Consider the following 288,358-nt stretch of genomic DNA (forward strand, 5'->3'; position numbering starts at 1 on the left):
CCCTCTAATGATGGCTATCTGACTATAAATACTTTTTGTTAAACTAAGGAAACCACTAAAGTTCATTTGAAATGAAATGTCTGGCTTTTTTTTTTTTTTTTTAGTAATTTACTAAACACCTTGAACCTGATAGGCTGCCAACATGGTATGTTGAGATTTTTTCTTTAATCACTTCTTTTAACTATTAATTATCTTTCCTTGTTTAATCACCTGCATTCTAATTCAGTCTAGCCTGTCCACTGTCTCCCAGTGTTGGGCAGCCCTTAACCTCAGGGACTAGGAGCAGAGAAGGGGCAAGATGTACCCTTTTTAATCACTCCTCTTCATTCTTACATTTCTGCTTCTTTGGGATTGGGATAGGGGAAGAAGAGTTAAGGAAAGGAGTAAAATTCTTTTTACAAGTGCTATTGTAGGGCATGTTTGATTTTGTATTTTGCCCATACAGTAAGTTCTCAAAGGTGGACTTTGTTGTCAAGCTCAAGTGGGAGGACACTCGGTTAGTGTCTGACACATCAGATACATCAGATATCCACTGGCTTGACTTCCTTGTGCCTAGTCCAGCAGTGTATACCCCAAAGTCTCTTGCTGCTTGGGTTACTGTGGCTGACAGGTGGCCTTCTTGGGTCCTGCCAAGACAACTCCAGCTCAGCTGCCTTGACAGGGCTCTGCCTATCCCAGGGGCGTATGATGTATCCTTGTTCTCCCAATGGTGGAGATGCTTATTACCTGATTCACTGTTGACTCCTCTCTAGTTATGTTCTGCTCTGCTCTAGTAACCGCAGATGGCAGATCAGTAAGTCCACTGTGTGGACTCTAACAGAATAAAATGCCAGTTCCCTAATATCTATAATTGGTGTTCTCTGGGAGCTATCATTAGTTGAATTGGGAGAGGTGGACCAAACCCAGAACATTCTCACTCATCACTCACTTTTCCCAGGTAACCCTCCAGCCCATCCTCTTCTGCTCATGATGACTCTTAGGACACAGGAATGGAAGTTCTGCCACCAGCCTCTTAATGAGTCCCACAGAGGTTTCCCGGGGGGAGGGGGGGCTTTTAGGAGAGAAGAACAAGTCTTCTCAAAGCACTGAAGTGATGATGAGCGGCATCTCACCTTTGCTTAAATAACAATATTTTATCATGTGTGCTCTTCCTATTTGAAAAGCTTTAACTCTGAATTTCTTTCTTAATACCAACAACAAATCCTTGCTCCTTTTAGGCTTACAAAAGACTACTTAGTCTTATGGGTTGTCAAACTTTCTATTAGAAATATAATTCCCAACTTCCCTTCCACAGTCCTAAAAGAGGCAGGGTTGTCGAAAGCATTAAATGCTTTGACACTAAGCTCCTTACACATAATAAAGGCTCAATAATTAGTTCTTAAGCACTTATCATACAGACGTAATTCTAGTACAATGTGGTATGTTGTACACACATTTTTGTACTGGAATTACTTGCTTATGTGTATCTTCCATTTCATGGTATATGCTTCCAGGAAGTAATTGTTATTACTATGCACGGAACTTTGCATGTAACAATTAGTTTCACAATATTCTGCCATGATTCTTGATATAAAAGCAATTATTAACATTGTTATCTCTGTTGTTCTCTCCCCACTATATACTGATCAGTGAAAAAATGATTTAAGAAATGAGGAATTTAAAGACCAGATGGTACTGTTGATCAGGAATTATCAATTATATATTATAGTACATCATCCTGAAGGCTTTCAGCATTTCCCAGATATGATATTTCTTACTTGGAACCTTGATACACCTTTGACATTCAGATCTATGACATAGGGGCAATTTTATCTATTAGGCTACCTTAAAATTGTGATTTTGGTACTTAATAACTAAATTACCTAGGATGGGTACACCTTGCACCACTTTGTTCAATTAGACATGAAAAAGAAAAATTACATCATAGAAATGCTCTAAAATTTTTGTGTTCATTTGAAAAATAAAGTACCAACTCTGCATTTAGTTAACGTTCATTTTATAAAATACTTTAAAAGAACAGATAAAGTACTTGAGGTTACATAATAACCAGAATTGAAAAGGAATGAATAAAATATAAATTAATTGAACATATGACTATTTTGCCACATCACACAAGTTTTAAAAAGGCATTTTAAAAAACAATAAAATAGTAATTGGGGAAAAAACCCTTCACTCTATTGGTGTCTTTGTCTGGAAAACTTTCCCAGAATCACTAAAATTCCAGGTCAACAGGTAGTACCTGAATTATTCAAGTATACTGTAATTTGCTTCCAAATCTGTTAGCTGAAGAGAGAAACTAAAATTTTATCCAAGTTAATTCAGTGCAAATCAAAGCTTCAAGTTGAAAATCTGAGAGAAAAAATAACGTTCGAACTGTAGGAAATGCTTCTGGAACTGAAAAATTAAAAAATCACATTATGAAGAAATCTTTGCAAGTGTTCTTGGTATATGAAATGCTGAGTTAAGAAATGGGACCCTTTTAAGTTGCAGTGAGGGTTCTATTATGAAGACTATTTGCAATGTGGGCAAAAGGGAAACAGAGAGGGAAGAGCTGAAGGTTGTATTTGTGGAAGGAAATTCAAGTTAAGCAAAAACTGCTTTTATTCAATTCTAGAAAAATTTGGTGAGATATATCATACATTAGGGGATAAAACAGATTATGGAGATAAATTTACTGGAATATAATTGAGGATAAGTCCTTCTATCTCCAGAACATGTTTGGGTTGGGTGAGAAGGGTTGATATTGGCCACATATCAGTAAGTTAATTTGTCTTAATTTTATGTATTATATGAAATGCTGACTTAAAAAAAAATTGTTACCAAATCTTGAGAAATGGAAGGAATGTCTAACTTTTTGGATCACAGTGAAACAAAGTCTGGATCACTTCCAGACATCAACGAGCAGTCGCTTTTACAATAAAAAAAAATTTTTTTAGGTTTAATTTCATAGGTGATAGATAGCAATGGGTCTTTCTTGACAGTGTTTAATAGAAAGTTTTCCTCTTTTCATTCCATTACGTATGAATTTTTGATTCATTCTTTTTAAATGACAATACTAATGGTTGCTATTGAGTACAAGATGCAGAGATTTTGCTGGAGGCTGGTAAATTTTCTCTGCAAAACAGATATCCCCCCACCCCCCACCCCCAAATTTCAGGTCCAGGTTTGCTATATCATCACTAGTCCTTTTTTAATTCTCACTGGAAATTTTCAAATATTGTTTATAAACTGAATGAGAATGTGCTATGTTCTCTAACATTCTTATTTTACATCATTCTCTAATATATTAGGAATGTTGCAACAATGTTATCACAATGAAGTGGCAACTTTTGGCCTTTAGACTGTACCTATCATCAGCAATCATAAAAAGGCCAAAATAAACAGTGCTATTCCAAGGTGACATCTGAAACTGTTAAAACAAGTGAAAAATCATAATGACAAAACAGGGGTTCATAAAGCAAAAGAAAATTTGCCAATGCAATTTTAAAAGTGTAAGAAACTTCACTCATGTACCTACTCATGGGAAGAACATCTAAGGCAAATGAAAAATTCCCCTCCAGGGACATAACCAGCTCAGAACCATCTGAAAAAATTCATACAAAAGCAGAAATTACCCAAGGCCTGTGAGTCCTCATCTCATACCATGAAAGCCAGACTGTCAAAAAAAGGGCACATGTCACTTTGCAAAGGAATGTATTAACTCCTCTCCCAGGGTCAACTTAGTCTACGTGTCTTTTGTATAACATTAATTTCCACCAGATCTACTAGATGTTCAGTCATGTCCTTTCAGGTCCTGAAGGCAGGCTCACTCTCTGATGCATCTTTTTATATCATGGTGGGTGTGAAGTGAAAAGAGGAGACACAGAAATATGCACAAACCCACAATTAGTCCATATTTAGAAAACTTTCTGTGGGTTCAAGCATTTACACAGAGATGATTTTATCTCATTTCTCCATTAATTTCCCATTTGAAATGAAAACCAGCTAATTCTAAATTCTAAAGCCCTGGGGGAAACCTTCCAGGCTTTGTCTATCAGACAGACTTTGTCATAAAAAACACAGAAAAACAAAAATAAAACATTACGCTGGAATCAGCTTTTGAGAGTTTGTGCTTTAAAAACACAGTGCCTAACAGCACCAAGCATATCATAGATGCTCAATAAATATTTGTAGATTTATTAAGAGTAATAACATGGTGTTTAAAGAACCAACCACCATTTTGTAAAATAGGCAAAACTACATTAATTTCTTTCACCTGATTTGATAAAGCAGTGTGGAGCAATGAATGAGAGAATCTGCAAATTAAATATGAACTCTAATTTGATTGCAGAGAGAAAATTACTGAGAACTTTGCAAAAAACATTGCCACAGTAGCCTTGACACTCAACAGTGCAACGAAGAGTTAATGTTTCCACTGCAATATGAACTGGTTCCCACAGCTCTTAGGAGATAGAGTGTAATCACTTAAATGGGAAATGAACTCTAATTCCACTTGAGAAAAGGTATGTTATGTTCATAATTTTATCTGAAAATTATTAATATATTTCAGGGAGATGGTCCTCTCATTCAGCATCCCTCAAAGTAATGCAGGCATAAGTATCAGGGGACCTTGTTATATAACTTCAGTACAGCATTGTCTTATACAAGTGTTCTCTCTTCCACATCTGTAGTAGCTGCTTTCTAATATTGTAGATTTTTACAGTTGTGACACCCCTGGGATGACAGACATGAGAATATGGAGGATTAAAGGTTACAAAACTTAAACAAAAAAGGGAAGCTCCTCTATGTTATGTGAAAACCCCTTACAAAAGGCAGTTTATTGACAAATAAATGCTTTATACATTCAGGTTTTTCCCATCTCTCAATAGTGATGGTTTCCAAAGAAGAAACTCAGTAGTGAAGAATACATACTTTTTTTTTTTTGCATTAGTTTGATCAGTTGAAAATCAGAACCTTCAAAGCATCTTGTGAATGAGAGAAATGGAACTGGACCTGGGCAAGGCATGGGGATGGTAGAGATCCATATGAATAAATGATTTAGCTGTTGATGTGGACAGCAAGAGAGTTGGTGGGAAATGTTACAGCAGACCTGACCACGCTACAAAGGGTCTGTGAAGAACACAGTACAGGTATCAAAACACCAAAACAAAACTAAACTAAAAACAAGAACAAACTGCAACTTTGCCAAACTGTAAACAAGGTAAAGCATTTCACAGGTTCAAAGTTCAAGGGAAGTAAACGTCTTTAAATTATTTTTGTCAGTTCAACCCTGATTTAAAAATATGGCTAGCAAAAACAAGGAAGCCACAGCTGTCGACATCCTGAGCAAGCATCGGTCTCCTTTGAGAAGCTGCACTCCCAAGCCTCTTCTCAAGCTGCTACACGAGGAGGAGACACTTCTCTCTTGAATTCCATCTCAGTTCTCTTTATTTCCACACTCTTGGAATACATCGATTGCTTTCCATTTTGGTGTCTACAGTTCTGGCTGCTATAGATTTAGACGTGGGGATACTGGAGGAGGGAAGGCAAATTCTCGGAGGATGCTCCGGGCAACTTCGACATTATTCTGGGCTATCTCTAAGGCTCTCTTCACCTCTTCAAAGGCATAACCCTCTCCCATGAGTTTTGCAATTTTTGCATCGACATTTTCCAATGCCGCCTCAGGCCCATGGGGTTTTCTGTGGTGAATTTCTGGTGCAGTCCTGCGCGGTCGTGGTTTAGGGGGTCTGGCTGGTGCCTGTGAACCATCTGTGTAGATTTTTAAAGAGAGATACTATTTAAACAGTGAAATAAAAATGAAGGCAAGATAACATAACAGCATTATCTCATTTCCTATGGAAATATTATTTCTTGTTTTCTTTACAAATAAACTTTTTTTCAATTTTTCCATACTATTGTGAGATAGGTAGTATTATCCTCATTTTGAACAACAGAAAATTAAGGTACAGTGTGTTGGTAGTTCCACTGAGAAATTTACACATCTCCTTCTCTATTCCACATTTTATTCTTCAAGCCATATGTGGTCAGAGAGATAGAGAAAGGAAAAAATAATTAAAATAACTATCTAAAAAGGGAAGCCTTTCACTTTGTTTAGCAATACAGTTCACACTCTACTACAGCACAGGCTCTGGTTGATGGTTCTCCAGAGGAACAATCTTGGGAGGTTTCTATGAGAGGAAACTTTGTTCACAAGCTCACAAACAGCCATGGCAGAACGTCCCCACAGGTCCTGAGTCCCATCCATGTCACAGCAGAACTGCTCTAAAACAGATGCTCTGTAGCATTTTCCTAGCTGATTTTTCAAGTTAATAATCTGTGCCTTACTGATGCTAGGAGAAAAAAAAAACAAAATAGTAGATGCTTTGACTCTACTGTTAGTCAACAGGCTGAACGGAAGGAAACTCAGTGCTTTGCTCAAATACTTTATACAGATTGCAATGTAGGAAGTTTTGCTCAAGAAAAAGCAAACCTAGAAGAAATATTAGGAGTAGAGAATTGGGTTCTAGATTAGTCCCTTGGTGATAATACAGCCTCCAATTTAAACCAATGACATTGGCACCCATGAATGGAGAGTAACCTTAAGAAAAAAGAAAAGGTCCCAGGTCATGGGCTAGCTAACTTGACAGGGCACTTTCATCATGTATTTCCTGGTTATGTATAGCACTTTATCTCAAAAGCCTAGACAAAAAATACACACATACACACACTATACGTATACATGAGATGGAGTTTTACTCTTGTTGCCCAGGCTGGAGTGCAATGGCGTAGTCTCAGCTCACTGCAACCTCCACCTCCCGAGTTCAAGCAATTCTACTACCGCCTCAGCTTCCCAAGTAGCTGGGATTACAGGCGTGCACCACCATGCCTGGCTAATTTTTTTTTTTTTTCCCAGTGGAGACAGGGTTTCACCATGTTGATCAGGCTGGTCTTGAACTCCTGACCTCAAGTGATCCACCCACCTTGGCCTCCCAAAGTGCTGGGATTACAGGAGTGAGCCACCGCACCTGGCCCATATATACATTTTAAAATGTCATCTTTATGTCATGAAATACACTTATGGATTTAAGACTATCTAGACAACAATATTTAATACCTTTCTCTCAGACCACTGACAAATGCCAAACAATAAATTCAAGGACAGAGTTAAGTGAATGGTGATGTGAGGTTAAAAGCCAAACGTCTCATGCTTAATGTTCCCATCTTGTCTCCCCACTCCTGCTGCCTCAGCAACTTTCCCAATGGCTTCAGGAGATACTGTAAGCTGATATTTTCAATAATAATAAACGTAAATAATAAAAGCTAATCTGATGTATTATTCAATATTTTTCCTTTCTAAATCAAAAGATGTATGATATTTTTCCAGGAGAAGGTAACTTGTAAAAACATCATCCTATATACAATTATAGCAATATCAATATAACATACATAAAACAAAGCCTCTAGGATAAAAGCATTTGTTTCCACATCAAATAGGATGTCTTCTTCTTTTTTTTTTTTTTTTAAATGAGATGAAGTCTCATTATGTTGACCAGGCTGGTCTCGAACTCCTGTCCTCAGGCAATCCTTCCATCTTGGCCTCCCAAAATGCTAAAATTACAGGCGTGAGCCACCACGTCCGGCCATGATGACAGTCTTATTTTAAATTATTCCTTTTTTGTAACAAAATGTCCAGTTTTAGAAAATATTATAGCTGTAGACAATGTATATTAAAGTATGCCCATATATAAGAACATATAATTTCTGGTTCTTGCTAATATCTGTACTGTTTCTTGCATCTGTAATTAAACATCTCAAACTATTATCGTCTGATAAACTGCGTTTCTTAGTATGTTTTGTAGTTCCATTTATTTTCCTATTATTTTCATTATGTCATACAGGAATGGACAATAAATTATGTTTTGCTTTTAATCATTTTCAAAACTATTAGAAATTATTGAAAGCTTTCCTTTAATCAATTACCAAAAAATTCATACATTTAAATCATGTCTGTTCTGAGACACTTTTAGATGAGAAAAGTACCTAGACTTTGATACAAAAGTACCTAGACTTAGAAAACAATTAACTTGTTTTCTACGGGTAATTTTCTAAGAGATTTTTAATATTGTTATTTTGTCTGTCCAGGATACTGAGATGTGCACATGAATGCCAGGCATGTTTGAAAAGAACAGCTGTGTATACAAGTGGGATGAATACTATGACGAATGCCTCTAATAAATGGTATAACTGGCAATTGAATCTTAAATCTCAGTTTGGCCGCTAAGATCTTGGGCTAAGCAATTTACTTTCACAATTCTCATTCTCCAAATCTACTTTATATATCTGTGTTTAGAGGTATTATTTATCCCTTTCAACCAGGTAGTATAACAATTAATGTAATATACAGTATATGGACTGAGGAGACCATTAAAAAGAAAGAACAATGAATTAATATTTATAATGATAAGTGCTATACTCAAATGCTATAAACCAGCAATTACTATAACAGGAATGCCAGAGAAGTGTGAAAGAACAAAGAACACAAAATTTGTTGTGAGTATCTGATTCTACAGAAAGCCTTCTAGCAGAATATTAAAAAGCAAGATCTGGTGCAACCTGAACTACTAGTGGAAGCTGTTAAAAAGTGGGGAGGAGGAGATCATTTCCACACTGACCATTAGAGCAAATTGCTTAGAACCGATTACTCTTTCTGTCTCTTCCCAAAGCCCAGACGCAGCCTTCACTTTCTCCACTTTTCTTTTTCACAGTACCTAAAAGTGGATTACACCAGGTCCTCATTTACTTTAGCACTTTCGAATGTGTAGGGTAGTGGAAGGAAGCAATGAAATGAAGATGAAACTATCTTCTGGTCCCCTAAGATTATTATATTGCAGTTTGGGAGCACACTGAAATAACTATAAATTTTATCAACCCTGTGGAATTTCTGTACCTGAATATACATCATCCTTAAAAATAGTTATTTTGGAAAAGCATGTGTTTGCTCTAGTGCTACCATCCATGTTCATGGTATTTTTGAACTCTTATGAGTAATTGCAGTGGTATCAAAATAAGTACAAGAATGTGAGCCACAGAATATAAATAGTACATCTTCTGGGTTACCAATTTTCTTAAAAGATATAAGGTCATTAATATTTTAAAGCACTGAAATGAATACAGATACACTAAGGAGTAAAATATAAAGTTTGCACAAATTTTTGAGACAAAATAGAAACAATGTCTTGCACTAAAAAACTAAATATTGTCCTCTTTTACCTAATGTCCCAGCCCTTGTGTTGTTCACTGTCAACTCTTCTTTGAGAAAGAAAGATTTGAGAAGCCCTGGTTTAGGAGTAAATTTTGATTCAGCTTTCCTTTTCTGAGCATATAAAAGAAGAGAGTGATGTGGCCGACCGCCACTGCTACTACTTGAGACCATCAATACTACAGTTACTATAATACTGTTACCACTTGAGACTGTCATTAGGAGAGTTACTACTGTTACTACTTGAGACCTTCACTACAACAGTTACTGCTGTTACTACTTGAGACCGTCACTACGAGAGTTACTACTGTTACTACCTGAGACCTTCACTATCACAGTTACTGCTGTTACTACCTGAGACCTTCACCATGACAGTTACTGCTGTTACTACTTGAGACCTTCACTATCACAGTTACTGCTGTTACTACTTGAGACCTTCACTATCACAGTTACTGCTGTTACTATTTGAGACAGTCATTACAACAGTTACTTCTGTTACTACCTGAGACCATCATTACAAGACTGAACTAAGGGAAGAACCTAGAAATGATAACAAAAAACAAAAGAAACTGTTTTAAGGAAAGGGTCTGAGGAAGAAGAAGTGAGCAAAGGCAGCAGCCCTGAGCTTCCATAGCCCTTTGTATTTATTGGGTAGAAAGAGCAGGGATGAGGAGGTAACGATTGGTCAGCTGCTTGACTGATCACAGGTTCACATTATTGTTAACAGGCTTCAGATGTGCCTAATCAAAAGCAACACTTGTGCCTGGGTCGTGACTGCCCTCAGCATTCCTCCTGGGCAGCAGATGCAGTTTGTCAGTTTGTCAACATTCTGCTTTTATGAGAACAGTTTGCTGTTCACTCATATAGCCTCCAGTGGTATAGTGAGTTGATCACGACCCTCATTCTTTCAGCCTCCAACAGAGTGACAAACAGAACATTCCTGGATTGCATGGGAATTAGCCTAACATGGTTGGAATAATACCCAGAATGATTACTCTAGGTCATACATTCTAGACGGGGGCAATCATTGGTTCTTGTGGGATGAAAGAAAACAATTTTAGATGGTAAAATGGTTTGTGGCCTTCCAAAGAGCCATGGTACATAGAGATATACCTCTATCTCTATGTCTACTAAGCACATCTGTAGTTTAAACTTTCATTATTGCTGGGGACAGAAAGCTTATTAGGAAAAAAAAAAAAAGTGTCCAAAAGGCCCGTAGGCAGACCATATTTTTTTTTTTTAAGTGAGACGCACTGCTGTATATCTACATAACCTCCATTTAAAGAACTGAGGATATTTCATTTCAGTGGCTGTCAATTATTTTGCCACAAAAAGTCTTTATTACTCCCCTCATCATCTAAAGATTGGGTTGGGTTTTCTTTTTCTATATTCTGAAAGATGTGTCTAATAAGCAAATGCTATTGTATTGATGAATACATTTTCCCATTTTCTATTATACTGGATCATGTTCAACAATAAATATAACACTGAGCTTCTGTATATCTAGGTCACAGCAAAGGGATTTAATGTGAAAGTTTTCTAGTATATAAAGTTAGGGTTTCTGTTAGACTTTCAAAATGTTAAAAATAGTATTTGATAGTACATAAAAATAATGGATTGTCATACAATAATTTAAAATGACATTTATTTTTTAAAATAATGTGGTAAAATACTTATAATACTCCTAAATGGAACTGAGATAGAATTGACATATTGAGTATGATCTTAAGATCGTAAGTGAAAATGTGCATAGACAAAACATTTAGAAGGCTGCACTTGAAAATGGCAATAATGTTCCTTATTGAAGATAGGGTTTTAAGTGATTGCTTTTTCTTATTAATTGTTTTCTCTGTAATTTCCTTTTATTTTCCAATGCGTGTATAATATGCGCATAATTAGAAAAACCACCACCAACAACAAAATAGTCTCAGATCTCCTCTGATACTCTTAAAGGCCTCAGCTGCACAAGTATCTAAGACTGAGAACCAGAGATCGATTTCGCTCATGTGAAAAATATAGGAAGTACATAGTGAGTGGCTTTCCTAAGGTCATGTGAAAAATAATCAGAATCTAGATTTTGAAATTTCTAGTACAGTTTTACTATTTCTAAAACCCTTCATTATTTTGTCATCACTACTATTCCATCACTATTATCATGATTTTACCACTGAACATCTCCAAACTCAGTCTGGAGACGTGAGATGCATGTGTACATTTTTTTCTAACTTAATTCTGGCATGATGATGGGATAACAACATAAACTTTATTAACAAATTTTTAAAAAACTGAAACTGATGTAAATTCTATCAGGCTTACACTTTCTGCAGCAGCTTGAGTTAGTTACTAAACTTTGTTATGTCTTTCTTTCTTCTATAAATTGACATTAATAGTATCTATTTCAGGCCAGGCGCAGTGGCTCACGCCTATAATCCTAGCAGTTTGAGAGGCTGAGGCAGGTGGATCACCTGAGGTCAGGAATTCAAGACCAGCCTGACCAATATGGTGAAACCCTGTCTATACTAAAAATATAAAAACTGCCTATAGTCCCAGCTACTTGGGAGGCTGAAACAGGAGAATTGCTTGAACCCGGAACGTGGAGGTTGCAGTGAGACAAGATTGCACCACTGCACTCCAGCCTGCTGGGTGACAGAGCGAGACTCTGTCTCCAAAAAAATAAATAAATAAATAAATAAATAAATATATATATATATATATATATATATACACACACACACACATATATATACACACACACACACATATATATATTTCAGAGTGGTTAGGAGAAATAAAATTATATCTATTTCTATATTACACAGTAAAAATAAATTTATATTTATATCTATACCATATTATATAACCATATATTTGTATAACAATATCAAATATATAAATGTATAATTATAAACAGATAATATAAAATATACATTATTAAATAAAATAACATGAATATTTATATTTTACTGCATAACTATATAAATACAATTATATATAATATTAACTTATATAAAATTTATATATCTGTATCTGGCTGGGCGTGGTGACTCATGCCTGTAATCCCAGCACTTTGGGAGGCCGAGGTGGGCGGATCACAAGGTCAAGAGTTTGAGATCAGCCTGGCCAATATGGTGAAACCCCGTCTCTACTAAAAATGTAAAAATTAGCTGGGCATGGTGGTGGGCGCCTGTAGTCCCAGCTACTCAGGAGGCTGAGGCAGAACTGCTTAAACCCAGGAGGTGGAGGTTGCAGTGAGCCAAGATCGTGCCACTGCACTCTAGCCTGGGCAACAGAGTGAGACTCGTCTCAAAAAAAAAAAAAATTATATATCTGTCTCTAAAATACTTAGCAAAGCATCAGGACTATAGTAAATGCTTAACAAACTTAACGAATTTTAATTAGACAAAATAATATTGTATATATTATCTGAAACATACTGTCTAAATTTACTTAGTAAACCAGTGACAATTCTTGGGACAGATATCAAAACTCTTAGACTACTGACCTTCTCAACTATAACAATAACAGAATTAGAAAAAAATATAAATACACTTAATTGATCAAGGAATAAAAGAAATCTCAAACACATTATGATTAACTTTGTTATTCTACTAGAAGTTGGATCAATTAATTCTGGGATTCATTTTTATGCCATAAGGTTGAATTACTGCCTCTATAGAAATACTGCTGGCCACGCGCAGTGGCTCAAGCCTGTAATCCCAGCACTTTAGGAGGCTGAGGTGGGCAGATCACAAGGTCAGGAGTTCGAGACCAGCCTGGCCAACATGGTGAAACCCCATCTCTACTAAAAATACAAAAATTAGCCGGGCATGATGGTGGATGCCTGTAATCCCAGCTACTCGGGAAGCTGAGGCATGAGAACTACTTGAACCTGGGAGGTGGAAATTGCTGGGAGCTGAGATCACGCCACTGCACTCCAGCCTGGGCGACAGAGCGAGACTCCATCTCAAAAAAAAAGAAATACTGCCTATAGAAGGACATGATTTAATAAACTAAATTACAAATAAAAAAATCTTCACATACACTGTTTTAAATATATCCAGAAAATGGTTATTTAATCTTAGATTTGTAAGGAAAACAACTCTAGGTTCTCTGGCTTTCAAACTGAAGCTGTCTGTAAGCCCCAGTATTTCACATAGCTAAACTGTGGGAAAACTCAACATTGCCATTTCCTTTGTTGAAACACAAAATCTTAAAGACACATAATCTACCTTAAAATTCCAACCCTTGCGTGAAGTGAAGCCACGATTTCCAATTGAGATCTTAACAGAGATAAACTATTGAATACTTGGTCCTAATATAAAATGTATTCAACATTCCAACAATTCTCCTTTAAGCTAGTAAACTAATGGTAGTATTGAAATTAATTCATTTTGTAATGAGATCTCCTTTATTTTATAATGAGATTGGCTTATTTGGCAATAAGGTCTTTTAATGGTTTCAAACACATTTGAGTTGTGCTAAAATCAAGCATTGTTTTCAAGTGTTACCTTGAACTTCCTTCTAAATACTAACAATATGAAAAATCACCTCAAGAGTGAATGGTGCACTTCATTAATACAGCCTTTTAGTTTTCAAAGAATGGTATTCAAACTGTAGTACAATATGTCTTACAACAAGAGAAAAGCAAACTGAGAAATTTGTAAAACCTCACACATAGATAGAAGAGACATGTGCCCCATGTGAATAATACATCCATGTAAAGAAACAAGCAGATTACTAGCAAAAATGTTTGTCCTATATACCGATATATGTGAATTTAACATGGGCTGGTAAGCTCTTCTTATATCTGGACTACCTATGATACGTTCATATATTTAAATTTCAATTATACATTTAGAAAAACTTTAAGAAAAGCATAAAATATTTTCTTTGGGAGGAATAAACATTTAGAAGGCTCTTTATATATGTAGACATACATATACATGCAGACATACTTTTTAGATAAGAAAACAAGGGAGATATTTTAAAATCAATGAAACTACATTTTAAACTTCTTTAGAAATATACTTTCCATAGAAGCCTATTCATAAATGACTATCAATTATTTAGACAGCCATAAGTGATAACAGAACTTGAATTCATAAGGCAGAGCAATCATACCAGAACCCCATTTGGTCATCTTAAAAAGGCCTTAATAAAAACAGATTAATTACTGCAAAATAAGAGCTATTAGAATCCTAAAGGCGCATATGCATTCAGTCTCAAGGGTTGAATGGAAAGACCTCATCTAGAAGGCAAGCTCAGTCTCTCTGCTGATGTAAAATAAACTAGTGAACAGCCTGGTAGGCCTGTGAACTTCATGTGAACAAACATATGTTGGAAAAAAGTATCTTATTTTCTGTGGTTGACTGTGTTTGTAAAGAGAATTTAGGGAGTAGATTGAAATATTTGATGTTACAGCTAGCTGGGCCCTCAGAGTAATAGTCAGGAGTCTTTTATTACTTAGGTAAAAGCCAGTTCAGGCTTCTGGCAAATGGCTATTCGGGGATATTTCAACAAGGTTTGTGATTTGAAGTTCTTCCAGACATTTCTAGTGTAATGCTAATAGGGATTCATACTGCTTGAAATCATATATGTGAATGATGTTCCTCTGGGCTCTACAACACCCACTTATTATGGAGAAAACTGTAAAGAAGCTGTGAAAACACTGTGTTTTGGCTACAAGTTTTCCCCTAACTAAAGTATAGGTTTCTTTTAATCCAGAGCTGGTGGTACTGAATATGTTATTTTAAATCAGTCATAGCACTTTGCTCAAAGTTATATTTTAATACTATTTTCTTTAAAAAAAATTGCTTCCTTATATTATATAGAAGCTGTCAGATATTGTCTTTCTTTCTTGACTTTCATGTTTTGTCATCAAATTATTTTGACTGGAATTACAGGCTACTCATGGATACATATGAAACCTTAGAATGACTAGAAATAAACTGATAAGAGAACACTGGCCAAAATTTGAAAAGATTAAAAAGATTTTCTATGCTTTCCTGAGTTACATGCAAGCAGTTAAACATATAAATACACAGGGATTTCTGCATCTCCCATGCATGGCATCGAGCACGTAAGAACTACCGTACTGACAATTCTTAAAACAGCTCATTAATTATCTTGATTCAGAAGTTTCAGAATGTATTGCTAATAGTATTAGCAAGTCTTCTATGAACTGAGGTTTTAGCTTAAAAAAATTTTGAAATAAGACAAAAGTTCATATAGGAAAACTTCTGATATTCACAAATATGTGACAAAAATATTGCTTATCAGATATTTGCATTTAGTTTAATACAGACATCAGCTATTCTTCCCTCCTTTTGCCTATTTGTCCACTCAAATCCATCCATCCATCCATCCATCCATCCATCCATCCATCCCCAACTATCCATCAAAGAGACATATGCTGGGCACTATGTTGGACACTTGAGGATAAAGCAATGCTATGGACTGAATGTCTGTCCCCTTTTCCCTGCAAATCCATATGTTAAAACCTAATCCCTTTTGTAATGATATTTGGAGGGGAGGCTTTTGGGAGATGATTAGATTATGCAGGGGAAGCCCTCATGAAAGGGATTAGTTTCCTTATGAAACAGATCCCAGAGCACTCCCTTGCCCTTGTGAGGACACAGTATGAAGGCAGTTATCTATGAACCTGGAAGAGGGCCCTCACTAGACACTGAATGTTGGTAGCTTGATCTTGGACTTCCCAGCTTCCAGAACTGTGAGATATAAATGTTTGCTGTTTAGGCAATCCAGTCTATGGTATTGTGTTATAGTAGCCTGAACTGACTAGGACAAGCAGTGAACCAGACAACATTCTTATCTCCAAAGTGTTAATACTTTAGCAGACGAGACAGATAACCAACAATCAACCAAATGAATTCTGAATAACAAAATTTTAAGTAGTGACGGGTGCTATGAAGAAAAATAAAGCAAAAAAGGAAAGAAAATAACTGCAGAAGATAGGAGCTATTTAGATATGTTCAGGGAAAGCCTCCTCAAGAAGCAAAGAAGCAGCATTCCATTATTAACGGTTGTGAGTATGACTTGTATTTACAAAAATGGTACATCCTTCTATTTGATGGCTGTCAGTGCAGCACTGGTTGGAGCCCTAAATAAGCTAAGAAAATGAATAGTTTGGTGCCAGTATTAATTCCATAGAGATTGCTATAAAACAGCATTGCAATGTACAAAGAGATTTTCCTCATTTCCTAAATCTGAGACAAAATGAAAGTTAGATAATGAATACATTTTGAATCAAAGAAGTGGCTCCACTGAGTGATCAAAGATAATATTAAGCTTAATATTTTTCTTTTCAATGAGGCAGTTCTGTAGCCATTCCTCTCACAATGCCAGCTTTATAAGCAAAATGCAATGATGATCAAAATACTTTCTTGGGTGGACAACATTCATTAAATTATATAATGAATAAGAAGGTGTTCTGAAAAGCAAAAAGCACTATATAACAATAAGGTATTATTGTTACTGTTACTAGCCAACTCACCTGAACATGAAGGAAGCTGATCATAGTCCTGTGATGTTCTGTTAGTTTTGACATTTTCACCTGGTAACCTTCTAGCAGGAGGCAAAGGAACTTGGCCACTTGCTAGATCAACAAAGGGATCTTAAAAATAAAAACAAGTTTCAAATTAAAAGGATGATCTCTGTTGATTGGCTGAAGAAAAAAATTCTAGAATTATTTTATGAAGATTATGGCTTTCAAAAATAAATTAGAAAATTAAATTCATGACTGATATTAACCATTTTTTACTGCCTGCATATTTTCTAATTTATTCATCACTTGCTTAAATATGCTCTTCACATTTATTTCCAGATAATAAAGACTACTTGTTTTATATTTATATTTTGCAGATATATTTAATTATAAGATTGTTGACAATAAAAACAGCTTCTAAATTTTATTTTCTGTCCCAATCCAACCTGTACAATGTATAGAAACTGTTCTAAAGTAAAAGCAAAAAACAAACAAACAAATATACATAAAACCATGGGTTTGGATCCTCCCTATAAGAGTATTATCAAATTACTTGATCTCTCTAAGCATTGGGCATACAAAATTTGTAAAACAGACCTGAAACTTCGGATTTGTGTGGATTAAATGAATTTGTGCATGTAAAATCTTCTGTACATACAAGGTGCTTATTATTATATTGGGCATCCTATGCTTAACATCATTGTTGTTAGTTGGCTCACAAAATAGTAAATTTAATTGTTAAAATTATGCCATTTAGTAATTAACATTTGAATATACAGTAAAATGTGATAATTTACCACCTTGGCAGTCAGAGACGGGGCATCTGAAATAGTAAAAAATATGATATTTACTAACTGGAACTAAAGGGAGAAAAAGAGATTTTGTCAGTGTTGCTGTATTAAATCATTAATACCATAAACCCAACTGGTTTAACATTCATAGTATTATATGGGTTTAAATTCTTAGAGAATTGATTCCCTTTTTGAGTAGACAAACATTACATCTGAAAACCTTGGTTCACTAATAATTTATCTAGCTATCACTCCCACCTCAGGCACCGCTGCTTTCCTCTCATAGTACTTTTATGTTGTCGATATCTCTGAAAGTACCGTCAATTCTTCTGAGGACAGGGATCTGAGGGATCTTTTCCTACTTCTCATGTTTGAATTATACCTCCTAAATCAAACATAGCACCTAGAACACTCTTGGCAAATAGCTTGCACTTAATATTTACTTTTAACTACCACAAATAAATCCACACAAATTCAGATTGTTCACAATTTTAAAATCAGTGAAACCTGAATTGCTAATGTAAAGCAAAAATTGTAAATATTAAAGAAGACCCGATTGAATTTCATTGTTTTAACTTCCACTCCCTTAGACATTAATAATATGTAAGTATTTGATTACTTACGATGAAAACATAGGCTTAAATATTGACTATTTTTATATTAGTTTTTGACTGGATAATGTAAGGCAGGATTTGAAGCCATTATCTTTTCACCTTTTTTGGAGTATAATAATTATCACCAGCTTTGCTGAGGACTTTTTGACTTAGACAAGGCTCTTTAACTTGTTTTCATTAATTTCAAGATTAAAATAACTCTTAGATTTTGAGTTTTCAATATTTGAAGAATTGGTGGTCCAGCTCCATTAATTTTCCAGAAATATTTTTAGGAAGGAATGAGAAGATAAATCGCATGAGACAATGTTGATCTTTTGGTTTGTTAGAGAAACCAAAGGAAACAAATATGGTGATTTCAGCATAAATTTTGAAATTTCCCAAAGATTTTGCACTAGATATTTCATAAAATTTACTTTAGGTTCTTGTAGACTCTAAATGCCCCTGATACAACATTAAGTCAGAGGAAAGACTGTCTTTTACAATACATACACTTGCTTATTTCTTTACGGGAAATTTATAGGTTTGTCAAATACACTTAATGCTATTTCTAATCATCTATTTATTTAAGGTTAAAAAGTAAACTCTGGATACACTTCAGAGCCATACATAGACTATAAAATATACCACTGTACTATATTCTTCCATTAAACTATATTATTTAAAAGGTACTAGATACACTCAAAATATTATTATAAATAGCAAAAATACCTGCTTATGGTTCTGTTTTGAATCATTATCATGTTCTATCTTGCATCATATCCTAAGTTTGCTATTTGTCAGCCATAGGGTAAACTGGGCTCTCTAAAGCAAATTATAAAGTTGGAAGCATTCAGGCTTTAAAGGGAAAGAGATTAGATATAACACAATTGCTACACAGAGTATAATAATTACCAATTGTCCCCTGATAAGAAAACTTTGTAAAGTAATAAAGCTTTTCTAAAATAAATTCTTCAAAAACTAAAGAAAAATATTATATCCACAGGATTAAAACAAACTGAAATGATCACAGCCAATTTATCACTTATATAAGTGTTTGAGAAATAAATGGATACACATACAGAGACTAATCTGTTGTAAAAAGCAAAGTACTACTGCCTGTGATTTATAGTACAGCACTGCAAAACTGAAAATTTAGTACTTATTTGAGAGATTATAAAAAACTAAGGGAAGACTGGGAGGAAATGGTTTGCTACTTAAAAAAGAAATGAGGAAATATACATCAATAAAAATTATATTGTGTACAAATATTTAACAACTATATACATTGCTCATGACATATTAACTGGAAAATGGTTATAAATAGCATATACTATGAGAAATAAATTTTACATAAATGTGAACTTACATACTCGTAGGCAAAAAACAAAACAAAACTAAACAAAAAAACAACAAAAAAAAAGGAAGGATACCTATCAATGATTAGGAGGAGGAAGTATGGATTTTTTTTTTTTTTTTTTTGAGAGAGCGTCTTGTTCTGTCACCCAGGCTGGAGTGGAGTGGTTCAATCTTGACTCACTGCAACCTCTGCCTCCCGGGCACAAGCCATTCTCTTGCCTTGGCCTCCCAAGTAGCTGAGACTACAGGCGCGAGCCACCAACACCCGGCTAATTTTTGTATTTTTGTAGAGCTGGAGTTTCACCATGTTGGCCAGGCTGGTGTCAAATTCCTGAGCTCAAGAAATATGCCTGCCTCAGCCTCCCAAAGTGCTGGGATTACAGGCATGAGCCTGTACCTGGCCTGGAATGTTTTTCTTAATTCTTTTTTTTCTTCACTATCTGAAACACTTCCAAATTTTTACCAAGTGTAAAAACAGAGGCAAATAAAATTAAATAATTAAAACAATGGCAAATTTCCTCCCTGGCCATCCATAAACCACCTGGAAGATTTATCAATTATCCCCCAAATTTTAATAGAGTATATCAAAGCAGAAACTAATGCTAAAAAAGGTTTGAAGAGCCATTTAGGTGAAACAAAGTTCTCCCCTCTTTGCTGCCCTCATGCTTTAGCTCATGTTCATATCTCTACTATGTAATGATCTACCATTGGTTTAAATCCTCCAGTGTCAGATAACTCACTACACTCAAGGTAGAACAATTCGTAATGATTTAGGAAACTTCTTTGTAGGATGAATGCAATTTTCATTCTTAACATTTCCCATTGATCTTACTCCTACCTTCTGAAGTGACATGGAAAAAATATAATCCTTCTTTCCCAAATACTGTAACTGAAGACAACTCTCGTCTACATCCAAGGTCTTCTCTTCTCTGAGCCAATTCTCAGTTCCTTTAATCCACTCTAGTTTACTTTATCATCCTGGTTGCACTTTTTTGAGAATACCCCAGCCCAGTATATTTCAAACTTGAACATGCATCAGAATCACCAGGAAGGCTTGTGACCACTGAGTCCCATTCCCAGGGTTTCTGATTTATTAAGTCTTGAATTTTCATTTTAAAGCAAATCCCCAGGAGATGCTAATGTTGTGAATCCGGAGAACACAATTTGAGAATTGCTGCTCTAGCCCATTAATGCTTCAACATCTGAACACAGTGGTCTCCACAAAGGCTGAGTACTGTGGAGGACTTCACTCCTCAGATTTGAATTCTGTGAGTTCAAGCCCCAAATGGCATGCGCTTTCTCATCATGATGATGCTTTATAAAGATTGTAGTCAACAAAACCCCTAAAACCTTTTCAACAATTGTTGCTAATGATCTGGATTTTCTTCATATTTTACTTATGCAGTTGCATTTCTGGATCCAAGAATAAAACTTCCATTTATCTTTAATAAAGTCAATTTGGCTAGCTTTCAGAGTTGAACTGTGACTTTAAGATTAGATAAGATCTTCAAGTGAGATTACAGGTTAGAGAAACAGCAAAATAAAGGTAGCATAAAGACTGACAAAAACACTGTATTTTGTGCACTGCACAAAGACACCTAGTTATGGTTATGAGCAGGACTTAAATACAGTCTTTGCTTTGTTTCTTGAGCCCTGACCTGGCACAAAGTAGAGGTAGGGGTGTCTACTTCAATCTACCAGCAAAAAGGAAGTACTTTTTTGTAATATGGAAAAAAGCACATATACACTAGTGGTAGCCTTGGGATTGGAGACAAAAGAGTGTAAAGCTTTTGTTGGGGACTTCAGGTTTTGTTAAGATATGATTGGCCTGTCCAAAACTGAGGGCTCATGTACAGCTGTAGGCATTACTATTCTGCCAAAAGAAATCTTACATGAAGGCCTAAAATAGAAAAGAGATAAAAGAAGAATGAGAGCCCTGCCTCTGCTTGCCCTGCCCCCTTGATCCTACAACAGTACTGAGGCACTTTTGCAGAGACATAGGACACTGCAATTTGACAATCACTACTATATAGAAGTCAATGAGCTATAAGGCTGAAAAGCTGAACCTGGCCCAACTGTGCAGGGCACTGAATGCTGGAATAAAAATGTAGGCTTGATTAGGTACTTAGTATAATATCATGAGAAAATTCAACCTCTCTTCCTAAGACACCTATCATTTGTCTTTAATTAGAAATAATTATTTCCTCAGGAAACCAAATCTCAATAATGTTTAGAAAAGATGTATCATTACACCAGACTAAGATTTTACAGACTGAACAACGAAAACAACGGTAAAATGCTCACAGAGTTTGTTTAAATTTTGCAGTCCCTTTTATTTACCTTTTATAATTCTAAAACTACTGAGTTAAACTTTAGCATTTATAGCATATTCTTAATAAAGTCAATTCTTAGGGAGAACTGCTATAATGAATCTTTTACATTTCTTTAGACAGTATAATGTATTAAATACTTTGCAAAACAATACTCAAATGCTCATTTATCAGCCAAAAAAATCTTTATGCTCTATGATATGCAATAGCATTAAAATATTAAAATATTTCTTTTGAAAAGGAGGAAAGCTAATACACACGGTTTTAAATTTGAATCAAAATAATTGTCACAATGAAAGTCATAAAGGGGCTGGGTGCAGTGGTTCACGCCTGCAATTCTAGCATTTTGGGAGGTTGAAGCAGGGGGATCACATAAGGCCAGGAGTTCGAGACCAGCCTGGCCAACATGGCAAAACCCCATCTCTACTAAAAATATAAAAAATTAGCCGAGTGTAGTGGTGCACACCTGTAATCCCAGCTACTTAGGGGGTAGAGGCAGGAGAATCACTTGAACCTTGGAGGCAGAGGTTGCAGTGAACTGAGATCGCACCACTGTACTCCAGCCTGGGCAACAGAGTGAGACCCTGTCTCAAAAAAAAAAAAAAAAAAAAAGTCATAAAGGATCTGGTACCAGACTAGAAATCTGTCATGTAAATGATTATGAAAGACTGGAAAAGGAAACAAAAAAGTTGCCTTTTTTTTTTTTTAAGAAATACTTATTATAAGGGATGTTGATATTATTGGGAAGAGAATTAGAATATGTCCATCTATTAATGAAAGTCAAGAGAGAGTCAACAGGCTTGAAAAACATTGCCCTGACTCCCATGCTAGCCTGACACTCTAAGTTAAGGATAAGTGTTGTTGAGCTCCCTGGCAGCCAAGCAAACACAAAACAGGCAAATCTATAAAATAAATACAACGGTTTATAAAAATTGCATTTTAGCTAATAAGAGGGGACATTTTCATTTTAAACTAGTAATTTTTTTTAGCAATTAATCTTGAGGGGTTTCTTTATGAAGATTTTATATAAAAGGAAATGAACAATTAAGATAAAATAAATAACTAAAACCTTTTACAATTCTTTTGACAAAAACAGGTAAAAGTGTGTATTTGTGTAAAATGTTCTCTTTTATTATAGCTCTTGGAAAGCTTGACTTTATTTGTCAGAAAAGCCACATCATCAAAGTTCCATCTATTGGGGCTTAAGTTACGCATATAAAAGGTAATAGGAGAGCCAGAAACTATCTTGAACTTAGCATCAGGAAATTTAAGTAACTAAGATTTGGAATGACTCATTGTTCTAAAAATCATGTTAAAGTCTATGTATAAGACAAAGTTTTGAATAAGTGAAAAAAAATAGCGAAATACAGCAGTGTTTACATGTAACTAACTATATGAATAAAAGCCCAAGCAGTTATGATATGGTTTGGCTCTGTGTCCCCACTCAAATTTCATTTTGAGTTGTAATCCCCACGTGTTAGGGAGGGAACTGATGGGAGATGACTGGATCATGGGGGTGGTTCCCCCATGCTGTTCTCATGATAGTGAGTGCTCATGAGATCTGGTTTTTGATAAATGTCTGGCATTTTCCCTGCTTGCTCACTCTCTCTGGCACCTGCTGCCATGTAAGACATGCCCTGGTTCCCCTTCACCTCTGCCATGATTGTATGTTTTCTGAGGCCTCCCCAGGCATGCAGAACTGTGAAGCAATGAAACCCCTTTTCTTTACAAATTACCTAGTCTTGGGTAGTGCTTTTATGGCAGTGTGAAAACGGACTCATACACTATACTTCCTGCTTGGACCGGAATGGATTATGACACTAGTGCTTTCATTGGCAGAATCCAGTAAACTCATAAGGTTCCACAGGTCAGGAGGCATCTATCACAAATGGGTAAACAGTGAATGGCTCAATCAATATTTACTGATGTAAAAGCAGAAGATTATTCTTGAAAAATAAACCACTTTAAGAAATTGAAGCTGTGTATTCCAAGTTGTACGTCCATAACTTGTGTGTCTTATCAAATCTCTTCAAACTTTCTAAACTATCAAACCAAGTAAAAAAAAAAAAAAAAAACTAAGAAAAACTAATGGTAGACATGACTAATAATCAACTGAGGAAGCTGATAAGGGAATCAGTTGGGAATAAAGATTCTCAAGTTTCCATGAGGCATATACGTAGCTAAAGGACAAACTGAGCACTTTTTAAAGATTTTCATGATTTATCTCATGTAGAAATGTAAGGAACTATGAAAAAAAGAACATCTTTACCCTGTATTTTCCCAAATCAAGTCCAAGGAGGCAAAGGTTTCAGGGCACAGTATCACTAACAAGACAGACTGGAACTGTTAATTAGTATCAGCAGATTCCATATAACATTTTTTTTTCTTTTTCCTGATAATTCTAACTAATGCAACAGATAGTTTATTAAGTCTTCATTTTTATTTCAGATCCTCTTTTGAAATTTTAAAATATACTAATATAAAAAATTAGTTTACTAATATTAAACAAATAATATTATATAATATATACATATGTAAATAATAATATTAAATAGTTACTAAGAAAAAATTAGTTTTCCTTAGAATACCAATAATTAGTGAGTAGATACACACTGAGGCATTAAAAATATCACAACAAAACAATAAAATGCAGCTATTTCAGAAAAACTTCTCTATTCTTGTTATAACAACATAATTTACCAAAATCTTATGTTTTGAACAAAATTATGACACTAAGGCATATCTAGTAAAATTTTAAAAACCTATTAAAAAACATTGCATTGGGAATCGGAAGACAAAGTCTAAATATTGTTCCCATTACTATTAGCCTAACCCCTTAGCAGTTCTGGTTCTCAGGGTTGCATTTGTAACATAAGGAGGTTTCTGGACTGGACAATCTCTACAGCATCATTTCTACTGTAGTTCCTTATTGCTCTTTCCATCTCTGTAATTATGTTGGCATTAAACCAATCAACTGACAAACAAACGTACCCACGATTGCTACTTTTACCACCCAGGGATTTTTCTGTTCTGCTAGGGAGGTAGAGACTAATGAATCACTAACATTTATTTGATAGTATGGTTTTGGAAATATTTTTGCTTTAAGTGAATAGTTTTCTTTGGCTTTTCCCTCCTACCTGAAGGAAGAAGAAAAAGATCCTGTCCTGAGGATGGCCGGCTACTGGAGCCAGGAGGTTTTGAATGTTCAATGAGACTATGCCTTGCAGGAGGTGGGGGAGGTGGGAGAGATGGAGGGAGGGCATCAAAAGCATCTTCACCTGCATTTAAAGAAAGGTCGATATCAGCAGCAGAACTTCATTAATCAAAATACACAGCATCTAACAAAAGTAATAATTGATTTTCTCTTGCTGCTTATAAAGAATTTCACTCGCAGGGTTTATCCAGCAGTTCACCAACTTTGATAATGGGATCTAATTATTTTGTGGGAGAGTCTGGAGAGAAACACACACATGCACACATATACATACATACATACGTACAAACACACCCATGCAAACTTTTTCTATCAGGCCTTTTTATAAAAAGCAGCATTGTAACTTATGAAACAGCTCATAGTTCACTTGTAACCTTTATAATATTAGGACTCAGAGTTTGAACTAAAAATTATTATCAGTCACACTATGAAAACAGGATTTTCTGTGTAGCAAAAAGAGTTCACAGCCTTTAACTGGAAAATCACCTCAAATACATATAATTTAATGTCAAAGAATAGTTTAGATTATCCCATATAGTTTATTCCACTGGATTTTAATTTATTTAACCTAATGTTTCATATATTTGATATGCTGTCAAAATATACATAAAATGTACCTAGAGCAGAGAATATGATATTTTTCAATTTGTCAGATTTAGCTACAGAAGAACAGCTAAATATAGAACCTTCTCTGGTTCCAAGCACTACTTACATTTGCATATTTCCCAGCTTTAATAACTAGAATATTGCAGCATAGTTTTATATCTACTTATTTGTCCCCTGTCACACCTTACTATTCTACTCATAGTTTTCATTACCTTGAGTCTTTAAAAAAAAAAAAAAAAAAAAAAAAAGCACATGTTTGGTAAGCTATCTCAAAATACTTTAGGAATGAGACAGGGTATACATAAACACATATTCTAATAATAAAAATTCACACTTTTAAGTTGAATGATTTAAACATAATGGCATATTTAAAGAAAAATGAGGCTTGACGTGGTGGCTCATGTCTGTAATCCCAGCATTTTGGGAGGCCAAGGTGGGTGGATCATGAGGTCAGGAGATCTAGACCATCCTGGCCAACATGGTGAAACCCCATGTCTGCTAAAATACAAAAAATTAGCCGGGCATGGTGGTACGTGACTGTAATCCTGGCTACTCGGGAGGCTGAGGCAGGGGAATCGCTTGAACCCAGGAGGCGGAGGCTGCAGTGAGCCACGATCGTGCCATTGCACTCCAGCCTGGTGACAGAGAAAGACTGTCTCAAAAAAAAAAAAAGATATTACTATTTACTGAACTTGCTTTAGAAAAAATTGGCACACTAATTTCTTTAATCATATTTTTCTTATTAACACATCTGAAGATGCACAAGACAGAGTTTTGCTATCATTTTAACCTTCAGCTATTTCCTACATTATCATATTTATTCAAATCTTTTTTCAGCCCTTAAACATCTGACACTGGGCCAGGCTCATGCATGATATGAAAATCAAAATTATAAGGCTCTGACTCAAGGAGCTGAGATTCCATGAAAGGAGCTTAAAAAAAAGCTCACAAATAGGTATGATTTACAAGTGAAAGTGTTTTATTGGTCCCATAAAAGAGACATATGCATTGGATGAGGAAAGAGAAATGTAGACAAGTGGTATTCAGTGAAGTGTTGAAGAACAGGAAGTCCTGGGATATCAGAAGGCTCAAAAATTTATTCATCAAATGCAAGGACAGGATCGTCTAAGTAGAGTAAACAGTATGAAGAAAAAAATGACACGCATAAGAAGACCTAGAAAAAGGTCAAGGTAAAAAGACAGGTTGGAAAATCTGTCTACTTTGTCATATAAAGTAGTCACCCATCCACATTTAGCTATTTAAATTTAATGAAAAGTCAGTTCCATAATCACACTTAACCCATATGCAAATATACAGATCCTTTACATCACCACAGAAAGCTTTATTGAACAATGCTTATCCAGGTGATGAAGATCTGGGTAATATGTCAAAAACAAGTGTGCAGGAAGAAGTGGAAGGGAGAGAAAGACTGTAGGTAACAGAGTTAGGAGCCTTTTGTAATTGATGTAGGTGAGAATAAAGTCCTGAACTACAGAGAGAACAGGAGCAAAAGATACTGCAATTGTGTCATTCAAAATACTAGTCAGTGGTACTTGTGAGAAAATGGAAAGGTTCATTTCGTATTTCTGGTGGCCTAACAGCCAGTTCAGAAAAGCTTGTAAATTGACTTTCATCATATATTATTTTATGTTACAGTGACTTGTTATTGTGAAGCGTTATGTAAGGTGTGCAGACATTCTGTCTTCTAAAAACAGGGTGAGATGCTTCCTAATTAGAATTAATGAAATTAACAGTGACAGTGGCACCAGCCAACTTCAACATATACACACACCTACATATACCTTCACCTGTGGATACAAACAAAAATACACATAGGATGTTTCTTCATTATTATAATTTGAAACAAGGAAATTGAGATTTTTTTGAATGTGTTACAGTTGTAATGATTAGAATAAAACAGAATTTATTATCAGTTCTCTACATACAACTATTTAATTTTGCATAATTTAATTAGCGTAAGTGGAACTGGTGCTCATGCTGCAAGAAAAGCAAGTTCATATTTATTAAGAATTATTATACTTAAAGAAAATCTCAACACTTCAAGTCATCACTTCAAAACTACTAGAGCACAAAGCTCTCATGTGTTTTTAGACTACATTTAGTATGGACAAAACAACTTGCTTAAAACCTGACTGATGCCCAACTACTACACTACTACCTTAATCATCTACATGGAGTAATGGTCTCGTGAACTTGGGAGTCACCGGCACCTGGAGAACCCATTCAAATTTCAGGCAAATTCACAACCCAGTGAGTCTGTGTTATACTGAACTCTGAATTCTGAAAATTCTGAAATTAAAAGAAGGAGGGGTGGGTTGTTCAAAACTTTTTTAAAGGTTTCAACCTAATGGAGGGATGAGAAGATCATAATCAGAGGGCGTCCTGTTGAGTGAAGAACCATGCTTTGGATTGTCCCGAGTTGGAGGCCTGGCAGGTGGTAATGGCACGGGATCAGAGGCTGAATCAAAAACATCTCCTAGAGGATAACACAAAACCTTAATGTATTTTCAGTACAATGGCATGAAATTTTGCCTTTAAATTCTGACCATTAAGATGTACATCACAAAGGAAATTATATTCTATACGTACCCTTTAAATATATGCTTAAGTCAGGGATGTTTGATTTCTTCTCTGAAGATGGACCATGTGTTCCATTCAGCATACAGTGACCATTATCACAAGACCTAAAGGACAGTTCAGAGTAAAATTATATAAGGAGAATACTTTCCAATTAAAAGTAACTTGAGAGGTAGAGGGAACTAGTATTCCTGTTTATTTAATAAAGTTTGAACATATATTTTTCTTTTCTCAAAATTACCAGTAATAACATCAAGATACTCATCCCTTATTTTAAAATGTAGAAGTAAATATCTCAAGTAACACAGTCTCTCTTTTTTTAAACTATAACCAAGAATTACAAGGGCCACAAAAATTGTTGATATCCTAAACACTATGTAAAATTAACTTATCTCTGTGGAAGAATTCAATAGAACCTGGTCAAGTTTTTGAAGTAAAAAAAGATGTATGTGCCAAGGCAAAAACATATAGCAGTCTCAATGACTTTATTATTTGTTGATAGTATTTAATATCATATTTTTGCTTCTGTAACTTAAAATTTCCTTGTAATAAAAATAAGCTACAGCACATAAAAGAAGAAAAATTATTGAACTTTCAATAATTCCATTACAATTCTGACAGGAACATTCAAAGAACTAGAGCCTGTGGTACTATTTCACCACTGCCAAGAACAAAATTCTGGCCCTCTGACACTACAGAAAATGACTTTAGCAAAGGCCTTGGGTACACGACAAGTACAGTTTTTAATGTGTTTGTAAAGGGTACTACTTACCAGAAAAGTATGCTTGAGTTGTTGGGGCTTTTTTTGTTTTGTTGTGTGTGTATCTGTGTGTTGCAAAGGCTGGAGTGCAGTGGCATGATCTTGGCTCACCGCAACCTCCGCCTACCAGGTTCAAGCAATTCCCATGCCTTAGCCTCCCAAGTAGCTGGGATTACAAGCGTGCACCACCACGCCCAGCCAATTTTTTTTATTTTTTAGTAGGGTTTTGCCATGTTGCCCAGGCTGGTCTCAAACTCCTGGCCGCAAGTGATCTGCCTACCTCACCCTCCCAAAGTGCTGGGATAACAGGCATGAGCCACCGAACCCAGCCAAATTATTGGTATTAATTCTTCGGAATCATACTATGAACACAATGGTTAAAATTGAGCCATGGGAAGATAGCAGCAGGAAGAGAAGATAAGGAGCATATTTTGCCTTCAGCATATAGCTCTATAACAATCAACTGACAAAGAGCTATAGAAATCAGAGTTTACATTTTACTTTTCTCTGATTTACTCTGAATTTTTAGAGCAAAGTAAAAGTGCGTATGTAATGGAAGAGACGGATATTTGAATAGATAATGCAAGAATGCTTCATCTGAAATTCATTTCTATTCTCTCTGGTGGCCACTTCTCTTTAAGGGGCCAGATATAGTTCATTTAAAAATAGTTATCATGTATTGAATCTTCATAATAATGATGGATTTTTACTGAAATTAAATTGAATTACTCATTTACTGGGTCACTTTTTCTACATATTGACAATTCACTTCTCCTGATGTTCCAAAGGGGGAAAAATACACACAGGGAAAGAAAGTGTTAAGCTTAAAGAGCTCTTTGGAGAGCACAAAAGAAGATACTTCATCCATCAGCTTTCAAGAACAAATTAGATAAAGAATTCACTCCAATTACATTTAGGGATTATCAACGTTTATTACTTTTCTGTAACAATAGAAAAATGGTAATGATGGTTATAATTCAAATTTATTTTCAAGATTTGGGAGCTCTGCCACAAAAAATCACATCCAATATGATGTAACAATTAAAATTTAACGTATTAAAATTATACTCCTCACTTATCCAGCAATGAAAAAAAATAAGACTCCCAAAGAGACCAAAAAAAGCTCATCCTACTTTAGTTTTTAAAAATTACTGCACATTTGTAAGAGCCAAAGAACCGAAAATTGTAACAACTTATATTTGATGAGAAGGAATATCTTTTGTTCTCAAATACATCACTAGCTACTTGGTTCTTCTGATACATAAAATTAGCTCCTCGTTATTTCTTTGTCTTCTCAATGATATGATTTTATCAACAGATGTCTTATCTAAACACCAGCAATAGCAAGGAGTGTTTAGGTTCTTGCTTTTAAAAAAATAAAGTCCTGCGCTGTAGACTATTAACAATTCTGGGTAATAATTCAGCAGAATGTTGATAATTCTAACCAGGGTCACTTATTAAGACAGACATCTGCTTAAAATGAAAATGTGCTTCTCTTTCCAAGTGCTGCATTTCCTACCTCAGTGAGATGCCTGAAGAAACACATTAAAACATTTTTTAGTTTTTCATTGGAAAAGAAGGGAACACTGTACTTATAAAATGTTTTCAGTTGATTGACTTGACCTCAAAAGGAAATGGCACACTAAGTAAAGATGGCACAGATGACTGAAGTAATTGCCATCTCCCCTATCCCTCAGTCAGTCATGGAGAGATGCTGGAATGTAGGGCCACCAGCAGTACTTGAGCCCTATTCTATGTGCCAAGCATGGCCCCAGGAATGTTATACAAAGGAAACCAGAACTCAGAAAGTAAGTTTTGTAGCTGGGAGTACTGAGTACCTCATATATTTCAGTCAGGTAAAACAAACAAACCCAGAAATAATAGATTTCAGTTTATAAATTCAATAATATAAATGCAGACTCATGCCTTTACTTAAAGATAAAGTAATATTTCAATACAAACAACCCATTATTAATAACTCTTATTTACCTCGATGGAGCTTCCAAGTCAAAGACCAAGGCTATCCCCATGTAAGTGAGAATAAGCCACAAAAGTAAGGAAAAAACCCCCATTATTCCACACATTCTTTTTTTTTTTTTGAGATGGTGTCTCGCTCTGTCACCCAGGCTGGAGTGCAGTGGCACAATCTCGGCTCACTGCAACCTCCGCCTCCCGGGTTCAAGCGATTCTCCTGCCTCAGCCTCCTGAGTAGCTGGGATTACAGGCGCCCACCACCACACCCGGCTCATTTTTGTATTTTTAGTAGAGACAGGGTTTCACCATGTTGGTCAGGCTGGTTTCAAACTCCTGACCTCATGATCTGCCCGCCTCAGCCTCCCAAAGTGCTAGGATTACAGGCGTGAGCCACCACGCCTGGCCTATTCCTCACATTCTTATTTGATCTAAAGGAAGGTAAATAGCACTTGATAGAAAAACAAAAAGTTAAGAGAAACACCTTGGTATTTTTTTCCCACTTCTTCAAAATCTGAATAGAAGTAGGTAGCAAGTACATCAAGAAGGAAAATGAATTTAAATTATACTAGTATGTACATCATGAAGAAAAATTCTAAGGAAGGTCAGAATAATACCTTAGTTTCTGAGCACTAATTTTTCTTCATGAGATAGGTGTTTAGAACTGATAAAATAAAGTGACTTCCTGATTAATGAGAAATCTGCATCTTTTAGTTTTCTTTAAAAGTAATGCTGGAAATGGTATAATAGGAAGAGAAGGATTTGAGCTGGAAATTAAGGATTTTTAATTAGACGTGAATCAATTGTTTAAAAACAAACATTACAAATGATAATGCTTATGCAGATGTAAGTGGCAAAAATCTGCCCATACTCTTACCGAACAGGAGGTTTTACATTATGACAATGAGATGGTTGTGAATTCAGGGAAACAGGGTGGGATGAAGGAATCTTGTATTCATCATCATCTTCCTCTACTGGGTCTCTTGTTTTCTCTGAAAGAGAATTTGCTAACGGACCAGTACACCTACCAGGGGAAAAAAAATCCAATCTAGTTTAAGCATAATATTCAAAACAGGCAAGTCTGATGTGACATATTCAAGTCAAAGAAGCTACTTTATCACTTATGTTCATTTTTCAATTACAGGGTATCATCAGAGAAGCTGTTCTTATATCAAATACAAATGAAAACAATTTTCAATCTTTTGTTAAGACCCTTGATGGGATAAAAGAATTTTCATCCTCACAATTTTAAATGGCACAATAGGAAAAACTAGTAACCTGTCGAATAAAATAAAAAGATGTTGGATTTGTAAGACAAAATGTACAAATTTATTCAAACCAAATCTATTAAAATATTAATATTTTGTTCCAATTTAAATTAAATGGGTAAAATATGATGCTACAATAATAAGCATGGTTGTTTTATATATTAAAGAAGTCTTTATAGAATGGTCAAACTTTTTGTCTCCTGTGAATATTATCTATAGTTGGAAAAATATCCAGTTTAATTCTGTAAAACTTAACTATCCTGTGAAATTATAGTTGAAGTTGTTAGGTTTTTCTTCCTACCAACAACTGAGAGCTAGAAATGAATGGAATGATTAGATGTAGATAATGAGAGAACTTATTTTTAAGTCTTTGAAGTACATTATTTTTATGGTTTAAATTCCCTGGCTAAATAAAAGAGAATTAAAATGAGTAAAACCATCACCTAATATCAAAAACATTAAGCATTTCACTTATCCATAAGAGTAAATAAACCAAATAAAACAAACCCAAACAAATGGGCAAACATAAACAATGTTTTTCGTAACTGTTGCTACCAGAGTTTAATCTAACCCTGGCTGAAGCCAATGAAAAATGCCAAGGCAGAAATGCACAAACTCATCCTGATTCACTTTAGGACGACCAACTAGTTTGCAAGGCATTGGGAATACACACATGGATCCAAATCTTTTTGTTAATCATCATGAACCTCATGAGAAATCTGTTCAATTTAAAAAGGAAGGAAAAAAAAAAAACAAAAAAACTAAGTGACTGCAATTTTGCAGCACCTTCTATAGAGGGAGCAAGAGGCCTTTGGTATATTAAACAAACATGCCTGAATTAACATTCATTTTTATTTCTTTTTATTAGTTAGAACAGAAACAATTTTAGGGGCTTTTCTTTGTGACCATTACAAGAAGGCATTTTGAAAAATCTAAAGATTTAAGTTTCAACCATATTATCTAAGTCATTAGATAGGACATTCAAAGATCAAAGAAAAACTAAGATTTTTCAAGTGTATGTTTATTGATACCTATCTTTGAAAAAAATTTCAATACTGATCTTTAAATTCTTGTTGTTTGAGCAACTTTAGAATTCACATGAGCGTTACAGGGAGACAAAAGCACAGAGACAAAAGCATAGTGACAAAAGGTCCAGTGTCACTACCTACAGCACAAGCTAAGGGCCTTAATAATAATCTATTATTACACCTATTATGGTTTAACTTTGGAGGATTTACTTTCCAATTAAAGGAAGTTAAGTATATGGGCTGCAAAATGGTGATCTGATGGCACTGGAACTGGGAGAGACTTATAATATTACTTTTCCATAAATTCCTGTAAACACAGCCATCAATTTAGCTAAGTCAAGGACCAGAATGGGTTCTATTACCAAATGAAATGAGAAATATATACTGTACATCCTCTCTATGCCTAAGATACTTTCATTTATAATGAATCCCTTTCTATGCAATTCAAGCATACACTATGTAAAAAGAAAACAGTATTTTTCACTAAACATTCAACAACTATTCAATATCAGAAATGTTCTAAGATCTGCCTGTTGCAGGTTCCCTCCAAAGATTTAAGTTTCCAAAGAAGCAGTTCATTATGAGTCAACAATGGACCATTTTTTAAATCACATACGTTGTGGCTAATTTGATATTTTACCTTCATTGATAGAGAATTTCTCGAGTAATTTCCCCCACTCTTTTGCTTTGCCACAAATCAGTAGATTATTTCAGAATGAAGTGAAAAGCAAAGCTCATCTAATACTTCATGGAATAATAAGGCTTATTGCTAAAACTTACTAGTATAAATTGTCAACTTACACAGATTTTAGAGAATTATATCTAGAAGTGAAAAAATAGTTTTCAAGTGGTGTTTGTATCTAAATATGAAAAAAATACTTAGGTGTTCCATTTATCACCATTTTAATAAAGTTCTAAAGATTCAGATTTTATTTTTCTGCTTATGTTTTTTAATGAAAATGTTTAATATCAGTATAATAGTCTATTTGGATTAGAAATAAACCAAAAGAATAACATTACAGTGTATTTTATTCAAGATTACATAGTTTTTATTAAAAATTAATCTTATCCAGTTCTGAAAAAAAAAACTGGTTTCTATCAAAAAAAATAACAGAAGAGGATGGTACAAATGAGATAAAGAAGTTGTATATAAAATAGCAAAATAAAAAACTAGAGTCATGTAACTAATTATACCATCTGGAATTACATGTGGGGTTTTATTTTCCTCTACAAACTCATTCAAAAAACAGGTTTAATTTTACTTACTACTAAATAACAGGTAAAATAATTAGATTTATATTTAGTCATTATCTATCCATGTATGTGACATTTGGCAGTAGAAAAAATTTCTATCTTATGGGGCATGGGACAATTTTCAGTCATTGACTAAACTTACGGGAAATTTTTAGGATACCAGAGGAATAAAGCTGAACAAATTGTATTTGGCTGACTCCACATTAAAGCCTACCATTACACTTATTACTGCAATCCCTTTATATTCTCATCTTACATTCCCGGAGTGTTCTGCACTGATGCTGTTATTACTGAGTTAATACACTGGTAATACATAGGGACATACACTCTCAAAGATGCATAGTCACCACCCCCCCCACAACCTGGACATTTTATTAAATTCATTGTGTTAGTTATTTGAGCCTTCAGTGATAAATACATTCATCTTCTACATATGCACACTTGAAACAAACCAAGAAACAAGTGAATTTTCACGCCAGCACAGGAGATAGTATCCAATGCTATGCTTAATTAGTAAGCTTGTTTTCTACATATAAGAATCTATCTTCCTTTAATAGTATCTGAAGGCAAGTAACGAAAAAATATCTTCTGTTAAAATAGAATCTTTAGAGCTTGCCCTATACATTACACCATATTTCTTATATTACATTATCCCAATCCTAACAGGGAAAAATGTCTAACTCAAATAAATAGTCCAGAGAAGAGACAAAACAAAATATAGCTATATTTGAAATGATTTTTGCACATGTGCCACATATAAATCATTTCCTCAAAACACTAAATTTTATCATATACATGCTAATTTTCAAGGGTCTTTCATGACATCAAAAAAAAGTCTGTGTGGTATACTATCAAGCTTTAAGATAAGCTTTACTTATAAGCATTTTCACTAACTTGTTTGTAAATCGGAGAAACAGATTTGAAGTTGCTTTGTACTTGTGTTCTATCCAGCCTCTGTGCTCTTCACACAGATAACCTCATGGTTTGCTCCCTTACTTCCTTCAAGTTTCTGTTCAAATATTAGCCTTTCAGAGAGGTCTTTCCTAATGACCTCATCTAAAGTATAAACCTCTCTATCATTATTTATCCTCTTCCCTGCTTATTTTTCCTCCTAGCACTTACCACTAGCTGACAATATACAATATAGTTATTTGTTTACTTTCTCTTCTCCCTAACTAGAGCTTAAATTCCAAAGAGGATAAAGGATTTTATCTTGTACAAACTGAACCTCTAGTAAGTAAAGCAACTGAATGAAAACAGGACAGTTAGGTGAAATTTGTATTCTCTGTTTATGGAACCAAAAATACAAGGACTTATCTCTTTAGAAAAATATATATTATAAGAATATATATTCATAAAAATAGATAATACCACCTCCAACAACAAAAAAACCTTTCTTACAAAAATGCAAAACCAAGTAATATTGATTCATGGCTATTTGAAAGCCTAAGTTTAATATATCAAAAGTACAAAAGGTCCATCTCTAAAAGACAAGGCACACACACAAAAAAAATTCTTAAAAAAAAAAAAAGATATTCCTCAGCATTTCAGAACATTATCTTACCTGGAAGTAATTACTCCATTATTACTTGTAATAATGCCTCTGTTCATTTGCCAATCTATTGTGTGCCAAGTAAAATAAATATTTCCTTAACTATTCAGAGTATCATTTAGTTTTAATTTTGAAAAATCAAATTATTTCAAAATAAATATAATTTAGTAAATAAATAATTTAAACTATAAAGTAAAAAGAATCCACATAGGATTATTTTGTTCTCCCTCCAAAAAAATAATTACCCATGTTTCTAGGATTTACTTAAAATTTTATATTTATAGCTAAGTGTCAAAGATGTTAAGCAGAAACCATTTAGAAAAAAACATTAATTTAGAAAAATTAAGTATATAGATACAAATAATTTCAGATTGCTTTTACAACAGTATGTTTTTTAAAAGTAAATTTCATACTCTTCTAGGTCTCAAGACAAATTACACAATAAAAGTCAAATAATTGCAAAGATACAGTTTAACAGGAAACACTATGACAGCAGCCTCTGACATCATGTAAATGGGAATCAGAGTAAACAATATCAAATATTTAACAATTCTATTTCAGTAAATATTTATAACAACATAGTATAAATGTAAGGTAAATGTTAGCTTTGACATTCTTGGATTTAACATTGGAGTTTTCAACATTTGTAAGAACTACAGAAGTGTATGTTTGGTAGGAATGCGTAATTTTGCTTTGGCCTGATTTTGAAACATATACCAAGAGTCTAAGATGGAAATGAACTCTCGAACATCTGACATTCCTATTTCTGTGAGTGGCATTTTGCTAAGACCTCTGTTCTAAGACCATCCACAGCCAAGACTCTTGACTCACTGTTATTGTCAGGTTTGCCATCAGTATCCTTTAAAAAAACACACTGTATAGAACCTAAAAAGCTGAATCTCAAAAGGATTTTGGAGATAATTTAAGTTAAACTGATCCTCTCTTCTACCAGATGGGGAAAGGCCCAGAGAAGTTTTCCTGTTAAAAATAAGACAAAGGCTGGGCATGGTGGCTCACGCCTGTAATCCCAGCACTTTGGGAGTGTGAGGCGGGTGGATCACAAGGTCAGGAGTTCGAGACCAGCCTGGCCAATATGGTGAAACCCCGTCTCCACTAAAAATAAAAAAATTAGCCGGGCATAGTGGCGGACGACTATAGTCCCAGCTACTTGAAAGGCTGAGGCAGGAGAACCGCTTGAACCCAGGAGGCAGAGGTTGCAGTGAGCCGAGATCGCGCCACTGCACTCCAGCCTGGGCGACAGAGTGAGACTCCATCTCAAAAAAAAAAAAAAAAAAGACAAATACTTAATGGCGGAGTCAGGTGTGGTACACAGTCTGATTTTATTCTACTGTTCACATCAGCATTCCATGCTGGTTTTGTAATAAACACAATGCATAACTAAACAATTAAGAAAAATGCTTATGATAATGTTAAGAAAGGAGGGCATAAAATTATCTCTACCATATAATCTAAATAAGGTAAAAACAAGTTTAAATAAAAAATGTCAAAATGTTAAAACTCTGGACATTGATATTTAGCATATGCATATGCTTGTGCTTATGTATCTCACTTTTTTCTTTCTCTTATATACTTTGCATATTGTCTACAGTGAACAACTGCTACCCACAGAGTCAGAAACAAAAATAAACTGGAGAGATAACTGTGCCATTAAAAGCTAGCATTTGTACTGCTAACTATGGCTGACTTGCAGCATGCAAAATTGAAAACTAATTTGCTGGCAAGCATGCACTGTTAAAATATTTCTCTAGTTAAGTGAAACAATTGCACTGTTTCTGAGGGAAAAATCAAGAGTAAATAGGGAGAAAGTATGACTAATTTTAGATGCACTTACCAACTGAAGTATTAGAAAAAATACATTTTACTATCAATTTGTTATTCTTGCTTCATTTACAGGAGAAGCAGGTATTTAATGTTAAATACAAATGAAGCACACTGCAACTTCCAGCTCGCTTGCCAATATGAATTTAATAAACAGAATGTGAACATTTAATCTCTAATTAGCAAGATTTCATTTTCTAATGTTCTCTGAGTTATCAAAGGTAATTGAGCTTAGATGTTTTATTACATGCACATATATCCAGAGTTCATTTAGCACTAGAATATAATCATATGTTGTCACTGATTTAGAGCCTACTACCCAGAGTATGTATAATTGCTTCCAACTCCTATGCCTGCTAAATATCTCGCAGTTCCAAGAGAAGTTCCCACTGGAGAATGATCTAATTCGCTGAGTTTCCCACCGTCCCCTGAATGATGCCAAATTTCACACCCTTGTTTTTTCTCACATTCTGCCTTTCCCAATTGTGCCTGTACTTCATGAGTCATGAAATGCCCATCCCTCCATGACATCCTTCATTCACAAAGTCTATAACAGCCTCTCCTCCAAACTCATTTGAAACTACTAAGTTAGCATTATAAATGTTAGTGCACACCATTCTCTAATGATTTCATATACATTAATGTTATTTTCTAAAGTAGACTGTAAATTTCTGGGGGGCTGGGATCTACCTTATTTTTCTTTTGCATTGATATGTATAGTGGGAGTTCAGTGAACTGCAGATGAAGGAATGAAGAAGCTCTAAGACCTTCTATTGTAAATAAGGACCTCAGCAGATAAAATTTAAATCAATAAACCAAGCATCCACGTATTCTCTGTGTACTTACTTACTATATGCAAATCATTTACTTAGTATATATCAAATACAGTAAGATGTTATGGGAGATAGAGAACACAAAGTTTTTGTCCTCAAAGTCTTGTAATCTTTTCAATTGGAGAGTCACATTAAAATTAGAAAACAGTATGGCAGAGTATATAATTAAATGAGTAGGAAATAAACTGCAGGAAGAGGAATGTAAATCAGTCTTAATCACTACAATTGAAGAAGTCACAGAACATTTCACAAAGAAATAGAGTCTGAGATATGGACCTTTAGGATAAAGATTAGGAAAAGGTGAAGCACAGGAGGAACAGCATAAAAATCTCACAAAGTCAGAAAAAACAATCCAGATATAATTACAGGGCAAGTATTAGGAATCACTAAAAAATATTTTAGTTGGGTAAAATTCTGTAGGATCTTACTGTTAGCAGAAGTGCATAGAGTTAATTTAATGGAAAAAGGGAAACAATGCTAGTTTTTGAGTGGGAAGGTGACCTGGGGAAGGCAGAAGTTAAATTAAATGAACTCAGTTACAGTGAACAAAATATACCGGAGGAAAGGCAGACATCCTGACTTCATATAAAGAGCAGGAAAATTAGAATTGGGATATCCAGTTTATCCTGGTTTAACTTGGGAAGATATCAATGAGAGATATCTAGTGTGCCTCTGGGGCCCCATTTTTCAAATGAGATACCCAGTTATCTCATTTTACTAGCCGTAAACCCATTGATACTAACTCTCCGATCATAAGAGATTATCAGATAAAAGGCTCTTTCAGTTGTCCAGCTCTGAGGCAAAGCTAGAGCAATGGAGAAGATTAGAGGAATATGAAAAACTCCAAAAGAATAATCAAAAGGACTTAGTAGCTGAATGGATGTGAGAAATGAGAAACCTGGTGGAACCAAAGATTATTTTATGATGTCAAACTGGGAAGCTGAGATAAAATGGGATACCTCTGAGGAGAAGAGGTAAATTTGAAGGGATACCTCATTGTGCTACTCTACCCTCTTTGATGCAAGGAATGCGTAGCTTTCTCTCCCTGTTGCTCTATGTAACCTCAAGAGTTTAGGTAAGTCTCACAGATGTTGTGGTTACCAGCAAAGTATAGGGAAGGATCTTAATTTATGGTAATTTAGTTTGTAAATACAGCTGGCTGTTTACTATCAATGACTTTCTATTCATCATGTAGTGTCTGTACTGAGAACCTCTCAAAACCACTCTACCATATCTTGATGCATAGACAAGTGATCTCCAAATTCAACAAAACTCACTTTATGCTAGGGAGGAGGGTGGTAACTGGAGGAGGAGGAGAAAGCCGGGGAGGAACATCATATTCTTCACTTCCAAGGTGACCATTGGAAAAGACCTGAAAGTAAATCAAATTGTTAGTTTCCAAGAATTTAACTTCTGAAGGACCTTAAAGCCATAGCTGCTCTACCATTCTGAAGACAATATGTAAGTTCAGTATATTTAAATAAGTGAAATGTCATACAATTTATTCAGGAGTCAGTAGCACCACACTGATGATTCACCACTGCCCAAAGGGGTTCAAGCTTACACAAAAAATAAAAATGTTACACCATGATTCTTAAACACTGAGAGGGAATACTATAATTTATATACACCAGATACAGATATTAATGGCTAAATAGGTAGACAGTAAAATTCACCAACTATGATCAGTTTTTATTGAAAAGTTAGCATTCTCTATAAGGGGTAAAGAAAAAAGCAGCACTGATGTTATTCTTTTTTTAATTCCTTCCAAATTAAAGTGCTCTAAATTATATTTCTCCATGGTGAACGGAACATTCTTAAACTTTCTGATGAAACAGTACATTAATATAATCAGAAGTGCCTTTGTTCTTTCATGGTTGAAGCTTCTGTGCTAATGATAACTAGAGACCTGTTCTGGCTTTCCAAGTGCAGGCAAATTTAAACAAAATTTTCAGTTTGTGAACACACAAACCACAATTTCTAACTTGCTCATATGGGACCATCCAAAGCCAGTGTTCAATTACTCTGAATTAGGAGATTCTGATGTCTAGATTTCTGTTACACTACAGGAAATGTCTGAAAAACTGTTCGTTTCTCCTACAATTTGAAATTACAGCAACTTAAAGGGGGGCGGTTATGAGAGGATAATTTTGCAGAAACATATTCACAAGAAAAAATTGAACACATTTTAAGACCTATAAGCAATCATTAGATTTTTATCATGGAGTTATTTTGCAAACTCTTATTAATTCATATTTAATAGGTAGACTGATGGTGGGGCTAAATACATGTAAAGTAATTTGAGCAGTGCTAGATAATTCAGTCAAGGACTTACCAATTACTTTCCCCCATCATATTTCTAAAATGATGTGGAAGCTTTAGAATACAAAATTTAAAAGACCATACCCTTACCTATCAACTTAAAATAAGAAACAAGTTTAAAGAACATATTTGAAATGTATCAACGTTCGTATTTCAAAGCTACAAAATCAAATTTTATAGCTTTAAAGTTTCACTAGAGACTGGTCTTATGCTTTAGTACCAATTTCTCTTTTTTCATGTTTCCCTTCATTAGACTCAATATACTGTAGCCATACCATGACAAAATATTACCTTTAAATACAATGATTTTATCTGGGCTTTTGACTGTGGCCAAATAACAGAACAAGGCAAAGTGTTCTGAAGTGTGCCAGAAAGAAGAAATTTCCTAATAGATATTAATCATTTTGAAGTTTAATAAAATCCTTTAACATAAAAAAAGGCCTTTTAACAGACAAACACACATATCAAACCACAAACGCTCATTGTGATATTGAGCATTGGAAGTCATTCTTCATTGGAATTCTTTGCATGCTGCAGGAATAGACACAATGTAAGATATCTGCAATCAAATTTCCTTAATTCATATTACAAATACATATAAAACTCATTTGGGAAAATGTAATGTGGATTTTATATGCAATAGTTTGTTATTTTAGGACAAAGCATCCAACATAGATAGATGCTTAATAAAATTTCAGCAACAATAAAATAAAAGACAGATATGGGAATAATAGTTTCAGCTGTATTGGCTCTAATTTAACAATAAACCAACTATGATTTTATAATCAGAACATTATGAACGTATCTTTAAAAAATACCAATACACTCAAACATTTACTGGTATTGAAATTGCTTTCATCTTGCACATTAGGTAAATGAGAATAAAATACTAATAACAGAGTTTGCATATTTTTATGTACTACTATTAAATTTCATGAAGACAAGTCATACAGGCAATGATGTCTATCACTAGTAAAGCCACAAAGTACAATTAATGAGGTAACTTACTCTTGGAGGGCAATACCTAAGAAAATTAAGTGACTTATTCCTAATTTTTTGAAACAATCCATTAATCTGCTTTAAAATGCAAATGTCACTTTTTCTAACTGTTTCAGAAATACCATTTGTTACTGATGTATAGTAACTAAAGGATTTCTATGGCCACTGAAATGCTGTAGTGTCTTTTCTGAACCATTCATTTGATGTTTGGCATCTGATAATATTTTGCTCATGTTCTGTGTACTTACGTTTTGTCAAGGAGAATTTAGGCCACACTGGGCCTCTTTCAGGACAAAAATTCTATTACTCCTTTACCATTTTATAGCATATGCCTTACAGTGCTTTACACACAGTAAGGCTTAAATTAATATTGACTGCTGATTGGCTCAGATGCACTTATTAATGGAAGTATTAACTAGTGAAATCACTTTCCTTAGGTTTAGCTGAAAGAAATTCATTATTACTGAAATACTCTCAGCAAATATGTGTGAGTATATATATGTTATATATATACACATACATATATATACATACATACATATATACACATACACACACACACACATATATATAATTTGCTTAATGGCTGTTATTCCTATAAACTGTTCATAAATATGTACTGAGAGTTGACAATACGCCTAATACAAAACTTGGAATAGAACTGTATAGTTCTTTCCTAATTAGTAGATTGAGATAGCAAAGGACCTAAATGCGCAGGTACTTTATAAAATGATGATCATGTTTCCGTTCATCTAAAATGGCTGTTCATATTTATTGACGGTGGCTAGAGGACAAGATTTAACATTATGTCATTCTGAATTTCATGTTCTCACCTGCAACCATTTCTTTACACCCAAAAATCATTTTAGCTGCCACTACCTGAGTGAGTACAATAAATCACAACTTTGGGGGCTAAAAATAAATACTTTATATATTTTCCAGATATCTGAAAAACCTGTTTGCAAATGGTAAAAAAGAACTATAGTTCCTCAAATGCACAGACTGATAGTATCAACTGAAGCAGTTCACACTGAAACCTCACTGAATCCTCAACTAAGAAACATTTTTTTGTCCTCTGCATTCTTAGCTCACTGTCTGAAATCTATCACAATTGCATTGGAAATGCTACCAATTTAAATCTTCTAAATTCCCAATTCTGTTTCTAGCATTCCTCTGCCAGAAAAGAAAACTTTAAATATTCTTTCCTGCCTACCAAATTATGATTACTTAATGTAGAATTCAAGACACTTCATAATTGGTTTTAACTTTCCTTGCCATGGTCTTACCTCACCTGCCTACTCTTTTTATGCTATAGGCTATCCAAAACTGACTACATTATTACTATACATATTCTCCCACCTCCATGCTATTTCTTTCTGTCATACCTACAAAAACAACAGCTGCCAATCTTTTAATGTTTATAGCCAGTGACCCTCTTGCATGAAGCTTTCTTTATTCCTTTTTCAGTCCTGCATCTTGGAATTTTTTTTCTTCTTGGGGATCCCACACATTTTCTGGATGCTTCTCATATGCCTTACCTCTTAATCACATGCCTGTCTCATCCTGACTAGCTTTTCTGTGCTTTATTCCTCTTTGTATTCCCCAGAGTGTCTTGAACATCCTAGGTACTCATATAGCTGAATTAGGTAATGAGGTTGAAGAACTAAGAAAATAGTGGAAGTGTAGACTTGTGAAAGAAGTATAAACTGGCTTGTATAATTTATTAGAAATCTAGGTTATCTTAGAGTAATATTTCTCTAAATGCCTCAAGGTATCATCTAATCCTAAAGTGTAAAATGTTTTCTTGTGATTCAGATATTGTTTAAAAACTGAAGATTAAAACATATGGGACCCTTGAGATACAGAGAAAACAATTTTGTGAAAATCTTAGCACAATTAAGAAAAACATCTTTTAAAAATCTTACAAAACACAAGCCTTTACCTTATCCTACACATGTAAACCCCTACACATGCTACCTCAAAAGTATCCCTATAATTTGTCCTTCAACGTCAGACTGTACATGAAACCAGCACACACACAGGACTGATTTTCTGAAAGACAGCCCTTGAAATTTATAGATAACTTTAAGGTCATGAATGTAAACATGTGCCTCTCCACCAAAAGTACAACAAGCCACAACTGCAAAAAGGGAAATCATTTGATATATTTATCTTGCAGCATCTTCAAAAGATTATCATGCAAAGGTCATCTTTAGGACAATGTCACCGTAAGTTACATGACCAGTTAAAGATAGTTTTATCATATAAGAAACAGCAGTATTCTTACTGCCTCAAGAGAACAAATAATGACAGTTGGGTATAATGTTAATATCTAGAAATAAGTAGATACATTGCAAGTTTTTAGTCATATTTTAATATATTTTGGTGAATTATTTTGCTCAGATAATTAAAACAAACCACCAACAACAATAAATATCTAGCCAACAAGATGTTTATTAAGGAACAGCTTTATAAGGTGACTAAAATCTGAGACTTTCAGAGAATGGAAACAATGCTATAGGATAGAAATCTCTTACCATCAAAATCAGATAAATAAACAATAACTCTTAGCTTGTAGATCCACATTTAAAGTAAAGTATTACCTTGGCTAGCTTTTGATTATGCTAGGTAGGAGGGGAAGAGTAAAGGGAGTAAATGAATATCACAAAAACTTCTTAGACTTCACTTTAACTATGAGCTAGAATAATTTTTTCCTCAGAGCTCTCTACAATTACCAAATGGAGTAATTAGAGCTTAATTTATTTCCATTTCCCCTATCATTCATTGTTCTAGTGACAATGCAAACAGAAAAGGCAAATGGTTCTTCTGGATGATGGGAACTGACATAATGACAGGACGAGTAATGAAGGGAAGCGAGTCCTCGCCCATTGACAGGGTATTGACTTTTATAAATTCCCTTGTGTTCCACATGTATAATTAGTTTTCACTTAAATTTTTAGTACTTATCTACATTTTCTTATCTCTAAAATGGGAAGATGCTACTAGATTTGAAGCTTTGCCGCTTATGAAAACTACTAAACCTAAGCGGCAGTTTTTACCATTTGACCAAAAAAAAAAAAAAAAAAAAAGCGCATTTGCTTATATTAGGGGCCTGATAAATTATGTGAATAAAACAGCCTCCAAATACCTAAATCTCCCACTCTTTAATCCAATGATAAAGTAAGACAAAACAAAATGGCACTATTAGGTATGAAGGGTGAAAATACGTTAACATCTACTATTTTCATTAAAAATCTTAGTCTTTTTAAAAAATCAAAATATCTCCCCTTTCTCTTCACCCGCTCTCCTTTTCTTGTTGTATATGATCTACATGTTTAAAATGACTACTCTTCTGCAGAGGAACAAAAATCCTATTTTAAATAAGAAAACTATGCAAGATACATAAAAACCTGTCCCTTTGTAACTCCTTGCATATCACAGCCATCCTCTCCCTCCACCTTTTCTCTCCTGGCCTACACCTGCCCACACTCAAACCCAAGCACATATACTGTTTGTCTCCACCACTGGCTTTAGTGTTAGATTACTAGCACCAAGTAAGTATTATATTATAAGCACCGAGTTATTAACTTGGTTATTGAATGCTTAACCAAGTTATTAACTTGGTTATTGAGTGCTTACCAAGCATTCATTAGGAACTACGTTAAATAAAAGAAAAAAGGAGTGAAACAAAGAGAAGATGTTTCGGTTTAAAAAACAGACAACTATTTTGAATAAAAATGCCAAGTGTTACAACTTATTTTGACACTCTATGTACAGCTGTTATTTTTGGTTTTATTCCTGAACCAAGGGGTTTAGAAATTTAGATAGCTGGAAGCTAACTATTATCCTAGATACCAGGTATTATTATTATTCCATTTTATATAAAGGAATAAAATAAAGTTCCACTTTATTTATAAGGAAAATAAGTAAGGTTGGGGACAAAGCCAGTATATTCTAGAGCAAAAAGTGAAATCCAGGCCTGATTTTGGAGCCTGGTAACAAACTCCAACCCAGGATCACAGAAACTGAGAATTACAGGATCCTAAGTGATTATGTCAGTTGTTAGTTGAAGCCAACCTCTTAAGTCTCCCAACAATGAAATGAGAAGAGGAATTAGGCCTTTTCTAATTTATCTAAGTTCTGGTATGCCCTATGATCTAATGAAGTGAATCATTTTTCCTTTATAACAGTAATAAAAGAGGAGACATGGTCTGTTTTATAGTTTTGTGGCATTCAATGAATCAACTATATATAAATTCTTTTTTACAGCTCACTCCAGAAGTTAAACAATTAGGTTGAAATTAGAAATCTCAGAAGTCTAATTTTGGTTGAAACACCAAATCTAAGAGTAACATGAAATTAACTGGAGGATATTAGCATTGCAATATAAATACCCACAATATATGAGATTAGAACTTAGGAAATCTTAATGAGAATTATTTAGAGAGAACTAAGCAATATTAAAGTTCAGCTTTCAATAAGAGATAAAATTTTCACTCAGTGTTCTCTATTATACTAATCTGTTTCAATGATCACAACATGAAAGTTCACACAGAAATATTTAAAGGAATGTTTTTATAACTGAACTCACAATATTTCATACCTATAGTTAATAAAATAAAAACAGTATCTCATACCAATAACCTAAGAAATTGGGGTAACATCTCATAAAAAAATTAACAGCCAGTTTTCTAGAGCTTAGGAGGGCAAATTTATAATAGCATTAAAACTATAACATGTTATCTAAAAGAACCCCGAGACAAGATATCTTCAATGAAATGGCTATAACAACTATTATATTTCAAGTATTTTTGAAGTCCGTTTAGAAAATAAATTATAACATGCTGCTGAGATATAACTAGTTAATTACAGCTTCTTCTAACACTCTTCCCAAGACAAGTGTGATCACATATGAATAAAAAGTAAAGCTAAAGGGGGAAAAAAAAAAACCTGAAAATTTTTGAAAATGAATGGCAGGTCCTTCCAATCAGCATTCTAGGTTGTGGAAAAACTCTTTTGAGGAGGAGCTCCCCACTAACAGAGATTATTATAAAATTGGTTTTATTAGTATGTTCTCTTACATTTACATTATATTTAGGTGAACCTGAGGAAACCTTTAGAGATCCTCATATTTATAATAGATGAGACTGAAGGTACCAAGGTGAGTCACCAGCAAAGAGTCAAAGCAAACTGCCACCACTCCTTGCCTTTGGTTTTGAATGCTGTGCTACTGAGTTGTGACTCTTCCTTTCCTGGCTACCCCATATCACTGAGGTTAAATACTGTCATACAAAGTGTTCATTATCACTGTACCTCCACACACAGAGGAGCTGAGTGCAAGTCACGCTTCTTCCTTATATCCTGAATATAAGATGAACTCACCAACTTTAACCATTATATTGAAGGACTAGACTACTTCTGTAAAATATCAATTTAAGGTCTACAGAGATGAGATCACTTTAATATTATAGTCTTCAGAAGAGCCAAGGCCTCCATCAGCAGAGGGAAGATGGCAAGGATCTAATCTCAGAGTCAAAAGCACCCTGGAACCAAATACCAGAAATTATTACAGTATACCTCTGCCAAGGAACTACCAAGAATTCTAAAGTAAATGATTTCTGCTGCTGTCTCTTCAGTTTCCTGCACACATAAACTCCTTCCTGGACATATAAATGATAGTAGTAACATCCTTCAAGTGAGAAGTCAACAAGGGTGAGAATCTCTCAATTTTAGGGGAAAAGAACTTGGGAAAAGAACTTGATTTTTAAGAGTAAACTTGGTTTAGTGTTTTTAAGTATATAGGAGGTTCATTTTACCTGGCTGCCTAATGTGCACTGTCCCAGGCAACAATAACTAACTCCAACAACTGATTTATGACATGTATAGTAACACAACTTGTAAAAATTGGATGGAACTAAAGGAGTTTGTTAAAAATACCGTGCTGGCTGGGCACAGTGGCTCATGCCTGTAATCCCAGCACTTTGGGAGGCTGAGGCGGGTGGATCCCCTGAGCTCAAGAGTTCAAGACCAGCCTGGCCAACATGGTGAAACCCCATCTCTACTAAAAATACAAAAATTAGCTAGGCGTGGTGGCAGGTGCCTGCAATCCCAGCTACTCAGGAGGCTGAGGCAGGAGAATCGCTTGAACCTGGGAGGCAGAGGTTGCAGTGAGCCGAGATCACGCCACTGCACTCCAGCCTGGGGGGCAAGAGCGAGGCTTCGTCTCAAAAAAAAAAAAAAATGCAGGCTGATTATACCACCACTAAGTTGTTAATAGAAGAAATTTTTGGCAAATGAAATACGGGAAGGTGAAATAAATCTCTGGCAAATTGTCTAGTGTCTTCACATTAAAATTAAATCATTACTTAGAACCTCCTGACTTCTCTTAAGTTCAAGTTTTAATGAGCTTCTGATTATTTATAACTTGGGGATAATTAAAGACTTACAGGGAAGTGCCATGCTAGGCAAAAAAAAACACTTCCCAACCTTTTATGCTACTGACCATCAGAAGCATTTATAAGCAGATTCTCTAGCTTCTGCTTTGCGTATTTCTTACCTTAGCTCCTTCTAAAGGCAAATCATGGCGTCTGTGTTTCCGCATAAGCACTGGGTCAGAGCCCACTCTACTGTGCCTTCCATTGACATTTGAACTCGCTGTGATTCCAGGTTTTGGAGAGCCCTCCCCTAGGAGTCGACATCCCACAAGCTGATTAGTCCCAAACACATCCCGAGGGCACCATGCTTCAAGAGGCATTGGCGGGTCTCTGGAAGGCACGCTTTCCACATGATGGATGTGTCTACTCAGTCTATTGTCTGGTGGGATTGGTGGAGGTCTTTCAGGTGGCGGTGGAGGAGGATCTCTTAAGGGAGGAGGTGGTGCTGGGAGTGGTTTATCTTGTTTTCTCACCATGCAAGGAGAAGACTAAAGAAACAGAAGAGAAAAAAAAAAAAAAAAAAAAAAACTAAAGGTTGTACCATGCACTGACAGAACTTCCAAACTAGTGTATTATTGCTTTAATTTTCTAAGCCAAACAAGGAGTTTTACTAGATTCCTGTGCCATCTTTTAATAAGTTGCTTTTATTACTAGTTAATGAAATTTAAATGAGAATAAAAAACTCATAAATACATTTCATTAGGAAAAAGTAGAAATGAGTACATAAATCCAAATGTTAAGTTATAGAAATGATACAGAAACAAGTAGAAGATCAAAATCATACAATGACTTTGACATTAAAAGAATATGTCAATAATTTATTTGCACATCTCTATGATTTAGGAGAGAGGAGAAAAGTTGTCATGGTTTCAGTTTTTTTAAAGAGTAACTTGATTTGTAATATTTGTAATATTTTTAGAAGATTAAAAGCTTTTTCTTTATTTTTGTTTTCATCACTGTGATACAGCAAAACTGATATGGGGGCAAATGTGCTCTGCTTCTTTATCGGTTATTACCAGAATAGTAAAAGATCACAAGTAACAGAGCAGCACTACATATGGAATTACTTCAATTTTATGAATTCTTACAGTATTTTAAAAGATCAGGCTGATTCTTACATAGAAATATAAAGGTATAGATCAATGAATTGAATGAGTATGCTTTTCGTAGCTTTTGACTTTTATTTACATGGTTAATCTGATGATTGATTTGTAATTTTAATGTTAGAAAATAGCAGAGAAAAAAGGAATCTGTTGTGTTTACATAATTCTAAATGATATTCTAATAATGTGTGATCTTAAAACCAGGTTAACTGGTAATACAGGAAAATCAAACACTACTAAATATATTGTGCTTCCAACAAATTTTAGACAACAGAGCATGTTACCAAATAAAATTAATTTTTAAAATCTTATACTTATCAAATTCGAGGAAAAAATCCACACAGTAAAATAAACTGTAGGTTTAACTGTAGAGTAAAAATTATGTCTTTAATATTAAACAGTAATATAATTACTCTGCAAATATTGCAATTCATTGTAATTAATTTCTCCAGGTTTAAAAACTACATATAATTCCCTCTTCTGAGTCGCCTTGAAACAAGGGTGATAATTTGTCATACCTTAAGCCCTTTGCAAATATACTCCCATCACATTTTTCTTGTCATGGCACTATAAAAATGAGCGTAAAATATCATTTGATAACAGCATGCAAATTATTTTAATGCATATAATGACCTTTTAAATCTATTTTACAAAATAACTATACTTACTCTGCTTCTTATTCTGGCAAATCATGGGGCTACAGACATATGCTCTCTGCAAAAATTATGTGTAACTCTCATAGTAATAAAACAAGAAATATGAATGTGGGCTCACCATAAACTAAACGAGAAACTCATCAAACTTATTCACAATTAAAAGCAAAAAAATATGAGTAATGGAATTTAAAAGAATCTGAGCAATCAATAATTGTCTTACAAAATTTTCATCTGTGTTTCTAATAAAATTGATCTACCTTTGGTGAACCCGTTGGGCTGCCACAGGGAGATCTAACTATGCCTTTCTGAATTAGATCCAGGCGAGGAGGCACGGGTGGCAGGCTTAGATGTGGGATCTGGAGTGGGTCAGGCTGTGGCTTTCTTCTCTGGGCAAGGGGAGAGGATCCTGGTGATGTGACTGGTGAGTTCTGCCTGTCAGTGCACTAGAACAGAAAAAGAGAAAGATGCCGCTGTTTATTAGCTGTGCAGAGTGTTCTCTGTTCTTAAAGAATATATTTGGTTGGAAGAAGGTTTCTGGCACCATACATTTGTTAAAATGAATTCCCTTAGTTTACCCTGATTAATAGAAGCAAATAGTTCATACTGTCCCTCAAGGGTAGTATTACGAAAAGAAAAGACTGATAAGTTTTTCCTACATATTGCAGAAAGGGGCTAAGAAAAAAGAACAGCAAAAGTATAGTATAAAGACAATCAAATGCAGATATTCTTCAAGAAAACCATCTATATTTTATGAGGAATCCAGAAACACATAATGCAATAATGCACATTGCTCTTGGATCTCTATATTATAAATTTTTTTGCTCGAGCTTTGTACATTCTAATACTTAGCTATTGCTTTGTTCCAAACATGTATCTTGTATGTAGTCTATTTTCCTGCAAACCAATTAAATCAGGTGGGGTTTTAAAAAAATAATTGTGTGTTTAAAACAAACTGATTTAAGCCTATTTTTTTTTCCTTAATACTACACATGGAAAAGATTCTCAAGTTAAACATTTTTCTTGAAACACAATGAACTATATCTAGGAAAGTCTGTCTGTACTTCTGGCAAAAACTAAGTTTCTGTTACTACAAGTTTTCCATATTGTCTGGTAGATAAAGTAGCATCGAAAAGCCAGTAAGTATTTCAATTTGTACGTAACACTTCCTATTGCATAATGTTGTGTGTTTGTGTGTGTGTGTCTATGTGTTTTAATGCAGCATAACCTAATTTCTATTTGTTATAAAAGCCATACAGTTAATCAAGTAGCCTTAACAGGATAAACAATATTCTGTTCTAAAATACTGGGCAGTTTCCAAGTCTAAGTTACTAGCTCTTTGAAGATTTAGACTTAATGTTTACAACACTATCTATCATGCTTTGATATTGTTCTGTTTCTGAATGCTAGTATTTATAGTTTTAAACTTATTTGTAAGCCATTTTCCTCCTAACATTACTTACCTTTGTACGAATTGCTGATGTCATCATTTGACAATTTAATATGAACTCAGCAGCTTTATCATTTAGTCTGTCTTTAACTGAGATAATGGATTTGCGTTCACATTCACACTTAGTTACATTGTATAAGGCTTTTGTTAATTAACTAAAATCCATAGTTTATTCAGATTTCCTTAGTTTATACCCAATGTCCTTTTTCTTCTCCAGGATTTCATGCAGGATACTGTATTAGTTTTTATTATTACGTCTCCCTACTCTCCTTTTGGCTCTGACAGTTTCTCAGACATCCATTGTGTCTGATGACTTTGACAGTTTTGTAAAGTACTGGTTAGAGATTATACAGAATGTTTCTTTATTGGGATTTGTCTAATTTTTAAAAATAATTAGCCTGGGGTTAAAAGTTTTGAGGAGTAGGACCACGGAAGTAAAGTGTCATTTTGACCACATCATATCAAGGATCCATGCTATCAACATGATTCATCACTGCTGTTGCTGACCTTAATTACCTGACCGTGGTATTGTTTATCAGACTTCTTCACTGTTAAGTTTCTTTTTTTCTCCTCCTTCCCATAGTATACTCTTTGCAAGGAAGTCACTGCACAGCCCACATTTATATAGTTGGAAATTTATGCGTCCTTTGTAAAGACTTTTTAAAAATAAATCTGAGGCCAGCCCTGGTGGCTGATGCCTGTAATGCCAGCACTTTGGGAGGCCAAGGCAGGAGGACTGCTTGAAGCCAGGAGTTTGAGACTAGCCTGGGCAACATGGCAAGACCTCCTCTTTACTAATTTTTTATTTTTTTTAAATTAGAATGGTGTGGTGATACACGCCTCCAGTCCCACGACTCAAGAGGCTAAGGTAGGAGGATTCCTTGAGCCCAGGAGTTTGACTCTACAGTAAGCTATAATCGTACCACTGCACTCCAGCCTGGGCAACAGAGCAAGACCCTGTCTCTAAAAAAATAATAAAATAAATAAATCTGAGTAGCTAAACAGAAGACTATACCTCCGATATGCCTGAATATTGTCATGACATTACTAAACTGCAAAGTCTTTGTCTCTGTTGGTGCCGAATAACAAAATCATTCAACAAAATTCAACATAATTTTACATTACAATTTTTAGAAACATTTCTTTTTTAAAAATTAATGATTCTTTTTCATTTCTTTTAGCTCGGTTATGGTAAGTCAAAAAAATTCAATTGTCACTGAAGGAGAAAATAAAGAATCTCTATAGTCACAAACTGACTTGAGTACAGCCAGTGATTCTTAACAAAAGAATAGTTCTACCCAGAAAGTCACAGGGCCTCACATGTTCCATAAATTTGAACCTTCTGGAGCAAAACTAATCCCAAAATCATCATAGATCAGAAAAAATTCCTCATGTAAAGCTATTTGCATCACAGCATCTTGACACTGTAGATCAGCAATTGTCACAGGACATCTAATTCTCCACCATTCCTATTAGGATAAATTATATTCTCTGAGAACTAGAAAAGCTATTACCTGAAAAAAATGCTTTGTTGATATGGCTACTCTCCTTTACAAAGAAGAATCAAGAAGCAAAGCTATCAATACTGTTTCTAGCCCAAACAATATATTTTTTTATATATAGAAAGAATGCACAGTTCTTTAGTTACTTGCAAAAACACTTTTCAGGGCTAGATGTACACACTGCAAAGACTGCTGAATGAGACCTGTGCTCCTCCAAGCACTTTTTTTCTGCAAATATTTTCCTACTTCTCTCATTAACTGAAACAAGACACAGAATTGTGATAGAGCTAACAGCCCATTATCAGTATTAGGACTTGACTTTCACCCTAGATTGGATTAATTACTAATATTTAAGCAGTTAGTAAATTTCTAGCATGTTTAAATGGGGTAAATTTGATTTCAGATGTGTTGAAGAGCCTGTTGGATACTGAAAGAGTATAATGAAAATCCTCAGAACAGACATCCAAACCAATGTGTGTGGCAAAGTAATAACCTTGAACTTTTAGATACTTCCAGACGAGCAGGCTCTCTGAAGCTTTGTGAATGTAATTGGAAGCATATCTTGCTTAGCGCAATTCATACTGTGTTCTGAAGGTGATTATGTACTGTCCTTTTGAAGAATTAATTCATTTAGAAGCTACACAGTATCTGTAAGTTGGCTTAGTTAGAAGGATTTTATGGAGAGTATGTGAAGAAAAAAAATATCTTTCATCTTTATTGATTATATGTACTAAACTCACCAAACCTCATTTTCCTGAGTTCTCCTAAATTAGAGTAAAATTCCTACCTAAGAGTAGATAATTTAACAATGCTCTTTTGATAGTAATGCATTATTCTTTGCTGAACCTTTTACTATTTTTAAAAACAATTATGCAGTTAGTGTACTGAAGCTTTGCCTTAACTTTCATTGCTGGTAAAATTCAAACACTATGAAGATTTGTAAACATTTTTAGTAGGTAATGTTCATATAGAAGGTCACTTTTAATTTATTTGAGTCATCACAAATTGTGTTTTTTCCTTCCTATTTGAAAGTCTACGGAAAAAAAGGAAATCTAGCACAATGTTGCACAATCCAGTCCATAATTAATTTATTGGATGAGATATTAAAAATTCAGGACATCAAAATTTATCAGCTCACTTTAAAGAATAAAAAGTCTGCTCTTTTTTATCCTTCTGAAAATAAAAAAAAACAAAGTACATCAATTCAATGTAGACCAAAATTATTTCTCCTTTAAAAGACAATGCTGTCTTTTTGTAATAGCTGCATTTTTTATTTTTATTTTTGCATTTTAAAAGACTAAATTCTAGAGTAACAGACTTTTCCCCTGTACAGGTAATCACCAGGTAATTCAAATGCCTCTATAGCTGGGACCTGAATGTGGGAATTCATCTTTAGCCCACCAGTTCATATTATCCCCTAAATTGACTCCTTATCAGCCATTTCCTCCACCCTTTTCTGGGCTTTCTTCCACAGTTCTAATCCCCAGCTCAAATCACCCAGGCCATTTATCTTTTTCTACATGTGATAGGTGATAAAGGGAGCTGTTGGGGTAAAACAATAATAACAAACAAACATAGAGCCAATCCCCTGGCTCAGGTTTAAATTCTAAGACTGTGAACTGTGCTAATTATCACTTACTGATTTGTCCACTGTTCCTCTTAATCACTACTACTTCCATTGTGTATAAAAATGCAGACCAAATACATAAGTATAAAACATCTTGGGTAGAAAAGTAGCAAAGGATTCATTTAAATTCTGAATAACAACAGTTAGTATTTTGTTCATACGGATACTCTTGATTAGAAAATGTAAATTTCAAGTATGACTATCTAAGCTCTAATGCCAACTGGTTATAAAGAACAATTTTTTTTTGCATTTGAGTAATCATATAAATAAATGTATAACCTGATTTCAAACCACAGATCTCCTATATTTAAATTTCCTATATTCAAATTGCTTATATTTAAATTTCAGTTATAATATAAAGAGGCCATGCAGTCTTGAAAATGTCACCACCTATTGGTGGTGTTATCTGTAGATTAAAGAATAAAATTAATGCATTTGACAGAACATTATGGGTTAATAAAATTAAATAATGCATTATAAAATAAATGCTGATGTAAAACATTTATAAACATTATGTAAAATAAATGCTGATGTAAAATATTTAATTTTTATTTAGATGAAATTGTTAGGAAAATGGATTATTTTGATGTAAAAGGGACAGAATGTAATCTATTATATTATCTCCAAATTTCTAGTCAAAGCTTGCCCATCTACACTGCCAAAAGGTAATCCCATTAAAGTTACTGTTAAACAAAATGCCCACCCTTGTTATTTCTTATTTTGTCCCAGACAATTCCTCCCACTATCAGCTCTTAATGCAATAGTAACAAAATCAAATATCTAACCAAATAATTAAATTAAGTAAAAATGCATTCAAAAGTCAAATAGAAATGCCTCTTGGATTATTTGCTATTATTAGCACTGACCTTTAAAAAAGCAAACTTAAAATTTAATTTAACATGATTAGGCTTTCTTTTTAACCTAGAAAGGGTCTTAAACACAAAAACAACAAATGATAACAAGAAAAGTAGTTTAAGAATTGGATTAGGCTTATAAATTTAGGGGTATGCATGTTGTCAAACTGTTTCCCATAAAAAATACGTTTTACTGGTTTTGGCAGTTCTGTCCTTGTATCTTTTCAATTTTCTGTTTATTTCACTTTTTCTCTCTTCATTATAAAGAACATAATTTCACTCTAGGAAATTTTGGAATTATAGGGAAATATAAAGATATTTTAAAGAACACCTACATATAGCCATTGGTGATGGTTCCTAATCACATACACAATGTTAAGTCTACTCAATGTTTATTAGCATTATACAAAAAAAAATTAGCGGTAAACATTCTTCATGAATATAATTTTAAAGTATGCATATATGGATTTACAAAACCATTCCTGTGCAATGAACACTTATGCTGTTTTCAAGTTTTCTTTATTATAAAGTAGTATCATAAAGAAATCTTTAACCATATATGTGCTAGTTTTTAAGGAAAGAATCATACAATTTTTTTGAGCACAAGATACTAGACATGTAACCGTGTCGAATTTATGAATATTTTTAAGGCTCTTTTGCTGTCCAGATGGTAAAACCAATTTATTCTCTCACCAGCCATGTGTGATAATTACCATTACACAAAACTCAAATGCAAAGAATATTTTGTTTGCTTTGATGCTTGATTGTCATTTTAATGGGCCATACCAATGTTTAAATTTGCCCTTCCTTCCTTGACAAATAATTTGAAAGAAATGCAATCTTTGTTGGACATGTGTACTTCTTCTTTGGGTCACTAGCTTTTTACATTTTTTTGGTCCCCATATCCACTAATTTCCTCTTTGTTGATTTGAAAGTGCTCTTTATATATTAGGATAGTCAACCTCTTTCTATCTGTTATAATTGCTGTCACTATTTTTTCTGCAGTTAAATTTTTCTGACTTTTTCATGGTAGAGATTTCGCCTGTGCTCTTCTGGTTTTCATGTGTTAATGAATGACTAAAGTATCATGTCCTTTTGAGCACTGCTTAAATGAGTTCCTTTCTTTGTCACTCCTTCATGTTCATCTCTCTAATCTTAAGACAAACAAATATAAGTATGGAAAAATTAAGTCATAAAGCATAGAAAGTAGAATGTGAACACAGAATTAACTGTATAGAACTTATTCACAATATCCAAAATCCTTATGTAGAGGTAACTGCAAAAGTTGGGAAAGACACAAACATCCTTTCAAGTTAAAAGATACTGATCAGTATCACTTCATTCCTTTATCTTGATTTTAGGTGATTCTCACATTTTTCTAGTATTACACTTGTTTCTAAAACTTTATGATAAATTATCTGTTTCAGCTTCTTTCCAAATCCAAAGGCTGAGCCAGCCTTGATTCCTTCCTGTATTATCATCACACCAGTATATTTGTCTAACTAACAATTTCTCTTAAGTTCTTCAATCCTAGTAACAGATGAGAACATCTTTTACAAACTAGAATCCTGGTGTTCTAGAAATTTAAAGACCACATTGGATTCTTTTACGTCTACATACTCATCCTTTTGCTTTGGAAATTAATAAATACTATTATTTATTTTTCTGACAAAATGCACAGAATCCTTTATAACTACCACGAGGAACAGAGAAATCCACATGTTCAATCTTAACAGAAAATCCTGACAGAAAAACCCTAAGAAGTAAAGTAGTCAAAAGCCCATCTCACTATGTTCAGCAATTACCAATAATAATTGGGAACTCATTCTATTTTAGTCACTCTTCATTTTATCCACACCTTTAAAGAGCCATTTTATAAAAACGTTAATAAGATCCATTATTATGGAAATGGCAAAACATTTGGTAAGAAACTTCAAGCACAGTCAGGCTTATTATAAAAACAGGACAAGAGAAAACCTCTCCAATTACTAATAAGATGAGAGTTCTGACAGTCCCAGAGATAATCAAAGTCAATTTTATAATACTTTTAACAAGATTTTTACTTAATGAATTTCCATATCTGAAAAAGGTATATACAGTTACTATAATAAGGATGATGAGAAGGACTCAGAGAGTCAATGTTTTTCTATAAATGCGTGAAAATTAATGAAGACATTGATAAAACTTTTATCACATGATAAAATAGTCTAAGCATATTTTACTTGCTACTATTCTCAGTTTTTTCACTTTATTTTGTGAACAAAACAAAAATCAAGAGTATTTAAAATAGTAGCCTATACAGAATATTATTCAGAGAGGGTATATGCTACAAAAATGCTTACACACATACTCACATATTCATATGGCATTATAGCTTAAGTAAATGACTTGTGTTATCTATTTTAGAGTACCTCCACAGATAATAAACAAAAGCTTATATGAAGAATATTGTGTTAGAGCAATACAATCATTTCCTGGTTACCCATGGTCATACTTCCAGAAGTCTCAACCTACAATAATTTGGGGAGAAACCCAGAATGAAACAGGAAAGTCCTCTGAAGTAGGAGGAACATTTTTTTTTCTACTTCTTAATACAGAAACAGAATGTAGGCACCCTGCTACCTTCCTAAGAATATGGACATTTGATTTCTGTGTAAAATGAAGTTCACTAATTCAAAGGCTGAATTACTGTCTATGTTCCACTAGTAACTTCTGGAAATTTTCAAATTAGAAGCAATAAAGAAGCGGAGGAAAACAGAAACCTATATATTAAGAAACACCAAATGGAATAAGAGCTGATTTCTCTTTGAGGTCTGGCAGAGAAGTGGTCAATAAAGTTGCCGACAGGTCTCCTTTAAAGTAGTGCAGTCTCACACTTGGGGATAACCTTAAGGGCACTGCTCTACTGAAATATTAAACACTGTTAACACAAGTGATGATACTGCTTCTCCTTGAAGTACCTTCTTATGAGAGGGACTTGATCTCCTGGCCTATGATCAGCCTCCATAACCTTGAAATTTCTTTAAAGTTTTGTATTTTACTTTAAACATTTACACAAATTTTATATCCTGATCCAAATATATGTGTGATTTTAATTTAAATTTATGGTTCTCTTCTCTTTATGCAAGCTACCCTCAAATCTTGTAGCAAAATGTAAGCTTTTAGAAATGTGTCATGTTGACTACAGTGGCTTCTTATGCCCTTTGGTTCGCTCAGCTGCATAACCAATTTTGAGAAGGCAGGGAAGGGTGACATATAATTCAGAAATATTTCCATAAAAATGGCCAAGAAACAAGAACATTCTGAGAATTAAAGGAATAAATTTTGGTCACTGAAAAAATGCTTTCATGTGAAAACCCTTATTGCTCTCCAAATGCCAGCTAAAGCTGGTTGGAACAAGCAATTGCTATTTGGTTACTGTAGTTCTTCACCCTACTTTAGATAATACTTAATCATTTCAACTTAGTTATACAGAAAATAAGAACATTGTAACCTTATCTAAATTATTTAATCCTCAAAATAGTGTTTCAGCTGACATGTTGACAAGTTTGCATTTTCTGAGTTTCAAACTTGAAGCATGGTTTAACAGTAAATTATTTTAATGTGGTCATGCAATGAAATTATAACTATATAGATGTTAATATGTTAAAGAAATACAACCAATTGCTTGGTAACCAATAAAATTTTGGCATCTAATTCTTCCTAATGGAATGCTATCAACATCTAAAAGAAAACCTTCCATAGACAACTCAAAAATACTAATAACTTAATTCTTAGAAGTACAGCAATATTTCAGGAGTCTTAAATAACACTAGTATAAAAAATGTGGCCAGGTGTGATGGCTCACACCTGTAATCCTGGCACTTTGGGAGGCCGAAGTGGAAGGATAACTTGAGGCCAGGATTTCAAGACTATGCTGGGCATTAGAGTGAGACCCCATCTTTGTTAATTTACTTTAAAAATAATATTAATAACAACCAATACTTAGCATTTTCCATGTGCCAGCACTGTTCTAATGGCTTTTTATATATATGAACTCATTTAATCTTAAAGAGGCAGAGTTTTATGGACCAAGTACTTGGGGGAAGGGGAGTGGGAGGGGGTGTTAAATAAAACAAGGCACATAGATACTAAGTAGGAAAACTAGAAGATGAGCCCAGGCAGTTTCACTCCAAGAGGGCAGCTCTACTTAAGAATATAACAATTAAGAACAGTGTCACCACTGATCATTAAAAAAAAAAAAATCCTTCTCAAGGGCCTACTGTGTATCAAGCACCATGCAAACCTCTAAGAATGGAAAGAAGAATAAAGCATAGCCTGTGTCCTCAAGGAGCTGACAATCTACCTGAGGCAGTGGACTCAAAACTTTTAGAGTTCAAGTGTTGCTTCTTCTAATATACTATGTATTCAAGTTATTTTTGAGAAATAAGTAACAATGTCTTCAAGGTATCCTACGACATCACACAGCACTTGGATGATGCAGTTGTTTCTTTTGCTAATCACATGCTAATAAAGAAAATACCACTATTTTGCACGAAGAGCTTTTAGAAGATCAGTAAACAGAGTGCAAGTAAACGATGAACAACAAACCTGTGCCTTCGGATTGCTTACTGTCACTCACGGCTCTACCTAAATGTTGTGGGAAGGCAGTGGTGAGGACTAGACTATTAGTACTATGGTCAGAATAATTCTTTTGGGTAGGACCACCCATGGGCTTGCAGGATATTTAGTATCTCTGGCCCTTCCCACTCAATGCCAGCAGTATTTGCCATCCTTTAGTCATTGCAAAAAACAAAAGTGTCCCCATATATTACTGAATACCCTCAAGAGGTAAAATTGCCTATAGTTGAGAACCATGTTCTGCATTTCGAATGTCTATTTTTATTTTTGTATTTCACTTCTGTTGTAATTTTTGATCTTACGGCTCCAACACGGACTCTAATCCTGTGATTCAGATTTAAATAGACAACGTAAAAAGGCAACATCCTCCTAAAAATAGCTGCAAAACACTGTGATATGCACACACACCCCTTTCCTTAGGATCAGGAATACTATGCAGCAGCAGTCCCCAACCTTTTTGGCACCAGGGACTGGTTTCGTAGAAGACATTTTTTCCACGAACGGTGGCAGGGAGGGGAAGGGGATGGTTTTGGGATGATTCAAATGTGTTACATTTATTATGCACATTATTTCTATTATTATTACACTATAATATATAATGAAATAATTATAAACCTCACCATAATTTAGAATCAGTGGGAGCCCTGAGCTTATTTTCCTTCAACTAGACAGTCCCATCTAGGGGTGATGGGAGACAGTGACAGATCATCAGGCATTAGATTCTCCTAATAAGCGCACAACCTAGAACCCTCCCATGTGCAGTTCAAAATAGAGTTCATACTCCTTTGAGAATCTGATGCCACTGCTGATGTGAGAGGAGGCAGAGCTCAGGCGGTAATGCGAGCTGTGGGGAGTGGCTGTAAATACAGATGAAGCTTCGCTCACTAGCCTGTTGCTCACCTCCTGCTGCACAGCCGATTCCTAACAGATCACAGACTGGTACTGGTCCATGGCCTGGGGTTTGGGGACCCCTGCTATAGAGACGTTCTTCACACTTATTAGGAAATGCAATACTTAGATGACATGTTACATTTCTAATTAGCAAGATGTATTTTAATTGAAGAAGGCAACAAAGGAGAATGCATAAAAAAGAATAACTTCCTTGACTTTTGTTCATACCCATTTTTGTTCTAATGTGGCCATTAAGATTTTAAATATTATTTTAAGAAAATACAATGTTTAAGACAATAAGAACTAATCTGGGCTCATTCACTAGTTCAGTCTGTCAACATTTTATTTTTATATGCAAATTTTTATTTATTTCAAATGTAAATGTTATGTATTTGGTGACTAATACTGTGAAAAACTGTTAAGATTCCTCTTAATCCTCTGGCAAAATGAAGCAAATCACTGGGTAGCAACAGATACTGTTTTTTAGCTCTGATCTGAATGAAGTCAGAGAGAAGGCTGTGATCTTACCAGTCACATCCTGGACTTTGTCTGAGGGCTCACATCAGATCTAATTATCCCAGGATTCTGACAGCTTGAAAACTCAGGCAACGATACAGACTTGGGCAAAATCTAAAACATATTCTAGTTAGTATCACAAAATACTTTCTATCAGAGAGGGAATCAAAAAGTATGTATTATAGACTTTTAGGTTCTATTGCTTCTGTAAGGATTAGCATTATTAAACACATTTAACTATAAAAGAAATAATAGAAATACACTATATGTTTAGTATGCTACTATTTATGAACTCCAGCTGTGGGATATCACCATGGTAACAGGAATATACAATCAAAGCAGGTTTCCATGCTACGATGGCAGCATTACTCATTTAAAGAATGTAATATGCTGAAGACAGGAAGAAACAATTTCACAATATTATCATTGGCCCGCTCATAAAAGAAGAAAAAGATGAGTATTCAAAATGGCAGATAGAAACAATGGAACCATTCTGTTGGACAATCACTGGCAGTCACTCTTTTAACTGAGAGAATAAAATGTTTTAAAAATAAATGAGTAAGTCCAGGCACCAGGCACGGTGGCTCATGCCTGTAATCCCAGCACTTTGGGAGGCTGAGGCGGCTGGATCACTTGAGGTCAGGAGTTCGAGACTAGGCTGACCAATGTGGTAAAACCCTGTCTCTACTAAAAATACAAAAATTAGCCAGGCGTGGTGGCAGGCGTCTGCAATCCCAGCTACTCGGGAGGCTGAGACAGAAAAATCACTTGAACCAGGGAGGCAGAGGTTGCAGTGAACCAAGATAGTGCCACTGCAGTCCAGCCTGGGCAACAAAGCGAGACTCCAGCTCTAAATTAATTCATCAGTTAATTAAAAAATAAATGAATAAATGAATGAGTGAATGAATGAAAATGCATGAATGAATGACAAAAGAATGATTTAAAAAACAGAGGAAGAACATTCAGGTAGAAGAACTACTGTGTCAAAATGACCATGTGACATTTGTTTATAACCACTCCTATAAGAAAAAACTGGATAAAATCTATCAGTTTGATGCTCTGTGTATATATATATTTAGTATTCAGGTTGGAACAAAGTTTAAAATATGCATAAGATTAGGTCATTGCCCTAAAGGAACATGTGTGCAGGAGTGTGCATTTATTAGTTCACTTAGTAAATATTTATTGAGTGCATTTAGGTGCCTGGGAACACAAATACAAGGCATTGTCCCTGGCCTTAAAGACAGTCCTTTAAATAACAATTTAGTGTAACTCCTGATATAGAAGTACATATAAAATACTATAAGAACATAACATCATAGCAATATTCTTCCAAATTATTCAGAAAGAATTATGCTTGTATCTATATAAAAATTTAGGTTTTATTGAAAATTAAGTGGTACACATTTATGAAATGCTATAAAAGTCACAATCAGTTTAATTGACTAGAGGCAGATTAGTAGACATAAAGACATTTAACTGAAATATACCTCTTCAACTTAAAAACAAATAATTACAAGTGATATAAATTTCTAAACTATCTAACTCCCATAAGAAAGTATAACAAGATTGTAGTGAAGTAAAGCTTTATTAAATGACACTGCTGACTGCCAAATAAGCTACTGAAGTGTGACTTCTAGGACAATAATGCTTGAGATCATCATTCTACTCTTTGTGGGGTAAAAAACAGAAAGGATCAATTTGAAAATGTCTCAGCTCCCTTGACAGAAAGCTCACCAGTGTGCCAGAGAGAATGAAATATGAATGGTCTTGGGAGCGGGTGATAAGATCAAGGAGAAACACTAGAGTCACCTTGGAACATTCTGCTTCTCATGTTATGTTCCCAGCATTTCCTTTCGATTGTTAGTGCCACTACTGAAAAGAGGCTCAAGCTTCAACTTAATTCAATGGAAAGCAGGTTGAGACTGCAACTTTTCCCAAATTCACATAGGGCAGATACTGTTTTCTCCCAAGCAGTAAGGTATACAAAAATTCTTTTTAAAATTTCTCTTAAAGCCTAGACCTACCCTCTCACATGGATCACTGAAGATGAAAACCCATTTAGTAAAGAAAATTGAAATGTCTTCACAGCTAAAAAAAACACTGCTACCTGGAGCACTTCAACTACTTGAGCTGTTGTATCTCAAATACTTTTCTGTCATTCTCCATTATCCATCCATTCAATAACCATTCTTTAAATGCTTACTATGTCCTAGACCTGGGGCTGCAAACTTTTTCTTAAAGGGCCAGGTAGTGAATATTTTAGGACAAGATGTAAAATCAAGGACATTTTGTAGGTACTTATATAGGAATTTAAATATACACCACTTAAAATGTAAAATCATTTTTAACTTGCAGTAAAAAGGGTCACAAATCAATAAAACCAGCATTAATAACATATGTCATTCTTTCAACAATTTAGGGAGGTATTATTCTTCTCATTTTTCAGAAGAGGAAATCAGGCTCAGACTAGTCATGTGATTTGTTTGTATTTGTACATTGTAGAGCCAGTATTCAAACTTATGTCTTCTGGGGAACAGTACATCAATATCACCAGCTCCGCATATGTAGCTCTCTCACATGCATAGTGATGAAATGATTTCTACTAACTCAGATTATGGAGTATATCCTAGAATATGTATTACATAGTATTATTAATTAACATTGGTAATAATATAGTGAGCATTTATGACTTTGGTGACCTGACGTTCTTCTAGGTTCTTAGGTCCTTGATCCCGTTTGATCATCACAACACCCAACAGAGAAGCTACTATTATTTTTCTGTTTTACGAAGGGGTAAACTGAGGAAGAAAGAGGTTATATAACTTGCCTAGCATGCCATTACTACTCTGTAGCAGAACTGGTGCTTTATTCCACGTCTTCCTTAAGTTAACTTTGTTTTGAGACTCAAGTCTCAAGTCTGTTTCAATCTAAGATTATTTTTTCTTGTTCATCCTTCAGGATTTCTGAGGAATAACTACTTTCTTCCATTTCTTAGGTCAAAAAAAATCACATAATTCAAACTATTAATAAAAACTGTATCTTTCAGGATTAAAGAGTGAAATCGTGTAGTTTCTCTGAGTGTTAAATTATAACATTTATGAAAAACCAATAAGATAAATAATAAAAATCATTCCAGAAAAATGCAAAATTTGAGAGTAGCCATGTTGGTGATGTTAACATATCTTCCTATGTAAAAATTTGTATGTAAAATATCCTAAGGGAATGTATTTGGTCAGCATGGAACATTGGAAGGGAGAAAATGCAGGAGTTTCCCAAGAGGAAAACTCGCACACAGCCCTAAAAATGAAGTAACCCAAAGAAATGCCTTGTCAAAATTCCACTACCAAGCATTTCCTTCCTACAGAGATAGATGAATACGGTGAATACAATCTGATGCCATTACACATTATCATCACTCCACCTAGTGACAATGGCAAATAGGTTTCATGCTACCTGCCAAATCCTAATGAACTACAGTGGAAGATCTTCAGGGCTGTGTTGAAAGGCTCTGTTGGCCAAGTCTGAACTCAGCGGCGGTAAGTATCATGACTGATTAGCCATGTCTGCCCAAGTCAGGAGGAAGGGTGGCACCATATATGAAGACCTTTCACACCACTCAATCCCATTTCTCTGATTTTGAGAGCAAAAAATTTGTGAAAGTAATTGGGATTTCATGTATCTTCCTGTACAGGGAATAGCCTGATATCCAAGAGTCTACCTCTCTTGACCACTGTATTTCTGGTCTGTAAATTAATCAGTTGGCATTCTGGTTCATTGACTAGTCTGTTGTGTACCTGGTTATATAAACTTAAACTGGGCAGTAACATCCATTCTCAGTGAACTGACAAGGTCAATTTTTGTGAGTCAACAACATTAATGAGCAAACTCAGATTCTGGTAAATTCACAAAAGTAAATCTTATGTGACCTCTTAGAAGCCAAACAGTGAGACAGCCTTCCCATTAAGAAAAAACTCTATCAGACACTTCTTCTAGATTTGAACAAAGAATATTTTTAATCAAATTCAGTTTCACCATTTCCAAATTTAATAATTTCCTTTCTTAAATTTTTTCTTCACAGATTTGCTATTGCCAGTGTTAGATGACGTTTAATTTTATACAAACACTCTCATTACCTCTCATTATGATGTTTAAAACCAATGAGAGTACCTTGAGGAGAATCTAGTTCTCTCTCAAACTATGATTATATCAGCCTGTCAACATTATAGTAGTTGTGCCCTGCACAATGACATTTCGGTAATGGACCACATACATCATGGTGATCCTATAAGATTATAATGAAGCTGAAAAATTCCTATTGCCTGGTGGGTGACATCATAGCCACCTTAACGTCATAGCACAAAGCATTACTCACGTGTTTGTGTGATGCTGGTGTAAACAAACCTACTGTGCAGCTGGTTGCATAAAAGTATAGCACATATACTTGTGTACAGTACATAATATGTGATAATGATAATAAATGAATGTTACTGGTTTATGTACTTACTATACTATACTTTTTATCATTATTTTAGAGTATACTCCTACTTATGAAAAAAAGTTAACCGTAACATAGTCTCAGATAGGTTCTTCAGGAGGTATTCTAGAAGAAGGCGTTGTTATCATAGGAGATGACAGCTCCACGTGTGTTACTGCCCCTGAAGACCTTCCAGTGGGACAAGATGTGGAGGTAGAAGACAGTGATATTGATGATCCTGACCCTGTACAGGCCTAGGCTAGTATGTGTGTGTGCCTCTTTTCTAAACTCAAATACGCTGAGTCATACTCCATTTATGACGGCATCATTTCCTTTTCATATGGTCACATCACCTTAACTAAACCCATGTTTCTAGTTTTACCTTTCGGACGTTTGCCAACCGATTCATCATCAAGGACTCCTCACGATCATCATCGTCGTCCAAGTCTAGCATCGGCATGCCAAAGGGGTCAATGATGCTGCAACACCTGGAGCCTTCATCTCTTGGATCAAAGGGGTCCACGATTATGGGCTCAGTTCCTTTTATTTCACAACGACAGAAAGGGCAGCCCTGACCATCCGACTCCTAAACAAATAGAAAATGCATGGATTGGTTTTGTTCAAAATAAACAGTACCGAGAAATGCTAATAATGTTCTACAACTATAAAAGTCACACCCCCAAAAAGACTTTTTGGGGTAGGAGGTGGGGGAAGATTTCTCTTGAAGTGGTAGTGGGTATAGAACAGGGAGCCAACAAAATGTATAATAAATGGTCAGTATCTTCAGTTTCCGAAGGAAAAATAAAGTTTTAAGAAAGTTTGATTTTCCCAAGAGAAGAAACCTCTTTATTTTCCTGACTGTTCACTTATTATTCTAATGTATCAAGGCATTAGAGTCCTGAAGAAAACTGGAAATTGAATCGTATCTCTCCTTATGAAAAGAGTGCAGTACTAACCAAACATTCCATAAAAAAGTATATTTTGGTAAAAATTCATAATAAAGCAGTAGTATCGGTGAGAAAAATACAATACTTGTGCATCTAACTGTGGCTAAATATTTGTTTTAACTGCCTGTGTATTTTAAAATCTTTATACACAATTAGGAAAAATTAAAATGTGTACATTTATATTCAAAAGCCATCATCTGTCCTGAAAGCCTGTCATCCTGACACACAGCTCAAATATAAAGTTCTCTGTGAGATACTAAGTTTTGCCCTTATCTTGCTTTTAAACAATATGATACAAAAAGATTTGTGCAAATACTTTTGGGCTGGAAATGTATTTACTGGTCATTATTGGATGTTTTGCTCAAAGTTTCCTACATTCATTTCTCAAAACTAACTACATTAAAAATTCACAATTTGCAGGGAAATAAAGACTGTTTTCTTGCCCTACAGACAACATTGCTTTCTAGAGATAAGATGGTATATGATATTCTCCACCCGATTTTTGGTTTTGCATTATACCCTGACTTTAGCAATGTGTTATTTAAAAGTGGCAAAAATCACAAAATTACTTTAAGGGAGAAATGGGATGAAATAGCACCATTTCAGTGGCAAGACAAGGGATGCAGAGAGCTGACGTCTTTAAAGAAACTGTTCCATAATTAATTCAGGACTGTCCTGTCCACTTGGTTTAATAGGAAATTAGTGATCTACCTGCCCAACAGTGATGTTTGGATCAAGGATGGAATAACTCTCTCACTCTCTTCTCACTGAACAACTACCTCACATCTACTTTGTGGCAGATCCTGTGATAGTTTATTCTTTCTAAGTCTCAGTCAGCTCAACAAATTGAACACCTCCTTTGCCAAACAAAGTGTCAAAAAACAAAAAACACTGAGCTTGCTTAAGAAAAATCAATTGCAACATATTCTTATTCATCTGCTTGTACATAATTTGGAAAAGAAACTTGGAATGGTAAAACAGTTGAACTAAGGTGGTATAAAGAAATACAGACATATAAATATAGAATCCTTCAAGGTTTACCACCATACATGTTCATGTCCAGGGGGCTTCAAAACACATTAAATATTATTTGCTCCATCATTTTACAGATAACAAAACCAAGATTTAATTCTTCTATTTTTGATAACCTCCTTGCAATGATATTTTCTAACACAGGAGTAAATATTTAAGAAAAGCAAAATCTTTCTCCTATAAAAAGAGTATTAAATTTAAAGTCATATTCAATATATATTATCATTTAGGCAAAACTCCCCTTGTTATAAAAGTCAAAAGAGATCCATATTAGGTGCCTATAGTGGAATACTTTTACAGATTTACATAAGACAATTTCAAAAAGATAGTTTTATTTAACAGCAAGCTGTGCCAGCCTGGGCAACATAGCAAGACCTTGTCTCTATAAAAAATAAATGTTTAAAAAATTAGCCAGGTGTTGTGATACACACCTGAAGTCCCAGCTGGTCGTGAGGCTGAGCTGGGGGCTTCGCTTGAGACCAGGAGTTTGAGGCTGCAGTGAGCTACGACAGCATGACTGCCCTCAGCCTAGGTGTAAGGGTAAGACCCCGTGCCAAAAAAAAAAAAAAAAAAAAGAAAAGAAAAGAAAAAAAGAAAGCAAGATCTGAAGATCTGATGGTCCCTCTGTCTTTAACACATGAAGAATGGAAAGCAGTACTTTGAGACGTACATAGTCTCATACATTTAAAAAAATTATTATAGAAAATCTCAGATACACATAAAATTTGAGGGAAAACTATAAATTTCTATGTACCTATCACCCGACTTCAACAATTATCAATTCATCCCCAGTCCAGTTTCATCTATATGTTCTCTTGTTCCTTTCACTCTTAGATCGTTTTGAAGTACCTCCTACACATCATATAAATTCACTGGTAAATATTTTAGTATCATAACTAAAAACCAAGAACCTTTTAAAGACCTAATCGTAACTAAAAATTATTCCACCCAATCGAAATCATGAAAGTTACATTATTTTTTAGTACAGTGCATAGAATGTGCAAGCCACACTATTAGGCTACGTAAGTTTCTCTTTGAACCTCCAGGGTCAACTTACATATTGCTCTGGTTAAGGATGACTTCCAGTTTATGTGATATATTTCCTCACAAGAGATAACTGAAAATATTGAGTTTTGAAGGGGGAGGAGGTGAAAGGCAATAACTGTGTCTTTATAGCACAAGAAAAAACAAAGAACTGTTCATCTAAAACTGAATTTAGATTTTTCTCTATGCTACTTGAACATTTAATGTTATACAAATTACTGATGTTGTTAAGAGTGCCTGTTATAAGAGTAGATATCACAAAATACATCTTCTCTTCAGCTTTGTTGTTGAGAGTTTACATTACTCAACAGATCAACAAACAGCTGCAATGACCATTAATTTTGATTTGCAAAAACACAGATCACAATGAATGTGTCTCTAATGGTACTTACTCTAATATGACTTCATCCATCACACTTTATAAATGGACTACTGTCACATGCAAATTAGACGTCTAACCATAAAGTCTCAAATGTTACTTTGGTTACTCTGCCCTAGTTTCTGTCAGGTGGTTGATTAAATACACATGAAGAATGTCTTCAATACAATAATTAAAATAATGTTTCTGTCAATGTATACTTAATGCAAGATCAAATAATATGCATTAATGGAGAATAAAGACCAATAAATAACTCATTTTCTAGTTTCCACCATTCTGTGAATGTTAAGAGGAAGTACTGAGGACTCCGTCTATTCTAAATGACTCAGTAGGTTTCACTTCCTCGAATAAGAAATACTTCTAAACCAAAGGATACAGAAGTTATCAGTGAATACTATACACAGCTGAAACTAAATTCTGTCATTTCTCATAATACAGTAAAATAATTCAGACTCACATTTCAACCATTAATACTGTAAGTCAGTGACATTACTTAAAATATAACTTTAGGTAAACTCAGATAATTAACATTGACAAACAAATAGAAAAAAATTTTAAACCTTCATAATACTACATTCTCCACAAATACTCTATGTAAAAACCCAAATGAATATTGTTAGTACCATCTCATCATCATCATGTATCAATCACCTTCCATACTTTGTTTAAATATTGCTAAGACAGACATACTATATCTTAAATACCTTCTTTTAAATGTTTTTCAAGATAGCATTATATATAGTATAAATTATTTGCTCTCAGCATGATTATTAGAGGCATACTTTGACTTAAGGTCAATCACTTTATGCCTTCCCACATATGTAATATACATCAAGGGCTGTAGGGTATATACATAGGGCCTCCTAAGTCTCATTTTGGAGTGCATTTTATATTTTTACTGTATGTGTATGCATATGTATGTATTTTTTCCTTTATCAATAACTTCTAATTTATATTACCTTGCTATATTTCATGTAGCTATGAGGTTGCCACAAATCTTTTTTTAAACATAGCAATTATAACTGGAAAAATTATATGTATATAAATGCACTGAGAATAGGTTGGATCCATACCAAGAATTTTCAAAGCACAGTATCTCCCACAGAAACTCAATAACTTCTGGCTGAAAGAACGAATGAAAGAATAAGGAAGGATAGTTAATAGTAATCTTAGACAAAATGCCCCAGAGCAGGAGAGATCTTTGGTTCTGGTTTATTATGATGGACAAGGAAAAAAGACATTGGTGAATCTAGACTCTTTTAGTTTTGATTTGGGATGCCCATAAAAGCCTGCATAGTAAATCAGAAAAGGAGCACAGACATTCTGAATTAGGATACTTGGACTGGACTTCTACCTTCCCCAATTACAGCTGTGTGACACTGGGCAATTCATTGCATCTTATTTACAGGGCATAATGAGATAATGCACATTTAGAGACACCATAAAGATAAAATGAGATAAATTAGTTTAAAGCTTTATAAAGTGCTATAAAAATTCCAGTTGGCATAATTAGTATAAAAATAGTCTCAAGAATAAATATAATAAGAAAACTAAGGAAACATATCTTAACTTTTGAAAAAACTCGTATCTCTATACGAATTCCATTTTGTAATGTAATGAATACAATTTTAAACCTGCAGAATTATCAATGTGCATAGATTAATCATAACTGGAAATATGAGATATCTCCTAAGCACTTTATTAGAAACAATAATAACTAAAATTCCAGGCACTGTTGTAAGCACTCTCTAAATATTAATTCATTTAATCCTATAAGGTAGGTACAATTATTGTTCCCCAACAAGAAAAAGGGGTTTACTAGTTTGATGAAGGTCACATAGCAAAAAATACTAAGTAGGAAATCACAACAAGGGGATCTATTTCAAGAGTCTAATCATTTCAACACTACACTATAGGATCAGCATGTAGTGGTTTTTCAATCTCAGATTCATAGTCAAGGTTAAAATAAAGGTGAAAAATAGCCGGTTGCTACTACTGATCATTCATAAATGTAAAAAATTTAAAACTATTTTGTTCAAATTGCAAATATCAAAATTAAAAAAACTACTACAATCAATGAATATTCTGTTCGCTCTAATTGAAAAGTTTCAGCTCTTTAACAGGAAGACATAAAATGTATCTGAATAATTATACCATTTCTGAGGACACGTTTTTACATAGTAAAAGCTTTTTGTTTTAAACATTTGTTGCTTGAATCCAATTTAAAATTTTAATGCATGAAGTTGGTCTAGAATGAGCTGGTCATTTAGAATGAGTCTACATTCTAAACACTTTTTAAAAATGGTGTCAACTTTAAAAACACCTATAAAAGATCCATGTTGGAGTCAACTGAAAATGTTTCCAAAGTGCCAGTATCTGTTACGGTCCACACACTCTACAATATAGTGGGCATCCATCTAATTTAGTCATTAGACTTAAGAATCAAGCACTTATTCTACCAGATTTTATTTTCTCATATCCATCAGTTCCTTTCCTTTTCTAGTGCATCGCTCTAGTTCATAATGTTACTATAACGTGTTTGGACAACTCTCGCAGCTTCTTTATTACTCCCAACGTGAAAGGGAAGCTCCAACATTTAATCACTCATTTACACAAAAGACACAACGGGTGGTTAAAGACAAAAGTGCCAATTTAAAACGTTCGTAAAGGCAAGTATTATTTTCTATTTGTAGTACCTAAGTTATAAAATTTCACTGAGGCTAGAAATGTGAAGACTGGTCGCCTTTGAAGGAAGATAGAGTAAAACATTTATTTTATTTTATCTTTTTTTTTTACTCTTTGAGACAGAATCTCACTCTGTTACCTAGGCTGGGGTGCAGTGCCGTGATCTCAGCTCACTGAAACCTCTGCCTCTAGGGTTCAGGCCATTCACCTGTGCCTCAGCCTCCCAAGCTGCTGGGATTACAGGCTCCCGCCACCACGCCCAGTTATTTGGTATTTTTAGTAGAAACAGGGTTCGCCATGTTGGCTAGGCTGGTCTTGAACTGCTGACCTCATGTGATCCACCCACCTCGGCTTCTCAAAGTGCTGGGATTACAGGTGTGAGCAACCGCGCCTGGCCAAAGATTATTTCTTATTGCCTTAAAAGTGATCATTTGAACTTGTTTCTCACCTCTCTCAGACAACTATATACATTTTCCCAACAACACTCTCTACATATGGAACATCTATAAATCTCCTTAATCATATTCCACATTAAAATCAGAGTTTATTGATTTTTTTGTAAATTACTATTTTGAATACGCTGATATCTTTCTTTTAAATTATATCAAACAATATACAGGAAGAATAACCACAGGAAAATTAATTTTACATTTAATTGAATTAAAGTCCTTGGCAGTAATTCAAAACATAGCTGCATATCCAACTGACAAAGATATACATTTTTATTTTGGAAGGAAGATATGAAGAACACAGTTTGGGGTTTGTTCCATTCAGGAGCTCAAAAGCCATTTTCCTTTTTTTTTTTTTTCTTTTATTATACTTTAAAAGTTCTGGGATACATGTGCAGAACATGCAGGTTTGTTACACAGGTATACACATGCCATGGTGGTTAGCTGCACCTATCAACCAGTCATCTACATTAGGTATGTCTCCTAAAGCTATCCCTCCCCTTGCCCCCCAGCCGCTGACAGACCCTGGTGTGTGATGTTCCCCTCCTGGGTCCATGTGTTCTCAATGTTCAACTTCCACTTATGAGTGAGAACATGCAGTGTTGGCTTTTCTGTTCTTGTGTTAGTTTGCTGAGAATGATGGCTTCCAGCTTCAACCATGTCCCTGCAAAGGACATGAACTCATCCTTTTTTATGGCTGCATAGTATTCCATGGTGTATATGTGCCACATTTTCTTTATCCAGTCTATCATAGATGGACATTTGGGTTGGTTCCAAGTCTTTGCTCTTGTGAACAGTGCTACAATAAACATACATGTGAATGTGTCTTTTTAGGACAATGATTTATAATCCTTTGAGTATATACCCAGTAATGGGATTGCTGGGTCAAATGGTATTTCTGACTCTAGATCCTTGAGGAATCACCACACCATCTTCCACAATGGTTGAACTAATTTACACTCTCATCAACAGTGTAAAAGCACTCCTATTTCTCCACATCCTCTCCAGCATCTGTTGTTTCCTGACTTTTCAATGATCGCCATTCTAACTGGCGTGAGATGGTTATCTCATTGTGGTTTTGATTTGCATTTCTCTAATGACAAGTGATGATGAGCTTTTTTTCATGTTTGCTGGCTGCATAAATGTCTTCTTTTGAGAAGTGTTTGTTCATATGCTTCGCCCACTTTTTGACTTTGTTTTTTTTTCTTGGAAATTTGTTTAAGTTCCTTGTAGATTATGGATGTTAGCCCTTTGTCAGATGGATAAACTGTAAAAATTTTCCCTCATTCTGTAGGTTGTCTGTTCACTCTGACGACAGTTTCTTTTGCTGTACAGAAGCTCTTTAATTAGATCTCATTTGTCTATTTTGGCTTTTGTTGCCATTGCTTTTAGTGTTTTAGTCATGAAGTCTTTGCCCATGCCTATGTACTGAATGGTATTGCCTAGGTTTTCTTCTAGGGTTTTTACGGTTTTATGTCTTACATTTAAGTCTTTAATCCGTCTTGAGTTAATTTTTGTATAAGATATAAGGAAGGGGTCCAGTTTCAGTTTTCTGCGTATGGCTAGCCAGTTTTCCCAACACCGTTTATTAAATAGGGAATCCTTTCCCCATTGTTTGTTGTTGTCAGGTTTATCAAAGATCAGATGGTTGTAGATGTGTCGCATTATTTCTGAGGCATCTATTCTGTTCCATTGGTCTAGATATCTGTTTTGGTACCAGTACCATGCTGTTTTGGTTACTGTAGCCTTGCAGTATAGTTTGAAGTCAGGTAGCGTGATGCCTCCAGCTTTTTTCTTTTTGCTTAGGATTGTCTTGGTTATACGAGCTCTTTTTTGGTTCCATATGAAATTTAAAGTAGTTTTTTCTAAGTCTGTGAAGAAAGTCAATGGTAGTTTGATGGGGATAGATTGAATCTATAAATTACTTTGGGCATTTTGGCCATTTTCATGATATTGATTCTTTCTTTATGTCCTCTCTGTTTGCAGATGACATGAATGTATATTTAGAAAACCCCGTCGTCTCAGCCCAAAATCTCCTAAAGCTGATAAGCAGCTTCAGCAAAGTCTCAGGATATAAAATCTATGTGCAAAAATAACAAACATTCCTATGCACCAATAATAGACAAACAGAGAGCCAAATCATGAGTGAACTCCCATTCACAACTGCTACAAAGAGAATAAAATACCTAGAAATACAACTTACAAGGGATGTGAAGAACCTCTTCAAGGAGAACTACAAATCAAAAGCCATTTTCTAGATTCCTGAAATAAGCACAGAATGAAAACAATTCCTTAACTTTTAACCTTACATGGTAATGCTGCAGAATCACTGCTGCATAATATACTACCTCACAAAGGAAGATGTGCAGAAGTTCAGGGTTGAGAAGATAAACGTTTTGTTAATGTCCCATTAACACGTGGATGTGAAAGACAACTCTCCAAGTTTTATTACTAAGGGTAGCACAAAAATGTTGCACACAGAGTAGTATTACTTCAAAGAATGTCTCTAGAAAGGTGATTATTCAACTTACTTAGTATTCTGTGCAAACTCTGCTTGCTTATTCAATTTATTAAATAACACAGATGTTTCAGAAAGAGAAAAAAGCATCTGACACCTCTTCAGAGGCATGACTAATGGGCCATTATGACAGCAATTAAAGAGTAACCACTTGCAGCCTATAACTACTGACACAGCTACTGCGCATTTCTTAAGTTTTCTGTTAATTACATAAAATTTAAGTCTCTAATGAATTTCAATTAAACCAAAGTAGGGCATCAGATGGAAGGAAAAGTTGGTGAAGAATGACTTGCTAAAAATGCACACTGCTGAGCAGAGTATGATTTATGGTCAGGGTTTAATATTTCCTATTGGATTCTAACTGATTTATCATAGCTTCTTGGCAGACACGCAGCCTTTAAAATCATGTTCATATCAGCATGCCCAACCAACGTAGTAGAAAGTAAGAAAAAATGTCTAGCAGCCATAATTAAATTTGAAGGATAACAGGATACTCATTTTAAGTAATTATTAACACCATGCCCCTTAATAGAAATTTCAGGTTTAATTTTAACTTTAACTTCTTGGAGCTAAGGATTGTGTCTCAGAGTTCTTTTCAGTTCAGAGCATACTACAGAACATGGGATATTGCAGCTGCTCAAAGAATGTTTCCTAAATAAATAAATAAATGGAAAATGATAGTTGAAACCATCTTGGTTTGCTTCTACCAAACCAGTAAGAGGAAGAAGCAAAATAACAAATTCTTCCTGTGCACAGTTAAGCTTGCAAATTTAATCATATAAAACAAAAACAATGTCTTTAAGGTACCATTTTTGAATGAGGAAAAAATTGAACAAGAGAGACGTAAGTTATTTTAATCTAAGTCCAGACACCTAATACCTTGAGAACATTTCTCTATATATGTACAAGCTTAGATACCACTTTTGGCAATATTTTGTGGAACTATGAAGTGTGCTATAATTTTGTTCTTCTTACTGACATATTTATCATCAATTAGGTTAAGTCAAGTGAGCACAGCTAGGTGAGATTACAGATACGAGACCTTCAGCATATCTAATGTTTTACAACTGTGCTTTAACTAGATTAACTTTATAGGACTTTTATTTTTATTAAATACCAGAGGCATTTTGCAATAACATATTTTAATGATCAACAAACATTCCTGTTCATGCAATAATACAAAAGCTGCCAAAACAGATACGCTAGTTGGCAGGAAGCACTACGTGAAGACTGTATCTAAATGTAAAAATATTTAGATTATCCAAAAGTAGAAATGTTCAAAAGTTGAAACTTCCTTTGACCAGTAAGATCCCACTGAGATACAGAGACTGTGAAATATCAATTTAGAATTATTGACCTAAGAATAATTTTCTTTAGGGGGAGAGAAAACATGAACCGGGGATTACTGTGCATATTTTTTTTTTGGTGTAAAACAGCGATAAAAATGCAGTCTTACTGCTTCTGTGTTAGTGCTGGTAGTACTGCATACAATAAACGTAAAATAACATGGTTCAAGAATGGGTGGAAAAAAATCACAATGTAAAATGTTAAGGAAATCACACAATAGCTAGTGAATGGAACAAAGGGAACTAAGCCTTAGATATTCTAGGATTCGTTCTCAGATACTAAGTATGATAAAAGGTCTTTGAAAAGATCATAAATAATTCTCAGAAAAGTATTGTAAGAGCTTTTCACAACCTACAATACTGTCTTTTTATTTAATGTACTTTTAGACTTCCTTTTCTTTTACATTACCTAGCATGCAATCTATAAGTATTTACTGCGTAATGACCAATGTGCAGATAACATGCTAGCAGAGAGATTCTAAAATAGGTAAAGTAATCCACATTCTAGAAAGAAAATACATAAATATGGAAATATTTACAATATGAACATAATGAGGTAAGAGCTTACAGAAACATATACAAAATGTATCAGGAGGATGCTTATTAATGATGAGCTGCTTTGTGTGAGGAGAATTCAAAAACAATACTGAAAATAAAGGTTTGCATATTTTTCATTAATTTAGGTGCAAAATTCAATGATCAGATTAAGACAATAACATTACTGTCTAGTAACATAAATGTAATTTATTATTTCAACCTTCTGAATAGTTTTGAATTTGTCATTTTTGTTTCTACTTTACTTAGTAAACTATTACTCTCACATAACTTTTAAAATTTTAGCTAAACACAATTTTCAGAGCTTGACAATTATGTACTTCCTCAATTTATAAAAGTAAAACTGAGAAGTAGCTGAGAATGAAAAAGAGAAATAGTAAATGTTAACAACTTACTAACATTACTGAACATATCTTCATATAAGGTCATTAGGCCAATATAAAAAATCATGAAATAATTCAAGGAATTGATAAGCAACAAGCAAGAGGAACTACACCAATTTGGAGAATGCACAGTAACACATAGACATGTTGTGGTGATGTAAAATGTTGTGGTGATTACACAGCATTAGTAATACAGAAAGACAACTGGGAAATGTTCCTATGCCTTTTGCACATAATGAACCTACTGCAAATAGTTCACAAACCTAACAAATAAATACAGTAAGTCCTCAATTAATATTGTTAATTAGTTCTTGGAAATTGAGACTTTAAGTGAAACAACTTACTGTATAATGAAATCCATTTTACCCTAGGCTAATTGATAGAAACAAGAGTTAAGGTTCCTACAGCATACAGTATGTCACTTTGCTCAAAGTTGCAGTTTCCAAGAATGTACTGACAATGTGAAGTTAGGACTTAAGTAAAGGTAGTATTTATTTACTAAGAATAAACTTTCTTTTAAGAAGTATATAGAAAGTAAAATAAATATTTGTTGCTTTATATTCAGCCATACTTTTCTACTCACCCTGGGCTGCAAGGCAAACAACTATTTTATTATTATTATTATTACTTTATAGAGACGGGGTCTCCTTATGTTGTCCAGGCTGTTCTCGAACTCCTGGGCTCAGGGGATCTTCCTGTCTCAGCCTCCCAAAGTACTGGGATTTAAGAGGTGTGAGCCGCCATGCCTGGCCAGTAAACTATTTTGTATGATGCTTTGAACAAAACATTTTACTAAACAAATGTTTCTGTCAAACTCATAGCAGCTTCTGACTTTTAACCAACTTAACCTCCAAATACTAAGCACAGTATTGAGTTACAGATGTGAAGTCTTGCAACATGTATGCATGTGTATGCTCTAAGACTGGAGCCCCAAGAAAAATGGCTGAAATACACAAGCCCTGCATGGAGGCAGAGTGTTAGGAATTTGTATCAGCCTATTATTCTGATTTTCTTCAGGGAGAAATGCAAGGCTTTTAGTTTCTTTGTACTTGTAAAAACCACACTACCACCCTGAAGGCAAAGAAGGGTGACAAATACAATTTGTTTTCTTTGTTAGTTTAACACGTATCCTGAAACACTGAATGATTATCAGGTACACCAATCCTAAGTAGTCCAATTACAGACAATCTATCACTGAGTCAATATCTCTATAATACCTCCTACTGACACATTTGAAATAAACTTGCAAACAATTCTGTCTTCTACCAACATATCTACATTTATTGAATGTAGTTTAAAAGGCACTGCTAAGTTTGCAGAACTATTACTGTTAATGTAATTTAAATAGGAATCAAGTATCTATGTTGAGAATGATCTCCTTCAACATCTCCCTGTAATATGCAAATTTCGCCAACATCATGAAGGGATAAAAGGAAATAAGGGAGAGGATATAAAGAAAAACGTAAAACAAAATATAAGCCAAATGCATATGAAGAAGAGAAGTATAGGGATTTTGAACAACGTTACTGAGGTAGCAAAGATCTCTGGGCATTCAGAAAGGACTTTGAAAATATAAATCAACTGTAATTCATTTCCTAATTCTTCCTCTTTTCCTCATCCATTAAAAAAATATTCACAAAAGAAGAAGCAGGCCCTTTTATGACTATGAAAATGGGAAAATCATTATATTTTATTACTAAGTAAGGAGCTCGGCAGGCATCAATGCCCCTCTGAGTCTGTCAGCCCCCTTCCATGAGCCTCAATGTCCATCCTTCCTCAACTCATGCAGAGATGCAGGGTTGGACAAAGAAAATCAAGGACTGAGAGGGCTTAGAAATAGGGTAGGAATGTCAACTTTATGCTTCACCGAAAATCTTTTTTAAAGACTAGAAAATTTAATTATTTGCTTTCTAAACCCTATCAATATACTTCTAACTTCAATATAACTATGTCAAACAGTTTCAAAATGGCTTGATCAAAATATTCCATGACTCCTCCAAATACTCAAAACTGGAAATCTGTCCAAAGATCCATTTTAAAAATCCCCAATCTTTGTTACAGATGAAGAAATATAAGAAAGCCCTTGGGCTCACACCTGTAATCCCAGCACTTTGGGAGGCCGTGGCAGGTGGATCACAAGGTCAGGAGATCGAGACCATCCTGGCTAACATGGTGAAACCCCGTCTCTACTAAAAATACAAAAAATTAGCTGGGCACGGTGGCGGGCACCTGTAGACCCAGCTACTCGGGAGGCTGAGGCAGGAGAATGGCGTGAACCCAGGAGGCGGAGCTTGCTGTGTGCCGAGATCGTGCCACTGCACTCCAGCCTGGGCGACAGAGCAAGACTCTGTCTCAAAAAAAAAAAAAAAAGGAAAGTCCTTGGGAAAACCAGTTATTCTCCAGACCTTCCTATAAAACTTCAAATCAATTTATATTTATTGAATGCCTGCGGCAGATGGGAAGGCAATTTGCCTGAGATTATGCTTCAGTAAATAGGGAACTTTAATGCCTGTTTCTGTGGGAACTATAAGTGTTTGAGAGATACTTCCTGTCTGATTCTCCAATTTCAGCACTACGGAGCATATGTGAGACAGGAACCATGCCTCCTCAGGAGTAAAGAAGTTTGCTTGAAAATATCAAAATAAGATTTATCTACTATGGTTTACTTGGCTTCAGAAACTGACCTACTACAAACAGATTCTGACCTATCAATAAATGGCATAAAAATGTCTAGTTGGTAATACCTATAAGTGAACATACTGAAATCCATGGTACTACAGAAGTAGAACTACTGATGACTAATATAATAAAATTTATACATTTAAAGATAAAATATAAGATAGTTAAAAATCAAATTATATATAGCAACTCAAACATATAAAATCTTTACACAATCATTTCAAACAAAGCACTTACCAGCATTACTTCCTAAACCATTAAGAAAACTGAAAAGAGAAATATTAGTAGGACATATAAGAAAGACATCCATGTTGCTAATGATTATACCTGCCATGCCGTAAGGCAAGAGGTGCACATCAAATGCCCACAAGGCTCAATCTTGACATCTTTGTCATTCTCTGCACAAATCTTACAGAGCTGAAAAGTGGAGCCCATTTCACAATATAATTCATATTGTTCCTGGAATTTGGGGAGGAGGGAGAAAGTAATGTTAATGTATTTCCAGCACAAATTGTTAGTATCAAATTTTCCCAAATAAAATGACGCACAGTCAATATCTCACAATTGACCTTGTCAGAATTTTGTTACCATTTGAGACATGTTTTGAATTGATAATCACAATTTGGTCTACAAAATTCATTTTAAAAAGGTTTGAACTTTTATCATCTATCTTACATGCTTCTTAATGATTCATATTATTTAAGGTTCCTTTACTGTTCCTTTAGGAAGGGACTTGCTTCAATAGTCATGGTGACTCAAAAGACAAAATCTATGGTTTTAAAATAGGAATATAAAATGACTTTATCTTTTTTATAAATGCCACATGCTCATATAATTTAACTGTCAAATTGAAAAAAAAATGATACTTGGCTAAACATTAAATTTTACTGTTTCAATATCTTTAGAAATCCCTGAATGCAAGAAAAGTGACAAACATTTACCAAGCACTTCCCGCATGCCAGGCACTGTGGTCCACACTTACTATTTCACTTCATCTCCAAAGCACAAGAAGATATATTGAACTTAACAAAAGTTAGGCCTGGGGCTTAATCAGTTTAACTTGTTTGCTTCAAACTCTAAATTAAGCCTCTGACTAAAAAGTGCATACGCTTTCCCTAACACTGTCAAGAAAACAAATCACTTCAGTAACCAAAAACCATTTTATTAAAACTGCAATGTTCTTGATTGATTGGGTTTTTAGCTTAAAACATTTGACACAGTAAAATTTTCAAAATTCAAATACTGAAAAGATCTTCGTGACAAAAATACAAATAAATTGGTAAATTTGAAAAAATACAAATAAATTGGTAAATAATGAAAAAAGATGTTAGGAATACAAAGAAAAGGAATTATGAAACCAATATTTGGGTAAATAAAGCAACTTTTAGTTCAGTAAGTGACTACAATGTGCCTGGCACGGAGTAGGATAAATAAATAATAATATTTAGTCCACAGACTACTAAAATATATTATAATCCTGGTGAGAAAAATATACATATACATAAACATACATGGATACATATGCATGTACATGCAGGTACACACATGTACACATAAACTGTGTCTATTATGATGTGTGAATATACAAAAATTTTGTGGGGAACTTAAGGAAAGAGACGAGAGAATGCATAAAAATGGAGAAGAAATAAAACTAAAGTAATTCAAAGTAAGTTATAAATTGCTGATGTCCCTGAAATAATAGATAAGTATTGATACTGGTTATGACTGTCCAAAGGAAAAATATGCAATTATAAAAAAAATTACATTAAGCTAAAATCAAAGATGCAGATCTCAATGCAACCTAAACAGTAAGAGTATTTATGAGTAATTTAAGGGGATGTTATTACTTCCAAAGATTTATTTTTTTAATGGCTTTATAAAGAGGAACTGTCTTTCCTAAGTATCCTTTCACACATATTTGAAAATACAGGATCACCACATAACTTTTAAAATGGCAATCATATATTAAATTTAAAATGGCAATCATGGCCGGGCATGGTGGCTCACGCCTGTAATCCCAGCACTTTGGGAGGGCGAGGCGGGTGGATCACCTGAGGTCAGGAGTTTGATCCTGACCAACATGGAGAAACCCCATCTCTACTAAAAATACAAAAATTAGCCGGAAGTGGTGGCAGGCACCTGTAATGCCAGCTACTCGGGAGGCTGAGGCAAGAGAACAGCTCGAACCCAGAGGGCAGAGGTTGTAGTGAGCCGAGATCGCGTCACTGCACTCCAGCCTGGGCGACAAAGCAAGACTCTGTCTCAAAAAAAGAAAAACAAGGCAATCATTTATTAAATTTACACGTACAATATGTACATATAAATGTCAATGTGTATGTCTCACATAATAATGTAAAGACCATGGGAAAGGAAATCTGGAGAATTATAAGGTAAATTATTATCTACTGTCTTAAAAAAAGCTGTAATTCTTCTCTTGTTTTTTCCCTTAGATTTTTATTACTTATTACACAAGGCGTGAACATATCTCAAATATAAAATATTTTAAAACTAGACTGAATATAAAATAAAATATTCAAGTTCTCCCTTCATCCCCTCCCTCACTGCTCAATCCCTTTTCACCTCCTCAGTTAAATCTTCTTACCAGTTTGGTGTTTTTTTGATCTTTTAAAAACTATACTCACATGTTCATATACAGCAATTAATTAATTATTTCCTTACAGAAGTTGAACGTACATAATGCAACTTGACCAAATGAAATGTTACCTACATGTACTTTACATAAATGGAATTATTTTACAGTACAAGATGCAGAAGTTCCCATGTGAGTATGTAGAGCTACCTCCCTCCTGTTCATGACTTCACACAATACAGTATGAGAACAGTAGTCTATTTTATTTAATCTATTACTAAAGTTCTTAGTATTTTGTAATTTTTCGCTTTTACAAAAAATATTACAGTAAATACCTGTTGTATAGATTTTTGTGTGCATGTGTAAGTGATATATATGGGATCTATTACATATATAGAATTTAAAGTGAAAAGATATTTTCACTTAGATTTTTATAATCACTGAATATCACTCTCAAGAAAGGTTTTACCAACTTACATTCCTATTCATAAGCTATGAGGCTGCCAGCAATGGATTTAGAAAAACATAATTGTTATCTTCAACAGGCTTCAATTACCCATTTGACTCTAAAATCTAAGGCATATAATTATTCTAATCTTTTTTTGGTAGCTTTCTAAACTATGGCTCTCTCCTTACATCCACCTACTTGCTTATGGATTTATTTATTTCCCCCATATAAATGCCAATACTATATGGAAAGCAAGAATTTTAACAGCATAAATTTGTATCAAAAAATCTAAGAAAGTAATATAATTTCTCCTTAAACACTCTTAGAATTCCTTAAGTATATTTTGTATTAAATACCTGTGCATGATTTTAACTACACTAAGAGAGTCTTATTTATTTCAAGGGCATTATGGATACTTATTTAATTATACTTTTCTAGCAATTATCCTTACCTGTGTAACTTTTATATGGTCATGAGGTGTAGGTTCACATAATCCAGTTAAATCAGGATTATAACTCCTCCCATCAGGATAAAGATAACTGAATTTAAACAGAAACTTTATTACCTTAAATATACAAGTTTTAATTGCATTTAAGGATATTTAATCAAATTTTTCTATATTCAAACATACATTTGGATGTTTCCTTTTCATGTAACATATCAATAACATATTACTTCAATGTTTCCAAATTACTATGTTGTTTTTAGGACACTTAAAATGTAGAATTTTCATATAAGAAATACATAATGAATATAGCCTAACCCACTAAGCAACCATTTTCAATGAAATACCTTTAATATATGTCTCTTATATAAGTTAAGAATTTATTTCACTGGTCAATCATGTTGTATTCCAAAACACTTTGAAGATATACCTATTTGCAACTATTACATCCTTCATCTGAGGCACAGGTAATAATGGTATCATTTTACACCATGCCTAATACCACATGGAAAGAAAAATATAATTAAAGGCCACAGTTTTCTTGTAAGTTACTCAAACACTTCTGTGGTATTCCTGTTTCTACAGTTTCCATATCTCTTCTCCCATCTTCCCCTCACCTAACACAAACACATGTGCACATATGCAAACACACAGACACACAGGCACATACACATTTTAAAAAATTAGAAAATGTTACGTTTCCATGTTTCATTGACTTAACACTACAAACACAAAATGGTCTATAGATACAAGGTTCTATTATCAGGGAAAACTGAAATCTGAACTAAAAGTTGTAGTAATAATGCATTCTTGCTGTGTTAAATCAGAAGTTGTACTTGTTATTGAAAAATTCATTAAAAAATAAAATTTACTGTGTTGGTAAATACTTATTTTTAATTGAAAAAAGTGGTAATGTCACTGCTGTATTTCATCAGTTTATTAAATTATGGTTAGTTCTGTTTAACATCTTTCTATACTAAATTTCTTAAATAAAACAATAAGAATATAGTACTGTAGTATGTATATTTTAAAGGGTAAAACTATAACAAATCTATTCTTTAAAATAACAAAAAATATTTATCCTCGAATGAGGAGTCTACAAACATGTTAAGTGTTAGAATTTACCCAGGAAAACCAGAAAAATGAACTTAAAGGACAGATAATTCTTACATAGTAAGGGACAAATCAGTGAGATGATTTTTTTATGATTTAGCAAAAGGAGTTTACTACATCTGAGTATGATACAAATTTAGAATGTCCTTATGGGTGTGTTACAAAATTTGACAAACATTAAATGAGGAATGATAATCCAAAGAAGAATAAGCAACTTTTTTATATACCCTAAAAATTGGCCATTTAAAAAAATATTATATAAAATTTTATGTATCACATTTCAAATAATATGAAGAAATTCTAGCAAGAATTCAGAAATTAAAGATTACAAAAATCATGATTAGGGTACCATAGGAAAGGTTAAAGGTTCTTTTTAACCTATCAGGAGGTTGTTGATAGGTTCTACTTATAAATTCAAACTTTAAAGTATATTTTCTTAAAAAAAATCTGTAATCATGGTAAATCAAAATCTATACACAAAGCTTTGATGCATTAGAAGAAAGGTATAAATAACCGACACTAGCAAATTTATGAAAATTAGAAGGAAAAAGAAAGAGAAATACACATTTGGTACCATAACTTGCCATACAATTACTATGTAATTAATTTATTGAAAGGTTTTGTGTGTGTTGGTATTATTATTATTTTTTCAGATAAGGTCTCACTCTGATGCACAGGCTGGAGTGCAGTGGCACGATGTTGTCACTGTAGCCTCAACTTCCCAGGCTCAGGTGATTAACCCATCTTAGCCTCCAGAGTAGCGAGGACTACCGTCACGCGCCACCATGCCCAGCTAATTTTTTTGCATTTTTTGTAGAGCTAGGGTTTTGCCATGTTGCCCAGCCTGACCTCGAACTCCTGGGCTCAAGTGATCCTCCTGCCTTGGCCTCCCAAAATGCTGGGATTACAGGCGTAAGCCACCACTCCCACCCAAAAGCTCATAGGTTTTTAGAAATTCCTAATTTTTCTTTGTATAAATCTCATCACTTTTTTTCTTTTCTTTCTTTCTTTTTTGCAATTACTTTGATAAAGGTAAAACTCAAATCATTTGCTCTTTGTTAACTCTGGTGGACTTTTTCCTTCTAGGTTTCTACCAGAATTCATACTGCAGCGAGTTTGATCACGAGCATCTCTAAGTTATCCAGCAAGGCAGAGGGGAAGAAAAAGCAGCATGATCAAGTGCACTGAGAATACAAGGAGAGGACAAAGGGAAAGGCATGTGAATAAAACAAATAAGAAGAATCAGACATATTTACTATGAAGGGGCCCAACAGATTGTCCATACTTTGTGTGTGGAGTGAGTGGGGGAGAATTCATTATTAATCTAAAAAACAAAGGGAAACTTAACTTATTTTTAAATTTTAAAAAGGAATAGCTTGAGATAAACTAAACTTAGCTATTAACATATAGTCCTGAATATGGAGTTATTATTAGTGTGAAAAAGGAAAGATCTACAGAGAGAAAAGAAAAGGGGTGGAGGGAGAAACAGATAAGAAAGAGAAAAGAAAATCTGGCACTAACAATCAAAATAAAAAAAGTGAAACTGGCTGGGCACAGTGGCTCATGCCTGTAATCCCAGCACTTTGGGAGGCCGAGGCGGGTGGATCATGAGGTCAGGAAATTGAGGCCATCCTGGCTAACACGGTGAAACCCCGTCTCTACTAAAATACAAAAAACTAGCAGGGCATGGTGGCGCACGCCTGTAGTCCCAGCCACTTGGGAGGCTGAGGCAGGGGAATCCCTTGAACCCAGGAGGCGGAGGTTGCAGTGAGCAGAGATTGTGCCACTGCACTCCAGCCTGGCAACAGAGTTAGACTCCATCTCAAAAAAAAAAAAGAAAGAAAAAGTGAAACTAGTATTCTAAGGGTTATATGAAGAAACAGAAGTCAATTATTCTAAATAATTTTCTCTTAATATATAAACAGTTTTACATCCATTTTAAAACTACCTTTAAGTCCCAAGTTTTTATCATATGAAAGATAAAAATTCATGTTGTAATTTGAAGTTGAAATGTATTTGCTATAACATAGTTTCAAATAATTAGGTTACCTTAAAATGATTATATAAAAAGATGAACAAAAAACTAAGGAACATCCATTATTTCTCAGTCTTAACATAAAAAGCAGCCTTGCTATCCATTTTCGCCATCACAAAGCAATCTTTATTTTTCAAATTCATGAATCATAAGCACTCCAACTTCCATTTCTCATACTTACAATCCTTCCCTGCTGCCATCAATCAGGGCTTGAAATAAGGGCTTGTTATGAGGTATGGTCTGTAAGATATTCCCATCCCCAGTCACATAGCCAATGGCCCACTGTCCCAATCGAGTGCAACTTAACCGGAAAATATAGCTGCAAAACATAAGAAAATTACATCTAATTACATTCAGAATATAAATCAATACTAAACAATTTGTTAGGTTTCTTCCAAGCAAAAGAATAAACAATCATTTAGAATTCCTGAATACTCCTCATATTCTGTCTTCTAACTTATTTTTAGCAACAATGTACTTCTCCATTTATCAATTTACAAGAGAAACACTGATCATTTCTTTTTATTTAAATACTTCCAGATACATATATAAGAAAATAAACAAGATTGTAAACTAGGGATTTTTTTACCATCATCATCAGGATGCGGTGTATGGAAATGCTGATGGCATGGAATAGCTACAAAATAAATCACTCTTGGAATGTAAAAATAAAATAAATAAGTAAAAATTTAAATTTAATTTGCCTACCTCAGACAAAAACTGAGCCAGTTTCTACTGTAGAACTCAATATATTCCTTTGTAATTTAGACATAAAAATTAGGGTTTTTTTTTTTTTTTTTTTTTTGAGACGGAGTCTTACTCTGTCACCCAGGCTTAGAATTCGATATATTCCTTTGTAATTTAGACATTAAAATTAGTTTGTTTGTTTTTTTTGAGACGCAGTCTCACTCTATCACCCAGGCTGTAGTGCAGTGGCGCCATCTCGGCTCACTGCAACCTCCGCCTCCCAGGTTCAAGCGATTCTCCTGCCTCAGCCTCCTGAGTAGCTGGGACTACAGGCGTGTGCCACGACGCCCAGCTAATTTTTTGTATTTTTGTTGTTGTTGTTATTTTGTTGTTGTTGTTGCTTGTTTTGTTTTTGAGACAGAGTCTTGCTCTGTCGCCCATGCTGGAGTGCAGTGGCGCAATCACGGCTCACTGCAAGCTCCGCCTCCCAGGTTCACGCTATTCTCCTGCTTCAGCCTCCCGAGTAGCTGGGACCACAGGTGCCCGCCACCACACCCAGCTAATTTTTTTGTATTTTTAGTAGAGATGGGGTTCACCGTGTTAGCCAGGATGGTCTCGATCTCCTGACCTGGTGATCTGCCCGCCTTGGCCTCCCAAAGTGCTGGGATTACAGGCATGAGCCACCGCGCCTGGCCAATTTTTTGTATTTTTAATAGAGACCACGTTAGCCAGGATGGTCTCGATATCCTGACCTCATGATCCACCCGCCTCGGCATCCCAAAGTGCTGGGATTACAGGCGTGAGCCACCGCACCCGGCCAACTGTTAAAAAAATAGTAACTTTTCTTTCAGGTATTCCTGCCATTCATCCCTAAAGCTCAAAAGTGCAAACTAGGTAATTTCATGCCTGCCATCTAACCATGTCAAATTCAGTATCTTACAAGGGGAAGTTAAGATAGTTCAAAAATATAAATCAAATCAAGTCCCTTGAAACTAATATCCAACAAAAGGAGGCAGCAACTTGGCTTTAAATCCATCATTATCATTTATGTATTCATTTAGCTATCTATGTACTTATTTCATTTTAGATCATTTCTCTTTATTTGAGTGTACTGCATTCAATCTTTCTATCAGGATATCCTTCTGGATTTTATTACCCATTAAGCAGATCAAAAACAAACCAACTTAAATCTGTTGGCTATATTTTAATATTCGAGCTGCTGTATGTATGTGGCAGACACAAGTATGTCAAAATATACTTTAGTCATTGATAGACCAAGCACTATAAATGTAACTTGAAAGATATACTTTAACATACATAATGGCTGCAGTCACTGGATTTAATTAACTTGTATATTTAGTAGTAGAGTGTAATTTCATCTTTGGACAAACTAGAATTTAAAAAAAGAAGTGATTTTTAAATATTAAAAACTTTATATTGGTGATAGAATCTTTGGAAAGAACTTTTCAAAAAAGTCTAAAAACATATATCCCTAGAGAAACTGAAAATAGGATATCAATCTGTCAACTATTGGCATTCTTAATCAAAATCAGATAAAATAATGCCACAGAGACCTACGGCTATGATATTATGAGAAGTGCCAAAAATAATAGAAAGTCACTATAAATTATAATTCAGAAGGACATTATTAAAATGTTACATAAAAAAATTAATGATAAAATTCCTTCAAATTAAGTCAAAAGTTAAAATCTTAAAAATCTGTGTACTATGAATCTCAGCAAAGTTTACAGTGTATTAACATGAAGAAAATAATTACACATCTGCATTGCTAGTAATTTTAAATGTAATTCCAAATTTATTCATATAGTAAGAATCTAGTAGATACTGAAATACATACTTGTGAAATTGCTCACATTTTTAATTCATGTCCTTCTCTGTTGCTCTAAACATTGTTTTGGGATGGTGTTTCTAAAACTCATTATTATACAGAAGGTTCAAGCAATTCATGTATATAAGAGATAGTAATACCAGCAATCTGGTAAGAGCCAAGGGCATTTTAGAACAATTTCTTCCTCTCATGCACCTTTTTCCTATTCCATTTAATTTGCTGCTGACCCTTTGGCTGGTGGCTACCCCTTCCCAACCTCAAGTGAATTTTTGGCTTATTTTTAGCACCTTGCTCTCTTAAACAACATGCTTCATTTAATCAAATTGGGGCCAGGAGTGGTGGCTCACACCTGTAATCCCAGCACGTTGGGAGACTGAGCAAGGTGGATCATTTGAGGCCAGGAGTTCGAGGCCACCATGGCCAACATGGCGAAAACCCGTCTCCACTAAAAATACAAAAAAATTGGCAAGGCATGATGGTACATGCCTGTAGTCCCAGCTACTCAGGAGGCTGAGGCATGAGAATCGTTTGAACCCAGGAGGTGGAGCTTACAGTGAGCCCAGATAGTACCACTGCACTCCTGCTGGGTGAACACAGTGAGACTCTGTCTCAAAAAAAAAAAAAAATTAAAAAAAAATATATATATGCATATAAAATGAAGTATCTTTCATGTTGACGAGGTGGTTTAGGGTTCAATGCCACTCTTGTCACCTAATGAATACTTCACTTAGATTTCCAAATGTTACTACCTTCACCCCATAACTCATATTTTGTCAGATGGATCCCCAATAATAAAGCACAACCTAAGGAGCCAAAATGTCCTTGAAGTAAATCCAATTGTTTTCTATACTATGAAGTCAAAGACATGAAATACTTTCCAAGATAAAAAAAAAAAAAATGTTAAACACAGATATTCTCCAAAGCAAATATTTGTTACAGTTTTTTTTTTATTCATTAAGGGTGTTTTCCTAAACACATCTTTAGTACCCATGTCATACTTTACACATTATAATTTGTTATATATTATTTATTTCATCATTAGCTACCTAAAATTTAGTAGAAAAAATCATTACATGGCAAGTTAGGAAGGAAAGAAGGATTTTTTTCTCAGAGGACATTATTCTAGTTTTTTAAGGTATGACTGATATACAAAAAAGCTGTATAAAATGTATATATTGTACACATTTGAAGATAAGTTTACTGGTGGGTCTTATGATATTCTTATCAGAGGGCAGTAGTTTTTTACTAAGAGAACTTTTCCAAATAGTAATGAGACCTGGCTGTTGTTCTCAATATTGTAATTCATGTTCTCCATGATACTGAACAAGAAAACAAAACCAAAAATAAAGGCCTCAGTTCCCTCATTATTTCTATGATTGGACAAGAAAATTTATCAAATAACTCACATGTTAAATTTTGTATGACTGCATAATTCCAACCACAACACATTTTTCACATCATACGCCAAGAGCAAGAAAGATACTTTATATGATGTCATTCAAGAGAGTAAAAACTATGGAAAAATCTGGTCATGAGAGATTCTTGAATGAAAGAAAATCATTCATCTAAACCACTGTCAATATGCAAAATAACTGACCTTCTCTCATGGTTACAATGAGAACTAACTCTCCTTAGTCTAAATAGAAGATTTCAGTGGAAGCCAAACTGTTTTTGTATTCACTAGCTCCTTTTTCAAATACACTATATAAATTCTTAAAAAGACAAAAATATGGAAATTTTCATAATGGCAGAGAAGAAAAAATCAGCACTATTGGCTTGCACTTAAAAAAAAAACTGTTTTGGCCAGGCATGGTGGCTCACGCCTGTAATCCCAGCACTTTGGGAGACCAAGGTGGGCAGATCACGAGGTCAGGAGATCAAGACCATCCTGACCAACATGGTGAAACCCCATCTCTACTAAAAATACAAAAAATAGCTGGGCGTGGTGGCACACACCTGTAATCCCAGCTACTTGGGAGGTTAAGGCAGGAGAATTGCTCGAACCAGGGAGTCGAAGGTTGCAGTGAACAGAGATTGTGCCATTGCACTCCAGCCTGGTGACAGAGCAAGACTCCATCTCAAAAACAAAGCAAAACAAAACAAAACAAAAATGTTATAAAGTACAAACATTATATACACCATAAACCAAATAAAAATGATACTAGAAAAAAAAGGCAGTCTTAAAAACCAGCACCAAATTCATCCCTAAAATGGAATGTTCTCTATATGAAAATCAGAGCACTAATGAATACCAGAATAGCATCTGAAATGTGAGGACTCTGACAAGCAGGTCTCTAATATCCCTACTGCCGTACTCAGCATACTGCCTGCCATAGCACAAATGCCTACTATGGGCCTAATGCATTTTTAGATGAAATACATGGGAAAATGCACTGAACCATGGAAGAGACAGATTTTCTGGATCCAGATTTGCCATTAATAAGGTGTAATTTCTTGGCCAAAGCCACAGGGGCTGACCAACCTCTCCAAGTCTCATTTAGTTTCATCATGTGGAAAATAAAATATAAATTCTGAGGCTATAATAAAACACGAGGCATTATGAAAAAAGTTTTCAAGGACACGAAATTGGTTTTGATTATAACAATAGGTTTATATATGCTTATGTACATACATGTATTTGTTCATAAACTTACATGTATATTTATGTGTTCATGTGCATGTATATGTACTTATATTTATCAGAGAGCCTAAATGAATGTCTTAAAAATACCCTAAAGTAATGAACATAAGACTGTTCTATTTATTTGTTCTTTAGCACAGTATTCAAGTATTCAAATATATACATTCAATTTTGCACATAAACACGGATATCATGAAAACAGAAAGGAGACCATATCCCCTTTCACTTTATGAATACCAAGTTTCAGAGTAAGCACAATGTATCAATTTAAAACATTATGTTAAGAAGCACCATTTTGGTCTTTTACCTTTTCTAGCCCCCTCCCAAGCATGCCATCAGCGGGTATTGCTGACTTACTTAGGAACAAACCATGGAGAATTTTTCATCTTTGGATATATCACATAATATTACTGCTAAAAAGTCTTACCTTCCGGGTTTGGTGCTATATTTCTGTAGTCGTGCTTTAACTTCATCATATGTGAGAAATGCCATGTAACCTGGATGTGTCACAGCTAAGAAATTCCAATTCCGCAAAATAGAGCCCCAAGGCTAAAAAATAAAAAAATTAAAAGAGATTAGTATCTAGAGAATATCAAATATTTTGATTACATACTGAACCATATTTAATACACTTAACATTATCTTGGATATTTTAAAAGTTAATCTGACCTTATGTGGTTTAGGTCAACCTTTGTTACTTAACAGCAGACGTTCAAGTCTATTGTTCTTTACAGAAATATGATTAGGCAGAAAACAGATTTTTCAGGAAGAGAATACAGAGAACAAAAAAGAAAACCACAAAATCTCTTCTCTACACAGCCTATTCTCGCTACGGCACTTGTGACCATTGTAAAACACAAATGAAATAATTCTTTTGTTCAAAGCCTTCTAACTTTGAATAAAAGTCAAAGTCCTCATATATCACTTAGAAGGACTTTACAAGGTTTGATCCCCAGCAGTTCCCTTTTTTGTCTCCATCTGCTATAACTCTCCCACTTTCTGCATCTTCTCCAGCCTGCTATTGTCTTGAACAAAAAAGCCCTCTTCCCCCTCAGAGACTTTGTATTTGCCGATGCCTTTACTTGAATTTTCTTCCCCCAAATATCCATCTCATTCCTGTCTCCAAATGTCACTTCCTCAATGAAGCCTTCTCTGACCAGTGTATTTAAAATTGTTACCTCTTGCCATATTCTTCACCTCCCTGTATGTCTGTTAACTGTTAACAACTGCTTCATTTTACACAGTAAGAAACCATATCATAGAACTTGCATGACTTGGCAAAGGTTACACATTAACCATAAGCTACATAAGGGCAAGGGACATGCCTGTCTTGCTCACCCATGGGATGCCAGGACCAATGCAAGTGTCAGATAATAGTAATCAGCCAGGGATAATTGTCATTGAACAGATAGATCCTCTAAATAGTGACTTGTGTAAAAGGCTAGTGTTAACACTACAGTAGTCACATCTGGCTTAACTGTACAGAACTATAAGCTTAGGAAAGGTTTAGGGTTTAAAAGTGAGTTACATAAAAACAAAACTTTTCACAGAAGTATTTGGTTTGTACCACTGTATCATTCTCTCTTTAATCTGATTAGTTGTCTCTCCAGTTACCAGGGCAAGAGAAAAAAGGCAGTCAGTGATAGACAACTTTACTCAAGGGTGTGGATGAATCATCTCTGCGATTTTTTTAAGGCTGACGCTACATTTATTCCAAGGAACTGGCAGCATACTCTATCTGATGTGCCAGATTATTAAATCTTCTACATAAAAGAAAAAAAAAGTATTTTTACGTTGCCATGTTAAAGCTGTTAAAGCAGTCATCCTAGACATGATTACTGGTAGAAAGTTCCTGCTTTTGTTTGTTTTGAGACTTGTTCCTCATTATTGTTAAGCAAGTTACAAATTTACAAGGCAGAATTCTGCAAGGATTATATCCCTTGAGATGAGGATAACAAAGAATGATTTAGTAATAATGAAGTTTTTTAGCCTTTTTCAACATAACAAGAAAAATCTTTGGGGTATTTCCCCATCACACTAAAATACCTAATTGGGCAAGAAAGGCGCTCTAGAGAATAATAATATGAGAGGTTGAAAAAAATGCATGTTTTTAATTTTCTTCCTAATGCATGACTAAAAACTGCATTAAACATTACTTGGAAAATGTCAGCATATATTTTAAAAAACTGAGCAATAACTGTTATTCTAGACCCTAGTTTTTGTTTTGTTTTGTTCTACCCATCTATGAAGGACAAGGATGAAAGAAATACCAAACAAATATTTGGGTCACTTCCATTAAAGTCCACACAAATTAGTGGAAGAGTGTTTGAAAAAAAATGCTAAACTTTATAGAGCACCAATGCACAGATCAAAATACAAGTAAAAAAATTAAGTTGGAGTTTTGAGCCAACTGCTACAGTATTCAGCAACCATTTCTTAGTACATAATCCAGAGGGCCAGCTTCTAATTGCAAAAATATTTATGTAATAGAATGAGTCTGTGTATTGTTTTCCTTGTATGCAGCCCATTCAAAACAGAAACATGTAGTACTTATGTGCTTTTTCTTTTTAAAGTATTTCGACAACTACTGGCTTAAAAAAGGCAAAACAAAGTGCTTTGGAGAGTAACTTTTTTTTATTTTGTTTTTCAGATTGAAGAAATTTTTTTGTGTACAAGAACATAAAATTATCTAGATACTTTTAAATGACTATAGAAATTAATGAAGTGAATAAAGGAGACAAGTCCCTCCATTCTCCCAAATGCTACTATTTTCAAGAAGAGCCAGTTACTGACTTACAACTTAAGTTGGAAGAGGGTCCTTGGCTGGTCTGCCTAGACACTCTCTATAATTCTTTACTACAACTGAGGACTTTCCTCTTCTTTGATTTTCCTCACTATTCCATTGATGCTACACATTCCATAGTCAATAGGATATTCTACTAAAATACTCCGTCCTTATCCTGCTACCCCCAAATGTAGTGCCCCATTTCTCAGTGACCCCATTTTTTCTAACAGTGGGGATATAGAGGAAAAGGGGAACAACAGCCCCAGGGAGAAGGAAGGGAGAAGCAAAATCCCTATAATTTCTTTCCAGGACTAATATTAGCATGTGCTGATTCCAGCATCTCTAAGTGACTTTGAGAGAAAAGAGAAGGATAAAGAGAAGGAAAGAAGGAAGAAGAGGAAATGAGGAAGGTGACCACAGTAAGATCCCTCCAGTGACTCCCAAGTATTTGTTCAGGTTCTGCCTGCATATAAGAATGAAAGCCAAGAGGAAGCAAACATTTTTACTTCTTTCATTCCCTCTGCAATTCTCAACTTCATCTCCTGCCCCCCCACTGGCTCCTTCTTCTGCTAGTTTCTCTACTTCAGACCCCAAATTCTAAGTGTACCTTGCTCACCTTCAGTTCCCTTTCTGCTAAATACCCCACTCCCAATAATTTAGTCAGAAGTCACTGCCAATTAACTACTAATATCATGGCTATAGCTGAATGTATGTTCCCGCAGTCACACAGTATTAGCAAAACATATTTTCATACAGAATATATAAATGTAAGGATTTAATAAATATAATACATTTAAGAAAATCACTTAATTTTTAAAGTTTTATAAAAATAAAAGATCAGCAAAAGTTAAACCATCTACTTCTCTATAAACAGAATCAATTTTATCATATTTTAAGGCACACATACGATTATATTCAAAGCATTTGATTACAGCATAGAAATAAATGGAATGATGAATCTCAGAAATACACGGGCTAACAAGAGTTCTTCAGCTGCTTCTGTAATCATGTTTTTAAAATGATTAGGCATTCCCTAGCCCAGGTAAGATTTTCATTTTATGATATAAAACTTTTCACAGTAGCTTGACTTAAAAATAGCCCTTTCTTTTCCCATCCCAGTGAAAGTAAATAAGATATATATTCCTTAGAGTATTAAGGTTGACTTGTGCTGTTTTAAAGTAAAACAGCTTATAAGAAAATATGTCCACATACTAAATAGCAGTTTAGGTAATCGTTTAACCAACATTAAGTTGCCCTCATACTTTCAATATATAACTGCAAGGAATTCTAGCATTTAATACCCACAGTAAAAAGTCATCCAGGCTCACCACAAAAAAATATACTCACTTCCTAGAATGAGCAGTTAGGTTTAATGTAGGAAGATTACTTTTACTCTCTTCCTTGACAAGGTGAAGAAGCAAAGCTCTTACTATTTAGAATGTCTTTGTATCATGTTAAATAAATAAGATATTCTGTAAAATTATCAGAAACCTTTAAAGAAAGGAGAGGTTCCATTATAAAATGACCAATATCAGACAACTTTTTTTTCTAAAATATATCTTAAAATCTTTGAAAAAAACATAAACTGTCAAACTGTAATACATACACCAAGGGAATAATCACGAATTTAAAAAATTTAAAATAATCAAAAGCACACTTTCATCAGTGATTTATGTAATTGCTTACCCTATATAGAAGGTAGAATTATGATTCTGTAATTGTAATGAAGTGAAATATATCCTATATGTATTTTTTTTTTTTTGAGACAGAGTCTTGCTCTGTTGCCCAGGCTGGAGTGCAGTGACACGATATCAGCTCACTGCAAGCTCTGCCTCCCGGGTTCACACCATTCTCCTGCCTCAGCCTCCCAAGTAGCTGGGACTACAGGTGCTCATCACCACGCCCAGCTAATTTTTTGTATTTTTAGTAGAGGCGGGGTTTCACATCCTATATGTACTGTTGACAGGAGTTAATCTCTCTTCTAATAATGGGTTCCTTCATAAATTAAAAGCTAATCCTGTGCATTGTGGTTTTTATTACAAAAACCAGTCATCCAATCCTTGCTAGCTAGTGCCAAGCAGAATTATAAATCAGAGAAGTTCATGTAACATGAAAAACATGAAATCAACATTATACTCTGATATTTGTTGAAAGCATGTTTCAAAGAGAATCAATGTTACTTCAGATTAAAATGATAAAAAATAATATCAGAACATAAGTAAGCCCAGTCTGATCAATTTACCTCATTTACTATATAATTTATGTTACCAAATCATAAAAATGTTAAGCAGAAAATTTTTATTTTGTGACTACTTGAACTGAATCCCACAGATGATACACATTTTAGTGGCAGAGTCAATCTCAAAACACAAATTTCAAGTCTTCATGTTTAAGATAATTCCATTAAGGCACGCAAAAGAAGAAAATGATAGTATCCATATAATGCTACCTTCTTCTAATTTGCTATGTGAAAACAATTATGGAAGATAATTTAAAGGGAAAAACAATAAGCACAACAAAAATGTTCATCTTAAAGTTGTTTACATTAGAGAAAATGTGGGAAAAGACCTAAATTTTTCAAAAGAGAGCTTTGTTAATACTGACATACTATTTTGAATGAATATGACAAGGGAACTGATGAAGAATATTTATTGACTTTGAAAAATGTTCATTACACATGGTTGAATGTGCAAAGCAATTTACAAAATAAGTACAGGACACAGTTCTGTCCTATACAGAACAGTCTGATATTTCTAAGTTTACTATTTCCCTTTTGACCTAATAAACACAGAAGGCAAAGGGAAAGATTTTAGATCTAGGTGGCAAATGCCCACCTCCAGTTGTTGCATTCTATCCATCATTGTGCTAAAAGATCAACAAAATAAAGTAAGAAACTAAGTAGAGAGTTTAAAACAAAGCTCTTTTGGATGGATCCTCTCAAAGCTAACAAGCAGCCACCAGGCTCACAGCATCTGATAACTCCAAACTTAAGCCAAATGGCTCACTCTAAACTTTTAACAATGACCAAACATACCAATAAAATTACAGACTAATAGGAATGACACTATTTTCCATATGTTTGTTTATGTGTGTGTGTGTGAGAGAGAGACAGAGAGAGAGAGAAACAGAGAGAAAAGACAGGGAGAGAGAAGAAGGGAATGGATAGACTAAGCAAGTATAAACTTACCTGAAACAGCCTGGTAAAAATATCAAATTCAAAAACTGAAATGTAATCATTGCAAGTTAAATCAATTGTTGATTTTAGAGCCATTGCTTCCAGGCCAGAGCTAATCTGGTGGACCTCATGAAGGCACTGTCTGAATACTTTCCATGGTACGATAGTTCTGTGCAAGGTGGAAAAAAAGGGAAATAATTGAATCAAGTATCATTTAAGAAATACCTCCCTTTGAAGCAGCAAAATTCAATAATAAAATTAATATAATTGTATTTGTACTACCAGACAAATATTTGAGAATATTGTTCATATTTCAGAACAAATGTAGTGGGTTCTGTTTAACTCAATTATTTTGCATTTGCTAAGAATATGACAAAAATTTAAATTAATTTTCTCTCAAACAGTCCTAGGCTATCAAGATAGCTATAGAAACATATCTGAAAAAAGGTATTAGGTCAAAGTCTTATGTGTCATGACCTCTTCATGTGTGTATACAAGGTTATTTAATAATGAATCAAGATTTAATTCTCATTTTCTAAAAACAGTCATAAGATGATGGGTCCATATAATAATAGAAATCCTTTATTCATTGCACAAATGAGTAATATGTATCAACCAATTCAAGAAGGCTAAGGTAGAAAGCCATCAAGACATTTCTGCCACAACCCTGATGTTTTCTGCAGAGATGAAAAACATACGTTATCTAACTTTTCATATTAATACAAAAGAAAAACTTAATTTTTAAACCAACCACAATGGTTATATCATGGGAGTTTATTCAATATTTATTACTTTATTCTGACTGAATATCATTCGACAAAATTTTAACATGTTATGCAGTTACATGATTCAAAAAATTTAGAAGAGCACAGAATGGTAACTAGGGAAACGTCTCTCAACCTATCCCCACCTGACCAGTTTCCAACTCACCTACCCTCTTTCCCACCATGAAAATTAGTGACACCCAGGATGCATTTCTTAGTTAACCTTCCTGCTTCAGAATAATGCCTATTCCTAATTCGGCAGAAGAAAGAAATCATTCAGTTTTTAAAACTTAAACTACAATTTTTACAACAGAATAGCATAAAAGCCGTCCCTCTTATAAGATAACATCCTCTTATAAGATAGCAAATATTTAAATCTTAGGTTTCCTTTACCAGTATCTCTGAAATACAAGACTCAGGCAGAATAAACTAAATTGTGCCTGGCCCCATGCTATATCAATCCTCTTCAATGAGATATCACCATAAAGGTACAACTTTCATATTCATTCAATAATTTTCTATAGCAGTGTTTGTCAAACTTCAGCATGCATCCAAATTATCTGAAGGGCTTGTTAACATAGCCTGATCCTCAACCCAAGATATTATGATTCAGTAGCATTGGGGTGGGGCCTGAACACTGACAGCCATAAAATGTTCCCTGAGGCTGCTGCTGCTGCTGCTGCTCTAGAGACAACACTTTGAGAGCCTACTATATCTATTCATTGCTAAAACAAGGCACTGTTGGGGAAATACAATTATAGAAATAAAGATAACATCTTTGTCTCTGAAGATCACACTTTAGGGACAGAAGTAAAACCTGTAATGCTAAAGAATCTAGAGTGGGGTATGTAAGGACAATGCTAGCTGGGTGATGGATACACAGCAAGGGCTGGAGGGATTCCAGAGAAGCAGTCTGTGGGAAGTGGCATAAATTAATGGTGAGACAGGTTGACAACACTATGCTGTATTTATAAGAGAGTTTAGGTTTCAGGTACCATTAAAAGAAGAAAAATATGAGGCTTAATACCTCAAAAAGTGTTTCTCTATGTATGAAAAAAACAGGAAACCACAGAGAACTGAGGAGAGATACCACATCAGATGCCATTTAGAAGAAACACACGTCAGGCTCTGATTAAGGTTAACAAAATGCTGCTGTTTTTTTTAAAAAAAAAAGGAACACTTTTAAGAATATTAGGAAGCTGTTGATTTACAATGAAGTATAAATATGCAATTATGTCCAGCTTCATTATAATTACCATAAAACTAATGTCTAAGAAGTACATTTTTCTTTTCCAAATTAAAGTTTCAAATACTCAACACACAAAAGGGACATTGATCATGATACTCAGAGTAAAAAAAATATGATCAGGGAACCACTGACTTCAGAACAGTATAAATTTTATTTTTCGTATGAAGAAGTTAAAGCATTTTTGTTTCGTATATAAAGTATACAACGTAAAGTGGTCAAATTGTCAATATTTATTTTGTGTATAACATATAAAGTTTTTTTAAAAAGGCCAAATAGACATCTTCCACATCTGTTACTATAAAAATTATTCTAATCTAGCATTTACAGTGAATTCAATTCATAACTCTTTTGAGCACTCAGTGATTTCCCAGAGCCAGTTATACGAGATGTATGAACTTAAGAAAATTTTAGTCTAATGTACCCCTTCATAATAACAATTTACAAAAGGACAAGCTACATTTCCACAGTACTTGTGTAAATGAAACTTTGTCAGATTACTTGTGATAAACCTCAAATCCAAAGAGGCATTCACTGGAATCTTAATTAGTGGTAGTAATAGGGATTAGGGAGCCAGGGCACTATTTTGTTAACTTTTCATATATGAGTGTTTGCGCAACAGATAACCCTCATTTGATCACTTCAGCAAAACACCCATTATTGTGTAGGAGGTGGGGCTGGGGAACAGAGGTAGGGGGAAGGGGATTTCAAGAATGAAGAATAGAAATAGAGTACAACAACAAAGTCTTTAAAAACAAACAAAAAAATTAGATTATTCTAAACTGTTGCACTAAGGCTCTAAACTTTCTTAAGACTAAGTGGCTACCATTCTTCTCTGAGGTATATGAGAGGAAGTGAACCCAGAAAGCATGAATTTTCACACCTCCATTTAAACTTCTGCAAAAAGACAGTGGTGGTTTCTACTACCTCTTCCTTTAGAGATGAAGCAAATGAGAGAAAATATCAATAGCAAATTGTTTTACAAATGTAGAAATTTCAGGGTGCTGGCAGAGACCTGGGAAGAAGAAAAGGGAAGAGAGAGAGAGAGAGAGAGAGAGAGAGACAGAGAGAGAGAGAGAGAGAGAGAGAGAGAGAGAGAGAAAATAAAAAGGCCAACTAAACTCCAAGTTTTCACTAATCCAAAAATCTTTCAATATATTCTATTGACCCTTACAATTATAAACCACTTAAGTTGCAGGCTGAATCGCTTTTAAAATACAGTGAACAAGTATAAGTAACTGTCAATCTACAAAGAATAGAATACATGACCAATGGATAGCCATGCACCTGTAATAATAATATAATTTCAGGATCTTTTTATTTCAAATAAGAGTAAGAACTGCCATTTATTGATGGCTTACTACCACCTATCTATTACACAGAAATCTATTAATGACTTTTTGTTAAAGTGATAGTTCTGTTCATATAATATCATGAGAGATAAGAACATGATAAATAAGACTATGTTATAATCCTGTTATTAGATAATGAGTTCTAGTCTGTCTACCAAAAAACAATAGTAATCCTCTTTAAAGTCTTGAAAAACAGTATCTTTTCTTTTTTTTTTTTTTTTTTTTATTATACTCTAAGTTTTAGGGTACATGTATGTGCACATTGTGCAGGTTAGTTACATATGTATACATGTGCCATGCTGGTGCGCTGCACCCACTAATGTGTCATCTAGCATTAGGTATATCTCCCAATGCTATCTCTCCCCCCTCCCCTGACCCCACCACAGTCCCCAGAGTGTGATATTCCCCTTCCTGTGTCCATGTGATCTCATTGTTCAATTCCCACCTATGAGTGAGAATATGCGGTGGAAAAACAGTATCTTTTCAAAGACAATGGGATTAATCAGATGCAGGGAAATAAATCTGGAAAGGTGTCAGCTGGTCAGTAGTTGACAAATCACTTAATCTTCCAGGCTTGTTTTCTCCTGTGTAAATGTGGAGAAGTGTATTAGATATTCTAATTTGAAAATCCTGCAATTTTAAGAAAAGGTAAGAAGAATGGAAAATAGAAAGTGTGAGGAGAATGATTTCTTTTAAAAAAAAAAAGGTAAAATATTTTCATGAAACCACTAGTTCATAAAAGGCTACAGGGTTTTAGTTTCAACTGATAGGAAAAAATGAAAAACATTTCATACAACAAAGGGTGAACATCAACAGAAGCCAGGGTGTTTGCAAACAGGAACTTCTGTATACTACTGGTGTGAATGAGAATTTACACAGCACTTCTAGAAGGCAATTTGGAAACAAATTTCAAAAGCCTATACATTATGACTAAGAACATCTACTTCTAGGGATTTCACCTAAGGAAATTATGTCCAAAAAATACATAGCAGCCAAAGGCCCATCCACAAGTCTTTTATATGCAGTGTTGTTTATAAGAGCAAAATATTTGAAAACAAATACGTTCACTAGTAACAATTTTGTGCAGAAAAATATTTATTGTCGTGGAAAAGTGTTCATGGGATACTACTAAATGGAAATAGTATTTTTAAAATTTTGTCCTTTATGATCCAATGTTAAACTATAATGTCTGGAGATGCCACAAATTTAATAACTGGCTTGTGGAAGGGATTATAAGTGATTTCAAAAATATATTTTCTGTATTTGTTCATGGTTTTTAACTTTTTATATGTCTAATATGCTCTAGTGTACTAAAAGAATAGAAGATGTACTAAAACTTTTAAATGTATATAATCGTAGAAGAATCAATGAAAACCACAAAGCAGTGTCTGCTTATGACATAGCTTTATATGTAGAAAATACAAAAATTTTACAGATTAAACTATAGGAAATAAGAAAATTGAACATGGTTGCTGAACACAAAATTGATATAAAATATCAGTTGTAGTTTTATATTGGCTATATATAACTAGAAAATGAAACTTTAAACATTTAATTTTTATAATGCTATCTAAAAGTCCCAAATAAATAGAAATAAAGCTAACAATAGATGAGCAAGGCAAAAATATCAACATACACCCATACACAGAGATATAAAAAACATAAATAAAGGTATGTAACACTTTAATGGTAGATTCATATTATAAAGAGTCAGTTCTTCCCAAATTAGTCTAAAAATTTAATGTAACTCAAATAAACAATCCCAGGAGGTATTTTTTGTAGTAGATACTAAAAACTGGTTCTGAACTTTATGGGACATGCAAGAGTCAAGAACAAAAAAGGTAATCTTCACTAGGAACATTAACAAGTATGTACTCTTTACATTAATTAAGACAATGTGGCATTGGTACAAGCATAAACAAATAGATGGAACAAAACTAAAATTTTAGAAACTTATGTACCCATATATAAACACTGGATGATAGAGTTTGGGTATTTGTTCCCCCCAAACCTCATATTGAACTGTAATCCTCAATTTTGGAGGTAGAGCCCAGTGGGAGGTGATCGGATCATGGGAGCATATTTCCAATGAATGGTTTAGCACCATCTCCTTGGTGCCATCCTGACGACAATGAGTTCTTACAAGATCTGGTTGTTTAAGTGCACGGCACCTCCCCTTGCTCTCTCTTGCTCCTGCTCTCACCACATGTGACATGCAGGCTCTGTTTCACCTTCTGCCATGAGCAAAAGCTCTCTGAGGCCTGCCTGGAAGCCAAGCAGATGCTAATACCATGCCTGTACAGCCTGCATAACCAAGGGCCCAATAAACCTCTTCTCCTTGATGTTATATATCCAGTTTCTGTGTTAGGTTGTTTTAGCAGTGCTATAAAGAAATACCTGAGACTGGGTAATTTATAAATAAATAATCAAATGAATAGGTTAATTGTGGTACAGCTATACAATGAAGGAAGGAGAATGAACAAAGTACTGCTACATGCAAGTAAAGAGTTGAATTCCATAAACATAAAGAGAGGAAGAAGCCAGTTTTTTCCAAAAGAGTATAATTAGTATGATTTCAACTATGTATGATTTATGATGGCATGTATCAGAACTACTGGGTGGTGACTATGTGCGACTTTCTGACGCGCTGAGAGAGGGCGTCTTCCAAGATGCAGGCAGCAAGGTATTACTACTTTATCTGGGTAGGAGATAAACATGGATACATACTGTAAACATGGATTATGTTTACTTCATAAAAATTTCTCACTCTATATGTATGATTTGTGTACTTTTCCCCATGTACATTAAACTTCAATCATATATTTAAATTTTAAAAAATATTACACTAAAAATCTAAGACTAAAAATCAGATACATGGGAATGAACAAAGTAACTACCATAATACAAACAAGGAAATCAACATGTTTGTTTATTGTTGGTTTGTTTTGTTGCTGTGGTATTAGTGGTGGCAGGTGTTTAAGATCCATTGTAGCTCAGGAATATATACTGTCATCCTCATTTTAAACAAAAAGAAAATATGTTCTATATTCAGCAGCCCAACTCTATTTCTAATTTTATGTAAATGTTGTCAGAAAATTCACCTTGATCAACTAAGATATGTTCAATGTCAGTATCTTTAAACAGAGGGCAAGCTTTGTTCAGAAGATAATAGGATATTTGTAACATATTTGATATGTTTTGATTACATTATGGACACAAAATATTAGCGCTGTGATTCCTAAATCTGTTGACATTTTGTATACAGTTATTCCTTAAATCCAACCTTCTTTTATCATGACTCCATTTTTTAAGAATATGAAGATAGATTCTTATGGGACCATTATTACTCTTGCTGTTCTATCAATAAGGGAAAAGCAATTGTTTTCCAGCAACCCACAGAAACAGCATATCAAAACACTCTGGTTACATAGTCACCATACAGCAAGTCATCTTTGATAGGATGGCAACCATAGTTACCAAGGATATTCATAATTAGATTGAACCACTCTTCCTTATACATGAAAATTCCTGACACGATAAAGACACAGATGCTGGGTATTTATGCTGCATAATTTTTATTTGTCAAAAAGCTCATAACACTTTGTCTCTAGTGCAGATAAGCACTACTGTCGCTTATTGTTTGTGTGTCACTTTTCCAGCCAGAAACCTCTGTGATTGGTTGCGCCATTACCCGAGTTTTGCTCAGGCCTGCTGGGCTCATTCCACTGACTCAACCTGGCGGGCCACGCTCACCATGCACTACCAGCACAGATCCCACACCTGCCAAGGACGAGTCAGATGCGGAGCAGCAAGTGGTGCATGAACAAGTGAGCATGGAGTCCAGCCACTGCGCACAGCCAAGCACACTGGCTGCTGTAGCAGGGCGGGCAGCTCCAGGCACCAGCACAGGCACCGGCTCTGGGCAAGCCAGTGGCTGGATCTGATGCACAGCAAGTGGCTTCCACTGTGGGCACCTGTGTCTGGAGGAGGGGAACCAGTGGCACCCAAAAGCTTGGAGACTCCAGAAACTGCAGTCTCCCAAATGGGGCTTCACAGCCTAGCTCAGGGAGCCTGTAGGTGTGGGCTCCCCAAAGGGCCACAGCTCTTCTCTCCTTCTCATTGCCCACAATGTGGGGCGTGAAGGGGGTGGAGGGTGGGCACATTTCAGCCCTGTTTGTGTTACTGTTTTTTCAGTCCTGCCATTTGGCAGGCCCTGAGTTCTTGTCCCGTGTCCAGGAAGAATGAGGTATACAAACAACTGGAGGGTGGGAAGGCAGAAAGGAGCTTTACTGAGCAGCAGAACAGCACTCAGGAAACCCAGAGTGGGTAGCTCCTTTCTGCAGGCAGATCATCCCAAGGAGTCAAAGAGACTCAAATTGGGTAGCTTCTTCCTGTAGCTGGTAGTCTGATGTCTGTGTGAGTCTGGCTGGGTCTGGAGTTTTTCATGGGCTCAGAAGGAAGGAAGTGTGTGCTGACTGGTCCAAGGGCAGGCCCAGAAAAAGCTCCATAAGTTTTCACTCCCACTGTGAACTCCACCAGGAACTGACAGCCCGGCCCTGAGGCTGTAGGCTGTCCCTGTCTTGAAGGTAGGGCTTCAATGGGGACCTGCCCCTTTCCACCCATGAGCCTGTCTGCCTCCTGCTGCCACCAATCATGTCATCTACAGGCTGTTTCTGTGGAGGGTCACCTGCAGGCCCATGCGGAGCTACCCTCAGCCCAACCCCGTCGGCCTCCCTCCAGTGCTCCTTGGTCCCAAAGTCTGGAAAGGGATGCGGTGGCAGGGGGCTGGCATGTCAGCGCCACCCTGAGTGTGTGCACACCCAGCCAGGTCACAACAGTGCCCAGGCTTGGCCACAGCTTTGCTCCATCCCAGAGCAGGCACTGTGAGCAGGGTGAGGCCAGACAGCAGGAGCAGGCACTTCCAAGCCTGCTGGGGTAGGGGGACTTCCTGGGCCCCCAAGAGTATAGGGATGCCCAGGTCCATAGCTGCAGCTGCTCCTGGAAGCATGGGGCTCCAACCCCACCAACTCGGAAGAGGGTGGGGCTCCTGCCTGTTCCCAGATCCCACCTGCTCCATAGAGCACACAGCCCTGGCCATGCCTCCCCTACTGCAGCATCTTTGCAGCAGCCACTCCAGATGGGCAGCTGGGGCCATCATTACTTCTCTGTATAGTGGACAAGTATCTTTCACATATTCATATTCTGCAGCCTAAATCTATAATCATATTTTTATAAGATTGCAGGAACACAGGAAATAGTGTCTTTAGTATTATTTCTAATCTTCTCAATTATTTTGTTCACATGATAGATTTAATGCTTTCTAACTTCTGGTCTCACATCCTAACCTTGGAACATAATAAACAATAAATTTGCTATAGTCATAAAATTATTTGTACATAATTCTATTTATTTTCCAACTTAGAAAATAAAGTTCATTAGTGGAAAGGAACAGGAAGAGAAGCTGCAAGTATAATCCATAATAATGTGTAAAAATTCCATTAAAAATTTTTCCACTTAGAAGCCACTGACTGTAAAAAATAGAAAGATTCAGGTTTTAAACAATGAATACTTGTTCTTTTCTTTCTAAAGTACAACTGTTCTTCAGTATATATTCTCTGAAAGTTCACCAATACAGGATAAATTCATGAGATACAGCAGCTCATGGGTTATGCAAGATACCTTTGATATGCTGAAATCAGATTAAATAAAATAAAAAAATTTCATACTCTAGAAAGTGCTACCAAAGAGAGGTTTAAGTAAGGCTTTAAAATGATCCTCCCTTTAGCAATGAGAGCTCAGAATTACAAACAAAAAAAAAAGTCAATAATAAAACAAAGTTCCTTGTAAGTCTCTCAACATGAGCCAATTAAATTAACAACCAATGAGTGAAGTCTCCTAGATGTATAAGATAAACTGAGGCAAAAAATAAAGAGCTTCTGATAACATTTCTAAAACCCTGAAAGAAAAAACTCTGCATATATTGTTGTGCATAATTAAATCCATCAAAAAGTCCTTTTAATAAAACTACTGATATTTTAAATAACTCCTTTGTTATTAAAGATTAACAAAACAAAAACAAATCTATACAAGAAAAACAACTACTGCATTTCCTATTAATAACCAACATTTAAAATAAGGAAGAATAGAAAGATCAATCATTAGCAGTCTATTACCGAAATGTAAATACCTACACACTGACTTTATTGTTGTTGTTTTTGTTTTTCATTTCATTTTGTTTTGTGGCAGGGTCTCATTCTGTCACCCAGGCTGGAGTGCAGTAGCATGATCTTGGCTCACTGCAACCTCGACCTCCCAGGCTCAAGTGATTCTGGTGCCTCAGCCTCGTTAAGTAGCTGGGATTAAAGTGTGCGCCACCATGCCTAGCTAATTTTTGTATTTTTTGTAGAGACAGAGTTATGCCATGTTGCCAGGCTGGTCTCGAACTTCTGGACTCAAGTGATCCACCTGCCTTGGCCTCCCAAAATACTGGGATTACAGGCATGAGCCACTGCACCCACCCCCTAAACACTGATTTTAATAATGATATGGTTTGGCTGTTTCCCCACCCAAATCTCATCTTGAATTGTAGCTCCCATAGTTCCCACATGTTGTGGGAGGGACCAGGTGGGAGATAACTGAATCATGGGGGCAGTTTCCGACATTCTATTCTTGTGGTAGTAAATAAGCCACATGAGATCTGAGGGTTTTATAGGGGTTTCCCTTTTTGCTTAGCTCTCATATTTTCTCTTCTCTGCTGCCATGTAAGATGTGCCTTTTATCTTCTGCCATGATTGTGAGGTCTCCCCAGCCACATGGAACTGTGAGCCCATTAAACCTCTTTTTCTTTATAAATTACCCAATTTTGAGTATGTCTTTTTCAGCAACATGAAAATGTACTAATACAGTAAATTGGTGCCAGTAGAGTGGGGTGCTGCTGTAAAGATACCCAAAAACTGTGGAAGCAACTTTGGAACTGGATAACAGGGAGAGGTTGGAACAGTTTGGAGGGCTCAGAAGAAGAGAGGAAGATGTGGGAAAGTTTGGAACTTCCTAGACACTTGTTGAATGGTTTTGACGAAAATGCTGATAGTGATATGGACAATGAAGTGCAGGTTAAGGTGGACTGAGATGGAGATGGGGAACTTGTTGGGAACTGAAGTAAAGGTGACTCTTGCTATGTTTTAGCAAAGAGACTGGCAGCATTTTGCCCCACCCTAGAGATCTGTGTAACTTTTAACTTCAGAGAGATAATTTAGGGCATCTGGCAGAAGAAACTTCTAAGCAGCAAAGCGTTCAAGAGGTGACTTGGGTACTGTTAAAAGCATTAAGTTTTATTCATTCACAAAGATATGATATGGAATTGGAACTTATGTTTCAAGAAGAAGCGGAGCATTAAAGTTCAGAAAATTTGCAGCCTGACAATGTGATAAAAAAGAAAAACACATTCTCTGAGAAGAACCTCAAGCTGGCTGCAGAAATTTGTATAAGTAAGGAGGAGCCAAATGTTAATCACCAAGACAATGAGGAAAATGTCTCCAGGGCATGTCAGAGGTCTTCACGGCAGCTTCTCTCATCACAGGCCTGGAGGCCTAGGAAGAAAAAATGGTTTCATTGGCTGTACCCAAGGCCTTGCTGCTTTGTGCAGTCTCAGGACTTGGTGCCCTGCATCCCAGCCATGGCTATAAGGGGCCAATGTTGAACTCAAGCTTTTATTTCAGAGGGTGCAAGCCTCAAGCCTTGGCAGCTTCCACATGGTGTTTGAGCCTGCAGGTGCACAGAAGTCAAGAAGTTAAGGTATAGGAATCTCTGCCTAGATTTCAGAAGATGTATGGAAATGCTTGGACATCCAGGTAGAAGTTTGCTGCAGGGGCAGGGCTCTTGTGGAGGTAGACATCTGCTGCAGGGGCAGAGCCCTACCTCTGCTAGAGCAGTGTGGGAGGGAAATGTGGGGCTGAAGCCCCCACACAGAGTCTCCACTGGGGCACTGACTAGTGGAGCTGTAAGAAGAGGGCCACCGTCCTCCAGACCCCAGAATAGTAGATCTACCAACATTTTGCACCATGCACCTGGAAAAGCCAGACACTCAACATCAGCCCATGAAAGCAACCAAGAGGGAAACTGTACCCTGCGAAGCCACGGGGTGGAGCTGCCCAAGAGCATGAGAGCCCACCTCTTACAACAGCGTGCCCTGGACGTGAGACACGGAGTCAAAGGAAATCATTTTGGAGCTTTAAGGTTTGACTGGCCCGCTGGATTTCGGACTTGTGTGGGGCCTGTAGACCCTTTGTTTTGGCCAATTTCTCCCATTCAGAATGGCTGTATTTCCCAGTGCCTGTATCCCCATTGTACCTAGGAAGTAACTAACTTGCTTTTGATTTTACTGGCTCATAAGTGCAAGAGACTCTTGTTATCTCAGATAAGACTCTGGACTGTGGACTTTTGAGTTAATGCTGGAATGAGTTAAGACTTTGGGGGATTGTTGCGAAGGCATGATTGTGTCTTGGAATGTGAGGACATGAGATATGGGAGGGGCCAGTGGCAGAATGACATCGTTTGGCTGTGTCCCCACCCAAATTTCATCTTGAATTGTTAGCTCCCATAATTCCCACATGTTGTAGAAAGGACCTAATAGGAGGTATTTGAATCATGGGAGTGGTTTCCCACAAACTATTCTTGTGGTAGTGAATAAATCTCACATTGGCTCTCATTTTCTCTCATCTGCTGCCACGTAAGAAGTGCCTTTCGCCTTCCACCACGATTGTGAGGTCTCCCTAGTCATGTGGAACTGTGAGTGCATTAAACTTCTTTTTCTTTATAAATTAGTCTCAGGTAGGTCTTTATCAGCAGCATGAGAACAGACTAATATAAGTAAGTTTTATTTACTTTGCTATTAAGTCACACTTTCTCTACCAGCAGAACATGATCCTAAAAAACCAAAGAATGAGATTCTACTCTTCTTGCAAGCTAAGAAGTTGGCCTATCACAGTTTCATGTATAGTGGCAGAAGATACTGGGTTTCTGTCAAAGGACTGGGTCAGAGTCAAAGGACTTTGTTACTCACAGCAAGAGCAGTGGCTAGAGTACCAGCATTTTCTTGCCCTTGTTCCCTAAACACAAATTCTCCTAAAAGATGCAAAGAGGGCCAGGTGACATCTGCATACACTGTGGGTTTGATTCTGGAGTAGAACCTAGAACTTAAGGAACCCAAATATTTTGTAATGGATAATGCATATCCTTTGACCCAGGGAGAAATACTACCTCTATTTTACAAGGCTTTAAGATCCTTGCTCTAGAAGGAGACCTTCTCTCTCTTTATTGACCCAAGTAGACACATCCAGCAGAGAAGAGAACAAATGTTTAGAGGATTAAGACCAGGACCTCTATAAATCCAGGGGCACACACTATTAGTCCAGTGGTTCCAAATAGCTTTCAGATATTAAAAAATCAAATATCTGGGGACCAGGTATATAATATAAATTAGTAAAGATGTCCAGGAAAGGATTGTGATGAATTAGAAGAGAGATTATCTAAGAAAAACAGCTGGCACACAGGTCTAGCCAATTGCTGTCATATCACAATTCATATCTATTGTTGCCATCATTCCCAGTTTTTCAGTTTCAAAACAGTATTTTTTGTGTGAAACAAATAGTTTTTGGGCACTATGAACCATGCCCATGTAAGACAGCAAACTTAATGGTATATGTTCTCACTGCTCCACCAACACTGTTCTCTTTTCTCTCTCCCTCTCCTGGGGACTTTCTATTCCCTAAGACACAACAACACTGAAATTAGGCCAAATAGTAACCCTAAAATGACCTCAAGTGCTCAAGTGAAAGGAATAGTCACAAGTCTCTAATTATGGACATGATTAAGTTTAGTGAGAAAGGCATGTCTAAATCTGACATAGGACAAAAGTGAGGCCTCTTGCACCAAACAGTTAGGCAAGTTGTGAATGGAAAGGAGAAGTTCATGAAGGAAATTAGAAATGCTACTTCAGTGAACACATGAATGATAAGAAAGCAAAACAGCCTTACTGGTGATATGGAGAAAGTTTTGGTGGTTTGGTTAGATCAAACTAGCCACAATATTCTGTTAGGCCAAAGCCGAATCCAAAACAAGGCCCCAACTCGCTTCAATTCTGTGAAGGGTAAGAGAATTCAGGAAGCTTCAGAAGTAAAGTTTGAAACTAGCAGAAATTTGTTTATGGGGTTTAAGAAAAGAAGCTCTCTCTAACATAAAAGTGCAAGGTGAAGCACCAAGTGCTGATGTAGAAGCAACAAGTTATACAGAAGATCTAGCTAAGATCATTGATGAATGTGGCTACACAAAACAACAGATAATTAATGTAGATGAAACAGCCTTAAGATGAAAGAAAATGCTATCTAGAAAATGCTAGGGCTAGGGAGAAGTCAATACCTAGCTTCAAAGCTACATGATGGGTTCAATCATACCCCAAACCTCAGCATCATGCAATATGCAATTACTTGCATATGTACCCCCTAAATAACCTCCAAAATAAAGGTTGAAAAAGAAAAAACAAAAGCCCCCTGATAGTTGCTCACTCTTTCTACCATGTGAGGATATTGCAAAAAGATGTTTGGCCATCTGTAAATTAGGAAGTGGGTCCTTACCAGACAATTTGTCAGCACCTTGATCTTGGACTTCCTAGCCTTCAGAACTATGAGAAATAAATTTCTGTTCTTTATTTAAAAAAACAAAAAGCTTCAAAGGACAGGCTGACTCTTGTTAGTGGCCAATAAAAGTGATGACTTTAAGTTGAACACAATGTTCATTCACCATTCCAAAAATCCTAGGTCCTTTAAGAATTACGCTAAATCTACTCTTCCTGTGCTCTACAAATGGAACAAAAAACCTGGATTACTGAATATTTTAAGCCTACTGTTGAGATATGCTGTGTAGAGAAAACAATTCCTTTCAAAATAGTACTGCTCATTGGCAATGCCCCTGATCACCCAAAAGATTTGATGGAGATGTACGAGGAGATTAATGTTGTTTTCATGTCTTCTAACACAGTACTCATTCTGCAGCCCATGAATCAAGGAGCCATTTTGACTTTCAAGTCTTATTATTTAAGAAATACATTTCCTACGGCTATAGCTGTCATATATTGTGATAGCTCTGGGCAAAGAAAATTCAAAACCTCGTGGAAAGGATTCACCTTTCTAATGCCACTAAGAACATTTATGATTCAAGGGAGGAGGTCAAAATATCAACATTAACAGGAGTTTGGAAACAGTGAATTCCAAATCTCATGGATGACTCTGAGGATTTCAAGACTTCAGTGGAAGAAGTAACTGTAGATGTAGAATTTGCTAGAGAACTAGAATTAGAAGTAGAACCTAAATATGTGGCTAAATTGATGCAAATCTCATAAAATTTGAACAGACGAAAACTGCTTCTTATAGAAAAGCAAAAAAGTGCTTTCTTAAATGTAATTTACTCCAGGTGAAGATGCTGTGAACACTGCTGATATTACAATAAAGGATTTAGAATATTGCAGACACTTGGTTGATAAAGCAGTGGCAGGGTTTGAGAGGACTGACTCCAATTTTGAATGAAACTCTATTGTGAGTAAAATATTATCAAACAGCATTGCATGTTATAGATAAATATTACATGAAAGGAAGAACCAATTGATGTAGTAAACTTCACTGCTGCCTAATTTTAAGAAATTGCCACAGCCACCTTAACTTTCAGCATATGATCAGTCAATAGCCATGAACATCGAGGCACAACTCTCCAGCAGCTAAAAGATTACAACTCACTGAAGGCTCAGCTGATTGTTAGCATTTTTTAGCAATTCTTTTTTAGTTAAGGTACATATATTTTTTTAGACATAATGCTACTGCACACCTAACAGACTACAGTATAGTATAAATACAACTTCTATATTCACTAGGAAGACAAAAATAATCTAAGTGACTTGCTTTATTGCAATATGCACTTCATTGCGATGTACTTTATTGCAGTGGTCCCAAACTAAACCCACAATATCTCTGAGGTATGCATGTACTAGTAAATTAATTTATTATTTGTGATATTCTTTATGTGATTTTCTAATGGTACAGAGCTGATTTTAAGTATTTATCTTCTTTTTATATCCTGTCTTCCCCAAACTGAATATTGCTTACAGGTAGAAAATTACAATTGGCATCTTAGTTGTTTTGTATCTTGTTACAATGAATTGAACAAAATAGGCCTCCAATAGATATGTAAGTTTTTATTTTCCTTATTGACATAAAGATACCTGAAATTTTTTTTAACAGGCAACAAAGGGAGGTAGCTAACTAGTAGAAATATTAACTAGTGATTCTTTGAATCCTACTTTAGTTCTTTTTTCTTTCTCTTTAGAGTATCTGCTAAAAATTTTCATTGTAAAAACTCTTAATTTCTACTGTGTACCACTTCTTTTAATTTAATATAATTAGGTTGTGTTTTCTTTACCTAGAGGGAAAACTGAGCTAGTTAATATGCTAGAAGAATATATATCTCACTCGCTGGAAAGGTAAAGAAAGTATTTTCCTTTCTTTCATATTAAAAGTGAAAGGAAAATACGGGAAACCAAAGAAGGCCCTTATTGCTTTTGCAGGAAATCAATCATAGAGGCAATAAATTGAGCTATAAATAAACCATTTTCCCCCTGTGGTAACCAAGACAGTTTCTTATTTTCAATTCTACCTTCATCTCGGGATACACATAAAATAATTTTTAAAATTTTTCTTTTTCTTTCTTTTTTTTTTTTTGCTTTTAGATTGCTACAGAGTATGAAACTTCCATCATACAAAGTCAAATGTAAATTACATTATTTAGAGAATTTGGACCACTTTTAAAGGTTTCAATTGGTTAATTATTCCACAAAATAGAATATTTATTATATGCTAGACACAGTTTTATGTGCCTTACAGGTAAGGTTTAGCTATTTTAAGCCGTCATAACAACCATTGATGGTAGGTATTATTAGTATCATCTACATTTTATAAATGAGGAAAAAGATGCATAGAAAAACCAACTAGATTCCCCAAAGTCACAAAGTGAGTAAATGTTGCAGTCAGAACCTGTCCAGGGACAGATAATCTGGCTGCAGAGCCTGCATGCCAAACCCTAAGTATGCTGTCTCCCAATCAATCAAGCAAGCAGGCTCCATCTCACACATACACATGCTAATGCACATTCCTCTACTTCTCAACTCATCTGAATTAAATGTACAATGGTTCCTGAAAGCCTGTATATAAAACATTGTGCTGAGCTACTTTAGAAATACAAAGATGAATAAATAAGCTTGATTTCATGGAGCATATAGTCTAGGGGGAAGTATGACAACTAGACAAATACTTGTAATAAAACCATAAAAATAGTAAATGCAGAAGATAAGCCAGAGCTTAGCGAAGTTTAAGAAGAGATCTAGTAATAACACTAATGGGAAAAATTATGAGCAATATTATCTTTGAGGGATTAGTAAGAATTGTTATGCCAGAGATTATAAAAATCTTCAAGTAGAAGGAGCAATATAAGCAAAGACATAGAAACCTATAATTGCTGATGTGTCCAGAAAGAGCCAAATAAGCCAATTTGACTGAAGAACAGAACATAAGTAAAGGAAGAGAGAGCTTAAATGGCAGAAAAGTTGCATCCTATACTCATACATTCAACTAATAACTACTAAATGTCTACAATGTATATGGTACGTAAAAGACTCATTCAACAACCATTTACAAAGTAGTTTAAAGATTATATTGAAAATGAGGCTAGCATATGTGAAAGCACTGAACACAAAATCTGACATACAATAACTCTAATAAATGTGTCTGTTTTCACCAACTTTTGCATAGAAAGTCATTGAAGACTCTTGCAATCAAGCAAGAAAGACCTACATAGTAAACACATTTTACAATATAAATGTGTCTAAAATACAACAGCAACCAAAGTATAGAGTAATTAACATAGATCACGTAGAAGGGTGTATATGAATGAGAAAAACTCAGAAAAGTGGACTTATGAACTGAACTTAAAGAAAGGTGTCAAAATTCTGAGACAGATGAAAAGAAAGAGGGAAGAGAGGCATCTAAGGAATAGAAATGTAGGAACTGATCATTTAAAAAGAGATCAATTTATATATAATGAAGTCATTGGAAATTGAGAGTAGAGGATAGACATCGTCCATCTATGCAATTATTCATGTAGTCTGTTAACAATTATTGCCGCCGGGCGTGATGGCTCATGCCTATAATCCCAGCACTTTGGGAGGCTGAGACAGGTGGATCACCTGAGGTCAGGAGTTTGAGACCAGCCTGGCCAACATGGAGAAACTCCACGTCTACTAAACATACAAAAAAAACATTGCCGGGCGTGGTGGTGCATGCCTGTAATCCCAGCTACTTGGGAGGCTGAGGAGGGAGAATCGCTTGAACCCAGGAGGCAGAGGTTGCAGTGAGCCGAGATGGCGCCATTGCACTCTAGCCTGGGCAACAAGAGCAAAACTCCACCTAAAAAAAAAAAATTATTATTGCCTAAACATTCCAGGAAACGTGTCAGGCTCAAAAACACAAAAATAAGTAAGATGCAGTCTCTGCTTCCAAATAAACTTTCCAGTCTATTGGAAACCTCTCAATTGAGAAATGGGGGCATGTCAGCAGTTCACTGTAATATATTTTGACAGATGTGAGCTCAGGTACCTGGCAGCACAGAGTAGGGATATCCATTAGGGTACTAAAGTAAAGCTTTCAAAGTGGCAACACTGGATAGAGCATGGGTGACTGCCTATCCAAGCAGTGAATGCAACATACGAAAACAAAGACAATGAGGAGTAAAAAATGAGACACACATTGGGAAATATGAACAGTATTGAGTTGTTTCTTTGCAGATGAGTTAAGTATACCGAAATGATAAGTAGAAAAAAAGAAGCCAGCGAAAAAGTTTCTAAAGCTTGTGATGTTTAATGTGATTTTAGACTTTAACCTAGAATTAATATTCATGCAAACACTTCAAGCGAAAGACTGGAATGATTAGCTCTGCTTTTTAGACAGCTCACTGGTCCCCTAAGAACAATAGGATAGGTTGTTATTGGAGATAGGGAGACTAATCAGAAGGTTGTTGGGGTAATGCAGAGCATGAATTTAAATTTGAAGAAGAGAATTTTATGTATGGAGAGGAGAGGCTATGTAAGAAGATTCAAGAGTTAGAATCTGTGTTTCTAATTGAATTATAATTTGTTTGGAAATTTATGTCTAAATCTTCTCAATGCTAATTTTTGTTTTTTTTTTTTTTTCAAGATGGCAGACTGGAGGCAGTGTCAGCATGCTTCTCCCACTTGGAAGGACAGAATAATGTGCAGAGATTCAGTGTGAATTTTTTCCCAAAGAACCAACACAGGAACTTAGGAAAACAGAATCCACAGACCCTGTGAAAGAATTGGGAGGCTATAGCCTACTACGTGAGACAGGTGAAAAACTCCTAAGTCCTCAGAGTGCGAGAGGGGAAGAGTCTGCCTCCAAGTACACATCCCCACCAGGGAATCTGAAAATCCAGGCCACTGGAGAAGCCCTTCACCCTTCCAATAGCTGGAACAGATTTAGGGAAATAAAAAAGTAGGAGCCGCAGCAGGACTTCCCAATCTCCAGCATGAACCCAGGGAAGCTATTCCTGAATATATCTCACAGGGACCCTCTGGAAGTCAGCCAATGAGCTCAGGGAAAGGACACAGGGTGAAAGAACCTCCCAACTGAATTTTGTAATATAATCTCGAGTGGAACAAATTCCCTTGAACAGAATGGGGAGGGAGGAGTTGCGGCAAGTGGGAAGTGTGCTGCAGACAGGAGCATAGGAGCTGGGTGCCTGGCCATGCCTGGGAAGACGAAGAGGGGCATGGCTTTTTGAAAGCCATGGCAGCTTTCTATGTGGAGAAGCTTATGACCTGGGGCAGGTCTGAGTTCTGTCTATAGACTACCTGGATCTAAACCAAGCATTGTTAGCAGAGCACTGTGGGAGTGAGATCAGCCTCACCAACTGCAGGAGAGCTGGGTAAGGTTTACTGCCACCCAATAACAATAACAAGCAGTGAGACTGAATCAGTAATTTTAAAAATGCAAACAGAGAAAGTCCAGGACAAGATAGATTCACAACTGAATTCTACCAGACATTCAAAGACAAATTGGTACTAATCCTACTGAAACTGTTCTAAAAGACAGAGAAAGAGGGAATCCTCCGTAAATCATTCTATGAAGCCACTACCATGCTAATATCAAAACCAGGAAAAGACATAACAACAACAAACTACAGACCAATATCTCTGATGAACATAGATGCAAAAATCCTCAACAAAATACTAGCTAACTAATCCAACAGCACAACAAAAAACTAATACATCACAATCAAGTGGGTTTCAGAGATACAAGGACAGTTTAACATATGTAAGTTAATAAATGTGACACATCACATAAACAGAAATTTTAAAAATATATATAATCATCTCAATAGACCCAGAAATAGCATTTGATAACATACAGCACCCCTTTATAATCCCTCAACAAAATATGTATAGAAGAGATTTACCCGAAAGTAATAAAAGCCATATATGTCAAATCTATAGCTAACATCATACTGAATGGCAAAAAGTTGAAAGCATTCCCCCTGAGAATTGTAACCAGATAAAGATCCCCACCTTCACCACTTCTATTCAACCCAGTACTGGAAGTCACAGCCAGAGCAATCCAATAAAAAAAAAGAAAGAAGAAGCATCCAAATTGGAAAAGAGGAAGTCGAACTGTCATCATTCACTGATGATATGATCATATACCTAGAAAAGCCTCAAGATTCATCCAAAAAGCTCCCAGATCTTATAAATGAATTCAGTAAAGTCTCTGGACACAAAATCAATGTACACAAATCAGTGGCACTGCTATACACCAACATAACCAAGCTGAGAATCAAACCAAGAACTCAATCCCCTTTGCAACAGCTGAAAAAAATAAAATAAAATACTTAGGAATATATTTAACCAAGGAGGTGAAAGATCTCTAGAAGGAAAACTACAAAACACTGAAACACAGAAATTATAGATGACACAACAAATGGAAACACATCACCTGCTCATGGATGGGAAGAATAAAATGACCACACTGCTCAAAGCAATCCAGACTCCATGCAATTCCCATCAAAATACCATCAACATTCTTCACAGAACTAGAAAAAACAATCCTAAGATTCGTATGGAACCAAAAAAGAGACCATATCACCAAAGCAATACTAAGCGAAAAGAACAAATCTGGAGGCATCACACTATCTGACCTCAAATTACAACACAAGGCTATAGTTACCAAAGCAGCATGGTACTGGTATAATGACAGGCACATAGACCAATGGAACAGAACAGAGAACCCAGAAGTAAAGCCAAATACAGCTAACTGATCTTCAACAAAGCATACAAAAACATAAATTTGGAAAAGGATACCCTTATTCAATAAACTGTGCTGGAAAAACTGGCAGGCCACATGTAGAAGAATGAAACTGGATCCCCATCTCTCACCTTATTAAAAAATCAACTCAAGATGGATCAAAGACTTAAATCTAAGACCTGAAACCATGAAAATCCTACAAGATAACATCAAAGAAACTCTTCTAGACATTAGCTTAGGCAGAGAATTCATGGCTAAGACCTCAAAAGCAAATGCATAAAAATAAAAATAAATAAATGGGACCTAATTAAAAAGCTTCTGCACAGCAAAAGAAATAATCAGGAGAGTAAACAGACAACTCACACAGTGGGAGAACATACTTGCAAACTATGCTTCTGACAACGGACTAGTATCTAGAATCTACAAGGACCTAAAACAAATCAGCAAGAAGAAAACAAATAATCCCATCAAAAAGTGGGCAAAGGAAATGAATAGACATTTCTCAAAAGACATATACAAACAGCCAACAAACATATGAAAAAATGCTCAACATCACTAATCATCGGGGAAATGCAAATGAAAACCACAGTGAGAAACCACCTTACTTCTGCAACAATGACCATAATTAAAAACAATAGATGTTGTTAAACATCTTTAAAAACAATAGATGTTGACGTGGATGTTGTGAAAAGGGAACACTTCTACATTGCTGGTGGGAGTATGAATTAGTAACAACCACTATGGAAAACAGTATGGAGACTCTTTAAAGAACTAAAAGTAGAACTGCCATTCAATCCAGCAATCCACTGCCAGATACCTGGTCAAAGGAAAAGAAGTCATTATATGAAAAAGACACATGCACACGCTTGTTTATAGCAGCATAATTTGCAATTGCAATGATATGGAACCAACCTAAGTGCACATAGACCAACAAGCGGATAAAGAAAACATGGCATATTTACACCATGGACTATTACTCAGCCATAAGAAGGAATGAAATAATGTCTTTTGCAGCAACTTGGATGGAGCTAGAAACCATTATTCTAAGTGAAGTAACTCAGAAATAGAAAACCAAATATCGTATGTTCTCACTTATAAGTGGGAGCTAAGCTATGAGCAAGCAAAGGCATAAGAATGATATAATGGACTTTGGGGTCGTGGTGGGGAAGGGTGAGAGAGGGGTAAGGGATAAAAGACTACACTACATATTAGGTACAGTGTGCACTGCTCAGGTGACCAGTGCACTAAAATCTTATAAATCACCACTTCAATCAATCACTTTTCTCAATGTCAAAAAGTACTTAAATGAGTCACAAGCTGCTACCTGACTCGCTAAGAAAAATGACTGTCACCCAGAGTCTAATCACATTGATGTGCTTCTTTTTTTAACGCTAGTAATATATTTTTCGAGCTTCATGCTTAAAGTTTCTGGATTATAAGTTATTATTCCAGAGTGTGAAGATTCAGTTTAGTATTGGTCTCATTTTGCTGAACATACTTAGACACATTTATTCAATAATGTCACTTTTCTTTTCCTACAGATTTCTAACTCCTGGTCAACAGACTATGAAAGGAAAAGCATGACTGCATTGTTAAAATATATTCATTTGCATAAAAATTGACCATAAACAGAATCCCCCAACAAATTTGCCATGATACATGTGTTACTGTTCCCCTTGGGCCACAAGGCAGGCAGTGCCTCTTGGCTGCTGGGCTTGGGCCCTGAGCAGAGAGGGTAGCACTACCATGTCTTCAAAAACAACAGTGCTATAGTTTGAATGCCCCTTCCAAAATTCATGTTAAAATTTAATTGCCATTGCGACTGTATTAAGAAGTAGGACCTTCAAGAGGTGGTTAGATCTTGAGGGCGCTGCCCTCATGAATGGATTAATGGTTCTGTTTTAGGAAAGAATGCTGTTTTCAAGTTTAAAGGCACTGGTTGGGCTAAATGAAAGCATTCTTACATGGCCTCAATGAACAGTGAGATAAATGACAGGCATGCTCCCACAGGAGAACTAAGTTTTGGGAAAATACAAACAGTATTAGAGCATAATGGAAAAAAAAAATTCAACCTTTCGAAAGGATACACATTATTCATGCATATGTCCATTCATTCAATAAAATATTATGGAACCACAAGGTAAAAACCTAGGAAGAATAAAAAAATACTTTCTCCAATTATCTAATAAAGGAATAATTAATTTGTATGACTATGGTAATGCATATAAGTTCCAAAAGGAGCATGAAATTTGGCAGTCATCCACAAATTAAAAGTGTTAAAGAAAAATTAAGCAGCTTTCTCAATTCAGTAAAAACAGCAGACAAAAGTGAAAAGACTTGGGAGGTAGGGAAAGTATCTAATCACTATTTCAAGAATCCCTCATTTGATGTAGTAGTGATTTCACTCATGTAGCAGTTGAACAGAAATTTCAGCCCCTTGATGTCTGTGGTTATAAATAAAGGGAAATAAAGATGTCTCAAATGCATAATTTTCTGTGGCTTGAAGTACCAGCAAAGTAAACTCCTCTCTTAAAAAAAACCTGTGAGCAATCTTTCCATTTTTTATTGACCTTATGACAAGTAAACAATTTTATAACTCATCAGAATTTTCAGTTTTCAAAAAGAAATACCATAATCAATTTGTCCTATATATTTTCTTAAAACTTTAAGAGAAAGTTTATTTTGAAGGTTACCGACTGTTTGAACTAAGCTTACAATGTTAATACATGAACTGCAACTACAGGAAACAAACCCTCTCAGTTCCTACACCCTGAACCTGGCAAGATTGTTCTGCTTTCTACAATTAATAAATATTTAATTAGTATAGTCTTAGCTGTCTGTGTTATTCTAATTCAGATAAGGATAAACTTTTTTCTAAATTCTTCATTTCTGAATGAATATATGAACATTATAAATAACTAGATTGCTACAACACAGAATTTCCATGTTAATGGCAACAATGGCATTTTCTCCTTTAGTGCCTAAAAATAATTCAGAATACATTTTAGTACAATGTGGGAAATAGGCTTTAATATTTTGGATGCCAAAAAAATTGTGTGCTTAATGAAATGTACATTACTCTATGTAGGTATATTCCAATCTTGGTGGTGACTATAGTAAACTATAGTACTTTGTAAAGAAAAAACAAAAACAAAAACAAAAACAAACAAAGGAAAACCAATATCGCAGTTCAACATATCAAAGTACTAAAAAAAGTGTATACTAACAATTTTTATGTCTAATTTCATCAGTTAAAGGACAAATACAGACCTTTGAGACAAGATTAAAACAATAATCTATGTAAGCAGTCACACTTCCTCCTTACTTACTCAGCCAGGGCTTTGCCTACATTCTAGGACATTCTGAGGACGCGCTCTCATTAAAGGTAATTCTTAAAAGGTTACTGGGGAAACCACTTGCCTCCTGATGCTCATTCTTGATCATTTTACTGAGACATTTATGACAAAAGTTTTGCAACTTTTATATAAATTATGCTGACCTTAGATATTCAATTCCATTATCTACCAAGCTCACCAGAATCTGTGTCTCTGTAGGGCATACATCTTTAACTACTTTGCAACAGACTACATCTTTGTGATAACATTATCCTCATATCTTGTTCACACATATATAATCTCTATGCAGTAAAACAAAGAAAGGCTGGATCAGGGTGCCAGGGCCTTCTCTCACCTCGATTTCAGACCTTAACCAAGCTTAACATACCACCTCCTCCAGGAAGCAGTCCCTGATCACTGATCCCAAAGCAACTATTCCCTTCTAAATTGTCACAGCAATTTACTTATGCCATTTTTTAAAGTATCTATGCCCTTCTACCCTTTATTTTGTATATTAAGTACATATTAAATTATAAGAAGTTATCAGCTTCTCATGTATAAAGACTCTTACATACCTCTGCTTCTCAGAACAAACTCAATGAATGCTCATGAAATAAATAACATTGTATAATATTTACTTAGTGACTAAAAAACTATTGCATTATTGAGGCATACCTTTGGTGACTATAAAAATTACCAATCAATCAAAATGCTTATCAAAAATAATAAAATACATTCACAAAACACTCAAGTAAAATATATACCATATCCAACTGGAGGGAGGATACAGTAACCCTTGAAAGATAGATCCACAGCTATAAAAATGATTTTTACTTACTTGTCTCCAAAAAACTTTCTCCAGAATTCAGCAGCATCTGCTTTTGTGATACGAAAGTTATCTCCCTGGAATTGACCATTGGGAAAGATTGCTTTGATTTCTGCCAGCATGTGACTGAAGATAAGGGACAGTTTTGTGAGATTTCGTCTGTAGGCACAAGGGAAAAAAATGAAGATAAGAAATAAACACCTAGATGCATGCAAATTTTTATGGTAATATATATTAAGACAAACAATGTTATGTATGTATCAACGTATGTCTTGGTGGTTGATCACGAAAACCTCAACTTAATGCTGCCCTTAAAAAAAGTTTATGAAAACATTGTACATTTAAATTCCTAACAAAGCTGTCAACTTATTAGTTATCCATGTATTCATTTAACATAAACACAAATAAGATAAATTACATAATTTCACTGAGCTCACAGATTAATGGAAGAGATGGACACTTAAAAAATTAATAATCAAATATAAATGGTAAACATAAAAGAGAGAGTGACTATTTCTACCTGGGGGAGTAAGGAAAGATTTGCCATCAGAGGAGAATCTAGGAAGAAAACTCATTGTTTGACAGATAAAAGACCTGGAGAGGAGAGAAAGGGAGGATGCAGAGGGAAGTAAAAGGTATTTCAGGCAGTAGAAACAGCATGTACAAAAGTACTAATACAAAAGTATAAAATGAAAATGTATTGGTATTATATCATTTTTGGCACAGTGAAAGCAGAGCAGAGGGTAACAGGAGAAAATAACATGAGACAGAGTAAGAAACTTTAGTTGGGACATGACATAAAGAGGCATCTGAATCAATGCACAGTTTTTGTTATACATGCTTGCCACTCCTACCTAAATATCAGATTTTCTGAGGAAGGGTTCTAGATATATGCATATTTTAGAAGCTCTGTGGGCAATTCTAATGTGCTTTCCTCATTAAGAGGTACTGCTATAAGAAATGGAGAGTCAGGCTAGGTGTGGTGACTCACCCCTGTAATCCTACCACATTGGGAGGCTGAGGTGGCCAAATGGCTAGAGCCCAGAGTTTGAGACCAGCCTCGGCAACATGGCAGGACCTCATCTCTACAAAAAATAAGCAGGGCGTGGGAGCGCATGCCTATAGCCCCAGTTATTAGGGAGGCTGATGTGATCTCTTGAGCCAGGAGGCAGAGGTTCAGTGAGACATGAACACGCCACTGCACTTCAGCATGGGTAACAGGGTGAGACAATGTCTCAAAAACAAAAAATGAAAGAGAAAAGAAATAAATGGAGAGTCAAATGGATTAATGGATTCAGAATTCTGAAGACTTGATGAAGTCTGTTTTAGAAGGAAAAAATTGTAGTAATATGACTAAATGGTTTAGAATGGAGATACAGGTGTCAGCTCTATTCTAATTTCCATGTTAAGTTCTGGGGATTCTGACAAGATTTAAACCATGCTTCATACTACAAAACAGTACTATCAATCACCTATAATCCTTGCTAACATTTCTTAAATTTTCAATATTACGTTAATCGGCATAAAACTACTAGTGTTAGATAGTTAAGAAGCAATTAAAACACAAAATACTAAATAACTTCCCCAGTTTCAAACAAACTTTATTTCTTTATATTCCCTTTTGCTCAGAATGACCAGAAATCAATAGGTACATTCTGCATATGTTTTCATTTTGAAGCTTCAGCTATTATGCATGTGTATGTGCACCTGTATATATGAGAGAGAGAGAGAGTGTGTGTGTGTGCATGTGTGTGTATGTGTGTGTGTTGGGATGTGAGTGGAGGCAAGTGTGTTAGGACTCAATAAAAATATAGAGGGAAATTAACACAGAGAAAGTCATCAAATTTGCAACATATAAAACCATACAGTGTATCAACAGACCTTTGTCATTGAAAGTTGTGTTTCTTTGCTCCATATTTACTCATGTATCTGTGTTTAATAACTGTCAAATAATAATAATAACTCATGTTTTTTACCAAGGAGATCATTTAATATGCACCTGACAATAAAATCATTGGATGACACTCTTTCTAATTTACAAAGGAGATACATAACTTCCTGTATAAGATGAATACAGAAAAAAGATACCCATGATCAAAAGTGGGAAAAGTAGTAATAAGAAGAATGCAATAAGATATTCTATAAAATCAATAAATTCATCTTCCTTAAAAAAGTTTAAAAAAAAACAGTCACCTATTTCCATAACTTATCTACGGAAAGCTTTTTGATGAAAGGGGGGAGGGCATAACATAGGCCTTATTTTAATGCTTGACCTGTACCCATAAACAATCTGGAAAATTCATTATAATATACATAAATGTTACATCATTTTATTAGATTCAGCCACTTTTGCACAACTCATCCTAATCCAAGTGTAAAATTTCTCTTAATCAGTTGAATCTTTGATATCAATATGATTTTGTCATTTATGTTAACATATCCTCAATTTAGATGATGGTAGATATAAGATATTGTTTTAAAAAATAAAAAGTAAACTGTTTTACTATATCAAAGGAAAGACTTGTGGCTCGTACAAACTACAACCGACTTTAAAGATTTGAGTTTAAGAAAAGTATAAAGTCACCTTAGGAAATCTGCAATGAATTTATTTCTATAATTGGGCTAAAGATTTAATTTTTACCAAACTTCCAATTGATACATACAAAAGAAAAATCAAAATGGCTATAATTAGGGTAAACCAACTGTTCTTTATTTTCTGAATTGGCTGCACTCCATCCCCTTGATTCTTTGTCCTTTAATCATATCCAATTTATTTTTTTAATTTTTACTTGTTAGATCTAAAGTCTGAAACACAACGCCAGTGATTACCCACCCATTCTGGGTATCTGATCCACTGGCTATGCAGACACTAAACTTTAAAAGAAACATAGTAACATTTTTTATAGTCTAGAAGCTCTAATAATCACCAGGACCTATATCAATACTCACTGATTGACTATAAAATGTGTATATGCTTCTATTTTCTTGCTTCTGCAAATGGATCACCACAATTTTATTTGGCTTTTGCACAAAATAAGGCAATGAAAAAATACATTTTGCCTTTAGTCTTGAAAGAAACTCAAGCTCATATTGTTAAAAATAGTTGAATATATATATGCATATATACATACACATTCCAGAATATATATATTTACTTTATACTTATACACTCACACACACTCCATATATATGTAAATAATCATCTTAGAAATCCATTATTTAACATATTTATAGAGGTTGCAATCGACACCAAGGTATGAAAAGAACTGACAAACTCATTCTGTTGGAGCTTAAAAGGAAAAAAAAAAGAGAAAGAGAACTGAAAACTATTCTGGTATCTAATTTCATTTAAATTTGTTATCATAGAAAATACGTTTTCTTTTTTATATGACGCTGTGACTTTTTTGTTTACAATGTTTTGCTATGTAGTATGTGCTTTCTTTATTCCCCATCCCACTATGCATCCTTTGATACCTATTTTTTTTTTGAGATGGAGTTTTGCTCTTGTTGCCCAGAATGGAGTGCAATGGTGTGATCTCGGCTCACTGCAACTTCTGCCTCCCGGGTTCAAGCAATCCTCCTGTCTCAGCCTCCCAAGTAGCTGGGATTACAGGTATGCACCACCATGCCCGTCTAACTTTGGATTTTTAGTAGAGACGGGGTTTCACCATACTGGTCAGGCTGGTCTCAAACTCCTGACCTCAGGTGATCTAACCATCTCAACCTCCTGAAGTGCTGGGGTTACAGGCATGAGACACCGTGCCCAGCCTAATACCCATTTAAAAAAAAAAAAACTTTCAATTTTGAAAATAAAACAATCCAAGAATACAGTCATCTCTAACCATCTAGACATAGGGAGAAGAAAAGAAACAATCACACATCTTTGTAGATGGAATTTTTTCTATTACGTAATTTTTCCATACTTAGCCAATCTTCCCTAAGCCCATGGGATTTCCCATCATTGTAAGACCTAAAATGATGACTGCCTAATAAAGAATCTGATACTTATGAAGAATATATTTCTGCCACTAAAACCCAAACAATCCCCAAACAACTAACTAAATAAAAATCTGCCCAGAAAGAAAAGACTCAATAATCTTACAAATGTAATTTTAATTTTAATTAATTTTACATGGAATTTTCGATATCAGTTCTTTCACTTATAAGAGAAGCTACTTATTTCCACATATATTCCATTAACCATCACATTTATTCATTTTCTTTGCATGGGATTTTGTTTGTAATAAATAATTTTACAATAAAAGTTTTGTTTTTTGTTTTTTTTTTTTTTTTTTTTGAGATGGAGTCTCGCTCTGTCACCCAGGCTAGAGTGCGGTGGCGCGATCTCGGCTCACTGCCAGCTCCACCTCCCAGGTTCATGCCATTCTCCTGCCTCAGCCTCCTGAGTAGCTGGGACTACAGGCGCCCGCCACCATGCCCAGCTAATTTTTTGTAGTTTTAGTAGAGACAGGGTTTCACCGTGTTAGCCAGGATGGTCTCAATCTCGACCTCATGATCTGCCCGCCTCGGCCTCCCAAAGTACTGGGATTATAAGGTGTGAGCCACCACGCCTGGCCAATAAAAGCATTTTAAAATACCAAATATTTTAAAATACCAAATAATCAAAAAGTAGTTGTCAACACTGGCCAAACTGCCAAAGATGTTAACATTAGAGGAGGCTTGAAGAAGAAAGAAGGAGGGAGGAATAAAAACCAAGGAGGGAGAAGAGCTACATTAAAAAGAGAGAGAGATGTGAAATGAATCCACAACGTCATCATCTAAGCAACAAGGTACCTCTTCATCCTGGATTCTGTCACCTATATCATATTTCTTTAAAATGGTATGAATCAATTTCTCCAAATGTCAAGTTACATTGCAGGGATTCAACTAGAATGTGGATTTGAACTAGAGTGAATTAGCATGCTGACTCTGTTGGAATGATGGAGCTTCACCGTTTATAAACAAGTCTTAACAGTTTAAGGTTGCTACGGTCAACATCATAAGCACAAAGGAAGCATATAATGCTTGATGGAGGATGGCACAATGCTACCCTTAATGAATATCATATAGTATGAAACAAAAAAACATGAAGAGATCATCATAATACAATGTGGTAGGAGTAATCTGCTCTAATTATAGCCATCTTGACTTGATGAATTAAATGAATAAATAAATAAAAGAAATAGAAAATATATCAAGATTTGATTAGTGGCCTCCACTAAATGCAGGAGACTCACACAAAGAATGTAATCTAATTAGATTGCATGTAGTCCTTGAGTTTTTTCTATTCAAGAAACAGCTGTGTTATAAATCAAGGAGGAAATAAAAAGCTTTAAATGCTGAATTAGTAAAAACTTTAAATGACCATTTTCAGTGAGGTGAAAAGTCTGTGAGGATGTGCTGCTTTTGGTAGAAGAAATGGGAGGTGATACTTTTACCCAAAAACTATTAATAATTCAATTCTCACATTTAAAAGCTAGAACATGCTCTTCTTAATTTTACAAGGTGAAACAAACTCAATATAAAAAGAAAGGCAAGACATAAAGAATATAAACAGTGGTGCTTAAAATGAAACTCACATCCAGCTAAAGAGCAATTTCCACTGTATTTCTGATGTACTGCCCTCCAAAATGGGTTCAGAGACTTACTTCACACTGTTTCTGACCTTAGGAATGTTGTGATTCCTAAGTGAGGAGACTAGGCTGATGTAAGCCTTGCCTTTCATTTTTCTCTCATGGGAATAGATACTACTATTGAGATGGGTCCTGACAGTCTTAAATAAAACTGGATCCTTACCCATTCCCCCTGCCCAAATGCTTTAAAGTTTTAAATGTGTCTAAGGAGAGTACACAACAGACATTAAAAGTTCAAATACCAATAAAGACTGAATCTACCCAAAGTCATAAGAGAAGTCAGCAGTGCGCCTAGGAACAACCTAAACTGAAACACAGGCAGGACAATTTTTCAACTTGCTCCATTTTACTTTTTGGATACTAAACTGATCACTTTAAAAGAAATTTAGCAAACTAATTCCAAAAAACTACACTGAACTGGCAACTAAAGGAAGATCTTACATTTCCTTTGTTAAACACCTCATCCACCACTAGCACAGCTAGGGAGGTTACACCCAAAATTCTGACTGGGAGAGGTAACTTTGGGCATTCTTTGATCTCTCTGTAGTATTCTTTTCTTTTCTTTTTTTTTTTTTTTTTTTTTTTTTGATACAGAGTCTCACTCTATTGCCCAGGCTGGAATGCAGTGGCCCTATTCTAGGCTAACAGCAACCTCCACCTCATGGGTTCAAGCGATTCTCGTGTCTCAGCCTCCAGAGGGTGTATGCCACCACACCTGGCTAATTTTTGTACTTTAGTAGAGAAGGGGTTTCTCCATGTTGGCCAGGCTGGTTTGGAACTCCTGACCTCAAGTGATCTGCCCACCTCGGCCTCCCAAAGTGCTGGGATTACAGGCGTGAGCCAACTGAGCCCGGCCTGTGGTATTCTTTCCAACATGTTATCTACGAAGTTTTATTAACAGCAAGAAGCTATCCCTCAAAATAAGGATGCTCTTCACAGGACAAATATATTTGCTTTCTAAAATAAATATATTTAAATGGACAACTTACAAATGCCTTACTTAAAACATGAAATAACATGCCAGCCTATGATGCTCAATGTAATATCCTTTGAGAAGCTTCCACAAGATATTCAAAATATATTCTGATTAATTTTTCTAGTATCTTACATATTGACGAGTTTGGTCCTTAAGTTTGTTAGTACTGGCTTAATATCCTTAGCCTGTTTAAAGATAAAGAAAAGGTTACTTAACCTGTTTCCTCATTTCTAAAAATTTTGAATAAAAATACATAAGACATGTAGGTAAGACCCTGATGCATCTAATTTTTTGAAAACCTTCAATAAGTAAGTTATTTATCATTAATTCTACTTACCACTTGTTTAAAATTATAAATATTTATCACAGTAGCATTTCTTCTTTTTCCATATAACTATCATCCAATAAACTGATGGCTCTCTTACTAAGGTAAGAGAATCATATTCTCACATTATTAAGATCATCAATTATCATGATGGCCTTGTACAATTCAGAAACAGCAAACAATGGGCAAGTATTTGATACAGTCATTTAGTCATTTATTCTTCAAATCTCTGAGTGCCTATTATACGCCAGGCTTAGTCTAGGCACTGATATTACAAAGATGAAGATGACAGAATCCTATACCCAATGAATTTAAGGGATTTAGAGAGCTCCAAAGATAAAGAACAATGCAGTGGGAATAAAGCTGAGATGGAACCAGAAAAAGAGGGCAATCAGAAGAGAGAGAGTGTGTTTAAAATTTCCAGGGTGATGCAGTTCTGGCCAAAATGCAGCTAGTCCTGCAACTGGTAGCTACAGCAGAGTGAAGGTGAATTAGGCCAGGAATTGGACAGTTTGAGGGTTGAATGGGGTCATTCACATGGATTTTGAAACCTCCTGGAATTGTAACAGCAGTATGCATGAAGAGAAGGACTACAATAAACCTTATCTCAATATATTCAATAAAGCTTCCCAAATGATTTTTTTAATGTCAGTTATTTTAACTTTGCATTAATGCTAAAGCAGGATTAACATCTCTTTGATGATTTCAACAAATGGTTTTAATCCGGAAAATCTATTATGAAAACCTACTACAGTATAAATATGACCACTCATACTTTCATTTGGTTTAAAAGCTTAACAATATATATTTCAATAAGGAAAACTCTTTATCTTTAGTATTGAACTTCTTTTGATGAAACCTAATATGTAACAAGTATCCTTTTGTAAAATAAACCTTTAAAATGTAGACCACTCCATTGAGACAAAAAAGAAAAAATAATCCATTCTTTCATTCCTTTACGATAAAACACAATGAAAGTTCTGTAAACACAATGGAAAATCATGATTGCTATGAGATTCATACAGAAGTAACCAGAACATAGCAGAACTTTTTCTTTGATTATTTTTCAAAAGAAAAAGAAACATTAGAAATGTTGGAAATTCAAACTATACTTTTATGACCTAGAGTTATGTGATAAAAGACCAGTTTCATCAACAAGCAAAATAAACTTGACATTGAAACAACAGTAGTAACAAATTTTTTAAACAAATCTACATTAAGTTTCTTATTATTTGCTATTCCCAGTAGTCTATCATAAAACAGTGAAGTGGCAATCTGAATGGAGTCAATTAATCCATATTTATTGCTTCTGATCCTCCACCTTAATTTTAAACACATGGCTCAAAAAGACATAATTGATCAGTTTTTTTTCCAAGTTCTACCCCAAACCCAGCAGGAAAATCCTATTTCTACTTGTTACACCATTTTTATCACTTTTGACAAATCAAGGATGGCTTTTGTCTTGTTTTTACTCAATAGAATATAGTTAGAAACTCCTCAAGTATTTCTAGTGTCCTTTCCACCATTTCTCACACTACTTCTGTTTTCTCCCCAAGCTATCCAAATGGTCTGCTTTCCGTGAGTTAAGCCATTCGTTCACCCTACTCTGATACAATGTTTCTATGTCTCAGCCTGTTGAATTCTCAAATGCACCAGCTTTACGTCAAAATACCCACATGGAATCTTTTCCCTACCCCTTCCCATATGTGACATGCCACAACACTTTATCTGCCAGGGCACAAAGGTTTCCTTGAAGGGCACCATGGTTATTTTACATAGATATTGTGTTTCAGCTCTATCAGCGCACATCTTTGTTAGAGAAGAAAAAGTCTTACACCTGTAACAACTTCTTAAAATAGCTATCAAATAAAAGTTTGTTAATTTCAAAGATTATAAAAAATATTTTTAAACTATAAGGAATAATTTGCTGACCCCAAAACTGTGCTAATGAACAGACAGATAGGAATAGCCTATAAAATTAGTTTACAGAAAATAATTTTTAACCAAAACCCACTTTAACAGAGAATTACAACTCTGAAGTTTGACTTTCAATTAGAAAAATATCTTTACTCTGTGAGTTCTGAGACCTTTTATTTTCTCTCATTTTTTTTCTTTCTTCATGAATGGTAAAACAGAATACCAACAAGACAAAGGAAATTAATGCTATATCCCTCATGTGCAGTTTCCAGAAACTCAAGTAAATGTAACATATTTGTCATACTTTCTGAGGAAGCATAACATAGTTTCCCGTCACACTAATTGTTCCCTGACAGTTCCTTCCTTCTTCTGGCTCTGGAAATTTTCCTTATTGATACCTGTGTCTCATTTCAATACTGTTCTTTTGGAATAGGACAAGTAAAATACAAATGAACCAAAGGAGGAAAAAAGTCATCTCTCTGGTGCTTATGTCGTGCAATACTAACAGAGAAAACTAAAATCATGAGATTTTTTCTACCTCTTCCCCAGGATTAAAATTATCTTTATTCAGTATGTGCAAATATAAAGATAAAAACAAACACAAATTTGCCAAGCAATTCCCACTCATTTTAGCCATGATCTGATATAGATACCTCATAGAAAACTGGGAACCAGTGGTAGTGCAAGTGCATATCAAGTGCCCCAGATATGCCTTCTCCGTTTGAAAGCCAACACAGACTGGTTGCCAGTGGGGCCCTTTGAAGGATGGGAGACATTGCAGTGAGTCTGGAAATCTATTCTCACACATAACACTGTGTGAGAGGATCGGGGGGGGGAAAGTGGGTAAAATGAAAGTGTAGAGTGAAAAAGGCAGGGTAATCGATACTATGCTCAGTACAATCTTAGTTCTATTAAATTAAAAGGCTATAAATACCACATTATAGATGATGTGTTGTAAATAGGAAAACAAATACAGGATATACACAAAAAGGCATTATCAATAGTAACCTCTGGTTAGTAGAATTACTATGGTTTTTCTTTCTTTTATTCTTTAAATTGCCCTATTTTCAGTAAGAAACAAAAATGTCATTAAAAAGCCATTATATTGATGTTCTCTGATAAACCTGAGATGTGCCTACTGGAGACAGAATAGATTTCCAGACTCACTGCAATGTCTCCGGTACTCTGAAAGGCTCCACTGGCAACCACGCTGCTTCGGCTTTCAAACGGAGAAGGCATCTCTGGGGCACTCAAGCCAAACCACTTGCATGACCATTGATTACCAATCTTCTAAAAAGTGTTAGTCCTTCCCCCATAGTACATTCACAAATGGCACACCAGTATTTTTTCCATATCCTTCCCCAAAAGAAAAACCTCTTAGTTCTAATTTCATATCTTTAAAATAAAAACCAGACAACAGAAAGCTCAAACACTTAAATCCACAGTCTAAAATTGCTTTAAACAGAAGGAGGGGTCTGGATCCTTAAATCTAGTTCATGATTTATCTCCTTCCTTTATAATAGTCTCCTAAAAAATGCAACTAAAACTAAATTATTATTAGGAGCAAGAAATCTCAGAATAGTTATATAGATAAATTAGCACATCACATGTGTTCTTTGTCATATAACGTCATGAAAGAAATGGTATAGCTGAACCCAACCAGATGATTCAATTAACTCCATTTTACTTCCATTTATTAGATATATGATATGTCTTAATATGCATGATAACAGTTCAAGAGAACACTAATTTAGATGTCAATGGTCTCACAGAAAAATCCTGTCTTTTTAAAGCATTGAGACTATGCCAGGTAGTTTTTTTCTTTCAAAATGAAAAATAAAAAGTAATCACAGAAAAACATGGCTGTAATAACCTACTAGTTCTCAGCAGTACAATTTCCCTGAACCACTATAGAAGTCTTAAACTTTCTGAATACAATGACGACTAAGCATTTTTTAAAGGTCTCAGACTTTCACAAATGCAAAAGTTAAGCTGGATTTAACTTATTCTACAGCTGAGTGGTGGTGACAGGACCTTCTTGGATACTTGGTTTACATTTCTAATAACAAGGCTAATTAAGGAAATACTGGGATACAGTGGAAGAAAACACAGTGCTGACAGACCAGGTTTCTAGACACAACTCTGCCCTTCACACTATTCCATGATATGAACAAGAGTGAAAGCTTCTCTTATCTAAACCTTCTTCTATAAAACCAGGGGGTTGTGGTACATACGTTCTATGGCCCCATAACATTCTATGGGGCTATCTACCACTTTTATTCTGATCAGCAGGAGACTAGATAACTCTGGCGCTAAAATGTCTATATGCTTTAAGCAAAAACTGTGAATCCATTTCACAACTTACAGCTAACATGAAAGTACAATAGGCTATATGATATTTTCAACTTACAGACTTTCCTCAATATGCCTCAGTCTTAGACTGAAGAAATCCTGAAGGCAGTATGCCAAGAATCTAACATAGAAAACTCAAATTACCATAAGCATAAAAACTTTCAATTAGTATATTTGAAAGCCTTGACTTTTATTTTGTTCTTTACCATCACAGGCATTACTGACATTTCTTTTTTTCTTTTTTTAACAATGAAAACTCCATGAATAACATGGCCCTCAAAACAAAGAAAACCACAAAGCAGCAGAAATAATTTTTAAAAAGGCAATTTAAAATCTGTGTTTCATGTTAATGAATAGTAAACACTAGAACACTGAAACCATATGAAAAATATAAATTGTAGTAGAATGGAATATGCCCACTGGGAAACTTATGGTTTAAGAAGCTGACTTATTTATTTGCTCTTGGTGAGGCAATGTGCTAATATTTGTAGTAGACGCAGGATAACATCAGATGTAAAAATTTTACCTTTCATATCACCCAACAACTCAGAAATTTCCAAATTTGGAGAGACTGCTACTTTTACCACATGATGGCTCCTCAATAATGTGATCCAAATATCTTTATAATCTCACTGACTGCAAAGACAATTATCCCGCCACATAAATAAAACTTCCTCAGATATTGGCTTTGGAGCAGAAGGACAAATTTATCTGCCTATACCATTGAAGGTAATATATTACAACGGTGAAAAGCTCCAGCTCTAAAGTAAAAAAAAAAGCAGGAGTGTCCAATCTTTTGGTTTCCTTGGGCCACATGTAAAATACACTAACACTAACAATAGCTGATGAGCTTAAAAAAAGAAGTCACAAAAAAAATCTCATAATGTTTTAAGAAAGTTTACGAATTTGTGTTGAGCTACATTCAAAGCTGTACTGGGCCAGGTCACGGGTTGGACAAGCTTGCTCTAAAGCTTAAGGTACTTAGTAACTAGATGACCTCGGACACTGACTTAACCTCTTCAAGTCTCAGTCTTCTGATCCCTAAAACATACATTGTAAAAGTACTTAGCTAATTTTGTAAAGGATTGAGTACTTAGCTCAATCTGTAAAAAATTAAAAATGGCCACAAAATCTTTGGCACTCTTCCCAACACAGGGGAGTCTATTTCCCTCCCCTTTTACTGAAGTAGCCTGTGACTTGCTTTACTCAATAGAATGTGGTAGAAATGACGCTACATAAATTTTTGAGGCTAGGCATTACAAAGTTTGGCAGTTTCTGCCTCTGCCTCTTTAAAAATGCTCTTGCGTTTAGCTGCCATGTTCTGAGGAAGTCCAAGAAATCACGTAGAAAGACCCAAGTATGTTCCCAGCTGCCAAGTACCAAATGCTAGGCATGACAGTAAAGCCACTGGACCTTCCAGCTGAACTAGCATCCCAACCAACATTATATGAAGCAGAAAAAACATTCGGTAAACCCACAAAACCATGACAAATAATAATTGCTGTTAAATCAAGCCACGAAATTTTGGGGTGGTTTGCTATACAGCAATAAATAATTAGCTTAGAAAACTGATAAAGAGTATGCATTCAATAATGTTAATTGTTATTAGCACTATTAGAGCTACCAATCTACTACTATTATCACGATACTCAATTCTAGCACTTGAAAGGATAGGGCTCTTTTCTCTCTGAGAATAGAAATGAGTGATGAAGCTGGGTAGAAAGTATCAAACATCTTATTTAAGAATTTTATTCTTGTTAAACAAAGTAGTTTTTACATTAAAAATTATAAATTTTACAAGTTCTGTATTTTCTCTGATAAAAAAACCAACCAGGGAACGTTTTTAGAAAAAATTTGTACTATCCTATTTGGAAAGCAGCATACCCAGATTTGAATCAGAAGGAATTTACTGCAATTAATTCCCAAAACGTATTTACTTAGATAACCACACAATGAACTGAACTGTGAAAATACCATTAAGCTAATCCACTGATTTCTACTGACAATAGACTTAATTTCTACAAGTTTTAAGTTCTCAAAGGTAGAAAAACCCCTGACATTGTATGTGGTAAAATGTAAGCAAAGACATAGAATGTTTATAGACCTAACAGCAGTGTCTTTTAATTACGCTGCCATTTAAATTATGTGTTTTCTGAAGACAATTTAACATAACTAGATTTGACATATGTCTAGATAAGAAATCATCCTGGATATTGGCTTGTCTAGTTCTATTCAATGGGGTCTCTGTTTAAAAGTCAAGCACTATTAATAATCCTACTTATTAACACTAAAGATACATACTGATTTTTTTAGCGTAATTCTTTCGGCATCCAGCTGTACCTGACCTTTCATTACAATACTTTTAAGAAGATATTTAAAAATATTGCTTAACAGATCACTGTACCTGTCTACCTGTGTAAATGTTATTAGTGAAATGGTTATTCAATAGATGCACTGCTATACCCAAGACTTGCAGGACTTAATCTATATGGTAAGCACCAGAATCAACCATTATTTCTCTCTGAAGATACTGATTATTTTGTCGTAATAAAAATAAGAAAATAATTTTAAAAACAAATTTTAATATTTCTGTTAAACATCAAAATGATAGGAAGATTGTATACTTTTTTAAAATGATTTCTTGCTTAATTATTTCTTAAGGAATTAAATATTAAAATAGAGGAAAAAGTGCTACAAATAATCCACAAAGATCAGGCTGCAAAGCAGCACTAGAAAATCTTTACATTTTCTTACACATCTTACTCATGTCACAGCTTGCTGCTTCTTTGTCTACAAGTATAGCTTACTTACACAACTATCAGTTTTCCCTGTTTTCAGATTGATTTTATATGCATGAAAATTATAATCAACATATATGGAGTTCCATCGACTTTAATAAAGTTTATTCACTCAATGAACCTTTTTTGAGGACCTGCTAAAATCTGCCACTACATTAGGTAATGGAAATATAAGATAAAGACCAGTTCAGTCCTTGCTTTCTGGGAGTCGACAGTCTAGTGGTTACTTAGATATAAAAACACACAATTACATACACTCTAACTGTACAACTAAGGTCATTCAAGGTGCTTCCAAAACACAGGAACTAAAGAGAGGTGTTCAACTCTGTTAAGAGGAGCAGAGCAAATGCAGAAGAACGTGCCAGGCAACAAGCCTGGCAGATGAAGGCATACAGATGTAGACCAGTATGGCAATATGACAGACTACAGGGATAGAAGTGATGTGTATTCAGGAAAGAGGCTGATAGGGGAGCAAGAACACATCATAGATAGGACCCTGCCTCCCCATCCAGGCTGCCCACTGCACCAGCACAGGACCCCTTCTATCCATGCTGCTCAGGAATTCAGAGGTCTGCATGTGCAACCATGCTTCCACCAGGGAGAACTGCATGAGTGGGGAGTTCAAAACAGAAAACCACTTTCAATAATACGTTATCACCAGGCATAATTTAATCATTAGGAATTCTTAGATTTTTACCCAAATTTAAAAGATCTGTTGAAGATTTCTCTGTTGTAAGATAACAAATGAGCTAGGAGCGTTTCTTCCCTGTATCCTTATGAAATATAATCTAGATTTAACAAATTGAGAAAACAAGCAAAAGAAAACAATAGTGCACAGAGAAGAATGCACCAGAAGCCTATGTCTTAGAAGCAGATGTTCTACTTTGGCGGAGTCTCAGCCCCTGGTGTATTAACCGTTTGAAACACATTCAGAAATCACACTGTTGATGTACTTCTGAAAAGATGTGTTTCTCTTTCAAAATACCACAGTTAATTCCCTCACTTCCAGAAATGATTCATCTGATAAATATTTAGTGTAGTAAAGAAATATATCCTTTATTCATGATCTAAAATAGAATACTGAGCGAATATGGCAAACTCAAAACACATATTATCAATAACCAATCAAATACCATGCCACCCACTGACGTTGTCTTAGGTAATTCTCTTGATAAAGAGACTCCTAGCAGCTCTCAAGAATAAATCCCACTTGATTCTATGGACTACACTGAAATCCGTTCTTTTAAAATGGACTGAAGTTAAGCATTACATTTTTCCATTAAGTTTTATGGAGCAAGATAAATTTCCTGTGTCAAAATTTGTCACAAAAATCTGTTTTCCAGACATCTGGTGTCACACATACATGAATACAGTACCACATGGGGATATCTGTAAATAGCAATGGGTGGCCTAGCATTTGGTTTCTGATCAGCATTTATTTCCATTATGTTAGTTGGTGAGTTTAATTTGGATTTTATTAATATCTATTTTTATCACGTACATTCCATAATATTTTATATATGCCACAAGGAATAATACAATATCTTGTTTACAGCATTTTCATATTTAAGTGTAAAGAAGGAAAAACTACACGGAGTGGTGAATCTTAATTTGAATTTTATTTAAATAAGTGTCTAATAATGGCACTCAAAATTTGGTCCTTAGACCATCAGCATAGCAATTACCTCAGAGCTTGTTAAAAATGCAGAATCTCAGGTCCCACCCCAGAATTGCTGACTCAGAATATATACTTTAATAAGATCCCCAGGTGATTCTTATGCAAGTTTAATGTCTGAAAGCACTGGTTTAGCAGGACCCTCAAAAGATCCTTTATTTTTCATTGCTCTGCCTCTAGGTAAAACTACATCTAAAGCATCTTCAAGATCTCAGTACTTACTTAAAGATTTGTGAAAGCAATTCCTCTCTGTTGTCCCAAACCACATATCTATCAGTCAGTCCCTCCCAAGTGGGGAGGCTGCTAACGTCACTACTGGACTGGAGCATCATTGTTTTAGAGTGAGTTAGCTTCTCTCTCAGGTCAGACCTCAAGGGCAACTACTTATGGGACTTTCATTTGTCATCCCTCTTGCTCAATAACCCTGAAGTACTCATCCCCTAGTCTTTGACAGCCCAGTCCTGGGACAGCGTGTACTTTTCACATTTGTAAATATCAACATCAGACTGATAATTCCCTCATCACCACACCCCAGTCCACCCCCACATTTCTATCCTGGGAGAAAAATTAAATTCTTCCGATGGGTCAACAGACTGCCAAAGGTCAGAAAGAGGGCGGCTCTTTCCTTGCTTCCTCCCACTACAAGAAATGGAAGAGGACCAGGCACATCACAAGTTCAGTCTAAGTGTGACTCACCTCTGCCTAATTCGAGAAAGGAGCAAATTAGTTCCTCCCTCAATAATCTCCATCAATCACCATTAACCTCTGAGATTCCTAAATGCAAACAATCCATCTGCGGTGTCTAGTTCTATCCTTAAGGTCAGGAAAGGAGGAAACAAATTTAAAAAGGTAAGACCAACCAGTAAAGAAATAAAAAAGTATTTTCTCCAAATGCACCACTAAGATGCTTTATCCTCTGGAACTGATTTTTCCTCCTCTTATGTATCTCCTTGTAACTTAATAATTAAAGAGCAATCAGGGCCTCCCCTGATTGCTTCCACCAGCATAAATATCCTTGGAAAATGTCAGTCGAGCACTGTTAACTTATTTTGTCCTGAGAACCTCTAATCAAAAGAGAAAGATCTTGACACAGTCTGTGGTGGGATGTTGAATGCAACATCACAGAACAAGGCCAGAGAGTGATTTGAAAGGAGCAGCTGCAGAATCCTACAGGAAATGCCGCTACATTCTGGTACCTGAGAGAAGGAAAGTGAAAGGCAGAACTCTTGGTGGAGCACACAAGCATGCCCAGCACTCTCTGGGAAGCTGGCCCTGGAGTAATAAGCCAAGGGTAAAATGAACTAAGGGGCTCTGAAAAGCTGGGATGCAGGAAGCAAGTCTTTTCATAAGGAACTGATGGAGGAAGGTGTTCCTTCCATAAACCTCTGGTTTCCAGATGCTTTAAGAGATGCTAAAATGTTTAACAAAAAAAAAAAAAAAAAGGAAGGGGGAGGGATTGACATAGGACTCTTATTTAGTTCATCAAATAACACCATTAACACAAAATCTATTATTTACCTGTCATTAATATTTTCACACAAGAAGAACAAGGAAAAGAATCTCAGGAAAAAAAAAGTATCCATTTAAATGAAATAAACTGAATTTCATGAAAGATTCACTAAAATGCCTATTATAACTTCCAGTTCCACGTCACAAATGGGTGCTAAGGAACTCATCAGGAGCAACTCTCAGGAAAATCCGAGGTGTAGCTGTTCCACTTTGCAGTACATCCACATGCCTCTAATCACAGGTGAAGAACAACTCAATATACACTACAAACTTTGAAAAAGAAATGCAAAAAAGGGTGACAAAGAAGCTTCTTACAAAAATAAATTAAATATGGCCTGCTAATAACTAGTTATTCATCTATGAATATGAAGTATGAAAATATTAGCTCATTATTTTCCAACTCTGAAAATAACTTGCAAATAGAGTTTATATATGGGAAAAGGCCAAGAGAAAAAGAATGAATTATTAAAATATACCCATGCAACACTAAAAATAAGACTGATGATGCCCATCTGACTCAATGAACTCAACTGAAAATGTAACACAAAATACAAAGATTTATTTGGGCATAAAATTCCCGGTCATCAAATTACTTAACAGTAAGTAATACACTTGTAGTGCTTTAATTTAATTATGAATATTTTCTGTGAAATTTCTTGACAACTGTTACCATGTAAAGAAAAAAACTGTTATTTTAATATCGGTCTTATGTGAACTAGCCTATTACTAAAAGTCAGGCTTGCTACTGAAAAATCCAAATAGATTTCTGCCTAACCTAATACTACTTAATTACTGTAAAAAAGATACAATCTGACATTAACCTTACGGAGCAGTTTGTTTCCCCAGAGTCAGCAGCATATTTTTAAAAAGCATACTTCTGTAACAGTCTTTTAGGATATTTTGAAATAATCACAGAATTGTACAGATGGAAGTCACCTCAGAGATCATTTATTAATTTCGATCTTACTTATAAAGGTGAAACTGCAAACCTAAAGCTGTGACAGACCCAATGTCACAAACCAACTAGGGGCTAGAATTGAGTCTTTGAACTACAAGTTCCACTGAAACTATGCGTACCTTATCGTATTATCCCCAATACAAGTAGGCAAGACGTTCTTGTGAGCTAAACAATTAACAAGCCACAACTCATTATTAAATGACTAAAAAATGTTAATAACAGATACCACATAAATACATAAAACTACATTTAAAAATATATACATACATTCTACCAAAACAGAGTATATACATACCCAACAACCCAGCAATCTTACTCCACATATCCAGAAGAAATGCATGCATATATGCACCAAAAGACATGCACAGAACCTTCTTTTGAATAATGGCAACTTTTTTTTTTTTTTTTGAGATGGAGTCTCACTCTGTCGCCGGGCTGGAGTGCAGTGGCGCTAACTCAGCTCACTGCAATCTGTCTCCCGGGTTCAAGAGATTCCCCTGCCTCAGCCTCCCAAGTAGCTGGGACTACAGACACGCACCACCACGCCCGGCTAATTTTTTGTATTTTAGTAGAGACAGGGTTTCACCATGTTGGCCAGGATGGTCCAGATCTGCTGACCTTGTGATCTGCCCAACTCGGCCTCCGAAAGTGCTGGGATTACAGGCGTGAGCCAATGGCAACATTATTCAAAACAAATGTCCATCAATAAGCAGATCAATTATGAACCAGTCACAAACTAGAAACCTAAACAGCAGTGAAAATTAACAAAGTACAACAATATGCAGCAATAAGGATGAATCTCACCATCATAATGTTGATCGAAAGAAACCAAAAACACAAGTATACATCATATAATTTCCTTTATCTAAGAAACAGATACTTAGTTAGATATGTGGAAATATTACATATTAATGACTATAAATATGCATAAATATGTGGATAGATATATGTTGAGTATGTGTGTATAAAATGTATTTATTTCCCCCTTATTCTCTGGATAAAGAAGAAAGAGACTTCTGCACCCTTAACATTAACTCCTTGAAACACAAGCTCATGACCACAGGAGAGGAACCTCTACTTTCTGTCAAAACTTGTCGCCCAAAGCTCAATGTGAAATAGCCGAAGTCCATGAACTGAGGCTAATATCAGAAAGTTGGCTTATGGTTTTTTGTTTTTCATCTTTTATGGTGAATACCATAACACTGTGATTTGTTTGTTTTTGTTTTTGTTTTTTTGAGACTGAGTCTTGCTCTGTCGCCCAGGCTGGAGTGCAGTGGCGCCATCTCGGCTCACTGCAACCTCTGCCTCCCGGGTTCAAGCAATTCTCCTGCCTCAGCCTCCCGAGTAGCTGGGTCTGCAGGTGCCCACCAACATGCCTGGTTAATTTTTGTATTTTTAGTAGAGACAGGCTTGTCTCTAACTCCTGACCTTGTGATCCACCCACCTCGGCCTCCCAAAGTGCTGGGATTACAGGAGTGAGCCACTATGCCAGGCCAACACCGTGATTTTTTAAAAATTTATCTTCCTTCCACAATGACATTCTTCACAGAATTAGAAAAAAATCTATTTTAAAATTCATATGCAATCAAAAAAGAGCCCAAGTAGCCAGAGCAATCCTAAGCAAAAACAACAAAGCTAGAGACATCACAATACCTGACTTCAAACTATATTACAGGGCTATAGTAACCAAAACAGCATGGTACTGGTACAAAAATAGATACAAAGGCCAATGGAACAGAATAGACAGCCCAGAAATAGTACCTCACACCTACAACCATCTGATCTTTGACAAAGTTGACAAAAACAAGCAATGGAGAAAGAACTTCCCATTCAATAAATGGGTGCTAGGCAAACTGGCTAGCATGCAGAAGATTGAAACTAGACCCTTTCCCTTACACCATACATAAAAATCAACTCATGAGGATTAAAGACTTAAATGTAAAACCCAAAACTACAAAAGTGTGGATGATAACCTAGGAAATACCATTCTGGACATAGGACTTAGCAAAGATTTCATGAAGAAGATGCCAAAAGCAATTGCAACAAAAATAAAAATTGACAAATGGGACTTAATTAAAGAGCTTCTGCACAGCAAAAGAAACTATCAACAGAGTAAACAGACAACCTACAGAATGGGAGAAAATATTTGCAAACTACATATGTGGCAAAAGTCTAATATCCAGAATCCATAAGGAACTTAAATTTACAAGCAAAAAACAACCCCATTAAAAAGTGGGCAAAGAACATGAACAAACGCTTTTCCAAAGAAGACATACATGCAACCAACAAGCATAGGAAAAAATGTTCATCACTAATCATTAGAGAAATGCAAATCAAAACCACAATGGGAACCATCTCACAGCACTCAGAATGGCTATTATTGAAAAGTCAAAAAATAACAGGTGCTGGGAAGGGAATCTTATACACTGCTGAGAAAAGGGAACACTTATACACTGCTGGTAGGAGTGTAAATTAGTTCAGCCACTGTGAAAGCAATCTTGATTACTCAAAGTACTTAAAACAGAATTACCATTCCACCCAGCAATTCCATTATTGTGTATATACCCAAAGGAATATAAATCATTCTACGATAAAGACACGTGAACGTATATGTTTACTGCAGCATTATTCACAATAGCAAAGACATGGAATCAACCTAAATGCCATCAATGGTAGACTGGATAAAGACAGTGTGGTACATATACACCATGGAATACTACACGTCATAAAAAAGAATGAGGTCATGTTCTTTGCAGCAACATGGATGGAGCTGGAGGCCATTATCTGAAGCAAACTAATGTAGGAGCAAAAAACCAAATACCATATATCCTCTTGTTTAGCTCTCACTTGATGTTTAGTTCTCTCCAAGAACACATGGACACAAAGAGGGGAACAACAGACACCAGGGGCTACTTGAGGGTGAAGGGCAGGAGGAGAGAGAGGATCAAAAAACTACCCATGGGGAACTATGCTTATTACCTGGGTGATGAAATAATCTGTACACCAAACCCCCATGACATGTAGTTTACCTGTATAACAAACCTACATATTTACTCCTGAACCTAAAATAAAGGTTAAAAGACAGAGAAAGAGAAAGAAAAATCTAACCACCAAGTTTACATAATAAATTCTGGACTTCAATAAATATTCAGTTGTCCAATAAAATGCTTTTGAATTTCTGATGGCATGTACAACAATGTAGGTAACATTAGACTTGATTTAAGTTTGTAATTTAATTCAAATTTGTAATGTGATTCAGACATCAGGGCAATTTGCTTTTCATGGGTGTGAATTTCTCTTCCATGAGCATCCCCTTATTCTGCCCATCAAAGTAGAAAGGAGAATAATGAGAAGTGGAAGCTCTATCCTTTTGATTAACCTGCTCAAGCTCAAGAGCAAGGCAGTTTCCCCTGGTTTTACCCATTACAACGGTAGAAGCACTGCAAGGGCCAGTCACTGAGCTGTGCTCAGGAGCCATATGAAGGGCAGATGCAGAGCAACTTACCTTGGCCATTCCAAATTTTAAATTGACATACATTATCAGAAGTAGGAACACATTTAGTTTTTGTAAGAGACAAGCTAACGTACAAAATATTCTCAGCAAATGGCAAAACATATCTACTTTTCAACAATTCTTCTTTAAAATTATATTGAACGAAGAGATATAAAGTCCTAGTTAATTCCTTTTCTAAAATGGAGTTTTAAAAAACAGGTATCTCACAAGACTGTTTCACTTCTGCCCATTTGAATGTATTACTTATTCAAATGTTGAAATAAATTAAAATTTTAAAATAAAATAAATATTATCAGTAGATTAATTAAAGGTTTCTGTTTTTTGTTTTCTCTTTGAAATAAGACAGAAACACATGAGGTCCAGCAATAACTTATTTCCTTCAAAGTTTCATTAAATAATGATTAAATCTAGCCCTATCTAGAGATTAGAAATGTTGGCACGTTACATTATAACCACTCAGAGAAATATAAGGCATTATCTTCCCTTACAAATCATTAACAAAAACATCTGATCATACAGACCACAACAGAAATAGAAATGCTATCAGTGATCACACTGTTTGGTGGTAAGACAGGATGAATGGAGATTTAAGTCTGTTTTTCCTCCCCATCTTTAGTCAGAACCAGATGTTAAATATTGAGACTGGGGGTAGGGGAAGTAAACTTCCTCTTTTAAAACCCAAGAGCTACTCTTTTTTTTCCCCTTTGCTGCTTATTTTGAGTGACATGCATTTATGCAAACACAAGATTTTCTGCAAGATTTTCAATGAAAAGCTGCAGCCTAGATGTCAAAATCTCCTAACTGCCTGCCTTATATGTGTGTGAGACAGAGGGGGTCAGGCATTATGCTGTTGTTCTGGATGGCAGGAGCATCACAGAGAAAGACAAAAGGTGACTAATTAAGTTGGACTCCAGAACAGTAAAGGGTCTTGTTTCTTTTAAAAGAAATATCAATACTGATTAAAAGTTAAGATGAGATCTCAAGGATGACAATTAGTTGCTAATCCTTCAAGATCTAACAAAGTATCTAGATGGAAAAATGAAATGTTTAACAATGACCAGAATAATAAAAATAGAAATGGGAAAATAATGAATAGCAGTGAGAGAAAGAAACACATGGTAAATAATGACAAAGAACAAAAAAAAAAAAAAAAAGAAATCCCTGCAGTTAAGAAAATGAAGAAAAAAGTAAAAACATTAAGAGGGTATTATCAAAATAAAAAAGCAAATTAGCAAAACAAAGGGCAGGAAAAAACAAACAAGGATATTTTGGGTAGACGTTATGTAAGAGAACATTAGAGCATGGAAAAGCTACTTTTCAGCTATCTTTACATTTTTATTAACTACATAAATAGGCACAATTAGTACCATTTGTTAAATAGATGAGGCAACAGTTGCATCATGAAGTGTGTTTCAGTGCCTTTCATATAAAGTTATTCTATGCACAACTGGAAAACACCCGCATAACAAGCATTAAAAAGGCATTTCACCATTTTGATTTGCAACATAACGTTTGTGCTGTTATCTCTGGATGATAAGATTACATACAAGTGATTTTTTTATTTATACTCATATATTTCCAAAATTTCTATAATATTCACCCTATAACCCAGAAAACAATAAAATGTTTTTTTAAACATTCTCCTAGAGAATGACCCATGTTATAAACACAGGCATTTACAATTCCTGCTATAGAAATAGTGACATGGAGTTAATCTAACCTAAGAAAATTTCAGTTGGGTTATTTATTTGCCTGATTTGCTTCTAGAAAATGTGGACAAGTTATAGGATACATGAACGTTTCTAATTCTCAGCTCCTAAGGTCTCTTATGTCATAACTAAGGTAATGGCTGGATCTTAGTCATGTCCTTTCATATTTCCAGTATTAAAATAAATAAAATAAACATTGTTTTTTAGACTAAGCAGCCAGGGACATAATTTTAAAAGTACATCTGAAATACCAAAGCCCACATTTTCTTAAAAATATGTGATGTCCTGGTAAAAACATTTGATAACAAGTCTGAAGATCTGAGTTCTAGTTGTGGTTCTGTGGATCTTGGACAAGTCACCTAATCTCTTTGGTTTGGGCCTCAAATTCCTCATCTGAAAAACAGAAGCGGTGGTCAGTGGTTTTCAAACCTACCTGTATGTTACAATCACCTGGCTATTTTATTAAATCCGCATGTGCAGACCAGTATCCCAGAGAATCAATAAAATCTCTGGGGAAGGGACATGGCTATTAGAGAGTTCAGTTCCCCCAGATGATTCCAATGTGAGCCAAGGCTGAAAACCACTGAGTAGGAGGATGCTTCCTAGTTCCTTCTAACACACAACGAATCCCAAGGTGAGCTGCATATCGGAATCATCTGAGGAACTTGTAGAGCCTACCATTACCAGGGCCCATCCTGGCTCAATTCAATCACAGCCTTAGCGGTACCAAAGCACTGGTATTGCTTTAAGAGCTCGCCAGATGATTTCTGATGCATCACCATGACTGAGACTCACTGTCAAGACACGTGTTTGACAGAACAACTAGCCTTAGACTTATTGAAATAGCAAGGTTTTGTCTGGTTACAAGCAGGTTGTTGACAATAACCTAGAATTACATAAAAATTTCTAGGAAAACAAAATATACACAAACCCCCCCACCCACTTCCTGTGAGCTAAGCAATATTCCAAGGACACCTACTGATAATTAAGGAATAATGTCTCTAATATGATCTGACTTACTGGGAAAATACAATTATAGTAAATTACCACAGGAAGAAAGAAGGAACAAAGTGAAAAGACATACATATAATCTGGGTTTTACCAAACTGCTACACAAATCGAATTTAGATAATAAACATGAAAACAAATTATGACAGTACAATGCACACTTTGTCAAAAAGAACTGATCCATTTGGCTTATATGTCATGTGAAAGTAAGAGGGAGAAAGTGAGAGAAGGCTATCTCAGCATGCTTTAAAAAAAAAAATCTCGGGAAGAGACTTAAAACATGTTTCTTAAATATTTCACTAATGAATTCTCACAACTGTTTTTTTCTTAATCGCTTGTGAGTTGAGCAGGCTGAAAACCAAATTTTTTAGAGAGGATTTACCCTTACTGTGGGCTGAAATATTGGCTAATTAATAAAAATAACCTTTAACGCACTCAGGAAAATAGCATAAAAAGCAGCAGCAGCCATTATTAACAGATAAATGGTCTATAACTTTAATAGCTTATAAAACCTAGGTAGAGGAAACTAAAATGATACTTAATCACTGTGTAAAATACCCTACTTATAAAAGTGGTAAAAGATAGTATTTTTAATGAGAAAAGCATATTTTTAATATTTTAATGTATTACAGATTATTTAAAATGTGTTTAGCTACTTTAAGTATAAGGAACTCAAAAGTTAAAATGAGTAATCCTCTAACAAATGGCTAGTCAAATTAGTCATTTAGACTTTTAAGTAAGCATTAACCATTAAGACAGGTCTGAACAATTTTTTCATTTTACGAAGAACTTTGATGTGCTTACCCACATCACTGCATTCATTTACATGAAATGGTCTTCTTCACTTTCTTCTTCACTGTGGTACAGCAAACAGCTAGGGGACTTCCTAAAACAGGCTGGGCCTTGCCCACCGCCCATTTTGAAGATTCCTTTGCAATCTGTTGTTGTTGCTTTGGCATGGGCAAGTTACAATTCTAAGCTAGCCTACTGCTAACAACAACAACAATGACAAAAAGTGTGTTAAAACTCCTTGGGATAAGAATCAAGGATATTGAATTCATTCAAAAACATACTTTAGAAATGGTGACAAGCTCCAGCCTGTCAACACGACACTTTGAGCTGTAACCTTGGAAAAATCCTGAAAGATCCACAGGATGGTGGGGAAAGATGAGGAAGTTGCCTGGATTCTAAAAGGGACTGAGAACAGCCTTGTTCAAATGCGTGAATGAAAGTATATATACATTTAAACCAGAAATGATAAAAACATCAATTAGCCAACAATAACTCACTGAATCACTGTAATAACCTTCAAGAAAAATCTCACAAGCAAGCCACTAACATGAAATAAATCTGAAATACCCCAGGGAGAAACTCATACATCCAAAGATACCTGCAGCATCCTGGATGTCAGATTCTTTTCTTCATTACTCGGCCCCTGCCCCTAGCCTCTTTCCTTACTGTAGCTTTCATGCATAAGATTTGCAGTTACCTAAACAGGCAGACACCAGTGTCCTCTCCAGCTGGAACAGTTCCCAGTTTGCTTCTTAGTCTCACTAATTCCTCCTTGGCCTTATGCAAAATCGCTCACATGCTTATGTACATCTCTCCGGTAAAGAGAATCCCTAGGTCACCATTAGACTCTTAAAGGTATCTGTGAGCCAAAAGAGCTTAGGAACCAGTATTCTCCAGAGTTGCCAACTAAAAACATAAGAGAAAGTTGCATGGGTGCCAAAGATCAGACTGGAAGTCCCATACACTAATGTTCACACCAATGAAGGTCCCACGGGATTTGTAACGGACCCACAGCTAACACCAATACATGACAAAAATATTCAAATCCTAAAAGCATCTACCTATAAAAATCATTTACTTGCCCCTATGTTTTGGGAGAGAAGCTTAGAAGAGGAAGATGTACAGCTGGCTCCATCTAGACACACCTTCAATCTGTACTTCAGGATACAACTATTGAAGCAGCTCACACATTTTATAGTCATCAGTGGATTCAACTACTTAATTTGAACTCCATAAAACATTTAGAAGACACTTAATTTTCATTTAATGGAAAAAATTGTAATGAAGTTAGCAAAGGGATTAACATATGAATTAAATAGTATTTTCTTAGAATTTATACACATATATGTATATATTTTGATACAGTGTTCCATTACACCAGTGTAATTTAACTGCTTTATTCTAAAAATAAAACCCCTTTGCTTAGATACTGAAGCAGGTACTATTTAAACCCGTAGTGTTGATGAAAATTAAATTAGAGAAATCGGAGAAGTCTTTACACAGCCAATATTAACAAGTGCTCATTATAAATAGCACTCATGCATAGTCATTTTATGTACAAATTTTGGTTACTGAAAGATATTCACTGAGCAAGCAATTTCAGGTAATTTGCTGGTTGTGATTATTGTAATACGTAATTTTTAGTTGTGATAATTACCCAAGAGATTCAGAATACACAATTTGTAGAATAATTATGGAACTTCTACTTATTTCTTTAGGCTTAGTATTTTAGAAGAGAGGCTGTGAATTTATGAGGCCTGCAATTTATTTTTCAAGCCCCTGTTGATTTATCTTTGTATGGCGGCTTGCATGTCTCAGATTCTCCTCCGTAAGTGCTATTTCCTATTAAATACGGCTCCTTTCAAAGTGTCAAGGGTAGCATAAAGACGTTCAGAGTTCATTTTCATGGAGTGGACCACCTACCTCCTCATGATTCAAAAGTCAGTAAAAAGAAGCCTAACTCAAAGCAATGTTTATAACTTCCACCATTCTCAAGTCGAAAGTCAGGTAAGGCACAGGGAGTTGTGGCTCACTTGAGCCCCACTCTCTATCCTCGAAATCTATGAAGTAATAGTTTTAATTATTTGTTCCAAAATTCTAACTGGGGGTGGGAGTAAGGAGACAGTCCATTCTTAGTAGAAAATCAAAATAATTTGGAAGTTGATTAATATAACAAAGTTAATAAAGCCGGGTACACATTCTTAAAGATAATAGAATGAACTTAAATTTGTTATACTACTTGAAGGGGTCACTTATCTTTTCACTATAATTTTTAAGTTACATTTTCCCCTCAAAAATACATTGCTGACTTAATAATACTGTCAACTGGAAACAGTTCATGAAAATAACAAGACACTCAATTACAGGAGTGATTTTTAGGGTAATGTCGAGAGTAAGTTTCTTCTGTTCACTCAGGAGTCTGTGTGCTTTTCTCTTAGGCTACAACTTTATGAAGTTAGTTCTCACATGGCACTCTGACTGCACACTTAAACTGCCTAGCTTCAACATTTTTAATATACACATAAAAATCATAGAGGACTTTAAAAAGTTGACTTCTTAAATCTCAAATGCCCAAATGGTGGTCACTCAGGATGTGTGCTACTCTGCACTTCAAATGTGGTTGCTCTAAATTGAAATAGGCTATAAATGCGGATACACACTGAATTTCAAATAGTTTAAAAAAATGTAAAGCCGGGCGTGGTGGCTCATGCCTGTGGTCCCAGCACTTTGGGAGGCTGAGGCGGGTGGATCACAAGGCCAGGAGTTCAAGACCAACCTGGGCAAGATGGTGAAACACCGTCTCTACCAAAAATACAAAAAAACTGGCCAGGCGTGGTGGCAGGCGCCTGTGATCTTAGCTACTAGGGAGGCTAGGGTGTGAGAATCGCCTGAACCTGGGAGGTGGAGGTTGCAGTGAGCCAAGATCGCTCCACTGCACTCCAGCCTGGGTGACAGAGCAAGACTCTGTCTCAAAAAAAAAAAAATGTAAAATATCTCATTAAGAATTTGTTATAATGAATACATCCTGACATAATATTTTAAATATTTTAGGTTACATAAAATAGATTGTTAAAATTCATTATATTTGCTTATTTTTATGTTAATATTAACATAGCTACTAGATAATTTAAAATTACCTGTACTTACATGATACTTCTGTTGGATACTGTTGTCCTTAAAGTTCACCAGCTCCCAACATCTGTTATATCCATTCTTTGTTTCTATTTCTCTTTAGTTTTTACCTCCTCTTTATTTTCAAGGATCTTTAAGGATCCTTGAATTCATTTATATATTCCCCTATAGTAGAACAGCCTTCCTTTATCCTTACTCCACAGTGGGAGAGTATCCCATCTCTAATACCCTCCATACCAACCATCTAAAAAAAGTAAGCAACATTATATTTATCAGTTCCTCTTCTTCACTGCATGGTAACTTCCATACCCACCACCACAGTAGTTGCTGTTTGAGAGGTCAGGCCCTTACCATCACTTATCCAAACAATAGCCCATGGCCACCTATTGGTTCCACTGCTTCCAATCTATCACCTTTAACACATTTTCCATACTCTGCCACCATCATCTTTCTAAAGCACAGGTCAGATCACTTCATTTACCTCCTGAAATAAATGCCAATGGTACCCTAATTTTTATAAAGTTCGCATTTCTGAGCATGACATTCATTCTCTCCAGGCCAAACGAGAAAATCCCAGCCACATTTCTTATTACATCTCTCCTCAAAACATATGGCCCCCAATTTTTTTTTTTTTTTTTTGAGAGGGAGTCTCACCCTGTCACCCAGGCTGGGATGCCCAGTGGCATGATCTCAGCTCACTGCAACCTCTGCCTTCCAGGTTCAAGCGATTCCTGTGCCTCAGCTTCCCAAATAGTTGGGATTACAGGCATGTGCCATCACACTCAGCTAATTTTTTGTATGTTTAGTAGAGACGGGGTTTTGCCATGTTGCCCAGGCTGGTCTCAAACTGCTAGCCTCAAGCAATCTGCCTGCCTTGGCCTCGCAAAGTGCTGGGATTACAGGCATGAGCCACCCCACCCAGCCGATGACTCAAATTCTTATACTACTATATTTTATTCCCTCAACTGCCAGGTTCATTAAAAACCCTTTACATGTCTTACGGCTTCAGGCTGCAAGAGCCTTCCCTCACATGGGTGTTTATCAAAATCCATTCATCTCCTAGTGAAACTATCTCCAGTCCCCGAAATTGGAATTAATCACTCTATTCTCTGAAGCCGCATACCACTTTGCCACCATCAGTAGTAGGACATTAATTCTTTTATTACCTTGAATTATATTCACGTATCTCCACTGCATGATTCTTAAGAAATAAGAATGAAAGAATGAAAGAGAGGGAGGGAGAAAAGGGAAAGAAAAAAAAAAAAAACAGAAAAAAATTACTCTTAAGGATAGGAAGCCAGTCACATAAACCACTATGTTCCCACAGTGCCTATTCCTCCCATGGTCTACATATGGGGAACTCTACAGAAGAAAAGTTTGCTAAAGAAAGAACAAGATGAATGAAATTGATTCTGGGTTTAAAAACTCAGAAATTCAGTGGGATTTTTAATTCTCACTTTAAAATGACATTTTGCTCAAGAAAGAACAATGTGAATGAAATTGATTCTGGGTTTAAAAACTCAGAAATTCAGAGAGATTTTTAATTCTCACTTTAAGACGTCATTACATATAGTATGTGTTGAATTAATGCATAAATGAATACACTTCTGTACATACTCATGTAAATACCTTGTAACAAACTTAACCGTATTTACCACTGAAATGAAACCTCTGGACGAGGAATACAATCCTCAATGGGAAGCTGTCTATATTCTCAAATATTCATAAAACTCCACTTCAAAACAAAAATAGAAGTGGTAACTATTTATATGGGTTTGTGACCTAATACTAAAACCTCAAAAAAAAAAAAAAAACAGAAATTGTGTGAGATCCCTATCTGTTACAGCAAGTGGATATTCTTTTTAAAGGTCACAAAGATATGATGAGTCATAACCCCCCAGTAAGCTTTGCCAAATAGCTGGCTGAAAACCAACTCAAAGAACACAGACATGCCATGGGAAGTAGGCATGTCATACCAAGTTACTTTTAATTTTTTTTCATTGAAATACTACCCTGCAACAGGTTACTTTTAATTTTCAGTGGCAAATTGATGGATAGAAATGCACAAAAAGGAGATATGGCAAAAATATCCGAAAACTGTTAAAATACTGGTCAATAATATGGAATACTTAGAAAACTAAATCTTAATTTACCAGAATTAAAGAAATTTAATTGAGGCTGATTTGTGTAAAACATTCATTGTTGCTTCCAAAACTTAAAAAAATTTTTTAAGCAATTCATTTTTGTTACAAAACTAAAAATGGAACCATATGAATTGCTAGACTACTGTTATTGAGCTGCACAGGGACACGAACAAGCTCTTTTAGGCCCACTCACCGCTATCTAACTATAGCAATAAGTTAATTTTGAGTAACACCAAACTAAACATTTAAGTCAATTAGTACGTTGAACAGTACATCATACATACATCCAATAGAATACCATTATATGAAAGGAAACTTTAACTTTTCAAGTAAATTTCTGCTAATACATTCAAATGTCACCTAAATAAATTTTACCAGATTAAATTTTTGAGAAAGATTAGTCACTTATTTTCTTAAAGATTCTACTTTTCCTCAAAAAACTGTGATATGGCCGGACACAGTGACTCACACCTGTAATCCCAGCATTTCTGGAGGCCAAGATGGGAGGATCACCTGAGCCCAGGCGTTCGTGAACAGGTTGGGCAACATGTCCAGACCTCGTAGGTAGAGATATTCTGCATTACCAGTGATATTATTGCACTAACTAGCAATATAATCTTGAAAAGAATCCTGAGAATCTGGTATGTGTCCAGTGAGCCCTTTTAACAGTTCAATACATAGTCTTATTTGTGAAGTAAAATCCTATGTTCAGAGAAACACATATAATTTAATGGAAAAACATAATTTCATCATAGTTGGATATAATCATACATTTTTATATACATTTTATAATTATATATGTAATTATATATGGCACAAAACATAATGAGAATTTATTTTTAAAAGTCCTTATTTGCTTTAAAGAAAAAAAAGCAAAACAAAACTGAGATCCTTCTCAAGACTATACTGTGAGTTTGTGCAAAGGTTATTCGGAATAACTTCTTTTGAAGTAGAATCGTATATATCAGCATAGAGCTGGAAAGGACCTTAGACATACTGTGGTGTAACTCCATGAATTATTAGATAAGTAAAGGAACTCAGAGGACTTGCATGATACAACTAGTTGGAAATAGAATCAAGACTAGAATTGGGATCCCTTGATGCGTCAGTGAGTGCTCAGTCATTACACTATCATTGTGTAGGTAACAAATATGTAACCACTCTATGTTATAAAATTAGAAAACAAGCCACCAATAAGGAACCTAAGTTCACAGAACTTTTCCTAAAAAATATTCTTCATCCTTTGGCTGTTTGGCCAGCTTAACTATTTAAGCTTCAGTGCTAACACTTGTCTTCAACTGAGCCTTATAAAACCAAGATGAAAAGTATCTTCCATATAAATTTTAAAAGAAAATATTAAGTTAACTTTCCAACCTTCTACAAAGCCATTTTTCATATAAAATGATGTTTTCTTAAAATACCTACAAACTTTAAAGAAGAAAATTTATTTTTAAAAATCTTTAGCTTAATACAAAAACTTATAAAAGATCTTTAAACTATTCCTGTCCCACATCTTTAGTAATATGTGTTTCTCTAAGGACCTGTCTGTGTATTTGTTTTGTAGTCTTTATTTTACAGGTAAGTTGTCCAAGTACTCATTCACCTGAAATTCCATCAGGACAAGATCTGTGTTTTCATAATATAAACTTTATGCCAGTTTCATGCTGTATACTAAGCTGTCTTATGTCATTACACTATATTTATCCAACTATATTCTTAAGTTTCTTGAAGGCAGGAGTCATATTTCATATTTCTTTTGTTTTGCAAATGGTAAACATATAATAACTGTTCCTTGTAGATAACAAAATCTATGACTTAAATCTCACTATTTGAGCCACCAACAGAAATATGCATTCAGGTTAAAGTACACTGAAGAAGAGAATAGCATTAATAGGTATTATTCATTGCATATATTTCAAAAAAATAAGTATTCATTGTTTATTTGGTTGATTTATAGAAACCAGTTATAGAAATAACTGATAAAAATGCTTTCCTGTAACAGTTTTTAAATATCACTTTAGGAAAAATGCAAGAGTATATTCAAAAATAGGAGCACTGAAAATAAATTAAGAAAAATTCCTAAAACTATGTATTATTTAACTTAATTGTAGCTTTTAGATTGTAAGATCAGAATCACTGTCAGCTGCTCAAAAGACAAAATAACCCACCATTTAGGAACATTCATTCATTCACTTAGCTCATATTTATTGAGTTCAGCTACCTGCACGCACCCATCTGGGCAACAGTGACACAGCAGTGAATGTATAGAAAGATATCTGGATAAACCAATGCAACGGAGAAACAGATAGAAGCAGACAAATACACACATAAAGCAAATCTTAAAACATAACTTTGGTTTTATTATACTCAACCTTGTTATAATAACATCAGAAGTAGTTTAAAAAGTATTATGTATATAAACACATATTCTGTCTATGAGGAGCTCAGGAAACAAACATACCCAACACTTGAGTTTCATCATAGGAGATTATTAACATAGACTGAATGACAAGAACGGAATTCCACTCCTTAAAAATTGTATCAACAGTCATTTAACTCCTTGAGCAGCTTAGAAGCTGGCAGATGATTAGCAGGAGGCTATACTACCAGCTCAGTAGATGCTCCCATCACAGAGCCAGCCACTCATGAGTCTACAAACAGCACCTTGAGACTTATTTTTTAAACATACATACAGTCTACCAAGAATCACAAGCAAAACAATAACCTCATTACCATCTTGGATTTGTTTTTAATCCCAGAATATCTACTAAAAGATCTGCTTTATGCTTACTCTTTTTTATGATTGGTGGAGTCATAAACTCAAAGTCTGAGAGAAAGAAATATGTATAAACCCCAAGCTGCCCCAGCAAGCTGCCAAACACTGTTCTTATTGTTTTCCTTTACAAATCCTGGTTGGTTATCTACTTTCTCAAACAGACGAGGGATCAGATGGGGGAAAGGTCATGTACACTGTTTAATAATACCTATAATAACAATAAAGCAATGGTAAACTACATATGTGATTTTAATGTCCCATTATCATGTTTCTGAAGTGAAGAAATTCAGTGAGAAAAAAAGATGGGACATTTAGAAACAGGGAATCAGCACTCCCTAATAACAAAATATAAGCTAGCATAGCAAACTAGCAAGCCTAAAATTACTAAAGAAACATATTTGTAAACATCAGAAGAAAAAAAGAAACTTTAAAATGTCCACTGGCTTCAAGATGAAATATAAACTAACACTTCCACCAAAGACAGAACGTGTACACCCTGAGACCTGCTTGATAGGAGCTCTACAAATTAAGTTAAGCTGGTTCTGCTATGAATTTATACCTGTTTAAAAATCAATTGGGCTGGAAATAGTGCCAATTCAAAGAGATTTTCTATTGGGAAATGTTTTGCTCTTATTTTATTCAATAAAATTAATTACTTACATTTCCAATTGCATTTACTATAGCATGCTGTTACTAAAATAAGTTTCTTGGCCCAAAATCTTTTTAAAAAAATGTCCTGGTAAAAAATTAAAATACCTGGATTTTTTGTGTGTGTGAACCAGATTCACTTAAGCAGTTTAATATTTATTTTTATTTTAAATTCCTAAGACATACACCACAGCTCACCAACTAGCCTATTTTAGTGAAATTACAAAAACAAATCAGAGGTTTTTGCACGGGTATAACTTAAAGCATTTAGCGAAGAAATAGCTAAACTTCATAAGACTTTAATTCTAAACCTCAAAATAAAAAATCAAAGGAAACCTATATACTCTTCTGTTTATGTCCAATGATAGATAACTTACTGACCAAATCAATAATATTCCATAGATTCAGAAAATAATTTATAGTTCTGTCATGTTTCTATAATTATAAAAAGTAGGAAATATTACATATAATTATTTGCAAGACAGAAATTAGTTTGATTTTTAAAAATCAGACTCCAACGCTGAATCAAACTCTATATTAATTTCTTTGTACTTCTTGTTAGGAGTAAATGCCTGCTACTTCCAGGAAATACTAAGTAAGGTTGCCTCCTGATCAATTTTAGACCGTAAGTACTTCATAGGTATAAGTTTAAGATACTACTTAATGCACTAAGTATACATATTTTATAATATGTACAGTATAGAAACATGTTTAAAATCCATTAGTTCTCCAGTTTTATTACTACTTTTTATTATCAAAGCCATTAGATACTAGAAGAAAAGCATTAGCAGATATGTATGTGATTAAAAGCATTTCTTTTTTATTCTAATCCAAGTGATTAAAGAGTATTTTTCAGGAAACCTTAATTAGGCCTTTCCCTGAATAGTAGAGAAGTCCTGCTGGGCAAAAACAAAAGTAGGATTTTAATTCTAATTTTTGACATAGATCCAAGTTGATAGAACTAAATTTTTTGAGTCATTATAAACACAGTTAGCTAAAAGGTATAGTTAGTATCTTTCAATATTGTAGGATTAGTCTAAATCTGGCACTAATGCTAATGAACAATCCCTGATATCTGTAGAATTTTATGACAGAATTCATGGCTGTTGGGCAGACAGCAATATAGAGTTTAAAAACCAATTATTTCACCTCATGGCCTGGTGGCTTTGAGTAAGTCACGGAAACAAGTTTATAAACTTCTATTATCTTAAAAATGACTGGCCTACACACACACATACACTCTCAAATCAATGCATGCATAACTAGAGAAATATGAATGAGCTCTGTGGATGACAGTAATGTCAATTTCCTACTATTGATATTGTGCTACAGACGTTAACACTGAGGCAAACTGGGTAAAGTTTCAAAATAAAAAGCTTTAAAAGAGAGACAGACAGATTTCCCTAGATAAACCCCAGTATTCCATCAAGTTCTGTAATTCTACAACCCTACGAAAATTACTTCCTTTTTTTTTTTTGAGACGGAGTTTCACTCTTGTTCTCCGGGCTGGAGTGCAACGGCACGAACCCGGCTCACAGCAACCTCCACCTCCCAGGTTCAAGTGATTCTTCTGCCTCAGCCTCCCAAGTAGCTGGGATTACAGGCGCCTGCCACTGGCTAATTTTTGTATTTTTAGTAGAGACGAGGTTTCACCATGTTGACCAGGCTGGTCTTGAACTCCTGATCTCAGGTGATCTGCCACCTTGCCCTCCCAAAGTGCTAGGATTACAGGCATGAGCCACCGCACCTGGCCCCATTTCCTTTTTTTTTGTTTTGTTTTTTTAAATACTTGGTCTCCCTTCCCTTCTTGTTTGTTTGTTGTTTTAACTTACCTGTCAATGACTTAAACCTGCCAGTAATATCCATATTACTGCTTTGCTGCTAATGGCATATACAGTTAAAGAGGACAAATAGGTAGATGCAGAAATTGGCATATATGACTGGCTAGCTATAAATATTAAAAGATAATGCTGCAAATGTTTGCAAAGATACTTTCTTAAACCTAAACACTCATCCAACAAATATTTACTGAGCACCTACTATGTCTCAATGGCTATGCTATTAGTCACCTAGGGCACAAGAATGAATAAAAACAGACCAGTCACATCCCACTGATCTGTAAACTCAGATCAGTGGGATAAAGGAAGGAATAAAACTAACATGCACACAAAAGTAACACCACAACTGTGCCAAGAGCTATGCAAAGGAATTTGACTTAGTGAAGTCTGGAACATCTTTTCTGAGGAAGATACGATCTAAACAGCAAAATGGAGTTATTGATGCTAAGAGGAAGAAATGACAGCTCCAAGTAGAAATGAGCAAGGGCAAAAGTTTTGTTTTAAAAGGAGGCAGAGCAATTGCAAAGGGACTGGAAAAAAGAGTCAGCATGGATGCAGCAAAGAAACAAGGGAAACCCTGTGAGATGAAGATACAAAAGTAAGAAGGGCTAGACTCAGGAAGATCTTATAGGTGATATTTAGATGTGGTATCTATCAGAAATGTGGGGTGCTTATTCTTTGTGCTTCCTATTTCTATATTAATTTTATCTAAAATAACTACTAACCTTCTTCTTGAATGCTGTTTGAAATAAAATCAATATCTTAATGTCAGTCCTAATTTCTCATTTCAACTTAGTCATCTTAGGCCGTTACTTAAACTGATAGTCTATCAATTTTCTTATCTAGGAAATGTAAATAAAATCATCCTCAGCCCTATTTATGTCTCAGTGCTACTAAAAGAATTAAATGGTAAAGTACATTTTAAAGGATAAAGTAAACAAGCAGTATGTTAATTCAAAAGCAGTATTTCAAATACTATTAAAGCTAACCCACCTAAACTATGGCTTAGATAAAATTCAGGTAACTTAGCAAACAAAAGAAGGAAACAATGGCACGCCATTTCCCTACAAGAAGGAAGAGTAATAAAATGATTAAGAAACAACTCCAGAAAATATTTCACCTTATAATAACACATTGCAAACAGAAGGAAGTCAAATTAACTAGATCAAACAAAACATGGGGCTTATCCCTGCTGGCTTGTTTCACAGAGGAAAATATTTTAAGAATGGAGAATGACAGACATGGGGATAAAAGAAAATTCATTTTACAAACAATAGTTACTGAATATTCTAAGTTATTAGTAAATAAAAAGTGGGTGCCCCTTAATCACTTTATTATATGTATAATTTTTATGCAATGGTATTTTGAGTAAAGTTATTAATAAATCATCATTTCTCCTCCTAAATATTAACATTGTCTGACTATAAAAATGAGTCCTAATTTCAATTACCAACTAGTCTTTCAGTTGTCAATTATACTTCAATAAAGCTGGAAAGAAAATAAAAATTAAAATTAAAAGTCTTTAAAGGTTTGTAAGGTTATTCCTCCAAGGACCAAAACCAATACTGTATTTATAATTTATCACAGAAATATTAGATATATATTTTTTGTGATGAAAGTATTACATGAAACAAGTAAGCAGCTATACATATGGAACCAATATTACAAGATTTTTATTGTTAGACCTACACCAAAAAACTTCAATAACAAGAAGCCAAGTGTGGTATTCCTCAACTAATCTTAAAAAATTGTGACTGTTTCCTTGTCTTTCTCACTTCTGGAAAATCAGCTTTTCTCCTCTTCAACACTGGCAGCATTTCAATGAAAACCTGTCATATATACTGCTTACAAAGCCTATCAGACTTGTCTAATAAGAAAGATCGTAGGACAGAAAAAGTTGATAAAATTATAACTACCTCTATAATTTGGTTTCAAATGTAGTTCAATTAAGCAATTCTGATTGTTTGCTTGTTTAATTCTTTCTAATGAAAATTTAAAAAAAGATCATCAGGTTTTTATGCCCAAACACTCATGACTCAGAACTTGAGAAATCAAAGAGTGAGACTCAAAATCCGAATAGAATTTCAGAAAGAATTAAATTCTCCCAACTAAAGCTTTTGTGTGCTTTATGTTTATACGTGCATCAGAGATAAGAAAAACAAAATGTGACGGAAAATAAAACTAACAACATAGAACCCAGATAAGAGGATTTATCAATATACCTAAATCATTAATCAGTATTACTGAGACTGTTGATTCCCTTTTGTTTTGTTTATGCAAATGGTATATTTAACTCTTTTAAATTCTGTAACAAACCTGAACTCAGTTATTTGTCACAAGAGTAAACAGACTTTGATGCTACAAAACTAAAATTGTTTAATCAATTAACTTCCACCACTGAATATATTGAAGGAAAATAGCGTACATGTACAATATGTACTTAAGGAATGACAAAAAGGATTCATGGAAATATAAATGAATATGGCAGCAAGTTATGCTGAGTCTCTTGAAATCACTCTTGTGTCCATTCCTTCTTTTGCCTACTGCCATTCCTACTGCCATTATCTTCAGTTTAGGCTTCAATTATTTCTTACTTATACTACTACAACGTCTTGTTTAGGACCGTCCTCATTACCAATTTCATGATGCTCCAATTTATACTCAACAGTGCTGACAAATTTTCATAAACACACCTCTGGTCATGAAAATTCTCTTCAATTATCCCTCATGTCCAATGAATATGAGAAGAAAATCCATAGTCTAAGATTCAGTCACCTCCCAGATATGGTCCCACTTATCTCCAGAGCCAAATTTTGTACCCACCCCCCACCCTCTAATGCCACACACCCTGTATCTCCTGCCCCTGTGTCTCACACAGTACAGTCTCTCCACTTCCATCCTTAGCCACTAATATCCCAACTGCTTCCGAAGATGAATTCAAATGCTAGCTCCTTCACAAAATTATCTGTAATTAGCCCTGTCAGGCATAAGAAATTCTCTCTCTTCAGAATGTGTTTATACATCTATGAAAGCACTTCCCAGTGCATTTTCATGCAAAATCATACTGTCTTTTGTAAACCTACATTATTGCCCTAATTTAAGAACTCCTTCAGTGCAGATTGAGATTTAAATCTACAAAAAATGCTTTGTACACCTGTAGGTACCTACTCTTTATTGAATGAATGATAAAAATATCTTTGTTCTTTTAGAATGTAGTAGTGAAAGGAAAGACAAAAGCATCCGTTCTGTTCAAAGGATGATTAGCAAAAAACACAGGAAGAAAGGCTGTTAATGGCTTTATATTACAATGGAATATCAATGACAATTTCTATCAGTTCCAATGAAACTGAAAGAAATTTCATGATGTATCACTGGCCATTAGAGAAATGCAAATCAAAACCACAATGACATACCATCTCACGCCAGTTAGAATGGTGATCACTAAAAAGTCAGGAAAAAACAGATGCTGGAGACGATGTGGAAAAATAGGAATGCTTACACACTGTTGGTGGGAGTGTGAATTAGTTCAGCCATTGTGGAAGACAGTGTGGCGATTCCTCAAGGATATAGAACCAGAAATACCATTTGACCCCATAATCCCATTACTGGGTATATACCCAAAGGATTATAAATCATTCTACTATAAAGACACATGCACACATGTTTATTGCAGCACTATTCACAATGGCAAAGACTTGGAACCAACCCAAATGCCCATCAATGTTAGACTAGATAAAGAAAATGTGGCACATATACACCATGGAATACTATGCAGCCATAAAAAAGAATGAGTTCATGTCCTTTGCAGGGACATGGGTGAAGCTGGAAACCATCATTCTCAGCAAACTAACACAGGAAGAGAAAAGCAAAAAACCAAATACCGCATGTTCTCGCTCATAAGTGGGAGTTGAACAATGAGAACATATGGGCACAGGGAGGGGAACATCACACACTGGGGCCTGTCGGGAGGTAGGGGGCAAGGGGAGGGATAGCATTAGGAGAAATATCTAATGTAGATGATGGGTTGATGGGTGCAGTTAACCATCATGGCACATGCATACCTATGTAACAAACCTGCACATTCTGAACATGTATCCCAGAACTTAGTATATTTTTTAAAAAAGAAAAAAAAAATTGCATGATGTCATCTGATCTTGTTTTTCTCTTTGCAAAACCATGAAATTAGTAAAAATTAGTAAATTGACTGCCCTTATTAATTTTAAAAAACGAACAAATTGGCTGCTCCAAAATCACTTGAAACAAACGTGTCAACTAATTTTTTCTAAACCATTTAGAAAACTACTAAGCAGGCAATTTCAAATTTAGCACTTAAGCTATTCTTTCTTCAAAAGCTTGATTTTTGCAATGTTAAGCTCCTGGGTATACCTAAGGTTACAGGTACATTAACAGAACTCTCATAAATACTTCTCACTAATCCCTATGATAAGAAGTACATTTTTAAATAATAAAAGCACTCCAGAAAGTAGTTTACAAAAAAAGAGAAGCAAAATGCAGTATTTTTAGAACTACAGGAGTAAATAGTGCATAAAGTAAGTTCTACTTTACATGTTCATGTACACAGCTGTTCAACTAATATAAAGCTAAGTACTTTTTAAAAACAAAGTCTCTATTTGAAAGTTGAAGTATCACCTATTTAATCAATTAAATCAATCATCAACTTTACTGAGCACCAAAATATGGGCCCAGCACTGCTGCGGTGGATACCAAAAAGTATATGGTCTCTTATTAATGGAACCTACTTTTAATCTTTAGTGACAACTCCACCACAATTCTAAGTAATGTTTAAAAAAAAAAGGGTTTTTGATATATATACATCAGTATGCATGCTATTAAAAGTGAAGACAGGTTCAGCAAAAGGAGAAATCAGCAAGGTCTAAAGGCTTATGGAAGAGCTGGGACAGGAACTGGGTGTGTAGGATTCCAGATGAGTGGGAGAATTAGCATGACATGTTTTTAGAATTATGAAGGCATGAAAATGAGAAGAAGACAAGTCCGTAGTAGTGAGAAATAAGACGGCATATGTAAAATAAACCAGATTAAAAAGAAGATAATTAATCTTTTGCAAGAAAAGCAAATGCCCAGAAGAGGATTAAAGTGTTAAAGACTTCTCTAGCTTTAGCACATTGGGGAGCAAGATATTAGAAGGCCAGCCATTATCAGTAATCTTATCATGAGTAAGGGAAGGATGAAATAACACAGTTGCAAGAACAGGGGACAAGGAGGAGCAGCAAAGATTATTTTTAAGGGAGAGGAGATTCTAGGACTTGGGACTAACTGAAGATGGTAAATAGAAGAAAAGGATGAGTAGCCATGGGTGACTTGAAGCTTGAGGACACTAAAAGAAGCAGCCTTGGAGAATACCGGCATTTAGGAGGATGAGAACCCTACAAGAGGAATGCACATTAAGTAGTTCAGAAGAACCAAGACAGACGATGTCACTGAAAACTAGAGTAGTGAATATTCTAAAAAACTATCGGGAGATGCAACAGAGCCCAAGCCACTGAGTTGAACAATGAGGCCGAATGAGGCCTTACTTGAGCAAGTTCTGAAAACTGTAACATACCAAAGCTCATATCTAAGAAATAACTGAAGGCATTAGTTGTAAGAAAAGACAGTTGTGTATGCCACTAGTCTGGCAATAAAGGCAAGCAGAAAAGTGACTACTGTAAGTTTTCAGGTTAATGTGAGAAAGATGCTGGTATTTAATAAATATTTTGGGTATCCGAGGTGTTATATAAATACACGTAAAGCAAAGTACATCATCACAACCAACAAAAGCTAATTTGCATTATTAAGTTTTATGTCTTTCAATTTATTATTTTAAATCATGATGATGAAACTTGCTTCCTGGAATAAAACACACTAGTGAAAATAAACAATTTTTTTCCCAAAAGATGTAATTATATTATCTTGTTTAAAATTCTGGTTTCCAGAAATCCATGTGCTTTCCTTTAAATATGTCACAATAATATTAAAGTGGCTGTTTCAAAAACACCACAAATTTCATCAAAATTAATGAAAACTTATCCCAAAGAAACTTCTCAGAATGATTATTCCAAAGAATGGACACAAATAAATTTGTAATAATAAAATGTATTTATAGGTCTAATCATGTAAAATCGAATCCTAGACTTAAAAGCATCAAATTTAGCAAATAAGCTATTAATTTTAATGGCTCATCATCATTACCAATTGACATTTATGGAGATTATACATCCACACTGATAAAAAGAAGGCTTGAGACATAAAATCTCCAGGTACTTACAATACATTTAGGGCAACTAGAAGGACATTTAAAAAGTAATGAAATGGGGTTCATGTTAATAATATTCCCTACTGAAAGTACCAGAGCAATTTAAAAATAAGGCACAATGACTACATAGCTTCTTCACTTCAATAAAAATGCTAAGAAATTGCACTGAAATTTATGAAATTAAGGCAACTTAATTTACGTTAAAAACTCAAACTTACCAGCAAAAAAATCATGAATAATTTTTACTTTTTATAGTAAGTATATTATAATGCAACTGTATATTACCACTGAATCTAATGCAAATGCTGTTTACGTAACTCTAAACACAAGAGAAACCGCAAAAATTCTTTAAACAATAAATTAAATACGAAAAGCATACAGATGTTCAGAAAAATAGATTGTGAAGATTAGTTTTATGCAAAATTCTAAGAAGAGTATGCAGCTATTTTAACCTATTCTATTACTTTAAAACCTTTAGTAATTTATGAATATAGGATATAGAAAAATGAAAGTCTAGAGATTTAGATTAATTTGTAAAAAAAAATAAAATGGCTACATGAGGAAGCAAAACTATAGTGAAAAAGTTTGTTTCAACTCAACTATCCCTGACTTAACTTCATAATTGCATCTGTGAATCTGCAAATAGAACTTCTGCTTATGTATAGTTATACAATAACTCCATTCTGCTTCAAGCATACTTTGCAAAATGTTAGATATAACTTAAATCTAGCTTCATATATCAGTTAAATATAGTCAACAATGGTGAAAACACTTGAAGAGAAAAGTAAATATGAATATTTAAGTTGGAGCATAAATTAACAGATTCATCAAAACACATAATGAGGCCGGGTGCAGTGGCTCACGCCTGTAATCCCAGCACTTTGGGAGGCCAAGGGGGGTGGATCCCCTGAGGCAAGGAGTTCGAGACCAGCCTGGCCAACACTGTAAGACCCTGTCTCCAATAAAAATGCGAAAATTAGCCAGGCGTGGTGGCACATGCCTATAGTCTCAGCTACTCAGGAGGCTGAGGCAGGAGAATCACTTGAACCCAGGAGGAGGAAGTTGCAGTGAGCTGAGATTGTGCCACTGAACTCCAGCCTGGGCAACAGAGCAAGACTCCACCTCTCAAAAAAAAAAAAAGAAAGAAAGAAAAACCATAATGAAGGGAAAGTAAGATGTATAGAAACAATTCAATTTCTCCTCAAAAGTGACAAGTAGTATTTTGTTGTTTTGTTTTGTTTGTTTGTATCTTTGCTCTCATTTCTACAAATGTGATATCATCAGAACTTTGCAGGAATTGATAAGAAGCAAAATTCATTCAACGGACACCATGCTTCCTTTCAGTTGGACTCACTGTCTTACATAGAGAGTCTCAAACCATTCCAAAACTTCATTGATACACAATTTTCCTATTATTATATGGAAAAATATATTCCTAAAATGAAAATGTTATCTTTATACCTGTATGTGAAATCCCACTTACCCTACATGTGTTAGGGCAGCAGTCCCCAACTATTTTGGCACCAGAGACCGGTTTCATGGAAGACAATTTTTCCATGGACCAGGGGCATGGGGATGGTTTCAGGATGATCCAAGTGCACTACATTTATTGTGCACTTGATTTCTATTATTATTACATTGTAATATATAATGAAATAATTATACAACTTACCATAATGTAGAATCAGTGGGAACCCTGAACTTGTTTTCCTGAAACTAGATGGTCCCATCTGGGGGTGATGGGACACAGTGACAGATCATCAGGCACTAGATTCTCTTAAGGACAGCACAACCTAGATCCCTCACATGCACAGTTCACAATAGGGTTCACACTCCTATGAGAATCTAATGCCACCACTGAGCTGACAGGAGGCGGAGCCCAGGTGGTCATGTGAGCAATGTGGGGGCAGCTGTCAATACAGATGAAGCTGCCTTCATTCGCCCACCACTTGCTTCATGCTGTACGTCCAGTTCCTGATATCGGTATCGGTCTGTGGCCCAGGGGTTAAGGACCCCTGTGTTAGGGTTCAGAAAGAAGCAGCTAGCAGAAAGAATTTAAAATAGTAGAAGCAAGGTTCGGGGGCAGGGGGTAACATTTACTTAGAATCTAAGAAAATATTTGTAATGTGTAAATGAACAGTACAGCCAAGATATCAGAGCTCATGCTCAACAAAAGCAATTCTACTCTGCCACTCATTCCTTCTTTGTTCCTATAGTGACTAAGGAAAATAACTTGTCCCAGCTTAGAAAGAGTATCATTTGTTTTAAACCCCTCCCATAATTAAGTTGAATTAATTTTACACAAACACCAGATAAAAATGCAAAACCTCAAAGAGCACAGAAAGAAATTCTTCAGAATTTTTTTTAATTTTATACCCTAAAATCAAGAAAATGTATAAAAGAAAAACTAGACTGTGTACTACTTCTAGGAAATAAATAGAACTATTAGCCTGAATATTCATTTTGCTTAAAAAGTCCTAGGAAGTTCGTTCTCTATTTCTGTTTCTTCACTATTTTCTGTTCCTTTTTGTTCTTTACTCAAAATTTTAGTTTTATAAAAACTAAAAATTCAACATTTTAATGGAAATTTGTAAAATCTGGTTTAAAAAATATACCTTTTACCTATATCATTGAAGGTAGGATATAAAGTGATGGGTTGTGAGGTACCATAAGAGACAATGATCCCCAACACTTACATTTTTTATACAAATACAAAATAAGAAATAAACATCATATTGTTTCTGTTTTACCAAATTTATAGGATGAAGAAAATTGATCCATGTACTTGTTCTGTCCCTTACATCCAAAAACAAAATACATCCAAACACAACATAATTTACATACCTAGCTAACATTATTCTACAATCCTGGTCCTTTAAAGATCAGATATCTATATCTATATCTATCTATCTATCTATCTATCTATCTATCACCTACTATTCAAATGGTGATATAACTGCCTAAGAGATCCATAAATCTTTCAATGCCGAACAGTTCAAAGGCTTACACATTCACCTTCCTAAAAGCCAACTGCCAGAGCAAATGATCTAATCAGTCCTTTCTAGTCCTAAAATAGGTAGGAGCCCATCACACAAACCAGTCTATACAGTAAGTTAAAATTTCACAGTAAGGGTACAGGTTCACATAAACACTACTGCCAAAACAAAACAAAAAGAAATCTTTGCAGGGCAGGTAGAAAAAGAACCTGATTACAAAGGTCAGGGCTTTTCAGAAGTGCCAGTGCCAAATGCGCATTTGGACTTTCCTCTTTGAACACACAAGAAAGTACTGCAATCATCCAACCTATGACCCTGGCTTTCTCAAGATTGCCCGGGATTGAAATGTTTATAAAAACAAAAACAGGATTTTTGCTCACTGATTTGTCCTTTCTTCCTCAACTAATGTTTCACCATTTCATATCTTTACCCAACTTCTTTTCCCTCCTACCTCAGAGGAAGAAACAGCTTCTTATTTTCAAGGTCATGATTTCATCCCTTCTCACTTCTTCTCATAGTTCAAATATAAATGAACAGAGATGTGAAGTCTGCATCTGTGTGTATCTCTGCTTGCCTCAATGTTATGATACTAAACACATCTTTCTGCATCTTAACATTTTTTTTGCTTGTTCCATACCAGCACATATAAATGTGGCTCATTATATTTAAAAATGGAAATGTTTCATCATATGGATGTATAAGTTATTTAACCAATTGACACTATTATAAATAACTTATATTATTATTTATCATTATCTTTTATTCATCTGCAACTATAATATGAACATATATGGTGCACACACACACATATACAATGGCAGTGTTGAACCAATGTATCAACAAATTACACTTTTGAATGGGATAACATGTTTAAGTATTTATAAATGCAAGAGGCATAGAAAAGCTGCTCAAGGAAAGCTGGCTGAATGTGAAAGAAATAAAATGCCTTAATGGTTCTAAGGCCTTCTAGTCATCTAACACCTCTAAAAGCTCAGGTCCTATTCTCAGGATGAGCATTCTAACAGGCAAAGTTTCTATGTCTTTCCATGGCTGGTCAATTCTGGAACTAACCGGTACTCTCTATTTTGGGTATTATGAATTGGATCTCCCTCTTCTTTTGAAAGTGAACTAAAATAATGTTCCCACTCAGTTACATTTGCTGGGAGGTTATTATCTGTTCTAGCATACTCAGGGCCAAACTAAACAAACAAATCTAAAATGGAGTGAAGGGATAACACTAGGACCTTTTTAGATATGCATGGGAAAATCTGCCTCCCATTTAAATGGTCTTCAATCTACTCTACTACTCTTAGTACCCAAACAACTCTATCCATTTTGTTTCACTTTTCCATCTTGTGTTTTCTTTTAAAAGCTACATTTAATTAATGAACATATATTACTAATATTATTCACTTCTCACCCAGTAGCACTGTCTACAGAAGTGAATAATGGCCTTCAGGTACATCAGCATTTTCTGCTCTCTGTAACTTCACTGCTCCTTAAATCAAACAAACAAACATAGTTGCTTCCCCAGAATAGCATAGATTAGGCTCTCAAGCCTTGCCCTTCTCACAATACACCCTACCTTGTTGACATGCTATCTTTGTGCTGCTTTTGTTCCTGTTTATCGCTCAGAAAAGTACTTGTTTATAGAATCCGTTCAATGCCCTATTCATCCCTAGAAGTTAAGTGTGTTGAAATTAAAAGGCTCTGCTTGAATTTGATAAGTTAAATGACAGAGGACAGAAGGTTTAAACAGCTTTATCTTAGGCTCCTATAAAAAGGCCCTAAAATGCAAACATTGTCTCTGACATTCTTCCTGCTTCTACTGAAAATAGATGGCAAGCTTGAACTTCACTGAAACAGCTGTTTCTGTTAGGATCAGCGTCTCTGACAAATAAAACCACACAGAATGGGGTGGCCCTGAAACAGAAGGCTCCCTGGCCTAATCTCATAGATGCTTCTCTTGGAGACCTTCCATCCACACAACGTAGGGGAAGGGCGAGAAGGGATGGCTTCCCCTCCAGACTGAACCATTATTTCTCTTGCTATACCTGTCTCCCTTAGTGGTCACAGCAATTGAGCATATACATTTTCATATCACAAACTATTTTCACAACACTAGAAGAGAATCTTGAGTTCAAAATAATCAGTTTAAGAAACACATAGGAGATTCATATTATTTGGTTAGCTTAACCTACTTCCAAATCAATCATTCTATTCCAAATCCTCCTGACTGAGTCACCAGCACCCTTTGATAAACAACTTATTGCTTTGCTGCTGGTTACTCTTCCTACTGCTATGCAAGGTCTGAGTCATGTACCTCAGCAATCTTGACCTTTGAAAAAGAGGAGGCTTTTCTGTCTGGGCCACAATTATCATGTTTATTTCAAGTAGCAACTAATCTCTTGTGTTGAGCTCTTACTCGCCAGGGTCCATGAACTCTGCACCCAGAAATTCTCCATACCAGGGTACAAAGCACCTACATGGTTCTCTTGAGCTTCCATTCTTATAATGTCTCCATCACTCTCTTCCTTCTTAGGCCCTCAAACTCAACCCTACCAAGCTGACTCTGAATCTCCCCACTGTGTTCTATTTTATTCTTTAAAAGAATCCAAATAAACTCTGACATTTCTCCCTCACATTCTCACCTTTCCTACTTCACCCTTTTGAACTCATAGGTTCTCCAAAACTCCTCTGCTTTCCTAACTTTGGTCCCCATCATCAGTCCTCCTGAGTAGTGGGAATCCCAAACTTAAGCTTACTGGTGTTTTCTTCCTGAAGCCTCAGCATTCCCCAAACTCCAGGTTTATAAGCTGTCAAATCCACCTGAGCTCCTTCTGCAGTCCTGCTCACTCTTCAAGGATCCATGTAGGGTGGGGTCCTGATAAGAAAGACAAGTCACTACAGTCTGTCTTTACAGTACAATTGTAGGCCTAAAGGGCTCTGTAACATGTACTATTGGTGGAGACTGTTACCATGGATGCAAAGTCAAATCTTAAACACCTTCACCGCTTATGCTTGTAAAATGGACTACAGGCTAGTTTTTTGCCACCCAAGCAAGGCAACTTTAGTTAACAAATATGCACCTGGAACCTAAACCAAGTACCACATATTTCTGTCACGTAAGAGGACTGAATATCATAAACACAGCCTTAGGTCAGGAGGGCTGTGGAGTAGAGTCAGCCTGACTTTAGCGAATTGCAATCTCCCCACTCTGGGCCCCTTTCTTCTTTGTGCCCTTCCCTGATGCCTATCACATAACCCATTCCTATTCACAACTAAATTATAGTAATAACATCTTAAAATACGATTTTTATGCCAACTGTGGGATTCAAGGTGGCAGAAATGACAATTTGGAGAGGGAAGCTAACAGCTCAGCCTCATCTGGTGTCCCTGATGAGACAGCAAGGGCATTCACGAAAGGGGAGCCTCCTATACCCTTCCACTTCACTCCAGCCACTGAGAAGGAGACCTCATCATTCCACCTTCTCTTGTTTAGACTTAGACCTACTAAAAGAAACATATCCCCATTCTTTGCAAAAGTGTTAGGACATGAGAGAGCCATATACACAATCCTAGAGTGTAATCAGAAGAGTACCTAGAGCGTTACTATAAAGGCATCTCTCCTTTTCTCTCCTCCTATCCTAGATTATTCCTCTTTATAGGATTTATCACTAACTGAAATTATAGCATGTTTGTATATGCTGATTTCCTTGTGGTCTACCTTCTCCATCACAGCGTCTGCTCCATGAGGACTGCATCTAGGTTATTCACTACTAAATCCTTTGTGTCTCAAACAAGGTTGGCACACTGAGAGCCTGTAACATATACTAGTGGGATGAAAAAAAGAAATCAATCATGTCATGGTTCTTCAGCTAATGCCATATCAGATATTGTGCAAGAATTTAGAACCAGAGTGGGATAACTATCTCCTTAAACCTATCTTCCACTCCAAATTCCCATCTCCTTGTTTCCTCCGACTCTCAGATAGTGAGAAAAAGGAGGACCTGGGATGGAAAGAGAAAGAAGAGAAGGGGGGAAAGGAAGCGGAGAGGAAAGTAAAAAAACATTCAAAGCAAAATGTAAAAACTGTTTAGTTTTCCTGATATTTTATGTTCACTCTCTAATCCATATAGGAGAGGAGTCAGGCTCAGTAACTCATAATTGTCCTCTGTGACTACAGCAGTGCCAGGACAGAGTAGGCGCTCAACAAATATCACTGAAGGAACTGATGAATAAATAAATTAATGAATAAAAATTTGAGACTACAGTAGATTAACAATAGCAGATTTTACTGCCATGTATCTCTTGCCTCAGCTTTTAGAGTAAAAACAACTCCTCATTAAATTGTTTTAAAGGTACAAAGTGCTTTGCCATTAGTTGAAATTTTTGTCTGCTTTTGCCTGACTCTTCCTGATGAAAACATATAAAGGCTTGAATACAAAATAGCATGATATCACTATCACAGACTAATGTTAAGCATTCATTTTCCAGTACAATAAACAATGTACCAAAGATCGACCCCAATTTTTATACTCGTATTTCATTTCAAATCAGAACAGCATTTTTGAGAGTATTTTAATGACATACAAATTCCTAAAAATTAAACAAAATGAATTAGTAGATTAAATTCTTGAAAAGATAGCTTCAACTAAGCTCCTTAACAACAATTTCCTTGACTTTTGAAATTTAACGTCAAGCACACTGGAGTTTGAAATGGCTCCAGCATGACACGGCTCCAGCATGACAGCATGACATGGATCCAGCATGTCCCCAATTTTGTTTATGGGGACTCAAGTTAATTGTACAACTCATGTAGTGCTACAAAATAGTAGATACTTCAAAATAATCCATTAGCTTCTTGATCAGAGAAACGAACATACAAATATTTACCACATACACAAAATGCTCTATTAAGTCATTCATAAAGAAGTAATAAAACCATATAACAAGGCAGTATAAAACATGATCTCCATTTTGAAAAAAGATAAAATATTAAACAAGACATGCTATCCTAGAAACACTTTAGCTTTTTGGTATAAAATCCAACAAATTTCTTACTCCACTCTCCAGTCTTTGCCGTCAGACAAACTATATTAGACTAATCATTCATGTGCATTTTAAATGGTGCCACTTCACTGCTTAAGAATGCACAATGGTTTCTCGACAGCTTTTGTAAGATCAAATCTATATTCTTTAGCCCTCCATTATTTTGCCCCCAACTTCCATTCACCCTTTCATCCTCTTGTACCATTCTCTCAAATACTCTTCATAATATAAAGACTTACACTGACATCTACAAGGATGTACCTGCTGCTGGGGTCAGAAGATTGTGGAAGCCTTGGCAGAAAAGGCTTCTGAACATAAACAGAAAAGCAATGATACACATGATGCAAATGCACCCAGAAAATCCCATTACTGCTCCCAGGACCAGGAGACAGGGGATGTGGTATTAGAGGATTTTCTATGTTGGTATGAAAGGAAATGTTCCCTCAACTTTCTCATTCATATATAAAATGAATTTTAAAAAATAAATGAATCCCAGGCAAGAAAGACTATGTGTGTTCACTCCCTGGTTTTCTTCAAAATGCAAGATGCGTGGTATTTACATACACTTACAGCTATGCATAATGAATGTGATGGAATTTATTAGCACAGCCACAAATACAGGGCTTTGAAAGGAAACCAAGAGTAGGACATGAATTGTTCCTGTAATATAATATGGCGCTCCTTTCAATTTTTCCCCACCTAGAGCTTCACACATAGTTTACAACGATTCTGGCAAAGGTAGGGTATTTCAACACAATGAAACATAACTAAATAACTTGGAACCAAATGCTGTCATTCAGTGAAGCTATATTCCATCCCCAGAGTAAATGACGTAAGTAACCTTCTGGACTGAAAATGACAAACCAAACAATGCTTTCTGAAAATTTCTCATTCATCATTATGAAACTTTTTTTTTCCCTCGTACCCATCTCCCACACAGAAGTTGGTTCCCATAACACTCACAATTTCTTGTAAGTGTTATTACTTAGTCTAAAAGGTTGCAAAGCACAGGGCATTTTTCCATCCATTACAATATAAACTCATAAACTCCCCAAGCAAGTAACTGAATTTTACCAGTGTGTATGTGTGTGTGTGTGTGTTCAGAAGTAACGCCAGGAACCTGGTCTCTGTTAAGGTCCTTAAACTCCCATGGACTGGCCAGGGAGCACTTTACCAGCACTGGCCCAGACATTAGCCAAAGGCAGAAAGGGGAGGGAAAGACATGAGGGAGGAAGACAAAGAAAGGGAGGCAAAGCAGACACAAAAATTTAAGACAGGAAATTTAGATTATCAAGAGACAGCACTCTGTTTACGCCTCAAATGGGTCATACATCTAACAGTTACAGATAGTCACAAAATGGTTTAATACTGAATAACTGTAATATAAAAGCAGTATTAGCATGAATCCAGTGGTTGCTCTGAAAACAAGATATAGTTAATAATGTTTTATTTCACATGAAAATGCCTTCACATATTATGCAAATTTGAAACTTAAACCTCAAAAAAACACAGCAGAAATGGTGAATTCTGTCAGCATGGTAATGTATTTTATACACAGTTTTGGCTAAGTGTGACAGAATAATACTATCTGATGCTGATGTTTATTTCCTTCTCGCCTAAGCAAAGCAGCTCTAGTCTATGGAGAAGTCAAGGACTTAGGCTCCTTCTCCCATCCCTGTTCCATCACCCTCCTTCACATGGTTGAGATGACTCATAACCCTGTTCACATTCTAGCCAGCAGGGAGCAGGAAAAAGGGGAATGAGCGGGCATGTGGCTTCCCTTTAAGGGCATGATCTAGAAGCTGCACAGCTCACTTCTACTCACATCCAATTCATCAAAACTTGCTCACAGGGCCACATCAGCAACATGTGAACCCAGGAAATGCTATCTTTACTATGGATGGATAACAATGGGGAAATATATAATGATAGGAAAGGGACAAAATGGATTTTGGAGGCAATTAGCAATCTTTAATACAGATGTCAAAGGAAACGACAAAACAATTTTCATTAAATATTAAATGCTGTTTCACTGAGTGGACTAAACTAAGTTAGAATAAGATTTTTAATTTTTGTCTTTTCTTAAAGGAGAAAATATTAAGATAGACGCCAAAATACTTGAAAGTTAAGATTATATGAAATACTAAACATTTTCTAAACTAACAAAATAAGTATCTTTTCAAATTTTAGTTCCACACATTTTTTTAGCATAAAATAGAAAAGAAATAAATATGCACTAATAAGTTTAAATAATTTCACTCTTGACCCTAGGGCAAAATACTATCTTTCCTTGAGTCATATATTTGTAAGAGAGATGATTATACATAAAATATAAACTGAAATAATTTTACAAATAAACTTTATTTTTCAAACACAACCTACTCGATTTTAACAAGAAACTGTAGGTCTAAGGAGCTCAGCCCTGAGTCCAGAAAGGTCAAAGGAAGTTTTATACAACGTTCTCTTGGGACATTTCATGACATCACCTACAAAGACAGTTCAAGAAGGTGAGAAAACATTTTAACCACAGTGGAACAGAAGCTTCTAGGGAACCTCTATACCACATTTCTAGACCAGAATATTTAACATATATAATTTGCCACAATTCTTTTTAAGTTACAGTCTTTCTTCTTCCTAAATACAAAAAAAAAAAAATTCATTAACAATCAATTTTGTTTTTTTAATCCCCTGTCCTCCCATGTAATGAATGCTGATGAGATCCTGAAATATTCCCCAAAGTAATGAAAAAAAATTAAAAATGCCCAGTTCATATAGCTCCTAAAATATGCCTCCTTTTAGGAAATACAAGTTACTTTTCTAATCTGGTTTTGTAGCTTATGAAAAAAATAAACATTCTTGAATACACAGGTAAAATAAACGTAACGAATACTGTTTGTCTTTCCATAAAGATGTTTTGTCACAGTAAAGGCAAGAAGATCAACTCTCACACACAAAACTGCAGCTATCAGCTGGGTGTGGTGACTCATGCCTGTGATCTTGACGCTTTGGGAGGCCAAGGCAGGAGAAATGCCTGAGCCCAGGAGTTCAAGACCAGCCTAGGCAACATGGCGAGACCCTGTCTCTACAAAAAATTTAAAAATCAGCCAGGCATAGTGGCATGTACCTGTAGTCCCACCTACTTGGGAGCCTACTTGGAGACTGAGGCAGGAGGATGGCTCAACCTAGTAAGTACAGGCTGCAGTGAGCTGTGTTCATGCCACCACACCATAGCCAGAGCGACACAGCAAGACCGTCCCAAAAAAAAAAAAAAAAAAAAAAAAAAAAAAAAAAACCAAACTGCAGCTATCTTCATAATAATGGAGGAAGATTTCTTCCAAAATCAAATTTTTCTATTTTTCTTCTACATTATTATACTTTTGAAACATTTCTTTATATTTCTAGTTAATTATCCTACTGCAAGAGAAATTCTTGCTATTGAAAGCCATGATAAGAAGTGTAAATCATCTATTACATATATTTGAAGTGGTATCTTCAAATAGTTTTAATTTAAGGGGATATCTCATTTCATATGTAATTAGTCAGCACATGTATAAACCCAAGGATCCCAACTGTCAGATGTATTTTATTTGCTTCCCTTTTCACTAGAATTCTTACTCTGGGGAATTCCAATGCCTTAGGTGTTATAAATGAGAACAAAGAAGAAGGAGTGATGCAGAGTTATCACACTTTCTACCTCCTCCCCTGCCCCTGCCCCAGTAATGCATTGCTGCCAACATCAAAACATCTTGGAAGGCTGTCCAGGGTATCGTTACCTTACAAATCCCCATGAACCATGATGAGAAAAGCCTACTATTAATAAATAAATAAAGCCACGTAATAGGTGTCCAAAATTGCCTAATAAGATTGCCCATTGTTTATATGACAGACATTTAGATCCTTGTACTCTGTACTTAATTTCCTACCAGAAGCAATATTTCCTATCAAAGACTTTTCCTTTGTTGTATGTAATAATTTCCCCTGACTCAGCACTATAAGGATCTGAATGTTTTTCTTCTGTTACAGGAAGCGTTGGTAACCCGGATACAGAATCAATCTTATAAAGCATCATATAACAAGAAAGATCAGTCAGACTTAGTCATGAAAGACAGGAGCCAGATTAAAAACTAGGTATTTTTTGTTGTTGTCTTAAAAGACCAATTTCTGTATCTAAAAGTTTGTTTCCAATAAATAAGTAAATAATTTACAGTCTAATATTAAGTTGTAAAGTTTAAAAACAGTAAAAATCTGTTTATATAATTTCAGAAACAGAGCCATTATCAAGTAAGAAAGTAAGACACATGCCATGTAATGGAAAGCTTATCTAAAGAGTAGCCTAATGTGAAGTACAATGTCTACTTCTCCTTCAATTAAAGCACAATGAACCAAAAACCACCAAATTTATGTCAAACTCTGTTCTCAAAAGTTGGTCAATTCATTCATTCAGATATTAACTGATTGCACATTGTCCATATAGCATGTAGTCTAGTGTAAATATAAAACATGGGAAGCACCAAAATTATAATTCAGTGACACCAAACTTCTAAGTGACTAGAACTTAGCTGAGGAGACACGGCTGACATGAAATATCCAAAATGCAAAACCTTGTCATTTAAATACGAAATTGCATGGTAACCAGAGTAACTTCCTTTCTTGTTTTATTTTTTCTGATATATACTTCCCCCAAACCAGACCATACACATAACCATGTTCATGGTTGAAAAATCAGAAGAGCAGAAGAGAAAAAGTGTAAAAATGAAAACACAATCCTTCAATTCCTCCACTCCTGAGATATCCAGCACCAAAGAACCACAATACAATATGCTTTCACATATTGTATTCTAAGCTAGGCGTATACTCCCATTCCTTTAAAATATCTTCCATGACATCTTTTCCTGCCTGTATCTCCTACCTGAGCATTAGCTTGGGGAATAGCTCAAATACATTTCCCCATTGAAAGGATGGGGATCTCCAGGTGGGCTCAGACCGCCAGGCGGGCTCAAATGCCATCCTCCGTGATTCCTGAAAATTGTGAGCTTCCCTCAAGTAGAAATGAGAACCTGAAGCATCAAGATAGAACTGTCTCTACACCACCAACTACAATGTTCTGACAAAAAGTAAAAGCTAAAAAATGCTCAAGTTCTAGCACTTGATTATTCAGAAAATGCTTCAAGAATGAGAACTTCAATTATACTTTGAAAGACAGTTAAAATTTGTTGGGGGAGAAAATAAATCATCAGAAAATATTCACAATACTAACTGTGACAACCTATTTGATAGGATGGTCAAAAAAGACCCATCTAAGGAGGTGATATTTATGCTTAGATCTTTATCCCTCCCCTGAAAATATGTAGAATCAAAAGAAAAACTTTTCAGGAAGGCAAAGCAATTTGAGGAGGCAACAAGTAGAACATACCTCAGAACTGAAATTAGACAAGTGAGGCTGAAGTTTAAATGTTATTCAAGAGTAAGCAAGAAAGTCACACATTATGTTTTTTAAATTATTTCCAATTAAGGGAACCAAATAAAAATACACAGAGGGATACTGAACAGTTAAGAAAAGAAGGTTGCAGCCAAAATGCTAGTCAAAGTAGTTTCAGGTTGATACAACAGGAAATTTTAAAAAAAAATTTAATTATATTAAATAGAGCTGGCATAATATAATTATTAAAGCAATGGATGAAAATTCTTTAAAGAAGGTATAAGGTAATGCCCGAATACTACTCACCTATTTGATGAAAACAGATGTGTACCATAAAAAGATTCCCATATACAATATACGACCCATATACAACTAAGAAACTACCCCAACAGCACCTCTGTTATAGCAATTTTGAAATTTTAATGTCCACTAAGAAGAAAATATAACATGAATCAGGATAAATAACAAACATCAGGTTCCAATTATGTGCTTCTCAGTAAAACTTTTAAATATGCTAATCTTCAGCAGTTAATGGACAACAAATAACGTGGAAAGTGGTTTTACTTGTAACTCTGATACTTCAGTTATATACAAAAACAGATTCTAGATGCTGATTCTAATTATGGATCAGCAGGCAAAAGAATGATGCATGTGGCTGTAAGACCCTTTTCATCCTTTTTAAAATGTCACATGAAAATACAATCCACAGCTGATTAAAATAAATACCTCTCAACCATACCAGATTGACAGGTCCAGCTTAAGTTTCTCTGGCTTTATCACTATTAAATTTCTTTTTCCATCTCCAGAAAGAAAACAAAACTGAACAAAACAAAAACGAACCATCAAAGCTCTTGTCCATATAAAGGTCTAACAATGCCTGCCAAGTTTTATGGTGCTCACTAAATAGGATGTAGCTCAAGATGAGTGCATTATCTATCCTTCATTCCTTCAATCTGTATTGAGTACCTACACCGTGTTGGAAATGAAGTAGGCACTGTGGTGACAGTGGTGAAGAAAACGAAGAAACAGAAACTGTGACAAGTACTGGAAAGAACACAGCAGAATACCATGAGATAAAATAATGTGTCAAAACATTTAATGATCACTCAGGGAAGGCCTCTCTGAGGAAATGACATTTAAGTTATGATACGAAAGATGTGTTAGGTAGTTGGAAAAAAATCAGGCACATGAAGCCTCAGATGTGGAGGTCCTAAAGGCCTGAAAAACTGAAAAATGATGTGAGTGGATAAAGAAGGAAGACCTGAGGGAGAGTGTCGTGAAATGAATCTAGAAAGGTAGATGATGAAGAAATATGAATGATAAACCCTTCATATGAGTAAATAATGCTTTTTGTCTTATTACTTCTCTAGGTTATAGCCATCGCAGTTTCCATTCATTCTGATCATATAATCTTGAATAATGAGAATGAATTTGAAGACTAGCAAATATTGCAACTCATTCTGTAGCAAATAATTACAACTCATTCTGCATGATTCTGAAGAACATTCCAGAATCCTGCTTCAGGCAGAATAGTGAAGGCAGAACAAATATCTCTCTCTGAGACAGACAGGCTTATTAATTTCTATGATCAGTTAAAACTAAAGACAAAATTAGAAACTTTATTGTAAAACAAAAACTAGGAACTTTTACTTTTTTTTTACAACTCATTTGGCTTTCAAAGCGACACTCAGCAAGATATTTTCTCTTGCTGCTTGCAACCAGTTTTGTTTTCTGAATAAGAAATGCTGTTAGTATTTATTTTCAGTACTTAGGGGTATTATAAATATAAATGAGTTTAATTCTGGTTTGAAAAGAACTCACATTCTTGGGTATATTCCTTATAATTTGAATAATTTTATTATTAATGGAAATTTCTAAAATTAAATATACTTTTATTTTACATCATTTAACATCAATAATAATCTAGATTAGATCTGTTTTGAAATCTTGGAACAACACAAATTTTAAAATGAAAATTCCAAACTTTATATAAGTTTCCTCTGAGACATTTAAACAATCACTGAAGACCAGTATCCTAAGGGAATTAGAACCTGATAATTAAGTAAAACCTTTCGTTTTAAAAAAAAAAATTTGAGAGTAACTATTTTTCCAGACCTTAAGGTTGTCAGGTCCAGAATTAACTTGCCCTCTGAAAAAATCTCTACCTAGCCCATTTTACTATTAATATATTTTTTAACTGCAAAAAAGACAATTAATTCAACAACCTTAAAAAATATATCAATCACAATTTCCTGGGGTGGGGGTGGGCAGTTGAGGCAGTGGATGAAGAGCTATTGGTCAAAGGATACGAAATTTCAGTTAGACCGGAGACATAAGTTCAAGAGGTTAACAATGTACTGTATATTGAAAATTGCTAAGAGGGTATATTTTAAATGTTCTCACCAGTTAAAAAAGAAAAAAAGTAAGTATGGGAAGTAATGGCTATGTTAATTAGCTTGATTTAGCCATTCCACAATGTATACATATACAGAAACATCATGTAGTACAACCATAAATGTATTTGTCATTTTTAAATAAAGAAATAGGGCTGGACACGGTAGCTCATGCCTGTAATCCCAGCACTTTGGGAGGCCGAGGCGGGTGGATCACGAGGTCAGGAGATGGAGACCATCCTGGCTAACACGGTGAAACCCCGTCTCTACTAAAAATACAAAAAATTAGCCGGGCGTGGTGGCAGGCACCTGTAGTCCCAGCTACTCAGGAGGCTGAGGCAGGAGAATGGCATGAACCAGGGAGGCGGAGCTTGCAGTGAGACAAGATTGCGCCACTGCACTCCAGCCTGAGCGACAGAGCAAAACTCCATCTCAAAAAAGAAAAGAAAATCAAGTAAGCAAGCAAGCATGACAGAAGTCAAAATCAAAAACAAAATCTTCCCCACTATACATAAATGAACTCAAGTATTCAGAAACAAAATATGAAGGACTAGGTTAAACTCCGACAATAAGAGCACAGATTTATCATAGGGAAGATGTGCCCTGCTTTTACCTTGCTGTATCACAAGATACCCTATATTCTTCAGAAATGCTGCAGTCTCAAAGGAAAAGATCATCCATGGGACACTTTATTGGAAGCTTTTCTTGTTTACCAATTAAACTATGACTTCATGTTATCACAACGCTGACAAGGTGTACAAACTATGTAACATTTTGCAACTACAGGACAGTCTGCCTTTCACATATCACTTATTAATCTCCATGAACTATTAGCATCAGCCATTTTTCAAGGCTCTTTATCTTCATTTTAACTGCAAAAAGGAATTGCTTTTTCCAGGTTCTTGAGGATTCTTTTCATTGGTGAAAAGCGGCATGTAATGTTACAAAGAATAACCCAAAAAAAGCTTTCAGTTATGAATGTATTTTCCTATATCATGAATAGTTCTAAAAACGAGCTTCAGTTTGAAAAGAGTAACTTTGAAGTCAGATTTCTCAGAAATCTTTTTGTGAAAACTGAACAACTGGATGTTGAATGATGTGTAAAACTACTATCTCACAGTGAAGGAAATGTCCAGGGAAGCTGTGGGAAATTAGAAATGATCACCATAAAGAAAAATGAACACCAGTTTAGTAGGAAGGAGAAGGGAAGACATCAGGAGAAATATTTAAATCTTTAATTCAACCAACTTGATACTGAAGCCCAACTTAGAAATTTAAAATAGTATGATTTAAAATTAAACAGAAAAATTATTTTACTCTAAGTCACACTGAAACCCAGTAAAATGTTTACACTCTTAAAAATACAACCTACTAGCTCCAGATTAACTAATTGCAGTGGATTGCTAACATATTAAAATACTTGGTGTACATTCTGCTTCTTTCTAAGCTTCAATGACCTGCAGTAAATTGAAAGCTTCCTAAAATAACATCTAATTAAAATTCTTGACAGCAGTTTGAGATTGCAGTACAGCAAATAAAGTCCTGCTCTCACCTTGTTTACTTGCCATCTGTCTCTCTTTTAAATGTCAAGTACCAAACATGCTACAAGAATTCCAGTTATTTAGGCTTTCCAGTTATTTTAATCCCACATAAATGACAGTTTACAATAAATGCATACAAAGAAGGATTAAACTTGATGCTGGAATGATGCCACACATACAGTAGAGGAAGTAAATAAAGAATAGTTACATAATGGAATGTTATCTGGTACACAATACATCTACACTGATCTTCCAATATAAAGGTTACCTCGAGTGATTAGAGGTAAACACTGCTTGCCTTTTGTGCCTCACCTCTAAAGCTTTACTTCACAACCTTAATTAATCTCTTGATAAAGATGTGGGAAGACCACCATGTTACACAACTCTCAGAGGTACCACTTCTCTTAAGAAATAGTAAAAAGGTTATGACAGCTCTGTCTAGTACACCTTTCCTTCACTAATGGTTTCTGAAATCAAAAGATCCTCTCAATGAAGTCCAGCAGCCCCATCCTCTCTTTCTAACACGCTTACCTGGATCAAAATAATTTAGCATAGTTATCTGTGTCTAACATGATCTCCCAGGAAATGAAGTGTGGATTTGGGAGTGTCCTCAATCTTGCTATAATAAATAAAAATTAAATTTAATTGTGTAAGAACTATCCAGATAAATTTTAAAAAGTAATTCAAGGAGGTTCCCAAATTAGTCTGGGGACATACCATGAGCACCCCGCAGAGGCAATATGAAACAGGAGTTTATCTTAGGGCTGGGTTTTGACCTCCAGAGTTATAAGAAAAGAAAAACTATTTCACAAATATTTACGGGCAAGTTTCGGAACCACAGTATGGCCTGAGAAATAGGGCAAATATGACGGTTTCTTACATGAAGGGATCATGGCCAACTAAAATGGTAAAGCTGAGATTACTGACATCCCACACTAGTTAACTTACAAAAACACACAAAACCACCCCCACCCTTGGTCTAGTGAGTCAAAACAAACTGCTGACAAACCCTAACAGCTATGTGAGGGGGCGCAACGATAATACACAGTGAGAACACACATGCCTCTGTTTTCCTGTCAAGTCTAAGTCTGCATGGTGGATGTAAGAAAACAGCAATTCCTTTCTTTAAAAGCCCTGCCTACATATTCAAAATATCTCAGATGTCCCTCAAAGCTGATATGCTCACATCAAAACAAAACAAGACCAAAAAAAAAAAAAAATCATTTATAGCAAGAATATTAGATCCAACCCTCCGACCTTTACTTTAAAAGGAAAGAAAAAGAGATAGCAGTTAAGCAATACATAAATACAAAATAGCCTTAGCTAAAATTTAAAAACTAGTTTTCAAGTTTGGAAATCTTCATCCGTATTAAGGAATTCCGTCAACAAGGACACAAGACAATTCCCACAATAAGACTTAAAAAACATTGTGCACGCGTATTAATGCACTGCCTCAAGAGTCCTGAATAATATAACAACCATCTGCTGCACAGCAAGCTATAAAGAGGATGAAGCACTTCTGTCAATAATACATACCAAATGAAACTGGACTATTCATGTCGAAAGCATAGATTTTTGGAGGATTCCCCAGTTGCCGAAAAGTCCTGTGTATTCAGGGTCATAAGTACAACACATCACAGAAACAAAAACAGTCTTTGAAGAAATGTTAATATAAGAATAAGAGGAAGTGAAAACACTCATTGGAGCTCAGATACAGAACTAATAAGTCAATAAGAAAGCTATGCAATATGCTCATTGCTTTGAGTAGTTTGTGAGAGTAGGCAGAATGATGTGAATTTTTTAGGAATTTATCTTACAGGTACTAAGTGTAGCTACAAGGACACTCCATTAAAGAAGTACTTGTAAACTGTAGTAATTTCATGAACTTTGTCCAAGAATGTTATTACAGTAAAGCTATTTTGAGAATACATACAGTTAAGAGTTGCTTTGAAATATATTTATAATTAAAACATAAATAATAATGATATTACTATCCTTATAAGCATTTTCTTTTCTTCTAAAATCGCCAGTACTCATTCCCAAATGTGAAGAAGCTGACATTCAGAGTGTACCTACAAATTCTAAAAACAAGCCTTCAGACACTTCAACACTTTCCATTGTAACATCTCTCTTCTGCCTCCCTCCAGGCCCCAGCAGCTCGTAATCTAGGAATACATCAGGATTTTCAAATCATCCTATAGTAATTCTAAAGAAATAACCATATATTATTATGAGTGTTTGCCAAGTATAAAGCACTGTTCTGGATACCATGGGAGACACAGAAGAGACATAGCCTATTACCTTTTTTTTTCCTTTTTTTCTTTTTTTTTTTTTTTCTGAGACACGTTCTCACTCTGTCACCCAGGCTGGAGTGCAGCGCCATGACCTCAGCTCACAGTAGCCTCAACCTCCTTGGCTCAAGCAATCTCACCCATTTCAGCCTCCAGAGTAGCTGGGACCACAGGCATGGGCCAACACACCTGGCTATTTTTTTTTTTTTTTTTTTTTTTTTTTTGTAGAGATGGGGTCTCTCTGTTACCCAGGCTCCTAACACCATTTTAAAAAGATAACAATATTTGACAATATATCATTAACTGCCACATGAAAGGCCTTGATAAATGCTATGGTCAGAAGGAAAAGACACATTTTAGCTAGAATGATCAGAAAATCAGAGCCAAGATGGGCATGGGGATAGAGTGGGAATGTTAGCTATGCCAGTAATAAGAAAGAATATCTGCATAAACTGGAAATAGGAAAGGGAGGAGAAAGGGGCAGGATAAAAGGCTGGCAAGCAAAGGTAAATTCCAAGGATAGTGATTAGGCTAATCTCAGAAAAACATAAGAAGAGAATTGCAATCCATCTTTTCCAACAAAACTTTAAAAACCTTACAGAAATGTATCCTTCTTTTTTTTTTTTTTTTTCTGTCGCCAGGCTGGAGTGTAGTAGTGTGAACTCGGCTCACTGCAATCTCCACCTACCAGGTTCAAGCCATTCTCCTGCCTCAGCCTCCTGATTACAGGCGCATGCCACCACACCCAGCTAATTTTTGCATTTTTAGTAGAGACAGGGTTTCACCATGTTGGCCAGGATGGTCTTGATCTCCTGACCTCTCAAAGTGCTGGGATTACAGGCATGAGCCATCACGCCCGGCCCCCTCTTCTAAGTGACTCGAGACTGGAAGTGGATTCCTCTGGTAGTATAAAGGAAGCTTAGTAAAATGAAAGGAGTTCTGAACACATCCAGGATTCCATCCCCACCTGTGCCACCTCAATAGTCCTTGATAAGATTATACATAAAAGGAGATAATTTGACTCATGTGGATTCTGAAAGCAGACAGAAGGTCAGAAACTGCTAGGGCACTCTTTACCAATATATGTGCAGATCCCAACTGGTAAATTTAGCAGGCATTATATAAAGGCTGGCAATCTGTATTTAATAATCATTTCAGAGGATTAGAATGCATCTGATCCATGGAAAATGCAGGAAAGCCACTAGATTAAATGCTTGTCAGACATTAGTGGCATATCTTGTGTTAAAAACAAAAACAAAAAAGGCCTAAATTTATTATGTTTTAAAATGATTATATACATCAGAATATTGAGACAAGATAGGAAATGTTAGTTTCATAGGTCTATAGCTATCAGTCATTGACTACCTACCATTTTTTTTGCCTTTAGAAGATCACAATGGTAATTCACAAAGAACTGCTGGCAGAGATAGGGTAGAGAAGAAAGCGACAAAAAGAAAAAAGTATTTAAGTTTAAAAATGCCAAGTTTTTAAGACTGTTATGAAAATGATATCAGTAATGCAGGAATCAGCAAACATTTGCAGTAAAGGCCCAGAGAGTAAAAGTTTTCAGCTCTGCAGGCCAGATAGTCTCTATGGAACTACTTACCTCTGCCATTGTAGCCACAGACAGTAAGTAAATAAATGAGCATGGCTCCGCCATTGAAAATTTACTCACAGAAGGAAATACAACCTGGATTAGGCTCACAGTCTGTAGTTTGCCAAGTGTTGATATAATGGGGAAAAAAGTATTGTGATAAATTATCAACTTCAAAGTTTCAGTTGCTTTATCAAAAAGTATTTTTTACATATGCAATTGTAATGAGAACAAACTAAAATTAGTATTAAAGAGGAAAAAATTCACACAAAATGTGGTAAGGAGAATTTGCTTTAAGACTTTATCCATGCAAACCTATTTTAATCAGGTAAATGAGACCCAGCTGACCAGGATGGAAATCTTTAGTTAAATGAAAATTTTCTGAAATCTCTGGAAAAAAGAATAAAATTGACAGCTCCACATACTTCATAGAAAATCAGTATGCCCTACAAAAACCTTCAGAACAAAACGCGAAGGGTTTTCAGCATCTGTAAAATGAGCTGAGATGCTTTATCATTAATATAGTTCAGAAAAAACTAGGTAATCTTTCTTACTTCCTTTTTAAAAATCTGTGCCCATCAAGACAAATTAAATGCTTAAAAAGTTACAAGTAATATTTCACACATGTATATACATAAACAGAGTGAGAAAGGAAGAGATATTTACAGAAAAAGGTATACTTGAAAAATAAAGCTTTAAATAGTCTTTCTGAATTTAATGAATACAAGCATCGTGTTAGAAAAAAAAAAAAGTTGCATCGACTGACCAGATGACATACAATATTAATTCTGGTTTAATGAAGAGAAAAAACAACAGTTCATTTTCACAACCATAAAATGTGCTAATTGTTCAAATGAGTCCTCCCGAAACAAAGTTGAAAAAGGCATTATAATTCTGATACCCTTCATATGCCAACAGCTGTAGGCTCAGACATGCCAACTGGTAACGAAACTTCATTTAGAAATATATCACACATGAATATTACATGCACACCCCAGTGTGTCAAGTCATGTAACCTCCAATCTATTTAGCTTCTCCACACAGGAAAATGGAATTGGACTACCTGGTGCTCATCTCTGAGGTTTAGACACTGATAACAAAGATAAACAATATCATTCTTATATCACATAATTTCAACCTTCCTTACCTACTGAAACCAATTATTTGGGTCTAAACCTAAAGTTACAGTAGTCAAAGTTGAAAAGTGAATGAAGTATTACTCAAGAAAAAAAAAAAAAGAAGAAAATATAATCGTCTTCTCTTTTAAAGGATAATGAGCTTGAAATGAAAAGTCTTTGTAAAACTGTTCCTTCTTTAATTATTAAAGTTTTTTTTCTAATATGCAAACAAGAATAAAAAATGTAGGCCAAGCACAGTGGCTCATGCCTGTAAGCCCAGCACTTTGGGAGGCCGAGGTGGGCAGATCACCTAAGGTCAGGAGTTTGAGACCAGTCTGGCCAACATGGTGAAACCCTATCTCTACAAAAATACAAAAACAATTAGCTCTGCATGGTGACGTGCATCTGTAGTCCCAGCTACTTGGGAAGCTGAGGCAGAAGAATCGCTTGAACCTGGGAGGCGGAGGTTGCAGTGAGCCGAGATCGTGCCACTGCACTCCAGCCTGGGCAACAGAGCAAGACTTCATTTCAAAAAAAAAAAAAAAGGAATTAAAAATGTTCACACCACAAAGTTTCCACAGTTGTTCTGGAGATCACATTATTTCACATATATGTGAGATTTCTAATATACATATTAGATATATCAAATACATAATTTGTTATATATATTAAAATGGCAGAAACCAAGATATATATATATTTTTTGAGACGGGGTCTCACTGTATTGCCCAGGCTGGAGTGCAGTGGTGTGATCTCGGCTCACTGCAAGCTCCGCCTCCCGGATTCACGCCATTCTCCTGCCTCAGCCTCCCGAGTAGCTGGGACTACAGGCACCCGCCACCACGCCCAGCTAATTTTTTTGTATTTTTATTACAGACAGGGTTTCACCATGTTAGCCAGGATGGTCTCGATCTCCTGACCTCATGATCTGCCCACCTCAGCCTCCCAAAGTGCTGGGATTACAGGTGTGAGCCACCACGCCCAGCCCAGAACCCAAGATTTTAAGCTTACCAATAATCCAAAATAGAGTAAATATCCTTACTCTTAAGTAGCATTCAAAACTGAGAACATGAGATACATTATGGTTTTTAAGAAAGAACAGAACATAAATATTTTGGGGAGAAGTATCTATAGGTCTCCCACATTTTTTCATGTCTTGCAACCAGATACTGCCAGCCTTTCAAATTATCCTTTCAGGAACATTTGTGTATCAAACAGCCTTAGATAATAGGGACAGTGTTTTCCTCTGGAGAAAAAAAAAAAAAGAGGGTTACAGTCCAGTTCAATAAAGATAATGTCTCCTTCCAGAGCAAGAGTCAGGCAGGTTTACTGTCCATTATAAAAATTCAGGGTCCTTAGGCTTGGGATTCATCTGTAATGCCAGCCACTGCACATGCAGGTGTCTCCTGCCCTTTATACTGTCCTATAGAAACTGAGGGTTGGTGACCTGGCACAAGTGATGACCCCTTGCCTAATGCTGTCCCTCTGTGACTAATAAATGGTTCATTTTCCCCGACCAAATATTCTCCTGTCTTCTGCTAGCCCTGAAAGTATGGCAAAGTAGCTTCAGGCTCTTCGCAGTCCTTGACAATATATTTTTAAAGAAATATGCCTTAAAGCCAAGTTATACCATGTTTAAATGAAGAGTGTCTGTTTATCTCTCAAAAAGAGATATCTGGCTATCTCCTTTGACAATTTAGACTGACTAAACAAACACCGTTTCTCCCTTGCCCTTCTTTACTATGGAGGCTGAAATTTCAAAGTTTCAATATACCGCTACCTTTGTAACCTGGAGTGACCCAGTGGCTTAAATAATATGGAAGAGAATCTGCTAGAGAAGCAAGTAGGTGGTAAGGTACTGGGACAGCTTTGCAATTCAAGATAAGAAGACAGACACGTGTGGAGTTGCCCTTCCCCTTTCCTGCCTTGTGTCCTTAAAAAATGAAGCTGCAACAGGAATTCCACAACTGTGAAGGGAACAGAATGAAGATAAAACCCAACATGCTAAGGAAATGAATTACAATAAGCCAGAAAGAGCCTGGGTCTCTGACAGCATTGTACTGTTAGATGGGTATTGTTACTTTTAGCCAACTTATATACTCAGTCTGTGTTGATGAAACTTACATATAATGCAACTTATATGATGGATTGGTGTTGATAAAATAGTTTTAAAATTTTACTCTCCAAAAATTAGATAGGTACTTTAAGCCAAGGGTTGGCGAAGGACCACCCAATGGTCAAATTTGGTCTGGCTCATTTTTGTAAATAAATTTTTATCAAAATACAGCCATGTCAATTAATTTACAGACTGTCTATGTCTGCTTTCCTAGTACAGAGGCAACGCTGACTAATTGCCAGAGACCATCTGGCAAAGTCTAAACTATTTACTATCTGGCTCTGTACAGTTTGCTGACCCATGGTTTAAACCATTCAACATGCCACTTTCAGAAACAATCATTTACTCTTGTTTAAACTAAAATCCTCAAATTGATTTCCTAAAATTTGAATTGAAATCATGTTTAATACTCCATATTTTAATATTAAAGACAAAATGAATGTGGTGTTTGTTGCCTTCTCTTTGTCACCAACATGGAAAACACTTCCCAATTATTTATTTTCTATGTGCAATAGGGAAAAGTTTATAAACAGATTTAATAAGTTATAATTATTCTAATTAATCCTCCAGAGATTATCACAAAATTAAAGAAAACAGGGATTGTTAAGAAATAACCAGGGCTATTAATATTATAAATGTAAATTAAATGTACATATTTGTATTACTAATAATTTCTAAAGAGAGATGGCACTTTATACATTAAAATCGGTAAGAATGTTAAAAAAAGGTACTTACAAATTCAATTATATCAATAAATACAAAAATGTATTATTGGGAAATGCAGAATATGCCATGTTTTCCAATATATTTATAAAAACTAATGCATAAATTAACCATGCATTACACACCTGAAAAAAACTTATTTCAGCTACAGACCTTTACAAAAAATAATTACAAGTAATTTTGTTTGCTATTATATTCTATTAATCCAAGTTTTTCAAACCTCCATGACATGTTCTAATGGGTTTCAACTTTCTTCCCCTCCTTAGTATAAATGTACACTGCCATATTTGGTCACTGTTAGGGACTGAATGGTGTCCCCTAAAAAGATATGTTTAAATTCTAACCTCAATCCTACCTGTCAATATGACCTTGTTTCAAAATAGCATCTTTGCAGCTGTAATGAAGTCAAGATGGGGTCACAAGGGTAGGCTCTGATCCAAAATCACTGGTGTTTTTGTAAGAGGGAAATTTGGACACACACGTACATACACAGAGAACACTGTGTGATGACAGAGCAGAGAACAGACTTACGCTGCCATAAGCTAAGGAATTCCTGGAGCTACCAGAAACTGAGACAGACAAAGAAATTACCTATTCTAGAGGGTTCTGAGGGGCAAGGCCCTGCTGGCTGACACCCTGATTTCAGATTTCTTGCCTCCAGAAATGTGAGAGAATAAATTTCTCTCGTTTAAGCCACCCAGTATGTGGTACTTCGTTACCGCAGCCCGAAGAAACAAATACAGTCACACATTTGTGATTATATGTGAAAGTGGTATATTATAATCACATGATCAGATGTTCAAAGTAATACATTTCAATAGAACATCTAAATTATCTTTCAGTTTAATTTGTTCTTCAATGTTTCCACTGAACAACAGAGCCTCAATCTCTCTTTATTATTTTAATCTATAAAGGGCACTTTTTGTAATGATCTCATGTGTCTTGCTGTTTACAGCACATCTATGAACCATTGATGTATACATATATCCTCAAACAAAAACTCATGCTCAAACAATAAATCTGAAGAGACAAAAGATTAATATTTTTAAAAGATTTAGAAAACGGAATGGTTATGAAGTACTTCACATCAAAACAATCAGACATGAATACTATTTTACACCCTACCCAATTAGCACTGAATGCTAATCTGTTTGGATTCTTGGAAACTCCACTTCTTTGTTAAATCACTGAAAAACAAGACTCTTCTTGGGCTAGATTCCAAGCACTCTTGAGGCTATAGGATTATCACTGTAGCTTGTCTGTTTTATAAACAAACTTTAATTTAGTTTTGTAAGAAACTGCCAAAGGAGCTTTCTTTAACTAAATAACAACTCTGCCACTTGAAAGACATCATTCATCAACTTTCTTTGTGGGAGTATTGTTATTATGAAACTAAAAGCAGGCATTCTTTCTTGAGTGCTTCTGGATTTTAATTATCAAATTTTAATGTCACCAGATATTTACTGAAAGGAAAACATCAATTTTAATAAGCTACCTAAGACTGAAAAACATAAACGGTATTCCACTGCAAAGCCAAGTTCACTTGAGTCTTGTGAGTTTGCTTAATATATATAATAATTGGTATCATTCTCAGGAATATATAAACATTTAACAAATGCTCATCTGTGGGGGAAAAAAGTCCTCAATTTTAATATCCAAATATCATATGTGCATAATATATAATCTGATTTAGAAGAAATTAAAATACTTGCAATAAGTTTTAGTTACTAAGAAACCAGGAGTTGGGGGCTGAACAGTATTAACATGGGGCTTAGAAAAAAAAAAAAAAACTAAACTAAATAAATGAAATAAATAGCAAATAAATGTATTACAAGTAAGCATTTTATTAAAATTTAAAAAGCTAATGGTGGAATTCATTTTAATTACATCTGAATAATTTCGTTTTCTTTTGTATTTTGTAAAATATACCCTAGAGAGGAAACTGCTATTAAAAAAAAAAAACTTTCACTTTTCATTGAAAAATCAACAAGAAAATTACATTGTATCTAGCTAGCTAAGCAGCAGGGGTGCAGTTAGCCAAATACACAGGGCCATAAAGTCCTTAACAGTCAAAGATTCTGCAAGCTCTCACCTGCCTCCCCTAACAGACTCCCTTTGTTTAACTTTGAAAACATTTGTCTAAATAACTTTCTTGTGGCCTCTACTTTCATGGTGTGTTAAAGAAATGAGCCCCTTCATTTCCAAACTTTAGAAAAGTCTATTCACACCACTCAGATGCTTGAAATATGCATAAAAACATTCTCATCAAGATAAAATAAACTTTTTATTCATTTACAATAAATCAATCTCAGAAGATTTTTCAAGCTTTCTAAAGCAAATTCTACTTCCTATCTGGCAGACATACTTCTACATAAGAGATTGATTACTATTTGTCTTCTGAATCCAAGATAAAAATTATTATTTTGAAGTATCAAAAATTCATATTTTCATTCCTCTAGTTTCCCATTTAAAAGGAAAAAATGCCTTGAATGCAAACAAATATAGAAAAAATGAGTAAATGTATATGTTTATATCAAAATACTTGTGTTCAAAAGAAATTAGTTGCCTATTTTGATTTATTTAGAAATATTTTCTACTTGCAATTGGTCCTTTGTCCTCATCAAATTCAAAATAATTGCAATTTTCACCATTAGTAAACAAAAAAAGGAGAAACAGAAAAACTAGGTTAATTTTTTAAATGTAAAATTATTTTAATGATGAATATAAGCCATTCCCTTTCATGTATCATTACATATTTCATAGATATCCAATATAGTATAATTTATTTATAAAAGACAAACCTTCTTAAGATTCTCTTGCAAATAATTGTTATAATAACAAAAACAATATTTTTACTATAGAAACTACTACTAAAGTTGAAATATTAACAGACTGAGGTAGCAACAGTAGCATTTAGTCTGAAACAACTTAATTTTCATTTGTGACATTGAAATGTCTGAGGTGAAAATGTTATGAATAACCAGAAAATAATTTAATAACTGAAAAAATGTAAATTGGAGTCAGGAAGCCAACCAAAGTTACAAAGAACACTGGGAGAAGAAATGGCATCAGAGCATGAGATTTCCTGGCTCCACATTCCTGTACTTAGTTAAACAGCACTTTTTTCATTTTCTTCTCACAATATACAGAACTATGAGAAAATGTGGTAATTGATGTAGCATTATAAACATGCCCATTAAACTGTGAGGTCCAGTAACTATTAAAACTACCACTTAAAGCACAAATTACACATACAGATCAATCTCTTTATATGGTAAACTGAAAACCTGTGAGGACTTGCAAAACTATTTCAATGACCATGCTATCAACATTTGTATAAATATAAATTTAAGCATTTAAATTAATACTACTGTATTCTTTACTCAAAGCAATGATGTCATACAGTAACATAAGGAAAGAAAGTAGGTTTGTTTGCAGCTTTTGTTTTGTTGTTGCTCTTGTTATTATTGTGGCTGCTGTTGCTTTTGATTCAACTTTTAACCATGTATCTTCAACGTACCAATTGCAAAATGTTTTTTGGTACACTATCTTGTAAATAACCAACACAAGTAGAAACAGCAAGCATAGTGATCTGTAGTCCTTTAAGGGGAAAGGCACTTTATTAATGGAGCAGATTACAAATTATTCTTTGTTTAGCCAAACAGTCAATGGAGAAAAATATTTCTGCCGGATGCTCCTGAAGCCTTTTAAATACAGGCTAGCTTCTTCTAGAGCTAATTTTTCTATGTCAAATACTTTTTTTAACTACAGAACATGTAACCCTCCACCACACACACACACACACACACACACACACACACACACCCCATTTTGTCATTTATTTTTTCTACAACACTGGTTATTAAGGCATGATTCAAAGGCTCTGAAATGACATTAATGTTAATGTTAAGGCAACATCTATGTTTTCCTCTCTGGCCAGAGCTTTTGTTAATCTTTATTTTCTTCACAGTCTATCAAAGGCAGAGCTATTTTTTCCACCTCAGTTGACTTTTTTTCCAGTGGTTGTCTAGCAGTGTGTAGGAGGGGAAAATGGGTTGTAGCACCCTGGCTCACTCAAGCAGTTCAAAAATAGGGAAAATCTCAGTATCCTTCGGCCATCATCTGAGTGTTTTAAAAAACACAGTGGCCAACACCAGACCTTGCAGAGCAGCTGATTAATACACACTTTTCAGAAGAAATAAATTTTACTATTAAAATGGTTAACTGATGAAACTGCCAGTAAAATCATAGAAATGCCTCCTATCAATTATACATTTGTTAGCAATGACAACCTTCACATCCATTTTTACTTGCGCCACTAAAACTTTAAGTAATATAATACTTAGAGTTTCTCCTTTTCTCTATGCTTCAAACTACAGACTTCTCCACATGTTCTTTACCTTCTCTCCACACATACACACACATACACATGCAAGCTTTATGCTTGTCAGAAATCACTGAATTACTCTTCCCAGAAATGTCAGCTCAGAATGGTTTAGACACCCAGCTGGAGTAGCACCAACTCAGTGTGACATTGAACTGTTTGCAGGAAAAGAGAAAGAAAGAAAAAGAACAAAACAACAGAGCACCAGCAACAACAACAATTTGGGAAAAATGATATAAAAGATGAAGGTTTACTGTATCAGTCGGGGGAGGCATGCAGCCTGCTCATGCCTTTTCTCTACTAGAAATCATTATCTACTCTCAAGGCAAAAGACTTTCACTGTGCCCTAAATATCTACTTCAGTAGCATATACAATTATGTGACTATAATTTCTACCTCTCTCCTTCTACACAGGACCTAAGTAACTAGGAAATGTATTGAATGCCATTTACTTCTTTATCTTTCTATTTATTACATTTATGTAAAATTGCTTTAAAATTCGGGCTACTCATTCATCATTAACAATCAACTAAAATTTTAAAAAGCAATCAGTTCAGAATTGACACCTAAATTTTTTCTCATCTCCCCTTAAATGTATAACAATCCGCATTTATTGTTGACACAACAGAGGTGCAGGAACATTAAAATATGCATTTTGATTCATGTACTCATCCAGCACAATTTCTTCAATAAAGCGGGCAGAATCACATGAAGTAATACTGATTAAGTCAATTAACTCCAAATTACTGTTTCTACTATTACTGTCCTTCATTTTTAGCTCAATTATAGTAATGTCCCTAGTGAGCTACTTACAGAATCAAAGAAACAATTCTGTAGTGAATTTATAATATTCCCAGTAACCAGCGTTGTCATACCGATTAGGTGGAGTCATTCTACTAAACCATATACTTTGTTGCCTAACTACCTTTGATTGTTTTGCTTATGTAGAAACATTTCATGGGAGACTTTTAGGTTCTGATTGGTAATGTACAGATTTTCATAGATCAATAGATCTCATAATGCTGACTATTCAGAATGAGGCCACTCTGTAAATGAAAACATGCTAAGAAGACTCTTCTGTGTTCTGTAGAGCAAAATGCCTCAGAGCTCCATGTGCAATGGCACATTTTAGACTCAGTTTGCATTTGGAATCCTAAGGGAACCTAGAAGTGAATGTGTCCAAATATATTACTAGAAAAAGAAACACAGTTCGAAAGTTTATGTGCCTGTTATGGTGTACCAAGAATGGTACATTATTATGAATTGTTATGAAACATTTATCAAATGTAAATTCTGCATAAACACAGCTGGCCACAGAACATTGTCAGTAAACAGAACAAGGATAACAGTAATATCCAATTAAGGATATGCTATATCAGCATAGAAACCAATAAATTTTGTCTTAGGGTTGCATTTAGGACAGTGAACAAAATTCACTTGGACACTTAAAATGCAGGCAAGAATACACAGAATGAGTGACCTCATTGTGAATAGTCAGCATTATGAGAGCTATCAAAATCTATGGGAATCTATACATTATCAAACAAAACTTAAATGTCTCCCATGAAATGTTTCCACATAAGCAAAACTATCAAAATTATCAAATGGAAATTATAAAACATCTACTGAGTTAGAAAATGTTTCAAGTTTCCACAGAAGATGTAAAAGTGGGATACAAGTTTACCACATCATATATGATTACATCCAATTAAAACACTGTATCCACTCAAATTCCTAGTCAAAGGAGTTATATGCCTTGTCAATGTACTGATACCCTAAAGAGTAAAATTTAATGGATGACTTGGCTGGATCAGGAAGAATTTCAAAACTACTAAATTTGAAAAAAGAATTATAAAGACATTTGTAAAGAACTTAGTTTTATTAGGTCAATGGCAGAAATACAATGTGAAAAATAAAAATTTAACATAAATATCTGACTTCCCAAGATGTTAGCACTTCTTGAAAAGTGTACAAGAATAAACAATCACTATAATATTTCTCTACCTTACTTCTGTCACACTGTGGCAACTCAAATTCCTCTTGTTATTCCTGGAGAATTTTAAAGCATTAATTAATGCTAAAAGGCAACAGGAAGATTCACCACCCTCAAGATGAATAAACTGTGGCCCAAGAATATTAAGTGACGAGCCCAAAGTTACATAATTGGTTAGACGTCTACGAGTATGTTTGGGTTCATCTCTAATTGAGAGAGAAAATTATAAATTATAAATATATAATTATGCCATTTTACACCTGGAAGAGGGTTTTTTATGTTTGAATTTGATGGTTTTACTTGTTATGGGTATTTGGCCAGTATTCATAGAAAATTTAGAGTTCACATACCTCCATAACTGAATTTTCTATTTTACAACCCTATGAGGCCAGTTTTTCTGACCTGAAAGAAATATTAGAGGTTTCTTAAAGGTTTTCCTATGTCAGAAAACTAAATACAGAGAGGTTAAGAGTCTCACACTAAAATTTAACTAACATGTTAAGACACTATATATTTTCATTAATATTGGTTTTCCAATTTGGAAATCTAAATAAACTATCACTATCATGAATATTCCATATATATTTAAAATAGCCCAGAAATGGAAAACTCTATCATTTTCCTTATTTTGTTTAAGATAGATCCTGAAATTTAACATTAGAATGGCCAAACAATAAACTTGAATGAGGATATCTAAATGAAGAATCCTGGCTATAAAATTAGGATTTGGTTGATGTCAATTCAGTCTTTGCCAGCCCAGTTCAGTTTCTCACTTAAGTCAAAATACACAGATGGAAGTTACATCTCCCACCCACATCTACCACATCCGCAGATTCAATCAAACTATGTCTTTAAAACACTTGTCTCCAATACCAAATTCTGGTGTGGATGTGGAGCACCAAGAACTGTCATTCGTTGCTGGTGGGAATGAAAAAGGGTAGAGCCACTTTGGAACCAGTCAAGGGGTTTCTTACAAACTTTCTTGAAAGTTTCTTATGTGCTTTCTAAACTTATGCATACCCTGAAAATCTAGCAATCTTGCTAGGTATTTTACCCAAATGAGTTAAAAGCCTAAATCCACATGAATACCTACACACAAATATTTATTGCAACTTTATACATGATTACCCAAAAAATGGAAGCAACCGAGATGTACTTCAAGGTGTGAGTGAAAAACCAAACTGTGATGCAACCACACAATGGAGTATTATTCAGTGGCATAAAGAAATGAGCTACCAAGTTATGAAAAGACATGGAGGAACCTAAAATGCAAATTGTTAGGTGACAGAAGCCAATCTGAAAAAGTTACATATTGTGTGAGTCCAACTATGTAACACTGTGGAGAAGGCAAAACTGCACAGACAGTAAAAAGATCAGCGGTTGCCATGGGTTCAGGGGGGGAAGTGAGACAGTAAGTAGATCACGGGGCATTTTTAGGGCAGTGAAACAATTCTATATAACACTGTAATGGTGGATATATTACATTATGCATTTATGGAGCATAGAACAGCACAACACAAAAAGTGGACCCTAATGTAAACTCTAGGCTTTAGTTAATAATAATGTATCAACAATAGTTTATCAACTATAACACACTACACCAATGCAAGATGTGAACAGGAGAAACTGCTTGGGCAGAGGAGATTTATGGGAACTGTAATTTCTGAATAATTTTCCTGTAAACCTAAAATGACTCTGAAAATGAAGTCTATTAAAACATTGAGAATACTGTCTCATGAACTAGCTACTATCATAAGTAAATTCACATAAAGCTATTAATGTTAAAAGCAAATACAGTCATGAACCCCGTAATGACATTTCAGTCAAGGACATTTCAGTTAATGACAGACTGCATTTATGTTAGTGCTTTCATAAGATTATAATGGAACTGAAAAATTCCTATCACCTAGTGATGTCATAGTCATCACAAGGTCATAGTGCAACATATTACATGTTTGTGGTGATGCTGGTGTAAACAAATCTACTGTGCCACCAGTCACATAAAAGCATAGCACATACAATTATGCATAACACATACTTGATAATGATATTATAATAAGTGACTATATTACTAGTTGATGTATTTACTATACTATAAACTTTTTAACATTATTTTATAGGGTATTCCTTCTACTTATTAAAAAACAGCTAACAGTAAAAGGGCCTCAGGCAGGCCCTTCAGGAGGTATTCCTGAAGGCACTATTATCACAGATGATAGCTCCATGCATGTTATTGCTCCATGCTAAAATGCAAATTGTTAGGTGAAAGAAGCCAATCTGAAAAAGTTACATATTGTGTGACCTTCCAGTGGAATAAGATGTGGAGGTGGAAGACAATAATATTGATGATCCTGACACTGTGCAGGCCTAGGCTAATGTGTGTGTTTGTGTCTTAGTTTTTAAAAAGTTTATAAAATTTTTTTTAAAACTTAATTTTTTAACATTTTTTAAAGCTTATAGGGTAATATAGAAAGAAAATATTTTTGTTAAGCTAATTGTTAATACCAGAGTCAAAAAGTTAAAAAAAATTAAAAGTTTATCAAGTTTAAATGTGACAGTAGGCTGTTCATATTGGAAAAGAAATTTTTTTTATAAATTTAGTGTAGCCTAAGTGTACAATGTTTCTGAAGTCTGCAGTAGTGTACAGTAACAGTCCTAGGCCTTCACATTCACTCACCGTTCACTCACTCACTTCCAGTCTGGCAAGCTCCATGCATGTTATACAGGTTATTACAGGTTATCCATTTTTATCTTTTATACAGTATTTTTTTTTTTGTCCAGGCTGGAGTGCAATGGCACAATCTCAGCTCACCACAACCTCCACCTCCTGGGTTCAAGCGATTCTCCTGCCTCAGCCTCCCGAGTAGCTGGGATTACAGGCGTGTGCCACCACGCCGGGCTAATTTTGTATTTTTAGTAGAGACAGGGTTTCTCCATGTTGGTCAGGCTGGTCTCGAACTCCCGACCTCAAGTGATCCGCCCACCTCAGCCTCTCAAAGTGCTGGGATTACAGGCATGACCCACCACGCCCGGCCTTTTATACAGTATTTTTACCATACCTTTTCTATGTTTAGGTATATTTAGATACACACATACTTACCATTGTGTTACAACTGCCCACAGTATTCAGTACAGTAACATACTGTATAGATTTGCAGCCTAGGAGCAATAGGCTACATCATACAGCCTAGGTGTGCGGTAGGTAATACCATCTAGCTCTGTGTAAGTACACTCTATCATGTCCACACAACAATGAAATTGTCTAAAAATGCATTTCTTGTAAAGTATCCCCATCGTTAAGTACCACATGACTATATACAAAGCGACTCACATTTACCCCAAAACAATTACATGGTGACGTTTAGGTTAACTATTAAGTAAAAAGCAACATAAATGACCTTTACACCAAAACATCTGAAATATTCTTCTTACCTGTCCTGTGACTGTTCTTCATACATTCTCTCCTTGCCTTCTTTAAAGAGTCTTATTGCCCGTTTTGACTTTTTCATAAGGCTATCAATGTAGATTTTAAAGTACTCATTCTCACTGAGTTGGGCAAGTTTCTGGTTGTCATCATATTTACTCAATATAAGTCGTAAATGCTGATATGTATCAGGCAAAATATCAAGTATATATGGTGGGCTATTTTTCAACTGAAGTTTGGGATTTTGGCACAGTCTTACCTAAAAACAAAGATAAAAATAAAATAAGTCATAATATTTTATTTCACAGAAAAATTAAAAAGTTAGAGAACCATGTCCTATTTCTTCATTTTTCCATAATATAAATAATGATCTTAACTTACTATCTCCAATTTATTAACTGATAGTCACGTTTGTCATAATATAAATAAATCCTATTCTGTTCTCCTACCATTCAATCTTTTCTATATCATATCCTTATTTTGAACCTCTAAAGTTTAATTCTAAGATACCTCATTGTGCATAGCTTAAAAGAACTCCAGTATGCTAATCACTGTATATCACTGATAGTCTTTTTTTTTAAATAAAAATGAGGAAATGGGCCTTCTCTGTTGACAACCAATGTCTCACATTTATATGTTATTTTACTACACTGAATTCCCAGCTGTTGCTGTCTCATAGTTTGTTAATTAGCGTTTTGGTGTACTGTTCTGAACCCCGAGGACAATAAAACAAAGAGGTGCAATTTGAATAACTGAGTTATTAAGTAGTAAATGTGTGTCAGGTCAGAACCAGTCTTTTCCACCTCCCCATACTGTCTACCACGCCTATAAACATGTGGCATATAACGGTTCAGTCATCCCATCACAGGTGCTGCCCAACCACTGGGGCGTTCAGGGGCTGCCTGCAGAACTGAAAGTACCTTCTGCCGGCCAGAGAAGGTAGTAATCCAACTAATGTATTCACTTCTACATGTTCATGTGATTTAGCCAAGAGTAAGTTAGTCCACCACATTCTTATCCCTCCAGAAAGGGCATAATCAACTCTTTACATAAATAACTTTCAAATGAAATAATTGAGAATTGCACAGTAGCATTATATAGTGTAATGGGACAGCACTCTTACAAAAGGTTAAATGTTCACATAAAGATCATAAAGATACATGGCTCTCTTCTAAGGCCCTCGTTGTATTTTTTTTTTTTGTCAAATTGTCAAGAGTATATCTTATTTTATTTTATTGTTTTTTTAAGACGGAGTCTCATTCTGTCACCCAGGCTGGAGTGTAGTGACACGATCTCAGCTCACTGCAACCTCTGCCTCCCGGGTTCAAGTGATTCTCCTGCCTCAGCCTCCCAAGTAGCTGGGATTACAGGTGCCTGCCACCGCACCTGGCTAATTTTTATATTTTTAGTAGAGACGGGATTTCACCATCTTTGTCAGGCTGGTCTCGAACTCCTGACCTTGTGATCCACCCGCCTCGGCCTCCCAAAGTGCTGGGATTACAGGTGTGCGCCACCGTACCCGGCCTAAGAGTATAATATCTTAAACATAATTGGCTAAAGCCTCCTGTTGGGTGGCACTGGAGTGGCTGTGGGTATTTTTGGAATCTGGCTAATGGAAATTTGAATTGAAGACACATTTACTTTGGGTTTAATGGAAGGTATATGTGAGGCATACAGTCACTCCTGTAAAATGGTTTAATTACTGTCAGCAATCCCAATGAAACTGAAATAAGGCAGGCAAAGAAAGAATATACTATTAATATATGATCTCATTTTCACATGCAAAATCTTAAAAGAAGGAGTTAAGCAACAAAGAAACAGAGAGTAGAACAGTGGGTGGGCCCCAGGGATGGGGAGGGGAAGAAATGGAGAGAAGAAGGTCAAAGAGTACAAATTTGAAGTTATGTAGGATAATTAATACTGGAGATCTAATGTACAGCATGAGGCCTATAGCTAATAATACTGTATTCTGAAAATTTGCTAAGAGAACAGAGTTTAAATGGTCTTACCACAGAAAGGTAATTATGGAAGGTGAAGGATATGTTAATTTATTTGATGTAGTAACCATTTCACTATGTGTATATATATCAAAGCATCATGTTATACACCTTAAATAAATACAATATTTTTTAAATCTGTAATAGAACTTTTTTTAAAAGATGGTTTTAGAAATACCTGAGGTGCCCACAATGCTGACTAGCCTACCATGGGAACAGTGAAATCCAATTCAAATCTGGCAATTTGAATGTGTTTCATGACACCCAAAACTGGAAGTATATGCGGTAACGGAAGATAATCAAAGTATAAAATGTACAGAGCCAAAAACTAGTCTAGATTATTTCTCTAATCACTTGTAGATATACCGGCTTTTTAAAAACTATAGTGCTTTGTGGATTTTTCTCATTCTAAAAAAAATTCACTTTCATAAACAATTTGATGTTTGTACTTTCGTATTCTTTATATTTAGAAAGATTCTTTCAAATCATATAAGTTTCAGGGGACATAAAACATGGATCTGCCTCTGGGCACCCATAAAAGTGCCTGGGACAAATAAACAATCGAACTATAATAACTTCAAGCATAACGAACACAATAAATCAAGGAACTAACAAATTTAAAGGGTACTCTTATACACACTATCACACTTACTTTCTTAAAGAAATTGGCCAGGCGCAGTGGCTCACACCTGTAACCCCAGCACTTTGGGAGGCCGAGACAGGCAGATCATGAGGTCAGGAGTTCGAGACCAGCCTGGCCAACATGGTGAAACCCTGTCTCTACTAAAAATACAAAAAGTAGCTGGGTGTGGTGGCAGGTGCCTGTAATCCCAGCTACTAAGGAGGCTGAGGCAGGAGAATCACTTGAACCCGGGAGGCAGAGGTTGCAGTGAGCTGAGATCACATCACTGCACTCAGCCTGGACAAGAAAGCAAGACTCCATCTCAAAAAAAAAAAAAAAAAAAAGAAAAGGAAAAAAAAAAGAAATCACTGGGGATCAGGGTTTTTTTCAGAGGGAGTAGATGGAGAGAAAAATCTGGTTCAAATTTCCAACCATCAGCCTCTAATTTAAGATGTTTTTCACATTAACCCAGGGCATGATCTTATATTCTTCCTCTTTGTAAACAATGCCTTAAAGCAGAATTGCTGAGTACATAACCAACAAATTAATGGATTGGTTGACTGCTATTTTTTTTTCACAAATAGTTTGATTGTATTATTTCCTTTATTTTTACAATTGAACTCTAAAGTATCAAGTATTCAAATTAATAATCCAAAGGTATAGGCTTAGTTAAAAAGTAATAATAGTATTTTTATCTCCAAGAAAGTCCTTGGAAAGGTAAGATGTCATCTCATTTACTAAATAACAGCAAATCTTTACAAAGTATAGTGAAAATGGCTGACAGAGCTTTTTTTACCCCCTTTTTAATACGTGATACGTTAGTATAATCAGAGTTCATTCTGCCCTAAAGATTAAGTCCCAAATATGCCAATTATTTAACAAATCCTGCTTGAAAAAGAATATGGTTTTTAAATTATTTAAACCAAAAATACTATCACAAGTATACATAAATACCAAGAATATTGCCACCAACATTCTACAGCAGGCATAGTTTAATGTCAGCAACATAAAACTTGGTGTAACATGTCACAGACTGATACATTATTTTCTTCTAGTTTGGGGACCAGGTAGCTTCAAATTCATTTCCTCTACTAGAGAACTTTTTAACTGATACATACAAAATTTCTGTCAGGTATTTTTTTTCCAGACATTCCACATAAATATTCTTTGACAGAAACGTTTATGTTTTACAAATATTTAATTCACTATTCTTTATCTGAACTTTTTTCTCATTTGCTTTATTTAAAACTGTAATTCCATGTGGGAATTTATTGCTTTATCAGGTGGAAATTGCTTGAACTACTATATGCCAGGTACTGAGCTTAGAGCTAGGAAATTATAGATGACTAGAACATACTTCCTGATTCAAAGAGATGCAAAGAGTCTGGCAGAAGAGACGTAGTTCTCTATAATTAACTTAAGAGCAATGTAATTCTTGCTCTAAGGGATCTTAGTAAAGATTCCACCCAATCCATTCATTTCCAGATTTAAAAAAACTAAGAACTAGAAAGATTAAGGGACCATTAAAATATCATTAATCCAATACAAGAGCTTGTATCTTCTGAATCTCGGGCTGATCTTTCTAACTGTATCACAATTTAATTAAAATTAGGCATATAATTAATGATCCCTGCTAAACTCATTTACATTTTTATTTTATTCCATTTGCAAATTTACGTAAACTTCAGGACCCATTTGTTAATTCAACAAACATTTATGTGGCAGGCATTGTTTCAGGCTCTAGGGAACACAGAAAGGAATAAATCACACACCTGCCCTCAAGCAGCTGCCTAGTGGGAAAGACTGGTGGCTTAGGAAAAGAATTACAGGAGAATTTAGTGCTATGATGGAGGCAAGTACAAACTGCTACAGGAGAAAAGCAGCAGCTCACTCATCTCCACATAAGAGTGTCAGGAAATACATACTTAAATTTGCCAAAAGGAGTATTCTAGGCAAAGGAGTGTGCTAAGGCTTAAGAGACACCAGAGAGCAAGCATGTTAAGAGAGAAGTAAATGCAGTTATTCTAAAAGATCAGAGCATAGGAAGGAAGGCTGTGAGTGAGTAGTACGAGAGATCTGAAATAGGCCAGAGTCAGTTCATCAAGGCCCTGTAGGCTAAACTGTTTTCTAAATTTGCACTTGGGAAAGTGCAACATACAATGCTGAACTACGGTATGCCACTGGGTGCGCAGTTCATCAGTTGGATTACTATTAAACCCTGTGATTTATGACAGCTTCTGCCAAAAATGAATAACCCTACATCAGGACTATGACTTCTAAGCAGGTCAAATTCAATTCCATTCAATAAATATTTATTGAATACCTGCTATGTGCAAGGAGCTGCAAAAGCCAGGAAAGAAAAATTGCTTTTCTAAAGGCAGTATATTAGAGAGAAAATCAAGCTCACCACCAGGGTCAAGTTCAGATTCAAATGGTTACACCTCTTCTAGAAATACCTAAATTGCTTCCTAGAATGAAGCTTGGTACTAACACAGAAGAGCTTTGACAAAGAACAAATCTGTAGTCACATTATAAAATGATGAACTTTGTAGGGCACCGATTGGTGCATAAAAGAATTGGTTCAATAGCAATATTGCTCTTTTCTGTTGAACTAAAAGGCAAAACATTTATTATTGGAATTAGGCTGAAAATTCCACTATAGCCATTGACTCAAAAAATTTGGAAATTACCAGGACCAATTCCTTTTGACGTGTCAATATTGAAATACAGAACTAGAACCTAACTAAGGTTACTGCTCAGAACCCTGATAGCTGGACTTGAGAATCAGGAACTGTCTCCATACCAATATACAACTGAGTTTTGTATTTGCTTAAATGTATTAGAAATATTTAAGGAGACTCTCTCTGTACATGCATTGTTTCACATGAATAAAAATATATTATTAATATATTGGCTATGCATTCCAATACATAAATATGTATTTAGATACATATATTCAACCATATCAAAGCAAAAGCACAAATACAAAAACAGGATTTACTAATGCTATAAGAATTTTCAAAGTCATTACTTATTCTTGGAATAATCTTGCATTTAAAGAGTTTTCTGACTGCGCCTTAATTAAAACTTCCAGCCAAAAGGTAATAAAAATGTATTAGATCAGATAGTACATTCCTTGCAAACAAGGTTCAAACCAGCCTGTGAAACATAGGAAAGAACTCTTACCAAATAAAATGAAAATTTCAACAGTAAGGAATTGTGCCTATACTATAAGACTTTCATTATAAAACACGCCTCACTTCATGGAGCATTCAGTTACACTGAATCAAGTCATATACTCTCAAGTGAACTGCCTCATTCTTAAAAACAATATAGAAAGCCCTGGGCTAGGCGCGGTGGCTCACGCCTGTAATCCCAGCACTTTGGGAGGCCGAGGCGAGCGGATCACGAGGTCAGGAGATCGAGAACATCTTGGCTAACACGGTGAAACCCTGTTTCTACTAAAAATACAAAAACAAAATTAGCAGGGTGTGGTGGCAGGCGCCTGTAGTCCCAGGAACTTGGGAGGCTGAGGCAGGAGAATGGCGTGAACCCAGGAGACGGAGCTTGCAGTGAGCCGAGATCGTGCCACTGCACTCCAGCACTCCAACCTGGGCCACAGAGTGAGACTCCGTGTCAAAAAAAAAAAAAAAAAAAAGAAAGCCCTGTCCTCCTCCTATAAATGTTAGAAGAGGTTTCTTATTACAGTGACCTAAAGTATATATATATCTCTCTCTTTATAATAACAGGTACCGAAGAGTTCTTTGGGTTCTTTCCATTTTAATGCAGCAAATAATTACTAAATATAAAAATTATAAAAATGTATTTTACTAAGTATAAAAATGTACAGTGTAAAAAAGTATAAAAATACACTTTTTTAATAGATTATTAATTGGGCAAAACAAAGTTGGCATATAAAATTGATCATGAGTCCAGCACAGCTGAATTTACAGAAAATTACCAAGACCTTTATGGTTTTCCACGAAGATGTCTTCAGAAGATTGACATTAAGAAGCACCATTAAAGAACTGACTAGTTGTAATTAAAATATCAATTGTGTATTCTGTTCACTCTCTTTCTTCCAAATGAGAATGGAACTTCCTTGAAAGTGAAGAACAGTCTTTCTCATTGGTCTCTCTCTATCACCTAATATGGAACTTTGCATATAGTAGATGTGCAACAAATATTTGATGGCAGAAAGGAGGAAGAGGAGGAGGAAGCAAACAAGGTAAGGACGAACCTCTCAGGAAAATTATATTACAAATAGCATATCCACAACTACATTGAATAAAGCTGCCTAAAAATGAGTACAAAGTTTGGAGAAGAATTTGATAATATCAAATATGGAAGTGGAGGAGGGGAAATGCCCTTTTGATTTACTTCCTTTGGAAAAAGGAAGCATCATATTATTCCATGGAGCAGTGTGCTTCACTCTTCATACTGTGAACACAGACATTAGAATCAAGCAAACCTAGGATCTGGCCCTAACATTTACTAGCTTTACAACCTTGGGCAGGGTTCTTCTTCGGGAAACCTCTTAGGATATTATAATTCTTACAAGAGGAAATGTAAAGTGCTATGCACTGTGTCCAGAACATAGTTAGCCCTATCTCCTTCTTAATATTTCTTCTCCCTTCCATATTTTACATTCCATCACAAGGCAAAATCCCTGCAGATTTTGCAAAGGTATGAAAATTAGACCAAGGGCACTGAACAGTTTGTTGAGGATCATGATTTTTAGAAGCTCTTTTAGCTCATAAAGTTACTCATGCTGCCTAAAACCCTTAAAAAGCCTGGAATGTTCTGTGCAGAAAAGCAGGAAATAAGGCTAAGCCCAGGTCAGTGTTCCTGTCAGCTGACATGGAATCCTCTGGTTTCTTCAAACCCAAGAGGCTCTCAGGAAAAGACGTAGGGCTTTAATATTTTTTTAAATCTTTTAACAGGTAGAATATTATAACTATTAATACTTTTTTCATTGATACTGTAAGATAATATAAGCTCAACAATCATCTAAATGTAACTATGTTAAAAACCTATAAAATGTGTTGGATATTTTCAAAATGTGTCTTTCATTACTTGAAAAAAATTAGCAACCTACAAATACTTAAAAACAAAAAAAACCTTTAGTAAAATTGTAATAATATTATTAATATATGCCCAAGCAGAGTAGATAAAAATAGCACTGTGGCATCCTCTAAGTCACAGCAAGTGTATAATAAGATAAACTTAATATTAAAGATGAGAATTGATTTCCATTTTAATTTTTTACTTATTTACCCACTTAAATGCTAGAAGACTAGTTAAAATACATATATTGCATATTTCATGATATAAAAATTAAAAACATGGTTTAAACATTATAAATATTATGCCTTAAATCACTTCCTGACAACCCAATATAAAATTTACAAATTCCCTCAAAACTTCTCTGTATATTCCCTTGCTTTCCTCCTGTGTAAGTGGAAGTTACATTTATTCGCCAAGATTAACCCTTCTACTTGTTCCTACTCTTTCCCTCCCACAGTTTAATCTAGAATGCTACTGCTTCAACTATTTCTTTTTCCCTTGCATCTTAGGCCATTCCCTAACTACATCCTTTCCCATCAATCTTTTTTTTTTCCCACCAATCTTTGAACCTCTCCTATGGTGTGTGCACACATACACACACACACACACACACACATACATACACACACACACACACAGAGTTATTTCAATGATGTTCAAATCCTCAAGCTAACAGAACTCCCTTCCTTTTCATTGTTGTTACAGTTCTAGAACAATTTTTAAATAATCCACATACTCATTTTAATCTCACCCCATCACATAAGTTAAACTGCTCCACAAAGGTCAATAATGGCCTCTAATCATACAATTCAATGACTTCTTAATTTTTCACCCTGTTTGGTTTTCTCTACTTGAATCTGAACTTAGTTTTATCAGAACTTCAGATTTTATCTTCTTCTTAAAGCTGTTTGTACCTAGGATGTCATTATGGTTTAATTCTACCTTTCTCATCACTAATCTATGTAGGATTCTCTTTCCTTCTCTGGTATTTAATTACACCCCTCAATCTCCCCAGAATTCAATTATCTGACTTTTTCTCTGCATTGCTCCCTCTATTCTTCCTCCGAAATCTCTGACAGTTATATAGCTTGAAATGCTATCTCTATGAGAATATCTACCAAATATGTGTCTCTTGTTTCTACTTCTCTCTTGAACTGTACACTTAATTTTCTGATTTTAAATGAAATTCACTCTGGTACACTGAACTTAGCATGGCCAAAAACTAACCCGCACACTTCCTCTTTTCCTTCTTACGTTCCTTACCTCATTAAGTGCATCACTGCCTTCGGAGTCAACTAGGCTGAAAACCTCAAGAGTCACTTTCACTGCACCTTCTCTTTCATCCTCTAATTCTAAGGGGTCACCAAGACCTGTAGATTTTACCTCCAAAATGCCTCCCACATCTGAACCAACACTTGCTACACCTACTTCCAAGTATCTAGGCCAGCATTTCATTATTTCTTGCCCAGACTGTTTTAATTCCTCTTGATCATTACTCTTGCTTTCAGTTTTTTTCTCTTAATTCAAGCTTTACAGAGTCAAGTAAGTATTCTATCAAAGCACAGCCCTGAAGTTTTCCCTCCCTGATTAACAGCCTTCAATGGTTTTCTACCAAATAAATTAAGACAAAATTATTTGACAAAAGCAATCAAAACCTCTATCATCTTACCCTAACTTCCCCTCTCTTACTCAACAATCTATCATTCCTTCAACCTAACATGTCCTCCATCTCACTGGACTCCAACCCATGAGCTGGCCAGCACCTCCTCCATGCTTCATTCTACACCAACTTTTCACCCTTAGCAAGCAACGGTTCACCTCTACCACGTACTACATCTCAGCACTTTATTTATACTACCTTAAAGCACTTACTACATTTTACTCTATGGCATAGCTATTTGGAAATGTCTGTCTTTCCATAGTTGAGATTTGATAAATGAATGATGAAATCAACAGATAGCACATAAAGCACCTTCTAAAAAGAAGAAAGAAATAGATTCAAAATCTCAATGCTAAAAATTCTGTAATATTTAAAAGACTACTAACTGATTAAGGCCTGCATTATATGAATGCCTTATATCACAGGGATAAACCAAGGTAAGTCTTCATATGATTCCTTTAAATCTTTCACTTTATCAATAGCTTTTCTAAGAAGTCATGTACCAAACTTTGGGATCACTTCATTTATCACAACACAAATTCAAAACTGAACTGAGTACTAAACAAAACTGTCCAGACAATTTGTTATTATCCCCTAACCAAGTCTACCACAACCCATGATTCTGCTAAGGTGGAACAACTTCAGTGAGGAAAAGGAAATACGTCAAGAAGTATAATTCAAATGAATGATATCCCTGGTTTTAAGGCTCTAGGAATGTAAGAGTCTCCAACTTAGTAAACACAAACAACAGGCATCTAAAACCTGTCTTAGTCCACATGGAATATCTTTCAGAGATATGAGGAACTCAGCTTAGAAAAGAAAGTTGACTTGTATTCTTTAAAATATTTATATATAATCCAAGCATCCTTGATTGACAAACTTTAAAATATATTATGATCACAATTAAATTAAAAGGAGTGTAAATTATATTTCAAGCTTGAAAAATGTACTAAATAGACTGAGGGCAAAAGGCAGGAAAAGCCTACTGGGCATCATCACTTCCTAAATGCTTTTTAAATTCTTTTGGTAATGTAATTTAAAATAAATGACGAGGACAGCAAAACAAAAATTTGAGGCAGGTACTCAGAGTGCTTTGCTCTTCAGCATCAATTAATTATTTTCTAATTTCCTAAGCATCCATGTATGCTCAGTACATTTAGTATCTATTAGATGGAAAATTGTTTCTTCTATTTTCCATCACCTGGCTAAGATTCTTATGAAAACCATGCTCAGGAACCTCACATTAATAAATTATCATTCCAACCATACTGATTAGTAATCATTTCCTTACTCTCACCTCAGCATTTCCAACAAGAACACAATAATGCTGTTCCTAAAAGGCAATGGCCAGCAGAATCCAGACAGAAAACTGTCTCAACACTGGCCAGAAAAACAAGGAGGATGTTCTCTACTCTGTTCCCACTGTACTTGGGGTTTGTAATATAGCCCTTTCCATACTACATGGCAATTATCCATTTATGTGTTTGGCTCTGATACTGTTCTCTGAGTTCCTTGACAGGTCAAAGGCGGGATTATGTCTTGTCTAGCTTCATATCCCCAGTAACGAGCACTCAGTGGAAACACAGTAGGCCCTCAAAAAATGTTTATTAAGTGTTTAAGAAACCTTGTCTCTTGAGTAGCTTCAGAACAGACTCCACATTTCATTCTGGCGCACTTGAACCTAGATATGTATTCATGATTAATACTTCTATCACTGTATCAAATAAGCATCCACTGATGTGAGGGCTTCTGGGTCGGCTATCAAATTACACATACACAGAGCTAAGGCCAGAAAATCTGTAATGGGATGTTTTGGGATATGCTACTATCTACTATTCTTTTCCTCAAAACATAGACTATGCTAACTCTGTGCTACTGATTTTCTGTTACAAAACACTCTACATCTTATAAGGAACACAACTGAGCAATTACGCTCTCCTATTCTCAGTGACCTTAGAGCAAAAGCCTGCCCTCTGAAAACAGAACATTAATTGGAAAGAATTTCAATTGACCATTTTAAATTCCAGAGGCCAAGAAATGGTAAAACTACATACTCACTAGATATTTCCCCTACAACCCAAGACTGCTTCATTATTCCCTGTAAAAATAGTTATTTTACTTTATTGGTAGCTGAAACACACTGAAATTGAAGCTTGTGTTCATATTTATACTTCCAAGATCTACCCTTGCAAAGAGGCTTCATAAGAAAAAAATATTAACTATACACTTAACTCTGCCTTTTACATACCTACCAATTAGACTTGAAAATTGCTATTTTCTGTTATTCACAAACTAAATTCATGCTATTGCAGTTATTTTTTTAAAAAGGTAATGTGTCAAGGGATTAACTTCAGAACTAATAATAAAGTTCCTGATGTAATCATCAGGACAATGTTGATATTATGAGCCACTTCCTTCACCACTAACAAATAAGAAAAGATAAACAAAAGAGGGGGATGTTTCTGTACTACACACTTATATACTGCCAATTAGTAATTATCAATGCCTTTCTATTTACTGTATCTTACAGTAAAAATAAACATACTGAATTCTTTCATAATAATTTATGCAATTTCTCTCCACAAAGCCCCTGGGTACATTCACAAATGAACACAACCATTTTCATCTTTGACAAATAATGAAGACAAACAGGCAATGTACATTTGCCAACACCCGCACCCACATCCCACTAAGTAGAGACTTTTGATAATAGATTTCCTTGTTGGGTCAAGTTTCTCAATTGGAGAGACTAAACCTAAACCCACAGAAGGGTTAATAAAATAAACAATAGCAGATGTTTAACTATCAAATAACCATCTATTTTACCATAACTCATGGTGAAATAATTAAAAGTGAATAAAACTTATGTTAACAACCAGTTACAGACCAAAATTGTGTACATCATTTTTAATGTTTCAAAAATAATGATTTTATAGTAACTATAGCTCACCACATCCTTATATAAATCTTTTTGATTTGATGTCCTAACACAAATGTACAAACACTGACCACTCAAAGTTGGAGGGTGGGGGAAAAAGAACAGCCCCTTTATAGAATCTGAACCATTTGCTGTCCACTTACGTAGCAGATAAGTTAGAGAAAAACCTTGAATTCCTTCTCTTACCCCAACTAATGATTTAGGCAGTGAGAGTGACCTTCAAATGCACACTCTTTAGCAAAGACAAGATAGGCAGCATTGTGCTTGACAAATATATGCTATTTTTCCAATTGAATAGTCCTTATTCTAAAGTATCCAATGCTAAAATCAAAACTGAACCCCAAGCAGCAAGTTGCAATATTCTGACACTATGACATCATTCTGTCTGGAGCACTTTAATATAACAATTTGAATAAATTGGCAGAAGCGTAAATAGGTCACACTGAAGCCCAAAACTAAGGCTATTTATCTGGCAAAAATATTCTGGCTCTGCATTTAGCACCATTGCCTGTAGAATGACAGGCCAGTCATTCATCTGTGTGTCCCTTCCATCAGAATAAATGAAAATAATGGAAATCTTGTCACATTCATATGTTGCTACTACTACTGATAGTGGCTTTTATAGCCAATATTTACAGACAGGAGCAAATCAAAGCAAAGATGAATGTTATCACATGATTTCATGGATGCTTTGGCACATCCTTACACAGAAATTTGTTTTTAAAACCTCCATTTCTTCAGTTATAAAGATACTGAGTCTTGCCTCAACTAAACTTATAATTGGCCCCAGATATCTATGAAATAAAGTCATAATGTGTTCCAAACATTTACTAATAAATCCAGGACAGTGCTACTGCTTCAAAAAAAAGAATTATTAATTTTTGCAAAGCAGCAAGCTACATCTTAAATTTATTTTATAATCATACTTAGTAAGGTAGGATACTGACAGCTACAGTTTCTGAGTAAATCTCTGTAAGGTATTCAGATTGACTTCTCTGGATACTGACACCCATCATGATTTCTTCTTGTGAAATTATAGTTTGTCTGAAAGCAACATGCAGAAACCACAGAGGTTTCTGATACTCTCAGCCTCACCACCCCCAACATAAATTTTCCTTTCACAATAAACAATGTGCCATCGAAAGGTTTCCTGTTTCAAAATGGAATAGTAGATGAAAGAAACTGTTAACTCTCCCATTAACAACAAAAAAAGTTTCTTAATGAAGATGAATTCTCAAAGATGAAAATGGAAACTCCCTCAACTACTGCTTCTTCACTTAAGAACTAATCTGTTTCTTTCCCCAGTAAATATTTTCAGTATCATACCAGATGATTGTCATGAGTGGTCAAAGACTTAAATAACCTGCTGGTACTCTTTTGTTATCTAAGAGCAACACAACCTCACAGAAGACAGAACAAACACTTCCAAGCATTCTATGGCCATACACCAACAAAAAGCAGCCAATGGTAAAACTTTACATACTGAGTCATGTAGAGGAACTCTGAACCTTAAAGAGTAGAAAGGATGAAAGGTTAAAAAACAAAAAAGTCTTTGAATCCAACTTTTCAAAAAACACAGAGTTGAAGAAAAATGATGAATTGAAATCAAAAGATTGTTGCCATAACAATGGTTGGTATTAATTAACAGTATAAATAAATCTGGAGAAACCACAGACAAAGTGAATAGTGTTTCGCACAGGCAACGTCAGACAGAACTTACCACTTTGTCCATGAGCTTCCAAGTCTTCTCCACGGTCCTGCGATCTGCGGCAGCTTGCTTAGGGGGTCCAACTGCATCCTGAATAGCATCAATAATACCCAAAATTCGACCTTTTCGGGGATTTCCTCCTCGACCACCAGGGTTTCTGCCATTCATTGAGTTTGCCATCTGGAATTTTAGTTCTTTAAAAGGCAGATTTAAAAAAAGAAAAGTTAGTTGGTTTTGAAAATATTTACCCACCAGAAAACTAGAGACTAACTTGTACCACTGCATCTTCCTCCATCGATTAGAGCAAAACCAAAAGTTCCGGATTCATCTTTATCAATAAGCTTGTGAATTTACACTCTCAATCTTTACACACAGTAGTTTTAAGAGCAGTGATCCTAGATTTGCTTTTACAATACTAAGAGTTAAAGATGCATCCTGCTCACGTTTCAAGTAGCTAAGGCTGAACTAATACTCAACTCATAAAAAAAAAAAAAAGAACAAACAAAACTTAAACAGGTTTCCCCCACCTAGATAAAAACAGAATGTTCTTCCCCTCCTGCCTTAATTCCAATTCAAAATACCAGAACAACTGAAGGTCCTATCATACATTTTGGGAGCCTTACGCAGAAACTTCACTTTCACTCTGTTAGATTTCTCCAAGTTACATAAACATAAAGATTATCCTACACAAACGTAAGGGACAGCTCTGTTGTCAACAAAAGCGCAGGGCATGTCCCACACTAAAACCACCAAGTACGGACACACGAACACCTTTCTTTAAATCAACGCGGTGAGTCGTTATTCCCAAGAACCAAATGAAATTAACACACAAATAGCCCATTTGAAAAGAGAAAAGAGAAAAATGACAAGAGCGGCCACGGAAAGGAGGAGTTCACTTCTCTGGCTCCTCGCCTCTGCCCTCAACCCAAAGCTTTGTTTCAGGACGCCTGTGTCCCTTCCCTGCTCAGGCCCCTTCCCGGCCCCTCGGGTCTGAGCTGCAGGAGGAAGGTGGACTGGGAGGGGACAAAGTGTCCCTCCCGTGCCCGCAGCACCGTCCGTCTAGGGCGCGGGAGGGACACTGTGGGCTCGGCGCCTGGGTGGACGCGCCTCCCGGCCGCCTGCTGCAGTCCTCACCGCCGTCTGCCTGGACGCCCTCTCCCTCCTCCCCGGCCTGCGGGTTCTGGTCTTTAAATGCCCCACTTCAAACTGGACGGCGGCGGCAAAGGCAGCTGAGAGCCAGGGCTGTCCCCTCTTCCTCCTTGGCCCGCGCCTGGCTACCCCGGGCCCCCGGGCCGGCAAGAAGTGTGGAGCCTCCCCGGCGACCCCTTCCCTTCTTGCCTTTCGGCGCCGTAGCTGTCCAGAGACACGCGTGTGCGCGGGTCCCACTCCACACGCACGCAGCCCAGTGTGTGTGGGGAGCCCCGGCTGGGAGTGGGATCGCTGAGAACAGCTCGCTCCCGAAGAAGGAGCAACCCAGCGCGCAGGCCTCCGAGACGTGGAAACGCAACAATTACCGTCAAGACAAATCCACACCCGCTCTCCCCTCCCGCCCGACTCGGGGAGGCCGCGGGACGCCGCAGCAGCACTAGCAGGAGGAGGAGACCGCTCGCTGGACACCCCACCCCTGTGGCACACACAGGACCCAGGCTCGGGGCGGGGCGGGGCGGGGGCGGGGCCGGGCGCCGCTGAGCCAATGCCGCGCAACCGCGCACTGCCCGACAGCGGGTGCAGCCAATGGACGGGAGGCGCCCGTCCTCCTCGCGCTGCCGCCCCGTCCACGTCCTCCACAGTACACAATGGCCCCAGAGGAAGGCCCGCTCGCAGCACGTCAGAAAGGAATTGGACTCGGAGAGAAATGAGGGGCCTGGACTCTCCCGGGAACGAAAGTGGAAACGGGAAAGGAAATGGACGAAGGGATGCAAGGCACGAAGGAGCTAACCAATAAGGGGTGGCAGGTGGGCGTGAGCGTCGGGACCGGGAGCCAAAGCCATCTGGGGCTGAAAGGCGGGACTTCCTGCTTCGCTTACCTTCCTAGTCTTTTGTTTCATAGCAACAGAGTAGTGGCTGGAAGGGTGTTGCTTCTCCGCTCTGGGCGGGTCCAACGCTGGAGAAATTCATCTCCCTAGGGCTGCCAAACCCTTCTACCCAGGACAGCAGCCAAACAGGTCTATGACGTTGCTTCTTGTTGGCTATCAAAAAGAGCAACAGCCACTGAGCTTCTAAAATGCAGAATAAATCTCACAGAGAGTAGGCTGGGGTGACATCTGAATGCCAACTGAAACTTCCCAAGTTTCCGAGTTTCTCTTTTGCTGTTAGTTTTAGAGGGATTGCAGACCAAACATCAGGCTGATGAAAAAGCAAATAGTTGACAACGCTGGCCAAACAGTCTCTGCTAATCATGCCAAAGCAATAAAAGTACCAGATAATGGGAATTGCTGATAAATACCTTGCACCTTTTTACTTAGTGCAAGTTTCTGCCTAAATGACTGAGGAGGAGACAGCTACTGTGTTTTGTCGGAGTCACCTTTACATAGATTTCTATCCATTTAAAAACAACCTTACTGTAGCTGCCATTCTCTACCAGCATTGTTACCTCTTTCTGTGGCTCCCTTCTTTGTGCTCTTAAAAAGGCCGACATCTGGCTAGTCTTTAAAGGAGAAAGCTACTGTGCTGGGACTTGTCTTTCAGCAATATCATAGGTTAAACAAATGCCTTCCATTTATTTCAGTTTACTTCAATCCCACCACTCATGCTACCAACAATTGCTCTGGACTTCATACTTTGGAACTTTCTTTCCACTACAGTTGATAGCGTTTATTACACTTTTCAGCTTGGACATCTCAGATGTTCTGATATTTTACATTGGGTTTTTTGTTTTTGATTTTGTTTTTTCAAATCTTGCTCTAACCACGTAACCTGATAAAATGTTTCTCAATGGTTCTAACCACTTTCTAGCAACTAAGAATTTTAATACTGTAATTATTACTATGAAGGATCCTGAGTTTTCCTTTACAGCCTTGAATTTACATGGTTAAGATTTTAATTTGACGAAAACAGAAAAAAAATGTGCCTTTGCAACCAGTCAGGTGATAAAGTGTGATTCAGGAAGTAATTTTGTTTCCTTGTCATTATTTCTGTGCCAGTAATTAAAGAGTAGTTCCTTGTTTTCACATTGCATTTATCTACAAAAGTGCTGGCCTCTCCATATCTCCTCCACCCATCCATATCTCTTTTACTCATAGTCGTAGTAGCTACATTTACTAAGGGGAGACTGTAAAAGAAAAAAACTGTGTTACCTTTAAAATAAATTTTAAAAGAATTAATGTGTAGAAGCATGTAGCAAAACAGTGGCTTAAGGGAACATTATAACTAAGTATATTACTTATATTCATATCTGGATAAATGTAAAATACCCAAAATACATGTTATAGCATGTGCCATTCCTTTTATATGGTGTTTTGCAACTGAAAGAGATGAGTTAATGAGAAAATGGCATTGCCTATGGTATCAAGCATATCATGTTGATATAAATTACAAGTTTTGAGGTGTATGGTTTGACGTATTTTGAAATATATGTATGTGAGATACGGTAGCATCCCTTACCACTTATTTGCCATCTCACTTTCCTTGGTTCTAGTTACCTGTGGACAACCAGGGTTTGAAAATAGGTGAGTATAGTACAAAAAGATATTTTGAGAGAGAGAAAAATACCACATTTATATAACTTGTATTACAGCATATTGTTATTATTTTATTAATAGTTATTGTTATTAATCTCTTACTGTGACTACTTCATAAACTTATCATAGGTATGTATGTATTGGAATACTCATAGTATATATAGCGTTCAGTATTTTCTGAGATTTCAAGCATGCACTGTGGGTTTGAGCATATCCTGTGGATGAAGGGAACTGCTGTATGTACATATGTACGCATGTGTGTGTGTGTGTGTGTGTGTGGTCAAGAAATTATAGCTTATCATCAACTAGCTATTTTATCAAGCAATCTGGAATCCAGGTTAAGTTCTGGTGTAGCAGGGTTCCCAGTTGAGCTGAAACTCGGATTCAGTTTGGTTTTCTCTCATAAACTGATGGAGCAGTAGAAGTCCTCCCTGCCAATTATTAGAAAAAGTAAATGTGCACGGGGAATAAATAACTGCTGGGATAAAACTTCAAACCCCGGGTGCCTCCAGTAGAGACACAAGAGATAAAGCACAATAAAAGATGCATGCTTCAGGACTATAAATAAGAAGACAAAGAAATGTTTCCATAAGAGATTTTAGGACATAAGCAGTAGTACTTCAAGCTGACAGAGTTGGCTAGAGAAACAGTCACCTCATTTCTATAGAACAAGTCAGTCCCCAGTAGGGTGCAGTTTAAAGTGAATGCAGCATCAGTTAGCAGTGTGGGAAATTGTAACCTAGAAAGAACATGTATATGGCCTTATTACGGGACAGCAGTGTTCTACTGGAAGATCCTGACATAAGACAGAATGGTGGCGCTCCTACATGAAGGATCTTGTAAGCACAAGGGTGGCTAGTAAGTGAGTAATGTGAGCAAACCGGTCATAAGGACATGTGAGACCCTTCCCCCAGGTCTCCCAGAAAAGAGGGGGAGACTTCGTGGCAAGAATACTTAAGAAATTATGTAGAAACAGCTGTGAACCCGTGTAATTTGAGCATTACTGTTTGACATTAATATATGTACCAATAGGCTGGTGCCATCTAGAAAAATGCGGCTTAAATTCCAGTCTGTAAACACAAGACATTAAGGAAAAAAAAGACAATTATTTGAGGAAAATATTTAGACTTTTGTCATTTGCTTTAATTTTTCTTTTCTTCTATTTTTTCCAAATTCACAACTGACCCCTGTGATATTGGACATGAGTTGACTAAATAACAAAGCCCCTCCATAACTTATGTAACCCATAATAGCTCAAAAATATTAATTGAATAAATGAATTGACTGTTTAAGAGTATTACATACAAAATATAATGCTGTTCCTGTTTCTGCACAATGGAGAATTCATTTAATTCACAATTCCAAGCAAGATTTTATTTTTACTATTAAGTAGATTTACAGTGACGATCCTAACACAAAAACAGAATACCACAACAGAAATTTCTAATTTCTCATAGAGAACACGGACCCAAATCTCAGGTTAGAGAGAAATAAGAGCAATATGACCTCGTAATATTTGGGCATAACAAGTTGTTCTTTGTTACGTGAAATAGAGTTCCATTCATCATTAACCCATTACATTTAATAGTTGGCATTGAGGGATGCTGATCCAGGGGCTCATCAGATATAACCAGACTCTGAGTCCTAGCTTGGGCTCAACTAGAATGCTAGCTTAACAACAACAGTATTAACAACAAAAATAACAATGACTTAAATAAGATAAATCTCTCACACATAGAAAAAGGTCTGAAAGTAGGAATTACAGGTAGATATGGTGGCTCCACAATTTTCTCAAGGACCCAAGTTCCTATCTTTATTCTGTACCATCCCAGCCTTGCTTCCCACCTTCAGAATCACGTCGTGTTCCAAGATGGCTATTGGCTCTCCAGCCATCACCACTGATTTTCAGGCTAAAAGCTAAGAGGAAAGGCAGGAGGGCAAATGGATCTTCCATCTGAGTTAGTTTCCTTTGACCAATCTTCAGAGAACTCTCACAAGTATCTCTCTTAAACAACTCAAGGCCAGAATTTAGTCCCATAGCCAAATTTAGCTGCAAAATCTGGAAGGCAATATGTTTTTTATTATGGGAAGCAATATAAAAATTCTAGTTTGTTTCTAAAGAGAAAGGGATGAATAGATGTTGTAGCAAGAAACTGGCGAGTCCTACCACAATAATACTCTAAAAGTTAAATATATTATTAATAATTCACTTCTTGAAGGAAAAACTGAAGATCCCAATGCAAGTGGTGTAAGATAATGATAATTTTGTATACTCATTTGAAATCCAGAACAATATGTGCATGCACACACACACACACACACACACACACACACGTAATCTTAACATCATTCCCTTAGCCATATTTATTAAAAGCTGCAACCATTTCTTTAGTGGGCAGAAACATGCATCTGCTATTACTAGACACATATATCCTTTAATGTCTATCATATGTAAGTATATATAGTAAATTATATACAATTCTCATTACAGCATGTGTGCTCAATAATCCTGAACAATCAATATCAGAGCGTACAATGGCAAAATTAAGCAAGAAACGTTCCTAATAGTTTTCCATCCCAAAGTTTACTTCAGATTAAACAGTTACATATCTGAAGAACAAATGAATGTCTTCACAATCACTTCTTTGTGATTTTCTTTCCCAGACAATTGATTCCCAAATCAATTCTTTTCCACACAATGATTTATTTGGTAGTTGTTCTCTGTAATAAAGACGATTTATACCAAAGCATTAAATATTGCTACTTGTAAACTTGGAGTAAACCTACTATTTTGTCTCAGTTCTATATTTTTTTCATGCCCCTCTCACGTTTCCTGTGTTTCCCTAAGAAGCCATGATTCAAAAAAAATGGACAATTTTCTTTTCCCTCAAGATTTTTGTGAAGAATGTAAAGTTAGAATTTGTTATAACAGTGTCTCTACAGTCCCCATGCATTTTGATTAATACCAAATAAATACAACACTGAATTTTTATTTTTATTTTTTAATTAACAATATAAATTCAGAAATTTTAAGGCTGAAGGGGATCTTGGTACTGATCACACCACTCAGTTTGCCAGATGAGGAAATTGGCAAATTTATCCAGGGTGATTGAACCCTAAAAGGTGTAGGTAATAAACCTAAATTCATGGATTATGTTATAGTGTAAAAACCATGTAATTACATGAAAAGTAACTGCTAATCAGAATAAAATTAACATAGACCAGTTATATGTTCATTTTTCTACTCAAGAAGGCATATTAAGATCCAAAACAAATATAGAAATCAGAAGAAAATGACCTACAGAAGTAACTCTAACAATGCCAGTAGAGATCTAATATATTGCAAATCTACAGAAAGTCTTCCCTATTGGTTTTCAAGTTCCTATTCTCAGTATAAAGGAAATGATCTTTTTCTATTTTAATTATCTTGTTTGTTTTAGGGGACAAAACTTATTAGGCACCTATCTTTATGTTATCAGCTAAAATTTCTGATTTCTTATTCACTCATCTATTTAATGTGCCTTTTTTAAAGTACCTAATATATTCCAAGCATTATGCTGGACATCAGGATGTACAAAGATGATTATGAACCAGTCATTGTTTCCAAAGAGAAAGGAACATAAAGAGATTATTATAAACTCAAGTGGTAAAAGCAGTAATTTCTATAGGCAGAGGTCATTATGAGAACTGAGGAAAGGCACTCAACCCAGCTTGGAGAAAGTAATTACTAAACCAAGACATATACGATAAATAGGATTAATAGTTAATCACAGGAGGATCATTCTAGTCAGAGGAGAGCTCATGAACAAAGCCATAAAAGAAAGAAAGCTGAGTATGAAGAGAGAATAAGAGGCCAGGTGTGGTGGCTCACGCCTGTAATCCCAGCACTTTGGGAGACTGAGGTGGGTGGATCACCTGAGGTCAGGAGTTCAAGACCAGCCTGGCCAACATGGCAAGACCCCGTCTCTACTAAAAATACAAAAATTAGCTGGGTGTGATGGTGGGTACCTGTAATCCCAGCTATTCGGGAGGCTGAGGCAGGAGTATCACTTGAACTCGGGGGGTGAAGGTTGCAGTGAGCCGAGATCACACCATTGCACTCCAGCCTGGATGACAAGAGTGAAACTGTGTCTCAAAAAAAAAAAAGAAGAGAGAATAGGAAAAAAGTCCATTTTGTGGGAAGCAGAGAACAGTAAACAAAAGGCAAAAAGTGGCAAGTGATGCATAAGTTAAAATATGGCTTCATGTGCCCAATTAAAGAGCTAGGATTTGATTTTTTTTTTCAAGGGAAGATACTGAAGGATTCTAAGCCAGGGGAGAGTGTATATAATAGAAACAGAAGAGGCAAGGGAGATGATTTTGTAACATTTCTATTTGAGAATGTTTACCCTAATGGCCGGGTTGATAATGGATCGGAGGGGGTAGGACTGAAGGCAGAGTGGCCATATATAGGAGATACCCATTAAGTGACGATGAGGACCTGAAATGGGGCAGAGGTAAAAAATAAGTGACATCTGAGAAAAGTGGTTTCCATTCCTCTCTGCACATTAGAAAAACAAATTCTAGGGCCTTACTCCCAGAGATTCTGTTTTAATTGATCTAATATTTTTAAAGATCTCCAGGTGATTCTAGTTAGCAAGGGAGGCTGAGAACCACTGATTAGTTAATTTAGTGGTCTTTGATAATTACAGAAATATGAGCTGTGCAAAAGATGGAGGAGTCAAGAATAACTGCCAGTGTGCTAGTTTTAATTACTGGGTGAAAGCCTCAACAACTGGCATAGAGAATATTATAGAACAATCTATTTCAGGGAAAGAAAGAATGAACTTAATTTTGAAAATGGAAAATTTAAGACATCTATGGAATAAGCAGATGTTTATTAGATGATCGAATATAAATGATCACGTTTGGCAACACTGACAATTGAGTAATACCTGAGAGTTATTAAACCATAAAAGGAGATTACATAGGATAAAAAGAGCACTGAGATGATAATTGAACCCTGAGGAACAACATTCAGAGAATAACAGAAGAAAAAGATATTATAGACAAACAAAGGACAAAATAGATAATCACAAAAAAAAAAGTTGAGATTTCCATGTTCCTATGGAGTGAGCAACAGTTTCAATACAGGAAAGAGCTCCAATTTATTTTAAAAATTGCAGGCCAAGCGGAGTGGCTCATGACTATAGTCCCAGCACTCTGAGAGGCTGAGGCAAGAGGATCCCTTGAAGCCAAGAGTTTGAGACCAGCCTGGGCAACATAGTGAGACCTCACCTTTACAAAAAATACAAAAATATCTGGGCATGATGACGCTCACCTGTAGACCCACCTACTTGGGGGACTGAGGCTGGAGGATCCCTTGAGCACAGGAGTTCGAGGCTGCAGTGAGCTAGGATGCTGCCAGTGGACGGACTCCAGCCTGGGTGATAAAGTGAAACCCTGACTCAAAAAATAATTTTTTTTTTGCAAAACATTCATAGGCTATAACAACTGGAGATGAGAAGAGAAACATGAGAAACGTGGATAAGAGAATTTAAATAGTACCTGTACAAAAATGCAGGTTATGTGGGGAAAGAAGAGAGCAAAATCTTGGAATGAGAAATTTAAAGAGTGTATATGTTGAGAGATAATTTTAAAAGGAAGAGATTAAAGGGCATGTCACCCGATGAGAATGGAAAAAAGGAGACCTCTGCTATAAAAAGAGCAATACACAGATATACAGTCATGCACCCCAGAACAACATTTCAGTCAGTGACATACCACATATATGACTGTGGTCCCATGAAATTATAGTACCATATTTTTACTGTACCTTTTCTATCTTTAGAAATACAAATCTGACCAAGCCCATCTGACCAGGCCTTCTTTACTTAACCAATTTCAAGTTTCTATGACTCTATGCTCTTTAATGTCAGAGCTCACCCACACTGTACACATTGTACTCAGATTGTGTTATGTTTTTTTTCCAGGCAAGTTCCTGTTCTCTCTCAGTCTTCTTTCCTCCAACTGACTGCTGAAAAATTATGACAAATTTTCTCACACTGACAGTTATATGAGCTTAATATGTTATTTTTTCCCAAATAGTTACCTTTTATGCAGGAATAACAGGATGTCATCATTTGGTAGTGTTTTATGCCAGTGTCATGCTTGGGTAGGATTGATGATTTTGATTATGTGCACCCCCACGCAGTCAAACACCTCCCCAACAGGAAGTCATTTCGTCTACTTACATACTGGTTTTTTTTTTTCTGTCATGTCTTGTTTTTGTTTTTATTTTGCTTGCTGATTACAAGAAAACCTCAATCTCCAACAGAAAAAGAGAAAATGAAGGAGGCTTCATGTTGCTATTTAATCTTTGGTATTAAGGAATAAACAGATGTACATTTTAAATATAATTTCATGACCAGCAGGCAAGGACAAGAGGCAGGGTGAGGTCAGGAGATATGTGTAGCTTATACCCTCTATATAATACAAAGGAGTATTCATATGAGTAATACCAATAAAATATAGATCAAAGCCTTTCTTACTACCTAAGGTGAACTGAATATAAAGAAAAATGAATTTGAAAATAAAAGGCAGCATTTTAGAAGGCAGTCTTGGGAAAGGGACTGGGGTGATGAAACAGTTGATTTCCTACACTTCTTCATTCCCTATGCCTGCTCTCTAAATGACCTATTTTTAATGCTTCATCTTATTCTCACAAGTCTCAAGAATATTGTGAAGAAGGCAATCAAAATTGCAAACATTGATTTTTAAAATATATATATACATAAAGGATAAATGACGGAATTGTTTGTGTTGAATGTCAACAGCAGAGAAAGAAAGACCTAACTACCTAGTTAGTCAGTTTCCTAAAGGAACCTGACTTAGAAAAAGAGGTTTATAAAAATTTGGGGGGAAAATAGCCACTTCATTTCTTCCTGGTTACCAAATATCTCGACAGTCTTTTCTTTTTCAGTTACAAATAAGTCTGCCAAAAAGAAAAGCAAAATTGTTTACCTACCTACCCTACAACTCTCTTTTCTTTTTCTCAAGTTCTTCCTTACTTGGTTTTTAAAGCATGAAACAATCCTCCCATTGCATCAACATATACAAAGAATAGCCAGGGAGTCTTTGCTCTGGGTCAGATACAAGATAATTCTTGCATGAAATTAGCTATTTCTTGGCAGAGCTAAAAATAACAAACTGTTTGAGATTTTACCATGGCTCATCCAACTTTGAAACAAGCTTCTCTTCCAAATTCCTTGTGGATAACTCGTCCTCTGCCTCTTCAACCTTGAAGTACCTGATGGAAGCATTTTCTTTCATAGGTGAATGCTTCCTTTCCAAATTCACAGAGAATTGCCACATGTTTTCTCAGGGTCTAATGTTGTAGGAAGTAAGTGTTATTGTAGAATTGTTATTACATATGCACAATTAAACCATATTATTTGTAAAAAAAAAATTAACAGGGATATATTATAAATCTGGAGCTTCTTCAAACACACTGTAAATGGAGTGCTACCAGCTTATTCAACACATATGTACATAAATATGTAACTACAGTGCTTACTATAAACTAAGACAAAAATGGATGTTTAACTTGGGCAAGAGAGGTAAGGAAGTACACCAGAGAGAAAGTATGCTAGACCTTCCAGGATATTGAGTGAAGGAAATTGAAGTTCAGAGATGGGAGTTAAAATTGGGGGATGAAGTGCAACACAAATAATCAAGTCTCGACGTCCCTAGGAAAGAACGGTATCAGCCCCCATACCAGAAAGGTCACAGTGAGAATGACAAAATTCAATACATAATAAAAATTAAGTTATGGGAATTTTTGAATTTTTTAATTGGGAGTTTGTACCAATTCTGTAGTCAAAGGAATTTTTAAAAAGGGAAAGAGGTAAAAGGTAAAATAAAATTATTATTTAAGGGATGTATTATTGGTATGGTAGAGTATCTAAGAAAATATAGAAATGAGGATACTGGTAGCAAGGGCTCTTGTTAGCAGGCTATCTACCTGGTTTGGGTTTGAGCAGATTAGGATCTGGGAAAATGTGGCAGCTCCAGCAATGAAAAGAAGTTAAAAATAATGAATATTAGACATACGTTTTAAAGAAAAAGGATCACGACTTTGATTTTCATTAAATATGATTTAGAAAAGAAGTAAAAAAGAACATTTATTTATAAATATATGTAGATATAGATATATACTTTTATCAAAGATATGTATATAACATACATATCTTACTTAAAAAAACATAGGGAAGTCAAGAAGGGGAATAGAATTGGGGTTATATCACAATTCCTAACAATATCTGGTTAAATAATCATTGGTTTGATAGATGGGGAAATAGCTTAGGATAGAGCAAAATCTCTGGGTTAGGAAGATTCAATGCTTCAATTCCAAATACAACCCCGCTTTGTGATATAACAACCTTTGCTTAAACACAAAGAGAGTATTCTGTTCCCACTTAGGTACTTCTCTTTATGGGAAGAAAGCTGTTCCTTGCAAGCAGCCAAAATCTATGTACTTAGACATGTCTCAGTGACCTCAATTCTCCCAATTGGGGCCATAAAGAGAAATGCAATGTGCGTTTTGGTAGAAAAGTCTTTACAGTATATTAACAAGACAACATAAAGTTTCCTGTACCTTCTATTATTTAGGATAAATAGTCTAAGTTTTTTAAACTGGTCTTCAAATTATTTGCTATTTCTTCACTTTCTGGTATTTCTCTCTTAAAATATAATGTTCATGTATGAATACTCTTGCAGACACTGTCTCATTACCAAGCATATTTAGACTTGTTCATTTTACACATAATAAATTTATTAAGACAGCCTTTTCTTTTTTTTTTTTTTTTTTTTTGAGACGGAGTCTCGCTCTGTCGCCCAGGCTGGAGTGCAGTGGCGGGATCTCGGCTCACTGCAAGCTCCGCCTCCCGGGTCACGCCATTCTCCTGCCTCAGCCTCCCAAGTAGCTGGGACTACAGGCGCCCGCCACTACGCTTGGCTAATTTTTTGTATTTTTTTTAGTAGAGACGGGGTTTCACAGTTTTAGCCGGGATGGTCTCGATCTCCTGACCTCGTGATCCGCCCGCCTCAGCCTCCCAAAGTGCTGGGATTACAGGCGTGAGCCACCGCGCCCGGCCTAAGACAGCCTTTTCTACCACCGATGTGGTCTGTCAGGTCATTGTTTTGTTTAAGCTCGAGTCCATTTCATCCAAAAATACTACTTAGTTAATTTTTTTGCCCATCTTTTTGATTGCCTAAATAACGTTATTAATTATAACTTTCTCATAATCCATCAGTTAAAACATGCACACACATATATATACACACATACACACACACACACACACACAAACTCTAGTGATCAATAGGACCATTTACCATAGTAGCAGACACAAATCCAAGAAAGTTTGTCAAGTCTACCTTAAAGGATCTCTTCACTAGAATCAAAGGAAGAGTCTTCAAATCCACTTCAGATAATTTCTCTTACTGATTCAACATTCATGTAACAGAAGCCACCAAATGACATTTAGCTAATGCCTGAAATGGATAAGCTTATGAAGAATGGCTCAACATTTTTTGGCGATGTCATAAAGGTTAAGCTTCAATAAGAAAGAAATTCAAGAGAAGTCATTTTATAATAAACTCATATACAACATATAACTGAAGAGACATGCTGAATCAGTATTTGATGAAAATATTCTTACGCTTATATAATTTAGATGTGTGTCCTTTCATACATAGCAGATTCTAATATGTAATTCTTAACTAAATAAAGAAGCTTATCACTGTGGAAACAAAAATGTTTACTTGAAGTCTGAAATGAACTCAACTGGGTGGAATTTATCTCAGAGGCCTCAGTGATGCTTGTATCATAAAATCTACATTAAAAATAGAAAAAGAATTAAATATAATAATCAAAGCACAATGTGTGAAAATAAGTACTCGGTAAATGCTACCTTGATCCAAATAGTGAAAAATTGCGGGGGCAGGAAGAGATGCTGAGAGTAATGGAAACTTTTACAACAGTATAAATTTGATTAATAACCTGACACATTAAAAAAAAAAAAGCTGGTTCAGACTAAGCCAGAAAAGGTACAAATAGAACTTGAAATCATAACTTTTGATAAAGCAGAAAAGATACAGCAGTATTAAAAATGAATTATGCAGTGACTAAAGTTAACTGTAAAGGTTGGTGGTCGTGTATTTCAGTGGAGCCCACTCTGTTCACAGCCACAAACCAGATTTGTTACAGTTTCTGATTTAAGACATTACAGGTGTGGAGACTGTGGTAGGTAGAATCAGAATATTTATAGGCCCTAGAAGTGGACACTTTAAAAATTCCAGAGAGTGCTAAAATTTCATTACTTTTTTCTTTAAGGTAGTTCCAGAAAACAGTGGATTACTTTCCTTCTGGTAATAAAAATGGTAGCAGTGTCAGTAATTTCAGAAAGGAAAAATTAGCAGCAAGATTATTGCTACTACATTTACAGTTAGATAGAGAAGTCAGATTTTTCATTCTGATTCCATTAAAATGAGGAATAATTGAAAATTCTATTTCCTCCCCCACACAATGGAAGACTCATATTTCTAATAATCTTCACTCACAATTTTCAAAAGGAAAAAAATTATAATAAAATGGCAACACATTATACCAGTAGTCATACTAACTTATTTTTCATAAGCTTAAAGGTGTATTTGCAACTTAGAGATACAAAAGGAATTTTATAAACACTTAGGCTGAAGACCAATTTGTCAAGTCAGAACCCAAGGGGGAACAAACGTAGGAAAAAAGGTAAATGGGATAATATACTTTAAAGACTAGAGAGAGAAAGGCAACTGAAACCATTAGATGAATGTTGTCCTAAAATTCTTCTTTGTCCATTCACCAAACTATGAAAATAAAGGGGAGAGAAAAAAGAAGAGAGTGACCTTAAATTTTTAAAAAATGGCTAAATTATTTACTTGTCAATGTTGACATTTTGAAAAGATCAACAATTTTGGTTGAAACTATGTTTTCTCAGAAAACTGAACATCTTTGTCTAGTAATGGGAGGAAAAGCCTTTAAAATCCTTTGAAAATTAAATAGCTAAACTAATGATTTAATTTTAAATCAAGGTATGTTATTATTAAATATTCATTTTCCATTTTATTTAATAAATATTTATTAAGCATCTTTTATGTGCGGATGGAGATACGCTGGTATACACAGATAAACAAGTCAAAGTGTTGTACTAGAAATTCTGGTAGTTCAAATGGTAAAAACTCAATTCAAACCAGTTTAAGTAAAATGAAGGAAGGAGCCGGGTCTGGGGGAGTTGTGCTTTTATCCCCAGGCCCAACTGAGTTTCCAGATGCTCACACAACTATTATGTTGTTTCAGCATTGGTCCTATTTGTAAGCAGTATCCTCCCCCCAGTTGGTAGCAAGTTGGACACTGGCAGTTCAAGGCGTTCATCATTGTCACAGCTTATTATCCCTGTGAAAGTAGTCCCCTACTCCACAGTTTAAAGAAATTCTTGGCGGGGCGCGGTGGCTCACGCCTGTAATCCCAGCACTTTGGAAGGTCGAGGGGGGGCGGATCACGAGTTGAGGAGATGGAGCCCATCCTGGCTAACACGGTGAAACCTCGTCTCTACTAAAAATACAAAAAATCAGCCGGGCGTGGCGGCGGGCGCCTGTAGTCCCAGCTACTCGGCAGGCTGAGGCAGGAGAATGGCGTGACGCGGTGGGCGGAGCTTGCAGTGAGCCGAGATCGCGCCACTGCACTCCAGCCTGGGGGACAGAGTGAGACTCTGTCTCAAAAAAAAAAATAAAGAAAAATTGATTAGCCTGGCTTGTATCATTAATTGATGCCCCAAACAGTTACTGGAGCCATAAGATCGAAGGTCTGATTAGGGGGTTTCATTCCACCCACACGGAATGAGGATCAAGTGAGGAGATAGTTCTTCAAAGAGGTGCTAACTAGACAAAAACCAAGCGTCCACCTCAGGTATTTCATGGCCACAAGAGCTCTGTATGTAAGATGAATAAGATCTGAGTTTAGTCCTCACTCCGCTGATTACTAGTTTTGACCAGCCACCCAATCTCATTAACTCTCAGTTTCTTGTAAAGTAGGAACATAAATAGTTTATCTGGAAAGACAATGGGGTATTCTATTCATCGAATGACAATTCCAGGACAACACACTTGCCTAGTTTTATTTCTTTCTCACCAGACACCACTTCTTGTTGTCTTCTGCTGCATCCTCCTCTCGTAGTTAATTTCTCAGTGGGGAACGGACTAGTCCTCTGGTCTGCTCTTCTCCACCTGCAACATCTCTTTAAATGACCGCATTCTCTCTCATGGCCTTAAATACCATCCGAATATTTAATTTCAACTCTGACTTCTCCCTGCCACTCCAGAATCTTATATCTCTATATCTACTTGATATTTCTACATGAATATTTAATAAACCCAAAACAGAACTTCTGATATTATAAACCCTCAAGCCCATTTCCTCCTGCACATATTTATTTCGAAAATCTAGGGGTTACTCTTGATTCTGTTTCTTTCTTTACCTTTCATTTCTACCTTACTGACAAGTCATGTAAATTCTACTTCTAAAACTTAACCCAAACTCATTCCCTCTCTCCGTCTTCACTAATAGTCCAGCTCAAGAAATTATTGTCTGTTTACTATTAACCTCCTAAATTATCTCTCCTGCCTTCCTATATTCTATTCTCAGCAGAACAGCCAGAATATTCCAGTTAAAACGTAACTTAGGTCACAACACACAAAACTTTCAAATCCCACTCAGCTTCCTATCTCACTTAGAGTAAAGATCTTCATCTCTAGCATTACCTACAAAGCCCTGCATGGTCTGGGACACATTATCTTTCCTACCTCATCTCTTGACCATTCCTATTTCTCAACCACATTAGCTCATTCTTGCCTTAGGGGTTTCTTTCCAGCCTCTCCTTTTCCTGCTCTTCCCTTTCTCTTCTTCTCAGGCCTGATTCTTTCTAGTAGCTATCAGTTTAAATGTCTGGTAGCTATCATCTTTGCAAAATGTTGTTTTCCAATTAATCAAAAATGGCCACCCAATCTCACTCTATTACAGGAGTCTGGAAACTTTTCCTGCAAGTACTAGATAGCAAATATTTTTAGGCTTTGCAGGCCATATGTTCTCTATCACAGCTAATTGACCTTGGTGTTGCAGCAGAAAAGCATTCATAGACAATATATAAGTAAATGTGTTGCTGTGTTCTGATAAAACTTTATTTGCAAAAACAAGCCAGCATAGTTTGCCAATCCTTGTTCAATAACATCAAACTGTATTGATCCTCTGCTTAGCTGAATCTTATTTGTGTACTGTGCTTTTGTTTATTAGAATTTAAACTCCACTGGAGCAGCAGCAACCTTGCTTATCTCAATCATTATTTTGTTTCCAACACCTATTGCCTGGAGCATAAAGGGAAATACTTATTGAATGAATGAGTGGATAAATGAATGAATAAAACTAGTATGTAAAATCCAAAACAGAAAAAATGCAAACACCATCTCAGAGAGCTTACCTAATATTTCATTATGATAAGAAAGATTCGAAAATTGTTACTATTAGTAGGTGATTTTACTATTCAAAGGCTTGCCTTTATTCTTTAGGTACAATGATACCATATAATGATAGAAAGTGAAAAGGGAAAATTAAATTGTGATTATACCGTATATATTTTACAAATTCTACTCATTTTTGCTTTCCATTAAGATACTTCTCTTGCCAGTGCTTCTCAGCCTGCAGTGATTTTGCCCCCAAGGGAACGTTTGGCAATGTCTAAAGACATTTTTGATTATCGCTTCTTGTAGGAGTTAGGGTACTGTTAGAATCTAGAAGATAGGGGCCAGGGGTGTTGCTAAATGTCCTGCAGTGCACAGGACAAACCCCCACAACAAGGAATGACCCTGTCTAAAATGTCAGTAGGGCAGAGGTTAAGAAACTCTGTCTTAGGCTTGTTTCTCATGAAGATAGATTTTTGTTGTTTTTAGGGAAATTCTTACAGAATTTCTGGATGCTACCTTAGGCTGTGGACTAATGTTGAAAACTTCTGAGAAAGTAAATTGTATTTCTTAAAGGCCATAACTTTTATTTGAGATACAAAGCCATTCTGAAGGGTTCACTTCACATGGGGGAAGAGACAAGCCTTATTGTCACATTCATATTCCAAGAACATTCAGCCAATCCGATAAACTCTTTAAAGGAGTCAGACTTCAGACTGCATGTTCGTTAAGTGCCTACCACATTTCATAATATTCATTGGCCAAATGACAATAATGACAGTAAATTTGAGCTGACATCCTATTGCAGCAACAAAACAGGAAGGGAAGGAAGGAGCATTCCAAGGGCAAGAACAATACAGCAAATATCCTTTTATAGTTTTCATGTAAGCCCAGTGACTTTGTTGTTACATTGCTGATACTGTCTATTGTTGAGTTAACCTGGCTGCATGCCACAATATCTCAATAAGTTAAATGCAGACAAATAATAGCTGTAATTTCTTGACACTTGATGCTAGAGATAATTTTTCTCTTGTTTCTATTTTTCATAGATCTTAATAGAATATATCAAGAATCTGTTTATCTAAATACAGACCTATTATTGAGGATAATAAAGAGTACTTTCATAACCATTTACCTCATACTTACCTAACACAGCAGGAGAACAGGTGCGTGTGTGTGTGTGTGTGTGTCTGTGTGTGTGTGTGTGTGTGTGTGTGTTGAAGTTTTGAAGGGAGGGAGTCTAGACAACCAAAGTCAATGTTTGTACATCTTGATGCTGTTCATATCATTAAATATATAAAAGGGATTATACATGAACAATATGGGTAATTAGGTCTTCATGAAACTGCATAGAACTTTATTATTCAGTTTATTCTACTCCCAACCTCTGTGATTGTTTCTTCCCTGCCAATCTTTTGGGAATGTCTTCCTTCTATTTTCTTATGTTGGATATTTCTTAAAGTTCTGTCTTTGGTCTCCCTCATCTCATTCTGTATTCTGCTTTAGGATTTCATTTGCTCTAATGGCTTCAACTACCACTTCTGTGCCAACGACTTTCAGGTCTTTATCTCCACCTTTCCCCAACCTCAGAAATAGCTATTCTTCATTTTTAATAGCTATGGGTATATCTACTTGGAAATTGCAAATTCTCTTATTGGCTTAAATTGTGTATGTCTAAAACTCAGCTGACAGTTTCCTCTTTTTATGTGGAGCTTTTCCACTGATGCTAATACCATTTATCCCATTGGGTAATACAAAAACATAGAAATTACCCTGGCCCTTACTTCTCTCTAATGCATATCATATCGTAAAACCCTACCCTTTTTCCTCTGAAATATTCTTAAACAGGTTCACTTCTCCCCTGTTTCTCACTACCACACAGTCTATATTACCACTTTGTCTTCTGATTATGGTACTTTCATGCTTAAAAATTTTCAGTGTCATCCTCTTGCTCCTAGCTTAACACAAACTATAAGGCTGTACATGATTTAGCTTTCTTTCCCCTCTTTTCTGGGATTGCACCTTCTCTCCCCTTGCTCTCTGCTCCAGCAACATGGCCATCTTTCCACGTCTTAGACAACCATCTTCTTTCTCCTCTCCATCAGATTCTGTAGTGGGTTTGTTGTTGTTGTTGCTGTTGTTTGTTTGTTTGTTTGTTTGTTTTTGAGGCAGAGTCTGGCTCTGCCACCCAGGCTGGAGTGCAGTCATGCAATCTCGGCGCACTGCAACCTCCGCCTCCCAGATTCAAACTATTCTCATGCCTCAGCCTCCCGAGTAACTGGAATTACAGGCGTGCGCCAACCATGCCCAGGGTTTCACAATGTTTGCCAGGCTGGTCTTGAACTCCTGGCCTCAAGTGATCCACCTGCCTCGGCCTCTCAAAGTGCTGGGATTACAGGCCTGAGCTACCACGCCTGGCCCTGTCATGGTTGTAGCAGCATACACATGACCTCTGTTTTAGAAGGCCTTTTGCTGCCGTCTTCTTCTATTTGACTCCCTCTGCTTACTCTTCAGATTTCAGTTTAAGAGTCATTTTAGTGGGTGAAACAATCTCCCTAGAAGCACTAGAAGCACTTTTTCTCTGGTCTCAAGTGCTTGTCACATTTGTTACTTTCATGTTTATGTTTCTTTGTATTGTCAAGCATCAAAGGTGTCTTCCTCAATGAACTGTAATCTGTTTGCACTCAGCATTTCATCCCCAGCATTTAGCATAGCTTCTGGCACATAATAGAATATCAATCAGTATTTCTTAAAAGTATAAGTAAAAATTACTCATCATTTCAACTTACCAGTCCACCCCCAAAATTCTTACATTTCTGATTTCTCCAGTTCTGATAGCATTAGCATCATCTCCCAAACGCCAGTCCCAAATTTTCAGATTTACTTGGCTTCTGTCTTTCTCTCTTGGTATCACCCCTGATTGTTTGCCAGGTGCCATGGATTCTGCCTCTAGAGCATATCGTCCTATAAACTTTCTCAATGCCATTACTGCTCTTCCCTGGTGCAGGGAGGTGCTCCCCATCCTGTCCCTGCGCTATTACAAAATCACCCACCTGGATTCCACATATAATCTCTTCTTGTATCAATCTTTCTTTTTGTCTTCCAAAAATAATGTTCTTGTTGCTCCTATCATCAAAACGATTTTAGGGTACCAACTGTGTGTCTATTCAATACAGTATCTGGCATTTAGGTTCTCTATGATCTTGATTCGATGAACGTTTACCCAATTATTTCTAAACATTCTCTTTTTACAGATTATATTCCAATCAAACTGAAATATTTTGTGTGCTCAATACATGCCTTGCATTTACCACTTCTAGGACTTTCTCTGTACAACTTCTTCCCTATGGATTCCTGTCCTTCAAGCACAAATTCTACTTCCTCCATGGTCTTTTCTGATTCTTTCAGACAGACATAGCTCCCTCAAATGAAACACTACAAAACTTTTCACCATATAGTAGCTTGAGTTCATGGCTTATTTCCTTTTCTGGACTATTTTCTTGCAATCCAGGATTCTTTCTTATTTATCATTGTGTAGACTACAGTGTTTAACACCAGGAATTTGGACACAAATGATGTTCAAGAGATAGTTCCATTAATTGCTTCATTTATTTCTTTATTTTTCCTATGTACATTTAATCTATGAGTGATAAATACTTTCTTATGTATTTTATATTCTTTCAGTTTTTCCATATATTTTTTGAAAAGGGAGCCAAGAAATAACATTTTATGAAGCATGTCTCTTTTGCCTTTTAAGTGTTTCAGGCTGGGCACTGGGACTCACGCTGATAAATCTCAGCACTTTTAGAGGCTGAGACAGGAGGTTTGCTTGAGGCCAGGAGTTCCAGACCAGCCTGGCCAACAGAGTGAGACCCCGTCTATGCAAAAGAATTTTAAAAAAGAAGAGTACTTCATTTTTCCCCAAAATCAACAAAGTCATAAGAGTAGGATTTTTAAAGTATTTTTTGGGAACAATGAGCATAAATACTTGTTAAAATGTACACTTTTTTATACTCAAAGATGACATGAAATTCATAAACTGGTAAAAGACTGGAAAAAGATAAAATTTATCTAATTAGTAGCACATATGATAGCATGAATATAATAGCCCTGGAAAACTTTAAGTGGTTTTTACTACAACAGTTATATTCCTACTGTTCCTTGAGGGCATTAAACATCGCTGTTACTGACATTTTAAGCCAGGACAACTCACTATAGTATTCAGTTCCGTGCTAGTCAACCTAGAAACTGTAATTTTGAATTGCTAACAATACAGATGTTTTCCTCTTTTCTGAAAAGCGTACTAACCTTAAATGAAAACATAGTATTTTTAACAATTATACCTATGCTTTACCAAATGCCTTGCACAAATTTTTTGGTGAGACTCGTCTATATTTTAAAGTAGTCTTTATTTTCCATTTTAAATATTCTTTCTGCATAAACCATATAAGCATTACATTTTTTTACTACACAGATTTTTTTACCTTAAATGTCTTTTAAATACTTCATTGCTCCAAGCCATATGCACACACCCATATTTCAGTGTGATTAGTAAAGTGCACACAGTATAAAAGAGTTGTAGATTAAAAGGAGAATGTAAAAGTATAGAGTATAAAGTTTAAATACCATCTCTAAAGAATCTACACATATAAAAATCATGTTGGTAAAACCACAAACCAACCAATGCCTGGAAATCTTTCCTTTTCAAATTTCAAGGCTTTTCCAAACAGAGTTTTAAAACACTTAAGGCCTTTCTGTGAAGTAAATTTAATGTGCATATGTGCATACATGGAAGTGCTTAAAAATAAAATAATCCCATCTGTGGACCATTTTAAAATTTAACTCTTGTGGTCATAGGACCTAGAGTGAATGTCATCTTTCAAAATTGAGGTGTGCTAAGGAGACAAGCTATTATCTCTCAAGATACCTTGGTATGTGGCAAAGGATAGTTATTCACTTAAAATGAAATTACAATAAAGAAATCCTATTCTTTATGTTAACATAAACATTGCGTTTGTGTTAACATAAGTTAAACATATATTTGTTAATTTATTCTCCCTTAAGTGAAGGAACCAAGATAACAATAATGAGATAAAAAGCATTATTTAAAACAGTGACGATCAGTAAAATGTTGATGAAAAGACTCTATTTTAATAATGGCTGAATTGAGTTACTGGAATATCTTATTCTTTAATAATTGCAGCAGTGATAATTATTACTATTATTGTTATTTCTATATTTGGCAGCATTTTATACCTTCTATGTTTTAGTTTATGAAATTTATGGAAGTTATTTTGTGGTATACAAGTTTGCCTTGAGTATGACAGGTAACTCACATTTTGAACTTAACGTGTGACTATTTAATAGGTACCATGCATTATGTAAAGTATTTTACTTGTATTTTCTCAGTTAATTCTTCAATTCTTACAACGTCTCTATGTGGTAGGTATTGTTATCTCAATCTAAAGAATTGGTGTTTAGAAAATTAAGTAGTTTGCCCAAATCACATATCTGCTAAGGAGCAGACTCGGATTCAGACACAGGCCTGATTCCAGAGCCCATCCTTTTAATTTCTCACAATACAAACTTCCTAAACGGGGACATTCTGAGCTAAGACTGTCACAACATTTAATCCTAACAACAATGACATGATGCAGAAAATGCTGCCTGTGACTTAAACATTAAAATTGCAACACAGATAAATTAACTTGTGTCATTAACCTCAGCTAATGATTTTAAATTGAGGTCTATCTAAATTTAGAGCCCATGCTGTTTCACTATTCCGGTCCAATTGGACTTTCAGCAAGCATGGAAGTGATCTTTCTCTTTGGCTCTCCAATGAGATTGTCACTAGCCACATGTGACTATTGAACACTTGAAAGGTGGCTAATGCTACTGAGGAACTGCATCCTAAATTCTATTGAATTAAAATACAAATTTAAATGATACATATGGCTAATGGCTGCCAAACTGGACTGCACAGCCATCACTGAACTTTCTTATTCTGACCTTATAAGCAACATATAAAGAGAACTTTATGAAAAATTGTTAAATGAGCTCACTTATTAAATTAACTCAATTTTAAATAAATTGTATTATTCCTCATAAGTTAATCCTTTAACTCATTATAAACCAGAATTTCCAAGTAAAGTAACCCAGTGATTTATAATGCAGAACTCAAAAATTTTTCATTTGAAATTGTTGCTATAATTTTTTTCCAGTTGCTTTACTTCTCTTTAACTTCCTGTCAAATTACCTAAAAATAAAAATTAAAAAATCAAACATTTAAAATCATGTTAGGAAAATATTTCTGCATACATCCTTGACAGCCTCCCCCTTTCGCTTTCTGTATCTAGAAAATGTGAACTCAGCATCTAATCTTTCTCTTTAAATCTGTTTTGTAGTTTCCTGGTTATGTTATGACATTCACAGATCAGTAAATCCCAATCTGGAGGAATAGGTGTCAGAAATGAGACAGTTAAGTCAAGATGGGATTGAGCTTAATGTCACAGTTCCTAGTCTGGGCAAACCCCAAGGCACAAACCTTTTACTTTTTCTCTCTTTCAGTAACATGAGAAAACAACCCCAATCTTACAAAATTAAATGTTTCCCCAGGCTAAGGTGTGCAGCAAAAGTTATTGGCAGGCAAGCTGCCTCAGTACAGCTTAAACTGCTTCTTAAGATGGAGGATTCTGAGGCAACCTCTTGTTCCATTACCTCTCCCAGCAGCCCTCCAACCCCCGCCCACACCTTTACCACACACATACACATTATAGGACCTCAGGCTACTTCTAAATGTTATTTACATTTTAGGATTAGTCTTAGAATTGTCTAGGATAATATCTGGTCTTCTGAGAATCATCAAATAAAACAACTTATCTTTAGCTTGTAGACTTGATACAGATCCTCCTTATGCTACTCTGTCTCTTCTTATCCTATTCTGCCTTTAGAATCCAGACAGTATGCTCAAAGTCAAATGATTAAGAAAAGCTATTGATCTATACTAATGTATACTCATACCTGCTGAACAGTTTTTATCACACATATTTCCCTGATTTTTCTTAGAATCCAGGAATGTCAATGTAAAGTTTGATTCAAATGTAAAATCACTCAGAGTAGTATTAACTCATTTTTCTTCATGGTTCAAAAACCAAGCACTTTTCTCCCTAACATAATCATTTCCTTTAGGTTTGTTTTTGTTTTTGTTTTTTTCCCCGGCTCCATTTTAAGATTAAGCAAAACTTTCACACTGTAGCTCATATATCAGCAGGATGGAAATGATTTAGAAATTATTAGCCACATTTCTGGTCATGTACCTCTCTGGACTTCATGTGAATTTTATTATTAAATTAGATGTATTAGATGTAAACCTTATTGGTTTTCTGTTAGTGCCTGAATTGTAACTGTGTCTCTTGTATGCTGTGGCCTTGATCAAGTTGTTTTAATTCTCTTGTATTTGATTTTTAATCTGAAAAATGGTAATAGATGGGACTACTGTGAAGATTATATGAGATAATCCATGTACTTAACATAGAGCTTGACATATTAGAAACGCTTAATAAATGATGTTAGTATCTTTCTATTGTTGTCCATGTAAATAGATGTAGGAGAATTGACTAAGTATTCATTTTGGTCTACATGTAGAGCCGTTTACAGTAATGGATGTTGAGTCTAAACCAGGGAGAATTTAAATTTACTAAAATGAGCAAGTTTGAAATGCTCTCTTAGTTCTGTAGTATTCTAATCCAAGGTAATAAAAAATATCAAATATTACTTATATGTGAAAATGGCTGAGAGCATCTATAAAGTGTCACGCACGTCTGAGTGAAGAGACCATCAAACAGGCTTTGTGTGAGCAACAGGGCTGTTTATTTCACCTGGGTGCAGGTGGGCTGAGTCCGAAAAGAGAGTCAGCAAAGGGTGGTGGGATTATCATTAGTTCTTATAGGTTTGGGGATAGGTGGTAGAATTAGGAGCAATGTTTTGAGGGCAGGGGGTGGATCTCACATAGTACATTTTGAAGGGTTGGGGAGATTACAAAGAACCTTCTTAAGGGTGGGGGAGATTACAAAGTACATTGATCAGTTAGAGTGGGGCAGAAACAAATCACCATGGTGGAATGTCATCAGTTAAGGCTATTTTCACTTCTTTTGTGGATCTTCGGTTGCTTCAGGCCATCTGGATGTATACGTGGAGACACAGGGGATATGATGGCTTAGCTTGGGCTCAGAGGCCTGACACAAAGAATCAAATCTGAAGACAGGATGCTAATGCCTGAAAACATAGTTTTTTCCCATTTTTAAAGAATATTCAAACATAAATCAGAAATAATAACACTGATATTTCCTAAGGTTTTACCTGGAGTGAGTTAATACCAATTTGTATATTTTTAAGCCAGAAATAATGCTCAATGTATAGACCAAAAAAGGAAGTACTACTTTTTATTGATCAAATAAATTCTGCTTTCTTATTTTCTTTATTTTGTATTTGCTCAAGGAAAGCTACTTGGAGACTAAATAAAGAACAGAGTTGGGAGAGGTAAAGTACCAACTTCTTGACCACATGTGAGGAGTTCTTAGACTGGCCCTCCTGTGTGTATAGTTAGTTCTCAATTCACCACCATAATAAGGCCTGCTTTGGCATCATCTCTAAACTCAGAGATGATCTCAAAATTATATCTTCTTCTTTTTTTTTTTTTTTTTGACTGTCACCCAGGCTGGAGTGCAGTGGCGCAATCTCAGCTCACTGCAAGCTCCGCCTTCCAGGTTCAAGTGTTTCTCCTGCCTCAGCCTCCTGAGTAGCTGGGACTACAGGCGTCCACCACCATGCCCAACTAATTTTTTTGTATTTTTAGTAGAGACAGGGTTTCACTGTGTTAGCCAGGATGGTCTCACTCTCCTACCTCGTGATCTGCCTGCCTTGGCCTCCCAAAGTGCTGGGATTACAGGTGTGAGCCACTACTCCCAGCCTAAATTATATCTTCTTTATATGCTTCAGCTACATCTTCAACCAGTATTGTTTTCTAGCTTTTCACAGTAAAATTTATGCTTTCATCTTTTGAAAATACAGTCATAATGGTTCTATAAAATTTAAGACTGACTTGTTTATTCTTATTTCCTGAAATAAAGCAGAAAGAAAGCAGTTTAAAAATATATCAAAATAAAAATGTAATTATAAAAGGATAATATTTATTATTTCTATTTTAATACTGATTTACTATGTTGTGAGCATTTGGACACATAGTGTATGTCAGCAATCACAAGTTATTCAAAACACAGTCAAAAATAACACAGCAAAACATTTTGATAAGACTTGAAAATATGATTGAAAGCAATAAAATGCATTTCAAGACTAACATAATAACTTATTCAAAAAATCAAAATTAAATTTTCACTGGATCAGAACTTTTAATGGATCAAAGTCCTATCTGAGTTTTCTTTTATAGGAAAGTTTTAAAATGGCAATAAACCTATTTTTGCAAAGCATATGCTATATTAAGTGGCAACTTTGTAGTATATTTGAGAATATCTGAAAGATGTCAAGAGAATAAATTATTGTCACTCAGGAAAGTTTGGCTGCATGCTTTTGTCTTAACTTTAAAAGTAAAATTTAAAAGAAATTGTCAAAATGTTAGATGTGGTTCTCAAGAATTGAAATAGGACACTACTAGTGTAATGTTTTGTTCCTTAGGGAACTCTGGTTTTCATTTGAGCCAATAAGGTATCCAGCTAAAAACAGACCCCCTTGCAGCTACAAGTGGCTATGTGACCCAGTACTAGACAGTGGGATGCAGGAGGAAGGCCTAGGCCATTTAATTAAAAAACGTAAAACTTGCTAAGACAAAGCACTTTTGCCATTTGCATTTTCTACTGCTTTCTGTCTAGAACACAGGATCAAGCTTGCAACCATGAATATGAAAGACTATATGTTTAAGATGGTGGGAGCAGAAAAACAGGAGCCTGGGGAATTGACAACATCATGAATATGCTGCACCATTCTGGACCACTGCAGTCAGATAACTCCTTATATGAGAAAAATGGGTAACCTACTGGATTAAGCACCTATAGGTCGTGTTCTCTGTTGAATGTAACCAAAAACAAACCTAATTAATTCAAAACTCTGTAGAATTACAAGTATTAGGAACCTTGATATTTGATTATTTGGTTAAGACCAATAAAAGAATGAAAGATGATAATATGTACAAATGGAAAAGAAAAATAATATGTGTGTGTTCTCTTAAACATCTTCCAGTACAAGTTATAACTTCAGCAATTTTGAAAATTTTTAGTGATTCTAAAATAATGTGTTTTTAATGACCAAAAGCAGGCTGCTAATTCATCAAGTAAATAGTAAACTTGTTCCTACTTTGCTCAAATATGAAGCTGACTGATAGAAATCATCAAAGTCCTTGGGTTAAAATTGTTCAAATTAGAAGTATTGGTGTATAAAGAAAATTGACTTTTTACTAGGTTTGGTAATTATCCCTTCACATGATAGAAACATATGATACAGCAATTGAATTTTTAGTGTTTGTGTTACAAGCAGTATTTGAAAACATTTACTAATCAACAAATTTATATATGAAAAAAGCAGGATTGACTATAAAAAGGAAAATTAATTATTGTTTCATGATACATCCAACATTACTTTTTAAAATAAAATATTTATTCTGTGATCTATATTTAAATACACACTACCTTTTGATATTATATGTAAGTGAAAATTATCATTTCTAATGAAAAATTAGAGTGAGATTCAATTTCTACCATAAGAAAGTCCTTTCATAAAAAATATTCTGGAACATTTCCTGTGCCTATTTCCTCATGTATAATATAGTTACAAGAACATTTCTTAGCCCATAGAGTTGTTGAATTATATATATTAAGCACATCAAATAATATAATATCTTTCTTAAAGTAAGCAAATATTAATAAAAGATTGTTATTATCATTGTTAGGGAGGTAGATATGATGATATAGCCACCAAAATTTACATTTTCCTTCTGTAATATTGAGTTTTTGCTGGGAAGTGGCTTCCTAGCCTGGGACTGTAAACTACTCTTGCAACACAATGGGTTGTGTGATTAGTTGTTGCTTGTGGAATGTGAGTGGCAGTGGTATACACGGTATCACTTCTGGGCAAATGTATTTACAAAGTATGTAGATGTACCTTCCCTATGCTCTTTTCTCCCATTTGTCAAATATATGTGGAGGAGCTCCAAGACCTTATGAGATGAAGCGACAAAAGGAAAGAACCCTAGGTCCTTGAATCACCATATATTGGAAAGTCACTTACACAGGGATGATTAACACCAGAATCAGAGTGTGACATAAGTAAGAAACAAAATTCTATGATGTGAAAAAACTACAATGTTAATGTTAACTTGTTATTTGTTAGTCAATTGTCTAAATGTTTTATAAGTGATTTAATAAAATTCATATCATATTTATCAGCTACACGAAGAGCAAAATTCTAATTTTTCTTTTTTTTCTTTTTTTTTTTTTGAGACAGAGTCTCACTCTGTCACCCAGGCTGGAGTGCAATCTCGGCTCACTGCAACCTCCCCCTCCCAGGTTCAAGCAATTCTCCTGCCTCAGCCTCCCAAGTAGCTGGAAATACAGGCACGTGCCACCACCCCAGCTAATTTTTTTGTATTTTTAGTAGAGACGGGATTTCACCATGTTGGCCAGGGTGATCTCGATCTTCTGACCTCATGATCCATCTGCCTCAGCCTCCCAAAGTGCTGGGGTTACAGGCGTGAGCCACCGCACCTGGCCAAAATTCTAATTTTTCTATGGGTTTCTTATGATATTCTGATATATATATATTTTCTAAATACATCTTAAAGTACATTTTAAGCTCATTACATTATTTCATCTATATTTGAAAATTTTATATTCTATGAAGTTCTCTTATCAAACCCAATTAATTTCTGTGGGTTTGAAACTTAATTATTGAAGCCAGAAAATACATTACAGAAGCTATTATAATTCAAGATATATTTTTTGCACAAGATGGTCATAATGAATATTTACAATTAAAAGGAGTATGTTCTAGTAATTGATATTCTACTAATTTTTCCAGAGGTCAGTATTCTGTTAATGTAAGTTGAACCATCTTTCAATTGGCATTTGCCTGAAGTCATATTGTCTGTGATTTTAGTTACGATATTATGACCAGAAACAATAGCTATTTTATTCATACAAATGCTTATAATTTGATTTTAAAAATTCTGTAACCCTATTATTAAAAGCAAGATGGATACAATTTAAACCGTAGAAGTTGTGCTAGTATCAAGTATCTCAGTTTCCCTACCATTTAAAAAATAAAAGTAAAGAAATATTTAATCTGATATATTTTATGATATACTTAGATCCTTGAATGCAAGGGTACATATATGTATACACTTCATACATATACACATAAATATGTCCACAGATATATTGTTTAATCTTCTATTTGACCCCTATACAGAGTATGCTTATAGAGATTATATAGTTTATTTGCCCAATTAAACCTTATTTATATACTTTTCCCGTTTCAAAACTAGCTCTGGACTCATATATGACCCTTGACACATGTGTGTCTGTGTTATGTGTTTATGCATATGCATACATGGTTGTGCATTTGTAGACGGAAAAGGATAGATAAGGACCATTATTCAACATGTTTGGGTACTCATACTTCCTGGAGACACTTGTTATAGAGAAGTGAAAAACGCCAACCTCTGTCTTCATATATCTTAAAATATTAAAATATTTTTCTTTGAAAATAATTAGTGCTCATCTTAAAGGCATGGTGATATGATTGGTTTTGGCACTAACAACTATTTCAGGATGTTTCATTCATATTGTTTTGAAAGAGTTAATGGTTAATGTTGTATTTACTCAAGGAAACAGATTTGCAACCTGTCCAGTTGCTATGGGAACTACATTTTTATGTTCAATAAGTTAATCTATGTAAAAAAGGATAGAAACTGTAAATGATTACAGTAATATACATTTATTAAATAAGACTTTGGAAAATACTAAAAAGTATAATACGTCACCCATAGTTCTTTCAACAAACACATATTCTGTTGCTATTTTGAGACCTTTCCCTTCTTTTTCACCCCACACATTTTTTTGCAACTGTAGTGTTGTTTGTATCATGTATGCATTTTTACATCACTGGTTTCCAGCTAACATTATATCATAGTTGTTTTCATTAAAGCCATTACTTTAAAAAGAAACACACACACACACGGCACATAGGATTATCTATTCTTTTAATATCATTTTGCCATCTTGCATGTTAGTGCCTATGAAACAATCCGTGATAAAATGCATTTATATTCCTTCCCCAACTGTTCTTTATAACACATTTTTCTCTCACAAATTACCCTGTTCTTTAGTTCAGAATCCATTTCGCTCATTACCACTTATTATATTGCCATATATGGGCAAGTTTATACAAGGTTTCCTCATGGTTATCTGCCAGATTAACTTCTAACACAAACACCCTTTAGGAGAAATTATCTGTGGTGATTATGTTGCATCTCTATTGCTCTCTGCTTGCTCACATATCCCTCTCTATGATTGTTCTTTCTCCTTAAGCTCCAACTTTCATTCATTTATTTATTTGGCAAATATTTACAGAGCACTTTTACATGCCAGGCAATGTGCTTGGCACTCGACCACCACAATGGTGAGCAGGGCACAATTTTTGACAGTCAATTACAAATAATATGAAAAGTGCTTATTTGTGTAAATAGAAGGTATTATGACAGAAAGAGTACAGGCAATCAGTTCTGTCTTTGGGGAATCGAGAATATCTTCCTTGAGAACATGGCTTTATCAGCTGTAATACTGCCAGCCCAGGATATGAGTACCTGGCCAGAAAAGGAAGACTTAGTTGTTATGAAGGATTTCCTCAAATATTATTTTGGTAACTCAGGTAGATTCAGGAATGAAATATGCTACAACTGGAACAATGCAAGCTGTTAAGAAATGGGTAACCAAGTTCCAGCCAAAGAATTATCTTTAAAGTGGGGAAGGACCAAGGCAAACTCATTTTGCTACAGAGCTGCCTCAGATGACTGTCCCAATGGGTGGCCCAATGCATAGTACCTAATGGGCATAGCAAGCCCCCATAAATGTAATATGTATATTGATATCAGGAGGTTTAGCCCAGTGGGTGAAGCAGTACTGCAGATAATTCTGAAGTGCAGGACATTAGGAGAACTTCCTATACACAGCAGATCTGTGGACAGAAAGTCCTGGAGGCAGGATCTAGATTTGGGAAAGGGCCCTGGTCTCTGGCTTTGAATTCAGTAGGCCTTACTGTAAGACAGAGAAGCATTCGAGTAGAGTCGACATGCAATGGCATCTAAGGGAAGGAAACCCAGGCTGAAACTTTATGATATCCTGGGTCAACATGGAGTACAAGGAAGGCTGTGTTATTGGGAAGGTGACACACTTCAGGTACTAGCTACACTGAATTTGATTAGGTAGGTTTTTTTCTACCAAAATAAAGTATGCTTGCAGACACACTACATTATTTTCCTCCATTTGTAACCCTTCAAAATATAATTCTACACTATCAAGTTCCAGTAATATTTTCAGTAAAATGCTGTTAAATGATAAAGTACACGAGTAAAGAGGAAAACAAATAGAAAAGCATTGTCTGAGAAACACAAAGTCCCACAAAGAATCTAAATTTGGGAGTAGTGAAGAGGTCAGAATTTTTAAAAAATAAAGACTTTAAAAATTTAAGCAAACAATTTAAATTTTATTAAATTAGAAGAGTGGGCTATGTCTTAAACCAAGATGTCTTGGAGAAGCCTGAATCTTTGGATGTCAGCTTGTGGAGCTTCTGAGAATTAAGTGGCTAAGAAGAGTGGGGGCTCTACACTCTGTTATTTACATTGCTTTGTCAGCTCTCTTAGTAGGTGCTAACTTTGTGGATTTATGACATTACAAGCTTGGAACTGACTAAATTTTTTGAAATGAATTCTCTCCCTAAGTTCCATTATGGTAAATAATTCCTGCTGATGGTCTTAAAATAAGAATCTGAGAAGGACACAAGAAATTCCCATAGACTATCTCAGGAATTTACTTGCTGACTCAAGAATCCCATTTTATTAAGCAATAGGCAGAGGCCTATATAGATGGTATCTATGACTCGTGTGAGTCGTCAAATGCAGGAACATCCTCAGACCAAAAATTTTCCCTGACTTTACAATCTTCTTAAAGTTCTTTATTTTATTATGCAGTTTATAAAGACCAAGTATTGAATTAATACATGTTCAACATAAAACATTTTGAAAGTACTGATTGTTAAGATGGAAGAAATATCCATCAATAATTTTACTGACTTTTTCATTTTACATGTCAAGGATCTAAGTGTTTTGGGAGCCTGTTTTCTCAAGATTTTAAAGCTCCCTGAGGCAGATCAGAGTATCTGAGACCCCTCCATTTTGGGGGGAACTCTTCCTTTGTTTATGAAATTCTTCAGAGAAATGCAATGGAATTGAGATTGAGTTGACAGCAGGTGGAATTTTTTACTCTTGAGCCTTTAAAAGCCAGCATAGTTTCTAACCAAACTTGTATAATATTTAAGAAAAAGCCATTTCTAAAATTATGGCTCATTTTTATCTTAGGTAAAATAACTCAGAAACAGAAAGTCAAATACTGCATGTTCTCACTTATAAGCGGAAGCTAAATAATGTGTATACGTGGACACAGATAGTGCAAAAATAGACACTGGACACTCAGAAATGTGGGAGGATATAGGGGTAGTTAGAAATGGGAAATTACCTAATGGGTACAACGTACACTATTTGGGTAATGTTTACACTAAAAGCCCAGACTTCACAATATATCTGTGTATCAAAACTGCACTTGTACCCTTTAAATCTATACAAATAAAATAAAATTATGGCTCATTCATATGGTGGAGGAACACCAAGCTTGCAATATAAAAAGCAAAATGTAGTTCTTTTTTCATTAATATGAAATGATACTGAAGATATATTAAGTGCAAAGAAAATTAGACTGTAGAATAGGATATTTGTGTTAAAAAGATTATTGATAGATAGATAACATATAAACTTGTATATCTAAAGGATTTTTTGAATAGAATATACAAAACACTAACAACTGATAACAGTCGTTTCTTCTTGGTGGGTTGGGGAAGAGAAAATTGGGGAAGCCATAAAAGATGAAGACTGGGTGGCAGGATGGAAGGAAGAAAATTCTTATTTAATTTCCTTTATTCCATTTGATATTTTTTAGGTATTATGACCTAAAAAAATCTATTATTACCTAAAAAATTTATGTATATTTTTATTTTTATTAAAGCCTAGTTAAATAAACTTATCATTCCATATGCCTAATGAAATAGTATACATTTTAACACAAAATTAACTTCTTTAGCAAGTTATTGTTTTGAGACACCCAAATCATTACTTTATATTGAACCTATGATTTAATACTCAGTTGTTTGCTCATTTTCAACACACAGCATATTTATGTAAATTGGGTCTCCACCAGGCACAGTGGCTCACACTTGTAATCCTAGCACTTTGGGAAGCAGATGCTGGCGGACAGCTTGAGCCCAGCAGTTTGAGACCAGCCTGGGCAGAATGATAAAATCCCATCTCTAACCACAACAACAAAAGTAGCTGGGTGTGGTGGCATGAACCTGTAGTCCCAGCTACATGGGAGGCTGAGGTGGGAGACTCACCTGAGCCCTGGAGGTCAGTCGAGGCTACAGTGAACTTTGATGGTGCCGCTGCACTCCAGCCTGGGTGATGGGAGTGAGATCCTATCATCTCAAAAAAAAAAAAAAAAAAAAGCCTATATGCTGTGATAGGGAATAGTGGTCTATCTATTCTTTCAGGGCAAAAGTTTCTTCAGGAAACTTTAAAGTTATTAATTAGGAATTCATAGCTTTGATAGAATTCTATATTGTAATAGCCTTTATCTATTTATTTTCCATTTCTTAGACTATTGGGTATTTAGATAAACGTCAATTCATCCTTCTCTTGCGCTGCCAAAAGAGAGGTCTCCTGGGAGTATCATCTGAGAAATGAAATCTGCCTAACCTGGAAAAAAAAAGTTGTGACATACAATTTTATTACTTTGGGAAATGCAATATTTAATGCATGGGAATAGCTTCCCTATAGCAGTTGATGACATTGCCTACATGAATCAAGAGAGATGCAGAGAACATACAGTTGCTAATTTTTAATGCCCTGAAGAAAAATACAGCATTTTAAGACTTTATCTTCAGTCATGTAGATAATTGCAATTTAATTTTGAGTAATTCTTAGATAATTCTTGATAATAGTCCATGAAAGTAGACTATTCATAAAATCTTAAGAGATTGGCCATTTTCTGGATTTATATATTTAAGAATACATTTCTCTTCTATTATTTCAATTCTTCTTATTTTAGAATCTGCAAAAAAGAGATCTTAACTATGAAAATTTTATCTTATTGTAGAATATATGTTGAAGTGTCAGAACCCAATGTTTCATTTGAAATATTACATGAGATTTGACAGAATAAAAATATGTCCTGGCACTGAGTAAGCAAATGAGAGGGAAGTGAAGGAGATTTGACTGAAATAGTCTATCTTTTTGCTAAGAATTTTTTGTTTTATATTCCACCTCTAGCCTTTTAAAATCCTAGTTTTGATTGCAGAAGCATTTCTCTCTTTTTTTTTTTTTTTTTTTTTTGAGACGGAGTCTTGCTCTGTCGCCCAGGCTGGAGTGCAGTGGCGGGATCTCGGCTCACTGCAAGCTCCGCCTCCCGGGTTCACGCCATTCTCCTGCCTCAGCCTCCCAAGTAGCTGGGACTACAGGCGCCCGCCACTACGCCAGGCTAATTTTTGTATTTTTAGTAGGGGTTTCACATTGTTGGCTAGGTTGATCTCCAACTCCTGACCTCAGGTGATCTGCCCACCTTGGCCTCCTAAAGTGCTGGAATTACAGGGGTGAGCCACTGTGCCCGGCCTCAAGTTTCTTTTTAAGTATCACCACCTCTGGAGACTTCTCATCCTTCTCCTCTGCTGCAGCATTGTCCACAGTATATTGAAGCTCTTTGCTCACTTGTTTCTTTCCTGAAATATCTTGCTTTCTTCAAAGATACCACTGTATCCCTAGTATCTGTTAATAAATAAAGGAATGAATCTACCACAAAGTCTGAGGAAAGAAACAAAGAACAGTGCTATTAAAATTATTAAGTAGGATGCAGATTTTATAATCGTTAATTAAAAAATAACATTCAGTTCATGGTATAAATTCGGGTAATCTGCTGAAAGTTACTGACCTTCTTACGATTATAAGGGAAACCCTCCTTTCCCCCTTTCCATCTTCTGTTTAGTTCATAAAACAAGAACTTAGACTCAAACGATGATTTTGCAAAGAAACCATTAACCTTTTTCTTGCTTCTCACTTGATGTTTTCTTTAGTAGAAAGAGTGATTTATATGACTGGTCTGATAGTGGGAGACTGACTTACATTGATTTACACTTTTTTTTTTCTAATGGCCACCATCAATATGCTCATGCTTATTGACCATAAGTGGCCTTTCCTCTTGAGCTCTGTGTGTAGTTGGAGGTGGGGCAACTAATGAAGAATGTGCCTGCTTTGCAAACCCAACTATCTACATATGTAAGTTCCAGTGCCTGCATATGTGAAGAAACCCATTGTGGTCTCAAGTACAAGAGTGATTTTCTAATCTAGCTGTATCAGATACAAATCAATACTACTATTTTATCTATAGTTAGCCCTTCTATTTCTTTCTTTTTTTGTTTTTTCTTTCTTTTTTTTTTTTTTTTTTTTGAGACAGGGTCTCACTCTGTCGCCCAGGCTGGAATGCAGTGGCAGTGGCGCAATCTCAGCTCACTGTAACCTCCACCTCCTGAGTTCAAGCGATTCTCCCACCTCAACCTCCCGAATAGCTGCGAGTACAGGTGCACCACCATGCCTGGCTAATTTTTTTTATTTTTAGTAGAGACAGGGTTTCACCATATTGGTCAGTCCAGTCTTGAACTCCTGGCCCCGAGTGATCCACCTGCCTCAGCCTCCCAAGTGCTAGGATTACAGGCATCAGCCACCGTGCCCCGCCCCTTCTATTTATTTCTAAACTGGTACAGAATTTGTTGATGTTTGGAGAGACTAGTACTCTCAAACCCAAACAACACTTAATAAACCTCATAAATAAACATATTTATATACGGTGATATGGTTAGGCTTTGTGTCCCCATCCAAATCTCATTTTGAATTGTAATCTCCATAATCCCCATGCATCAAGGGAGAGACCAGGTGGAGGTAATTGAATCATGGGGACAGTTTCCCCCATGCTGTTCTCATGATAGTGAGTGAGTTCTCACGAGATCTGATGGCATTATAAGGGGCTCTTTTCCCCTTTCCTTGGCACATCTCCTTCCTGCCACCTTGTGAAGAAGTGTCTTGCTTCCCCTTCACCTTCTGCCATGATTATAAGTTTCTTGAGGCCTCTGAGGCCATGCTGAACTATAAGTCAGTTAAACCTCTTTCCTTTATAAATTACCGAGTCTCAGGCAGTTCTTTATAGCAGTGTGAAAATTGACTAATACATACGGTAAAACAATCTTTTGGCTACCTAGATGCCAGCTATATTAAATGTTAGAACCGAAATGTAACTAGAGGTTACTTCAGTGATTTGATAGAAGATAGTCCATGGAAATAAGATAATTAGATTCTACTTCTAAGAAATGCATTCAAAACACAGAAATCAGAGCTGGCAAAATTTAGGCCTAACTTGGCTCTCTCACCACCAGACCACTGGAAACCCTTAGACATTCCAGCAAAGTTACTCTCTCTGGTTGACATTGCAGTCAAAACTTGGCTCTGCTTATGTGATGGTTTAGTTGGCTCCTGCATTTTATTGCTAAAGCTGGATTTTACTGAGTTCTTCTTTCTTTGACCTACATGAAAATGTAGCATCCCCTCCTTCTTCCACATAGGACAGAAACCTCCAAATGACCAGGATAGTGGGAAAAGACAGGATAGTATCTCTTCATTTGAATGTTACAGTAGGTAGTCAGACATGAGCAGGGCAGGAGAGCCACCCCCTCCAATACCAACCAAGAATGTCAGGCAACCATCAGGTGATGGTCTGGTGGTTGTTAAGTGTGTTTCTAAAATAGTAATTGGTCACAGCCAGTGCCAGGCAAAGATAGTCTCCCAGTAGATAGAAATCCGATACTGGTGATCAGCAGCTTCTTGATAAGATCTCAAGAGTTGGGCAAGTGAGCTCAAGCATGTGCACTAAGAGGCAAAATCATGGAGTTTAACTGCTATATGACCTTATAGGAACATTTGACTGGTAAGGGAAGAACGCCTCAAGTGAGCATGCGTACAACTCCAGTAAACACAATGCACATGCAGCCCCTCCCAAGTGCTGGCAGGCCACTGTGCATGTAAAATGCCAACGTATAAGACCCCAAGTCAAGGTCAAACCGGACACTTGATCTCTCAAGTGACTCACTTGGCTCTCTTCCAAGTGTACTTTATTTCCTTTCATTCCTATTCAAAAGCCTTTAAATAAACTTTAACAACTGCTGTAAAACTTGCCTCAGTCTCTCTTTGTCTTATGCCCCTTGATTGAATTCTTCCTCCTGAGGAGGCAAGAACTGAGGTTGCTGCAGACGCGTACTAATTCACTGCTGCTAACATACTTTGGTGCTGCATGAATTGGATATGTTCCCTAATGGTAAGAGAACATGATCTTCACTTTTCTGATTTAGAATAAAGATAAAGACATTAACTTTGAGATGATGTATTTACTTTTCCTCTCCATCCTAAGAAAGGGTCATTCCAGAAGTTCGTTCATATTTATTCATTATATGAATAAAATTTTTCCTCTTCAAGAATCCAGAACTTATGACTCATATTTGGGAAAATGCACTGTGGAAGGAGAATATAATCAAGAAATAGGTAAGGCTAAAGTTTCCTGAAAAAAAAAATTGATGAAGATTAGCCAAGAAAAGCTTTAGAACAGGAAGCACTTAGAAGAGACTACCATTGATTTCATTATGGGGAGTGGGGAGAAAGATATGGTTAGAAAGTATGTGGGGAGATGCCCAGGATTGGACTCCTTGTAAGTAACTCAATTCTTATTGTGATTTCCTTTTGGAAACTGTAAATATACTATTTAACATAAAGCCTTAATTTCGCTCCTTTTTTGTTTGGTTATCATCTTAAATTACACCAATGCTTCAAAAAAGAAAAGCACCTATATATACCTGCATATATAGAGAGATGGTCTTGCGGAGGCTAAAGAAATGAGGTGGTAAAGAGTTGGGATGACCTGACTCCACCCCCAGGAAAAAAAACAGCCTCCCATGCAGACAGTGACCATCATCTCAGAAAGAGTGCAACCTCAGCCCTCTCCATTTTGACCCTTAAGCTAGGTGTTGCTTCTCTCTAAAGGATGGGGCATGACACATCCCATGTCTCCCTTATAAAAATATATGCGAGCAAGAAAGCCTAGTGATCACTTTTGAAAAATAAAACTGTAGTAATTTTCTGTTGAAATATTGATTTGAATGAACATGAAAATCTTCTTTTATCTAGAACACAAGCAAAATGCAGTCTTCTTTCACAACTGAGGGAGAGCCAAAGATAATAAAACATGAAATTAGAATCTAGAGCCAAAAAAAAAAAAAACTGATGAATTATTCAGTTCTCACTCCTGCTTTGGAAACTGAGGTTTAAAGAGGTTAAAATCAAGGTCACCCAGTGGATGTGTGACAAGGAGTAGGGATGTGGAAACCAAGGCTTTTGTGTACAATCTGTGTTTCTTACACTCCAACCTGTGCCCATTCTGAGACAGTTTCAGACGGTGATGAAAAAAACCTCTCCATGCCCCAAATCAGCAATCAGAGTCCAAGAATGATCAGTTTTCTAGTCAGCTGTGCTGAATGAGCTCTATGACCTGGATTTCTCCTGCAATATCTTAGTTTTCCCTTGCCCAGTTACTTTTATGACCTATTTAATAAGTCATAAAATTATGTACTAAATTTAAAAAACTATAACTTGTAATACTATATTATAAGGATAATGTCATTGGTAAGGAATCCTAAGTAGACTATTACTTTTTTAATTTCTCAGATATCCATAAGTTCTGCTTGGGGGAACTGGTTTGAACTAGATACAAAGAAATTAGCCATATAACAGTTTATCTCTTTGGCAACCCCATTTTCCTAGTACTTCAAAATGACTCCTGCTTCAGAAATGAACACATATTCAAAGCCAGTGTACAAACTTAATGGTCATCCGGTAATATTGCAAAATATCATCTGACCTGCCCAAATACATATTTTTAGACAGTTCTATAAATGGCTCCTTCCCACGGGATACATATTTCTGTTCCATTTTTTGTGAATGAATATTCCCTGCTCCCACACCCTTCTTTACAGGAAGAGGAAGAAACACTGGAATTACTAAATGGAGCATGACTCTTTTTCCAGACAACAGGCCCAACCATGAGAATTAGAACGTCACTTGGCAGCTGGATCCCTTTTCTGTCCTCAGAGACGATGACACCTCAGGAAAGTGCTTACCTCCACATACTTCCTGAAGCCTTAAAAGGTCAAGAGTACTTATTGAGACACATTTTATTTTCCGCTGTCCAATCTAAAGGCATCACAATGTTTTTCAGAGAGATTTTAATTCTACAAAATGATTCAGTAAAAGACTGGATCTAAAATTTGTCATGTTAAAAACTACTAAAATCAGGTCATGGTACAATAATTTCCTACAGCTTATAATAATTATCATGAAAGTATAAGTCCTGCATTTCTGTTTCTTAAACTATAACGTTTTAAAAATTATTTAATATTGTTTTATCCTAATCATATTCAGATCAAACAAAGGTATAGTTGTTTTTTAACTGGCAAAAATGCAGGAAAAATGTGTAAACTTTTAAACAACCAATATTCAGAGTGAACTTTTAGAAAATGTTAAATTTATCCCTCAAGTAAACTGTTTGTTATTTGCTTATATTCCTTTAGAAATCCACCAGGAAACTCTGTCCATTACTCTGACATGATTGTACCATTAGGACCTCTCCTGGTAATTCTGTTTACCTCGTTTTTCATACTAAAAGCCAAATACTCATTAATAACTCTTCATCAAAGAAGACAGTCATTGTGGAGCACAGAAATTAAATAGGCATCCTAAAGATATTGGGATTCACTTGGAAGGAAAAATATAGAAAGCAAATTCGTGGTTGGTAAATATTGAGAGGCTTTTAACGACTAAGGTCTCATGTACTTCAATGCTAAAAAGCAGAAGCAAGCTGCTGGAAAGCTGGCTGCTGCAAAAATTTTTGAGCTCTTATCACATGACATTCTGAAAGCCTTTGGAAACATTAAAACATAAAAGTCACCACACTACTTCCTTCTGAGAGTTTCTAAATGCCACTGAGAGTTTCTAAAATGCCCTGATACCCTACAGCTCTTCACTCTTGGAATAAAGGATCCAGGATGTTTTAAACGTTACCTGGTTACATTGGCAACAATTATCCTGAGTCTTAAAATACTCCTTACATCAAAACTCACTTCTTAGATTCTATCATGTTCAAAACAAAATATTATAAAATGCATAGAAACTGATTGGATCCTGACAAATAATTATAGTTGGGTGTTTTTTTAATTAAAACTCTGATAATATTTAATTCATTCTTCTTATTTTTATAACTTTTGACATGTATGGATTAATTTTCAGATGTTTTTCCATTTTAAAGCAATAAATAAAATATAATCTAAGAGCTCATTTTTGGAGATATGTGTTATACAAAAGGTAATTTCTATTTTTTATGCAACACAGCATTTTAATTATTTAAAATATTGTAAGTCTGTTGGTAATGAATGGTGCTGTTGTCATTGATACTAGAGACAGTCTTGGAATGTGTGAAACTGGAATTGAAAGTTTAGATAGACTCACATCAGCTACTAAATTTAAGTAATAGATTTTTGTTTTTTTTTGTTTTTTTTTTTTTCTTTTTTTTGAGAAGGAGTCTAGTTCTGTTGCCCAGGCTGGAGTGCAGTGGCACGATCTCGGCTCACTATAACTTCAGCCTCCCAGATTCAAGCTATGCTCCTGCCTTAGCCTCCTGAGTAGCTGGGATTACAGGTACCCGCCACCATGCCCAGCTAATTTTTGTATTTTTCATAGAGATGGGGTTTCTCTGTGTTGGCCAGGCTGGTCTCGAACTCCTGACCTCTTGATCCGCCCTCCTTGGCCTCCCAAAGTGCTGGGATTACAGGCATGAGCCACCGCGCCGGGACTTCGTTGATTTTTTTGTCTGTTAACAACATCACTCAAACAAAGTACATAATTTGTCTTTTTTTCTTATGTAATATTCTATCTTTATTTTTCTTTTTAATTTTTGTGGGTACATAGTAAGGTGTATATATTTATGGGGTACATGGGATGTTTTGATACAGGCATGCAATGTGAAGCACTTCATAGAAAATGGGATATCTATCCCCTCAAGCATTTATCCTTTCAGTTACGAACAATCCAATTATACTCTTTAAGTCATTTTTAAATGTACAGTTAAGTTATTATTCACTGTAGTAACCCTATTATGCTATCAAATTGTACGGCTTACTCATTCTTTCTAACTATGTTTTTGTACCCGTTAACCATCCCCACCTCCCTCCCCAAACCCTGCCCACTACACTTTCCAGCTTCCGGTAAACATTCTTCTATTCTCTATGTACATGAGTTCAATACATAGACAGATTTGTATATTTGGAGCCTGGAAGTTGACATGGATCATATCTGAAGGCTCCAATAGTATCAATGCAGTTGGAATCAAGGTTTTGATTTTTAACTCCCAAAAATAAGTGAGAACATGTCATCTCTCTTTCTGTGCCTGACTTATTTCACATAACATAATGATCTCCAGTTCCGTCCATGTTGTTGCAAATGACTAGATCTCATTCTTTTTTATGACTGAATAGTACTTCATTGTGTATATGTACCACATTTTCTTTATCCATTCATCTGTTTATGGACTCTTAGGCTGCTTCCAAACATAATTTGTCTTTAAAGTCTGATTCTGTTCCTATCAGCCACTATTTGCTTCATAAAGAAATTTTCTTGCTGATAGACCTTTGTTTTACAGAATGAGAAATATCAAAGGTTTTGTCACTGAAATGAATGGTTCAGTTTTTACTTTACCCATATTAGCTCTTGTATCAGTGCATCCCTCTACTTTGCATCTCATGTATAAACTCCTCAAAGAGATTACTTACAACTTGTTTTCAATGTTTCTGACTTTTTCCTCCCTTTATTCTCTATAAAATCATCCATATGTCATCAAAGCACTAGGTAGAGCAAATTTTAAATGAAAAATAAGAATTAGAAGTTCCATCTTGGGTAAGAAGTTGCATAGATAAAGAAGCTAAAGTGGTCTAATAATAAATATTTAGATTACTTGTGTATCCTTGTTATACATTATTTCACTTAAAAGAGAATTTGATGATTGATGATTGATTTTATATTGCCAGATGTTATGACAAGGAGCTTTCCTAGAAGAACTCATAAAAGATCACGTTAATTTATTAAAATTAACTTTAATGATCATTAGAGAAAGTCAAGTAAAGATATCTGTCTCAAAAATGCATAGTGGTAGCTGGGTTTAGAGAAAGATATTCTTAAAGAAGTTTTTAGGTTAATTTTGGTACATCAAAATTGTTCATGGCAGAATTAGTTTACTCATTCATTTTTTAAAAATATATATTTATTGAGAGTCTATTATGCATCTTGCTAAGTGATGGAAAGCTATGGTCCTTGCTCTCAAAAAAGGCATGGTCCAGTGAGAAGATAGGCACAGCAAATGAAGTACAGTGAGTGGTTATGAAAGGGCTTTAAGCTAGATTCAGGATGATGGGAAATTGAAGAGGGCAATCCTTCTGTGGGAAATTTCTTAAATAATGAGCAGAAATTGGTCAGATACAGGTAGGTAGGCATTTGAGATCAGGAATAAAGGCTGAGGGACTTAAAGATAGAGGGGCTTGAAAGAGATGGTATGTAGGGCATTTCACTAATATTGCTAAAGCATAAAGTAGAAGATCAAAAATGGCAGTGAGTTACTAGATTGATGGGGAAAAGCCAGATTCCAGAGGGCTTGGGATGTCATGTTTGGGATGTTGGTCTTTTACTTATGAACAAAGAGGAGACATAGAAGTGTTATAAGCAGTTATAGACATGTGGAGAATGAATTTGAGGGGGTTAGCTTGAAACTAATTAGGATCCTGTTGTAATAATCCATTTTAAAGATACTGTCTATCCAGAATTTGGAAACTTCTAGTAAGAAAGAATAAGACTAGACAGATCTGATAAATGTGTTTTGGTGGTCAAGTCAGCAGGATATTTATTGAATTGGAAAACTTAAAATTCAGGTAGTAAGTAAACATAAATATAGTGTAGGTAACAAAGTAGATGGGAGAGCCCTAACTTGTATAAAAGACTCCAGAAAAGTAGGTTTAGAGAGGAAGAGGATAGGCTGAAGTTGCGACATTTTAATTTTAAAGAAGGTTTTATTTAGGTCATCCAAATGGAGTTATCTGGCAGGCACTGGTATATACAAGGCCAAAACTCAAAGGAGATTTCTAATCAGAAATATAAATATCAGTATTTAAAATAATGAGTGAGCTGAGATCTCCCAGTAAAAGTGTATGGAATGAGATCAGTAGCCCAAGAATATGGTCTTTGAAAGTAGTTTTAGGTGGTCAGAGGAGGAAAGCCCAATAAGAAGACAGAATGGGATTGGCTAGACGTTATAAGAAAATTTAAGCTGGAAAATGAAGTGTCAAAGAAGCCTACTAAGCATTAAAGTTTTATGTGTTTTTGTTTCTAGAAAGCTGGACAGAACAATTATCAATCTTAATTGAAACAGAAAAGTCCAGAAGGAGAAAGAATAGTATCTGCCTATTCATTGGTGATAAGGAAGTCACTAGTATCTTAGTAAGTGATTTTTCCAGAGTTGTAATGGGGAAGAATCCTTATGCCTATGTGTGAGGAATGATTACACAGATGAAAAAATAGAAATAGAAACTAATCTTTTGAGAAGTTTGATGAGAAAGGAAGGAGAAAGATGAGATGGTTCTTAGAAGGAGATATTGCATTAAAGGGAAGTTTGTTTGTTTATAATGGGGAAGAGTTGAGCATATTTGTGGGCTCAGAGGTTACAGCAAATTAAGAGAGAGAGAGAGAAGTTGGAAATACAGAGGTAAGAGGTAAGGTAAGGTAAGACAACTAAGAGCAAGGAATCTTGGAATCAGGAGAGCAAAGATTTGGGGATTGTTTAAAACATGAGGGATTGAGTTCTTAGCTAGGAGAGAAGGAAAAAATCTTGGGTTTATACATAGACAGATTTGTATATTTGGAGCCTGGAAGTTGACATGGATCATATCTGAAGGCTCCAATAGTATCAATGCAGTTGGAATCAAGGTTTTCTGCTGAGAAAGAAGATTGTGGGAATTGATCGGAGAACTTAAGAAGATTGATTGGGATCTGGAATAATCACTGACAGGAATGGAAGAGGTAATTGACCAAGGACAAATAAAAACATTAACTACTGGTACAGAGGAGCCATCTGAGATTTGAAATTGTGTACTAAAGATGACCACAGTTTGATTTGTTTGGTGATTTTCTGCACTTGTGCTCAGAGTCCAGGGTATATGAGCACAGAAGGCATATTTTAGCATTAATGCAGAGGGCAGAAGAGGAAGATGAACGCAAGGAAATTGAGGGTAATCTGAAAGTCATTTAGATAATGAGATATAGATTTGCGGATACAAAAGATAGCAGAGATTGTAGGAGAGGCTTGATAGTCTGAAAGAACATGGAGGGGGAAAAGAAAACTGGAGAATCAAAGTTGTCAAGGACAGATGAAAATAAATATGCAAGGGGCTTTAAAGGAATGTCTTGGCCAGGGATTAAAACTAAAGAAAAATCATTGAACACAACATGGCTATCTAAGGAGTAATTTGAACAAAAGTATAATATTATCTAGCATTTATAGTAATCTTTCTCTCTCTGGGGTGATCTTCTCTCATTAGTCATTTTTCACTTAATTTCTGTTCTAGTGAAAACAAAAAAGTTATTACTTTTAGACAGGTACTGTGTGCTCTTAAGAGTGTTACCAAAGATTATAGAAAGTTTGTGAAGAAAAAATATAAGTTACAGTGCTTGTTGGGAAATTAGATTGAAGGGGCCACTCAAAAACTTGAATAAAGTTTTACTATGTTTTTCTTATTTGTTTAAGTATAGGTTGTTTCACAAAACACTGCTGTACAACTAACTCCATGCTTAACTACAGAAGTTAAGTGGGAGGGGAAAAAAAATAACAGTGCTTAAGTGGAGATGAAGATGTCCATGTTCTGCTTGATGAAACCTTCAGAAGAAATACCAGCACTAGTTCAGTTTGTGTGTGTGTGTGTGTGTGTGTGTGTGTGTAACAGAGCAAGTTAAATGTCTAATGAAGTCTATCAAAATTTAACAAAATAGAGTTGAGGTGAGCTATAGGATTCCTTATATCCTGTAATATATCACAGACTGAAAGATTCTAGAATGCTCTTATAGACATCCTTCTGTGTCTCTCTTCTTCCTCTATCCAAAGTTAAAAATAAATACACAAATAAACTCTGTCCCAAATACACACTCCAATGGCTACTTACCTTTCTCTTCCTTCTCAACTAACCTTTCATTCTTTTCTCCATATACAAATCTCAGCCTTCCCCTTCATTAACATTAATTACATTGGATTGTAGGGAAGTGAGGCGGAAAGTAGGAGGGCTGAAAATCTAACAAATTAGTATTCTTTTCTGTTGGCCAAACTGATGCTAAGATATTACTAGGATGGCACTATGATATCCAAATGCTGTTATCTTATGTTTGTAGATTAGTCTATGGAATAAAGTAGAAGTGCTGTTAGCCTTATAAAGTAAAATACTTTATTTTTGGAGAAGAACAATCTCTCTCAAGTTAATATTTTCAGTCCGGTCTGATATCATGTAGTGGTGAAAGTGAGACAGCCAAGTATAAAGGGGACCCCGAAAAGCCTCTGACCAGCCTGCGCACTGGGGTGTGCAGGAAGTTAGCGTTGTTTGCAGGGGGTGGAGCCTGCCCCTTCCTCTTCCTGGGAGGTACCTGGGATTCAATCTGCGAGGCAGGAAGCATAGCGTATCAAGGGTCTCTCTCTGCTGAGAGTCCCTGTTTCCCCTTCTTTCCTTTTTGCCCAATAAATTCCATTTTCCTCACCCGTCAAAGTGTCTGTGAGCCTAATATTTCAGGGTCATATGACAAGGACCCCATTTTTAGCTGAACTAAGAAGAAAGTCCTACAACAAAAGCTTGGGCTCTGGAGTTAGGCTGGCTAGGTTATAAATCCTGGATCTTCAACTTATTAGCTGTGTGCCCCTAAGCAGGTTATTTAGCCTCTCAATATTTGCATTCCCTTACCTGTAACACAGGAGACGTGATAGCAGCGCCAAACTCAGTGTTATTATGAGGACTAAATGCGATATTGATGTTATACAGCAAGTCTCCAATAAATGTTAACCATTATTATTTTGACTGCTAATACAGAGAAAAGAAAAAGGGAAGTCAAAGAGAAAAGAATTTAAACACGTGTTAGTTTATTTCTGAAATAGTCCGCAAAATAGATACCAGAATTTTTACTTCTGGGTACATTGAAGTACTCAAAGCTAGCAGATCAGCAAACCTTTAAGGGTTTTTGACAGTGGGTTTGCTGGAAATGACATGGCTATTTAGCTTATAACTGAACTCAGGGTGAAACAAATTAGAAAGATAAAGATAATTTCTAACTAATAGATGGCTCTTAATAGTTATGTATCGCATGATAGAAACTGATACTGATAGAAACTAACATTGTTCCTTGAGCCAATAATAAAAGATTATTGAGAAAGATTATTAACAGGCACCTTAAGCAATTATTACATTATCAGTGTTGTTTTATAAAAAATAATTGATTCCATGAAATGTTATTATGTGTAGTTTTTACCTTTAAAAATGGTGGTGAAGACCAGGCGCGGTGGCTCTTGCCTGTAATCCAAGCACTTTGGAAGGCCGAGGTGGACGGATCACGAGGTCAGGAGATCAAGACCATCCTAGCTAACACGGTGAAACCCCGTCTCTACTAAAAATACAAAAAATTAGCAGGGCGTGGTGGCAGGTGCCTGTAGTCACAGCTACTCGGGAGGCTGAGGCAGGAGAATGGTGTGAACCTGGGAGGCAGAGATTGCAGTGAGCTGAGATTGCGCCACTGCACTCCAGCCTGGGTGACAGAGTGAGACTCCATCTCAAAAAAAAAAAAAAAAAAAAAAGGTAGTGAAAAATATGTGGTACTATAGTGAATGTCCACTCTAACCCATGCTTTACATTTCAGATTAGGTGACTGGTATTCCTACTATCACCTGTTGATAGGATAGCAATTCTATAGTTTAAAGCAGTAAATAAAATTCTTGAAATTTGAATCTGTAGCTTAGAGCCATGTAATAGCACTAAATCTTACATATAGGGTCAAATCTTCTTACAACTCTACAACAAGCAAATGATCCATAATCTCTACTTTTCTGAATTAATCCATTGAGATTCCAGACCATTTACTACCTACCACATATTGCCTTGTATAATTAATTAAACTTCTCTGGTTTATGACTTCACTCCTCAAGTCATAAGTTCCTTGAAAGCAACATTATTTGGCATCTAGATGTGACCTAACATACCTGATATGGTTTGGCTCTGTGTCCCCACCCAAATCTCAACTTGAATTGTAATAATCCCCATATGTCAAGGGTGGGACCAGGTGGAGATAATTGAATTATGGGGGCATTTTTTCCTGTGCTATTCTGATGGTAATGAGTGATCTCACAAGATCTGATGGTTTTATAAGGGGCTTCCCCCTTCGCTCAGCACTTCTTTCTCCAGCCACCATGTGAAGAAGGGCCTGTTTGCTTCCCCTTCTACCATGATTGTAGGTTTCCTGAGGACTTCCCAGCTATGCGGAAGTGTGAGTCAATTAAATCTCTTTCCTTTATAAATTACTCATTCTCAGGCAGTTCTTTATAGTAGTATGAGAACAGACTAATACAATACCATTTTACACAACAGTCAGGTTTGAATCATAAAGAAAACAGATGATCAAAAAACCTTTTACATGCAACTTTTATTTGTATACTTGCATACTCTATGTGGAAGTGGACTTCCATTTTTTTAATTGGACTTTTTTTCTTCCTATTGAGTTTTTTGTCCTTATATCTTTTGGATATTAACCCCTTATTGAATGTATGGCTTGCAAGTATATTCTCCCGATCAATAGGTATCTTTGCACACTGGTAACTGTTTCCTTTGCTGTACAGATGCTTTTTAGTTTGATGTAATCTCATTTGTCTAATTTTGTTTTTGTTGCCTGTACTTTTGGGGCAAATCAAAAAAAATTATTGCCCAGACCCAAGTCATGTAGTTTTCCCCGGTTTTCTTCTAGTAGTTTTACAGTTTGTGGTCTTACATTTAAGTCTTTAATCCATTTTGAGTTATTATTCTTTATAGTGTGAGATAAGAGTACAATTTCTTTCTTCTACATGTGGAAATTCAGTTTTCCCAGCACTATTTATTGAAGAGACTGTCATTTTCCCATTGCATATTCTTGGCACATTTGTCATAAATCACTTGGCTGTATATGTATGAATTCATTGCTGTTCCATTCTCTATTCTGTTCCATTGGTCAATGTGTCTATTTTTTGCCAAAACCATGCTGTTTTAATTACAATAATTTTGTAGTATAGTTTGGAATCAGGTAGGGTGATATTTCCATCTTTGTTGTTTTGCATATGACTGCCTTAGCTATTTAGGGTTTTTGTGGATCCACATGAATCTTAGCATTGTTTTTTCTATTTCTATGAAAAATGATGCTGGAATTTTGATAGACATTGCATTGAATCTATAGATCACTTTGGGTAGTATGACCTTTTTTTTACAATATTATTTTTTTCAATCCATGAACACAGACTATCTTTTTATTTATTTATATCTTCTCTAATTTATTTTATCGATGTTTTATAATTTTCAGTGTACAGGTCTTTTACCCTTTTGTTAAATTTATTCCTAAATATTTTATTTTTGTAGCAATTGTGAATGGGATTGTTCTCTTTAGTTTCTGAATCATTTGTTATTACTGCATACAAATGCATCTACTGATTTTTGCGTGTTGATTTTGTATCCTGCGACCTCAGTCTATTTGTTTTTTAGTTCTAACAGTTTTTCAATGCAATCTGTGGGATTTTCTTATATAAGATGATGTCATCAGCAAACAGTGACAATTTCACTTCTTCCTTTCCTATTTCAATGTCTTTTATTTCTTTCTCTTGCCTAATTGCTCTGGCAATAATTTCTTTATTAATACCTTATTAAAGTGATGACAGTGGGCATTCTTTTGGTCAGACCTTAGAGAAAGGGCTTTCAAGTTTTCACAGTTAAGCCTAATGTTAGCTGTGGGATTTTCATAATTGGCCTTTATTGTACTGAGGTACATTTCTTGTATATCTAATTTGGAGAGTGTTTTTTGTTTTTTGTTTGTTTGTTTGTTTTGTTTTGTCTTTTTGAGATGAAGTCTTGCTTTTGTTGCCCAGGCTTGAGTGCAATGGTGCGATCTCGGCTCACTGCAACCTCCACCTCCCGGGTCCAAGCAATTCTTCTGCCTCAGCCTCCAGAGTAGCTAGGATTACAGACACACGCCCCCATGCTGGGCTAAGTTTTGTATTTTTAGTAGAGACGGGGTTTCCCCATGTTGGCAAGGCTGGTCTTGAACTCCTGACCTTGTGGTCCACCCTCCTCGGCCTCCCAAAGTGCTGGGATTACAGGCATGAGCCACCGCACCTGGTGAGATTTTTTATCATGAAAGGGCATTGAATTTTGTAAAATGCTTTTTTGCACCTAATGAGAAGATTGTATGGTGGTTTTCTTTCATTCTGTTAATATGATGTTATCACATATATTGATTTGTGTATGTTGACCCATCATTGCATTCCGGGCATAAATTCTATTTGATCATGTTTCATGATTGTTTTAATATATAGTTAAATTCTGTTTGCTAGTATTTTGTTGAGGATTTTTGCATTTGTGTTCATCAAAGATATTGGCCTGTAATTTTCTTTTCTTTTAATGTTTTTGTCTGGTTTTAATATCAGTGTAATGCTGGCTTTGTAAAAAGAGTTTAGGAGTATTCCCTTTTCTTCAATTTTTGGGAAGAGTTTGAGTGGGATTGGTGTTAGTTAATCTTTAAATGTTTGGTAGAATTCAGCCACAAAGCCATCAGGTCCTGGGATTTTCTTTAATTAGAGACTTTTCAATCACTGATTTAACCTTCTTACTCATTGCAATTTTATTCAGATTGACTGTTTCTTCATAATTTAGTCTTGGTAGGTTTTATTTGTCTAAGAATTTATCCGTTTCTTGTAGGCTGTCCAACTTGTGACATATAATTGTTCATAGCCTCTTATGATTCTATTTCTGTGGCCTTGGGCGTCATGTTTCTTCTTTCATATCTGCTTTTATTTATTTGAGTCTTCTCCTTTCTTTTCTTAGACTAGCTAAAGATTTGTCAATTATTTCCTTTTAAAAAATTCCTCTCTTAGTTCCATTGATTCTTAAGTTATTTTTTAGTCTCTATTTCATTTATTTCTGCCCTGATCTTTATTATTTACTTCCTTCTGCTAACTTTGGGCATAGTTTGTTCTTTTTCTACTTCTTTGAGGTATTATGTTAGGTTTTATATTTGAGACTTTTCTCCTTCTTTGATGTAGGCATTTACTGCTATACTTTTCTTGTAGAACTGCTTTTGCTGTGTCCCATTTTTCCGATTTTTATTTGTCTCAAGATATACATTTAATTTCTTATTTAATTTCCTCATTACTGCATTGACTTTTTAAGAGCATGCTGTTTAATTTTCATGTATTTGTAAATTTTCTGACATTCCTTCTAATATTGATTTCTAGCTTCATACCATTGTGGCTGGAAAAAAACTTGATATAATTTCAGTCTTAAAATTGCTGAAGCTTACTTTGTGGCCTAACATATGATCCATCCTGGAGAATGTTCTGTGTGTACTTGAGAAGCATGTGTATTTTGTTGCTCTTGGATGGGATGTTTCTATACATGCCTCTTAGGTCAATTTGATCTAATGAGTTATTCAAATCCAAAGTTTCCTTATTAATTTTCTGTCTGGATGATCTGTCCATTGTTGAAATTATGGTATTGAAGTCCCCTACTATTGTTGTATTGCACTCTATCACTTTCTTTAGATAGATCCTCTAATGTGTGTTTTCTATAATTAGGTATTCCAATGTTGTGTGCATATATGTTTACAAGTTTTAAATTCTTTCGATGAATTAACCCCTTTATCATTGTATAATGTTCTTTTCTGTGTCTTAAAAAAATTTTTTTTCCTTAAAGTCAATTTTGCCTCAAATAAGTTTAGCTGCTTTTGTTCTCTTTTGGTTCATCTTGGTGTAGAATTATTTTTCCATCCCTTCACTTTCAGACCATGTGTGCCTTTAAAGATATCTCTTCTAGGCACCATATATTTGGGCTTTGCTTTGTTTTGTTTTTGTCCATTTAGTCATTCTGCGTATTTTTATTGGGAAATACAATGCATTTACATTCAAGGTAGTTATTGATAGGTAAGGACTGAGGACCGCCATGTTGTTAGTTGTTTTCCAGTTGTTTTCTAGAAACTTTGCTTTCCTGTCTATTGCTGTCTTCCTTTGTGGTTTGCTGGGGTTTTCTGTAGTGATATGCTTTGAATCCTTTCTGTTTTGTTTAGTGCTTTTACTGAATATTTTTGCTTTGTGGTTACCATAAGGGTTATGTGAATAACATGTACTTATAATGGCCTATTTCAAGCTAATAATAATTTAACTTGGATTGTGTCTAACAAATCTACACACTTTTACCACTCCCCACTTTTAGGTTTTTATGTTACAATTTACATCATTTTGCAATTTATATCCCTTGAAAATTTATTTTAGCTATTGTTTTCTCTGTTTTGTATTTTAGCCATTTTCCTGGGAATAAAATTGCATTAGATACCATTATAACAGTCCTAGAATATTCTGAATATGGTCCTATTTATACCATTAAGTTTTATGCTTTCATATGTTTCATGTTATTAATTAGCAGCTTTTGGTTTCAGTTTAAAGAACTCCCTTTAGCAATTACTGTAAGGCAGATACAGTGGTGACGAATTTCCTTAGCTTTTGTTTATCTGGAAAAGTTTTTATTTCTCCCTCATTTCTGAAAACATCTTGGCTGGATAGGGTATTTTTGGTTAGCAGATTTATTTTTCTTTAGCACTTTGAAGATGTCACTTCACTCTCTCCTTGTCTGCAGGGTTTCTGCTGAGAAATTTGCTGATAGTGTATTGGCAGTCTTTTGTATGTGATGTGTATCTTACCTTTTTCTTTGATTTTTGTTACTTGGATTATTATGTACCTTGGTATACTCCTTTTGGTCTTGAATTTAATTGGAGACCTCTGCACTTCCTGTGTCTAGGTGTTGACGTCTATCTCCATATTAGGGAAGTTTTCAGCCAAATATTATTTAAATATGCTTTCTGGCCATTTTTCCCTTTGTTCTCCTTCTGCAACTTCTATTATGTGAAGGTTTGGTCTCTTGATGCTGTCCCAAAATTCTGGTAGGCTTTCTTCATTTTTTCTCATTCTTTTGTCTTTTTGCTTTCCCAGCTGTTCTATCTCCCAGCTCACTGGTTCATTCTTCTTGACTGTGTCTGCTCTTGAAACATTCTATTAAATTCTTCAGTTCAGTTATTGTAGTCTTCATCTGAAGGATTTCTATCTTTTTTTTAATCATGAAACTAACCCCAAAAAGACATTCTTTTAAATTTTATGTTCTGAGATACATGTGCAGGAAGTGCGGGTTTGTTATATAGGTAAAACATGTGCCATGGTGGTTTGCTACACCTGTCAACCCACCACCTAGGTATTAAGCCCAGCATGCATTAGCTATTTCTCCAAATGCTCTTTCTCCCCCTAGCCTTTCCCACAACCCCCAACAGGCCTCAGTGTGTGTTGTTCCTCTCCCTGTGTCCATGTGCTCTCACCATTCAGCTCCCACTTATAAGTGAGGGCATGTGGTGTTCAGTTTTCTGTTCCTGCATTAGTTTGTGGAGGACAATGGCTTCCAGCTCCAACCATGTCCAGATTATTTTTTATTGTTTCTATTTCTTTGTCAAACTTCTCACCTTTTTTGTGTATTGTTTTCCTAATCTTATTAAATGTTCTATTCATATGTTATTGTAGTTCACTGAAATTAAGAGTGTTAATCTGAATTATTTCTCAGTAATTTCATAGATGCCCTTTCCTTTGAGGTCTATTTTCAGAACTTTATTAGTTTCTTTTGGAGGTGTCATATTTCCTGAGTCCTCATAATTCTTGTGTCCTTGCATTGTTGTCTACACATTTGAGGAAACAGCCTCTTCTCTAGGCTTTATAGGAGATCTTTGTCAGGGATAAGCCTTCACTGTTTAGTCTAGCCTGTGATTGTGGAAGGGCCTGCTGCTATGACCCTGGACAGGCAGACCTGTTGAATTCTCTAGTTGACTGAGCCCCTCCTTCTGCTCTGATGTTTGTTGGGGCTGCTGGCTAGGTTCTGCTGTCCAGTGAGACCACTGGCTAAGCTCTGCTATCAAGTAAAGGTACTAACTGGGCTCCTAGGGTAGGTGTAGTCTCTGCTTGGGACAGGCAGGGCCAGAGGCTCTAATCCTTAGAAATGCGTAACTGAAGATTGAAATCTGTGAAGATGAATGTATCCCTGCTTTGGCGCAGTTGTGGGTGGGCTTTTTGACTGAGTGGAGCTACTACTTGACTTCCTGGGTCAACCCAGTCTAGCCCTTTTGCTTCTCTGAAATCCATGGGGGTGGGAGTCTCCCTGGCTGGGTGGGATCATTTGGCAGGCATCTTGGCTGGTTGAAGCTGCTGCCTAACTTTTTGGTTCAAGCTGTTCTAGCCCATACACTACTCTGAGACGTATGAAGATGGGAGTCTTTCTGCCTGGGTGAGGTCATTGGGAGTGCCTATTGATTGAGTGGAGCTTCTGCTTGCCTTCCTAGCTCAAGCTTGCCTAGCACCTTTTCTTCTCCTAAATAGGGCATATAGAAGACCTGGGAAGAGCATTAAGGCTGTGTGGGGACATGAGCTAAGGATTCGAGCCTAAAATAATTATGGACTATGTTTTCTGCAGTGTGATCCTCTTGGCTAGTTTCTCTGGTGTGGTGCCTCCCTTGCCTGGAATGTGGAGTAGCCACCAAGTTCTGTACACTGTGAGCTCTACCTATATTCTTTGTTTCTAGCTCATCTTAGGTGGTCTGACTCTGCCTGTGTTGCCAGTGTTTCTTGTGGGATGAAAGAAGAGTGGGTCCTAGAATGGTAGACAAGCTGCATGTCGATTTACCTCACTTTTCCTACTGTGAAAACCATGGTTCCAGAGGAATTCTCCATGTGTGGTGCTGGGCTGACTTTGGGGAGGGCTGGTGCACTCAAAGAGAACCATTCTTTTTACCATTTGATTACAGCTTTCCTTGGTGCTGCAGTCCAGTGGAGGTGTTTCAGCTTCACTCCCAAGTTATGGGATATTTGGGATGCTATTCTTGTCTGTGAATAGTTGCTGGTTAGCTTCTGTGGTTGTGTGTGAGGAGGGGTGGGGAGATGGAATGGGCTGGGGAGATAGAATGGAGCCAAAGAACTCCTATTCCGCCATCGCTCCACTCCTGACATACTTTTAATACTGTAGTGTTTATGAATTGAGACTACCCTCCCAGAACTAATTCAATAATAAGCCTTTATTTTTATTTTCAAATATTCTATAAAATTCATAAGACATGAAAGAATAATTTCCTCTTACTGACGGTCTTTTTCATGATGACCACAGTCCCTCATTCCAGAAGTCTGAAATTACAGGTTTGAATCTTTTTACATTACAATCAATTATAAAGTTGCATTTCACAAAATATTATCACAGAAATATGTGAAAAAAATTTAGTGCTCACAGTACTCTGTTCCATTCATTAAGTTTAAAAAAGTCTGAATCCAAAGGTGGTTAACACAATAATAAATGACCTGCGTGGCTCCTTGCCTCTTTAGCCAGTCTTCCTTCCCAATTACAAACACTCAACCTACACTTGTTGGTGAGTTTGTCCCAAGCTTTAGTATATATTTAGGGGGTAATTTTAGTTCAGAATTTCAGCAAGCTAATATACTGAGCCTTCATTTCCATCAAACAGGCCCAAAGGCCCTGTTTTGTATTTCTCCGTGTCTGAGTTCCTGCTTTGATAACCAGCCCCCCAATTTCTCTAACACAAGAATCTTGCCTTGCTCTCATTAGTCCTTGAAGCCAGAACACCCCCACCTTATGTCCTACTAGATCGTGGAATTTTGGGGGGATGCACATAAATGGGGAGAAGCACACAAAGTAAGATATGTTCTATTTCCCTCTTCTCGCAAGTCACGTTACAAATAACTTCTCTAGCAGCCTGGAAACTTTCTAGTTCCTGGACTGGGGTATGGCATAAGGCAGGTTTTAGTTCCTGGACTGGGGTATGGCATAATGCAGGAATGCATTCTCTGCATAGAAAAAGGCAATTGTGAATGAGCTGCCCTAATTGTGCGTGAAGACAGGGGAATTGTCTCCTGGCCTGAAGCTCTTTGCCCTAAAGCATGGGAAGAGCCATTCAAGAGAAATTGTAACTCAGAAGCTATGTTGCATACTGGTGAAAAGCCTAACATAATTTAAAATCTTGTTTGGTACTGGTAATCTCTGTACACTCCTGACAGGCAACTTTGAAGTAATCCCATAGGGTGGCCATTAAGACCCATGCACAAGTGTCTGATAGAAAATAACTGTCTGTGAACATGGAAAATACATATGATAATTAGAAAAAAACATGAGGCTAAGCGCAGTGGCTCATGCCTGTAATCCCAATACTTTGGGAACTGAGGTGGGAGGATCACTTGAGGCCAGGAGTTCAAGACCAGCCTGAGCAACCTAGTGAAACCCCGTTTCTACAAAAAATAAAAATTTAAGAAATAGCTGGATGCAGAGGCATCTGCCTGTAGTCCCAGCTACCCAGGAGGTTGAGGAAGGAGAATCACTTGAGCCCAGAAGCTTGAGGTTGTAGTAAGGAATGTTCATGCCACTGCACTGCAACATGGGTGACAGTGCAAGTTTCTGCCTCAAAAGGAAGGAAGGAAGGAAGGAAGGAAGGAAGGAAGGAAGGAAGGAAGGCAGGCAAGAAGAAAAGAAGGCAGGGAGAGACGGAGGGAAAGACAGAAAAGAAAGAAAACCTATAAAAAAGTATAATCCTGTGAGTCCACAGATGAGACAGAGAAAAATCTGGAAAGGATTTTAAAATAAGTATGCTTAAATTCTTCAAAGAGACATAGAAAGGAATAGAACCCACAAAATAAGAATGGAAATATTCGAAAAAGACTATCCTAGAAAACTTAAAAGTAAAAAATCTATTGAAGGCTGGGCACGGTGGCTCATGCCTGTAATCCCCGCACTTTTGGAAGCCGAGGCGGGAGGATCACTTGCGGTCAGGAGTTTGAGACCAGCCTGGCCAACATAGTGAAACCTCGTCTCTACTAAAAGTACAAAAAATTAGCTGGCCGTGGTGACGCATGCTTGTAATCCCAGCTACTCAGGAGGCTGAGGCAGGAGAATCGCTTGAACCTGGGAGGCAGAGGTTGCACTGAGCTGAGATGTCACCACTGCGCTACAACTTGGGTGGCAGAGTGAGACTCCATGTCAAAAAAAAAAAAAAACTATTGAAATTAGTATTATTAGAACTATTATTATTTAACCGATTAAGGAATAGTCTAGAACAGTGAACAGAGAATTGTTGAACTAGAATATACGTTGGTAATTCAGATTAAATTGCAAAGATATAAGAAAATGAGAAATATTGACAAGGAAGAAGATAGAATGAGAAGCTTCAGTACATGTCTAATATTAGTTCCAGAAGAAGAGAATGAGAGAGTCAATATTTAAAAATGCATACTGAATGTAAAATGCAAACGTAGATACATCATAATGGAATTAATATTATAGTCACAGAGAAGGTCACAAAATCCACCAAGAAAATTGCCACCTATTTCTTTTGGAAGAAGTGCTCAAGAGGAAGCACAAGTCAGAGATCCTAACTACTCCTCTGTCCTAGGTTGGAACAGCCTAAAGGTAACTTCCTTTTTCAGTTTCTGTGGTCCCAATTCATGAAGTACTGTGCTTACCTCATTTTAGGGATAAAAAGTTCTTTTCTTTCTATACTCCTCCTACTTCTTGGTCCTATTCTCTTTCCATTCTTTAACTTCTGTTGGGAGAGGGTTTCATGGTGAAGAAGACCACTTGGAGAGATTTCATAGGAATATCCTCATATGTGAGTTGTTCAGGACTAATGGAGAGTGTGCACAGAGACACACAGGAGAGTTGTCATGGCTGCCCATATTCCCCACTCTGGATTGATGGAGAGTGTGCACACACACAGACACACATAGTTGTATATTTGGCTGCCCACATTCATCACAAAAGATGCGTAGTTTTGTGTTTATCAATCACTTGGATTTGCTTTTCTGTGAATTGACTGTTCATATCCTTTTCCCTCATATCATTTAGGTTGTTAAACTTCTAAAAATCATTTGCAAAATTTATTTATGCATTACAGATGTTTTTTATCTGTCATCTACATTTCAGTTTTTTCTAAACTGTTGTTTGCTTATCAAACTTCATATATTTTTGCATACAAAAATATATTTTTATAACGTATTGCTTTTTCTTGGTTTGGAAAGACCTCTTCAATGTGTTTCTTTTTCTTGGTTTGGAAAGACCTCTTCCATCTCTAGGTTGTAAATATGGTGATTTTTATTTGGTGCTTGAACCTGGGCCACGGTAAATAGTCATTATTACATTTTCTATAATACACATTATAGAAAGTAATATTTCTTGATATTCTCTTCTCCTAATGTTGACCATCAGAAGTATTTATGAAATATGTGCATATTTCTGTGGAAGGGAGCATTGGTCATCAAAGAGAGAAATTCTACTTTATTTGATGACACAGTAGACTATAGCATTCATAATATAACAGATTTAATGCCAATTGTGATGATAATACCTTTCCACTGGAAAGTTGTTAGCTATAAATATAAATGATGAGATAAATGATTAATGCTTATTAGCAGATGATGAACGTAATTACAAATGCATGTAATAAGTATCTTTGTAACACTTGTAAGAAGTGTAATGTACCCTTTTAAATGATAATTTGATTTTTAGATGTGGCCAATAATTGTAGCTGACATTTATTTTATGGCAATGTTCTAAGATCTTTACATATAGTAGTTAATTTCAGGCTCACAATAACCTGGAGAGGTAGGCCATATATTTCTCATCCTTTTATAAAAAACTGAGGCAGTCTTAAGTAAAAGTCACATAAATAGTAAGTGGTGCAGTGAAACCCAATCAACTCTATATTATCTCTCAAAACTGCTAAAAACCATCTAGTATACAGATTTTTAAATAATATGTTAATTAAATCTATTTTAATAAGGAGAAGAATAAACATTTAATAGTTTAACTAAAAAACTTAGAAAAAATTTATAGTTGGTGTTCTGTGTACTTAATGTAATTATATTTGCAATCCAGGATTTCATCATTTGCATTTATCATTCAATAAAAGCTAATTTTCAGAAGTACTTCTAGAGAGAATGCTCATTAAAAGATAACTTTGCAAAAAGTAAAATGTAATTTAGAGAAATGTATTGTTCCATACAGTACTAGCCTTAGGCAGTAATCACGCCACACTCAAATTAATAAGTTAATGTAGACTTTAAGGGAAAAATAAAATGACCATTTTCATGATTATTAATTTGATTAAAAGTTTTGAGATATTGAGTTCATCTGGATCCTATAGACAAGTCCATTTATAGAAACATATTAGCTTCGTTTAATATATAAAAAATAAAACTGTGTGTCTAGTATTTTTTTGGCACAATATATTAGAGGGTTTAAATTCACAGAGGAGAACTGATGAATAGTGTGTTGAATTTATCAAGCAGGGCTTGGAAAATTATACTACATGGACAAATTCTTCCATATGAAATAGGATCTGTGAATACATATTGTTGATAATATTTTCATGCATATACACAAAAGCATGCTTATATTAATCTTTAGACCTCCAAGTTTGCTAAATGATGATAAAGAGACTGCTTGTCTCAAGAGACTGTTCTGAAGATAGAGAATAAAAAAGAGAAGAAGCAATTTTACGAGTATTGTATTTTAATGAAGAAATGTTTCCTTAGTATCTAGAGGATAAACCCCTAACTTCTTAGTATGGATGAAGCCTCCAGGACATGGGCGTTACCTATATACCTGACTTGTCTTATCCACAGCCACTTCCCCGTTGCAGGAATAATCAGCTCCAGCAAGTAGTTCCTGGTGCGTACAATATGTTTCATGGAAAGCCCTTACCTTTCACAAATCTCTGGTAAATTTCTGGTTCAAGATTTAGTTTAACAAGCTCCTTCTTTTAGAACTTTTCTTATAGTCTATTTGAACAGAATGGGTCTTTATATTTTTTGGGCCAAAAATCAATGCCATTATTGTTTACTTATATTATTATTTTATAGCAGACACCATTACTGTGTGTGTTATTTTAATAATATTTATCTACATTTAGATCTTATGTGCAGAAAGTTAGGTAATCATATTTCTAGTCCATACCATGTTATTATCATTTGTCCCTGTAGGGAACTCGTTTTAATTAAAAAAAAAAATAGTATTTCCCTCTTATTTCCCATAGTCAGCTGTGTCTCCTGTAACCAAGACAGGACTGTAATGTGTTTGATTTATGCCATTCAGTATATATGGAATCTTACAGAATATTTGCATTGTTTTTATGTGAATGTATTTTAAATTTATAGAAATGATATTATGCTATAAATCTCATCCATTTCTTTTTTCTATGTTTTATAAATCCATGTTGCTATGCACCATAAACAATTTTTATAAAAGTGGAATCAGTTTCCAAAATTTACAAGTAAAAATATTTTTCAGCAAACCTAAATTGTTGGCTTCTCTTTGAGTCCGCACTCCTGTATGGCAAACAATTATAGGAGTTGTATTGACTACTACAAGAGGGGAATATACTTTCTGTTTCATCATTAGGCCCTAGTCACTCATTAACTGTCTCCTCTAAGCATTTTAATTTGCAGCCTCTAGAAGCTATGAAACATGAATGTGGCTCATGGGACATTGTAGCCTGTTAAACTTTTATACTTTCCTTCCCTTCCCCTCTTTTCCATCCCTATCTCTAAGTCTCCAAGTTAACTTACAACTACCAATCTTTTTCTTGGTTATTAACAAGTTTTTCTCCAAGGACAAAAAGAGACTCCACCATTCCTCTCCATATTCACATTTAAATAAGTTCAGTCCTTCATTTCTACTACAGCCTTGCAGTATGTCCTGTTTGAACACCTTTTCTTTTATCTTTAACCCAAATGTACTCTACAGTACCTCTGTCTTATCTGAAGTTTTGCTTTCCATGGTTTCAGATATCTGTAATCAATGGCAGTTCGGAAGTATTAAATGAAAAATTGCAGAAATAAAGAATGTATAAGTCTTTAGTTGCATGCCATTCTGAGTAGCATGATGAAATCTTGGGCCATTCTATTCGATCCTGTCCAAGATGTGGATTATCCCTTTGTCCAGCATCTCCACACTGTCTATGCTATGCACCTCTTAGTCTCCTAGTAGGCATTTCAGTTATTAGATCTACTGTCACAATATTGCAGTGTTTGTGTTCCACTAACCCTTATTTTGCTTAATAATGGCCCAAAGCACAGGAGTGGTGATGCTGTTAATTTGCATATGCCAAGAGGACCTTTAAAGTGCTTCTTTTGAGTGAAAAGCTGGAAGTTGTCAACTTGAGGAAAGAAAAAAAGTCATATGCTGAGGTTGTTGAAATCTATGGTAAGAACAAATCTGTTTGTGAAGTTGTAAAGAAGGAAAAAAAAATTGTGTTAGTTTTTGCTGTGGCACCTAAAACTACAAGTTACTGCCACAGCGCGTGATAAGTGCTTAGTTAAGATTGAAAAAACATTACATTTGTGGGTAGAAGACATGAACGGAAACTTGTTCTAACTGACGGCAATTGGGTTTGGTACTATCTGCTGTTTCAGGGATCTACTGGGGGTCTCCAAACTTATTCCCTCCAGATAAGAGGGCACTACTGTATGCACTTTGTCCTCATTTGTGAGATGAGACTTCCCTCTCCAGATATAATTTCCAGTATTTCCGTTAGAGCCCTGCCTTTTCTCACTTCTCTATACCTTCATATATTAATCCTTATTCTATCACTGCTTCTAAACCCAGAATTCTCTGCACCCTCACACATCTCCTGTTTTGAAGTACTATATAGGTTCTGTTTTTACTATTCATTCCTTCCTTCAATCAGTCGGTCAACGAATATTAATTTAAGGGTTAAATATAGCTTGAAAATACACTGAAGTCTCAACATGTATTAGAATCCATAATTAGTCTGAAGAATCACAGGTTGATGGCTTAAAGTTATTTCCAGATTAATTTCTCTTCAGCTTATTACTATGTCCGCAAAAAGAGGTAGAAATAACATATTTAGGGTAAGGATAAGTGTGGAAAGTTCTCTCTAATGTATTGCTATTTCCTTGTGGAGCCAGATCTTTTTTTTTTTTTTTTTTTTTTTGAGACGGAGTCTCGCTCTTTCGCCCAGGCTGGAGTGCAGTGGCGCTGTCTTGGCTCACTGCAAGCTCCGCCTCCCGGGTTCAGGCCATTCTCCTGCCTCAGCCTCCCTAGTAGCTGGGGCTACAGGCGCCCGCTACCACACCCGGCTAATTTTTTTTCTGTATTTTTAGTAGAGACGGGGTTTCACCGTGTTAGCCAGGATGGTCTCGACCGCCTGACCTCGTGATCCACCCGCCTCGGCCTCCCAAAGTGCTGGGATTACAGGCGTGAGCCACCGCGCCCAGCCGGAGCCAGATCTTAAGTTTGGTAGTTGTTGCAGCTGATATGAATCTAGGAATCCACGAGGTCAAAGAATTCAAGGCCCTGGTTCTGCTACACTTTAAAACATCAGGATAGAGGAGGAAATTCCTTGCTGTGACGCAGTTACCTATCTCTATGTCCTGTTTCTGATATGCCACTGGACTCACAGCACACCTGGCCATGCTAACTGACCACAGTATGCAAGAAATTTCTAACCATCAGAGGCTTCAGTTCTTTCCAGTTTGAGCTGAAAATAGAAGGTCAGTGATAGAGAGGTTGTAGAGGAGCACTTTAAATTGTAGATCTCTTCCCTAAAGTGAGTATAAGGAATACAAGCATGACAATGTGTTTTATACATCTGGAAAAGCAATTTCCAATGTTAGTCATGGATCACAGGAAGCAGAGTACTTCCCTTTTATAGATCTTTGTCATGAAAGAATTTACTTTTCTCATCTGTCTGAAGATCTGGTATATAAAAGTCCAAAGCAACATTCAAGATGAAAATTTTCATATACCTACAGAAAAATTTCATATGCCTATGGAAAATTTTTATATACCAGTGTTCGGTTGAATTTTGATGATTTATTTTGTTACCACTACAGTTTTAATTGACATGGTTTTTTTTGTAGTATATATAATGTAGTTCTGATATCTTAAAGTTAATTTCGTCTTTTTTGGTAAGTATTGTTTAAAGTAAGAAAGACAATAAATCAATTTAACAATAGCACATATTTCTACCAACTTGTTTATTTTTAGCCTATAATAGAATTATGTTTATGTATGTTATTTATAAATATAAAATTTTGTTTATGCTAGTTTCAAGGAAACAGGTTACCTAAATGAAGTTGTTTTTCATTCAATGCAGTGTTCTCATATCTATTGACTACCTACTTTGTGTCAGGCACTGCACATGTTGCTATACATATTTTATTTAAACATTCAAATTAAATTGAGGTTGGTGTTATTGTTTATATTTTATAGAAGAATGAGTCTCATAGAGAATAAGTAACCTGAAGAAGATTATACAGATAGTATGTGGCAGAGCTATAGTTAAATAATGACATTAAATAAAGCCTACACACACATCCGCACACTTTGAAGACTAAGCCAACTGTTTAGAGCTTGGCAACGAACCTATCTGATTCTAGATCTTACAATTTCCCCACTTTAATGATTGTGTTACAAGAAAGAGACAACTTGTTTTCATTCCCTTCCCCAGGGTTGGCATGGAGATGTGCTTACCTAGTTTGATTTGAGGGGCACTAGGAAGGCAGGCTTACTCAGATCCAGACTAGCTCCGGTTCAAATCCTCATTTGAAAGGCTACCATTTAAGAAATATTTCTTAGTTTTTTTTTTTCTTTTGGTAACATCTAGTTCTATACAAATCCCTTAGTAAAATATCAATATTCTTAGAGTATTATACTTTGAGTCAATATCAGTAACACTTTAGGGGATTTGTTGATCCAAATCATTTCCAGTGGTGACAGATAACAGAGAGCACAATCCCAAAGGAGTGAGGCAAAGGACGCAGTGGAGGTTTTCCTTTAGGAAGGCAGGCAGTAGGTAATGCTGAGAGAGCCAAACAAGTGATATGAAACAGAAAATAAATTGCATTTATTTACAGTTTTATCAAATTTTATCTGCATAGTGCATAGACAGGCATCAATTCTGACCTTGGGAAAAAATATCACTTGATAATATGAGACTGTCAATTTACCATAGAAATTACTTAGGAAAGTAAACATAGTACCCTACAAAGTCTTAAGCTTGTTTTTTTGCAAAACAACAACAAAAAAGCATAACCTAGTTGAGATGTGTCAGATGTGTTCTCTTCTGGTAATGTGTGCTATCTCAAGGTCAAATGAATCCCAGCAGGGAGACCACAAATACACAGCATTATAAATGACCCCAGGAAAACAGAAACATGAATATTCATCATTTTTAAGCATTCCAAGACAGCAGGAGACTATTTTCATGAGGTTGTATGACACCTTTAATGATATGACTATTTGACAGCTCTTTCGTTCCAGGAAAAAAAAAATCGACAAAGAGTCAGGGGAGTCATAAGTCAAATCAAAATCTCAAAGGAGAAATCAAACCTCAGAAGTACTTTTCAAAGACTGGGACAGAGTGTTCAATGTAAAGGCGTGTTACAGTGTCTCACGTTTGTTTCTAAAGTGTTATACAATCAATAATTAAGCAACAATAATTTCAATTAAAGGAGGACTAGGAAGATTTCAAAAAAAGGATAAAACTGTAAAGACTTTGCTCAACACATCTAGTTAATCAGAGACAGAATAATAATTAAGTTATAGTTTTAATTTTTATTTCCTCAACACTAGGCAATAAAATGATTGGTATTCTTTGTTGATAGCAAAATCCTAGTTCCCACTAATAATATCCATTCATCTACTTATTCCTTTGACAAGCATAAAAATATTAGTTGTACTATATGCTAAGGACTGTCAAAATCACTAGGGTTGGGGCTGGGCACAGTGCTTATGCCTGTAATCCCAGCACTTTGGGAGGCTGAAGCAGGCTGACCACTTGAGGTCAGGAGTTTGATACCAGCCTTGCCAACATGGCGAAACCCCGTCTCTACTAAAAACACAAAAATTAGCCGGGTGTGGTGATGGGCACCTGTAATCCCAGCTACTTGTGAGGCTGAGGCAGGAGAATCGCTTTAACCCGGAAGGCAGAGGTTGCAGTGAGCCGAGATCGCGCCACTGCACTCCAGCCTGGGCGATGAGACTCTGTTTCAAAAAAAAAAAAAAAAAATCTGTAGGGTTATAAGAATACCAGAAGATGCGGGAGATGAGACTGAAAGCAAGACAAGGAACACAAAGTTTCGTTACTGGAGAAAGAGCCCAGGTGTAGATACAGTGAAGGAAGTAATTGAGTAAAAGGTTGGAAGCCAAGGAATCCACTCAGCATCTGTCTGGTTGCCTGCCGTGGTTGCTGGGTCTGCATACTTGTGGGAGTTATACAATATCCGGCACAAAAAGGGTACACGTTAAAGTTTCTGTGATTCTAGCTGCCACGTATTGACTCGATGTGTTAACCCAAGCAATTATCAAATGCTGATCAGAAATGCTGAGCATTTTAACATTGTAAATGGGATCATGTTAACATTCCTGTTAAAAATTGCTTCAAAAACTTTCCACTGCACTCAGAATAAAATTCGAACTCCTTAGTACCACCTATAAAGCCTTATGTGATCCAGTCCCTGCTACCTCTTCAATTTCATCTCATCACTCTGCCCCTGACTCTCCATTCTCCACTTTAACTACCCTCCCTTTAGTGCCTCCAACATGCCAAGACCTCTGTATGTGCTTTCCCTTTGCCAGGAAGTCTCATGTCAATCGCTCTCCATCTGACTAGCCCCTATTCATCTTTGCAATTTGAGTTCAAATGTCCCTTAATAAGGGATCCTCACCTATCAAGTCTAAAATAAATTACTAGTTTCTCATTATGCTATCTCATTTCCCACTGTTCTTTTTCTTCATGGCACATATTATAAATTGAAATCATATGATAGCATATGATGTAATTATCTTCCATTATATCTAGAGTGTTTTAAGCTCCCTGAGGACAGGGATCATGTTGCTTTTATTTACAATATAATGCTAGACTTATAATAAGTACTAGATAAATGTTTGTTAAAAGGATAAAGGACAATTATGTATAACTTTGAAGAATATGAGAAATTAATTACTATATAATGCATATAGGACGTTGCAATCAAGAGATTATTTTTGACTTGGGTTCTAAAATTTAGAATAGCAGATTCAGCCCTTGGTAACAACCATGTGGGCTAGATGACTGTGACTGTTCCTGGTACATTTGGCATCCAAAAGTATCCAATCCCGGCTCTTTGGTCCTGTCACTTTTCTTCTTTGAGCCTTAGTTTCCCAAAGCATTAAATGGGTGGTTGAGTTGGATGGTCTTTGTGATTCCTATATTGAAGTTTTTGTAAAATTATATTCTCATGTAGAAATTTTAGGAAAAAGTGATTTCTGTGCAGCATTAAGGATTTTAATTCTTAGCAGCCTTTGCTTATCAAGTTGGTGGTATAACAGAGGAAGGTTAAGGACTTGGGTCTATTTACTTACTTTTCACCCGTTCCCTTCACCTAAAAAACATATCTGATTCCCTGAGCAGAGACTAGAAATATGCATGGGCATGTACGCAAAAAAAAGACAAGCATTTAACTTTCCTAATACTCTTATCACTTCAACATCTAGGTTTGGCAGAGAAACACAGAACTCCTCACAACAGCTGCGTTCACTATCATGTGTGCATACCAAATAAGGGATTTCTACTTTACAAAATGCTGTTTCGGAAAGTCAAACATACAGTTGCTCTATCCTCATATGTCACTGTCTTAAGAAAGTAAATATTCTGTAAATTCATTTCAAAGAATATGTTAGACTTTTTTTAAAAAAAAAACTTTTGATCTGTACTCACATACTGTAAGTTGCCAAAGGACACATTAGGAATGTGGGTAGAATTTCAAATATATGACACCATACTTATAAATGTGCTTGTTACTGCTACAGTAAGTCTTTTGACTTTAAAAATACCATTCTGCCAATGGACGTTGCCACTGTTTCTCAAAGGGTCAGTGTTGTAGAGTATCTACCATATCATTTGGCGTGATTATACATTCACTGTTGATAAAGTTCAATTCATAGCCAGGAAATAATAGCCATCAACTAAGATTCACAAAGACAAGTCTATTAGTAAACTATTACCACAACCACCTATAGTTTAGCATAAAAAAACTTTCTAAGTTGTAACATGACTTGAACTGAGAACCACAAGGTGTCACAGACTCATTTTATAATCTAGGAGAAGAAAATTTTATTCCTAATTATTCCTTTATTCTGAAAGAGAGACAATAATACCAGATACATGTCTCAGTCTCAGAAACATTCAGAATATTTGTGGATTGATGGTGTAGGCCCTGATCTGATGGATACTTTATGAACATAGACCTGAATAACCATTATGGGTATGCAAACATTTGTCTAATAATTATTTTTGGAGAAGATATTTTTATAAATTACTATATTAGTTAAGAGCTGAAATCAAATGATAAAGATCTGGAAGTACAATTGGAGCCGAGTAAGACCCAAGACTTTGGTTTACACCATTTCTTCTGTAGTCTGGGATACTCTATGCTCTTTCTTTTCCCAACATGAACATCAAACATCCCCTTCTCTATAAAGTCTCTCTTTAATTTGCCTCCCCCAAGCAAATCGATCACTCACTCCCACACTTTTTTGTATATTACTGTGGTACTCTGCACACATGCCTATTATAAACTTTAATTACTTTGTTGAATTCACTTCCTTTTGGTAGTAAGCTTCTTGAAGGAAGTCACCATCTTACTCATCTTTGTTTATTTTCAACTTTATCTTAGTACTATGTGCCATGGCTAAAAAAGATGAATAAAGTCTAGGCTCTGCTTGCTGGGACTTCTCATTGTGATCAGATTTTTAATAAATGTGGTTACTTGACACCTGGTATTAATAGCTTGTCAAAGATTAAAGATTATGTTCAGCAGAAAACTGGCCTTGGGCTCTCAGAAAAAAATAAGTAAAATGTGGTTTGTTTCCTTTCTTTTTCCCAGTCTATGCCTATCTTCCAACCCTCAGGTTCTCAGAGTCTTCTGGTTGCCTACAGAGCTTCAAAATCCTCACATGATTCACATAGAATAGATCTGCCATTCCTGGAAATGTCTCAGCTCTCTTCATTTTTTTATCTAATTTTTTCTTGCTCTAACCTGTCCCCAGTGAAGACTCCTTTTTATATATGTTTATGCTTGGTGTTGATCTGATTATATGAACAAAGTAATTTATATTACACAGTAATTTATATTATAATAAATTATTGATATCTTATGGAGTATTAATAAGAATTTCTGATTAAGAGAAAGTGTGAACTTACAGAGAGGCTATTGCTCAGTTTGATCCTGAACTACAAAGCATAAATCCATCTACTTAACTCTCCTCTTCTGGGTTCCAGGGCAGGGCAGTGAATCCCTTGGATGAGATTCTCATCTCTCTTAGGTCCACTTTTCTGAAACATGAAGAAAATACTCTCTGGGATTTGGTGGAATGAGGTGGCCAGAGATGACTAATTTAAAAATGAATGAAGTCGATCTTTGGTACTATGTATATTCTCTCTCACATTTTTTTATTCTTGTGTATCCTAATAATCATTTTTTATTTTTCTAATAAGCATGTTAAGTAGATAATTTAAAAATTATATGAGAGTAGAAATTCATTCTCACACTGCTAATAAAGACATACCTGAGACCGGGTAATTTATAAAAGAAAGGGGTTTAATGAACTCACAGTTCTACATGGCTGAGGAGGCTTCACAATCATGGCGGAAGACAGGAGGAGCAAAAGTCATGTCTTACATGGCATCAAGCAAGAGAGTGTGTGCAGGGGAACTCCCCATTATAAAACTATCAGATCTCATGAGACTTATCCATTACCACAAGAACAGCACAGGAAAGACCCATCCTCCTGATTCAGTTACCTTCCACTGGGCCCCTCACACAACACATGGGAATTCTGGGAACTACAATTCAAGATGAGATTTGGGTGGGGAAACAGCCAAACCACATCAGGTTATAAAGTGTTTTCTGGGTTAAATTGATAATTTTAAGGACTAATTTATCCAAAATCTCCCTAGCCTACTTATTTATTTTGATGAAATGAAGTATACTTTCCACAAGGCATGTAGAAAAAAAAGACTGATTTATTAAGACAGTGTAGACAAACAAGTAAAAAGACTTATATAAGCATACATCATCCATATCCAAATCTTAATCTTGGGTTCCAATGCAGGGACACATCCATGGACTGGTTATTTACAATGTATAGTCAGTAATGGGCAGTGGGTCCATTATTCTTTTAGATTGTTGTGCTTTACTTCTGCTGGATCCCCAATTACTTGATTTGTTCCATGAACCCATGAAGATTTGGTTGACTGAAGTACAATTTGACCAAAGCAGTGGTGACTCGATGCCCCCTTCCCTAGTAAGCACCCTTATAAATGCCCTCTGTGCTCCAGTCACTCATATAAATTCTTAAATTAAAAGTAGATTTTTGCCCTTAATTCACTCCCTCAGTTTTGTTGTTTCAAGCCTTGAAAAAAGAGCCACTTCACGATGTGGTTATCCAAAATCATTGGAATCGATTGTTTGTTCTCAGAAAGGAAGATAGACAAACATTAGAACAGTTTACACTAAATTCGTTTAGGTTTTTGTCACTTAATATATACCACGTGCATTTTCTAATTGCTGTGGTTTGAATGCTTTTGTCCCCTTCAAAAGTCATGTTGAAAATCCATCCCCGATGCAACAGTGTTGGAAGGTGAGGTCTGGTGGGAGATGTTTAGAACATGAATGCTCTGCTCTCATGAATGGACTAATGCCATTATAAAGGGCTTGATGGAGGGATTTTGCTCTCTCTCTCTTTTCTCTCTTTCTCTTTCTTTTTGCTCTTCCGCTTTCTGCCATGTGAGGACATGGTATTCCTCCCCTCTTCAGGACCCAGCAAGAAGGCTCTCATCAATGCCATTGCCTTAATCTTGGACTTCTCAATATCTAGAACTGTAAGAAAATTAATTTATGTTCTTTATACATTACCCAGTCCCAAGTACTCTGTTATAGCAGCACAAAATAGACAGAGACACCCATTTTATTTACTATTCATATAAAATAACTCCCTTGACTGCTTAAAAATAGTACACTGTGTAAAATAACATGCTTTAATTTTACCAATCTCATAGTGTTGAATATTTAGTTTCTTTCTAAATATTTGCTGTTACAAGTAATATTCAGCAACAGTTTACATATTAAAATCCACTATCACCTGACTTTTGTTCCATATTCATTTTACTGATGACTTAAGTGTCCTTTACTCACAAGGCACTAATTGGAGCACTAATAAAAAATGACCTTGGTTAGGAGCTGGGGATACCCTTGTTGTTCAATTATTAATTTGCCACCGTCTTGGCAACTGAAAGAACATCCAGAAGCCAAAAGAAAATTACCTTGATTTACTTTGTTTTTTCAAGACACTTTACCATCATTCTTATTGTCCTAATAGTGTTCTTTCAAAGCTTTTCTTAGCTGACTGAAGTGGTGAAGAACCTATGAGCAGAACTCTCATTTTAATCATCTGTGACTCTGAGAGATTAGCAGAGCATCCGCTATCTATTAATTTTTTAAAAAGGAAATCACTTCTTAATTACAAATAGGGAAAAAATTGATAGCTACAAATAAGAAAAAAGAGAACCATTTTGTCTCTGTATATCCATTTTTTGCCTTTATAGTTATTTACAGAGGACTTCTACTTTCTCCCCTTGAAGAGGACCATATGCTTGAACATACAAATTTCCAGAAGGTCAGAAAACACAACACTTCCGTGGAATGCTGCTTCACATAGGGCTACTTGTGTTGGAGCCAGGAAGCTTGCTTTTAATGACCCAAGGGGACTATGAGCCTTTTCTGCTGGATCGAGCTCCTGGTATTACTTTCACTATGTTTCTGGCCTTAGCAAAATCTGGAACAGACTGCAGGCTGGAGTGTGTTGGCACACGTATGCAGCTCTACCATCTGTTTTGCTTCTTCAATTCATCAATTTCCTCTACTTATGAGATCTCCCACCACTTAGTAAAGTTATGAAAAATATGTACTTGTCTTTAATTACTTTTACAGATCTTTTCAGAGGAAATTGTGCTGTAGTATGTGAGTAAGGATAAAGTAAAATGTTATTGCCAAAAAAAGCAGTAAATCATTAAAATTAAATATTTAAGCCTCAACTAATTAACAAGTCAATGAAAGTTGTGGTCTTGGCTGCCTAATGAACAGCTATGGAAAGGAAGCTGCGTAGCCTGTCCTTGACAAAGGCAGGGTCTGCTACTGTTCCGTTGCAAGCTTATTTTTTGTTAAGTACTTCAGATTTATGTTTAAAACTCCTAAAGCCATTTCCTCTCTATATATTATTGGAAATATTTAAGCCCTAAGATGGACTATATCTGTCTCTTACAGAAGGTAAGAAATGATAACTCCCTTGAGAGGAGAACCACCATCATTTGTAATATCTAAAATAATTGGTAAAGCCTGAAAACATTTTGATATTTTAGAAGGGATATATTTATGTTAACATAGTAATTATATTTCCATCCTAGACGACAGAAACTAAGTGCCAGTCTGCCAGGGAATTTTTCCAAACCTCTTCAATTCTTTGCACACAGCAGCCAGATGGGCAGAATCTGGGACAAAGAGTCAGCTAGAAGAATCAGAAAAGGTGAAAAAGAGCACCTATAAAGATAAAATACAGGGCACATAAACATACTCTGGGTCTTATAAGTGTCCACAGGAGTTCCCCGTCATAGTAAAAATGTATTTTAAAAGAATATTAATACGCCACCCCACAAAACTGCCTGACAAACTGTAACTTGCCCAGCATAATGGAATCTGATGACCCTGTGGCAGAATTAGAAATACAATCTCAAATTCCTGACAAAATCATCAATTACCAGAAACTGTTCTCCACGTCATTTTAGTTTATTGCAAAGAATGCCTTGTGGTCACAAAAACTCAAATTAAGGTGATTCTGAAGGCAGTTAAATTTGTATTTTTCCATTCTTCATGGAACTAAGAAAGGAAATGAGAAAAATTGCTTTTAAATTCCTTAACTATTCTGACCATTCACCAGTAATTTTAAGTAAGAGTTGACAATTCAGGCTTTAAACCTGAAGGCAACTACTTGGTGCAAATGCAACTTTTTGCAGATCCCTTCAGATAAACAAAAAATAGTTTCTCTACCTGTTAACATTTGTTGCTGCAACTCGGATAAGATTGTTCCTTTGTCTAATGAAATTAAGTTCATTAGATTCAAAACAAATGTATTCTATTTTTCTCCAGTGTGTCTATGTTTTTTTGTTTTCTTTATTTTTTCTTTATTTTGCATCAGTCTACAGAAGGTGAAAGAGATGGAGGATTATACATGGAATTTTTTTTTTTTTTTTTGAGATGGAGTTTCGCTCTTGTTGCCCAGGATGGAGTGCAATGGCTTGATCTCGGCTCACTGCAACCTCCGCCTCCCAGCTTCAAGCAATTCTCCTGCCTCAGCCTCCCGAGTAGCTGGGATTACGGACATGCGCCACCACTCCTGGCTAACTTTGTTATTTTTAGTAGAGACGGGATTTCTCCATATTGGTCAGGCTGGTCTCGAACTCCCGACCTCAGGTCATCCGCCCACCTCGGCCTCCCAAAGTGCTGGGATTACCGGCATGAGCCACCGTACCCGGCCTGTACATGGAATGTTTTTAAGGAGTTAACGCCTGGGTCAACAGAAAGCTGAAATAAGGAATAGACCATAGTCTGCAATGAAGAGGTGAAGAGCACAGTTTCAGGCTCCATGTAATAAAATGATTGCGTTCTGCTTAGGTATTTCTAATTAAGTGGCCCAAGTATAAGGCAATTTCTTGGGGACAGATATTTAAAGAGTCTGGAATCATCATTGGAGGAGGCTTATTGGAATGCGGATTCCTTCTTTCCTTGACTAGTTTTAGACAGGTATGTGTGCGGAGACTGCCACTGCTCTCTGCATCGACATTAGATGTTTACATATCTGTCTCCTCCACTGGACTGAGGCTTTCCCAAGAGCCAGAGTATTTTTTTTTTTTTTTTTTTTGAGACGGAGTCTCGCTCTGTTGCCCAGGCTGGAGTGCAGTGGCAAGATCTCGGCTCACTGCAAGCTCCGCCTCCCAGGTTCACGCCATTCTCCTACCTCAGCCTCCCGAGTAGCTGGGACTACAGGCGCCCGCAGCCACGCCCGGCTAATTCTTTTGTAATTTTAGTAGAGACGGAGTTTCACCGTGTTAGCCAGGATGGTCTCGATCTCCTGACCTCATGATCCGCCCGCCTCGGCCTCCCAAAAGTGCTGGGATTAGAGGCGTGAGCCACCGCGCCCGTCCCGGAAGTATATCTTATTAATCTTTGTTCTCTTGGGGGTCTGGCATTTCGAAAAATGAAACAGTAGGCCTTTATAAACTAAATTGAACTCCTTCTGTAGGTGTATCTTAAACATGCCACGTAGCCTCTGACAGGAATAAAACAGGTTCTTGTTCATATAGTTTCCTTATTTTTACAAAATCTTACAGAATTTTCAGTTTGCAGAATTGTTCATGGAATTATTTGTGGAATTTGGATCCTTGATATTAAAGAACTTTCAGATTTTATTGTTACCACACGTACAGGGAGAATATGACATTACTATCCTGCTCTGTTAAGTAATTGTGAAATCCTGTTGAGGTATTCTGATTTTGTAGGTGAATACATAATGGATGTTGTCAAGGCACTTTTAGTGTATATCTCATAACAACCACATAAGCTGTCTTCCCGTGTCCCATTTTTAGGTGGAATCACTTTGTGGTGGTGTAGTCTACACTCAGTACAGAATTATCCTTCTTTTTCAATGTCAATCACCTTCCATTGAGTCCCAGAGAGGCTCTTACACATCTTTTAATTTTTAGATTGAGGGGTTCACGCTCTTCAAAGCATCTCAGCTGGCTTACATTTAGCTAATTCTTCCTTCATTTTCTTTTCTTTATTTTTTTTATTTTTACTTTTTTTTTTTGAGATGGAGTCTCACTCCGTCACCAGGCTGCAGTGCAGTGGCACGATCCCGGCTCACTGCAACCTCCGCTTCCCAGGTTCAAGCAATTCTCCTGCCTTAGCCTCTCGAGTAATTGGGATTACAGGCGCGTGCCACCACGCCGAGCTAACTTTTGTATTTTTAGTAGAGACGGGGTTTCACCATGTTGGTCAGTCTGGTCTCGATTTCGTGACCTCGTGATCCACCCGCCTCGGCCTCCCAAAGTGCTGGGATTACAGGCGTGAGCCACCAAGCCCGGCCATTTTCTTTTCTTATCCCTTAAAAATACAATTGTGAAGTCTTCTGCCCAAGGCACTAAAAAATAATCAGAAATCCTTAAAGATCCCAGCATTATTTCTCCTCTTCTTTCCAGAATTGACTTCCT

General features: G+C 35.7%; 1 protein-coding gene and 1 long non-coding RNA gene across 45 annotated transcripts, besides 6 other annotated features; both read right to left on the reverse strand.

Moving 5' to 3' along the window:
• On the reverse strand, positions 1,980-215,968 carry CBLB (Cbl proto-oncogene B). Of its 44 annotated transcripts, none has more exons than NR_135810.2 (21): positions 215,856-215,920; positions 213,929-214,110; positions 199,933-200,183; positions 122,915-123,061; positions 97,981-98,137; positions 92,436-92,557; positions 87,013-87,150; positions 83,690-83,777; positions 80,528-80,659; positions 66,566-66,769; positions 50,507-50,692; positions 48,613-48,978; positions 40,013-40,107; positions 31,839-31,985; positions 28,243-28,337; positions 27,998-28,129; positions 24,950-25,090; positions 18,856-18,981; positions 17,543-17,565; positions 16,752-16,871; positions 1,980-5,748 (listed from the first exon to the last, which is right to left on the reverse strand). NR_135810.2 is itself a non-coding variant. In NM_001321820.2 (20 exons), the coding sequence occupies exons 11-20, from the start codon at positions 70,557-70,559 to the stop codon at positions 5,489-5,491; spliced, it is 1,629 nt and encodes a 542-aa protein (NP_001308749.1). In that variant the 5' UTR covers positions 70,560-70,708; positions 80,528-80,659; positions 83,690-83,777; positions 87,013-87,150; positions 92,436-92,557; positions 96,141-96,284; positions 97,981-98,137; positions 122,915-123,061; positions 199,933-200,183; positions 213,929-214,110; positions 215,431-215,531; the 3' UTR covers positions 1,980-5,488. The 44 variants fall into 44 exon arrangements, 35 of the variants coding, with proteins under 35 accessions (NP_001308749.1, NP_001308751.1, NP_001308736.1 ...); NR_135806.2 differs by lacking the exons at positions 17,543-17,565; positions 215,856-215,920 and adding exons at positions 100,862-100,993; positions 215,255-215,531 and having other exon boundaries at positions 18,856-18,948; NR_135807.2 differs by lacking the exons at positions 18,856-18,981; positions 215,856-215,920 and adding exons at positions 185,942-185,989; positions 215,255-215,531.
• Positions 66,127-67,326: an enhancer, noted in NCBI's record as "P300/CBP strongly-dependent group 1 enhancer chr3:105438452-105439651 (GRCh37/hg19 assembly coordinates)". NCBI's record gives its function as "activates an origin of replication core promoter dependent on BRD2, BRD4, P300/CBP, MED14 and CDK7 cofactors, with strong dependence on P300/CBP, by STARR-seq in HCT116 cells {active_cell/tissue: HCT116}" and the evidence as "EXISTENCE:reporter gene assay evidence [ECO:0000049][PMID:35650434]".
• Positions 175,473-175,522: a silencer, noted in NCBI's record as "silent region_14582". NCBI's record gives its function as "represses an Ori minimal core promoter by ATAC-STARR-seq in GM12878 lymphoblastoid cells {active_cell/tissue: GM12878}" and the evidence as "EXISTENCE:reporter gene assay evidence [ECO:0000049][PMID:35858748]".
• Positions 213,403-213,452: an enhancer, noted in NCBI's record as "active region_20196". NCBI's record gives its function as "activates an Ori minimal core promoter by ATAC-STARR-seq in GM12878 lymphoblastoid cells {active_cell/tissue: GM12878}" and the evidence as "EXISTENCE:reporter gene assay evidence [ECO:0000049][PMID:35858748]".
• Positions 213,483-213,532: an enhancer, noted in NCBI's record as "active region_20197". NCBI's record gives its function as "activates an Ori minimal core promoter by ATAC-STARR-seq in GM12878 lymphoblastoid cells {active_cell/tissue: GM12878}" and the evidence as "EXISTENCE:reporter gene assay evidence [ECO:0000049][PMID:35858748]".
• Positions 213,653-213,742: an enhancer, noted in NCBI's record as "active region_20198". NCBI's record gives its function as "activates an Ori minimal core promoter by ATAC-STARR-seq in GM12878 lymphoblastoid cells {active_cell/tissue: GM12878}" and the evidence as "EXISTENCE:reporter gene assay evidence [ECO:0000049][PMID:35858748]".
• Positions 215,500-215,729: a silencer, noted in NCBI's record as "silent region_14583". NCBI's record gives its function as "represses an Ori minimal core promoter by ATAC-STARR-seq in GM12878 lymphoblastoid cells {active_cell/tissue: GM12878}" and the evidence as "EXISTENCE:reporter gene assay evidence [ECO:0000049][PMID:35858748]".
• LOC105374024 (uncharacterized) lies at positions 220,083-227,102 on the reverse strand. The gene is made up of 3 exons (XR_007095990.1): positions 227,014-227,102; positions 224,801-224,962; positions 220,083-220,317 (listed from the first exon to the last, which is right to left on the reverse strand). It is a non-coding gene; the product is annotated as an uncharacterized LOC105374024 (long non-coding RNA).
• Between the last annotated feature and the right edge of the window lie 61,256 nt (positions 227,103-288,358).

This window comes from Homo sapiens, chromosome 3 (assembly GCF_000001405.40).
Source record: "Homo sapiens chromosome 3, GRCh38.p14 Primary Assembly".
NCBI lineage: Eukaryota > Metazoa > Chordata > Mammalia > Primates > Hominidae > Homo > Homo sapiens.

Bases quoted from the DNA above. Each gene is read 5' to 3' on its own strand.
- CBLB (NM_001321786.1), bottom strand. From the start codon at position 214,757: ATGGGCTATTTGTGTGTTAATTTCATTTGGTTCTTGGGAATAACGACT. The intron at 50,693-66,565 runs GTAAAACTAGAA...TTTCTGTTCTAG, and splicing joins GGTTGGCAAACGTCCGAAAG to TGCACTGACAGGCAGAACTC. The intron at 48,979-50,506 runs GTAGATCAATTT...CTGTTTCTTTAG, and splicing joins GCCCAACGGGTTCACCAAAG to TCTTCTCCTTGCATGGTGAG.